Source organism: Microplitis demolitor, chromosome 9 (genome assembly GCF_026212275.2).
Source record: "Microplitis demolitor isolate Queensland-Clemson2020A chromosome 9, iyMicDemo2.1a, whole genome shotgun sequence".
Classification (NCBI taxonomy): domain Eukaryota; kingdom Metazoa; phylum Arthropoda; class Insecta; order Hymenoptera; family Braconidae; genus Microplitis; species Microplitis demolitor.
This window is the reverse complement of record NC_068553.1, coordinates 1,428,029-1,716,386: the sequence shown is the minus strand read 5'-3', so window position 1 is coordinate 1,716,386 and position 288,358 is coordinate 1,428,029. Positions and strand designations below refer to the sequence as shown.

Sequence of the window (288,358 nt, the reverse complement as noted above, 5' to 3'; positions counted from 1 at the left end):
ACTTTGAGTATGGAATATCATTGAATATCGCAGAATATCAGTAAATATCAAATTATTTATTGACAAATATCATGAATATCATCTACTAATACTAGATTTAACGATGAATAATTATCAATGGAATATCGTTAAAAAAGTTAAATCTAGAATATTATTAAATATCGCAGAATATCATCAAATATCAGTAAATATCAAATTATATATTCGTAAATATCATGAATATCATTGAATATCATCTACTAATACTAGATTTAACGATGAATAATTATCAATGAATATCTTTAAAAAAGTTGAATCTAGAATATTATAAAATATCGCAGAATATCATCAAATATCAGTAAATATCAAATTATTTATTGACAAATATCATGAATATCATCAAATATCTTTAAAAAATTGAACATTGGTTATTATTGAATATCGCAGAATATCGTCAAATATCAGTAAATATCAAATTATGTAGTAGCAAATATCATGAATATCATTAAATATCATGAATACCCACACGCGTCACATACTCACACGCACCATACAAACACTCGGTCATAATTCTAAAAATAGTCAGAATAGCTTTCTAGGACCTCAAAAACTAAATTTTTAAAAATCGGACCGAAACCAATAACTTTCCTTGTTTTGAAAATTTGAAATTTTTAGCGGGAAGTTCAAATTAATCCCCCATAAAAATGAACGATAAATAAAACTAAAAATCGCTTTAATAACCCTTTATGTATTTGTTACCTGCCTCATTTTTTCTTTTACTACAAATATTATTTTTTCAAAGGAATTTCAGTTCCACCTGACACACAATAGATCTGTGTGTGCGCAATCATGACTGTTAGGGTTAACCCTTTTAGTAACCCTTTTACAATAGAAACATACCTGAAAATAGTCAATTGCCGGTCTCTACTTCTGTCTTTCTTTAGCAGTCCTGGTATCTCTTTTCAACATCTATACATACATATATATATATATATATATATGCTAGTCGGTGTAGGTCTAGACTTTAGTCACGAAACTTAATAAATTTTTTTTTTTCAAAAAAGGGTGATATTGTACGAAGGTTAAAACTTGCAACGCAGGTTAAAGATTTAACCGATTTAGTGAGTGTAAGGTTGAAAGGTTTGCCTTTAGGTATTTTCGTCGAATTCGTAACAATACAACTTGTTATTACTTTCGTAAATATACTTTCATATATATTTATGTACGAATTACTATCTTCACAACGAAATGATTAATTTTAATCCTTCAGCTTAGATTTTCCTATCGATGTATATTTTGTTTTGAGTCTTAAATTCTTCTATAATTTAATGTAAAAACAGATTTCGGATGTATATATTGATACATATCTATAATGGGTTAGTAATTAGGGGTTGAAAGGGGATAAAATAAATTAGAGTATCTGGGTTGATTTGCTTTCATTTTAAAGTAATCTTTTTGCAGTAATTTAGATATGGATTATTGTTCCAAGAAATTTATATACAGTTTTTTCTTTTGAAAATTAGAGCAACAAATTTTCTGACTGATTTTTTTTTAGGAAAAATTTTTATTTCAAATTACCCCATTTTTTAATTATTTTTAAATAAATTTTAGAACACTCAGAATTTTTGTATTTTTAAAAATTAATTTAAAATTTACTGATTTGTGAATTTTTTGTAATAAATTTTCAAAAAAAAAAATCGAAATTTTATATTTACAGAAAAAAAAATTTTAAATTACCCCATTGTCAAATTTTTTATAGGATTTCGGCTCAAAATTTCGGATTATTTTGTTTACAAAAAAAAATCAAAATTACCCCATTTTTAAATTATTTATCAAAAAATTGCTAGAATTTTGAATAGAGTTCCTTAATATTTAAAAATAAATTTTAAATTACCTCATTATCAAAGTATTTCTAAACCCCATAAAAAATTCAAAATTACCTCATATACAAAAAAAAATTCAAAATGCCCCGTTGTTAAATATTTCTCAAATAAACTAAAGAAAAGTCTAACAAAATTTTTAATTTCCCCATAAAAAAAATTAAAATACCCCATATTTCATTCAAAAATTCCCATAAAAAACTTTAACTACCCTATTTTCAAAGTATTACTAAACCCCATAGAAAATTTAAAATTACCCCGTTTACTAGAAATTTAACTGGAAAATTTTCCTATTAAAAAAAATTCCCAAATAAACTTAAAAAATTCTATCAAAATTTCGAACTTCCCCATTACAAAAAAAAATCAAAATACACCATTTTCCATTAAAAAATTTCCATGAAAAAATTTCAACTACCTTATTCTCAAAGTTCTAAACCCCATAGAAAATTTAAAATTACCTTATTTACCAAAAAATTGAAAATACCCCATTTTAAAATATTTCTCAATTAAATTAAAAAAATTCTATCAAAATTTCAAAATTCCCCATAATAAAAAAATCGAAATAACCTATTTTCCTCTAAAAAATTTCCATAAAAAATTTTAACTTCCCCATTCAAATTACCCCATAAAAAAAAATCCCCATCAAATTATTTTGTCATCTAGACAAAAAAAAATTACCTAATTTACCCCCTCCCCCCCTAATTTCCGATCGCAATTCCAATAAAAAAATAAAAATAACCCAGGCAAGTCTATCGTCACCTAACCCCCACCCAAAACCAACAGGTTGCTCCCACTGCCTACTACCCTCCACCCCCACCCATTCTTCCCTTCGTCGTCAGTCCAGTCCATTCACTCCCACACGCTCACTTTCACCCTCACCCCAAGTAAAAAAAACTAAAATACTCAACAACACGCAATACTCGTGCCATACAATAGTTGAAACGTAACACTAGTAAAGTACAACGCGCCACCATCCGAGGCGCCGGGTACTCAGCGCGCATGCGCAGGCTCAATTCCCGCGGTTTAGTTGATTGGTCGGGATGTTTTTGCTGAGTGGGGGTACCAGTTTACTACAACACAATGAAATGGAATGGATTTGAATAGTAGAATAGAGTAAACCCAGTACAGTACGGATACGAACTAACGTCGGCACATGTATATATATATATATATATGTATATATATACAAATATATAGACATTAAAGAGTAAAATTTAGTCTAGTCTCGAATAGTCCAACCAAAAGAACGACTGGCGTTATTGAGGGGAAAGGGGATTAGGGTGGCAAAGTTGGAAGGGAGGGGGTAACTATTAGGGGTGGGTTGGATTCCAAAGAGAGGGGATGTTATATTTTAGTAGTTTTAAAACGCAACGTTTATTGTCAGTTAGTATTGGGTTAGGTCAGCCCGCGTCAGCATGTAACGCTCGTTATTGTAGTTCTTATTTCCGTCGATATAACGTCGACTAGAAAAATTATTTTTTTTTTTTCTTTCATGGATTTATTTTGGATTGAATATATTTACTGTGTAGTGAAAGTGGATGACTTTTAATATAGTGGATTATTTTTTTATTTTTAAATTGAAATATTAATTGCCTATGGATTTTATTTTTTGTCATTTTTTTGGATTTTCAAAGTGATTGTGGATGGAGTGCTTGTGGGTTTTTTTTTACGGATCAGAGAATGGCACTTTCTTTTTTTCAAAAAGCTCAAATTAATGCAGGTATTAAAAAAAAAAATTTTTTTGAATTTTTTTAGGGGATGAAAATTTGAGTGAAATTTTTTAGGGGTAGAAATTTTTTTTTCTACGTAAAGAAAAAATTTTTTTTTAAGCTGAAATTTGAATAAGGGTTAAAATTTTGATTTTTGAATTACGATGGAAAATTCAAATTTTTAATTAAAAAAATTTATTTTTAGTGAAAATTTTGAAATATTTAAATGAAAAATTTTTTGACATTAAATGAAATAAAAAAAATTAATTTTTTAGTTTAGGAAAAAATTTTTTACAAAATTGTATTTTTAAATTTTAGTAAAGATTTTTTTATTTGAACTTAATGTTAAAAATGTCAGATTTTTTTTTAAAATAATTAAAATTTGAAAAAAAAATTTTCGGCCATTTTTTTTCACTAAAAAATTGACCATTAGAAATATGAAAATATATGAAAGAAAACTTTGGTGAAAATTTATGATTTTTTCAAAAGAACCGCGAAAAAAAATGACAGTTTTGTTAGTATATATATACATATACATACATATATATATATATATTAATCCGAGTGTCAAGGCTAGAGTACACATATTTATTCAAATTTCTCTACATGGGGACTTTGACGGCACTAATTACCAGATTATGATAAAATTAAAATTATTTACACAGCGATAATTTTCCGACAGAAAACTTAACCCGAAATTTTGAAGTAAACATGAGTGAGATAGAAAATGGATATGAAAAAAAAAAAAAAAGAAAGTTGGTTTTATTGTTTACGGATATTTTGGTAAAATAGTTATAGAAAATTTTGTATAAGTTACACTATTGCCGAAGAATTTTTAGCGAAATGAAAGAGTAATTATTTGTTTAAGTTCTGTATAGGACCCGCGAATTTCGGGTAAAAGTAATTACAGTAATAATTGAAATTTAAGTAAAGGCATTTATTTGACGGATAATTTGTTGCATTACATAAATATACATATATATTTGCGGAAAAATGTGGGAAAATTATATGTCATATGTATACACAGAAAAAAAAGTTTTTTTTTAAAACAAAATATTTATGGCGCCAAGAAATATTTTTTTTTGAATATAATGCGTGAAAAAAAAAATGTTTGATAAATTGTTCGTAAATGTTAAGATATATGTAAAATATGTATGAATATCTGCTTAAGCAAAAAAAAAATGTCACATAGATTTTTACATGTGTACACTTCCGGGCGAATATATATTAGACTATGTAAAGACGACTATTTTTTTTTTTTTTCGAAAATTATATGGGAAATTTTGTTTGAAATAAAAAAAAAAAGGTACTGTCTAAGTTTGAGCTCTTAATATTATTCTCAATTCGATTTTCTATTTACATATTTAACATGGGTCATTTTTTTTTAAAGTTTGCAATTATATAATTTATTAACAAACGCGCGTAATTTAAAATATGGAGGGTAAATTTTTTTTTTCAAATTTCGACCCGGGAATATGTATCGAAAAAAATCAATAGAAATTTTTTATATAATTTTTTGAAAAAGAATATTTTCGGTTAATTTGACACATATATATGTCACATATATATATATATATACTGAAAATTTCAATATAATTACTTTTAAGCTACAATATTTAGATTTTTTAAGAAAATTTCCAGTTAATTGCAAATAACTTACGACTTGTGAAAAATATCGAAAATTTTCTTCAAGATAAGTTATAGTAAATAAAATGCTCTACAAAAAAGGTCCTATAAAATTTTTCGAAAAAATTGATGGTTGCGTCGAAAAATTTAAAAAATGTAAAAATTTTTCGTCAATCTAACTTTAACTTCGAATAACTTTTGAAGAAATAAAAATATCGAAAAATCATAAGACACCTTTTTTATAGAGCGTCAAATTTCCCATAAGAATATGTCTTTAACATTCAAAAGTATTGGCCCCACCGTGAGCTACAAAATTCCAAAGCTTAAAAAATAAATTTTTCCATGTTATTTAAACGGGAAATAGAAAATTGCGATGCGGCAGCTGTTAATATTAATATTAAGAGCTCAAATTTTCACAGTATTTTTTTTTCGTCATTTCCAACAATATTTTCGATATAATGAAGAAAACAAAAAATAGTCGATTTTTTTGAATCAGTCTAATATATATATATATATATATATATGACGTGTTACTCTTTTGATTAGAAACGCCGACTAAAACTAGAGAGACATTCAGACTTATAGTTTGACATTGAACCGGCTTATATATATGTATATATATACATATATACATATATATTGAATATTTTCTTGATGTTGTAATTAAAATGTTGATATTTTCAGTTTAAGTATGTTGTTATTTTCATTGTAGTTATATATTTATTTCAAGTTACTTATTTATCACATATATATACATACATATATATATATTTATATATATATATATCGAAATAAAAATATCAAATATAAGAAATGTAAAGAAAATTTGTTAAAACAAATTATTTAAAAATTAATAGAAAAGATTCATTGCGGTTTTATGTCTGAATATCACACGACAAAATATCAACAATATAATATCATATATGTGTTTTTTACTCGCACAATTATCGCACTGTCTTATGTAAAAAATATTCTAAGTGGATAGTATAAGATTTTTACAATTTAAGAATAATAGTAATAATATCCTCGTTAAAATTATAATTTTTTATTTTTATATTTCCGCGGAAAAATTCGCGGATTTTGTGAACGGAAAAAATTTAATGATGTGGGTACTCATTTTACTCAGAATTGTATCTTCTGTATGACAGAGTGGTTAGAATTTAATTTAAAAAATTTTAGTTTTCAAAAATTGATAATTTTGTCAAATGTTTAAAATTCGCAAATTTGCGGTTTTTGTTTTTAAAAAAAAATTAATGATGTGGGTACTCATTAAACTCGAAATCAAATTTTCTATGCAATAGATTCGCTGAAATTAAAAAAAAAATTATTTTTTAAAACTGAAAATTCGATTTTTTCAAAGTACGCGGAGTTCTAACCTTAAAAAAATTATAATCAGTTCATTTATTAGAGGTAAAAAAAAATTAATTTTTATCTGATGTAATATCAAATTTTTCTGTATCAGAAATTCATGAAAAAATTAAGAGGTTTAAAAATATATGACTCAGGATATATATATGTAGGATAAATTTAAAAACACATTTGTATAAAAAATGTTCTTCTATTTTTTATTCGAAAAAAAATTATATAAATTTATCGTAATTTGGTACACGACCAATTAGAGTTAAAGATGCAGACATTGGGGGCGGTCTTGCTGTAGACGTTGCTCTTGGAAACGACGAAGGGATTGTGACAGAAAAAAGATAAAATGAAAAAAAAAAAAAAAAAAAAGAACTAAGAATCCTTAAGAAGACGAAAGAAGTAGAAGGGTGTCGTCAAGGAAATGAAAACTTGCCCCTATCGATTAGATTTTCTTTTTTATAATTCGTAAGAATTTTTTTCCTTCGGCCCGCATAGTAACTCACGATATTTTTTTTATGCCATCGAATATTTAAATATTTGTATTTCAAATTTCTGAACTTTTTTTTTTCATAATTTTTTTTTTTTTACAAAATTACATACAGGAAATTTTTAGAAAATTAAATTCCCTCTGGAAAGAGTACCAACAATCTTATACCCAAAAAAAAAAAAAATAATTCAACTCAAAAATCAAAATTTTTATTTTTTTGAAAAAAAAAAAAAAAATTATTTACCAACGTATCGGAAATTTAATTTCTGATAAAATGAGTACCAACAACCCGATATTCAAATTCCAAGATCAAACCATAAAAATTCAAAATTTTACAAAAAATTTTTTTTCAAAAAATGACATCATTATCGTGTAGAAAATAAAATTCCCTCTTCCCTGAGTACCCACAAGCTATACCTAAAAACTAAAAATTTATTTCTATTTCCAGGACTACTAGCCAGCCAGCTCAACCTAGAAAACGAAAAGAAGTCTCTATCACTAGGCGAATATCTGTATCTATTTCCGCAAATTATAGCGGCGCCATCTCACCAGCATTTGAACTTTTCTCCTGATCGAATAATCGAAAGTAGTACCGCCGCCACAATGAACACACGAATCCCATCAAGTATCCAAGCAACCTTAGCCGCAGCGGCCAACTCAGCGCTCTACTCCCCAAGCCAGATGGCGCTCTTCGCCGGTTGGTTACCACCGCCATCACCACCCAACCCCCCAATATCTCCAGTGTTGAAACCGTCGCTTAAACGTCCTGCGAGCAACCCACATCCTGAAGCAGCCAAACGTGCCAGGAAACGAGGTCCCAAATCAAAGGACTCAGAGTTACCTATTCCTATGCCTCTTACAAATTTGAGTCCCGCACCTCCAAGTCCCCCGAACTCAATCAGTCCTGAAGTTCCCACGAAAGAAGTTGCACCTCGTGACAAAGTCTTCACCTGCGGGGTCTGCTCAAGGTCATTTGGTTACAAACACGTTTTACAAAATCACGAGCGAACTCATACTGGAGAAAAACCATTCGAGTGTCCTGAGTGCCACAAAAGATTTACACGTGACCACCATCTTAAGACGCACATGCGTCTTCATACTGGAGAAAAACCCTACCATTGCTCACACTGTGACCGTCAGTTTGTCCAGGTCGCAAACTTGAGACGCCATCTTCGAGTCCATACGGGCGAGCGTCCTTATGCATGTGAACTATGTGCTGCTAAATTTAGTGACTCAAATCAACTGAAAGCTCATTTGCTGATTCATAAGGGTGAGAAGCCATTTGCATGCGAGCACTGTAACATCAGATTTAGACGCAGGCACCATCTGGTCCATCACAAGTGCGGAGTTGCTAATGCGCATGCGCAAATGGTAGGACGTGGATATGCGCATGGTCAATTAACTGGAGGTCAGCCTTCACCGGCGGCTAGTGATGACTTCGATGAAGACATTGATCTTGAAGATGAAATGGAGAGAAAGAAAATCGCGGGATTGAACGAATTAATGCCTATTAATCTTACTGTACCTATGGAATTGCCAGAGCAAACAGAACCAGAGGATCTTTCTATGTCTACGGGGTCAATGCGTGGTCACTCTAATAGTCACAGTGGTGGAGATTCGCCTTTAAGTCGCAGTCCAAGCAGTGATTTGCATGATGAAGAGGACGAAGATGTGGTAATGGATGATATTAATGGAAGATTATTTTTAACAAGACAAAATTTAGATGTTTTTAGGCATAGGATTAACCATAGTAAAGATAGAGTTTGTAGTAATTAAGTTTTTTTTATCATAACTCGGTAACCATTGGATATAATACTCGATTATTTATTGTTTTTAAGTAACGATCGTTTGAATAACAGACAGTTATCAATATAATAATTTATGTAAATTTGTACAGTGTCGTAACTCTAAAACTATCAAGTTTAGAGTTATAGGGTCAAGGACTAAAATCAAAGGAAATTTCATTTCCTATAACTTTATTCTAGTGATTAATCACTCGATAATTAGTTGTTTTAATGTTACAAGAGTCTGAATAACTCACAGTAATGAAAATAATAATTTTTAAAAAATCGGTATGATTAATACGACCATAACTTCTAAACTATCAAGTCTACAGTGATAGGGTCAAGGAGTGAAATTGTAGGAAATTTTATGCCCTACAAATTTATCTCAGTGATTAATCATCGTAAAGTCGATATTTTAGGAGTTATGATCGTATTAATCATTATAGATCTTATGATTTTTTAAAAATGCATTTAAGTTTAAAAATGCCATAAGTTGTCAACTTTTGAGTTTACAACAAAAAGTATGAGGGCTTAAATGGTTGGAAATGCAATTTCCAATAGATTCTAGCCGGTGATTAATCGCAGGTGAATTGATGTAAATACAAGGAAATTACGAGGAAACCAACGACTCGGGAGTAATTTTCATAAGGAATAAATTTTCAGAAAATTAAATTTCCTTTTCAAAGACCTCCTAAAAAATGTTATTACCTAAATTTGTTACCGAGTAATGAGCATTTAAAGTTACAATTTAATTTAAATTCGATAGTGTAAATAATTATTTATATTATAAATGTATATGAAACGATAACTCATAAACTATGGGTTTAACAGATTATTTAAATCAGTACAAAGTTGTAGAGAATTTAATTTACGTTTCATACATCACCCATTTGATACCATTATCTATAGTAGTTTTCAAGATAAATGTCATCTTTGCAAAGCGAAATTGATATTCAATTTTTCGGTCCCATTGGGCCTTAGGTCTCATGACTCGCTTTTTGCTAAGGCCCAAATAAGATTATTCATATTTTTGAATGACAGGGGCTTAGAAATTAGGTTGATACCATGGGTCTGTATATAAAAAATTTTGGGCCTTATTTTTTTTTATCGTTAATTTTTTTCAGGCCCAAATTTGATTATTTAAGAAATTTTATCATTTTTTTTTGTATAAATTCTTTAAGTCTGATTATTGAGTTATTATTACTTATTATTATTATTATTATTATTATTATCATTATTATTATTGGTTATTATTATTTTTTGTAAATATTATTATCATTTAAAATAGAGTATATCAAATTGACTAATTGTTGGGCATTTTTTTATTTTTTTTTTCCCTCCTAATTATCGTAACTCAGAAAAATTTTTTTTTCAGAGTTAGGAAATTTTCTTGCCTAACCGGAAAAAAATATATTATTTCTTAATTTTCCAAAGGTTTTCCTCTAGAATTTTTTTTTCAACCCCATCATTTTTGAAATCTCCCATCGATTTGTGTTCTCTTTAAAAATTTTTTTTTCTCCAAACTTATAGATCAAAAAAGAAAAATTTTTTTTTCCAGAGTTAAGTAATTTCCCAACTGACATTTTGAGACAGAAATTATTTCATGATAATCATAAGCAATCGTGCTAGAATTTTTTTTAAGTAACAAGTCCTAAAATATCCTCGTAGATTTTGATCGTGTTCACTCGCGTTAAAAAACGAGGGTTAAAAAATCTCGCACGCGTATTGTCATTTTTTAGTCTCCTAAATAAATATAAAATAGATTTATAAAGACTCAATGCAGCAAATCAAGCAATTTTTATATTTTTTATTTAAAAATTTTTTTTCTCCCGGGTTACAAAGGAGCCGTGGCCTTGGGAAATAAATTTGCATGGGCTGAGATGACAGTCTTTACAAAGAGTTGTCCCTTTTTTAGATTCTTTTGCCTTTTTGACTCGAGTGCTAAAAATTCAGAGAATCTTTTGCGAAAAAAAATTATTTGCGTTTTAAATTCAAACTTTATTATTTGGGTGGTCGGTTACGCGTGTGAACTTATTATATATTCACGTGGGTGTCTTTTTATATTTTAATTTCAATTTTTTTTTTTAACTTCTCGTTATGAAAATTGCGTTTTTTTTTTTTTTAAATCACAGAAGTTTAAATTTTTAACTTTGGGGTCTGTTTCAAAAATTTATAATAATTTTGAAAAATCAAGCGGCAAATTTCCTAATGGGAAAAAAAAAATTTTCTTCTTTCCAATTCCTTGTATACAAAAAAAAAATAAAATCAAAATAACTTTTAAGGAAACGGAAAAATTTTGATTGGAAGTTTTGTTGGAAAATTTTCTAACTCAGGAAAAAAAATTGAAATTTAATTTTTCTGTTAGTAAAAAAAATTATTTAAGAAATTAAAAATGGGAAAATTTTTGGAAAATTGAGAAAAGGTTTTTCCAAGAAGGAAAATTATTTGTTGGTAAAAATTAATTTACAAATAAAAAGTAAAATTCAGGAAAATTTTTTTTTCAATTTTCCAATGAAAATGGAAAATTCTTTTTGTCTGAGGGAAAATTGTTATGAATGTAAAAATGTAACGAAATTTGATTTTTTTTTTTTAAGAAAATGGAAAATTTATAATTTTTCATTAATTATTTAATTACTATAATTGTTGTCAATTAGAAAACAAAATAAATATATATAAAATTATTATTATTATAAATATATATGTATATTAAATATTATAAATAAATATTTAAACGAGTACGCGGTACAAAATAATGAATTTAAATAAACAAATAATAATGTATACTAAAATAATTCAAGGATTGATGAAAAAAATTTATTATAACTCATAAACTATCAACTTTTTGAAAAAAATTAATAATACAAAAATTTTAGAAAATTTGATTTGCTACAAATTTATTTATCATCGAAATTGCCGTAGCATCAGTTGTTAATGAGCTATAAGCATTTTAAAAAGTATATATAGTGCCAAAAACTTGAAAATGAATTTTTGGAAAATATATATGAATTTATATCGAGCCTTATCTTCGAAACTTTTGAGTTTAGAGCAAAAAGTATAAGAACAAAAGTTGTAGGAAATTTAATTTTTCACAATTTTGTTCCTTATAAAAATGGTCGTAAGATCAACTGGTAATGAGTTATAAACATTTTCAAAACTTAGTAACGTCAAAAATAGAAAAAGTTTTTTTGGACAATATATATGAATCTATATTGAGCCTTATCTTCAAAACTTTTGAGTTTAGAGCAAAAAGTATAAGAACAAAAGTTGTAGGAAATTTAATTTTCTACAATTTTGTTCTTCATAAAAATTGTCGTAAGACGAATTGGTAATGAGTTATGAGCTTTTTAAGAACTCAGTAACGTCAAAAATGGAAAAAGTTTTTTTGGACAATATATATGAATATATATATAGCTATAACTCATAACCTATTGAATTTAAAGTAAAAAGTAACTGATCAAAATTTGTAGAATATTAAATTTCCTATCTAATGATCATATATTTGATACCATTATCTTCTATAATCACCAAGTAATCGATGATTAAAAAAATTAACTGATGATAATTTAATTTTGCCCAAAAAAAATATATCGATACTTTTAAGCCGATAACTCGAAAATGAACGATTCTACAGAAATTTTTATTGATTATAAACTTGTAGCTAATTAAATTTCCTTTACAAAAGTCACCTATTTTGTATATTTATTTTGAATAATCTCTGAAATAATTTGAATTAAAAATGAATTTTGTTGACGGGAATAAATCGAGTAAATTTTTAAAAATCAATCCTTCAGTTATTTAATTAACTGCCAACACTACCTCACTCACACGTAATAAAAATATATCTCAACCACAAGACTGATATTTTACACATAGTATTCCTATAAATAAAATAATAATAATAATAATAATAATAATAATAAATAAATAAATGGGGAAGAAAAAATGAATTTTGTAAAGTTATTTAAATAAAATAAAAATAATAATGCCAGAGAATTGAATTATTTTTATTTTATATTTACAACTAATCAATAAACAATTAAATAAATAAATAATAATAAAATGTTTTGCAGAAAAATAATAATAATAAGCGTATCTCGATATTTATGGTGTGAATTGTAAACAAAATAACAAAATATATGTAAATTATAATAAATTTAAAAATCTATATGGATATATAAATATATATGATTATGATGTGTCAAAAGTATTTTTATTAATGCAAAAGTAAAAATGTCAAAATAATAATTAATAAATTTATTAATTAATTATTTATTAAAATAAAATAAAAAACATTTTTTCATTGTTTAAATATTCTTTTTTTTTTTTACCTTCCCGACCAATTAATATAACTTGTTAAATATTAAAAATATCGAAAAAGTCAATCAGACCTTTTTTGTAGCCCTTTAAATTTCCTACAAGAAAGGTCTCTATGACTTTTATTGCTAGATTGATATTTACGGCTGTAGAAGCTTATATGGATTAATAATGATCAAAAATCTATAATGACTAATTTCAAAAACTTTGAATTTCAAAAATTTGAATAATTACTGGATATTAAATGATTTACATTCTCAGAGATGTAATAGGATCAACTAAGATCAATTGGTAACAAGTTATGAGCGATATGAGATATATATATTGATGGTACTAAAGAATCAAATTCAAAAATTGGGCAAGAATATATATGAATATATATGAGGCCGTAAATCTTAAACTTTTGAGTCTAGGTTAATTTTTATAAGGAACAAAAATGTGGGAAATTTAATTTACTACAAAATTGCTTCACTCAAAATTTCTCTAAAATAAATCGTTTGTAAGTTATGAGTTATTTAGTAAACAATTATCATTATTAATCTAAAAAAATTTTTGAGAATATATATACATCTAATTAGAGCTATAACTCATAAACTATTGAGTTTAGGGCTAAAAGTGTAAGAACAAAAGTTGTAGAAAATACGATTTACTACAAATTTATTTCTTATAAAAATTACCATAGGACCAATAGTTTAGCAGTTATAAGCCTTTCGATAAACATATATACATCTGTGTTTTTGGAAAAGTTCAAAAGTCGGTTTTTAACCTTTCAAAGGCTGTAATTCAAAAACTATCAAATCTATCATATATTTTATCATAAATAAACTTGTAGCCCATAAAATTTTCTTTTAAAAAACCATACACGTTTTATATTTATCTTTAATGCTTACCGAGTAATAAGTTAATTAAGCAAAAAAAAAATTATTTTCATTTCCTAAACTCCAAATTTAAAAAAAAAAAAATGTAATCTTAATTTTATTTATTTCCAACGTCAATATTTGAGTTTTCTGTTTGTCAATACTTGAGCCAGTTCCTTTATTTCTGTCCTTTATTTTCCTTTTATTCCCTAAATATTTTTTTAGTTACGTTCACTTAAACGTTTTTTGTTCGTAGATCGTCAGCGTCTCGTCAGATGATTTTCTATAAAGTATATATATATATATATAAAATATAGAGAGCTGTTGAGTAGAAAGACCTGCATTCAGCTGCTGGTTTTAGTTATTGAAATAGTTTCCAAAATCTAGGATTCCACGCGGGTGCCACGTGCAGGGGTGGCTTTTTCGAGCGTGCGCTCTTCAATTCTTTATCTACCTATATTTTTATATAAATATATATGTATATGTGGATATGTACCTACATATGTGAAATTGGAGAGAGGGGTGACACAGTGACATATTATATATCCGTAATACTTTTTTAGGGCACGTGGCAGATGCAGCTTTTTTTTTACTTTACTGGTTCACATTAAAAACAAAGATTTTCTTCTTAAAATTCATATATTTTTATTTGAGTCGCCGGAAGTCAATGAAAATTTTTTGTAGTTTTGCCCAGGAAATTTCCTAACTCTGGAAAAAAAATTTTGTCAATTTCTATAAAGTAGTTTTTTAAAAATGAATTTTTTAAAATTACAAATTTTATTAGAAATTTAAAATCCTGAATTTTGGTTTAAAATTTTTGGTAAATAAAATCATTATTGAAAGTGAATGAAAATTTTTTGTAGTTTTGCCCGGGAAATTTCCTAACTCTGGAAAAAAAATTTTGTCAATTTCTCTAGGGTAGTTTTTTAAAAATGAATTTTTTAAAATTACAAATTTTATTAGAAATTTAAAATCCTGAATTTTGGTTTAAAATTTTTGGTAAATAAAATCATGATTGAAAGTGAATGAAAATTTTTTGTAGTTTTGCCCGCGAAATTTCCTAACTCTGGAAAAAAAATTTTGTCAATTTCTCTAGGGTAGTTTTTTAAAAATGAATTTTTTAAAATTACAAATTTTATTAGAAATTTAAAATCCTAAATTTTGGTTTAAAATTTTTGGTAAATAAAATTATGATTGGAAGTGGATGAAAATTTTTTGTAGTTTTGCCCAGGAAATTTCCTAACTCTGAAAAAAAAATTTTGTTAATTTCTATAGGGTAGTTTTTTAAAAATGAATTTCCAAAGAGCAATGAAAAACATAGAATTTAATTCTACTAATAAATAAATGGAAAAAAAAAATGAGTTGAGGATCGAACAGGTAAATATTAAAAAAAAAATATTGCAGGACTAGTTTGCAAGTTGTAAATTTTTGAATGAAGTAGAATGATTTAAAATGTTTTTTTTAGGAAGTCGAGGGCTGTAATTACACAGCACGCGCCAATAATAAATTACTCAGGTTCTACGAAGGATATTTAAAGGATATCCTTAATCCTTGGACTGGGATCTATCTAATAGAGCAGAGTGCAGACTATTATTTTTTTACTTTTCTGTCTAGGATCACCATATGGCGAATTCGTTCGCTTTAAACTTTTGCCAGTGCCGCGGCCTCGCTATTCTATTTTACTAATTTTTTTTTTTTTTTTTTTTTTTTTTTTTTTTTTTTTTTCTAAAAACTAACCTTTCTATCTAAACTCTAAATCGTTACACGCACGACAGGTGTCTTTTAAATAATATTTATGTATTTTAAATTTACTAACTTTTTATTTTTCTATTTACAAAAAAATATCGTTTTTTTCCGAGTCAGGAAATTTACCGGAGAGTCGAAAAAAAATTCACTTACTTCCGGTTTGTGATTTTTTTATTATAAATCTTGAAAGAAAACTCTTTTTTGTAAGTTTCTAAAAAAATCATAAAAATGTAATTTTTAAAAATTCATTTTTGAAAAACTACTAAACAAAAATTGACAACTTTTTTTTTCCTGAGTTAGGAAATTGTCTGGGCAAAATCTCAAAAAAATTTCATTAAATTCTGAACAAAATTTTTTTTGCTAAAATTTTTTAACTAAATTATATTTAAGCCCTAAAATAATGATTAAAGTGTTATGTTTAGAAATTCATTTTTGAAAAACTACTTAACAAAAATTGACAACTTTTTTTTTCCTGAGTTAGGAAATTGACTGGGCAAAATCTCAAAAAAATTTCATTAAATTTTGGCGCACAGTAATTTTCTCAAAAATTTTAAACTTGGATTTTTATTTTTTTCAGTTATTATTACTTTTCATTCTTTAAAAATTAATTAATAACAAACTAACCATAATAATTTAACATCATTTTTTCCGAAGTTAGCAAATTTTCTGCCCTATACTTTATACTGCAGCCCGTTACTAAATCACCAAGTTTATATAAGAAATAACGTTAAAACTGAAAATCCAGCCGTTTTTTGAATCCGTACAAAAAAATCAATTATTCATAAAAGAAATAACAGATTTGATAAATTAAATAAATTCTATGATAAAAATTATTGAAACACCTTGTAAGTATCATAAATAACAGTAATAATTAAAAAAAAAAAAATTGTTTCCGCCAAAGAGAAAAAATTAGTAACTTCCGTGTAAAAATTGATAGTAAAATAGATTCACCTGCTTTTCTATTTATTTAAAATTTATATACCTAGAAGGTGTCACCTTTTAAGTGATAAAGATTACAGACATTAATAAATAAATTTAAATAATCCGGTTTTTATTTCTTTTTAAAATAAACAAGAATTTTAAATGATTTCTGTTTTTTTTTCATTCCGCAGTATCAAGTTAATCTTATTAAAGTATATATTTATGTATATGTATGTGTATATAGTAAATCAATAAAACACCTTTTAGCGCAGGTGTTAAAAAATTAAATCTCGTTAGCGAGAAAAAATATTTTTTTCTTTTTTCGGTGGTCGGGTCAGTTACGCCAGTTGCGCCACCTGTTGGTGGTTATTGCTATTGATCATTATCGATTTTTGAAATTGAGATCGATTATTGTCTATCGATAACGTGGATTACCGACTTATGATAATAGAAGAATTTTTTTTTTTTTCATTAATTTTTTTTTTCTTTTTGTTCAGCTTGCGACTATTACAAATTTTTTTTACATAGAAATTATCATACTATTAATTTTTTTTCAGTTATGGATATGCTTATTAATAAAACTGTATAATTATTAATCTAAAATTTTTTGGGAATCTATATAAATATGTATAGAGCTCTAATTCGAAAAATATCAAGTTTAGCGTAAAAAGTATGGGGACCAAAATTATAGGAAATCAAATTTCTAACAAATTTGTACTCATTGAAAATTACCGTAAACTCAATAGTTTTCGAATTATGATTATTTTAGTAATAATACATCATTATGAATTTGATCAAATTTTTGGAAAATCTATATGAATATATATAAAGCTCTAATTCGAAAACTATCAAGTTTAACGTAAAAAGTATGAGGACCAAAATTATAGTAAATTAAATTTCTAACAAATTTGTACTCATTGAAAATTACCGTAAACTCAATAGTTTTCCAATTATGATTATTTTAGTAATAATACATCATTATGAATTTGATCAAATTTTTGGAAAATCTATATGAATATATATAAAGCTCTAATTCGAAAACTATTAAGTTTAGCGTAAAAAGTATGAGAATCAAAATTGTAGAAAATTGAATTTCTAATAAGTTTGTACTCATTAAAAATTACCGTAAACTCCATAGTTTTCGAATTATGATCATTTTAATAAAAATACATCATTATGAATTTGATTAAATTTTTGGACAATCTATATGAATATATATAGAGCTCTAACTCAAAAAATATCAAGTTTAGCGTAAAAAATATAAGAACAAAAATTATAAGAAATTAAATTTCCAACAAATTTTATTAAACCAAAATTACCATAAGATCAATCAATAAAAAGTTATGGCCATTTTTACATCCTATGTATTATTAGTTACTTTTTTTGGAAAAAGCCCAAATATATATGACTGGTTTTTGAGCTATAACTCCACAACTATCAGGTTTATGAAATAATTTCTAATAAATAAAATTATAGTCCGTAAAATGTCCTTTCCAAAAACCATATACTTCATATATTTATTTTAATTACCTCATGAGTTTTTATAAGTTTTAAAAATTCTCAAAAATTTAAAAGCACAAATTCAAATAAAAAATTAATTTTTTTAAAAATTCTAATTAAGTGGCCATTAATATTAATTATTAGTCGGCTAATATTAGATTCGAGTCATATATATGACAGTAATAATATTAATTTTTTGTTATTTAAATAATAAAATTTCTAAGGAAGCTTTCAAGTCTCGGACCGGTTGAAGAAAAAAAAAGTAGAGAGTTGCTATAGAAACACTAATTCTGTCTCTCTTCCTTACCCCTAGTTAATATTATGGATAAGACGTACAAGGTAAGAGAGGGTAGAAAAAAAATAAAATAAAATATAAAGAACGAAGAAAAAAAAAAAAATGAAATAAAAAAATAGCGAGGGTGAAAAAAACCTCGGGGGTGACTCGAATAAAAAAAAAGCGGATCAATATTAACTCTTTTTTTCTCTGGGGTTCGAGCTACCCCGAGTCTTCCGGTTTCAACTCAACCCTTGTCCTATATTTACATGGAAAAAAAATTTATTTATAATTTTCTTTTTCTATGAAAGAAAAGGACAAGAAAAAAAATAAAATGAATCGAGACCTTGACCGCTGGCTAAAAGTTTTTTATTCTAATTGGGCAGTTTACATTTCCATTGAGTTCAGAGTTCATTAGGGCGCATTCCATGTTTTTCTGGGGTAATTAAAAAGTTTTAAGTCACAATAAAAGTGGGGTATGTAAAATTAATTAAGTAATTAGTGGGAATTTTTTTGTAAATTGGACTTGGCAGCTTGGATTCAAATTGTAAGGGCGGTAATGGAGATGAAAAAATTTTAGTGGGGGGATTTTATAGTTCAGACTTTGGGCGATTCGAAACCCTCCCAAGAGTTGGAAGTATTTTTATTTTTGGGGAAGGGGGAGTAGTTTTAAGAGTGCGATCTTAAAGAAGATTTAGGAAAAGTTATTATTTTTGAATTTTATGTACAAAATTTAAGTTTTTGGAAAATGTATTGAAATTTTGAAAAAATTATGACAGTAAAGTATAACTGAAAGAAAGGAATTTAGTTCTGTTAATAATCAAATATTGATCATAATTTTATCGACGAGTTTAATTGGCAATATCTTCTAAACTATTCATTTTAAAAAAAATTTTTTTAAATAAAAGTTGTTCGAAATTAAATTTCCTACAACTTTAATTCTGTACAAAACTCTTCTAAGATTAATATTTTAGAAGATATCGATAATTAATCAATTAATTAATTAAAGTAATAATGAAGACAATATCAAAGACATTAATTGACTGTATCTTTTAAAATATTGGTTTAAAAGAAAACTTTTTCAAACAAAAGTTGTTCAAAATTTAATTTCCTACAACTTTGATACTATACAAAAATCTTCTAAGATCAATATTTTAGAAGATATCGATAATTAATCAGTTAATCATTAAGAGTAATAATGTAGACATTGTCAAAGGCATTAATTGACTGTATCTTTTGAAATATTGGTTTAAAAGAAAACTTTTTCAAACAAAAGTTGTTCAAAATTTAATTTCCGACAACTTTAATTCTATACAAAAATCTTCTAAGATCAATATTTTAGAAGATGTCGATAATTAATCAATTAATTAATTAAAGTAATAATGTAGACAATATCAAAGACATTAATTGACTGTATCTTTTAAAATATTGGTTTAAAAGAAAACTTTTTCAAACAAAAGTTGTTCAAAATTTAATTTCCTACAACTTTAATTCTATACAAAAATCTTCTAAGATCAATCTTTTAGAAGATATCGATAATTAATCAGTTAATCAATAAGAGTAATAATGTAGACAATATCAAAGACATTAATTGACTGTATCTTTTGAAATATTGGTTTAAAAGAAAACTTTTTCAAACAAAAGTTGTTCAAAATTTAATTTCCGACAACTTTAAATCTATACAAAATTCTTCTAGGATCAATATTTTAAAAGATATCGTCAATTAATCGGTAGAGTAATTTTGTTAACAATATTATTGCTGTCTAGCCCTTTTCCAAGACGTTAATTAACTCTATACTTAAAACTATTGATTTTAAGAAATTTTTAATTGACACAAAAGTTGTAGGAAATTAAATTTACTTTCCAATGACCACCATAAAAATCCAATTATCTTGATTAATCATTAAGATATCGGTAATTAAGTAAGTAATTATTTGTCATTGATAACAAACAAGTAACTTTTAATTAATAAATTAATAATCAGATAATATACAAGTACAATCAGACATTATGGAGATAATTCCAAGGAAATTTAATTTCCTAAGACTTTTTTATCACAAAAAAAAATATAATGAAATCAATAGTCGAAAATTTCCAGTAACTCAAAGCCTCAGAAAAAAAAACCTTTTGCCCCATCAGTTTTCTAATGCGTAAATCGGCTGTAACTTTACAACTATTTATTTTACAGTAATTTTCACAGACACCAAAGTTGTAGACAATTAAATTTCCTTTCCATCGGTATCCCATGATGTCCAATTATTTTAAATAATTATTGAGTACCTTCAATAAAAAGCAACAAGGACTTTTTTTTATTTAACACGGCTAAAAATAAAATAATAATTATTAAATAAATAATGACAACAGTTACTTCTATGTCAACAATAGTAACTTGACACGAGATCACTCGAGTATAAAAATTTATATAGAATAAAATGTGACCTAAAAATAAATAATTTTTAAATTAAATTATAATAATTTTTTTGACAATTTACTCATGCGTTTAATAAACAACTGACTTGACTACATAATTTTTTTTTTTTTTTAAATTACTTCAGTGTCTATTTTTATTAATAGAAGTCATACATCAGAAATTTCATTATATATTTACATACAAAAAAAATTATAGAAAGCCAAAAGAAAAAAAGGGCCGACGGGAGGGGTGGGGTGAGAATTAAAGTGAGAAAAAAAATTAGGATAGGGTTATAGATTTTTTAAAAAAACAGTAGGCGGTTGATTAATGTCAAACGTATGCACGAATTTTCAATGCAAACCCAGGGGTTGGAATTTTAGGGGTTGTTTTATAGCCGATATTAATCATATGTTTGTTTTTTTAAATTCTCTAACTTTTTTTTTTTTTTTTTTTTTTTTTTTTTTTTTTCATAGTAAATTTTAGGAAATTACTATCGCTAGTATTAAAACGATACAAGAGGTAAAATGAGCTGAAAAAAAATTTGTTAAGAGGTGACTGAGACAGGGGCAAAATGGACCTTTTAAAAAAATTTTGAAAAAAATTTTTTTTTTTTTGCGCAAAATAGTAATTTTGGCTGGATAAATATTGAAATAGTGAAATCATGAGAAAAATTTTTTTTTGGATTCTATATTTGCTCCAGTTATAGAAAATCAGCGGAAAAATGGATAAATATATGAAATTTTTTAAAATTTGACGACAAAAATTTGAAAAAATTATTTTTTTACAATTTTCAGCAGGTCCATTCTGCCCCAGGTGTCATGCGCAGGGCTAAAAATGTGCAAAAATATTGGATTTATAGTAATTAGACGAGAAAAAAAAAATTATTCTTACAAAATTTTCGGGGTACCCTGTTTCACCTACTCTCCCCCCTTTTGCCCCTTCCCTTTTTCTATAGGAATCCATGAAATTATATATTATTATCATATGTTATAAGAATCATATACATAACTTACGCATAAATTACGCAGAGAAAAAAAATTTAGTCAATTTTATTGAAAAATATGAGAATAATTACTAAATTTGAATAGTAATCTTGAAATGCTTATGGTTTATATGAAAAATTCATAAACAGATAACCATATTTTACAAGTCGTTTAGTATTTTCGCATAAGGTAAATGTCCCAATACCGGAACGACGAAGGGTATATGACTGATTTTTATTGTTTTAAAAATATTCAAATAAATTATAAACCAAAATAATTTATTACATCATAGAATAGACATTTACCAATTCAAATATAATCAAATTAGTTCATTTTTCTTAAATTTAATATAAAAAAAAAATTTTTTCTATGACACCCAAAAGACCCAATACCGGAACGCTGAAATAGCCTTGTCCCAATACGGGAATTCGGTTGTCCTAATACCGGAACAGTAAATAAAATAAGTTATTTTTTGCATTTATTCATGGTGAAAATATTAATAATTATTAAATAATATCAATGTAAAACGAGTATGAATGCAGCAGACATCAGAGAACTTTAAAATTATAAATAAATAAGACAAATAATTAAAAAAATAATATTTACAAAAAAAGCACTATTAATTTCAAAATTTTTTGAATTTGCATTTCTTTTAATTTTATATTATTAATTATTTACTCGATTTATTAATAATTTTAAATTTGTCTGATGTCTGCTATATCACACCCATAATGTAAAATGTATTTAAAATTTTAAAATGATTGAATATTCAATGAAAATAAATATTTTGAACTAAAGAATAGAAACAAAATAAATCATTTGAGGTTATACTAGAAAAATAATTTAAAAAAAAAACTAAAAACAAAAATTTATTTTTTATGATTTAAATTAGAGTTTATCTATATTTGATGTATTTTTTATAACAATCATACATACTGCATTAAATATTAGGGCTCCAGTAATAATTAATATTGTACTTGATTGAGCCAGTCAATAAAACTCACCGTTAATGTCTATCGATAACATTAATATGATTGGCTGTTCCGGTTCTGGGCACGGGTTCATTTTGGTGTACCAATAGACGAACAGTAAAATTAATATAATAATACTATTTTTTTCATATTTTTAATATGTTTTCTTGAATTTTATGTTATTCAAGATGCATATACAAAAAAAAAATTATTGAAAAGTAATTCTATGCATTTTCTATAAGCTTAAGATCATTGACTGATTTCTTAGCAAAACCATTAAGAGACATGAAAAAGTAATGAATCCGAGACTATTGCTCTAATTAACATTTTTTTTTCATATTTTAAATATTTTCTAAAATCTATTTTATATCTTATTTTTGAACTGAAAGATTAAGGTTCCAAATAAAGAAAGTTTTATTTAGTTTCATCGCGTACGAGTTGAAATATAATATAATGATTATCAAATCGTTCCGGTATTGGGTCTTGTTCCGGTATTGGGACATTTACCTTATACTGGCTATGGAAAATCTCCTATATTGCATATTAATTTTTAGTTATATTTAGTAAATTTTACTATCCCGTTTAGTAAATTTTACTATATTAGAATGAAAGAAAATAAAATTAAATTTTCATTATCTTTTAACTAATTATTACTGTTGCTATCATTTAGATTATTATTGTTATTTATGTCATCTGTATTGGTGTTGGTGTCGATTTTTGTTTTTTAAAAAATCACTTGTTTCAACCGAGATTCGAACCCTGATCTCCCGCGCGCGAGTCCTTTCCTATGTCTGACGGCCCGATGTCTCCTTTGGACAAAAGCTTCAGAACTTGTAATACATATTTGTATATGCTATCCCCATCAACTTTTAATTTTATCTATACACAGTAGAATTTACTATACAGATAGTAAAAAAATATAATCGTGTTAGCAAAAAATACATTGCGTACAGTAATTTTTAATATTTTGTATAGTAACAAATCCTATATTGTATTACAAAATTTATTTTCTTAAATTTGTATTTATTAATAGCATAGTAAAATTTACTATATAAATAGTAAAAAATATAATGGTCTTAGCAAAAAATACATTACGCATAGTAATTTTGAATATGTTATTCTGTAATTATTACTAACTAGTAAATTTTACTGAACTTTCAGTAATAATTACAATACAGAATGTATTTTTTCATATCCGTTAGTAAATTTTACTGTAGCATTGTAATTTTTACTATACTTTTTTCTCCGTGTACCCCCTTTTGCTCTCCTTCTCTATATTTTTCCCGCATATGAATTTTTCAAAATTTCCATGGATCTCCATGAAATCCCATGATTATTTATGCTTTTATGGGTTCCTATAAATTCATATAAATTCTATGAAATTTGATAATAATACTAATAAAACAAAAAAAAAGTAACAATAATAATAATAATAATTTATAAATATAACCCTCGTTAAAGTGAAGACCCAGTGAAGTAAAAATCCAATATGGCCGTCAGGAATATAACGCCTCGGTTAATTACAGCAAGATACGTTTTTCCGTTGGCTGGTAGGTAGGACAGAATAAGAATTACTTTGAACAGGGGGTGAGATCTTACGAGTGTCGTCGTCGTTCGTTGGACGGATCTCATGAGAAAGCGGAAAGAAAGAGGGTTGGATCTTAAAGGGATGAAATAAGAAGGGAGAATAATTTTCCTCTTATTCTTCGTCTTCTTCTCATGCTACCGTCTTTACTCTTTCTTACTTTTATTAGGAGGAGCTTTTTTGTTATTTTCTTTCCTTAACGATATTTCACCGCCTTTGTAGCTAAAGAGTCTGTCCTTATTCTTTTTACTTGTTTACGAGCTGGAAAGGGGAAAATAGGCCAGAGCAGGGGCAAAGGCTGGTCCTGAGGGAAAGGGGGAGGCAAAAAGGAAGAAACGGCATTTGTGCTTTCAAGATAAAACTCAACCCTTAAGACGCACTACGGCGCAACGCGTAAGATAACACGAATCACAAGGGTGCTAAGTTACTCAAGGGTCTTAACGAATCTAGATACTTAGAATTTTTTTTGTTAATCAAAAAAAATTTTTTTTTTTCTTTTGTCACATTTTATTCTATATAAATTTTTATACTCGAGTGATCTCATGTCCAGTTACTATTGTTGACATAGAGGTAACTTTTGTCATTATTTATTTAATAATTATTATTTTATTTTTAGCCGTGTTAAATAAAAAAAGTCCTTGTTGCTTTTTATTGAAGGTACTCAATAATTATTTAAAATAATTAGACATCATGGGATACCGATGGAAAGGAAATTTAATTGTCTACAACTTTGGTGTCTGTGAAAATTACTGTAAAATAAATAGTTGTAAAGTTACAGCCGATTTACGCATTAGAAAACTGATGGGGCAAAAGGTTTTTTTTTCTGAGGCTTTGGGTTACTGGAAATTTTCGACTATTGATTTCATTATATTTTTTTTTGTGATAAAAAAGTCTTAGGAAATTAAATTTCCTTGGAATTATCTCCATAGTGTCTGATTGTACTTGTATATTATCTGATTATTAATTTATTAATTAAAAGTTACTTGTTTGTTATCAATGACAAATAATTACTTACTTAATTACCGATATCTTAATGATTAATCAAGATAATTGGATATTTATGGTGGTCATTGGAAAGGAAATTTAATTTCCTACAACTTTCGTGTCAATTAAAAATTTCTTAAAATCAATAGTTTTAAGTATAGAGTTAATTAACGTCTTGGAAAAGGGCTAGACAACAATAATATTGTTAACAAAATTACTCACCGATTAATTGACGATATCTTTTAAAATATTGGTCCTAGAAGAATTTTGTATAGAATTAAAGTTGTAGGAAATTAAATTTTGAACAACTTTTGTTTGAAAAAGTTTTTTTTTAAACCAATATTTCAAAAGATACAGTCAATTAATGTCTTTGATATTGTCTACATTATTACTCTTATTGATTAACTGATTAATTATCGATATCTTCTAAAATATTGATCTTAGAAAATTTTTGTATAGTATTAAAGTTGTATGAAATTAAATTTTGAACAACTTTTGTTTGAAAAAGTTTTTTTTTAAACCAATATTTCAAAAGATACAGTCAATTAATGTTTTGATATTGTCTACATTATTACTTTAATTAATTAATTGATTAATTATCGATATCTTCTAAAATATTGATCTTAGAAAATTTTTGTATAGAATTAAAGTTGTAGAAAATTAAATTTTGAACAACTTTTGTTTGAAAAAGTTTTTTTTTAAACCAATATTTTAAAAGATACAGTCAATTAATGTCTTTGATATTGTCTTCATTATTACTTTAATTAATTAATTGATTAATTATCGATATCTTCTAAAATATTAATCTTAGAAGATTTTTGTACAGAATTAAAGTTGTAGGAAATTAAATTTCGAACAACTTTTATTTAAAAAAATTTTTTTTAAAATGAATAGTTCAGAAGATATAGCCGATTAATTTTTGTCGTTAAAAAAACATTTCTGAGAATCGATATATATTTACAAACATACATATATACAATGAAACCCTTTAATAAAATTTCTTGAAAATAAAACACTGAGGCCGTAAAAATTTTTTCATCTCAACTCTCCGCGGATCCGCGATCCAGTAGGGGTTGAAGGAAAAAAAACTCTGGGTAGCAGATCGCGGGTGAGTCAGAGCAATCGAATCCGTGGGGTTACTTTTTTTATATCTAACCCTCTCAGTATTTTTTTTTACTTTTTTATTCCTGGGGTGGATGCGGACTTTTTTTATCTACTGGGATTTCCAGCGCCACAGTCCGGTTTCATCTCTTACAACCTCGTTCCCTTATCACCCAATATACCCTTATACCCCGCACCTCTCTACCCTCACACATAAAATATAAATAGTAACCCCTTTTTTTACGTACGAGCTTTTACGATCGATCTACTAGAGGAAATTATTCATGAGATACTAGATACTAAATTAAGAAGGGTTGATATTAAAAAAAAAAAATAATGCTTTTTAAATATTTATTTTAAAAAAAACCAATCAACATATTTATATAATTTTTTTTTTTGAAAATATACCCAGAAGTCTCACCTACATTTTGAGCCCGAATTTGGATATTTATCTTTCATAGATTCCGAGAAATAAATTTTTGAATTTTAAATTTGAAAATTTTTCCATAAAAAATTTTTTAATTTTTTAGTCTGTCTTTATAAATTTTTTTTGAAAAAAGTTATGAAGCAAATTTGAAAAATTTTTTTTGAAAATTATAGCCAAAAGTCTGATCAAAATTTTAAGCCCAATCTTGAGTCTCTATCTTGCCTAGGTTTTGTGTAATAATTTTTCAAATTTAAATATATATTTTTTATTGTAGTATTTTTTTGTACACCCTCAATTTCCACCCCCATACCGTCCACCCTCGTCCAGGCAACTTTCCATGAGCCCTTTACCCCCAGACTCTCTTACCCCAGAGGATTTGATGGCTCGTGAGGGTAAGAAACGCCAAAAAAATCTCCCAACTAAGAATAAGACAAAAAAAAAAATAAAAAAAAAAAAGAAGAAGCGGAAAAGAAAAGTCTTGGGCAGCCTTAAGTGCAAGGGAGAAAAAATGCTCGAGGGTAGTTGTAGTTGTTGTAGTATAAAGAAGTAGGCCGAGGGGATGGAAATAACCCCTAGCAAAATCCACCCCTTCACCTCCGCATCTCAGAGACATGAATAAAAAAAAAAATTAGATCTCGCGTAACGATTTTTTTTAACGTAGCACCCACGGTTAAAATACGTCCCCTTACTTTTTTTTCAATGTCATCTTCAACCCTCTCTAATTATATTTTTTACATCAAAATTTTTTTACACCAAATTTATTTAAGTAGTTTCGTATTTAAAAATTCATATCTTGGAATCTAATTATTGGAAAATTTTGAAATTGGTCTCAAAATTTAAGTCTCACTTTCGGCTACAATTTTTAAAAAAATAAATTTTAAATCGGTCCATAACTTTCGAGGCAAAATATTTCGAAAAAACAACAGCATTGTCGATCTCTTAATTTTAGGAACTGAATTTGTATTTTGGTCCATTTTACCCTCATTTAAGTAAAGTTGGTTTTATAACTGACATATATGAGGCAAAACGACAAACTTGGCTTTTAGACAAAATTTATTTACCAGGGTAAGAATAATAATTCATACCCTGTCATATAAAATTTAAAACGAGTGAAACACAGAAAAACTATATAAATATTAACTTTGTCTATAAATATGTATAAACTAAAAATGATATATATTTCATGTTTCTAAGGTAATGATGCATAGTTTTCGATAAAAAACAAAATTATCAATTTCGGTCGAAATTTCGGCAATCGATTTTTCAACAGATTTAAGGTTTTCAAGTCTCCGATTCGTTTGGACTTTTTCCAATATGTTATTTTGGGTGTGCGTGAAAATGTCTGTGTATGTATGAACGCGTATGAGCATATGCGCGTGTTTTGATGTATAGGCGACAAGGAACCCTTCTGTAAACTTTTACAAACTTTTTTGCTTATGAACCGATCGCGATCGGCCTTGCGGCGATCGAAAGGGTCCATTGCAGTATAGATCTGGTGCATCAGCGAACGCGATCGGTTCAACCGATTCTGGGTTATTCCAATCGAAAAATTTTCGGAAAATTAGATTTTTGGGAATAACTGAGAATCTAATGAACCGATCCCGTTCGGTGATGAACCTTTTTTAGGGACCACTAAGCCCTTTTGATCGCCGCATTATTTATTTAAATCCATTGGTTAGTTCCCGAAAAATCGATTGGGCAAAATTCGAAAACTTATGATCTTTTTCAGTTCCTGTAAATAATTTCTGACCTAGACATCCGATTAGTCTAAAAATTGGTTCAGGTGTTCGTCTTAACGATCTCTTTTGACCCCCGCAAAAACGATTTTGACTAATTGTTAACTTTTCGAAAAATCGTCAATCGAAATTTTGACAAATTATCGATTTTTCAAGTTTTTGATGAAATTTCGAAAAATTGCTTCCATATTTGTTTAAAAAATGTTGTAAAAATTAAATCTTATTAGTATTGAAGTAATATCGATGAAAAATTAATAATTATAGTAATCGATTTATTTAGTGCAATAGTTTTTTCTTTTATTGACGCAAGATGTTGAATTTAATTTAAAAAGTTTACTAGGGGGACAATTTGAGTGTAGAAATTACATTAAAGGGTGTCGAGTACAAACCGAAAAATCCGATTAACACGTTGGCATTCAACTGACGTCTATTTTAAAGTTGTTATGTTTTTTTTTTCTATTTTAAGAGAATTATTTAATGGCGTGTGATAATTCAGTTGCGATTTCTAACTTTGAGGGTGATCATTTTTTAAAAAGTATTTTTTGGTATATAAAAAATATATTGAAAAATTTAATGGACCATATTTTAGGATTTTTGGAGAACACATTGTAAAAGCTTTAAAATATATTTTTTATTTAACATTAAAAAATACGGCTTAACTATAGAAGATACAAAAAAATGAAGGAATACTTTTTTGTAGTTCGGTAAATTTCCTTTCCAACGATATCCTTATCATTGAATTTTTTTTTTATCATTCTCGAAAAATTTGATATTACGTTGAAATCCCTGGGATTATAATTATCGGTTCAACTAAATCGAGTATAACTCAAAAACTATTGATGTTAAAATTTTTTTTATGGATACCAAAGTTATAGGGCATTAAATTACCTTTCTAATGATCGTATATTTGATATATTTATTTGATATTTTATGGTAGTTACATACAATTAAAGCCACGCGTTAAAATTTTTTTTTTCATTAGCAATTTTTAATAGTGTTTTTTACGATAACTTTTTTTTAAATAACCTGGGTTATGATTTATCAAGCTATATACAACCCTTTGAATTAGCATACTAACCCCAGTCACGTGTCATTAATTTTTTTCTTATTTAAATATAAAAAAAATTTTTTCATTCTCATTTATAATTTTTTTCTCCGCAGCGTACCCACGAGGTGAAAAAGGGTTGTCAACCCTTTACCAGCTGTGACATGCGCATTTGAATAATTACTTAATCATCCTCGCGATCATACAAAATGGCGGGTTTCTGCTCAAATAAATTTTCATCTCAAATAAATTTAAAATTCGAAATTTTTTTTAAATTTCAGACCCTTTTTCCCATGTGCTTGTGATTTTTAAAAATTCTAAACTAATTTTTATAGTGTGCAAGTAAAAAAAATGAAATATAATTGTTTATTCAAATTCCACTTGTTACTTTTTTGAAAATCGGTTTTTTCGGCACAGGATGCTTTTTAAATAATGGAACGAGTAGCATTTTGAGTAATTGATCCGCCTTAAATCCTTTTACGAGATTTTCTTGTAATTTTTGTTCGATATAAATTTGTCTAAATCCTAATTCTGATTTAGCGTCATTTATTAGATTTTCAGCCCAATTTTCAAAACCTGAATTCCCACTTGCTGAAAGTAGTCGACCTCGGGTGATTGTTTTGTTTTGACCCCTCTGATATAGATGCAATACTTCTGCCTGTAAATATATATTAACTAATAAAAAACTTTGAATGAACAAAAATTTTATTTTTTTACTATTTTAGACCTTATTCTAAAAATTCGATCGCAAATGCTATTTTTAGTTGAAACGAAAGAGGGTTCAATTGATGAAATTCTGCATCGTTTTTTAATGGGTACTTATATACTTACAATTTCTCTTCAAATTAATTGGTTTAAACCGAAAGCGAGGTAAAATAGGACGCCCGAATGAAATTAGCCAAAGGAACCCTTTTGTTAATTTTTTCAAACTTTTTTGCTTATGAACCGATCGCGATCGGCCTTGCGGCGATCGAAAGGGTCCATTGCAGTATAGATCTGGTGCATCAGCGAACGCGATCGGTTCAACCGATTCTGAGTTATTCCAACCAAAAAATTTTCGGAAAACTAGATTTTTGGAATTAACTCAGAATCTAATGAACCGATCCCGTTCGGTGATGAACCTTTTTTAGGGACTACTAAGCCCTTTTGATCGCCGCATTATTTATTTAAATCCATTGGTTAGTTTCCGAAAAATCGATTAGGCAAAATTTCAAAATTACCGATCTTTTTCAGTTTCTTTGAATAATTTTAACCCTAGACTTCCGATGGGTCTGATAATTGGCCCAGTGGTTTGTGTCAACGAGCCCTTTCGACCCCCGCAAGACCGATCTCAATCGGTTGATAACTTTTCGAAAAATCATCAATCAAAATTTTGCCAAATTAGCGAAATTAGTCATTTTTACGAATGTTTCGTATACTAATCATCGGATTCGTTCAAAAATGAACTGGCAACGTACCTGGTACAAACAATCTCCGAAATGAACCGCCGAAATATAGTGCGTCCCACTGCCCCGTCGTAGCACGATGTTCTCTCCTACAAAGACGTTGTTTTCAATATTGGAGTCGAAATCATCGCTATCCAAATTGATGACATAGAATTGATTGGTTTTCAATTGAAGCCTCCGACCAACGTGGCACAATCGCCCATCCATAAGAAAGTATTGTTCAGCCAAATATTTTTTGTCAACTCCATAAGACTCTTGCTCCAGCTTGCATTCAAAAAAGGACAGAATCTGTTTTCCATTTCTATTAAGTACGACTGCTGGGCATGATTGGAACTGAAGTAGCGAGTCGATACGGTTCAAACGGCATTGATCATCATTAATGTCAACTTTAGAAGTTTCAAAGTTCAGGATCTCGCGATCATTAACAAACGACTCATTAAATATTGGCTCAGTGACTAGACTCCTATTGTTATTTAGTTCCGTCAAGTCAATCGTTGAGCCAGGTATTAACTTGTTCCAGGACACTGGGCCTGCTGATGACATTGTGGGTGATGATTCTTTTCGGGCAGGCAATTCCGGAAGTTTTTTCAATTCGAGATCAATGACTATCTCATGATTTATTTTTTTAAATATTTTCTTCCTGTTATTGTCAGTTAAATTTAATAATGATTCGCTTCCATTTAAATAATTATTTATGCAAGCCTGTAAATTTTTGTCTCGTGTCAATATTTTAGATGAATAAATTGGTTCCGAGTTAATCATTTCCGATTCATCTAATTTTTTTTCGAAAACAAAAACCTGAAATGCAACAAAAGTTATTTTAATTTGCGAAATTCGGTGTAACTTTTTTTAAAATTGGGTTAGGGTCAAAAATAAAAAAAGCATTTGTGGCTCAGACCTTGTAGATTTTGAAAAAAAATTGAAAAAAATTTTGCGCTGCCTATTTCAAGAGTCCATTTAAGGTAAAAAGGGGAAGGAAATTGGGGGGAAAATTTTTTTCGGTTAAAATTAGATTTTTGGTAACAAAAAAACATTTTTTGGAAAAATTAAGGACATGGATGCTTTTTTCAGAATTTTCTGTATAATTTTCTTTTTTTAATCGTCTTTTTAGCTCAATTCCAAATCGACTTATAGCAAGCCCAAGATCACTGGTTACTTTTTCCCTAGTCCAACTTTAATTAGTCCTAATTAAAGAACTAATTACCCGAATTAAAGTTCATACCCCTGTTTTGGAAACGCCAAACGATGACCTTTCACCTCGTCAGACTAATTTGCATACTAAAAATTACCTTGACCTTCAAAAATTATTTCAAATAAATCCCATCCAAATTTCTCGTCTCCTCATCTCTAATTTGTAACCCCGTCCCAAAAAAAAATCTTTTTTCAAAAATCAGTCTCCCCCCCCCCCCCCCCCCCCTCATGAGCAACAAATGACTTACCTGCCATAAGCAGCCACCTGTCAAAATACTTTTGACGTAATGGGTTTCGTTATTTCTCTTGAATCTCACGATTCCCGTGAAATTTTTCAAAAGATTTCCCGCGGTCTTGGGAAAATGTTTTTCTCTAATCAAGTCAATGCTGAGCTTTTCTTCCCTGAAGACTTTGCACATCGTCTTGGATAAGCAAAAATTATTAGTCTGTAGATACTTCGGGTCAATAATTTTGGCGTATATTTTCCGTGAGTTACAGGCGACAAGTTTATTTTTCTCGAAAATTCGTGGATTTTCATCAGATTTGTTGTACAAATTAACTGCGATATAGTTTAAATTTTCAGTTTCATTTCTATTAATTGTAAAAACACTGCCGACAACGTCCTTTACGCTTGCAAATGAATTAAAATCATTTATTACGTCCCCGGCTGACAATTTTGTCGTAACAATAATTTTGCTTTCTATTTTATTTATTTTAAATATTTGAATTGCAAATAAAATAATTAGAGCACGAAATAGTTTACTATGGTTCATTTTGAACGAAATAAAAAATTATTCTGCGGACTGGATCGCCGGATAGTGAATTTATAAAATTCATCACGAGGTCGCGGTCATTGTTTTTGTTCATAATTATTTTGTTTTTATCGATGATGAATGGAAAATTTTTTCGTTGATGGTGGAATTTGATTGTGGGCATCAAGACCTTGGTGGTAAGTGATTGTGACTGTTATGCTTGGGGCTTTTGTAGTTGGGGGTAATTAGAGTAGTAAGGAAGTGGGGAAACCTTGCCTGCGGAAGTGGAGTAGGGAAAATGTGATGCTTTGATCAATTTCTTTTGGTGAATTTTGTTGTTATTCCTGTAAATTTGAAAGTTGTTGTTGTTGTCGTTGTTGTTGTTGTTGCTGCTGTTGTTGTTGTTGTTGTTTCTGATGTTGATGTCATTATTTCCGATGTTGTTGATGTTCTTGTTGTTGTTTCTGATGTTGTAGTTGCTGTTTCTGATGTTGTTGTTGTTGTTGTTGTTGGTGTTGTTGTTGTTTTTTCTGGTGTTGTTGTCGCTGTTGTTCTTGTCGTTGTTGCTGATGCTGTTGTTTCTGATGTTGTTGTTGCTGTTGCTTTCGTTGTCGTTGTTGTTGTTGTTGTTGTTGTTGTTGTTGTTGTCGTTGTTGTTGTTGTTGCTGCTGCTGTTGTTGTTGTTGTTTCTGATGTTGATGTCATTATTTCCGATGTTGTTGATGTTCTTGTTGTTGTTTCTGATGTTGTAGTTGCTGTTTCTGATGTTGTTGTTGTTGTTGTTGTTGTTGGTGTTGTTGTTGTTTTTTCTGGTGTTGTTGTCGCTGTTGTTCTTGTCGTTGTTGCTGATGCTGTTGTTTCTGATGTTGTTGTTGCTGTTGCTTTCGTTGTCGTTGTTGTTGTTGTTGTTGTTGTTGTTGTTGTTGTTGTTGTTGTTGTTGTTATTGTTGTTGTTGTTGTTGTTGTTCTTGTAGTTGTTGCTGATGTTGTTGTTTCTGATGTTGTTATTGTAGTTGTTGCTGATGTCGTTATTTTTGATGTTGTTGTTGTTGCTGTTGTCGTTGTTGTTGTTGTTGTTCTTGTAGTTGTTGTTGTTGTTCTTGTAGTTGTTGCTGATGTTGTTGTTTCTGATGTTGTTATTGTAGTTGTTGCTGATGTCGTTGTTGTTGTTATTGTTGTTGTTGTTGTTGTTGTTGTTGTTGTTGTTGTTGTTGTTGTTGTTGTTGTTGTTGTTGTTGTTGTTGTTGTTGTTGTTGTTGTTGTTGTTGTTGTTGTTGTTGTTGTTGTTGTTGTTGTTTCTAATGTTGTTGTAGGTGTTTCTGATGTTGTTGTTTCTAATGTTGTTGTAGGTGTTGCTGATGCTGTTGTTCTTGTAGCCGTTGCCGTTGCCATTGTTGTTCTTGTTAATGTTGTTGCTGTTGTTCTTGTGGTTGTTTCTGATGTTGTTGTTGCTGTTTCTGTTGTTGTTTTCCCATTATGTTTTGTTTCTGTGGTTGATACCACTGTTTTCGTAGTAGTTTCAGTTGTTTTTATTTTTATACCAATTATTGGCATTATTGTAATTCTTGTTATTCCTATTTCTATTGTTGTCGTATTTTTGTTCCTATTGTAGTTATTGTTTCCGTTTCTTTTGTTGATCCTCTTATTTGTATTTCTGTTCCTATTGTTGTTATTTCTTGTTCTACTGCTGTTATGGTCATTGTCGTTATTGTTGCTGTCATTGCAATTGTTCTTGTCATTGTTGTTCACAAGATTTTTCATTTCTTTGTTGTTTTCTATATTACTGATTCTTATTGTTGTTAATTAATTTTTTTCTCCTAACATAACTTTCACCAAATTATCTCCAAAAATTTAATTATATAAATTTTTATGATTAATAAAATTCCCTGCAAATAAGTCTCTTTTAATTCCGTCTAAAATTTATCATTTCAAAACAATGAGTCAAACAATTTAAAAATTATTTATATCCAATTGACGCCATACTAATTAAAATTTGCTCAATTATTTATTTTTACAATAATAACAATAATTATAATTGTGTAGCCAACCAATAAAATATCGACACACCCAACTGTTGATTACTTGCCCGACCTAATTAAAAAATAATTAAGACTTATATCACGATAACAAACCACAATAATCCGCAGTAATAAAAAAGAACTTGAAGAATTTTATTGATTCTCGTCTTTAAATATTATTTCATAAAAATATGTCTTTTAATTTAATATTTATTTATTTACTGTTATTATTATTATCCTACACATCTGCTCAACAATTTCCCGGAATAATCACAACTCAATTAATAATAAAAATAATAAACGCGACATTAAATCTCGAGTTCAATTCCGCGGGTGAAATTGACCAGGATAAATTTTCAAAATTTCTCGAGTTCATGGTACCCATAAATAATTACAAAATCTCAAATTTCGATTACGACTTTATAGGGAACAGTTTTCAAAAATCATTGACGAAATTTTATCTTGAAAAATTGGAATTTATAGAAAATAAATTTGATTTGTTAGCAAGTGGGCAAGAAAACAAAAATTTTGACAAAATTTTAAGTAACAATGCAGTGAAATTAATTAAACATAATGTTAATTTTGTGATCGATAGACACCATGATAAACATTTAAATAATTTTCATTATTATTATTTAGTTGATCAAATTTTCGAAATTATCACAAAAAATTGGAGATTTGAGGTAAAGAATAATTTAATTCCAAAAATTATAAAACGGATTGGGAGGGGTTAAAATTTCAAAAATGTCCATATTGTCTATTTTGCCTCTATTTTAAACACAAAAAAAAATTTGAAAAAGTAAGGGAGCTAAAATTTTAGAATTTTGAACCCTGGGTAATTTTATTTTTTACTTTTAAAATTCACAACTCAAAATTTATCAGCTTTAGGTAAAAAGTCATAAGGATCTTTTTTGTAGCAAATAAAATTTTGTGTAAAAAAGGTCTCATATAATTTTTCGATATTTTTGATATTTGTCCAGATATTTAAATTTTAATAATTTTGGCGGTTAAAAAAAAATATACTGGTATTTTTGAATAGAACTAAATATTGATAACAATAATAATAATAATTGCAGCCATGTGGATCGACACTTTGGGAAAAAATACTGGACACTTACAACCTTGGAACGCGGGGAATCATTAAAGCCTACACATTAATAATTTTGTCACTGAAATACAAAAAAATAATAAATTCCCAAATTCTTTATTACGATAGAAGAATTGAAAGAACTGTAAAAGAATATAAGAAACTAATTATACGAATAAGTAAAAGTACACGTCATTATATGAAGGAATACAATAATTATAAAAATAAAGTTCACTGGAATTGTGCGCCGTTTGAGTGGAAATCAGGTAAAATAATTTTTTTTTTTTTTCAACAAATATATATAAATATATATGACATTAACTTACAGGATCACATTACGATAATTTCACTACAATGGAAATGATGTTTAGTGACAATAAATTTTTATTAACACATAAAATTTATTTTAATCGATATCCGAGAGTTAGTACTAACGTCCGATGTGCTGACATAGAAAACAATGAGTAATTATAATTATTTTTTTACATAAATTATTTAAAAAAAAAAAAAAAAATTTTTATTAATAGTTAATAAATCCCGAGTCAGAATTAAAACAGTAGTTTGAGCCTCCAAAGCCTCAGTTCTTTTGATGTTGGACTTGCTGCTGAATGTAATATGTTATTTAAGTCCTCGATGTCCTAAAAGTAGCCTATGGAGGAGTAAATCACCTTTTTAAAATAGTATTTTAACCCTCTAAGGCCTACTATATATTTTAAAATGCTACTCAAGTCCTCAATACTCTAAACGAAGCGCATGGAGGACTTGATCACCTTTTTAAAAAGATGTTTTAACCCTCCAAGCCCTACATACTTTTAATCTGTAACTTCGAATGAGCTTAATTCTTTAGCATGATATTATTGTTGTAATAATATCTGCGTTCTAAATACATAAAGATATTTCCAACAGATCGTGAGCGTCCGAGTAGCAGTGCGGCAGTGGTCGTGCCTCATATTCGTTAGGTCTTGGTTTCGAATCCCGGCAGCAGCAGATTATTTTTCAGCCGTTGTTTTAAATTTCTTTGGCAGTTTCCGTTATCCAATACATCATTCGTATTTATTGTTCGCATAAAATAATTAATTAATCATATACCAATAAGTCAAAGGCTCTAATTATTCAATTCGAATTTCGAATGACAGTACTATTCTATTCGAAAGCCTACTTGTATAACTTTAGCTATTATTATTAATATTTTAAATTTTATTATTTTTCAACTCACAACAAAACATTTATTACTAAGAAATTATTTTTTGAATTTTTAAATTTCAAATTTTTTTCGATCAGGCTGGCCATTTCTAATTAGTGGCCCCCTTTTCCCTTCTGTTTCTTTACCAATTGTCCGCGATCCGATGAGAGTCTCTCGATCTATAAATTTAGGCTCTGGAGCTTATTTTACCTTTTTAAAAAGATTATTTGAACCTAAACTTGGTAAAAGTGGACAAAGTTACCACATATAGGTTCAAATCACCTTTTTAATGCATGGATCTTCATATTCTAAAAATATGATTTGAACCTCCTTACCCTCATGTAGGATTTGGAGGCTCAAATCACCTTTTTAATTTTTAGCTCTATCTCCACCTTTTCCGGAGTCATCATTTATGTTTAATTTTGTTCAAAGCACAATGCACATAATTGTATTAACTTTTTTTTGAATAGAGTGGTAACTGGATTAAAATTAGAAATGTATAATAATATTCTATATCCAGTAATTCAAGTAGGAAAACTAGAAAATAGCTCAATACAATTATCAAGCGTTTACTGGAAGCCAATAAATTATTCTTCTGATAACAATGACACTGTTTTAATCAACGTATTTAATAACATAACATATTTCAAACTGGGAGGTATTAAATTACCCCCACGCCATGTTGCAACAGGTACTAATTATCAATACAACCCGCATGGACAAGCTATATATTGTTAAAAGTATATAAAAAAATATATGGTGAATATGTGATAAATATATAGCGGCAAAAATATCTATATTGAAAAATATATTTTTTTTACATATATTGGATTATATATTTATAATAATATATTTACCCATATATAATGTAGTGTATTTTTCTATATATATTATCTCATATAATGCTCAATATATTCTTGCCATATATGGATAGTATATATATAATATATGAGCATAATATAATAAACTTGATATATACTTCCATATATTTAACCCATATATATGTGGTATATGGTCTCTATATAATTGATTATATATAAAAGAATTTATATGTTTAAATATATGGTACTGAAAACCATATATTTTGCAATATACTGGAAAACATATATAAAAAATATATTCTAGCAAATAGATATATTAAAATATATATGTAAAACACACATAAAAAGTCATATATTGATAAATATATTGGTGATATATTCTAGCAATATATTTTTATTCAATATAATATCATATATTAATACGGCAAAAATATTAATATTATTTTATATATTGTACAATATATCACATTATAATATTCATAGATTTTATCATATATGTTTTCACATATAAAGCTTTTTCATGCGGGATATTCCCATGTAAAAAAAAAGTGTTCGAAAAATATACGAAAAATGTTCGAAGCTCGTACATCGAAACGTGACACAATTTCGTATATTTTTCGAAAATCCAATGATTTAATTTTTTTCGTTCCGAAAATTTTTTACAAAAAAGTTTTTTGGATTTTTTTATCGGACTTTTGGATATTTTCCAAACAAATTTCGACCATAAAATCTCTTCGATTTTGAGTATATTTTTCTGAAAATATATTAAGGAAAGTTTTCCAACATTTTTCGTATATCCCATATAAAAAAACACTATATGGTTAAAATATATAAAATCATATATGTTTGCAACAAAAAAATATATGATATATTATAAAAAATCACACAGAGATTTTCGCCGATTTTATATGAAATTATATACAGTAATAAATATATGTACTTCATATATGTAACTTATAGGTTTTTTATATTAAGCCATATATACATTTTCATTTACCTTATAATATATTGTATTGATATATTTCCTTTTATATTCAAAAGATATAAAATTTTTATATGAAATGAAATATATGGTAGCATATAATTTATATTATATATGCCACCATATATTTTTCGTATATGATATATTCGTATATGATATATTTCGTATATATATGCTAAACATAAACGGACTCGTATATGATGAATATTATATTTTTAAATATAAAAAAAATATATCAGAAAAAATAGTTAAATTCGCCACATATATTTTCTGATATTTATCATATATATTTTAACCATATATGTTATTTTCATACGGGTATTTTTCGAAAATTTTTTTTTACGCGGGTCATTTTATTTTTGACCCCAAAATACTAAAAAAATTTTTTTTTGTTTAGGAGTTAAATTTCTTTTCATAAACGACACAGTGACTTTGACAGTGGGCGGAAGTAAAGTGAACAGTGACGATAATCCTAGATCATTGACCAAGATCAGGTGGTTCGATGAAGTAAACATAGATAATTGCGTCGAATTTTTCGAGATAATTGACGATGACGCGAACGCGGATGCAGCGATCGAACCGTTTTTCGACTCGCGTAAATTGATAACGTACCCGCCGATGCCCATTGGTGGGATTGGCCTACATCAGCATTTGGATGGAAATAATGACATTATTATTAATAATAATAATGATAAAAAATTGGGCATAATTTCTCCTTATTTTGTAAATTATGATTATTTGAGATTTTTTACACCGGAAATATTCGCGGAATTTCATGAAATTGTTTTTTAAAATTTTATTATTATTATTAGTTATTAATTTTATCAGCTGGTAATTGATAACTGACTTGTATGCCTATGAAATTAATTAATAAAACTTAATTACATGCAATTGATTGTTTATTTTAATAAAAATTAGAATTTTTTTTTTTTTAGTTGAGACGAGAAATTTTACTGATGCGTGATTGGAGATTTTGAGAGAATGGTAAGAGATAAAGGGATTGATAAGGATATGACTGGATAGGAAATTTAAAGGGCTACAAATTTGTATTGAATGAAAATTTTTCTAATATTGATAGTTTCAAAGATACTGATGGTTTTTTGAAAGTAAAAATTGGAAGAGTGACAAAAATAGGTTTTTTGGTGCTTCGTAATTAAAATAGGCGATTTTAAGGTTTCCGTTCATGATAAAAAAATTGATAAGGGTATGGCTGGATAGGAAATTTAATGGGCAACAAATTTGTATTGATTGAAAATTTTTCTAATATTAATAGTTTCAAAGATTCTGATGGTTTTTTGAAAGTAAAAGAGGGAAAAGTGACAAAAATCGGTTTTTTGGTGCTTCGTAATTAAAATGGGCGATTTTAAGGTTCCCGTTCATGATAAAAAAATTGATAAGGGTAAGGCTGGATAGGAAATTTAATGGGCAACAAATTTGTATTGATTGAAAATTTTTCTAATATTGATAGTTTCAAAGATTCTGATGGTTTTTTAAAAGTAAAAATTGGAAGAGTGACAAAAATAGGTTTTTTGGTGCTTCGTAATTTTAATGGACAATTTTAAGGTTCCGATTCGTGATGAATAAATTGATGAGGGCACAATTGGATAGAAAATTTAAAGGGCTACAATTTTTGTATACTTACAAAAAATCAAAAAAACCATTAGTTTAAAAGTTATCGGCGATTGACTGGAAATAGACAAAAATTTATAAAATTTGGTGACAAAAATAGAATGTCACTATTTATTTATTTAATTTTTGTTATTGAATTTTCTAGGTATCTATTATTATTTATTATTATTATTATTATGTAAGAGAGTGCTGGATGTATTATCAGTAATATAATACCCCTTTTATGTTCCTATATCACTGTCAACTTGTGACGTGGTTATAAATACAAAAGTGATACAAATATTAAACCAGAGGAGAAATTGCTGAGTCTAGGGTAGAGGGAAAATATATATATATATATATATATATATATATATATATATATATATATATATATATATATATATATATATATATATGTTATGTCGTATGTATTCTTGCTCTTATATTTCTATTCATTATTGTTTCGACATGACAGCTAGACATTTTTATAATATCTATAATATAAAATAATAATAATAATTTGTATTTTTGTGGATTCCTATGAATTTTTCCCGTTACATGAATTTTTTAAAATTTCCATGGCTTTTTATGGGTTCCTATGGAAACAAAAAAATTTTCATTGATTTCAAAGAAATTCAAGGACTTTTCCTTCAATGAATTCTCATTGATTTTTAGGGATTCCCATAGATTTTCAGAATTCTAAAAATTCCCATGAAATATAAATTTCCATGGTTTTATAAAAATCTAAGGAGTCAAAGTGTGTTCCCATGGATTTTTATGAATTCCCATAGAATTTTTAAAATTTTGAAGATCATTACAAACTTAGATAAATTTTAATGGGGTTTTAAGAAACTCATGGGGTTTTTATAAATCTCCATATATTTTTGTAAATTCCTATGGATTTACAGAATTCTGAAGATACCCATGAGTTTATAAAAGTTTCTATGGGTTTTTAAGAAATCTGAGGACTTTTAATAAATCACCATAAATTTTTATTATTTGATACATCCTTATAAATTTAGAAAAATTTTCATGGGGTTTTAAGAAACTTAGAAGGTTCTAATAAAGTCCCATAAATTCTTGAAAATTCCCATAGGTTTTTATAGTCCATAAATTTCTATGAATTATTCAAAATTCTTATGGATTTTCGAAAATTCCATGGGTTCTTGATAAATTCCCATAAATTTTTGCCAACCCCCATAGATTTCAAGAATTCTGAAGACACCATGAGTTTATAAAAACTTCTATAGATTTATAAGAAATCCAAGGACTTTTAATGTATCCCCATAGATTTTTATGAATCCCTATAGATTTTTATGAATTCCTATAGATTGTTATTATCTTATACATCCTTATAAATTTAGAAAAATTTTCATGGGGTTTTAAGAAACTTAGAAGGTTCTAATAAATTCCCATAAATTCTTGAAAATTCCCATAGGTTTTTATAGTCCATAAATTTCTATGAATTTTTCAAAATTCTTATGGATTTTCGAAAATTCCATGGGCTCTTGATAAATTCCCATAAATTTTTGTCAACCCCCATAGATTTCAAGAATTCTAAAGACACCATGAGTTTATAAAAACTTCTATAGATTAATAAGAAATCCAAGGACTTTTAATGTATCCCCATAGATTTTTATGAATCCTCATAGATTTTTATGAATTCCCATAGATTGTTATTATTTTATACATCCTTATAAATTTAGAAAAATTTTCATGGGGTTTTAAGAAACTTAGAAGGTTCTAATAAAGTCCAATAAATTCTTGAAAATTCCCATAGGTTTTTATAGTTCTATAAATTTCCATGAATTTTTCAAAATTCTCATGGATTTTCGAAAATTCCATGGGTTCTTGATAAATTCTCATAAATTTTTGCCAACCCCCATAAATTTTAAGAATTCTGAAGACACCATGAGTTTATAAAAACTTCTATAGATTTATAAGAAATCCAAGGACTTTTAATACATCCCCATAGATTTTTATAAATCCCCATAGATTTTTATTATTTTATACATCCTTATAAATTTAGAAAAATTTTCATGGGGTTTTAAGAAACTTAGAAGGTTCTAATAAAGTCCCATAAATTCTTGAAAATTCCCATAGGTTTTTATACTCCTATAAATTTCCATATATTTTTCAAAATTCTCATGGATTTTCGAAAATTCCATGAGTTCTTGATAAATTCCCATAAATTTTTGCCAACCCCCATAAATTTTAAGAATTCTGAAGACACCATGAGTTTATAAAAACTTCTTTAGATTTATAAGAAGTCCAAGGACTTTAATACATCCCCATAGATTCTTATGAATCCCCATAGATTTTTATTATTTTATACATCCTTATAAATTTAAAAAAATTTTCATGGGGTTTGAAGAAACTCAGAAGATTCTAATAAAGTCCCATAAATTTTTCGAAATTCCCATAGATTTTCAGAATTCTATAACCTTCCATGAATTATAAATTCCTATAGATTTCGAAAAATTTTTATGACTTCCCATAGATTTCTATGTATTCTCATTTGAATCTTATGGATTCCTGTAAACTTTTATGGATTCTCATAAATTCATATCGATTATCATAACTCCATAGATTCCTATAGATATCCATAAATTCCCATAGAATTTCATACTTCAATTCGTTATAATTTCCCAGTTTCCCATAGATTTCAAAATTTTAATAATAAAAAAATTAGAGTTGCAATAAATTTTTCAAAAATTCATTTTTGAAAATCATAACCATAAAAAAAAATTTTGGGAAACGGGGTAAAATGAAACACTTTATATATTAGAGTTTTTTTAAAAGGGGCAAGATGGTCACCTTTCTGTTAACTTTTTTTTTCGGAAAAAACTGAAGCAGGGGTAAAATGGGCCGATCATAAAAAAAATGAAATTTTTCATCAAATTTTTTTTTTTTTTTTTTTTTTTTTCAAAAATACCGGATGGGAAAATTAAAATTTTAAAAATATAAATTTTGAATTGCGTCTTTATTATTATTATTGATATTTAAAATAAAAACCGTCAGTTTTTAAAAAAAATTTATGTATTATTGGAAGTCAAGAGGTCATTACACGAAAAAAAAAAAAAAAAAAAAATTGTATTAACTCTAGAGTATCGAGTGCTCAGATTTTTGATTGACATCTCAATCGTTTTTCACATGCATATAAAGAAGTTACGATTTATGGCATTAGTATTTATGGTGCTAGTGGATTATGTGCCAAGAAAAAAAAAAAACACCCCTGACTTAAATTTTTTTTCTTACCTCCCGGGGACTTTTTTTTTTACATAAATTTTGACGCTGGCTAACGAGCGTCATTTTTAAATTTTTTTCGGTCATATCAAATTATTTAACGGCTTTTCAATCATATTTTTGAGGATTTTATATAAAAAAAATTGTTTTTATTAATAATCACTTACCCTCCGTTTTACTAGAAGTCAATCGTTTTTTTTATCGACAAATTTCAAATCGATATTTGAAAGTTGAAAATAAAAATTAATTTTTTTTTTTAATTTATAACAAATTTTTTAATGATTTTTTTTTTTTAGCTAATAAACTCGAAAATATTAAATTTGGGTAAAAAGTCATAAGGACCTTTTTTGTAGCCCTTGAAATTCTCTAAAAAAAGTTTCTTATGATATTGCTGCTATCTCTATCCCAAAAGGCTCGAAATTTGAATTAAAAAAAAAAAACTGACTCAAAAATGAAAAGAAAAATTTAATGAAATAAATCGAGGTAAATTAAAGTTAATTTTACTCCTAAAATATCAGCCCTACGGAAAAATTTATAAGGACCTTTTTTGTAGCTCTTAAAATTTCCTACAAAAAACTCTTATCTCGCGAATTCCTAAAATTGATATTTTAAGCCCTACGAGCTTATGAACTTCAAAAGACTTATAATGCGATTTTTTAAAAAACTTTTGAGATAAGAATAACTTTTAAAATATTCAAAATTTTGAAAAATTTGTAAGGACCTTTTTTGTAGCTCTTGAAATTTCCTACAAAAAACTCTCATTCCGCGAATTTCTAAAATTGATATTTTAAGCCCTACGAGCTTATGAACTTCAAAAGACTTATATTGTGATTTTTTAAAAAACTTTTGAAATAAGAATAACTTTTAAAATATTCAAAATTTTGAAAAATTTGTCATAAGCTTTTTTGTAGCCCTTGAAATTTCCTACAAAAAATCCTTATCCCGCGAATTCCTAAATTTAATATTTCAAGCCCTACGAGCTCTCGAAACTTTACACTTTCTTTAATTTTAAATCCCACAAAATTTCTTATAATTTAAAAATTCAAATAACTTCTAAAATATTGAAAATTTCAAAAAATTTGTTTGGACCTTTTTTATAGCCCTTAAAATTTCCTACAAAAAAAGTCTATATCCTTTCTTCCATATTCCCGATTCTTTCGTCAGTATTTGAGTTCAAAGACTGATAAAAATTTTATGGTTAAAAAATATTAAAAAAAAAAAAAAAACGAATTTTATTTTTATCTTTAATTGGTTTTATTTCAGTATCAAAAAAAAAAATCAATAATTACAGTAACGAAAAAAAATAACTATTTACTAGACAAATATTCATTATATTTTTTTTCCTGAGCGAGTTGTAATTTTTGTAATTTTTTAATCTGCCCTTTGCTCAATTCCTTTCCCAAATTATCATGAGTCGGCAATCCTGAGTCATCGAACTTTGAATACTTGTCAGTCTGACTCCTGAACATTTCCTTGGGAGAAATTTTCTTAGATTCCTCGCGCTCGAGCGCTTTTTGATTAATTTCAGCTTTCTTGCGCTCTTTCTCCGCAAGTTTTTCTTCTTCATACCGGCGCTTAAGTTCTCGCTCTTTAAGCAGCTCTTCTTTATTAACAAATTTTATTTTACTCCTACCCGAATCCATGTCATCTTCAAGTCGGACGCCCACGTTAGGAAGAATTTCGTCACGTAGTTTGTCGCACTCGCTCAGGATCAAAGAAGATTTTAATTCTTTACCATGATCGCGGATTTTTTCACGGAACGTAGATAAAATTTCTAGGTAAGGCATCACTACTTGTTCAATCTAAAAAAAATTTATTATTTAATTAATTGTAAAAATGTTTATTTTTGAAGGCGTAATTTTTAGAATTTTTAATGACTGATTAATTAAGTGATGCTAATTAATCACGTACTTTGATTAAGCAGGTGATTTCATGAAGTTTGAGTACCCACATCAATATATTTGCTCTACATCAAAAATATATATATGTATAAATATACATATACATATGAATATTCACTTTTTCTAAATATATTGATGTGGGTACTCATTGAACACAGGATTTCATAAGCAACCTCATGAGAATGTCTATTTATCTCTAAAAAAAAAATTTTCTTCAAAATTTCAAAAAAACAATTTTTGGGGTCAATGAAAAATTAATATTTCAACTTTTTCAAAATACATCGATGTGGGTACTCATTTGAGAGGGAATTTTATCAAAGACACAGAAATTTGGTTTAATTGAAAAAAATTAAAAAAATTAGGAAAAAAAATTTGTTCAGAGATCGAAAAATTTATGAATCGATTAAAAACATATTTAAATGTATTCCATCGAATTTGTGACGTAATTCCATGAAGTTTGAGTACCCACATCAATATATTTGCTCTACATCAAAAATATATATATGTATAAATATACATATACATATGAATATTCACTTTTTCTAAATATATTGATGTGGGTACTTATTGAACGCAGGATTTCATAAGCAACCTCATGGGAATGTCTATTTATCTCTAAAAAAAAAAAATTTTCTTCAAAATTTCAAAAAAACAATTTTTGGGGTCAATGAAAAATTAATATTTCAACTTTTTCAAAATATATCGATGTGGGTACTCATTTGAGAGGGAATTTTATCCGCTTTCAAAATACCTAATCCATTTTGTTCTAAAAATTTGTCTCCTCTCACCACATCTAAATCTTATAATTCTCATTTTTTCAATCGAAAAAAAATAAATAAAAAAATACTTTAATAAAAAAGTGCGTAACTGGACTTACATCAAGAGCTTCATTATCAATAGGGAACCCAATGCCCTCTTGTTTTTTAATTGCTCCAAAGATAGTCAGCATTTTAGTAACATAAACTGCAATATCTCTCAAGAGAAGTGTGTCAGGATTTTTCGCATCTTTTACATAAACGTTGCAGTGTCCAATCAGATCTCTAATTACGTCTAAGACAGTCCTCGTGTCAATGTTATCGCATAGTGCTTTATGGACGTTGTCTTTTGCGCGGGAAAATTTTGAGTTCAGTGCCAGTTCCAAGTCACCCCACTTTTTGAAAGTTTGTAAAGTTACTCCAGCTCCAAGATCCCGAATGCGGCACTTGACGTTCAAAAAAAATTCCTGCAATTAAATAATTATTTTGATTAATTAAAAAAAAAATTGCGGCTTAAAATTTTTAAATTTAAAAAATTTATAACTTTCGAAGTTCTTAAAATTAAGAAACGTGATTGGTCTCATTTAAAAGATCACACTTTTCTCGATCCGAAACACACCCATGTTATTAATTTTCCCCGCGAAAAAATTTAAAAATTTAAATTTCGCGGTTTTTTAATTTCTAATTAATTAATTAATTTTGAATATTTTTGGCGGCTGTAAAAATTAATATGTACTTACATTAACAAATTTTTCATACTGTACAGCCATTTCCATGGTACCTTCGCTGTAATCAAGAGTGTCCTTCCACGAGTGGAGCAAGAACGCGAGTCTCAATTGTCTCGCGGTGTGTTTCTTCAGGACCTCATTGATAGTAATAAAATTTTTTAGTGACTTCGACATCTTGCAGCCGGCTATTGTCAAGTGTCCTGAGTGCAGAAAGTAGCGGACCCAGTTATCATTGTTATAATAAGCTTCTGATTGAGCTAATTCATTATCGTGGTGCGGGAATTTTAAATCGACACCGCCGGTGTGAATGTCCATGCTCGAGCCGCAGATAGCGCTGGCCATTACTGAACACTCTATATGCCAACCTGGTCTGTTAATATATTAATTAGATTAATAAGTAATAATTAATTTTTATTTTTTTATACAAGGAAAAGTGAATGAAATTTTAGAAAAAGTTTGTATGACTTTGAAATCAGAATATTGTGTTAAATATCAAACATATCGAAAAATTTATAAGGACCTTTTTTGTAGCTCTTGAAATTCTCTACAAAAAAGTCTTATCTCGCGAATTTCTAAAATCAATATTTTAAGTCCTATGAGCTTTTAAAAATTCGAAAGCTTTTTAATTTAATGGCTACAAAAATTTTCAAATTAAAATAACTTTTAAAATATTTAAAATTTCGAAAAATTTGTGAGGACCTTTTTTGTAGCTCTTGAAATTCTCTACAAAAAAGTCTTATCTCGCGAATTTCCAAAATCAATATTTTGAGTCCTATGAGCTTTTAAAAATTCAAAAGCTTTTTAATTTAATGGCTACAAAAATTTTCAAATTAAAATAACTTTTAAAATATTTAAAATTTCGAAAATTTTGTAAGGGCCTTTTTTGTAGCTCTTGTAATTTCCTACAAAAAAGTCTAATCTCGCGAATTTCTAAAATCAATATTTTAAGTCCTATGAGCTTCTAAAACTTCAAAAGCTCGCTCGTTGAATTTTTATCGAAAAATTTTTTTTTCTTGATGTTAAAAATTGAAATAACTTTTAAAATATTCAAAATTTTGGAAAATTTGTAAGGACCTTTTTCGTAGCTCTTGAAATTCTCTACAAAAAAGTCTAATCTCACGAATTGCTAAAATCAACATTTTAAGCCCTATGAGCTTTTAAAAATTCAAAAGCTTTTTAATTTAATGGCTACAAAAATTTTCAAATTAATATAACTTTTAAAATATTTAAAATTCCGAAAATTTTGTAAGGGCCTTTTTTGTAGCTCTTGTAATTTCCTACAAAAAAGTCTAATCTCGCGAATTTCTAAAATCAATATTTTAAGTCCTATGAGCTTCTAAAACTTCAAAAGCTCGCTCGTTGAATTTTTATCGAAAAATTTTTTTATCTTGATGTTGAAAATTAAAATAACTTTTAAAATATTCAAAATTTTGGAAAATTTGTGAGGACCTTTTTCGTAGCTCTTGAAATTCTCTACAAAAAAGTCTAATCTCACGAATTGCTAAAATCAACATTTTAAGCCCTATGAGCTTTTAAAAATTCAAAAGCTTTTTAATTTAATGGCTACAAAAATTTTCAAATTAATATAACTTTTAAAATATTTAAAATTCCGAAAATTTTGTAAGGGCCTTTTTTGTAGCTCTTGTAATTTCCTACAAAAAAGTCTAATCTCGCGAATTTCTAAAATCAATATTTTAAGTCCTATGAGCTTCTAAAACTTCAAAAGCTCGCTCGTTGAATTTTTATCGAAAAATTTTTTTATCTTGATGTTGAAAATTAAAATAACTTTTAAAATATTCAAAATTTTGGAAAATTTGTGAGGACCTTTTTCGTAGCTCTTGAAATTCTCTACAAAAAAGTCTAATCTCACGAATTGCTAAAATCAACATTTTAAGCCCTATGAGCTTTTAAAAATTCAAAAGCTTTTTAATTTAATGGCTACAAAAATTTTCAAATTAATATAACTTTTAAAATATTTAAAATTCCGAAAATTTTGTAAGGGCCTTTTTTGTAGCTCTTGTAATTTCCTACAAAAAAGTCTAATCTCGCGAATTTCTAAAATCAATATTTTAAGTCCTATGAGCTTCTAAAACTTCAAAAACTCGCTCGTTGAATTTTTATCGAAAAATCTTTTTATCTTGATGTTGAAAATTAAAATAACTTCTAAAATATTCAAAATTTTGGAAAATTTGTGAGGACCTTTTTTGTAGCCCTTTAAATTTTCTACAAAAAAGTATTATCCCGCAAATTTTTAAAATCAATATTTTAAGCCCTACCAGCCTCAGAAAATTAAAAATCTATCAAATTAAATTTAAATGAGAAAAAATTAAAATAATTTTCAAAATATAAAAAATTTTGAAAAATTTATAAGGACCTTTTTTGTAGCCCTTAAAATTTCCTACAAAAAAGTCTTATCCCGCGAATTCCTCAAACCATTATTTCAAGCTTTACAAGCTGTTAAAAAAAAAATCCTTAGAAAAACTTAAAAGTCAAATTACCTCCCTTTGCCCCAAGGACTCGGCCAAGCAGGTTCTCCAGCCTTAGAACTTTTCCACAACGCAAAGTCATTCGGTGACTTTTTCTCCATAAGCTTATCAGCACCCAAACTTAAATCACCTTCGCCTTCGTGCAAACTGCTGACGTCCCCAAAAGCTTCTGGGACTAATTTGGCATACGAATGATTTTTGTCAGCGTCAAATTTATTGACGTCAAAATAAACTGATCCATTGGAAACATACGCGAGTCCATTGTCAATTATTTTATTTATAAATTCAATTATTTCCGGTACGTACTCACTGACCCTCGTCAGCACATTGGGCCTCAGAACATTGAGCGCGTCCATGTCCTCGTGAAATTTAAGCTCCCAGTGCTGTGACAATTTTTCAAAAATTTCATGATTTTCATCAGAAATCGTCGCGCCTAATTTTTTATCCAACCAATCCGCGATTGCGTCACGTGCATTGCTCAATAATTGGGCCTGATAAATTTCAATGTCTGACTTTGAATTTTTTTTTAATGAATTTTCTAAATTTTCAATGGACCCGCGAATTTTCTCCAACATCGATGACAACATTGTTTTTTTATCTGGATCAGTAACATCGTGAATAGACGATGATAAGTTCGTCATTACTGAGTTAGTGTCTTGGAGTATTTGCTCTAGGTTAGATGAATTTTTTTCTAGATAACAGTCAAATAAATAATTTTGACGAGCGCGTTTTATTATTTTGTCATCGATGTCGGTTATGTTCATCACGTAGAGCACGTCGTAGTTGAAGTAGTCTGAGAGGACACGACGCAAGATGTCGAAAGAGATGTACGATCTGAAAATATCGTATTATTAATAGAGTATCTAGAAATATAGCAGGTGGGGGAAAATTGGTCTAAGGAATAGATTCTAGAGGTGATTTCGTGAAGTTTGAGTACCCACATCACTAGGTTTGAGTGAGAAAAAAAAACGCGGGTAAAATGGGTCATTAAAAAAAATAAGTAATTGGAGCGAAAAAAAAACTTATTTAAATATAGCTTTGTGGGTACTCATTTGAAGTAAAATTGTCTCAAGAATACTAAGACTTGATTCGTTTAAAAAAAAAAAAAAAAAAATTGGAAAAAATTTTTTATAGATCACATAATTTATAGAATGATTCAAAATGAATTTTGATGTTGACAGCTGAATTGGTGAGGTGATTTTATGAAGTTTGAGTACGCACATCGATATATTTGCTTTCTATCAAAAATATGTGTATATATAAATATATACATACATATGAATATTCACTTATTCTAAATATATTGATGTGGGTACTCAATGAACGCAGAATTTCATCAGCAATCTCCTGAGAAGATTCATTTATCTATAAAAATAATTATTTTCTCAAAATCTTAAAAATTAAATTTTTGGAGTCAATAAAAAATTGATTTTCCAAACCATATCGATGTGGGTACTCATTCGACAGGAAATTTCATCAGCTTTATAAATACTAAGTCCATTTTTCTTTGTTCAAAATAACAAATTTTCATAATTTTCATTTTTTCAATAAATGGAAAAATTAATGAGGAAAATACCTCGCGTGACCCATATGTGATGCATCATAAACAGTCGGGCCACAACTATACCAGAGAACACGATTTCCATACTGCGGTACAAATTCTTCTTTTTGTCTCGTCAAACTATTAAATAGTTTTAATTTCGGCTTGTTTTCATTCGAGGGTTTTTCCCAAAGTGGCTGCGTACGTTTACTCATTTTTCTGATAAAAAAAAAAAATCTTAATTATTAGTAAATATATGATGCAATAACCAGGAAATATTTACTTTTTTTTTTTATTCACTCAAAATTTCTTATGTCAAAAATTTTCAAAATATTTCATACGTACCCTAATACAGTAATTTATAATAAATAAATAAATAAAATAAATCTAATTTATTTCGGCTTATTTTGCCACACGTGCACTGACAGTTATATATATCTATTTATAATTTATATATGAGTATATTATATGCAAAGCACAAATTGTACGTGGACATGTCATGAGCGCAGTAGAACAGCGACAGGGGACTGAAGTTCTAAGCTAGTTACGGTAATGGAAAATATTTACCATCAATAGAAAGAAGTCTAGAAGTTCAAAATTTTACTGACAGGTGGCGCTTAGTGGTTGGGTAGAAATAACAGCTGAGCTGCTGAAACTAGGGCTGTCCCTGTCGGGTACTCGAGTGGTGGGGGTGAATTGCAATTTGCAAGGGATTAGACATTAGAGATAGAGATCGAATAGATTTTTATTTTATAGAATCTTTTGTAATTTGAAAAATTATATTAAATATTTCTTGCATTATAATATGTAAATATAAATAGAAATTTATAAATAAATATAAAGAAAATCTAAAATAGGACTCCCTGGTAGAACAAAACGAATCACGCAATGTTGAATGTATATCTATATTAGGGTGGCCCAAAAAAACCGACTATTTTTTTTTTTCGAGTCTCTTATAAAAATTTGTTGGCTTACAATGGTTTAAGAAGCCTCTCTAAAAATCGACGATAAAAAATTTTCAAGTGGTCGCTCATGAATTTTGAAAATATAAAAAATCATCGAAATTTGAATTTTTATTTCAAATTTTTTTTCTTTCCGCGGCAGCAATAGTTTATATTTGTGAAATCATGACTATCAGCGACCCGAGAATATTGATAATAAAGCTTTTCGACTTTTTCACCATCAATTTGCATTACAATGAATGGAAATATAACCCGAAAAATATAAATAATAAGTTATTTACATAATTTTTTATTTTTTAATTCAAATTTTCCGGTTTTTTCGCTTATTCAAAACTTAGCAAATTTTATTATTTAAAACTGTCCTGTATATTTTTGGTTATGCAAAAGTTATATTTTAGTGAAATGACAATAATTAAGTTATAAAATAATACAAAAACTAATGCAGAGTATTAGTCACATATCACGGAAAGATTAGAACCCAAGTGGTTACTGTTCTGCACCCGACTCAGTACGGTTCTAGAAAAAAATGAAAGAAAATTGAGTTAGCACCCGACTGAGTGATGTGCGCACACGACTCAGTCAGGTTCTGCACAGTAACCAGTGTGGTGCTGCACCACAATCGGAGCACAGTAACCAGTCTGGTGCCGCACATGAATGACTCGGGTGCAGCACACGAATAAGTAATGTCTTGAGAATTCTCAGCCGATTTTCGAGCACACTACTGACTAATGTGTGTCACACGAATAGTTACGGTTCCGCACCGTAACCATTCGGGTACTGCACGCGAGTCAGTATGGTCTGAGATTGTAAAATTTCTTTCAGATGCTTAGCAAGTGTGTGTGAAAAGAATATGTAAATTTAGTCGTCTTAATTATTATTTACACAAAGTCAACACAGCATACCATACATAAACGACTATTAACAACATTTGTAATATGTACATACTTACCTAAATATTTATAAATCCAATCGGTATTGAACACTGAATGTAGATAAATATTAAATAATAATTAAGACGACTAAATTTACATATTCTTTTCACGCAACTTGCTAAGCATCTGAAAGAAATTTTACAATCTCAGACCATACTGACTCGCGTGCAGCACCCGAATAGTTACGGTGCGGAACCGTAACTATTCGTGTGACACACATTAGTCAGTAGTGTGCTCGAAAATCTTCGGCTGAGAATTCTCAAGACATTACTTATTCGTGTGCTGCACCCGAGTCATTCATGTGCGGCACCAGACTGGTTACTGTGCTCCGATTGTGGTGCAGCACCACACTGGTTACTGTGCAGAACCTGACTGAGTCGTGTGCGCACATCACTCAGTCGGGTGCTAACTCAATTTTCTTTCATTTTTTTCTAGAACCGTACTGAGTCGGGTGCAGAACAGTAACCACTTGGGTTCTAATCTTTCCGTGTAGTGGGCGGGATTTTTGAAAATTGTCTAACATAAATTGATTAATTTTTCATAGGAGTGTGCAAATACTCGCGAATTGTTCGATTCAATTTGCCTTGAAAATTCGAAATGTCCGAATAGTTAAAAAAAAATCCGAACTTTTTTCAATCTCACGTTCATTTAATTTATGATCCTATGAACTAATTTTAGGTAAAAATATAATAATATCATAGTTTTTCAATTAGAGAAAGTCATAAATACTAAATTTCTCAGATGCAATAATATTATTCACCGAAGATTCGGAAAAATTTCGAACTACTCGAATCTTTTGAACTATTCTAATATTACAAAATATTCGATATTCGACTCGAATATTGACTTGACTACAACTATTCGATTCGATTTGATTCGATCTGAACAAGATTCGCACACCCCTAATTTTTAGGCAATGAATGTTCATCTTTGTGAAAATAATTATTGCCGACAATTATAAGAATCTTGTAACTTTAAACTTTTTGTAGTTGTGCACTTAAATAAAAAAAAAAAAATTCAACTAAAAATACATTTTTATTCAAGTGATACTTCGTTTCAGTCTTCAAGACTGGCGATTCGCCCAGTCAATGATTGCCGTTAAAATTAAAAACTGATATTTAAATATTTTCAATTCATAATAGTTTTTCTAATATCGTAATTGAAATTGCATAAAATATGTAGGTCAGTAAATATTTTTTTGCAAATCGATTTCTTGCACAGCAACAATGTTTAAAAGGGACAGTTGACCATAGACGCAAAAACAGTGAATGTGCATTAAATTAGAAGCTCACACATGCAACAATCGAATTACGGATGGACACGTATCCTTTGCAACATCGCAAAAGAAAATATTACTCATTTATTTATTTTACTGCGTTAGTTACAGCAAGAGAGTCAAAGAGAGCAGACACGTATTTAGCCGGCATCTATTTATTGATTTCACTCCTTAGCTTAATAAATAATTGTAGACATAAAATTTTAATTTATAAAACAGTTTAAATAATTTCAAATCATCATAATGAAGCGGATGGTGGAGATAATTATGTGTTTTTTATGTGTGAGTGCAGTCCAAAGCCACCTCATCGAATATTTAAATTTTTCATCTTCAGCAATTAACGATATTCCGATTTCGCAAAATCACACGGTAAGTTAGATTTCACATAATACGAACAATAAATGACTATTTAATAAAATTATTTACTTTGAACAGAGAAAGTTACTAGAATTGTGTTTTTTCAATCGAATGAATCCTGTGGCTATAAGTAAAGATTTGGTTGGAGCTTTTCACGGAATCACAGACAATGGGGGAAGAAATATTTCTGTTATAACAATAGATGAATATTTATACTGGCAAAACTACAAAGGTTTGAATTTTCTTGCTTATCCATCTTTTGCAACGATTATTCTGTCAGCCGATTACACCAAAGATTACTCCTTCAAGGTATCTATTAACGTTACAAATATAATAATTTAGTATTTTCAACTAATGCCCAAAAAAAAATCTGCTTATTGGTTGACCCTGCGGGCCAGCCCTAAAACTTCCCGCTCTTCAAGCTCGAAAATACTGTTGTATGCCATTGTTTTCGGAAAAAAGCGTTTTTTAGCATTTTTCTCCCACGATACGAACGAATTAACCGATTGAGATGGTTAAGGCAGCAATCGACGCGTTTTATTGAATTCTTGTGCTGAATAGATTTTGGAATTGATCGATTCAGCCAATTCTGAAAAATTTGAAAAAAACTGAAAAATTTTTTTTTTTTTTTGTTTTTCTTCCATATCTTAGAGTCTATTTGATCGATCGATTTGAAATTTTCAGAAAAGTTGACGGCCAACAAACTCTTTTGATTGCCACCTCAAACATTTTAATCGGTCTGTTCATCAAAAAGATATTAAGAGTTTACATCTATACACACACAAACACACACATACATATAGACACTCGGACATCCTTCTGAAAATAGTCAGAATAGCTTCCTAGGACCTCAAAACGTCGACATCTGATGAAAACTCGATTTTCGAAAATCGGGGTGAAACTAATAACTTCCTGAATTTTTGAAAATTAATAATTTTCTTAGCGAGAAGTTAAAAAATCCTTGTAGATTGTACTGGAACAAATAAGAATCCATATCGTAAAGTATGGATTTTTGTAGAATCGATTGAAGTTAATATAGAAATGTATAGATTTGTATAAGAATCCTTGTAGTAAACTATGGGTATCTAGATTCCTATATAAAAGCTTGACATAGGTACTTGTTAAATGGATTTCTTCACAGGAAATTCATATTGGAATCTTGCTGTCTACAGAATTCGGAATACGCGAATTTCGATGCCTGTCGTCTATAAATACGCATAGATAAATAAAAGAACAGATTAATATTTCTATAAAAAAACTATGTAGAAATCCACCCAATGCGCCATGTGGGCCTAGACAAACGGTTCAATGGATCAGTCTTAAAATTTCCAGGGTTTTTGGGGGTACATTAAGCTGTAAAATCATCTGGGAACATTAACCTTTCCATCAATATTTGCAAAGTAGCGATGAGTTGAGTAAAAAACCAGAAAATGGCAAATTTTTGTGGGTTTTTCAAATTGATATTGAGGATGAAAAAAAAATTTTGTCTTCAAAAAATCAAAAATTGAGTTTGTAGGCATTTTATTCAAGTTTCTTAAACCACCATTTGAATTATTGTGTGACCATTAGTTACTGAGATATCGATAATCAAACAAGAAAGGATCCTGTTTCATTTAAAGGCTGATATATCAGCAGCAAATTGTCGTACAGAAAAAAAAAAGCAATTTGTAGCTGAATAGATTTCTTAAATGAGCCATGTATTTGTTTTTTTGAAAAAGATTTTCCCGGCCCCGTAGACCTAAAGAACAAAACTAAAAAATTTAGAAAAAATTTTGTCTCGACCCATTTATTATGACTCTGCAAAAACCGTGGCTCAGAAAATTATTTGTCTGAAAAATCTTTAAATTAGAGATTTCAAGCTTCTATTTGCTTTTTTTTATTTTTTCCATTCGATCATTTTTAACGAAAATACAGCCTTCCAAAAATCACTAAAAAATTTATAAAATTTTTTTGTTCCTTTAATTTTTTTAATAAGTATAGAATAATGTTGTTAAATTGTTTCTGTAACTATTGTATAGTTAAGGTGTTGATTATCGATGATATTTTCGTATTACAAACCAGTTATATTTTCCTCAGAGTGTCTCACCAGCAAACAATTACCTCAGAGAACAGTTCGAAATTTTGAATTATTGGAGCAGCACAACGCTATTTTTGGTTGCTGGGAACCAGTGCGGCGATGCATCAAAAACGTTGTGATGGATCTGGAATCACGAAGTTTTGATATCATATTTCTTATGCCCCAATGAATTTGACAATAATACGATGATCTATACCATGAATCCTTTCGATGATCGAGCTCCTGAACCTTGGGAAAAAGTAGAAATTCCAGAAAAATCATGTGACGTATGCACAATCTATAGAATGTCGTTCATTAACGGTAAGGATCGATTACTTTGATTTATTTATGTACCAGAAAAGTTGACTTAGAAATTTATTAATTTAAGTAATAAATATTGTAAATACACGTTATTCGATGGTGCTGGAGTAGTATATTATGGACCGAAGGAGGAGAGTAAGATATTTCAACCCACGTGTGTGATTTCCTACACTAGCCGAAGGTGAAAGCACGCGGGTTGGGACATACTAACTTCCTTCGTGTGTATACTATTTTTTATTAGATCTGCACCAGAATGTTTGAATTTTTCCCTTTGTTGTGGGAAGAATGGCGCATGCGCTCATTTTTAATACTTATTTTCTCATGCGAGAAACGAACGACTTCATTTCCACACTGTAAAAATAAGGTACTGACATCAAACTCTCTAAGAGTTTGACAAATTTCCTCTTCAGTGAAACTAAATTCGATCGAACCAACAAAAACGAGTTTGTCTCAAGAAAATCATTTTTATTGAATTAAAATCTTTACTTGATTATAAAAAATTGATTAAGCGTTAAAAGCTTAAGAATATAAATGTAATGGTTACAAAATATTGAATTGTAGTTGGATGAAAGCCTTTATATTATCGATTGAATAAAATAATTTATTTATAGAGTCACATTTATTCCGCTTTGATCAATCCTTCGCGGACTTGGAATCACAGTGAAATCACAGTGAATTCACTTTCACCGTAATTTAACGGTGTATTTACGGTGATTTCATAGTGAATTCACAGTGATTTTGTGCCATTTTGTAATTGTGATTTAGTAGTGATTTTATCAAGATATTTTTTGCGTTTTATAAGCTTCCCAAAGTTGATACTCTGAGTGGACACAGTCTACCCCGCTTTTTCACCGATTTAGCACTGGTATTTTAACACCGCTGAGTCACGCCTCTTTTACACCTCTGTAATTTCATTTTAACACCACGTGGAGTTGAAATAAGTCCATTTTTAAGACAGCTTTTTTTTTACAGTGTATGATATTTTTATAAGTCATATATTTATCATTATTTCTATATAATTTCAGACGCTGGAATATGTTCAAGTATAACTTTTGACAAAGCAGAGTTCTTAAACGGATACAAGCTTAACGATTTGTCCTACGATATGCAGCATTTACGAAAATCAAAATTTTTCTATGAAAATTTATGGTTAGCAATGAACATTACCTCTGTTGGATATTATAGCGATGCGACACGTGGACATTTGCAAACATCTGCTAGCGACCCATTGCCATTGGACTATTTAACGCCGAATGATTACAACATTATACCTTACTACGAGCAAGGAGGATACGTTATAGTGACACAAAAACACAGTTTTGTACCAACTCTCGATCAAGTTATTGACAGTTTTTTTACTTGGGAAAGAATAACTATGTCATCAATTATTCTAATAGTTATTTTTTTAATAATGTTTCTTAATAACCGGTACGATTTCAGTGCGACCATTTTAGATCTCTTAGCGTTTCTTCTCAACATAGGAATATCAACTCCAATTCTTCGATTTTCAATGCGTATCAATTTCATGAGCGCAACATTATTTGCATTGATTTTTAATCCGGTGTTACAGGGGCAAGTCACTTCGCTCTTGAGTAGACCCGGTGATAGAAATGTCCAAAGTTTGAGGGATTTGATAGATCATAATTACCGCATTTATTTCCGTTCTAACGAGATCACAAACAAATTACGTGAAAATCAGCCATGGGATGATGATGCTTTTAACCACTTTGTGCATGTTTTTTTAAAAAAAAAAGATCAAGATGCTTGTCTGAAATACGTTCGAAATGATTCCTCTGCTGCTTGTATACTTGACTATACCGAACTTGAACAAATTGACAAAAATTTACACTATTCAAGAAAAATTTCTCACAAATGTCACGGTTTTTTAACTGCTAGAAATTTCCCATTAAATAAAAAAATCAATAAGATTGCACTTAAATTGTTTGAAACCGGTCATTTAAATTATGCGGAGAGACGCGAGTTTCATAAGATTTTGTTAGAACGAAAACGAAAAATTGAAAGAATCAAGGCATTAATGAAATATAATCAACTGGATCTCCAAGATTTCGAACTAGCTTACATTTCAATGACACTTGCGTTGGCTTGGGCGATCATTATTTTTGGTATCGAAGTTTTAATTAAAAAAATATTAAATTTTTTAGATAGACGTGCGAAAAAGTTAGAGATGAGAAAATTGATGATAAGAGAGACAATCGCGTCTACCGTTAGACGAATCGCCATTCTCACTGAACAATTGTAATTTCTAATAAAATATCGCGTGAGTTTCTTTGCAACGACATATTTATTTATGGATTGGCGTTTCGTGTTTTTATCATACATGTCGTTGAATAGAACTAATGAACTTCGAGATCATCTGAAACTTTTTCTGTAAAAACTTCTGAAGTCATTATCAGAAGATGAAATCATTTCCTACCATGCGTTATATTTGTAAGACGTTTGTTAAAATGAAACCTTTCACGCATTATTCTAAATACTCTGTTATTAACAATGAAATTTTACCATTTGCGTAATTAAAAATGATAATTTTCCATTATATATTAATTTGCTTCAACCGCAATTTTAACTTGTCTGCTTGGAAATAATTTGAATTTTGAAATTTTTGTAATAAACGAAGTGTTATCTTGAATTTTCTGTAACTGTGATTTAAAATAATAAATAAATTAGATTACAGTCATATACATTTTGAATTACTAATTCTTCCGCTGATAATGCTGTTGCACTAATTTATTGAATAAATGAAACCCTTTGAGCTTTCCCTTAATACTTTTTCAAAGCCTTGTTAAAAATTCTGGAGTAAATATTATGTATTTAAATAAAAGGACATACGCCGGATAAGCAGGAATGTACCCTTCGATCTTAGTTGGCTTGAAATCCTCGTTCATAATAATGAACGACGATTTTATGTTATTAATGTCGGACAGATTTTTAACTTTATCTTCGTCATTAATTAAATCAGCACTGATTATAATTGGATTTGAATTATTTGTAAAACATTTTTCCACTATTTCTCTCTATTTGTAAAAATGAATAATTTAATAAACAATCGACAATTAAAAATAAATTAAAGGAAATTAAATTAATAATAACAATTACCGCATCGCTAATGAGACGTTTTGATAAATCTTTTTCGGGTGAAGACTCATAAATTTTTATATTGCTGCACGAAACATTGACGATAAGTAAACAATAATAAAATAATACTATTTTATTACGGCCCATTATTCTGATAGTATAACGACACAATATTAAATCATTTCAATTTCTATTGAAGACAATCAAATTTGTATAATTCAAATTATAAATTTTACATTTTCTTTTTCAAACAATATTGTTTCTAAACTTATTTTAATTGAGAATTTTTCTAGTACGTCAGTATGCTGCCCGGATCGAAATATTTGGTCTGATTTTGGTCTAACTGCACTGCATTTGGACTAATTGGTCTGTATTTGAACTAGTTGATCTGTTTTTGATCTTTTATAAAAATTTTAAGCTGTTTTTGATCTGCTGTTTTAAAAAACAATTGCAATACAGAAGGACAAAAATAGATTAATTCTGGAACTTAGAAAAATTTTGATTCTGAAATTGTGCAAGGACAAAACTAGATTAAATCGTGGACATAATAATTTTATTTATGTCTAGAAAAAATTTATAAAAAGTATTCTAAGATCGAGAATGGAGTTTTTTTTGTTTACTATTTACTTAGTGCCTTTTGTTTAAAAATGTCGGCAGTTAATGATTATCTGACAGCTATATTTTTAAGTTGTCTTGATAGAATATTAATAATATTCAACGAAAGTAGTAAAATTGGCGTTAAAATCTCAACAAAAATTTCTTTAATTCACTGAATAAAATCTAAAAATATTCTGACATTAAAAACCTTATCGAAATATTCCTCTGTGATATTTTAATACGAAATAGCAACAGCACGTTTCAAATATCAAGAAAATTAAAATAATCCTCTATATCTAGATAATCCCGAATCACTTTCCATGAGCAGTAAGTTTAATTGAACTTTATTCATTCTTGTTATTTTTAATAAATCATGTAGTAATTAATTTTGTCCATAAATGGAAATGATAATTGTTTTTCTTAATTATTTTTTGAATTCAAATTTATTGCTTTTATATAACGCTTTTAATGAAGCAAATAATTGAAAAAAAATTTTGTCACGTAATTTTTTTTTTTTAATTAAGATTACTCAGTGTCGCACAATCTTTGAGTTCCTTAGAATAATTCATTTTTTAATGGCAAGGTTTTTCACCAATTATTCTTTAAATTAAGATTTTCTTTCATTTTGAATATAAACTTATAATAATAAATTTCTGTATTTATAAAAATATCTAACAGATGATGACAAGGAATTGAATAAGTTGGAGGTAGAAGAAGCCAGAGAAAAATAGTTGATCATTCTCAGAATGTATGTTCAAAGAGAGTCTCAGTTACTAGGGTGCACTATCAGAAGAAAAGAAGGAGGATAATGTTAAATTTTTTTAAAGTAATATCTATATGTTAATTGAGGCTAATTTATTTATTAAATAAATATTATTTTATTTCAATGTGTAAAAAAATATCAAACTTTCATTAATTTTTTTCTTTATATTATTTATCATTATAATTATAACAAAAAAATTTTAATCTGTTTTTGATCGAATATAGATCAAAATCAGACTAAAAATAATTGACAGAAAAAGTCTGATTTTGATCTAGATTAAAACAAAAACAGACTAAAAACAATTGACAGAAAAAGTCTGATTTTGATCTAAATAAGAATAAAAACAGACCAAAAATTATTGAAAATAAATCTGAAAATAGTCTAAATAAGGAATAGTAAGGGCAAAACTAGATTAAAATTCACATATTAATTAAATATAAATAAAAAATAAAATTGAATAAAAATAACTTAAAATTTTTAGTTGATTAAAAACAGATAAAATTTTTCGACCCGGGTGCATTAGCAGAACAATTACTGGCTTTGTAAATGATCGGAAAAATATAGTAACACAAAGTGTATGACAACAGCTATATTTTTGCTGTTATCCAACAGCTATTTATATTTGCTGTTATCCAAAGGCATCTTTATGTCTTTTTACTATTTGTTCTGTCCACGTCGACAGTCGAGTGCTTGCAAAGTGTGTACCAATCAATTTGTAACTCATAAAGTCTCCTAACAGCTCATTCCATCTTTCAAGGTCCGCGTCAGGGATGCATTGAAAAAATATGCATATATGTTTAAGCCATAACAACGAAATCGATATTTAAATTTAAAATAAAAATATTTACGTCTTCAAAGAACACGAAAGCACTCGGCACATTATTACTGGCACACAAAGCTTCATGTGATTTCAAATTTTAATAATTACTTAGATTATCATACGGGAAAATTAGCACTGATTTCGTACTAGCTTCTCAGATATCTTCTTAAAACTTATTTACCTTAAAAAAAGGTCCCAAGACTCTTTTCAATACAGCTAGAAAGAAAAATATTATTTGCGAAATAATAAAAACAAAAAAAGAAATTCTGCTAATTAACGAATAAAGAACAAAAAATTTTTTTCATATCGAAGTTTCAATTTCTCTTTAAATTTAAATGTCTGTAACTTTTTTAACTTCCCGCTAAGAAAATTGACGACTTTCAAAAATTTCGGGAAGTTATTGTTTTCACCCCGATTTTCGAAAATCGAGTTTTCATCAGATGTCGACGTTTTGAGGTCCTAGGAAACTATTCTGACTATTTTCAGAATGATGTCCGAGTGTGTGTATGTGTGTGTGTGTGTGTGTGTGTGTGTGTGTGTGTGTGTGTGTGTGTGTGTGTGTGTGTGTGTGTGTGTGTGTGTGTGTGTGTGTGTGTGTGTGTGTGTGTGTGTGTGTGTGTAAACTCTTTGTAACTTTTGAACTAATAAATCGATTTGGATGGTTGAGGTGGCAATAGAAAGAGCTTGTTGGCCATCAGCGTCCCTGAAAATTTCAGATTATTTGATCGAATAGACTCGAAAATATTTGCGAATTACGAAAAAAAAAAAATTTTTTTTTTTAGTTTTTTATTGATTTCTCAAAAACGACTTATACGATCGACTTCAAAATCGAATCGGCTCTAGTACTCAATAAAACGCGTCGATTGCCACCTCAAACATCAAAATCGGATAATTCGTTCGAGAGTTATCACGGGAGAAAGAAATGGTGAAAAACAGTTTTTTCTAAATATTTTCGAAACGACTGACGCGATCGATTTTTAATTTTAATCAGCTCTAGAATTCAATAAATCGCGCCGATTTCCACGTCAACTATCAAAATCGATTGATTAGTTCAAAAGATATCGGCGTTGAAAAGTTAAAAAAATAACATTTTATGTTATTTTTTCCGGATAAATCATAATATAACGTACTAAAATGGGCCTGATATCATACCAACTCATCTTTTTTATGGTTTCTTTCGATCATATAATGTAATCGAACTTGGTTTTTAGTTTAAATCATATTATCAACAAAAAAATCGATAAAACGTAGTTTTTAATATTTTTATCGGATATTTCATATTTTATTGTTTCTTACATGAGTCAAAATTTATTTAAATCTTGATTTTGATCCCTGACATTGATTTCTGCCTTAATACACTTATTTTACTGAACATAATCAGGAACTAAATTTTAAAAACCGCTTCATTGATGATTTTCAATTCTTAAATTTTCAAACTTCAGCATAACAGGTAACTTGTTAGAGCTTGAAAAGATCGTAAAAAAACAATTGCATGTGATAGCATTTTCGAGCTCGAAGAGCTCGAAAATATATCTACACTAATGTTTTCGAGCTCTTTGAGGTCGAAAACAGCGGGAAGTTATGGGGCTGGCCCGCAGGGTCAACCGACGCCCAGATTTTTTCTATCAACTTTAAGTGCATTACACAACAGACCTTTTTTGCAGAGAACTAAATTTCCTACAAGGCCGTATACGTTCTGATATAGATTTCTGTAGATTCTCATAGAATTCTACATGAATTTTTTTATGGAAAAGGTAACTGGTAATTTTACCACCGGCTTACACGATTGACTGTGTATCGACTCATACTACTTCATGCCGTATTCCATTTACTTAGAAATTAACGAAGTGAAGTTGATAACAACCCGCATGGAAAAGCTATATATTGTTAAAAGTATATAAAAAAATATATGGTGAATCCGTGATAAATATATAGCGGCAAAAATATCTATATCGAAAAATATATGTTTTTTTTACATATATTGGATTATATATTTATAATAATATATTTACCCAATATAATTTATAAGCATAATATAATAAACTTGATATATACTTCCATACATTTGACCCATATATATGTGGTATATGGACTCTATATAAATTACATATGAATAAATTTATATGCTTATATATATGGTTCGCAGTATATTGGAATTACATTTTTCCAATATATTAAAACTTATACTTTACGCAATATATTGAAAATTATATTTTTTCAATTTCTACACAATTCCACAAAAAAGAAAGTCAAGTTTATTATTTTTTTTTTCTTTTTATTGATCTTGCATTTACTGAATAACTAACGCAATAACCTAAAAAAAGTTAAAAAAGTGCCATATATTTTACAATATACTGGAAAGCATATACAAAAAATACTATATATTAATTAATATACTACTTTCAATATAATATATCAATATCAAAAAAAGATACATTAAAATATATATATAAAACATACATAAAAAAGTCATAAATTGATAAATATATTGGTGATATATTCTAGCAATATATTTTTATTTAATATATTATCATATATTAATACGGCAAAAATATTAATATTATTTTATATATTGTATAATATATCACATTATAATATTCATATATTTTATCATATATGTTTTCACATATAAAGCTTTTTCATGCGGGAAATTATTGAAAAGAAGTTTAAAATTACTAAATACTCTAGAATCTTACATTATAGTCATTGTAAATGGATCGTAAAAATTATAATATTTTTTGGCATGATAAATAATTTGTTTCGAGTGTTTTTGGGACATAACGATAAATTTTAGTAAAAAAATGTACGGATACTTAATGGTAGAAAACTAAATGCACTTCAAACAAAGCAATTACCAGTTCATCGATATTGTTAATGTTCATGGAGTTATTTCGAGTTTAAAGCAGCTGCTTCAAATTTGTCAAACATTTATTTGATAAGAATCTTAGAGTGCTTCGAGAGTTTAGATTTCTGATTTAACCCTTTCCCGGCTCGGAGTATCGGTGAGTCTAGGCGTGAGTCATGTAAGGATAGAGCCAATGAAAGTCCGTCGTAAGTCTGTATGAGTAAAAGTTTAGATGTGGTAGTGTAGAGGGGCACCCCCTTCTACCAGTTTTCCGACCCCCTCTCTAGAAAACAGACTATAGCTCTCTCCTTTTAGGAATAAGACGTACGATTCAAATTAAGAGTAGGGATTCAAGGTCGACTGGGAGAGGGTTAAAATAAAAAGTGCGATAAATTTATTTTGTATAGCATTTAATTACATGGAATATTATATGCGATGTTGAGTAATTTTAATACTTACATTGCTGTTTTAATTTAATTGCATTTAAACGAACTAATTAAGGAAGGTTTTTAATCTAAAGTTTTTTCAAATGATAACTGTATAATTCGGTTTTTATTTATTAATCAATACACTCCATACATGAAAATCGCAGAATTTTGATTGTAAATAACAAGCAACACAAAATTTATTCTACTTTCGATTTTTCGGCTACAGGTTTCATTTTTTAAAGCTTGAATCCGTTATCAAACTTTAAGTTTCTGAAAGTTCAAGTATAGACTTTAGGAAAAAAATTGAATCAACCGTTTTCGTAGATAGTTTAATGCTCTACGGAAAAGATCAGAGTTATATTTAGTGTATCGTTGATACTTATTGAGATATTTAGGAGTTTAAATGATTATTTACTCACCGACCAAAACCTGCAGATGACACCTTTTTTTAAATATCATTGTGTGCAATCATCAAATCCACATATAACAAACAGTGAATACTAATAGCAAATTTACTACTAATTTGATACTTGGTTCCGAGATAAAAATCACTCGCGGCTATTAAGAAGAACCATCCGACCAGGAAAGAAAACAATTCTCGGTTGCGATCTCAATGACTTTTTATTTCCAAACCGTCGCCGTATCAGAACTTGTCTGTGAAGTTTTGAATACTTATGAAAGAGCAGTTCGACTCCAAAAATGAACACGCCCCACAGTAAAACCACCCCAGTGAACATGTAACTGAACACCAAATTATCAAAGTCGATCTGCTCATACTTTTCTTTTTCTTTAATTTTATTAATCTTCTTTAATTTGTTCGAATATTCTTTGCTCGGTTTATCATGCCAATAATTAACTAAACCCGTTTCTACCGATTGTGCACCAATTTTATCGACTCTATCTTTCAGGGGCCAATCTTTCCTTGTCCAGTATACCAAATATTTTCTAAACATAACGTCTTTCGAAATATGTAGATTTTTTAATTTTAAAGCAGCATCTAATAGATCCAACCTTACATCGATGCATGCAATAGTTGAATTTTTTTGAGCTTGGTATGTGCATTTTTTAAGAATTGTGTCATTTGATGGATGCAAATATCCTCTGTCCTCGTCCGTAATCCACAATTTTTTATTGATCATATCATTCACTAAAATTTCGTGATAATAAACGTGGTATTTATTATCTCGAAGATCTTTAAGTGACTCGATGTTGCGTCGGATGGGTTTCGACAACATTGCGGATATTTGTCCCTGGAACTCGGGCATTATTATAAATATAAATAGAAATCCGGACAAGTAAATGATTCTCATAGACAAACGATCCATTGGAGACATAACTCCCATATTAGCCAACATTCTCACCACGTCCATAATGCTCTCACTAACCCTGAAGGTGTTATTAATTAATATGATCACTAATATCAATAACAGAAAAACTATTGAAAGAACAATAAATTGTAGATTGTAAGTTATTTCGCTGATGACTGTCAAATAGTTCGACTTTTTAGTCAATATTAAATATTCATATTCATTATAATGTGTTACTATATCCATATACTGATAGTTAGTATCTGATAATTGCGTTAATTTATCATGGGCATCAGACTCTGTTCTTACTAACTGTTTAATGTAACCATTGTCGATCATTGCTTCGAAAAAATGTTGTTGAAAAAAACGGACCGAATAAGTCGCGTTAATGTACGGAAATAATGTGTATAATGTTGTCAATTTTTTATTCGTCATTATCTTTACATAATTTCGCATTATTTTTAATTTTTCATCGGAAGTCACAGGCGGAAATCGGCCAAAAGATATTGTTCCTATTTCATAACGGTCTAAGTTTTCTGTTTTATCAAAAACTATATTCTGACAAATTTTTTCACCTATAATTGAATATGTAAGTACTAAGGGTGTGCGAATCGTATTTTAATCGAATTGAATCAAATATGATTATTCGGCTATAAATCCGAAATGGATTATTCCGCAGAAATCGAATAATACGAAAATTTTCGAATAATTTGCAACTCTTCAAATTATTTGATTCGAATCGAGAAAATTCTGATCAACTTTCAAATATTCAGTTTTTATTAAATGGAAAGCTTGGTTTCGGAAGTAAAAAAATAGTATATTATCCAATTTGAAAAGAATTTAAATAATTCTATTCGGTTCAATTCTGTCTAGTCCAAAAATAATTCTTAAAGTTCTGGGTCTGACTCCAAATTAAACCGAATTGAAGCTAATTCTAAAATTTTGAATCTGTTTAATTGCGTTTCATTACGAAATAATTTATATTCTTCTAAATATAGTTTTAAATTAAACCGCGTTAGCATTTTTTAAATTGATTTACTTGTGTTTAGTTCGGAAATAATCCGCAAATTTCTGATTCAAATTTTTAATGTTATTGAATTTTTAGAATTGGTAGTCGTTTAACAGAAAACTATCGAATTATTCGAAAACTTTTGAATAATCCAAATTATTCGATCTGAAAAGTTCGATTCAATTCAATACGAATACTCGGCAAGTTCGTACTATTCGCGCGCCCCTTTTAAATATATACGGAAACATGCAGTTCTAAAAAAATTCTGAAATGTGGGGGAGAGTGGGGGCAATTGAACCAGCAAGCTTAACCCTACGTTACACGAGCTTTCTCTAGAGTCTCACACGTATTCACACCAACTCTATAAAATTGAAATAAAAAATAAAAATGAGTCGTCCTCTTGGAGTTATATTTTAATACACTAAACTGTAGCCTGACCAAAATTTGGAACTAATGTGATGATTTGATTAAAAAAAATTCAAGTTTTTGTGTTTTTAGGCATCTAAACTTTTTTTTCAGCTCTTGACAAATTGTTTAATAATATTGTAATTTTTAAATGTAATCTTAAAATTCTTTTGTAATACCTTCATACATGTATTAGTTATATATTGCTAACTTTACTTCTAGTAAAATAGGTCTTGAATATTATTTTCAAAACTAATTATTTCAATAAAATTATATGGGGTCAATTGAACCAGTACTCTCGGGGACGGGTGAACCACACAAATCACACTGTGGTCATCAAACATGCGCGCGCATCTTGACTGAATGTGAAAACAAGCTAAACTAACCAAAAAAAAAAAAAAAAAAAAAAAACAATTATATTGACAGAAGTTTAAAAAGTGATTGTCATAACATATAATATTATATAAAATAATAAATATTATTAGAAGTGTTCACTGATAGAAGGATTTGTTTGGGAGTAATAAATTGATTTATTAAATTTTTCTCAACTGACTTTTTTGGATTTAACAAATATTTAGTAATTATTAACAATATTTATTATAATGAAATAAGTAACTTCTTTATTATAAAGAAATATTTTTAATGCTAACAAAGTCTTATTAACATAAAAGAAATATTTGTTAGCACCAAACAAGGCTTGTTAATATTTAATAAATATTTCTTAGACGAATTTGTCGGTAGAGGGCTACACACGAGTCTGTAGTGGTGTACAAGTATTAAAAGAGCAATATGTGTGTGTCGTTGCGACGTCATATTGTTTACTCCGTTCTAGCTTGCATTGTTGGTTAAACGTAACCTACTACTGAAGCTCTCATATACTTAAATAATATTTATATCAGAAGTATTTTGTAAATTGTCATCCATATTATAAATATGAAAATATGGAAGCCTTGTTAATTTTATTCAGTTCATTTTTAATCAAATATAAAACCATTAAAAACACATGTACTATCAAACGGATTTTATGTTATTTCTCATCGTAGTTTAATATAAGAAATTTTAATTTGTTTATTCTAGTTATAGTGTTAATTACTATGAAATTGTATTTTGAAATTAAAAGAACAGAAAATTTTATACGATGGTTGTTTTAGTTATTTTTGTTTATAAATATAAATATTAATGAATGTGTGTAGCTGCGTGCAAAAACATATATAGATATATATTCTTGAACTGTGTGATTTTATGAATTAAATTTTAATAAATAAGTTAATAGATAATTTCTTAAATATGAAAAAAAAATTTGTTCAAATAATAAAAAATATATTAAATATGAAATATTCATTTATTAATTATTAAAAAGTGATTCATTAAATGTTAAAAAGTGATTTATTGAATACTAATAAATCATTTTTTAAATGGAAAGAAATCGTTTATTAAATATTAACAAATCGTTTATTAGATGCTAAGAAATATTTATTAAATACAAAAAAATGATGTTTAAGAAATGATTTGTTAAATATTAATAAATATTTCTTAAATAAAGCTCCGTTAAGAAATAACTTGTTAAATATTAACAAATCTTTTTTAATACTAAGAAATCCTTCTATCAGTGTTGTAATTTTGGTTTTGAGCTATGATGAATAGTAAATTATTTATGAAAGCCATTCGTTTGCGGTTCTAATACTCTTGGTTCAATTGTTCCCGACTAGCGGTTCAGTTGCCCCCGCAAAGAGGGTGATTAAACCATTTAACGCAGTTGTACAATTTCGTATTTATTAAAAATTTTCATCATTTGTTAAGTTATGTGCTTGTGAGAAATAATAGTCTATATAATGAATTATAATTTTGTAAAAAAAAATGTTAAAGTATTTTTGATTCAATTCAACCCCACTCTCCCCTATACAACGCAATTGTTCTAATAATCAATAAATACCTTTCGAATATTTTAAACTGTAGAATGTCCATTTTTTTTTCTTTGGATCTTTCTCTATAAATACGTAGCTGGTATCAACTGGAGCCCACGGTGATGGAGCGTAATTTGTAAAGGGATTTAAAGTATAAACAATTGTTGAATCTCTGTCATTGTTATAACACAAGTAATACGAAGATAATAAATCATGTTCCCATAGCATTGCTAGTACGGGTTGAGCATAAATATAAAGAGGATCTTTCGTAGTGTCGAGAACAAAAAACGAAGACTTGATACTCCAGATTTTTGATTTCATTAACTCTTCAATAAGCACCATCAGTTTTGAAAACGATTTTAATAAAAGGACATACGTCGGATAAGCAGGAATGTACCCTTCGATCTTAGTTGGCTTGAAATCCTCGTTTATGATAATGAACGACGATTTTATGTTATTAATGTCGGACAGATTTTTAACTTTGTCATCGTCATTAATTAAATCAGCACTGATTACAATTGGATTTGAATTATTTGTAAAACATTTTTCCACTATTTCTCTCTATTTGTAAAAATGAATAATTTAATAAACAATCGACAATTAAAAATAAATTAAAGGAAATTAAATTAATAATAACAATTACCGCATCGCTAATGAGACGTTTTGATAAATCTTTTTCGGGTGAAGACTCATAAATTTTTATATTGCTGCACGAAACATTGACGATAAGTAAACAATAATAAAATAATATTATTTTATTACGGCCCATTATTCTGACAGTATAACGACACAATATTAAATCATTTCAATTCCTATTGAAGACAATCAAATTAAATATACTTGAAATTATTAATCTTATATTGTCTTATGTAAACAATAAATTTTCTATAAACTTCTTTTGATGGAGAATTCTTCAAGTACGTCCGTATGCTACGTTAGCAAAATAACTACTGGGGTTTTAAATGATCACACAAATATCGAAAAACAAAGTAAATCTATGACAACAGTTGTTACTGCAAAAATAAATTTTTATGACAAGCGACCGTGACAAAGTATCTCTATTCGCTGTTATCGAAAGGCATCTTTATGTCTTTTTACAATTTGTTCTGTCCGCTTAGGCAATCGAGTGCTTGCAAGGTGTGTACATATCTGTTTGTAACCAATTACGAACCCCAACAGCTGATTCCATCTTTCAAGGTTCACGTCAAGGATGCATTGAAAAAAATGTATATCCATTTGAAACCATAACAACGACATCGATTTTTAAATTTAAAATAAAAATGTTTGTATTCAAATAATACGAAAGCACTCGACACATATCTCTGACACACATAAGCCACATTTCATTTAAAGTTCTAACAATGACTTAGGTGATCATACCGGAAAATTAACACTCATTCCTTCCATGCCATTCAGAAATCTTCTTCGACTTTTCTATATAATCAATCGATCAGAAATCGGTACTTTCTGGAGGTGACGACTAATGAAATATCTAGCATATTAAACAAACATAAAACCCACTCTCACCTAACCTAATGATAAATTCTACTAGTCCATTATACTAAAATAAACCAATGTTGCAGTTATGATATCAGATCGGACGATTTATTTTACTCTACAATGTTTATACAGTATTTTTTGCCAAATTGTTCATTTCTCCTGGATAAAACGCTACTAGGTCAATCCGTTCGAGAGATATCGTGTGAGAAAAAAATGGTAAAAAACGCTCTTCTCGAAACCAACGGCATATAAAAGTATTGTCGAGCTCGAAAATGTATTCACAACAATATTTTCAAGCTCAAGGAGCTCGAAAATAGCGAAAGTGTGGGGGCTTGCCCGCAGGGTCAGGCGGTTTAAAAATTATTTTTATAGGAAAGGCAGTCATTGTAATTTTACAACCGGCTTACACGATTGTTTGCCGGTGTATCGACTCATACTACTTCATGCTGTATTCCATTTACTTAGCAATTAAAATAGTAACGTTGATAGTGAGTTAATGATAAGAAGTTTAAAATTACTGAATGCTCTAGAATGATACATTACTGGCAATTGCAAATAAATCGTTAAAATAATAATACTTTTTGGCATGATAATTATTTATCTTCGAGTATTTTTGTGACCAAATTATCAATATTATGTACAAAGTGTACAAGCGCCTCATTTTAGGAAATTAAATACTGAACAAAAAAGCGATTATCAATTTACGGAAATTTTTATTATTTATGGCGTTATTTGGGGCCTAAAGCAACTGCTTTAAATTTTTAAAATAATAATTTAATAAAAATCTTGAAATGGTTTAAAAGTTTCAAAATCTGATTCAAAACTGAAATTGCAATAAAATTTATTATGTTTAGTGCATTCGATCACTTACAATATTATATGCGATATTGAATAATTTCAATACTTACACAGATGTTTTTATAATAATTTTCAATAATCAATCCGGTTAAGAGAAATTTTAAATTTCAAGTGTTTTTCGATTAACAACTTTATAATTGGGTTTTATTTCATTAATCAATACATTTAATACATGCAAATCGCTGATTTGTAATTGTTTATAACAAGCAACAAAACCTTTATTCCACTTACAAATTTTAAGCAACGGTTTTATTCTTTGAAGCTTGAATTCCTTATCGAACTTTGAGTTTATAGAGGTTCAAGAATCGATTTTGAGAAGAAGAATGAATCAACCGTTTTCGTAGATAATTTAATGCTCTATGGAAAAGATCAGAGTTATATTTAGTGTATCGTTGATACTTATTGAGATATTTAGGAGTTTAAATGATTATTTACTCACCGACCAAAACCTGCAGATGACACCTTTTTTTAAATATCATTGTGTGCAATCATCAAATCCACATATAACAAACAGTGAATACTAATAGCAAATTTACTACTAATTTGATACTTGGTTCCGAGATAAAAATCACTCGCGGCTATTAAGAAGAACCATCCGACCAGGAAAGAAAACAATTCTCGGTTGCGATCTCAATGACTTTTTATTTCCAAACCGTCGCCGTATCAGAACTTGTCTGTGAAGTTTTGAATACTTATGAAAGAGCAGTTCGACTCCAAAAATGAACACGCCCCACAGTAAAACCACCCCAGTGAACATGTAACTGAACACCAAATTATCAAAGTCGATCTGCTCATACTTTTCTTTTTCTTTAATTTTATTAATCTTCTTTAATTTGTTCGAATATTCTTTGCTCGGTTTATCATGCCAATAATTAACTAAACCCGTTTCTACCGATTGTGCACCAATTTTATCGACTCTATCTTTCAGGGGCCAATCTTTCCTTGTCCAGTATACCAAATATTTTCTAAACATAACGTCTTTCGAAATATGTAGATTTTTTAATTTTAAAGCAGCATCTAATAGATCCAACCTTTCATCGATGCATGCAATAGTTGAATTTTTTTGAGCTTGGTATGTGCATTTTTTAAGAATTGTGTCATTTGATGGATGCAAATATCCTCTGTCCTCGTCCGTAATCCACAATTTTTTATTGATCATATCATTCACTAAAATTTCGTGATAATAAACGTGGTATTTATTATCTCGAAGATCTTTAAGTGACTCGATGTTGCGTCGGATGGGTTTCGACAACATTGCGGATATTTGTCCCTGGAACTCGGGCATTATTATAAATATAAATAGAAATCCGGACAAGTAAATGATTCTCATAGACAAACGATCCATTGGAGACATAACTCCCATATTAGCCAACATTCTCACCACGTCCATAATGCTCTCACTAACCCTGAAGGTGTTATTAATTAATATGACCACTAATATCAATAACAGAAAAACTATTGAAAGAACAATAAATTGTAGATTGTAAGTTATTTCGCTGATGACTGTCAAATAGTTCGACTTTTTAGTCAATATTAAATATTCATATTCATTATAATGTGTTACTATATCCATATACTGATAGTTAGTATCTGATAATTGCGTTAATTTATCATGGGCATCAGACTCTGTTCTTACTAACTGTTTAATGTAACCATTGTCGATCATTGCTTCGAAAAAATGTTGTTGAAAAAAACGGATCGAATAAGTCGCGTTAATGTACGGAAATAATGTGTATAATGTTGTCAATTTTTTATTCGTCATTATCTTTACATAATTTCGCATTATTTTTAATTTTTCATCGGAAGTCACAGGCGGAAATCGGCCAAAAGATATTGTTCCTATTTCATAACGGTCTAAGTTTTCTGTTTTATCAAAAACTATATTCTGACAAATTTTTTCACCTATAATTGAATATGTAAGTACTAAGGGTGTGCGAATCGTATTTTAATCGAATTGAATCAAATATGATTATTCGGCTATAAATCCGAAATGGATTATTCCGCAGAAATCGAATAATACGAAAATTTTCGAATAATTTGCAACTCTTCAAATTATTTGATTCGAACCGAGAGAATTTTGATCAACTTTCAAGTATTCAATTTTCATTAAGACGCGTTTTCATTTGTTTCTCTATTCGCACTCAACTGGATAAACGGTACTATCTTTGTTGCAGTTGTACAGTAAATGGGAACTTTGTCCAAGTTTTTCTCGTAAACAAATGGAAGTTATCAAAAAATTGAAGTGCACTTTGCTAGTTCATCGAGTAAAGCATCGGGTCTGTGTCTTTATTTTACGTTTAGAGCTTTTATTGCATAGAAAAGCTTGGACAAAATTATCTGATAACCGTTCTTAAATGGAAAGTTTGGTTTCGGAAGTAAAAAAATAGTATATTATCCAATTTGAAAAGAATTTAAATAATTCTATTCGGTTCAATTCTGTCTAGTCCAAAAATAATTCTTAAAGTTCTGGGTCTGACTCCAAATTAAACCGAATTGAAGCTAATTCTAAAATTTTGAATCTGTTTAATTGCGTTTCATTACGAAATAATTTATATTCTTCTAAATATAGTTTTAAATTAAACCGCGTTAGCATTTTTTAAATTGATTTACTTGTGTTTAGTTCGGAAATAATCCGAAAATTTCTGATTCAAATTTTTAATGTTATTGAATTTTTAGAATTGGTAGTCGTTTAACAGAAAACTATCGAATTATTCGAAAACTTTTGAATAATCCAAATTATTCGATCTGAAAAGTTCGATTCAATTCAATACGAATACTCGGCAAGTTCGTACTATTCGCGCGCCCCTTTTAAATATATACGGAAACATGTAGTTCTAAAAAAATTCTGAAATGTGGGGGAGAGTGGGGGCAATTGAATCAGTAAGCTTAACCCTACGTTACACGCGCTTTCTCTAGAGTCTCACTCGTATTCACGCCAACTCTATAAAATTGAGTAGTGTTGTGCAGCAATCACCGTATAGCGCGTGTATCGAAGGAGTAAAAAATCGAAAAAAATATAAAAATGAGTCGTCCTCTTGGAGTTATATTTTAATACACTAAACTGTAGCCTGCAAAATTTGGAACCAATATGATGATTTAATTTAAAAAAATTCAAGTTTTTGTGTTTTTAGGCATCTAAACTTTTTTTTCAGCTCTTGACAAATTGTTTAATAATTTTGTAATTTTTAAAGGTAATCTTAAAATTTTTTTGTAATACCTTCTTACATATATTAGTCATAAATTTCTAATTTTACTTCTAGTAAAATGGTTCTTGAATATTTTTTTTAAAACTAATTATTTCAATAAAATTATATGGGGTCAATTGAACCAGTACTCTCGGGGACGGGTGAACCACACAAATCACACTGTGGTCATCAAACATGCGCGCGCATCTTGACTGAATGTGAAAACAAGCTAAGCTAACCAAAAAAAAAAAAAAACAATTATATTGACAGAAGTTTAAAAAGTGATTGGCATAACATATAATATTATATAAAATAATAAATATTATTAGAAGTGTTGTAATTTTGGTTTTGAGCTATGATGAATAGTAAATTATTTATGAAAGCCATTCGTTTGCGGTTTTAATACTCTTGGTTCAATTGTTCCCGACTAGCGGTTCAGTTGCCCCCGCAAAGAGGGTGATTGAACCATTTAATGCAGTTGTACAATTTCGTATTTATTAAAAATTTTCATCATTTGTTAAGTTATGTGCTTGTGAGAAATAATAGTCTATATAATGAATTATAATTTTGTAAAAAAAAATGTTAAAGTATTTTTGATTCAATTCAACCCCACTCTCCCCTATACAACGCAATTGTTCTAATAATCAATAAATACCTTTCGAATATTTTAAACTGTAGAATGTCCATTTTTTTTTCTTTGGATCTTTCTCTATAAATACGTAGCTGGTATCAACTGGCGCCCATAATGACGGAGCGTAATTTGTAAAGGGATTTAAAGTATAAACAATTGTTGAATCTCTGTCATTGTTATAACACAAGTAATACGAAGATAATAAATCATGTTCCCATAGCATTGCTAGTACGGGTTGAGCATAAATATAAAGAGGATCTTTCGTAGTGTCGAGAACAAAAAACGAAGACTTGATACTCCAGATTTTTGATTTCATTAACTCTTCAATAAGCACCATCAGTTTTGAAAACGATTTAAATAAAAGGACATACGCCGGATAAGCCGGAATGTACCCTTCGATCTTAGTTGGCTTGAAATCCTCGTTTATGATAATGAACGACGATTTTATGTTATTAATGTCGGACAGATTTTTAACTTTGTCATCGTCATTAATTAAATCAGCACTGATTACAATTGGATTTGAATTATTTGTAAAACATTTTTCCACTATTTCTCTCTATTTGTAAAAATGAATAATTTAATAAACAATCGACAATTAAAAATAAATTAAAGGAAATTAAATTAATAATAACAATTACCGCATCGCTAATGAGACGTTTTGATAAATCTTTTTCGGGTGAAGACTCATAAATTTTTATATTGCTGCACGAAACATTGACGATAAGTAAACAATAATAAAATAATATTATTTTATTACGGCCCATTATTCTGACAGTATAACGACACAATATTAAATCATTTCAATTCCTATTGAAGACAATCAAATTTGTATAATTCAAATTATAAATTTTACATTTTCTTTTTCAAACAATATTGTTTCTAAACTTATTTTAATTGAGAATTTTTCTAGTACGTCAGTATGCTGCGTTAGCAGAACAATTACTGGCTTTGCAAATGCTCGCAAAAACATAGAAACACAAAGTGTACCTATGACAACACTTATCGCTGCAAAAATAAATTTTTTATGACAATCGATCGTGTCAATATATATTTATATTTGCTATTATCTGAAGGGATCTTTATGTCTTTTTACTATTTGTTTTGTCCACCCCGGCAATCGAGTGCCTCCAAAGTGTGTACCAATCAATTTTTAACCCATAAAGTTTTCCCAATAACTGATGCTATCTCACAAGGTTCACTTCAAGGACGCATGGAAAAAATATTTATATATATTTGGAATCATTTCAAATTTTTTTTTTTCAATTGGAAATATTTTCACTCAGGTAGTGAGTGAATGATAAGAAGTTTAAAATTACTAAATGCTGTAAAATGATACAATTTGATCAGCTCTAAAACATAATAAAACGCGTCGATTGCCGCCTCAACTATCTCAATCGGTTAATTCGTTCGTAAGATATCGCGGGAGAAAGAAATACTAAAAAACGATTTTTTCCTGAAACAATAGAATACAATAGTATTTTTGAGCTCGAAAATGTATTCGCAACAATGTTTTCGAGCTCAAGGAGCTTTTGTTTTTTTCCATTCTAATTTAGTAAAATTTATCAGACGGAATAGTAAAATTTACTAAACGGGATTGTAAAATTTACTAAATATAACTAAAAATTAATATGCAATACAGGAGATTTTCTGTCAAGATCACTATCCAAATTTAGTTATTATTCTCATATTTTTTAATAAAATTTACTATATTTTTTTCTCCGTTTCCTTTTTGATATTATGCCATAAATTAATTAACTTTCACTCATAAGTCACGTATTATACCTAAAAGTAATAATATTTACTTAATTTTTGGAATAATTGATAGTAGTCTTTAGGAATCTATGAAAATTAGTAAACTACTTTGCATTATATCGTACACTTGAATGATATTTTAAAATGCACATTATCTTTTGATAATAACCGTAGCGACAAATCGATTTATTGAAGGCCTCAAGCTCTCTAGTAATATTTATTTTTTCTAAAAAAAATATAATTCAGTAAAATGTCACAAGTCAACGAAAATCATTTTGAAACTGACATTATTGATAAAGTAATTTAACTTTTTTTTTTAAATAATTAAATCGTAATATAAATCTAATTAATAATTACTTTGAGTAGATTAAAAAGCTGATGCGTAAAAAATGGTATTTTATTGAGAAGACAACAACGTACGGGTGGATAACGAGTTATTATAATTGTCAAAATATAAAAATAGGCAATAGTGAAATAATTGAAAATTTGTCAATCAAAATTGGTGATAAAAATAGTGAGCAGGCATTCAAAAAAATAGAAGATGTTGTGGAAAATATTTCAGATCCTCGGGATATTCCTGCAGTCGCTGAAGAAATTTTAAACGAATATTATATTCATTTTTTAATCGGGTAATTTTATATTTTGTGTTAATTAATATTTAATGATTTAGTAATTTTTTTGTTTTGTTTTGTAGGAAAAATTTGAAGAATGATAAATTAGTAAAATGGAAGAGTGAGCAAGTTATTGATACACGATCATGTAATGTTTATACAATTTCTAATAAAACGATATAAAGCATGATGTTGATATTCATGTATATGGGTCGTTCTCAGTTAAGTCCTAAATCACGTATTGATAAAAAGCAGCACGATAAAAAATTTGAAAATTTAATTAAATTTTATAATGTTTCGATCAAAATAATCATTCTAAATGTGTCTGCAAGGCGGTCAGTCAATTTATTAATTTTATCTTGTTTGATAAGAAACCAGGAGAGATACTCAATTCAGGGGAGAGACTTGATAAACAGAGTGCCATGTTCTGTAAAAAAAAAAAAACATAATAATATAGTTTTTTCAATGAATTAAGGTAAATGTTCCAATACTGGAAAAAGACCCAATACCGGAATGATTTGATAATCATTATATTATATTTCAACTCGTACGCGATGAAACTAAATAAAACTTTCTTTTTTTGAAACCTTAATCTTTCAGTTAAAAAATAAGATATAAAATAGATTTTAGAAAATATTTGAAATATGAAAAAAAAAATGTTAATTAGAGCACTAGTCTCGGATTCATGACTTTTTCATGTCTCTTAATGGTTTTGCTAAGAAATCAGTCAATGGTCTTAAGCTTATAGAAAATGCATAGAATTACTTTTCAATAATTTTTTTTTTGTATATTCATCTTGAATGACATAAAATTCAAGAAAACATATTAAAAATATGAAAAAAAATAGTATTATTATATTAATTTTACTGTTCGTCTATTGGTACACCAAAATGAACCCGTGCCCAGTACCGGAACAGCCAATCATATTAAAGTTATCGATAGACATTAACGGTGAGTTTTATTGACTGGCTAAATCAAGTACAATATGAATTATTACTGGAGCCCTAATATTTAATGCAGTATGTATAATTGTTATAAAAAATACATCAAATATAGATAAACTCTAATTTAAATCATAAAAAATAAATTTTTGTTCTCGTTTTTTTTATAATAAATCATTTCTGTTAAAACCGGCACCATGTAAACAAACACACTGCAGCCATTTTTTTTTTTTTTCATAGGGAATGATTTTTTTTATCATCGAACTTTGCTGATATCATAAGGTTCTACTTTACCATCAGATAATTTTTTATTATGGCCGTCATAAAATTAACTAAATTAAAAAAAAGACGATTTTTTTGCCAGATGTTTATTAAAAAATTTTGTAATTAAAAATGAAAATTAATAATTTATATATTTTATTGTGACATAAACGTTCAAGGTGTGCACTTTTGGATTTTCCAAACTTTTTTGATTTTTTTTCTAGAATGTGTACTTACAATATACTATTTTTAAAGAATTTATTTTTAAATTTAAATTTTGAAAAAAAAATTTTTTTTTTTTTTTGTGAAAAATTAACAGGATTAATATTTTTTTTGTTCAATTTCCTTTCGAACGAGTACCCACATGACTATGTTTTGAAATAACTTTTTATTCAGAATTTTGAATTTTTCAAATTTTAATTTTTTTTTTAAATTGATATTGATACTAGATTTTCTAGTAATTTTTCTCTAAAATGAGTACCCACAAGCTTATATTATGTTAGTCACATTTTCAGAATTTGGAATTTAAAAAATTGCATTTTTTTGAAAATTTAACGTACATATAAAGTCCCTGATAAATTTCCTCTGAAAAGTGTACCCACAAGCCGATATTTCAAAAAATTCATTTTCTCAAAATTTCAAAAATAAAATTTTGAACCAAAAAAAAAAAATTAAAAAATGACTATTGTTTTTTCTGCTCGATTCCCTCTCAAACGCGTACCCACAACCTTATTTTCAAATTAATTTTTTAATACAAAAAATTTTTGAAAATATAAAAATTAAAAAAAAAAAAAGTTCTTAATATTCCCGAGTAAATTTCCTCTCAAAAGAGTACCCACAACCCTATACTCCAGTACAATAAATTAATTAATAAAAACGCAATCAATAATCATAATTACTCATAATAATTATTATTGTCAATTAGTCATATTTATATAAATACATATTAATATCTACAATAAACTAAAGCTATTTTAAAATATTAATAAAAATAAAAATAATATTTTAAAAAATAATTGGTCCCGTAATTATAAAATTAATTATCAGCGTATAATTAAATTCAAATACATCCGATTATTTTTCGATGCTCGACGATCTCCAAATCTGTGGAAAAAATTTATTTTTTTTTAATAAGAATTTGAAAAAAAAAAAAATGTTAATTAATAAGCAAAAAATTAATTAATTAATTAATTAATTAGAAACCTTTCTATTCCGATTATTAGTCGATTAGTCTGACGATGCGTTAGTTCGCTAGATGATGAAATTTTATTTTTTTTAAATTAATTATTAATGATGTAGATGATTGCGGCTATGGCTACTAAAGCAAGAGCTGATATTTAAAAAAAAATTGATTAAAAATAAATGAATGTATTATTAATAAAATTAAATTGAAGGCGAGTTTAGATTAGGGCTTGCTGTTGCCGATGAATTATTCGAAGTCGGTGTACCTGGTGGCGAAGTCTCTAGAGGGCAGACTAAGTTCGCGTAGTCAACTTCACTTTTGCTCTTTTTTCGCTTAAGAGTAAACTGTGACTTTTTGGCGACCTTAAATTTAAGAAAAAATTCTGTAGTTAATTTTAGACAGTTGGGAGGGGGGATATTTTTTAGAATAACTGATGGTACTGGTGGATTCTGGGTACGATTTCCGGTGGAAAGAGTACCCACAAGACTATATTTAAAAAAATTTTTTTTTAATTCAAAATTTTGATTTTTGTATAATTCTGAGTATTTTTATATTTTGTACTTAGTTTCCTTTCAAAAGAGTGCCCAAAAGCCCATATTTTGAACAAGTAATTTTTCCAAAATTTAGGATTTTTTTTTTTTTCGAATTTGAAATCAATACCAAATTTTTTAGTAAATTTTCTCTGGAAAGAATACCCACAAGCCCACATTTTAAACAAGTGATTATTTTCAAAATTTTGAATTTTCAGATTTTTAATTTTTTTTTAAAAATTAATATCACTACCGTACTGAGGATTAAATTTCCTTTTAAAAGAGTACCCACAAGCCTATATTTTGAACAAGTAATTTTTCTCAAAATTTTGAATTTTAGAATTTGTTTTTTTTTTTTTTTCAAATTTGAAATCAATACCGAATTCTTAAGTAAATTTCCTCTGGAACGAATACCCACAAGCGCACATTTTAAACAAGTGATTATTTTCAAAATTTTGAATTTCCAGATTTTTAATTTTTTAAAAAAAATTAATATCACTATCGTACTGAGGATTAAATTTCCTTTTAAAAGAGTACCCACAAGCTCATCTTTTGAACATCTAATATTTATCAAAATTTGGAATTATCAAAATTTATATTTTTTTTCAAAATTAAAATCATTATCGAATTCTTCGACAAAATTCTTCTGGAAAGAGTACCCACAAGCCTACATTTCCATGGGATTATTTTAACCAATTAAAAAATCTAATTACCTTCAATCTCGCAGTTAAAGTCAAAGGAACGAAACCCAGAGTATTTTCAATTTCCCTTTTATGCTGTACAACATCACGGCCAAGGATTTCATTAAAATGAGTTGTAAGATGTCGTCTTAAAAGCGTTTTAGATGGCGGTATACTCAAAATAGCTGCCATTAATTCAGTAGTGAAACGTCCTTCGTGAACAATCAGCCCGCCGTGTACACCAGAGCCTCGTAAATTGGGTGCGTATTCAGCCAAGTCAACGACTCTCAGCCATTCCATGACTCGATGGTTTGTCCAAAACGCAATATTTGAGCCATCAGCGCCATCGCCCGACAATGATCTGCGCTCTAAATTATCGAATTCAAAATTCAATTCACGGAGAACTTGAATTCCGCGCCTTAGGCTCGCAGCGTGTAGCTGAGCTGTGACACCGAGATTTAATAAATCTTCGGTGGTCAATCGATGCAACACGCGACCATCGACTTTGGCATTTTGAAATGATTCTTTGTGTTGAGGCAAACCGATATCATCTAACCAACGTAAAACTGCTGAGTTATCCATCTAAAAAAAAATTTATTAAGTATCGAATTTCGATTCGAGATATCGATACATTGATTTTCGATTTAATATATCGATAGGTGAAATCGAATCATTTGAATTGTGAATTTTAATAGATAAAATTTTAGATGAAATCTCGAATCGAATTTCGATATATCGATTTATCGTAATGATCTTCGATATATCGATATTCAATACTTCGATATTTTTCCTATCAATACAGTGATTTCGTATTCGATATATCACATATCGATTCATTGAATCGATTTGACATCGATTTATGACCAATCGATAAAATGTAATCGATTTATAACATATTAACTAAATTAATCGATTTATAATGCATCAGAAAAATAATCGATTTAACATGAATCGATTTTGTTAATCGACTTATAATATATCGATTTCTGAAGTATTGAGATATCGACTAAATTAATCGATTTATGATGAATCGATTTTGTCAATGAATTTGTGACATATCGATTAGATTAATCGATTTGACATATCGACTCCAATATTCGATTTATAATACATCGATATGATTTAATCGATTTGATATATCGACTAAATTAATCGATTTATGACATATTGACTAGAATACTCGATTTATTATATATCGATATTATTTAATCGATTTGAATGGTATCGATTTACTTTATTCGATATATATTACATATCGACTAGAATACTCGATTTGTGATATACTAATTTAATGTATCGATTTATAAAATCGATATTTAAACAAACGATTAAATAAGTTCATAATCGATATATTAAATCGATTCGAGATATCTATTCAAAAATCGATTTTTAAATCGATATATCGAATCGATTTTTTAATTGATATTTCGAATCAATTTTTTAAAATCGATATCTTGAATCGAATTTTTAATCGATATCTCGAATCGATCTTTTAAACGATATCTCAAATCGATTTTGTAATCGATTCATGATGTATCGATTTATAAAATCGATATTTAAACAAACGATTAAATAAGTTCATAATCGATATATTAAATCGATTTGAGATATCTATTCAAAAATCGATTTTTAAATCGATATATCGAATCGATTTTTTAATTGATATTTCGAATCAATTTTTTAAAATCGATATCTTGAATCGAATTTTTAATCGATATCTCGAATCGATCTTTTAAACGATATCTCAAATCGATTTTTTAATCGATTCATGATGTATCGATTTATAAAATCGATATTGAAACAAACGATCTAATAAATTCATAATCGATATATTAAATCGATTTGAGATATCTATTCAAAAATCGATTTTTAAATCGATATATCGAATCGATTTTTTAATTGATATTTCGAATCAATTTTTTAAAATCGATATCTTGAATCGAATTTTTAATCGATATCTCGAATCGATCTTTTAAACGATATCTCAAATCGATTTTTTAATCGATTCATGATGAATCGATTTGTAAAATCGATATTGAAACAAACGATCTAATAAATTCATAATCGATATATTAAATCGATTTGAGATATCTATTCAAAAATCGATTTTTAAATCGATAAATCGAATCGATTTTTTAATTGATATTTCGAATCAATTTTTTAAAATCGATATCTTGAATCGAATTTTTAATCGATATCTCGAATCGATCTTTTAAACGATATATCGAATCGATTTTTGAATCCATATTTCGAATCGATTTTTTAAAATCGATATCTTGAATCGAATTTTTAATCGATTTCTCGAATCGATCTTGTAATCGATATCTCGAATCGATTTTTGAATCTATATTTCGAATCGATTTTTTAAAATCGATATCTTGAATCGAATTTTTAATCGATTTCTCGAATCGATCTTGTAATCGATATCTCGAATCGATTTTTTAATCGATATCTCGAATCGATTTTTTAATTAATGCATAAAATCGATCAAACAAAAATTCAAAACTTTGAATATTATAAAATAAAAAATTTTCTTACTTTATCAGAACCCAAAAATCCGACGCCATTACATCGTTCACATTCGATAGCATACATTAATTTTTTTCTATGTAACGTATTCTTAATATCCAACTCTTTTTCAATCTGATGAGGTGTCGAGTCCAATAGTTTAGTACCAGTGGCGCCCCATCGTCTCAATTCACTAGAATAACACTCTAACCCCAATCGCGCAAGCCAGCACTCGATTTCTTCCATCGATAAATCTTTCAGCGATTTCGATATCGATGACATCGTTTCTATTTCCTCTTGTTTACTGTTGTTGTAATATTGTTGTTCTTCTTGCTGTAATTGTTGTCGTAACTGTTGTTTCTGAGGCGAACTCATCGTCGACTCATTCATTATTATTTTGTCTTCTTCAGCTACAATAATTCTTACATTTAGTTCCTTAATTATTATTGCCAATGATTATAAAACATAAATCAATACAACAATCAAATGCAATGCGGTTAATTACACAATTTAAAGTCTTTGATAGTATTTTCAAGTAATTTATAAGGTTTTAGTCCTGGAAAATTATTTTCAAGTCATTTAGAGCAGATTTAAATTTCCGTGTACGGATGTACGGATCTACAAACTTCTAATATCTCGCGATCTAATTAATCGATTCGCATAATTCTTGCGGCGATTTAAAGAGCTAATCGATCTCTATAGCCTTGACAATTTTTTAATCAATCGATCAAGAAATTTTCGAATTAATTAAAAAAGAAAATTTTGAAAAAAAAAAAAAAAAAAAAAAAATTCTATTTTCTTTTAAAAAAATAATTCATGGGTTAATTGAATAAATTTTAGGCTTTTTAAAATAAATTTCACTTCAACTACATTATTTTGAGCTCTAAAAAAATTTTCAAGAATTTTGTAGCAATTTTAAATTTTCATGTACGGATGTACGAATCTACAAACTTCAAATATCTTGCGATCTAATCATTCGATTTGCATAATTCTTGCGGCGATTTAAAGAACTAATCGATCTCTATAGCCTTGACAATTTTTTAATCAATCGATCAAGAAATTTTCGAATTAATTAAAAAAATAAAATTTTGAAAAAAAAAAAAAAAAAAAAAATTCCATTTTCTTTTAAAAAAATAATTCATGGGTTAATTGAATAAATTTTAGGCTTTCTAAAATAAATTTCACTTCAACTACATTATTTTGAGCTCTAATAAAATTTTCAAGAATTTTGTAGCAATTTTAAATTTCCATGTACGGATGTACGGATTTCTTATAATTCGCGATCTAATCAACCGATTTAAAAAATTTTCGCGGCATTAGAAAGAGCTTATAAATCTCTACAGCTCCTCAAATTTCAGAATAAATGATTCAAGTATTTTTTAGAACATCCATTTAAAAAAATAAAAAAAAAATAATGTCATCCAATTATTATTTTTTTAATCATTTTCATTTAAGCAACGTGCAGATGCAATTATTATTAGCGTATTTAAAGATTCGAAAGTAAATTGTTAAAATGAACAAGGCAAAAAAATTATCATTCTTTTTTTAAATTTGCACTTAAAAAAAAACCTAAATGTGGAGCGGACAAACATCTTGATGAGATAATTCCTCTCACGTTGACGGGTGGCGATACTAATTGAGATTGTAAATGAATTTGTGATTGCGATAATAAACCAGGGTTATAAATTGTTGGTAAATTTGATTGAGATTGAGACTGGGGTGTCGATGAAGATAATTTCTTACCAAAGGCGACACCTTTTTTTGGTACCGTCGGTGGACGTGGTAAGCTACTGTATTGTCCTGTGTGCCGACTAAATTTTTCACCCTATTGTAATTATAATTTATTAAATAAATATTAAATGGTAATTAGTTTATTTTATTTTTAAATAAATTGATGCTACGTACGTTAGCAATTGAAGCAGCATTACGTAGTGTCATATTTTCGTGCTCTAAATTTGCTTGTTTCAACTTCATTTCTGATAATGAAGTTAATAACTCAAGCTTTTGAGTTTCTAATGCACTCTTTGATAATATTTCCTAAAAAAAATACAAATTAATTCAATCATTTAATAATTTTTAATTTTTTGTTTTTAGAGGAAAATTTGAAAAAAAAAGGTTTTTAGTTTTTTTTTTTAGAATTGATCATACTAATGAATTCTAGAGACGATTTCTGAATGAAAGAGTACCCACAAGACCATGCGTTGAATGTGATTTTTTTGAAAATTAAAAATTTCAAATTATTGAATTTTTATATACATAAAAATTTTGATGGGATTTGTTGGTAAATTTCTTTTGAAATGAGTACCCACAAGTCGCAATTTTGGAAGTCATTATTCATTTTTTCTAAAAGACACAAAATTTGGAAAAAAGGATTCTAATTTTTTTTTTTGAAAACTGATGGTAGTAGTGAATTCTAGAGACGATTTCTGAAAGAAAGAGTACCCACAATACCATGTTTTGAATAAGTGATTTTTTTGAAAATAAAAAATTTTGAATTTTTTTGTATATAAAAATCTTAATGAAATTCTTTGATAAATTTTCTTTAGAATGAGTACCCACAAGCTGCAATTTTGAAAGTCATAATTCATTTTTTTTAAAAGACACAAAATTTGGAAAAAAGGATTCCAATTTTTTTTTTTGAAAACTGATGGTAGTAGTGAATTTTAGAGAGGATTTCTGAAAGAAAGAGTACCCACAAGACTATGTTTTGAATAAGTTATCTTTTTAAAAATTAAAAATTTTGAATTTTCGGATTTTTTTGAAAATAATATTTTTTTGGGATTCTGTAGTAAATTTTCTAAAAAATGAATACCCACAAGCCAGTATTTTGAAAAAGTTATTTTAAAATTTTTTTTACGAAATAAAATTAATATCCAAAAGTACGTACTTGTTGCAAAGCGTCATCTAGTTGTCGTAAGCAATTTTTTTTTTCTTGTAACAAGTGTTCAAGTTCCATTATTTTAGTTGATTGAGCGTCGACTTGTTCGGATAATACGGCAACTTCCATATTTAATCCTGCGCGATCGTTTTCTAATTTTCTTAATCGTTCCTAAAAATTTTAATTAGTATTATTGTTATTTTTCCATGAATATGCAGTCTGATACATAAGGGTCTCAGAAATTTTTATTTAAAACTTCAATGGTTTTTAATTAGTTGGAATAATGTTTTCATTAGTGAGAAAAAATAAGTGTCTGCGCCATCTAGGGAGCAGTCAACGAACTAAACTCTTCGCCTCGGGATACTTGTCTTATATAGGTATTCATCTTGTAATGAGTTTCTTTGAGAGAAAAAAATCTGATGCCATCTAGGGCTAAGTTAAAAAACTAACATTAGAATTTGTCATATATATATATATATATATATATATATATATATATATATATATATATATATATATATACATATATATTTTTATATTAATTTTATAAGTTTCAACTAGTCGGAAAAAATAATTGTCTGCGCCATCTAGAGGCCAGAAACCGAACTGACCTCGTAACTTTTGAATATTCATCTTGTTCATGTCTGTCAACTTTGTGAGAGGTTCCTACTAGTAAAAAAAAATTCTACGCCATCTAGGAACGAGTTACAGAACTAACCCCTAAACTCGTTATTACATTTCTTATATATGATCATTGTATGATAAGTTTCTACTTGTGAGAAAAAATAACTGTCCGCGCCATCTAGAGACCAACCAAGGAACTAACCCCGTAATTTTACGAGTACTTTCCTTGTGTATATTAACTTTGCAATAAATTTTTAGTTATGAGAAATAAAATGATCAACGCCATCTAGGAGCAAGTAGTGACCCCCCAAATTTCCTAATAGTATTCATATTTATGACAATTATTCAATAATTTTCTACTTGCTTAAAAAACAACTGCCTGCGCCATCTAGAGTCGAGTCTAGGAACTATTCTAATAACTTTAGGATACGTTCCTTATGTATATTATGTATCATTACATAGGCTAAGAATTTATTAAGTTCCTACTTGTGAGAACAAATAACTGCCTCCGCCATCTAGAGGTCAATCAAGAAACTAACCTCATAACTTTGAAATAATTTCCGCGAGTATATCAACTTTTCAATAAGTATCTACTCGTGAGAATAAAAAATTATCAACGCCATCTAGGGGCGAGTGAAAGAACTAACTCTAAAACTCTCTTAAAACTTTTCCTACATATAAAAATTGTATAATAAGTTTCTACTTGTGAGAAGGAATAACTGCCTGCGCCATCTATAGTTTAATCAAGGAACTAATCCTAAAATTACTTCCAAACGTCACATTATACCCTAGAGTCTGTAAATACTTATCAAAATTAAAAAATCAGTGAAAATGAATACCTCAGTGTTATTATTGAAGCAATTAATGCACGGATTACTTGAGTACTGACAATGAAATTGCTGCAACGAGCAATAATGAAGCGGGGTAACGCGGTCACGTTCATAGCACAAATCACTTTGAGATTTAGCTCGTTGATCGCGTTCATTTCGATTGCGTAACCTTTTTCTCCGTCTGTCTAATGAACCACTTGGATAATTACCACCACTTACTCCCCCTCCGCCACCAAGGCTTGCCCCACAAGTATTTAAATTAATTAAGCGGCTGTTGTTTATAAATCGCCCACTAGAGTAATTTTTTTTCAACTGTTTGTTCAAAGTTTTAGTGCCACTGCATCTTTTTATTCCGCTCAGCTCTTTCGCGACCGACTCGGGGTAATTAATTTTTTTTTTATTCTTCACTAACTTGAAAGACGAAAAATAGTTTGATTTAAATGAATCTTCGTATGGTTTTTTGAGAGACTCCGTTGAAGTTTGGGATGAATATTCTTCATCTATGTCGTCATAGTCTTGGAATTCTTCTTCTTCGTCAGCGTTATTTTGACTGTAAAGCTGACGACGCCAGTGATTCTTCCAGTTTTTTATTGTCGAGCTATCTGACTCTGATATCGAGTCTAATTTTTATTTAAATAGACATTTTTAATGTTGATAGTAGGAGCGAATTTTGAATCGCGGTTTTTAAATTTCATAACTTTTTAAATATTGGGTTTAGGGTAATTTTGGTAAGGAAAGAATTTGTGTAGAATTTAATTCTCTACATTTTTGGTCTGATTACTAATTGCGATAAAGTCAATAGTTTTGAAGTTATCGTAATTTTAAAAAAATAAAATTCAAATTTTCCAAAATTGAAGTAATTATATATAATAATTAATTTAAATTATCATAACTCGTAAAATATCAACTTTTAGGTAATTTTGATAAGAAAAGAATTTGTAGAGAATTTTATTCTCTACATTTTTGGTCTGATTACTAATTTGCGATAAAGTCAATAGTTTTGAAGTTATCGTAATTTAAAAAAAATAAAATTCAAATTTTCCAAAATTGAAGTAATTATATATAATAATTAATTTAAATTATCATAACTCGTAAAATATCAACTTTTAGGTAATTTTGATGAGGGAAGAATTTGTAGAGAATTTAATTCTCTACATTTTTGGTCTGATTACTAATTGCGATAAAGTCAATAGTTTTGAAGTTATCGTAATTTAAAAAAAATAAAATTCAAATTTTTGTAAACTTAGCTACCAAGCATTTCAAATTATCATAACTCATAAAATATGAACTTTTAATTTATTTTCAAAGAATACAAATTTATAGTAAATCAAATTCTCTACAAAATTATCCCTTACAGAAATTTCACTAAACCCAATCCTTAAAAAAATATAGCCTTGTATAGATAAAAATTAAAAAGAATGAACCTTTAGATTTATCTTCCTCTTCGATAATCGGATGCAAATCTTTACCGTTCCAATTTTCCATTGTCAACGTAAAATAATAATAATTAACTGTCACTTAAAATATGTTGATATGAATATTAATAAAATAAATAGGAAATAGATGATAAAACACAGGGATCGTGATAACTCTTAACAACAAACGAAATGAATGCAGACAAACTGAGTTGATTTTAAGCGGGTGTGCCTTTAGAAATTCGTCTAAAATTAACACGCACCAAATAATCCAGACTTAATTTATAAATAGATATACTGTATTTATCCCTTCTAGCGTATTAATTTTATTTTAATAAATTTATAAGCTTTTAGAGCGAGTTCATTATTTGCAAATTTATTTTAATTATTCATTTTAAAAATCTGTACGGTCTTTTTAATTATTCATAATTTAAAAGGGGAATGTACTAACACTAGTACCGGCGTGCTCTAGTTCAACTAAATATATGATTAATAAAAATAAAAATTTTTATTTGAACTCCCGACGAATTTTTAAAATTTTTATAGAAATTAAAATTTTTTTCTTGGGAAAAAAGGCAGTACTTTTTTAATGTGGTAATAAGATCAATGGATACTTGGGGAAATGATAAAATTTACTGACCCGATTATTTTAATTTTGATCTATGGGTTAAATTTCTGAAAGAAAAAGTTTAAAATAAAAATTTGTGGATAAATATTTAATTTATGAAAAAAGTATAAGACACCTTTTTTGTAGAGAATTTCAAGAGCTACAAAAAAGATTTCTTATGATTTTTTTATTAACGTAATATTTACAAAGATATTTTCAATAAACTAATCACAATTTTTTTTGGAAAACATTTTTTTAGAAATTTAATTATTTGAATTTTAAACTCAAAATATATCGATGAATATCGAATTTATGAAAAAAGTATAGGATACCTTTTTTGTAGGAAATGGAAAGGGCTACAAAAAAGGATTCTTATGATTTTTTTGAAAATTCAATATTTACAAAGATATTTTCAAAAAACTAATCGATATTTTTCGAGGAAAACATTTTTGTAGAAATTTCATTATTTGAATTTTAAACTCAAAATATATCGATGAATATCGAATTTATAACAAAAGTATTATACATCTTTTTTGTAGAGGATTCAAAGGGCTACAAAAAAGGTTTCTTATGATTTTTCTTGAAAACTCAATATTCACGAAGATAACTTTGAAAAACTAATCACAATTTTTTTGGATGACTTTTGTTGAAGAAATTTAATTATTTGAATTTTAAACTTAAAATATATCGATGAAAATTGGATTTATGAAAAAAGTATAAGATACCTTTTTTGTAGAGAATTTTGAGGGCTACAGAAAAGGTCTCTTACAATTTTTTTTAAAACTCAATATTTACGAAGATATTTTCAAAAAACTAATTGCAACTTTTTTTTCTCAACTTTTGAATTTTTGATAAAAAATTTTCAACTTTGTTTGGTAAAAAAAATACATTTTTAGAAAATTTAATTGTTTTCTATCGATTATAAAGCTAAATTAATAAAAGTAACTATTAAATGAACTTACCGGTTTGAGCCACTGCAATAAAAATTCGACAGTATTTTGATCAGGAGGTGGCGGTAAAAATGGAGCATTTTGAATCGCTGATATTAAAGCTCTTGTAGTTTCTTTGACGGATTCTTTCCAGTCGCATAAAGAATGCGATACGTCTGTTGTATCTGCACATGTACCTATTGAGATTATTTATATATATTTATAAATATATGAATAAAAAATATGTGCAGTTATATACGATCGTGCGGCCGTAACAGTAAATCAGCTTTCAATTTTTTTATAAAATAATTTTCCAGTAATAAAATTTCTTTGACGAACAGAAGAGTGAATTCCCGAGTCAGAATTAAAACTAGTTTGTGCCTCCAAAGCCTCAGTTCTTTTGATGTTGGACTTGCTGCTGAATGTAATATGTTATTTAATTCCTCGATGTCCTAAAAGTAGCCTATGGAGGAGTAAATCACCTTTTTAAAATAGTATTTTAACCCTCTAAGGCCTACTATATATTTTAAAATGCTACTCAAGTCCTCAATACTCTAAACGAAGCGCATGGAGGACTTGATCACCTTTTTAAAAAGATGTTTTAACCCTCCAAGCCCTACATACTTTTAATCTGTAACTTCGAATGAGCTCAATTCTTTAGCATAATATAATTGTTATAATAATATTTGCGTTTTAAATACATAAAGATATTTCCAACTGATCGTGAGCGTCCGAGTAGCAATGCGGCAGTGGTTGTGCTTCATATTCGTTAGGTCTTGGTTTCGAATCCCGGCGGCAGCAGATTATTTTTCAGCCGTTGTTTCAAATTTCTTTGGCAGTTTCCGTTATCCAATACATCATTCGCATTTATTGTTCACATAAAATAATTAATTAATCATATACCAATAAGTCAAAGGCTCTAATTATTCAATTCGAATTTCGAATGACAGTACTATTCTATTCGAACGCCTACTTGTATAACTTTAGCTATTATTATTAATATTTTAAATTTTATTATTTTTAAACTCACAACAAAACATTTATTACTAAGAAATTATTTTTTGAATTTTTAAATTTCAAATTTTTTTCGATCAGGCTGGTCATTTCTAATTAGTGGCCCCCTTTTCCCTTCTGTTTCTTTACCAATTGTACGCGATCCGATGAGAGTCTCTCGATCTATAAATTTAGGCTCTGGAGGCTTGTTTTACCTTTTTAAAAAGATGATTTGAACCTAAACTTGGTAAAAGCGGACAAAGTTACCACATATAGGTTCAAATCACCTTTTTAATGCATGGATCTTCACATTCTAAAAAGATGATTTGAACCTCCTTACCCACATGTAGCATTTGGAGGCTCAAATTACCTTTTTAATTTTGATTCGGGTGAGCGGATATAGAGGCTCTTCTTAATTATTTTTTTGGGTTAAAGAAAATAAAAATGTTTTAATTTAAAAAAATAATTACCAGATATAATTCCATCCATTTGTAATAATGCAGCCTCTAACATTTTACTGGCTTCAGTCGTTGACGAAGAATTATATTTATTGGTACTGCTCGTCGAATCTCCATCGTCGGATCCATTGGAATCTTCACCTTTTCCCATTTTTATTATTACATATATTAAACTAATAATCAATAAAAAAATAATAAAAAATGAATTAAAAACATACATAAATAAAAAATTAATTAATTACGTTTACCAAAAAAATATAAATAATTAATTAATAATTAACAAATTAAAATATAAATTAATAAATAATTATAAAAAAATTTCATTTACAAAATTTTGAGGTAAATTGGGCCGATTTTTAATTTTTTAATTTAATAAAATTCAAATTTTTTCGAATAAAATTTTGAAAATTTCGTTTGTAAATTTAATAAACTTTATAAAAAAAAATTATTTTGAGTTTAATTTAAAAAAATAATTAAGTGTGAATAATTAATTAATAGAACAACGCCCATTTTTTTTTAGATCACTTTTAAAAAAATTAGAAAAAAAAAAAAACAAATGAAATTTTTCGAACTCAAAAAAAAAAATTTTTCAATTAAATTGAAATTAAATTTTTTTCTAATTTAATTTTTTAAATATATTTGAATATATATTTATATACCTATATATGTATATATTTATTGAGATAAAGAAGAATGTCAAAATTATCAACAGACACTTGTTGCGCTCAATTAAAAAATAAAAAAGAAATAATGAATTAAAGAAATATTTGAAAATTTAAATAATTAATTACTGTGGTATTTAATTATTAATTAATAATTGAATGTAATTACTCACTTAATTTGTCCGTTTTTTTTTTAATAAATAAATGTTTGCAGAATAATTTTTAGGTTACAATCACTTTTATTTTTATAATTTTATTTATTAATTTATTACTGTCATTCTTATGATTATTTTTATTTTTATGGTAATGAATTTTACTCATTAATCAAATTGTTAATTAAAAATGAAAAGTTTGTACTAAAATGTTGTATTACTTATGTAAATAAATTTATTTTTATAAAAAATTGTTATTAAAATTTATTCGATTAGAAACTGGATCATATCTCATTCTCATATTTTGTATATATATGGTAATATATAAAAATATATGATAGTGACATCTGGTATTGAATATTTTAATGAAATGTATGTACTGATGACAGAATAATTCCAACAATTACCGCTCGCTAGCGTCTTATTATTTTGGCGCGAAAATTTTAAATTTGAATTATTTAGTTCTCTGTATTAGGGTGGCCAAAAAAAACCGAGAATTTTTTTTTGAAGCCTCTTATGAAAATTTTCTGGCTTACGATGTTTTAAGGAGGTTTGACCGACACTAGTGAGTCAAAGTAGTGTTTGAATTTTTTTTTTTGCTAAATTCTCCTAGTAGTTATAAAAATTCATTATTTTAATTTATAATAACATAACGAATTCATAAATTAATATTTATTACTTATTTAATTAAAGAAAGTAATGAAATAACTTGATTATTTTTGACTCACGATTTAATAAAAAGATTTGGCAACAGCGCCTTCTAACTTCTTACATATCGACATTCAAATTAAAGCGGGAAAAATTTATTTCTAATCTCGTCTCTCTTATTAATGTACTTCTATCTTTGTTTTTTCTCTCAGCTGCTTCCGCGACGTTGCCAAACCCTCAATAATATGTATCTCTGTCGATGAACGAGATTAAATAATAAAGTTTAACTTGAATTATTTAAATAATTACAACGGTAACACTATACTGTTTAAATCTTATCATATTCCAAAAATATTCAAATTTATGGCATGTGGTTTTTTATTTCTTAAACTTTGAAGGTTAATAATGGAAAAAATCTAATAAGTCATGACGGAAGCTTGCCCGCCATAAGAGTCTGTGTATAAGAACTTTAAAACGTCATTTTAAATCTTTTTTTCTAAAAAACTAGACAATGGATCAGATTCAAATTTTGAAAATACATAGATAAAGTACTTATTCACATGTATACTAAGTTTCAAATTTTGAAGTTGGAAAATATTTTGCACGACTCTTAATGCGAAGCATTAGACAATGCTTTACGATCGAAAAATTCAGTTTGCCTCTTTGTCGCGACTGTTTATCTTGATTTAATATAAATAATAGCCATTTTTCATATATATAATGATCTCAGTTTGCTATAAATATCAAATATACTAATTTAAAGTCAAACATAATTTACAAACTATCAAAATTTTGAGCATCATTTTTTCCATGTATAGGTTTGAAAAAAAAACACGACATCTAAGATAAGGCGGGATATTTAAAAAAATTTTGAACTGAAAATAAAAAATAAAAAAATTAAATTGATAATCTATAAGTTAATAAAAAATTCATAATAAAAAATAAATAAATTTACATTATAAAATAAAAGTAATGATTAAAAATAAAAAGAACAGTTGACGTGTGCCTTTAGCCCCGCCCGTACTGACAACATGACAGTTCAAAGATCTAGTTCCGCAAAAGTAACACACAGATGTCGTTAGTTTATAAAATCTATGTTACGATCGCTGAGTACATGTCATACATATACATATATATATAAATACATACGAAGACAAAAAAGTTAAGGACAAGATACACGAGTAAAATAATCAGCTGAAAATGGTCATACCGTAAATTCACATTACAACACACATCTTACTGACAAAACAATTATTTAAGAGCTAATTACCATCAGTTTGTTAATACAATCTAATTAATAAGTTCAAGTGCGTGCTAATAAGTTTATTTTATTATTTCAATAATAATTATTACTTTGTTATATTTTTTTTTTATCCACAATATTGTTGATATTTTTTTCCCCCTCTTATTTTTATTCGCTTCCATTTTTATTATCAAATTAATTTATTAATCAATCAATTAATTTTTTTTATTCATTATTTTTTTTTCTATTAAGAAAATTTTCGTTTTTTATAATTATATTTATTAATCATTTTTTGACTTCTCTAGGTTGAGGATTTAGATAATTATCGCTATTGATAAGGAGTAATTAAATAAACAGTAATGATGAATATGTGGAAAGTTCGAGAGCTCATGGATAAGGCGTAAGTTTTAATTTTATTTAAAAAAGTTAAATTGGCAGACACGTTTTGTTTACCTTGAAAAAGGTGGGCTTTTTTTTTGGAACCTTGGTATGAAAAGGGAGTATATTTGGCAGTGAAAAATTTTTTGGAAAAAAATAGAGAAGATTTTTTGAAAGTACGCGCGAGGACAAGTAAAATGAGTACCCACATCGATATGTTACGAAAAATATATAATAAGTCATATTTTTTTTGTTAATTTATTATTTATAATTATGGTAATTTTTTATTTTTCATGGGATTCAGAGTATGGTCATGTGGGTATTCGTTCTACTCACCCTTGCATGCAGAGTACTAATAAAGCATTACTTAAAATTTTGAATTTAAAAAAAAAAAAGAAAAAAACACAAAATAAAAAAACATTTTGAAAATTTTTTTTTTTTAAAGAATGGTATATATATTTAAGTCCCAGATTCAATTCTGCGTAAAATGAGTTCTCACAACCTTATATTTACTTCTAATTATTTTTTAATTAATTCATTGATTAATAATTAGTAATTACTCTAACTATTTTTATATTCATATAAATATATTGATGTGGGTATTCATTTTACTTGGCATGGCGCGCACTAGCAAATCCTAGACAAAAAACCTCAAAATTTTCAAATTAATTTGTCCATTAATTGTTAATTAATTAATTGCCGTATTTTTTTTGTGTTAAAACATGTTGATATTGGTACTTAAACTGCAGGAAATTAAATTATGTATTAAATTATACCACAAAGTTTAAACTTTCATGTAACTCCAAAAATATTATTATTATGACCTCTGCATAATTACTAGCATGACTTTCTACAAGTTTAATCAATTTTATCTCATAACTTCGAACAACGACAAGCAAATAAAATATTTTCATTATAAATCATTCATTTTTATTTCTTTAAAAAAAAATAATTATATTTTTATTTTCAGGACGAATGTCGTTATGAATTATACAGAAACAGAAGCTAAAGTGAGAGAAGCTACAAATGATGACGCTTGGGGACCAACAGGTAATTAGTCTTTTTTACTAATTAATTAATTACTTAATTAAAAAAAAAAAAAGAATTTATTTGATGACTTAATTAATTTTTGTTTTTTCTTTATTTATTTATTTATTGGTTGATAAACAGGTGCTATGATGCAAGAACTTGCACAGGCAACATTTACTTACGAGCAATTTCCTGAAGTTATGTCAATGCTTTGGAAACGTATGTTGCAAGAAAATAAACGTAATTGGAGGCGTACGTACAAGGTAAATTTATTATACATTTTTTTTAAATACCTCGAATTTTTTTACATGACAGAGCATTATCAGAGGTATCATTATCAATTTTTCTATTGAACTTAATAAATTACACAAAAGTAGATATTTTTTTTTGTAGTTTTATTCGCATGTAAAATGAGTAGAATTTTTGAATTTGTCGAAAAATTTCCGATTCTTAGAGTACCCACATTGATATTTTTGGTCGTGGGTCATTTTTGATTAAAAGTAGTGATTTTTGTTAATTAGTGATTAATAGGTTAATATGAACATGATCGTTTGCGATCATAGGGTTGTTGGTACTCGTTTTAAAGAAAATTTTATCATCTACAAAAATAATGCATTCACTTCTAATTTCATTTGGAAAAATTATTTTTTTTGTCATTTATCTCTGGAGTTCACTAAAACATAAAGTCAAGGGTATACTGAAATTCGTGATACAATTTCCTGTAATTTAAGTACCCACATGGATATGTTTGGTCGTAGGTCGATTTTAATTAAAATTCGTTATTTTTATTAATTAATCATTAATGGGTTAATTTGTAGATGATGATTTTTTGGGATCATAGGGTTGTTGGTACTCATTTTAGAGGAAATTTAATCAGCTGTTCAAAAATGTATTTATTTTTACTTTTACTTTCACTTCATTTTTTTTTTTTTTTTTTTTTTTCATTTTGAAATTTTTTTGTCATTTTTTTTACTGGTTTATTGAAACGAAAATTCAAGCGCTTAGTCGAATTCCTGATGTAATCTGTATAATTTGATTACCCACATGAATATTTTTCAAAAAAGTATGAAATTAAGTTTAAAAAAAAAAATTTTAAGACTAATTTTTTTTTCTTCTCAAAATTAAGTGTACCATCAGGTAGAGAATGTAAAGCCGAGTAAAATGAGTACCCACAACTCTATTTTTAATTCACATCAAAAATTTCAAAATAGCTGTCTTAATTAACGAATTAATTAATTACCGGCAACTTTATCAGAACATATTGATGTTGGTACTCATTTAACTCGTCATGGCGCGTACATAAAAAGTATCTTAGTCATTTAAAAAAAAAAAATATTCACTACCCAAAAATCCTCAAAAACGTCTGCTTCGTTTTCCTAAATTTTTAAAAATAAATATTTTTATATCTAGAGTCTCCTGTTGCTGAACTATTTAGTACGCAATGGGTCCGAGCGAGTAGTGACGTCATCACGTGAGCATATCTATGACCTCCGGTCGCTGGAGAACTACACATTCGTCGACGAGATCGGCAAAGATCAGGGTATAAACGTCCGACATAAAGTGAGAGAATTGATAGAATTTATTCAGGACGACGATAAGTTGAGGGACGAGCGTAAAAAAGCTAAGAAAAATAAAGATAAATATGTCGGGATGTCAAGCGACGCGATGGGAATGAATTTCCCTTCAGGTGACCGGTGGTCCGATAACCCAAAATGGCAGACCAATAAACAAAATGACACCCCAGCTTCAGCTTACAACGACTGGGGCGACACCAGGCGGAATTACGACGACACCAATAATTCAGATGATGGAGAGCGCGAAGATTCGGATAACGATAATAGTGTTACCAATTCACGGTCGCCAAAAAAAAATGATAATGTAAATAAAGATTTACGTGAATCGTTGGATACGTTAGATAAAATAAGAAAATTGACGGCCACAAATGTCTCGACTGGAGCGACAAATAATTCTCCTAGTCGTACTCGTCAATTAAAAAAAGTTGATCTGGGTGCGGCTGCGCACTATGGTCGAGATATTATTAATGATAACAAAAAGGACAAAGATAAAGATAAAATAAAAGATAAAGATAAGATTAAGGATAATGTCAATATTGATATTGTCAGTGTTGATAATAATAAATTTAGTAGTGAGAAAAGTAAAAATATATTTAATGATATCTTTGACTCGCAAAACAATGGGGGTTATGACGATGACTTTAATCCGAGAGAGAGCGCTGAGAGCGGGAAAAATTTGAATTTTGACTTTAATGCAGCGTTTGAGAAACAGGGGAAGGAAGAGGTTAAGACTGGAGGCAATGGGACGGATGAGTTTGCGGACTTTACCTCGGCGTTCAATGCGGGGGTTACGATAGACAACTGGGCGGCGGGACCAACGGCGGCGGGAGATACGACGGGTGATTTGTTTGGGAACAATGCGGTTACGAGGAGCAACAATAATAATACTGGTAAGTTTTTTTTGTTTCCAGAGATTTGAATTTGAAAATCTTCAGAAAAGACTGATATCCATTCATTGATAATTAATATCCATTTATTGAATTTTTGTATTTGTGTATCAAAGATTGATATAGATATATCGATATATCGAAGTTTAATATCGATATATCGGACTATAATATCGATAACATTTATAACCGATGTATTGAACTTTAAAATCGAAATATGGGACATTGAGGTCGATATATCGAAGACTGAGATCGATATATCGAAGACTTAGATCGATATATCGAAGACTTAGATCGATATATCGAAGACTTAGATTGATATATCGAAGACTGAGATCGATATATCGAAGACTTGGATTGAAATATCGAAGATCGAGGTCGATATATCGAAGACTAAGATCGATATATCGAAGACTTAGATTGAAATATCGAAGATCGAGGTCGATATATCGAAGACTGAGATCGATATATCGAAGACTTAGATTGAAATATCGAAGATCGAGGTCGATATATCGAAGACTGAGATCGATATATCGAAGACTTAGATTGAAATATCGAAGATCGAGGTCGATATATCGAAGACTGAGATCGATATATCGAAGACTTAGATTGAAATATCGAAGATCGAGGTCAATATATCGAAGATCGAGGTTGATATATCGAAGACTGAGATCGATATATCGAAGACTGATATCGATATATCGAAGACTAGATTGAAATATCGAAGATCGAGGTCAATATATCGAAGACTGAGATCGATATATCGAAGATTGAGATCGATAAATCGAAGACTGACATCGATACATTGAAGATTGATGTCGATATATCAAAGGTTGATATCGATATATCGACGATTGATTATAATGTATTGAAGTTTTATATCTATATATTAGAATATAATGTCGATAACATTAGAAATCGATGTATTAAACCTCAAAATTAATATATCAATACTTGTTTTCAATATATCGAAATTTTAAGTCGATATATTATGATCCAAAATCGATGAAATTTACAATCGATACATTGAACCTCAAAATCGAAATATCAAACATTTACATCGATATGTCGAAGTGTAATGTCGATAATATTTACAATCTATGGATTGAATTTTAAAATTAATATATTGAAACATGAATTCGATTTATCAAAATATTATATCAATATATCAAAGATCGAAGTCAATATATTTAAGTTTAAATTCAATATTATCAGGATTCGATATTAGAATTCTGAATTATAGATCGAGATAATATTTAAATATATCGATATATTAAAGTTTCAAATCAATAAATCGACTTTCGACTTTGATAAATCGAATTTTGAATTAATATGAAATATTTCAAATCAATGTATCAAACTTTATATCGATATATTGAAGTTCTTATTCAATATATCGAAATTCCAATTCGATATATCGAAGTTCTAATTTGATATATATTGAATTGGAATTCCGATATATCGAATCAGAACTTCGATGTATCGAATTAGAATTTCGATATATCGAATTGGAATTTTAATATATCGAATTAGAACTTCGATATATCGAATTAGAATTTCGATATATTGCATTAGAGCTTCGATCTAGAAAATTAATACTTTAATATATCGAATTATAACTTCGATATGTCGAATCAGAATTTCGATATATCGAATCAGAATTTCGATATATCGAAATAGAGCTTCGATATATCGAATTAAAACTTCGATATATCGAATTAGAACTTTAATATATCGAATTATAACTTCGATATGTCGAATCAGAATTTCGATATATCGAAATAGAGCTTCGATATATCAAATTAGAATTTCGTACATAGAATTTTGAATCGATATATCGAGTAACTATGCCGATATATCGTATAAAGATGTCGATATATCGAATTTTTAAATCGATATATCGAATTTCGAATCGATATATCGAATTTCGAATCGATATATGAAATTTTTTTTTATTAAAAATTTGTTTTTATTTTTTAAAGGAATATCAACAGATTTATTATCAGACTTCGACGGATTTAATTCATTTACCAATCATTCACAACCAAACGTTAATGTTTTTAATAATTCTACACTTGACAACAGTGCCAATTTATTGTCGTGTAAGTTACCACCCATTAACCCCACAACTTACCCAATTTATCATCAGATAATCATCGATATTAACAAAGAATCTTACCCTAGGTACAAACAATACCGGATTTTTGTCCCCAATACCAATTAATAGTAGAACAAACGATTTGTTGACAACCTCATCAGCAACGACACCATCACAAATAGGATCGACGTGGGCCGGTGCTGGGTTAAAAATTGACCTAGATAATTTAATGGGTAACAAAAATAAACCATCTGGTCCAGCGCCTACTATGAATCAATTAGCATCCACAAGTCCCCAACATCAACCACTTCGTAAGTATTAAATTTTTTTTTTTATTTTCGAAATTATAATTAAAATAAAATTCATTTTTATCAGAATCAACATTGAGAATGCAGTCAATAGGAAACCAACAAAATCCAAATACTTTTCCTTCGTTCCTTTGAGTATAATTTTTTTTTTTTAATAAATTTTTTTTGAAAATTTTTTTTAAGTATAAATAAGTATTAAGTTTTGCAGCTAAAAATGTCATTTATGATATTAGAAGAAAAAATAATTTTTTTTTTTTTTAATAAAATATAATTAATAATAAAAAGACAATACCGTAAGCTTCCGACACGAATTTAAGTGAAATATTTAAAATCGTTTACATTAAATGTTATTGTTGTAATTTGTAATTTAAAATTTTTTTAAAATGAATCGTCTTGTGGGCTAGAGAACGCGATGCCGAGTAGGATGAGTACCCACATCGATATGTTTGGACGCGGTGCAAAGTAATGATGTAAGATAATTAATTAATTAATTAATTAAGGGTTGGGGGAGTTCTTAGGAGCATAGGGTTGTTGGTACTCATTTAACGTGAAATTTTATCAGGAATTCAAATATGAAATCGAAAAGAAAAATAAAAATTTGAGATCGAATTTTGAAGTAACAAATTTTCGATTTTTTTTTTTTTGCGAAAAATTTTTGTGGCATTGAATTTTTAATAAAATTTTCTGTTGTTTGAGTACCCACATCGATATATTTAAAAAAAAGGCGCGCAATTTAAAATTATAAATATGTAATTAATTAATTAATTAGTAGATTAATCGCAAAAGGCTGTGGTTTAAATCAAGGGTTGTTGGTACTCGTTTTACGCAGAATTTCATCGACTTTTCAAAAGTCATTCTTATTTTTCAAAATTTTCAATCTCGAAAAAATTACGACCCATTTTTTTACCCATCGTTTTTTTTTTTTTTTAATAATCGGCTCTAGTCCAAGGCAAAGCAAATTATAAGAATAGATTTCGGGTTTTTAAAACTTTTTTATTAGAATTTAAAAATTAAAATCATTCCAAATATTAAAAATGCAATAATTAATAAAAATGTTTTTTTTTTTTTTGTTTTTTAATTTTAATCATTCCAAAAATAATAAAGATTGATTATGAATATTATAAATAAATATATATAAATGTAAATTAAACGAATATATAGCTAATTAGCAATAAAATAATTAATGGTATGTAAAATGAATTAATAAGTCGAAAAAATAAATAAAAGGAAATAATATTAATAAAGACATCACTTGTTAACAAAAAAAAAAAACATATCTGTACAATATTTCATATATTAATTAGTTAATTTGTTAATTAATTGACTGTATTAAATTGCTAAGCAATAAAATCACTGATTAATTAAAGAAATTTATTAATAATTAATAATTAATTGAAAGAAAAAAAAGTTAGAAATAAAAATCCATCGGTTGTCTGAGTAAAAAAAAAAAGTTAATTAGTATTAATTATTAAGTAAAGTAAAAAATTTTCTAATCGATATATCGAAATTTGAATCAATGTATCGAAAAATGCAATTCGATATATCGAAGTTGCTAGTTCAATAAATTGATACTTGAATATATTTATCACAATTCGTGACTAAAAAAAACGATTAACTTACAATCGATATATCGAAGTATACAATCGATATATCGAGGTATACAATCGATATATCGAAGTATACAATCGATATATCGAAGTTTACAATCGATATATCGAAGTGTACAATCGATATATCGAAGTTTACAATCGATATATCGAAGTATATAATCGATATACCAGAGTGTACAATTGATATATCGAAGTATATAATCGATAGATCGAAATTTACAATTGCTATATCGAAAATTTGACCAAGATATGAAGATTTGTAATTGAATATATCAAATCTTGATAATCGATACATTGGTACTTGAATCGATTAATCGAAACTAAGATCGATAAATCGAAGTCTGTAATTCAATATCTATCGAAACTAGTGAGTCGATTTACCCAACTTCAAATTCGATATATAAATACTTGAATCGATTTCTTGTAATTCGATACATCGAAACTCGAATCGATAAATCGAAGTCGGTAATTCAATATATATCTAAACAAAACTTCGATACATAAATGCTCTAATCGATTTATCGTAAATTGTAATTCGATATATCGAAACTCGAATTGATTTTTTTAATGTTGTAATTTGAGATATTACAGCATTGATCGGTATATCGAAACTCAGATCGATTAATTAAAACTTTTAGTTCGATATATCGAAATTTGGATCGATCGATTAAAATTTTTGATTCGTTATATCATGATTCGAATTAGTGTGTATTAAATTTTTAATTGATGCAAGTAAATATCTGTATCTCGGAATTAAATATATCGAATCATAATTTTAATAAATCGAACTTTTAATCGATATATCGAAATCAATTTATTGAAATTTCAAGTTCGATATATATTGAAACTGAACTTAAGGAATTCAAATAAAATTCAATAGATTGAAATTTAAGTCGATGTATCGAAATGTGATTCAATAAATCGATATATCGAAATTTTATTTAAAGTAAAAAATGTTAACCATTAAAATTGTTAATTAATTTAAGCAGGATAATTTTTAATAATTTTGTCTTTATTATAATTATCATTTTTTTAGATGTACATATGCGATAATTAGTGCATTTGATAATGAATAATTATATAATTGTACATTGATATTAAAAAAAAATATAAAGATAAAATTAACAAATAATAGTAATTAATTAATTATAATAATGATTAATACATTTATATTAAATTTTTTTTGCCGTTTTTATTATTATTATTATTATGATTATTATACAAAAAAAAGAAAATGTTTATGTCAATTGTTTATACATATATATTTTAATTATTATTAATTAAATGCTCATTTGGTGCTGGTATAAAATAATCCATGGAAATTTATTTTCCTCTCCCAATTTATAATTAATTAAAATAATTACTACAAAATTATAATTCTTAAATATAAGTATATGTTGTTGGTACTCTTTCCACCGGAAATTCAATTCTCTACAATTTTTGTCTCTTTACAAAATTCTCTAAAATCAATACTTTAGAAGATACAAACTACCACTCATATTTTAAAATCATCAAATCAATAAATCGATTATAACTTCTAACGAAACAATCCTACAGTTTTTTTATCTCAGTAAAAAGTTGTTGGAAATCAAATTTCCTTTTAAATGAGTACCAACAACCCTCACTTATTTCCAAATTTTCAAAATGTCCAAACTCAAAATCCAAAAAAAAAAAAAAATTTTTTTTTTTTTGCCAAAAAACTTAAAATTAAATTTTTTAACCTTAAAACTTTTTCTAAATTAATACTTCAAACCCCCCCCCCCCCCCAAAAAAAAGATCTCAAATCGTAACTTCCAAAATATCGATCCCACGAAAATTTTCAAAATGTAAAAAAGTGTTTAAAATAAAATTTCCTCTCAAACGAGTACCCACAACATATATCTATTCCCAAAAAAAATATAAACCCTACTCAGCTTCACTCTTCTTCTTCTTCTTTTTCTTCTTCTTAACTTCTCCATTTTCCCCATTCTGTTCATTCTCCCCATTGACATTTTCCTCAGGCTCATCAGCTTTCCTTTTCTTTCCCTTCTTCTTCTTTTTCTTCCCCTCCCCCTCCTTCTCTCCCTCTCCATTAATAACTTCCTTCTCAAAATTAATGGCCGCCTCCGCGAGCGCTTCCTTCATAACCTCAATATTTTTCTTCGGCACATCACCAGTCTCATAAAACTTAAGCCTGTCTTCCACCTGCTGCCTCAACTTCTCCCCAAAAATACTAGATGGCGTGTCAGTGAAACAATCGATCCTCGAAGCAATGCTGCACTTATTCGCCAAATATCTCGAAATCCTTCCCTTGTTTTTCGCCCCCGCCCTTCCAATAAAAGTCGAATGAAACAGCAGCCCATACTTCGGAGTATTTCCCTTAGTCTTCAAAGCTCTAAAGAGCGCCTTCTCAGCCCCCAAAATTTGAACAGTCGACGCAGGATATTTCGCCAAATTAGTCAGCGAGCCCGCATGCGCAATAAGTCGGGCCCCGACCTGATCGCCAATGAGCGTCGCCAAATTCGGAGCAACCCCGGCCATTTTAGCCCGCAAATATTCAGCCAATTGTTTGCGGTAATCAGCGAGCGCTATCACACGACTGGCGAACATCTCGATGTTGATCAAATCGATCGGGGAAATGTCCATTCCCATTGAAGACTTAGATGCGTCGATAATCGCTTGAGCCTTCGCGCTGTCCATTACTATTTCTTCCAGTTCCGGAAGCTTGTCATCGCTCAGTAACTTCCGGTTCTTAATGAACTTGGTGACACGTGCGTACATGTAACTCTCGGGTACGATTTTTATCAATTCTGGAAAGTGGTACGAGTACCATTCGCGGATTCGCATACTGAAAGTGTTGACATCCTTGTCTAGTTGGTCTAGGAGAGCGATACTTTGGATGATCATGTTGTCGACTCGGTTTACGTTGAACTTGACCTTCGCACGGGAGTACGAGTGACCGAGACCTAGTTGAGCGACGGCGGTACTCTGGGGGGTGAGACCTTTGACTAGGCGCGGAAAGTGGTAACGGATTCCGCGGATTATCTCGGGAATCGCGCCGGTATGGTCGCATTTTATGGACAGGGCCTCGGTTATGGAAGCGCTGAGCTTGGAGTCCGCGGTTCCGAGAGTTATTTTTGAAGATATTTTGGGCGGCAACGCGGTGTCGAGGAAAAGCTTCAAATCTTCGGGGAGAAGGCCTTCGGAGATGGCGTTGATTGACTCGAGGGCGGTCAAAGCTGATTTGAAGGGCGTGAAGTTGATGAGTTTGACGATGGAGTTGAAGCGGGAGAGGTCGGTTACTGAGGCTTCTACTTGAGGAAGCAGCATTCCTACTTCTTCGAACTCGGACACGGAGAAGAGCGCGTAGCCTGCTGCGTGCTCGTACAAGACGTATAGGCGGCTCTGAAAAAAAAAAAAAAAACAAAAAATGTATTAATTACTGGGTTGTGGGTACTCGTTCGAGAGAGAATTTTGGTTTTTATAAGACGGTGATTTTTGAATTTTGAAAAAAAAAAAAAAAAAAAATTGATTTCGAGTTTTTAATTTTGAATCAGAGAAATTTGACTAGGGCTTTTTTTAGAGGCAATTTGATGATTTTTAAGACTAGGGTGTCGATATTTGAAAGTTTCGAAATTTGAATTTTTGGTTTTCAGTGAGGAATTTTGAATTGTGGATTTATGGAAGTATGGTCATGTGGGTACTCTTTCGAAAGGGAATTTTGGTTTTTATAAGTTTGATTTTTAAATTTTGAAATTTTGAAAAAAAAAAATTTTGATTTTGAGTTTACGATTTTGATTAGGAGAAATTTGACTAGGGGTGTGGGTATTGTTTTTAAAAAGAAGTTGGTGATTTTTTAGAGTAGGATGTCGATTTTTTAAGAATTTAAAATATTTGGATTTTTGATTTTGGGTGGGGAATTTTGGATTGTGGAATTATGGAAGTATGGTCATGTGGGTACTCTTTCGAGAGAGAATTTTGGTTCTTATAAGACTGTGATTTAGGAATTTTGAAAAAAAGATTTTTTTTAAATTTTGCTTGAGAGCAATTTGACCTGGAGTGTGGGTACTTGTTTTTAACGGAAATTGGGTGATTTTGAACACTAAAGATGTTGATTTTTTAAAAATTTACAATATTTGGATTTTTGGTTTTGAGTAGGGAAATTTGGATCGTGTGCTTGTGGGAGTAGTCATGTGGGTACTCATTCAAGAGGAAATTTGATAAACTACAAAATTAAGGCGGTGGTTTTACTGGCGCATTTTTTTTTTCAAAAATTAAAATTTCGACTTTTCCTAACTGAGCATTTGAAAATCTAAATATCGTCATGTAGGTACTCATTCAAACTGAAATTTACTTCCCTATGCCTGCGCACTATCGAAAAAAAGACAAAACTCAAAATTTTCATTTTTCCAAAAATTTCAAAGTTACTATTTTTTCTAATCATAGTCTTGTGGGTACTCATTCAAGAGGAAATTTTATAAATAAGAAAAGTATGCCATTACTTCCGACCTCAACTTTTTTTTTTACAAAATCAATAACACCAACTCCCTCACATTATTGATTTTCTTCGCGACTTGCGAATGAGCATGTGGGTACTCATTCCAAAAGATTTTCAAATTCCTCTTCAAATCCAAAATAAATTTTTCAAAAAAAAAAATTAAAAAAAAAAAAAAAAATTTTTTTTCTTAAATTAATTTAAAAAAATAAATAATATATAAAATAATTTTAAAAAATTGAATAAATTAATAATAATGATTATTATTATTAACTAAATAAATAAAAATAAAAATAAGAGAAAATGAATAATTTTAGGGTTAGAAAAAAAAAACTTACCATCGTTGCGATTGTAGTAGACAAAGTAATTAAATAATAACAAATTATTTAATTAAATAAAATATATATTTATTTTTTATATAAATAATTATTCACATTGATAACTATTAATAGTTAATAACAAAAGTAATTATTAAATTAATAAGTCGGCACATGCGGTGCATGTGCTCACTAAACACACGCTCACAATTTTAACACGCGTCTATCTTTCCGGATGTCCGTCTCCGTTGGTATTTTATTTCAAATTCTACTGCGCATGCGCGAGAAATTAAAAAATAAATATTTAATTTAAATTTGCACCGCAGGCGCTGCTTGTAGTTTTTAAATTTCCCTCCATTGTCGCCAGTCAACTGTTAAATAAAAATGGCGCGCGTAACTTGTGGACGTGAAGTCTAGACTTTTCGAGTAATTAATAATTATTTTATATTAATTAATGTAGTGTATGTGTAATTATAATTAGTGAAGTGATTAATTGATTGATTAGATAAATTTTAGTGTAAGTGATAAATTATTAAGTGAAGTGAATTTTTTTTTTTGCTGCTCGTCGCTGAGAGAATTAAAAATAAGAATTTGAGTGAGTTTTTGAAATTCTTTATTTTATTGGAGTTTAATTTTAATTAGAAGGCTGAAGACGAAATAAAAATTTTTTATTTATGGGTTTGTTGGAAAATTTGAAAAGAAATTGAAAAATTTTTTTTTATTGGGACCGGGGAAAAAATATGACAGTGAATTTAGACGACTAATAAATAATACAAAAAAAATATTTTAAAAAATTGCACTTATAGTTTTTTCAATTTTCTACAAGTGCATTTTTTTAGATTTTTTTTTTTTTGAAATTGATTCACTGAAAAATAAAATAGAAAATTTTCAATCGTCTGCTAATTTCGGGATCATGAAAAAATTGGGGTTTAGTTTTAAAATATAAATTTATGAACTAAAAATATATGAAAATATATATATTTGGTAGTGAAATTGTAGATTGAAGTATGAAGAATTTAATGAGAGTGAATTGAAATTTTTTTAAGTGATGATTAAGTGGAAAATTTGAAAAGAAATTTAAAATTTTCTTTTGTTAAAATCAGGATTTGGGAATTTTAATTTTAAATCATAAACTTATAACTGAAAAGTTTGGGAAAAAATACAATGACGGTAATAAAATTGAAGCTTGAAGTCTAAGGAATCGAATGAGTGCAAGTGCAACGTTTTAGAACGAATAGTTTAAAAGTTATGACTAAAAAACCATGAGTACTTTTTATGGTTTTTATCAGATACTAAAATTAGTCGCCTATTAACTTTTGGATTTTTTTTAAAAGCAATAAATTTCAAAAATAAAATATTTTAAAAAAATGCATCTATAGTTTTTTTAATTTCTTACATGTGCATTTTTTTATTTTTTTTTTTTTTCTAAATTCAAATGTCCAAAAGAAGAATTCAAAAATTTTTGAATGTCTGCTAGCTTCAGAATCATTTTTTTTTTTTATAAACAGCAAATTTTTGACTTTCTTTTAAGTTTTTAAATAAAAATAAAAAAATGCGCATGTAGGTAATCAAATTATTGACATGTGCTTTTTTTTAAATATTTAATTTTTTTGTTTTTTATAATTAAAACTTTAAATTTTGTCATTTATTAAATTAAATTTAAAAATAAAAATTAAACTTTAAATTTTAGAAATTTTGAGAAAAAAATCTTTTATTAAGAAAAAAAAAGTTTTACAAATTTTTATGAATAATTAATATTATGATTATAATTAAAATAATTTTATCAAGTAGTTGATTACAATTTAAAAAAAAAAAATATGACCGTAAATGTAGCAGACATCAGACAAATTTAAAATTATAAATAAATAGAGTAAATAATTAAAAAAATATAATTAAAAAAAAAAGCACTCATTAATTTAAAAATTTTTTTAATTGCCCATTTTTTAAAATTTTATTTTATTAATTATTTACTCTATTGATTAATAATTTTAAATTTGATGTGCTACATACACACTCATAAAAATAGTTGGATTTAAATTGTGGATGACGGATGTCAGGTGTCGAGATAAATCGCGCTGGATTAATTAATGTGCAACAGCTGACTGAGCTTTAGATGCGAGTTCAATTTGTGCACTGGCGACAGACTTCATTCCTTCTTGGACGCTGGTCAAGTTTGTCTTCCATGCGGATAACAAATCACGCAATTGCATCCACTGTGGGCGTCCGAAAGTACGATGCATTGTACTAGATATCAAAACTTTGCGATTTGCTTGATCCATACGTGCGCGTACTAGTTTTGTTTTCAATACTGTAATTAAAAAACAAAAGTGATTATAACATTTTTGGTGTTGATTTGATTATAGTCATGTGGGTACTCGTTCCAGAGGAAATTTAAAGAATTGCAAGATGGTGACGTTAAAATTTGAAAAAATTGAATTTTAGGAGAAATTTGAAATTTTAATTTTTAAGGCAAAATTTGGAAACTTTGGAGTTTTTAAAATATAGTCATGTGGGTACTCTTTCTAGAGGAAATTTCCCACGAAATAAGACTTTGGCTTTAGATTTTTCGAAATTTGAATTTTGTGAAATTCTCAAAATTTCATTTTAATTTAAAATTTTAAACAAAAATTTGATTCCGTGTCTTTCAGTTTAATGCGAATAAAATGATCGAAATTAATAGGTTATCAAATAGAAATTTGGAAAATTCTATTTTTTTTAAGAATTTAAAAATTTATATTTTTATTTAGAAATTTGAGAATTTTCTAATTATGTAAATATAGTCATGTGGGTACTCATTCCAGAAAGAATTTCATAATCTACAGGAATATGGAGTAAAAATTTGAAGAAAATTATGTTTATTAAGAAATTGAAAATTTTGGTTTTAAACTAAAAATTTAAATGTTTTGTGATTCTTTAAATGTAGTCATGTGGGTACTCATTTCAAAGGAAATTTTATGACTTACGAGATCATGAAGTTAAAATTTTAAAAAATTGAATTTTATAAAAGATTTGAAATTTTAATTTTCGATGCAAAATTTGTAAACTTAAAAATTTTCAAAATATAGTCATGTGGGTACTCGTTCCAAAGGAATTTTCGAATACTTCTTGATCCCAAGATTAAATTTTTAAAGTAATTAATTTTTACTAATTTTTCAAAATAAAATTTAATAATTTTTTTTTGTCGCATTATTCGATAACTTGATGATTTGAATCATCATCAAGCCAGTATGAATTCTTTTGCTCTTCCCATGGCAAATAAATTATTTCTATCATAAAAATAATTTAACATTTGTTTTGGGTATTTTTTTAAAACTTTTTTTGGAAAATTTATTAACTTACCGTCGATAATGAAACTCTCGACATCGTTCTCTTCAATTTGCAATTCACTCTGAATTGTTTCAAAAGACATTTCTGGGTTTGTTTCAGCCAACTGCATAAATGTTAATAAGCGCATTTTTTTCATATTCTGTTCGTGATTTAGCCCTAGAATAATAAAAGTAAATTAATTAGCTGAAATTATAAATTATAATATTTCATTATAAATTCGGTAATTTTGTGATTCTTCAAATATAGTCATGTGGGTACTCTTTCGAGAGGAAATCATCCAAATAACAAGACTTCGAGGTCAAATTCTAAAATATTTAATTTTCTACGAAATTCAAATTTTTAATATTCAATTAAAAATTACTAAGTTACATGATTACCCAAATATAGTCATGTGGGTACTCTTTCCAGAGGAAATCGTATAAATAACAAGGTTTCAATGTCAAATTCCGAAGCATTTAATTTTTTACAAAATTAAAATTTTCAATATTCAATTAAAAATTACTGAGGTACTTAATTCCTCAAATATAGTCATGTGGGTACTCTTTCTAGAGGAAATTACTCAAATTACTTAAATCCGGGACGAATTAAAAAAAAATAAAATCCCCTGAAAAATTCAAACTTATAAATTAAAATCAACTTACCAACAGTATGTTCAACAAAGTCTTTGTGATCCTTGTAGAAGCTCTGGTAAGCAGGTAACTTTTCTCTCACAAAAATATAAAGCAAATCATGAATTAATTCTCCTTCCAAAAATCTTACGGGCTTCAATGCCAGAAGCGGGTCAAGTAAAAATGTGTTGGGGTCAGCAAGAGCCGCTTGAATGCAATGCTGAGCATCTTCACGAGCCTCGCTGGCATTCTCAGCAGTATAAGTACCGAGTAACTCGACCATTACTGCGGCTGCCTGGTCACCCTGCTTGCAGCTGAGGAGAATCTCGTGGAGAAGACGAAGCAATTTTTGCATCTGCTCGTTATTTGGCGGGAAAGCTTTGAATTGTTCTTTTAATTGCTCGACTCCGCTGAATACTGCGTGCACTTGACCGACATTGCGTGCGACTTGAACTAAGTGATAGTACACGTGGTATCTCATCGGTGACTTTTCTTCAAGCGATTGAAAGAGCAGCCATAGTCTGCGTCAGAATTCAAATTTTATTTATTTATTTTTTATTTTTTTTTTGAAAACTTATTAAGATTTTTTTGAGTGATGGGTGTGTTTTGAAACGGATTATTACCGTGTAATTAAATGGTAGTAATTAAAAAAATTAGTAAATTAAACTTACGCTTTGAGACAAACTAAACCAAGTTTTTGTCCAGGAGCTTTTTTTAATTTGTCACAAAATACAAGAATTAAATTCTCAGCACGTTCAACTGGTATCTGAAAAATAATTTACAATCAATAAATAAAAATTTAATTTATAGCCCACGGATAATCAGGTTATAATTTGATAGAATGCAAAAAAATTTCGATTAGTTGTTTGGAAAAAAATAAATGACAATTTTAAATTTGAAATATATCAATAAATATCAGAGATATCAAAAAATTTGTGAGGACCTTTTTTGTAGCTCTTTTGATTCTCTACAAAAAAGATTTTCATATATTTTTTTATAGAATAAGTCTTTAAGGCTGTGAAAATAAAAATCTTCGAAAGTTAAAAAAATTATTAAATAAAAACTTTAATTCGAAAGTTAAAAATTTAATTTGCGGCTTAAATATAAGAAATATCGAAAAAGTTAACTTATACTTTTTTGTAGCTTTTTAAATTCTCCACAAAAAAGCTCTCTATACATTTTTTCGCAAACTGAATATTTAAGGCTTTAAAAATAAGAATCTTTAAAAATTCACAAGTTAAAAAAATTTTTGAACAAAAATCTCTGACATATAACTTTCGAATTTAAATTGCTGCTTAAATATTGAAAATATCAAAAAAATCAACTGATTCTTTTTTGTAGCTCTTTAAATTTCCTACAAAAAAGCTCTCCATAAGTTTTTCCATAAACTCAATGTTTAAGGCTTTAAAAATAAGAATCTTTAAAAATTCACAAGTTAAAAAAATTTTTGAACAAAAATCTCTGACATATAACTTTCGAATTTAAATTGCTGCTTAAATATTGAAAATATCAAAAAAGTCAACTGATTCTTTTTTGTAGCTCTTTAAATTTCCTACAAAAAAGCTCTCCATAAGTTTTTCCATAAACTCAATATTTAACGCCCCAGAGCTTAAAATAACAAATGAAAAATTTTTAATAATAAAAAAATAGATTCAAAATTAAAATAAAAAAAAACTTAACAATAAATATGAGTACTCACATGGATTAAAATTGACACAATATCATTCAGTGTATTCTCAATATCAATTTCATTAGACTCCTTGAAACAAATGTCGCAAACTCCAATTATTTTGTGTAAATCATCTTCAATTCCACGTGGTGATTTTTCTTCACTTATTTCAGCTCCGAGACTTTTAAAATAAATTCTCAACTCCTGTGCCTGTAGTTAATTAATTACCTAGTTATTTATTTACTTAATCCAACAATAATTTTTTTTTTTGTCGCGAAAATGAAAAAAATTTTTTGGTAAAAAGCAGACGCCGCAAAGGTTAGAAATAGAAACGAAAATATTTTACTTAAATTCTTAGGGTAAATAATAAAATTACTAATTACCTGATCTTCAGGTGGCAGATCCATAAAAACAGCTGGTACGGTCATAGTAATTTTTTTATAAATTACTTATTATTCTATTAAAAAAAATTTTTATTTGATAATAATTTCATTAAATTGAATACTTTCAATTTATTGATGGTTAGGACACGTAATGCCGGCCATTTTGTTTTTTAAATATGGAGGGTTGTGGTACCTTTACTCCCTATACTTTTAAATCATTGGTGGGGGTTGGGGTAAGTTGGCTAAGTGAAAAAAAAAAATTTTATCGCAAGAGGTAAAGTAGTTTTTAAAGTACTGAGGACATCACTGCCAGCGATGTGAATTTAAAAAAATGGCGGGAAAATTTATTGGCGGTAAAATTCAAAATTGACAAAACAAAATTTTAAAAAAATTGACCGTGCCAGCAATAAAACTTGCGACTATTTTTGTTCTCTCAGAACTGAGTTATATATCTTTTCAAATTTGAATTAATTTCCCGCTCTTTGGAAAATTTTTGATATTTTTTTTAAATCAAATAACGAGTGAGCGGGAAAAAAATTTTTATGCATATATCAGACCAGCATAGTTTTGAAAAAAATTTAACACTACAATAAAAGTTTCTTATCATTTTTTGATAAATTCGTCTGTTCAAAAGTTATTTGAGTTTCAAGTCGAATTTATAGTAAATTTTGATATCTTTTTAAGTTTCCGGCGAAACTATCAGACTTATCACAAAATGTCATAGAATCTTTTTTATAGACAATTCTATTCTCTACAAATTATTATCAGTAAAGTTTTTTCATATTCCGCATAGTTTTCTAGTTACTTACATTTTAATGCCAAGCTCTTGAAATCGATCAGAACACTACTTTTTTTTAAGAGCTTGATATTAAAATGAAAATAACTAGAAAACAATGCGGAATTTTAACAAACTTTATCAGAGATAACTTGTAGGAAATAAAATTGTCTAAAAAAAAGTCTTATGATATTTTGTGATAAGTCTGATAGTTTCGCCGGAAAAGTAAAAAGATCTCGAAATTTACTATAAACCCGATAAAAAAATATTTCATACAATTAAGTAGAAAAAATGGCCATAATCATATATAATTATATCTTATTTGTATATAATCACATACTGTATTCGTATTGATTATATATAATTATATACAATACTATATAATTATATACAAATATATATATTTGTATATAATTTTATTATTATTTTTGCATTTTTATATAGAATTATATATGATTATATATAATTATATAAAATTTTTATATAATTATGAATCACCTCTATCCAATTGTATGTAATTTATATATCGACGTTCTATTTAGCAAATGGTCTGACTCCATTTCAGAAAATCCTACATTTATGCGAAAAAAAGAAAGTTAAAAATTTTTCTCATCTAAAAATCAATTCTATATCTAGTATATGTAATAGACTGGGTCAAAAAAATTGAATATTTTTTTTTTCTTTCGATACTGTGAAAATATTATTGCTGATAACCGAAAAAAATTATTGTGCAAGTTTGAGCCCTTAATAATGATATTAAGAGGTGTATCGTTATGATTATTCGTTTTTTGACAGAAATTTAATTTGTTACCCAAAACTCGTAAATGATCTATCTGAAAAATTTGAGCAATATATATTCTTAAAGGAAATTGAATTCCCTACAAAAAATCTCTCTTAACAAATTGACGTAAAACGAGCCGTTTCCCTGTAACCGTACCTTAACCATTGATTTGTTTTTAAAATTCTTTGTTTCTATTTTGGATTTTTGTAACTACTATAAATATTAAAATTTTTTTTAGGCAAGATACATATTTTTGAAGGAAATTTAATGCTCTACAAAAAAGGTCTCTTAACATTTTTTGTTAAATTCACTCCTTCGCGAGTTATTCAGGTTATTGAATTCGTTTTGACTCAACTTCAACCTTGAATAATTTTTGAACAAGTGAATTTAAAAATTAAATTTATAAAATCAGAAGTTAAAATTTTTTCAACTTAACTAAAATTTTTAAAATTTTATATAACTTAATTCTTTGTTGAAACTTCAAAATTTTTTTGGTATCATCCTACTTTTGGTCTTGTTAATGTATTTCTAAGAAATTTGAAAAAAGTTTGTATACTTCATAACATTTATGAATACGGTCAAATAAAATATTTTATAGACTTTATAAAATTTTATAAATCATTGCAAAATCAATTATTTCACAAAATGTTATGGTTTCACCCGCACAGCTTAATGTTCACTCATAACTTCCCATTAGATAGAATTTCTTAGGACTCAATTATATCAAATTTTTTATAATTATATAAAATTATATAAAAATTTTTCGACCGAATGTATAAATATGTATGATTATATATAAAATAGTATAATTATATATATAAATATATGATTATATATATTTTTATATAATTATATATGATAATATCTAATTATATATAATTTTTTTTTCCCGGGTTTATTTTTTTTCTTAAATTATCAAAATTTTTAATTCTCGCATAATTTTTGACATATCTCATATATCCATCATATACTAATTATAAATTATAATCATTAATAATAATAAAATTGTTACTTAAAGCTTTTAGTAATCGAATATTTAATTTATTTATCATATAACATAATTAATATTGAATATTTACATAAACTTTTAATTAAAAAAAAATTATTTATTAAATATATTTTTATTTACTTCTACTAAGAGAAGTGACCTTTTTTTATTTTGTCATTTTTTGCCACAAAATATACAATTTTACGAACCGGAAGATGTAAAGCTCATCTTCAGATCATATGTTAAAATATATATACGTAATACTTAAATATTTTGATCAATTTTTTTATAATAATCCGCAAGAACCTGCCAAGCCTTCGGGGCCATAAAACCATCCGGTGGATTCTGTCCCGTTTTCGCCAAACCTGTAAAAAATAATTGGTGTTAAGATCGTTTGTGGTTCGCTTGCCCAGAATTTTTACCAGGGAAAGAAGGGTATTTTTAAAGACATACCTCGCATCCTTGTTCCAGAAATAAAATCAAAGTCTTCTTTCCTCTCTGGGTCATAAAAAGCCATTTTTTTATGTTTTTTGTCATATGCTGCTACTTTGAAAGGGATTATTTCGAGGTTAGATAATCCTCGAGCCATTGTCAGGACTCGGGCGCCATGAGTTGGGTCATAGAGATTGCCATCAGGTGTCGCATTTTTATCTGGATGAGGTATTCCTGCAGGATCTCTCCCAACGATATAAAAATTAGCACCAGTATTCATTCTGGCTTTTGCATGCCACTGGACCTTTGGAAATTTAAATAATTGTTTAGCATTAAAAATGTGAAATCGAATGGAACGAGATTCAAGTATTGGCAGGGTCTTACTATACATAATTATTAGGATGGTCCTTATAAAGATCACTTTTTAATTTTGATTGTTGCGCCCCTTCAAACTCTTCCACACTGTGAAAAATTCTCATTAAATTTTACTATGGGTGCATTGTAACTTCGGACCATAAGAAAACTGGTACAAAAGTTATAACTGTACCATAGTAAACGTATGCGCATAGGTCTCAATCGTGTCGTCTGCGCATACAGTGTACTATGGGACACTTGTAAATTTTGTACCAGTTTTCTTAAGGCCCAGGGTTACAATGCACCCATAGTAAAATTTGTTGGAAAGTTTTTACAGTGTAACAAAATAGCTGTCTAAAATTTTTTGATTACGCTCTTCCAAACATTATACAAATATATAATACGAAAGAACATTGAAAATGTCTTGCTCAAGATGTGTTAGTAAAGTTATTTACGCGTATCTTGAGCGAGTCTTGCACCAGAAATTATTTGCAGTGACTAAGACATATCTTGCGCTAGATTTGCGCAAGAAGTGTCATGTTGCGCTATCTCTATATTTCTTACTTTTATTTATGTCACTTTACCCCAAGATCCTGTATTGTATGCTAATGGAGGGGATAAAGTGGCAGAGACAGAAGTGAGATAGATAGTGAAATACTCCCTCTATAATTCCCTCATTATGATTCTACTTCCCCTCATTTTAAGGGGAATGTGTTCCCCTACTCTCACTACGTTGTATACCAAATATATATGTGTACATTCAGAATGACTGCGCGCGCATTTCACTGTTTAGTACTATTAACAAAAAGTGGGGTCTCTCTCTAAGAAGGAATTCTTTGAATTTTAGTCCCGAGATGGGAATCATAGAAAGGGAGCACTGTATGATACTTTTTGAGCAAGTCTGGCGAAAATATGCGTTAGTATACGCAATTAATTTCTGGTTCAAGATTAGCTCAAGTCATTGAGCCAATGCACTTTGAGCAAGATATTTTCAATATTTATCCATAGTTATATAAAGAAGTAGACAACTAGTGTACTGGGCAAGATTGCTATAAGATTGTTGTATGGGTAATTATATATGATCATTTTTTCCCGGGAAGCTTAAATAAATAAAAATATTAAATAGCAGCTTACTTCAACTGGTCCAGCATACATCATAGGGCTTGGAAAAATAGCCAACAGCGTTGAATTTTCTTCTAAAACCTTTTCCTCTAGTACAGCTTTATGTTGAAGAATTCTAGTGTGTAGAGGAACGTCATCATCTTTTGTCCATCCTCCCAAAGGATGTAACAATAATACAGGATTTTTGAACCCTCGATCTAATAACCGTCGCCTTGTATCCTGCATAAGTATTGCGTGTCCATTGTGAATGGGATTTCTTAGTTGAAATGCAAACACCACATCAGCTTTCATTTCTTTGCACTTCTCTCTTATTTCATTTGGTGTCAATCTATAATCATCGAGACCATCATTCCATTTTATTTTATCAAGAACTTCGATGTCTCCACCTATCAACCAATCGCCTGAATCATAAATTATTCTGACATAGGGATGTCTACTGTCAGTGGTACCAAATTGCCTTGCACATCTTTCTTCTTTACGATGATGATAAATTTCAGGTTTTCTTAATATTGCCAACGGCTGTCCTTTGTATTTTAAAGTTATTGCTGAGTGTTCCTCAACTTTATTCTTATCCTCACTGTTAATTGCCAGTACAATAGGAATTGATTGATTTATTTCACAATTATTTTCAATCAGACATCCTAGATGCTGTGTTTCAAGATATTGCTGCTCTCTCATGAAACCAGTAAGAGGACTAGCCCATCCTTCAGCTAATACTTGAAGCCATTGGACATCGATATAATTTATTTCAATACTAACTAACGCATTTGCTTCCTTCTTAGCATCGGATACTCTTGTACTTGGAACAAATAGTTCTTTAATTAACGATTGTGGTTTCGGTATTGCAGGAATTATACATTGACGTTCTAAAAGCTCAATAACTTTAGAAGCTGATTCTTCTAATGTGCAATTTTCAGTCGTGATAACTAAGTCGGGATTAGATGGCTCCTCATATACTTGGTCTATTCCAGTAAATCCTTTTATTATTCCCTGACGCGCTTTTTTGTACAGTCCTTTGGTATCTCTCGCTTCGCAAATAGGCAGAGGTGTATCAACAAATACTTGAAAAAATGGAATGTCAAAGTCTTTGTGAATTTTACGAGCCATCTGACGATCTTCTTCAAATGGTGACACGAAACTGCATAGACAAATTTGTCCACTATCTGCGAATAGTTTAGCAACTTCTGCTACACGACGGATATTTTCTTTTCTGTCTTCTGGAGTGAATCCAAGGTTACAGTTCAGTCCTGTTCTAACATTATCTCCGTCTAGACCGTATGCAGCTATTCCTCGTTCGACTAAAATAGCTTCTACTTTAAAAGCAATCGATGTTTTACCAGCACCCGATAAGCCTGTTAGCCAAACTGTGCAGCCCCGAAATCCTCTTACTTTACCCAGTTTATCTCCTCTATTTCCCCGTGAAACCTGATGGGCTTGAGCTGATACATTGGTACAAGTCTGTGGGAAAATTTAGATTTTGTTACTTAAAAAAATTAGTATATTACGTATCGAGGATGAAAAGTAGGACATTTAAATTCACTTGCCTACTTGAGTCGGATGTGAAAGAAGCAAACACGCGATTAGGACTTCTATAACCAGAGAACTTTCTCGTATAAATTACCAGAAAATTTTAGGTTAGGACGAGATATTTCGATATTTTAGAGAATTATACTATTTGTTCCGGTAATTTTTAATAAAATTTTATTAAAATTGAAATATATTCTATAAGATTACTATTTTTACTATACTACACCCTCGCGGACCTGAAATCACTATAAAATCACAGTGAAATCACAGTGAGATTATAGTAAAAACATTGTGAGACCATGATGAAATTACCGTGAAATCACCGTGATTTTGTGCCCTTCGGTCACTGTAGTTCTATGGTTATCTCACAGTGATTCGATAGTGGTTTCACAGTGATCTTATTATGTTATCACAATCGATTCATAGTTACCTCACAGTGGTATTGTAGTGATTTTAGTGTGGTACCACAGCCAATTCACAGTGAATCCACAGTGAATTTCCAGTAAACTTACAGTAAATTCACAGTAAATATACAGTAAATTTACAGTGAATATATAGTGAATTCACAGTGAATTTACTGTAAGTTTACTGGAAATTCACTGTGGAAAAAACATACAAAAAAATTTTTAAAACCTACCATCATTTTTTTTTTCAAATAAAAAAAAAAACAAAAATTTTCAATGACTACCATTTTTTGTTTTTTTTGTCATTTTATAATATCAATCTTTGAAGCTTTTTGCAATTTTTTCCATTAAACTTATTTCTCAAAACACATCTTGAAAATTTTTAAGTATTCAGAGAACTTTGAAATAAAAAAAAAAGAATACAAACAAAAATTAAAAATGGCCATCATGACACAAATATTCAGTTTATTTAAAAAAAGTACATAAAAAAGTTGAAGAATGTTTGAACAACTTTTTTTTTGCTATTCTATAATCACCATAAAACTATAGGCAAATCATCATAAATTTTCTGTGGAATCATGATGAAATCACCATTAATTTACTGTGAAATCATGGTAAAATCGTCATTAATTCACTGCGAAATCATGGTGAAAACACAATTGATTTACTGTGAAATCACCATTACTTTACTGTGAAATCATTGTGAAATCAGCATTAATTTACTGTGAAATCATGATGAAATCACCATAAATTTACTGTAAACTCGCAGTAAAATCACAGTGAAATCACTACTAAATCACAATGACAAAATGGCACAAAATCACTGTGAAAGTTCCCATTTACTGTACGAGTGCAACAAAGATAGTCACGAATCTGAGAGAAATTCGATTGAGTTTCAATCAGATTTCATTGAAGTTTTTAATCAGGGACTATTTTACACCATATCTGCATCTAAGAGTTTAAATTTTGCCTCCGTTTAAGAGAAGAATGGCGCATGCGCCAATTGTTATTATTTGTTCTCGCAAAAAAGACGACTTTTTCCGGCTAATTAGGGGAGGAATTTTAATTTTCAACTCAGGTATGCTAGAGAATAAAGATGTTTCTCGTAAAAAAAAAACTTTGTTAAAAAAAAAAAACGTTTGAATAATCAATTAGTGCTTACTTCCATTGCAATATTCTAAAACAACGTTGTATATATTAGGATGTGCCAAATAAAATCGGTTTTTTCGGTCCCATACAAAAACTACGTTGAAGATGACAAAAAAAATTGGATACCAAGTTGGGCTCTTCAACTCAATTAAAAAACGCGCGCTTAGTTAAATAAGATTTCCCATTTGAATAGAATGGGAAAAAATTTCATTTAACTTTGAAATTTTATAGTTTATTAATGGATCAATAAATTGAGACGAGCATAACAAATTTTGTAGAGAATTTAATGCTCTACAAAAAAGTACTTTTGCACGATTCATGATGCGAAGCATCAGAGAGTGCTTTACGATCGAAAAATTTTTTTCGCCTCACTTCGGCAACTATTTCTATTATCATACTTTTGTTGATTCACGGAATTAAGATATGTTGCACACCATTTTGAAGATAATTTAATGAAGATTAATTCCATACTTTTCAAAAATTTATTTAGTTCAATAAAAACCAACAAAACATCAAAATAGTTTAAAAAAATTTCCTGTCTGTCAAGTATGAATCCCGTAGACACGATAACTTACGAAAAAATCCAGTAATTGAATCAAATTTTTTTTTTTTAATTTTTTGAAAGAATTGTAGATTCCCTATTGAAAATGGTTAGGTAACTAAGTGTCGTTTAATTACAATTAATAAAAGAATAGAAAGGCTGTATAACTATAGATATATATATCTATGTAAAATTAACATGAATGGTGATATATCTATACATTATACGTACATTTATTCCACCAGGGGCGCTTGCCCATTACCGTCCTAGTACAGCTGTTTTTTTTGTGTTATTGCTAATTGGTAAGCCTGGATTTTTTCAATTCAATTCTTTTTTTTTATTTGTTTTTATTTACATATATTTTTTTTGTTATTAACCGAAATATTTTGAGAAAATTCTTTTATAATTATAAAAAATGACTAATATAATTAAAAAAAAAAAAAAAAACAAATTTTAATGACAGAAAATTGTATATATTTTAAATTTATTCGTGCTTCCCGCCATTTTTTTATTATTTTATTATTTCATAATAAATGAGCATTATGAGTCGTGCACTTTTGGATTTTCCAAATTTTTTTACGAATATTTCAGTTTTTTTCACAAATGACTAATTTGTAAAAGCTGTAATTTTTTGACGTTAAGATTAAAAAATTATTGAATAATATGTTTTGATTGCAAAACAAATGCTCTACAAGAAAGGTCCTGTGACATTTTACGATAAGATTGATAGTTTTGCCGGAAAAGTAAAAAAACCGAAAAATTCTCCATAAATTTGAATTTAAACTTAAAAAACCTGAACTTCAGGTCTATTAAAAAATTGTAAGAGACCTTTTTTGTAGAGCATATAATTCTCTATAAAAATATGTTATTACCGTTAAAATTAATTGACTCGTTAACGATGTATAAAATTTAAAAGTAGAAAAAAATGTTTTCCATGCTATTTACATGGGAAATTTTATTTAAGCAAGCGCGCGTTTTGTAATTGAGTTGGAGGGCCCAACTTGGTACCCAATTTTTTTCTATGTTACATAGAATGTAATTTTCATATGGGACTAAAATATAAATTTTATTTAGGGCATTCTAATATATTTATATATACAATGTGACTTTTCATAATAAAAGTTTTCTATGTTTCTAATATTGGGTCAATGTCGTACGACAGAAGTAGATAAGCATAATGATAAAAATTAATTTTAATCCACGCAAGCTAATTTTGTTGGTTATTTAGATCTAAAAAGATCTTCAGTAAAATAAATTACGAAATTACCAAATAATATAAGATTTCGATTTTCCAAAAATTTCAATGGCCTCGAAAATTTATACGAGTCTAAGATCTCACTAGATCTACTCAGATCAATCTTGATCCAAACTAAATTATTTTTAAAAAAAATATACAATGCGATTACTCATACGCTTTTTGAAATTTTCGCGGCAAAATTGAAAAATTTTTCAAACACGACAGATTTCGAATTTTATATAAATTATAATAATAATAAAATAATTATATTCTATACTTACAACCATCATGCGTTTGCTGGGTTCTCCATCAGTTTCTTTAATCACTTGTGACATTTTTATTATAATTTACAAAACTAACCGGGTTTTATACCATTTATATATTCACTTTATAACCCACTTTGTTTCTCTACGTGGCAACTGCGCGTTGTGTATTACAGATGTCCTCAATATACATACAGTCGAACTTGACTTGAATGATGTCCAGAGCCCGGAACCGGCACTTCCTACCATTAGATTTTACAAGCCTCCCCTCCCTTCCCCCCTCCCCACTAATCACCAATTCACCTTAAAAACTAAAGAATGTTGTATTCGTGTTGTTTACAGAAAAGTGGGAGAAATCGATTAGAGCGAGATAAATACCGTATATGTACATATTATATTTACACTGTACTGTATCCCAAATATTTAACAGACACAGGAGCGTTTAACCATAAACTTGCCCTGTAAATTTTACGGGATTCCCTTTCTATAATAGACAATTACTTTCCTACTGAAATTTTTCCCGCGATCAATAGAAAAAAAATTACAGCGCCGAACACTTTCAAATTTTAAATGGACAATGATTCATGTACACATGACTCCTAACCTAACTAATAACAATCCAATCAGCCCTTTCTGACACCCCTACTACTTTGAGTTCTTAGCCGCCCTCTCCGACTTCTCCTCTCTTTTGAGTTCTCAGCAACTCTCGTTTGAACTAATCCGATAGGAGGCGAAAGTTGTAGTTTATTACTGTTCATATGGGTCAAGTATAAGTTCAAGCGGGAAATTTCAATGACTGGTATAAGATTTAAAATGGCAGTAAATATATTGTAGATGAACAATACGTTTTGGAGTATTTTTAAATTAATAAAATGACAATGAAAGTAAACTAAAAACATACTGCATATGAAAATATTTGAAACAGGTTCGAAAGTTTCATTTAGATATGAAAATACGCCTGTGAAAATTAGAGCTCTTAATACTAACATTAAGAGGTTTCGTATCACACTTTTGTATTTTCCGTAAGAATAACATGGAAAAAAATTTTTTGCGAATATTAATATTCGATTCGAAATTCGAATCAAATTATTCGAAAATTTCCGAATATGATTCGAAAAAATCGAATAATTCGAGAAAATTCGAATAGTTCGAAAAATTTCGGATAATTTGGAAATTTTCTAATAATTCGCGAATTATTGAAATATCACTGAATTTTCTATTGTTTCCAATTTGAATTCCATTACATCGTGTATCAAAATATTATACTTGTGAATAATATATTTTTTGATTAAAAATTAATTACCCGGAGAAAACAATAGGTCAATTTCAATGTATGTTCATCTCTGTCAGTAACATAAAAAATCTAGATACTAATGGCAAGTGATTTTTTCAATCCATTTTGATTTTCATAATTATTAATTTCCATTTGAAAAAAATTTATAAGAAAAAGGTTGCACATGCAATATTTTCAAATTCTCTATTAAAAAAAAGCATGGAAAAATTAATTTCGAGTTTCTCAATTTTCGATTTGGAACGAATAACTCGTAAGTTCGAATTATTTGCACACCCCTACTAACAATGCTTCGTAGAAAAAATCTGTAGATATTGTTATGTAGGAAATAAAATGCTCTACAAAAAAAGTCTCTTATCATTTTTTGATAAATCCATCTGTTCAAAAGTTATTAGAGCTTGAACTAAAATTTATAGTAAATTTTGAAATCTTTTTAATTTTTCAGCGAAACTATTAGACTTATCACAAAATGTCATCCAATCTTTTTGTAGACAATTTTATTTCCTACAAATTATTTTCAATGGTGTTTTCAAATTCCGCATTGTTATCTACTGAAAAACATAATCGATAGCTGCTACCGATTATTTTTTTCGGTGTAGTTATTTTCATTTTAATGTCAAGCTCTTAAAAAAAGTAGGGTTCTGATCGATTTCAAGAGCTTGAAGATAAAACGTATGGATAGTTTAGCTATATGAATCCTCACGCTGGCAAAACAGATTCCTATATCAACGAAATTACATATGTTTATAAGTCCTGATAGCCAAGTTGGCGAGAAACTGACGAGAAACTTGCAACCGCAACTGGACACCAAGTTGACCGCCAACAGTTGGTACCTCCAATAGTTGATAGACATTTTCTGAGAAAGTTGGTGGCAAAAGTTGCTTGCAAAAGTTGGCAATCATAAGTTGACGGTTTCTGAGAAAGTTGGCGGTAACTTGTAGCCAAAAGTTGCAAAAGCTGAAGTTGTCGATAAATTGTCGTCAAGTTGGTCGGAAACTAATGAATGACCAACTTTTTCACGATCAACTCGTGTTATCAGGGCTAGTTGACGTTATTATTAGTTCAGATGCTAAGGGGTTTTATGTTCTATTCATAAACAAGATATTTCACTTTTGGGCTAACCTCTAGGAAATACCGATTCCCGATCAATGGATAGTATAGACATGTCGACGGAGATATCTAAGTGGCAAGGAAGGAATCGATGCTAATTTTTCTGTATGATCACCTAAAATATAGTCAAAATTTAAACCAAAATATGGCTTATGTGTGCCAGAGTGCTTTCGTATTATTTGACCACATACATTTTCCTTCTAAATTTGAAAATTGATTTCGTTTTTATGGTTTCAAATATATATTGTTACGTTCTGGCTCTAATTAAATTTAAATGAAAATTTTAGAAAAATTTTTTTTGAAATAGCGGTATCGCGCTAAGTGAGGTTTGTGAGTCGTCAAGCTCTTGTGATGTGGTCCAACAGCTGGAGTCGCTCGTCCTTACGGAGAAACCCGATCTTCAAAACTCTTCCTGTGCAGAGGAGGATTCACGAGAGAACCCAGTCTTCTGGACTGGTATCAGTGAGGGTTGGCAGTTGATTCCAGTGGACGTTTCATCCGTCCAACCAGTGGGTCTATCGAAATCCTAACGACGTCAACTTGGTCAATTTAAAATTATTCTGTCTAATTAATAGATAAGCCGAAATGTAACAATACACATATTTTTTCAATGCATCCTTGACTCGGACCTTGAAAGATCAGTTGCTAGAAGACTTTAATGGTTACAAATAGATCAGCACACACTTTGCAAGCGCTCGATTGCCGGGGTGGACAAAACAAATTGTAAAAAGACATAAAGATGCCTTTCGATAACAGCGAATAGAGATACTTTGTCACGGTCGCTTGTCATAAAAATTTATTTTTGCAGTAACAACTGTTGTCATAGATTTACTTTGTTTTTCGATATTTTTGTGATCATTTAAAACCCCAGTAGTTATTTTGCTAACGTTGCATACGGACGTACTTGAAGAATTCTCCATCAAAAGAAGTTTATAGAAAATTTATTGTTTACATAAGACAATATAAGATTAATAATTTCAAGTATATTTAATTTGACTGTCTTCAATAGGAATTGAAATGATTTAATATTGTGTCGTTATACTGTCAGAATAATGGGCCGTAATAAAATAATATTATTTTATTATTGTTTACTTATCGTCAATGTTTCGTGCAGTAATATAAAAATTTATGAGTCTTCACCCGAAAAAGATTTATCAAAACGTCTCATTAGCGATGCGGTAATTGTTATTATTAATTTAATTTCCTTTAATTTATTTTTAATTGTCGATTGTTTATTAAATTATTCATTTTTACAAATAGAGAGAAATAGTGGAAAAATGTTTTACAAATAATTCAAATCCAATTATAATCAGTGCTGATTTAATTAATGACGATGACAAAGTTAAAAATCTGTCCGACATTAATAACATAAAATCGTCGTTCATTATCATGAACGAGGGTTTCAAGCCAACTAAGATCGAAGGGTACATTCCTGCTTATCCGGCGTATGTCCTTTTATTTAAATCGTTTTCAAAACTGATGGTGCTTATTGAAGAGTTGATGAAATCAAAAATCTGGAGTATTAAGTCTTCGTTTTTTGTTCTCGACACTACGAAAGATCCTCTTTGTATTTATGCTCAACCCGTACTAGCAATGCTATGGGAATATGGTTTATTATCTTCGTATTACTTATGTTATAACAATGACAGAGATTCGACAATTGTTTATACTTTAAATCCCTTTACAAATTACGCTCCATCACTGTGGGCTCCAGTTGATGCTAGTGACGTAATTATAAATAACCCTGAAGAGAAATGGACATTTTTCAGTCTGAAATATTCAAAAAGTATTTCATGATTTTATAAAAATCGCGTTGTATAGATTTCAGAATTTTTGTAAAGTTACACGGAGAAAAAAGTATAGTAAAAATTACAATACTATAGTAAAGTTTACTAACAGATATGAAAAAATACATTCTGTATTGTAATTATTACTGAACGTTTAGTAAAATTTACTAGTTCGTGATAATTACATAATAACATATTCAAAATTACTATGCGTAATGTATTTTTTGCTAAGACCCTTATATTTTTTACTATTCGTATAGTAAATTTTACTATACCCTCGCGGTTTCGGAAATATCGAAATAATCCCGGAATTATACGGTATAAATACTGCATAAATATGGTATTACTTAAGTTATATTGGCCAGTTTTTTTGTCAAATTATTACCAAAAATTTACGAAATAAATTCAGAATATTTACGGTAATTAAAACCGTAATTATACACCACATTGCACGACTCATGATGCGAAGCATTAGAGAGTGCTTTACGATCGAAAAATTTTTTTCGCCTCACTTCGGTAACTATTTCTATTATTATACTTTTGTTGATTCACGGAATTAAGATATGTTGCACACCATTTTGAAGATAATTTAATGGAGATTAATTCCATACTTTTCAAAAATTTATTTAGTTCAATAAAAACCGACAAAACATCAAAATAGTTTAAAAAAATTTCCTGTCCGTCAAGTATGAATCTCGTATACACGATAACTTGCGAAAAAATCCAGTAATTGAATCGAATTTTTTTTTTTAAAATTCTTTGAAAGATTTGTAGATCCCCTATTAAAAATGGTTAGGTAACTTAGTGTCGTTTAATTACAATTAGTAAAAGAATAAAAAGGTTGTATAACTATAGATATATGTATCTATGTAAAATTAACATGGATGGTGATATATCTATACATTATACGTACATTTATTCCACCAGGGGCGCTTGCCCATTACCGTCCTAGTACAGCTGTTTTTTTTTTGTGTTATTGCTAATTGGTAAGCCTGGATTTTTTCAATTCAATTCTTTTTTTTATTTGTTTTTATTTACATATATTTTTTTTGTTATTAACCGAAATATTTTGAGAAAATTCTTTTATAATTATAAAAAATGACTAATATAATTAAAAAAAAAAAAAACAACAAATTTTAATGACAGAAAATTGTATATATTTTGAATTTATTCGTGCTTCCCGCCATTTTTTTATTATTTTATTATTTCATAATAAATGATCATTATGAGTCGTGCATTTTTGGATTTTTCAAATTTTTTATAGTATATTTTCGGCATTTTTGTAGTATCAAACCCTTCTACCGGGAAAAAATAATTTGTGTGTAATATTATATAAAATTTTATTTAATTATATATAATTTTCTATATCTACATATAACTTTAAGAAGTTATATAAACAATAACTGTCATGTAAAAAAAAAAAATCCGCTGTCTTGTGGGATCGATTTCGACTTCTAAAGAATTGAAGTCTGGTCTGTTAATCACTATACTAACGTATACCAAATTGCTTTTATTATTCAGTCTTAATACATACTATTATACTTAATTAACTCTTAAAGTCAAGTATTTAAAATTAAAGTTGCTCATATATTTGTATCTTTAATATAAATTATTAAACATTTATAAATATTAAAACTACACTATCCCAGAGTAGATTTGTGGCGCATCCAGTTTGCGCAGATCCCATACACGACTCTGAGTGTTACAATTGCTTCTCGTTCAAGTGTTACAATTGACCCTCACGCAGAATTGTTAATAAAAATCTAATTACAATAACAAAAATCAGTAAATTGATATAAAATTCGATTATACAATACTCTTGACATGTCCCTTAAAATATGAATACAAGTCTCACATCATAACGTTAGAAAACAAATAAGTTATTAAAAAAATTGTGAAGCATACAAAAAAAAGTTTTCACGCGTATTTTTAACAATTCTCAATATTTAAATATCGGAACAAGATTAATAACTGAATATTTGATCTAATCAATAATTTACTATTTTGAACAAGTTAAAGAAAGAATAATAATAATTTTTTAATAGTTTTTCATTGAATGTTACCAACTGTCTCTTGTTACAACTACAGCACTTCTCCCCTACTTACCAGAAATGTATCATTCTTCAGCATTTAGTAATTTTACAGCCCTGATCATTAACTCGTCATCAAGTTTACTATTTTAACTGCTATTTATACGGAATACGTGGCATGAAGTAGTAAAAGTCGATGTATAGTCAAGCAATCGTATAAGCCGGTGGTTGAACTACTCGAATTATAATTTTTAAATTCTGGAAATGATCGATTTTTGAATCAATCAATCAATAATTATACTATGAGATAAATCTTTATTTTATTACACAGATAACAAAGTACAGTATTTTTATCACATTAATATTTGATATATTTTATAAAAAATATAAACTATCGAGAAAATTCAAAATTAATTAAAGAAATTTTTTTCTGCTGATAATTAAAGAGCATAAAAAAATTAATTCAATAATTGTTTTCAGGTATACATTTTTGACAACAATGATTTCAAATAATAAGTGTAAATTATTCGAGTCTTATTTTATAAAAAATCTAAATATAAAATTTACTTACAAAATGTATAATCATTTTTCAATTATTTAAAATATAATTATATAAATATTTTGTCTGTATTATGGATAAATATATGATTATACATATTATGATTATTTACTAATTGACAACTAGGAATTTCAATATATATCATTATTTTTCCCGAGTAAAAAGTTTTTTCATATAATTTTATACATTTCTATATATGGCAAAAAAAAATTTATGTATATTTTTATATAATCATATACAAATATATCGGCCCACTTTTCCTAAATAATTAATGTATAATTATATGGAGTTGTACTAAGACTCCGTTAAGGTTGTATATAATTATATATAATTATCTGTTGCCATAGACATGGTTTATGCATCACTTTATATACTTGTATACAATCATATCTGGCCATTTTTCCTATATATTTCATATGAACTCATACATGGAGTAATAGCACTCCGTTAATATCATATATAATTATTTATGGCCATAAAAATCATTTACGTATAATTGTATTTAATTATATACTAAAATATTGGCCCATTTTTCCACAATAATTATTCTATAATTATATGGATTGAAATAAAACTCTTTTAAGGCTGTATATAAATATATATAATTATCTGTCGCTATAGATATGGTTTATGCATAATTTTATATAACTATGTACAATCATTTTTCCCATTTTTCCACAATAATTTATGTATAATTATATGGATTAGAGTAAGTCTGCTTTAGGGTAGCATATAATTATCTATAGCTACAAACGAAATCCATTTATAATTTCAGACAATTATGTATAATTATATATAACCATTTTTCTTATATATTTTTCATATAAACTCATATATGGTTGTAATAAGACTCTGCTGAGATCATATATAATTTTATACGGCCATAAAATTATAAATCATATTCATGTAATTTTATAGATATATAATTTTATACAAAATATAAAAAACAATATATAATTTCATGTAACCACATAAAGCCTCTGATAGTAATTGGTTACAAATTGCGATTTGTAATTTTAGCAATGGCTTGGATTTGCGTAGTTAGACATAATCATACAGAAAAATGATATTTTCGGTTTTTTGGAGATATATATATAAATATAAAAACAATTAACAAAGTCATAATTTTAAATTATCACGGGTAGATTTTAAAAGTATGTTTCAGTTAATTTACATTTACTATGAAGCAATGTCGACATAATTTCGGTCATTAGTACGTCTCTTCTATTTTATTTATAATTTGTATAATTATCTATTTTTTAGTATAATTATACATAGCACTACGTAACCTTATAAATTGTATACAATTAATCATTCGATGTCTTTTCTCAAATATAATATTAGTGATTAATTGTATTTTTGTTTCATTAATATTCATATATAAATCATATGCAAATATAATACTATATAATTTTATACGATTATATTGGGCCATATCATGTATAATCCTAAATAAATCATGTATAATTATATACAATCTTTTTACTCAGGCGTATTTACTGATATATATATATATATATATATATATATATATATATATATATATATATATATATGTATATATATATAGAAAACGTTGATCCGTTTTTCACGGGCTAGACATTATTAGTCTTTATAATTTATTTATACATATATATTTTTGAGATGTATCGAATCGAAAAAAATAAATTGAATATATAATATTTTTTTCAATTCGATTCTAACACAGTTTTTCACAGCTTCAATAATAGTGTATCATTTATGTAAATTTGTATCGTCATTCACAATTTGAACAATTTTTAAATTCGATATATTTTAACAACACATTTATCACATAGAATGTATATATAATTTTTATTAGAGACAAATGTATATATAAAACAGGGTGGGCCCGAAAAAAACAAAAAAACTAATTAATATTAAGTGTCTCTTCGGAATTTTTGATTCCCCATTTAAATAGCATGGTATAAAATAAATTCTTCGTTGATAATTTTTTACCTCAGCAATGGCTCATTGTACAGATAAGCTCAGATTTTATTTTCATTTTCATTTTTTAGTTTCCAAGAATTTACAAAAAAGTTCATATACTTCATAACATTTATAAATGCGGCAAATTGTGGTAGTTAGTGTTGCTGCACGGCCATATTTTATACAAAACATTTTTTTCATCATTTTTAACGATACTTTCGTTGAAAATCTAATTGGTTTTTTTTTGGCCCACCCTAATATATATATATATTAATTGTATATTTCGTTTAATATTTTTTACACCAATTGGACGTTTAAATATTTGGACGGGTTTCACAACACAAAAATATGATATTTACTGAAAACAAAAGATAATAAATTTATCTTATTTTATTGTAAATTTAAACACTTTCTGTTAGGTTTGACTCATCTGAAATCGTCTTAATGTCCTGAGAAAGATAAAGTGGGCATGATATGGATCTTGTCAAGAAGTTTTTTTCTTCTACTATCACTTCAATTCCTTGATTTCTCGGTAGCATACGAATTTCAACTTTTTGGCTCATGAAGTACAAAAGGAGAGTCAAAGTCATATATAGTTGTACTGTAACAGTTTTATATTTTTGATTTATTCAAAATTGAGATTTAAAGATTTAGATCAATTCAAAGTTTACGATAACTAAAATAATGTTTATATATACTCCTTATTAAAATAAAGGATTTAAAACGATAAGAAAAACAAAATTTCAAATACTTTTTAATGCTTTTGAATACTTGGAATACTTTTAAATCACTCTTTTTATGGGCATTTAACATTGCAAAGCATTTCAAATCGAATCTTTTAATCAGGGATTAGAAGGTTTTGGCGCGCTAACGCGTGCTCACTATTTTTAACCTCTTGTAATGTTTTTATAACTACCTTTCACGCTCCCCTTATGAAAAAGTCACCATTATAAATATTTATCATGAACGCTTATTGTCACTATTAGCCGCTAACATAACCAACCATCCCCATAACAACCGTTACCATGACATCAGTCTCCATAGCAACCGTTACCATGGCAATAGTCTCCATAGCAACCGTTGCTATGACAGCAGTCTCCATAGCAACCGTTGCCACGACATTAGTCTCTATAGCAACCGTTACTATGGCAATAGTTTTCATAGCAACCGTTGCTATGACAGCAGTCTCCATAGCAACCGTTGCCACGACATTAGTCTCTATAGCAACCGTTACTATGGCAGCAGTCTCCATAGCAACCGTTGCCACGACATTAGTCTCTATAGCAACCGTTACTATGGCAATAGTTTTCATAGCAACCGTTGCTATGACAGCAGTCTCCATAGCAACCGTTGCCACGACATTAGTCTCTATAGCAACCGTTACCATGGCAATAGTTTTCATAGCAACCGTTGCTATGACAGCAGTCTCCATAGCAACCGTTGCCATGACATTAGTCTCTATAGCAACCGTTACTATGGCAATAGTTTTCATAGCAGCCGTTGATATAGCAACAGTCCAAAATTTTTCTCGGCGACTACTAACGTTTCAAAGGGTGCATCGAAAATATTATTTAGGATGCTAAAAAAAAATTATTATGAAAATTTGAGCCTTTCATATTAATATTAAGAGGTATATATATATATATATATATATACATACAAAATCTTACCTGAAAAAATACTTGCAGCCATAAATAGAATAATATAATAATAGATATCTGGTAAATCATTTTCAAGCCATGACCGCACATAATATCCTTGAGCAATGAATTCCGAAATCATTACTAGTAAAAACATTGAAAATGAATTCAAATGTAATTCTCTCTGCAAAATACAAAAAATAAAACATTAATATCTGCTCCATTAAGAAAAACAAAATCTGAGTATCGCTGAGTATTGTATATAATTCTATATAATTGTATACAAATGTATATATTTTTGTATACAATTATATAGAATTTATACAGTTATATACGATTGTATACAATTAAATATAATTATATATGATTGTATATAATTAGATCGGGCCACTTTTTCTATCCAATTTTATACAGTTGTATAAAATCGTTTTTCATTGGGTAACACATGAAACATCAAAAAAAAAAATATTGAAAACGGTGTTTTTTCAATTTTTTTGTTGATAATATCATATCAACTGAAAAATGAGCTCCATTTAATTACGTGGTGATCGAAAGAGACCAAAAAGAAGAAGAGTTGGTATGATTTTATATACATTCGAGTACATAGTCTTATATTTCAATTAAATAGATGAAGACTCATCCTAACCTAAATGCATATCATTAAATTAACGATACTATAAACTGTTAAATTAACATGTGAGTATTCTTAAACAAGGTAAATAAATCGTTATTCTGACGATACGTCATTTTGTGACAGATATTTGGAATGTAATGTGTTGTGCCTATTGATGGCAGATTATAATCCGGGTTTATGTATTTGGCAAGACTGTTTTGAGTATTTCTTGAAAATGAGAGAAAAGTCGGTAAGTGTATGAATTAATATGATGATAAATTTCGTCACAAGATGGCTCGTTGAGTTACTTCGATATTTTTTGGACGTTTGCTATCGCACATAGTGATGTGAGGCTGTCAGGTCATTTTTTGACCGTCATGTCATGGTCACAAGACCGTCAGACAGTTGTGTCGACATCTTACAAACGCCTTTCTAACTTTTAGACAAATTCAAATTTTGAAACCGCCATTTTCTTAACAATACCACGAGATAAGAATACGAAGGGAAACTAAATTTTTCAATCATTTGCAAAAAATATTGCGTCTAATCATCTAGCTGGTTGTGATTGATAAAATTCATGATCAAGCCCAAATTCGTGACCCAAAATTTTATGACGGTCATAAATCATCTAGCTAGATGTGACTGACCAAATTTGTGACAAAAAAATTTTTGACGGTCCGAAATGACGGACTCTGACCGGAAAATTTGTGACGGTCATTTCGCAATAGAACAGGCTCGTCATTTAGGTCCGTCGGTCACAAGACCGTTAGCGGACCATCTTGACCAAAACTCAAAATGACGGTCATTCTGCATCACTAATCGCACATGTATAACCAAAAAATATTTTTTGATCTGTCGATGTCGTCATTATTAGAAAGATTAGGTATCTATTTTACCAACCGTATCTTATCTAATATTTTTAGCTGCCGACTATAGGCGCTAAGTATCGTACATTTCAAGTGTCTGTCACAAAAATTGTCTTACATATTTTTATCGTAATTATTTTTCATACCGTACATGCACGTATCATCATCCATATTGTTCCCCAAATTGCACAATTAGTATTGGCCAAAATATAAGAATGCTCAGCTATAAAGTTTCCTATAGTAGTCAGATTGGTGTCAATACATTTAGTAATTTCAATTTTCGTAGCATTCATTCCGTACGTGGCGTTGCTTAAATAATTCGGGTTTAGTAACAAAACCACCAATGATCCCAGAATCAGTCCAAAACACGTGGTCTAATTGAATTGAAAAATATGATTATTAGGTGACTCATTGCTAATGAATAGATAAATATCTTATAAGAGATATAGGGAAAGGGGGGGGGGGCGGGGCAAAATGGGGTACTTAAGGAAATAGTAAGTTTTCGGGGACTAAATACAGAACATCTTTTTTTTTTTTTAAGATATTCATAGTGTATGGAAAAAATTTTCATTATTTGCGGACAAAATGGGGTACCCCCAAGAAAAGGGGAAAAAGAATTTTTGCACGGAAAGAAAATTATGGGAAGTTTTGCTATGCATTATGGGAATACTTTCCGTAATGGCATAAGAATTGTACCCTTACTATTACAGGGATGGTTCCCATATGTTATGGGAACCATCCCCGTCATAGTATGGGTACGATTTCTACACCATTATGGGAACCAGTTCTGTAATGTTATAGGAACTATTCCAGTAGTGGAATGGGAAATATTCCCATACTGATAGAGGAAGTATTCTTATAATATTATAGGAACCATTCCTATAATGTTATGGGAACCATTCCTATAATGTTATGGGAACCATTCCTATAATAGTATGGGTACAATTCTTAAACCATCATGGAAACCATTCCCATAATGGCATAGGAAACCGTTCCCATAATATTATGGGGACCATTCCCATATTATTATAGGGATCCTTTCCATAATGGTATGGGAATAGTTTCTATAATATTATAGGAAAACCGTTCCCATAATATTATGGAAATTATTCCCATAATGTTATGGGCACTATTCCTATAATGATATGGGAACCATTCCCATAATAATATAGGTACAATTCCCATACCATCATGGGAACCATTCCCATAATGTTATGGGAAACCGTTCTCATAATATTATTGGAACCATTCCCATACCATTATAGGAACCATTTCCATAATGGTATGAGAATAGTTTCTATACCAATAGGAAAACTGTTCCCATAATATTATGGGAACTATTCCTATAATAGTATGGGTACAATTCCTATACCATCATGGGAACCATTCCCATAATGGTATGGGAATAGTTCCCATACCAATAGGGAAATCGTTCCCATAATATTATGGGAACCATTCCCATATCATTATGGGAACCATACCCATATCATTATGGGAGCTATTTCTATAATGTTATGGAAACCATTTCTATAACATCATAAAAATTTATTTTTGCAAAATAGTGTAGAAATTTTTAAAAATTTGAGATATTATCGAAATTTACATTTTTATTTTCAAAATTGAATTTTTTTGAATGTTCTGCGCTGAGAAAAAAATTTTAAAATTTTAATAGTTTATATCATAAAACAAGTCATTAAAATTTTTTGACTGACACTCGAATTTTGAAAAAGTTTAAAAACCGATTTTAAATTGTCAATTAGTTTTTTTAGTAAGCACGATTTATAATTATCTTCAAAGTTATAGATTTAAGTTACTTTTTATTTCAAAGAAGATATTCTCAACATCGCAATTATATATTTTTTAAAGTAATACTTAAAAAAATTATTAAATGTTAATTAAATTTAAAAATAATAAAAATTGTAAATATTTTCAAGTTAATTATTGAAGTACATCTAAACTAATTCAAAACTGAGTTCTTTCATTGTAAATTGATAAAAAAAAAAAATTAAATTGATTTCATACTATTTTTTTTATTCAAAAATGAAATTTTTCGAAGCCCGTAAAAAAAAGAAAATTCAAAATAATGCTCAATTTTATTGACAAAAATGATTTTGGAATATTGTAGAAAAATTTTTAAAAAATTCTAGAGGTGTCCCATTTTGCCCTCAACTTCCCCATTAATTTTTTTGAAAACTTACGAGATAGAGAGCTCCGGCTATAATTACTGAAGATCTTGATTTAGGAAAGCTTTTATAAATGAATGAATAAAATTTCCGAAACATATTTACTGATTAATATGAGCAATTTACTTTTTTTTATTAGAAAATTGTTTATTTATTCAAACTTATTGACAAGTTAGTTATTATTTATCAGAGATGGTTCGTTACAAGCTTGTAAGAGAGTTTGAGCAGGACTGAATCTGCTATCAACAGATTTCCGGGTTCAGCAATTAAGGATGCGCAGTCATACAATCAATACGGCAATAAATCCCGGGGATCGTATAAATAAACGGGCCATGATAGAAAAGGGATTTTAATAAACAGAACAATCTAGGAACGTAATGCACAGAATTCGGGCAACGGTTGGCCCTGCTGATCAGCCCTAGAATTTCCCAGAACTCAAGAAGCTCGAAAACATTATTGTCAATACATTTTTGAGCTCTCCACGCTCGAAAATAGTAATGTCGCATATATCATTGTGAAAATTTAAGTAGGGTAAATGTACCAATTATTGACCTTATAATATCTTATAGTATACTTTGTTATATGATTTAATTATATGACTGACATATAATATTTATACATGTAAATATATAATTACACAAATATATGTTCACATATATTTGTATAAATGTATGTAAATATATATTTATATAGAAAAATTTTATCAGTCATGAAAAAAAGTCCTGACGGCTCATGGGCTTGAACCCTCGTCCTTCCGGTTGGAAATCTGATCTGATGATCTCTGTGTCCAAACCATGTTTGAAAGAAGATGATTGTATTTGTTTTCATACAAATGAAGTTAAATAAAAGTGTAAAGTAATAATCGCTATGAAAGATGTTGAATTCGAATACGGGACCCTTCGATCGTGAGCTGATCGTGAAAAAATCAGTTTACAAATTTTGTAAAATATAATGAGATTTTTTCTCGGAAATATAGTTTTTAAATTGTAATCTTTTTTTTATCACAGTGTTAACATTGTTATTTTTAATTGAAAAAGATTTTGATAAAATTACGATATTACTAGGGAAATTTCGCAAGTTTTCATCACGAAAATTTAAAATTGAAAGGGAAAAATCCAAATAATTTATTGATCTTTACAATATCAGAGAATAAACAGAAAAAGATATAGATATTTATTATTTCTTAGCAAAAATACATTGATAATCACTGACAGACAGGTAATTAGAAGTGCATTGACATTTATGATTAATGCAAACCGAATGTTTGACTTTGCATTCTTTATTGTTTGAACAAACTCCGCCAATAATTGGTGCGCATATTTCACCATTTACTACAACATAATTATTTTTGCAAATACATATTCCATGATTGGAGCATATTGCGTTCGATGTATCCTCACAATCCTGATTGCTGTTACATGATCGACCCAACCGCACTGAAAAAGAGCCAAAATAGTAATAGCACAATGTAGTTAAATTTTTGACTGCTATAATATTAGACAATGGGACTTATTACATATATTTTTTGAAATTATAAAAAAAAAGTGCATTGACACTAACAACTTTAATGAATAGTAAATTATTTATTAAAGTCATTCGTTTGTGGTTCTAATACTCTTGGTTCACTTGTCCCCGAATAGTGATTCAATTGCCCTCACAAAGGGGACGATTGAACCATTTGATGCAGTTGTACAATTTCGTATTTTTTAAAAATTTTCATCATTTATTATGTGCTTGTGAGAAATAATAGTCTATATTATAAATTATAATTTCGTAAAAAAAAATTATCATTTTGCTTTTATTCATATAAAAAAAAAATGTTATTGGTTCAACTGACCCCACTCAAAATTTTCATGCAAAGCTAAAGATCTTTATCGTGAAAATAAAACAGAAAATGATGATTCTTCAGATAGATGTCACGCTAAAATAATTTAACCAACAAGTTCAGCCATAAGCTACTGCATCGTCACAGCTTTTACAGCTAAAGCTTTGACATGAGTTTATAATGACTATTCTACAAACTCCTGTCACAGAGATATAAATTACCGGAATTTACTTCAACCGATATGCAGAAGGATCCAGGTTCGAGCCCCAGTAATGACGAATAATTTTTCATCGATAAAAAAAAATTAATAAGCGTCGATTAATCAGTACAAATAGTAATCCTAGTATATATGATTAGATCTCAATATTTTTTATCGGGTTACACTATATGAAGCTGAATCTAACGGCCGTAATAAGTAGCAGCCCGCAATTTTTTGCGTGGCCGCTACTTATTACGGCCGCTAGCTTCAGCTTCATGCTACACCATCGATACTCAGGAATAAGTACAATATGCATTTGACACTAAAAACACCGAGAACACTTAACGGACTATTGATACTAAAGCGTTAGTATGAAAGAGTACTAGTTCTTTATTTTTTCACAAGTTTTTCCAATAATGTTGATTAGTATTTTTCCGTAAGATTAGTACTGTAAACATTCATTTTATTTTGATATAAAAATAATGTAATTAAGTATACTTACATTTTACACAAAGAGTTTTAGTCAGTGCCGTGTAATTAGACTTGCATTGACATCGATTATTTATACACATGGAATTAGCAGGTGCACAACGTTCATCGCTCCAACAAAATTCACCCAAAAGTGGTAAACACGTTGAATTATTCACAAAAATATGATTATCTTTACACACACATTTTTTATTAACTGAGCAGCCAATATGCAGAATATCTCTACAGTCCGTATCTCTTTTACATGATTCACCTATCGAAGCTACGAAAATATGATTTACTGATTAATTACACCATCAATTTACTTTTTGCCAGAAATAGTGACTTCAAAGTGTCAATGCAGTAGCATTATGTCCGAATCCTTATTTCTAATTTATATTCGATTTATATACTTACTTATTACACATTCTTTATTAGATTTCATTGTGAATCTTTCGTTGCATTGACATTTACTATTTATACAAATTGAATTATCAATTAAACAACGTTGATGTCGATCACAAGGTCCACCAATAAGAGCAACACATCCTAAATTCTGCTTTATCAGACCATAATTTGGTAGACATGTACATTTACGGGCTTCTCTACTGCACGTTGCGAAGTCCAGCCTCAGACAGTCTGTATCATATTGACAATGCTCTCCTAACATTACTGAAATTTTTTATAGTAATGTATTGTAAAATACAACTTAATATAGTGTTCAACCTATCGTTACTAGCGCTCCCTCTAGCATATCATTTTCTAGTGGATCCGAATTATGGTAATTCTCACATTTTGCGGCAATTTCTGGCAAATTACGGTAGTGTACGATAAACTGAGGCAAAATATGGCAATTGGACGTAATCAATATGGTAATTAATGGTAAAATACGGTAATTTACCGAAATTTGTGGTGTTTTTACCATAACACAATAAAATATTTCACTCTATGGCAATATGACGTAATTTAGTAAATCTGTACGTTCATGGTAAAATACCGTATTGTTACGGCCCTAATTTACTGTGAAATACCTAAGTTACCGTAAAATACCGCAGTTTACGGTAAATACCGTCTTTTATGGTTAAGATATGGTAATTTGACTTCGTTAGGGTTGGCGCCCAATTATCACCATAAATTGAGGTTTGGATTCTTGCTACTAATTTTATATAGTGGAAACCTAAACCTCAGGGTTGGCGCCCAATCTATCACCATAAATTCAATAGTGTCAGAGTGGCGCCACGGTCGTAGTGCCAATAACAAAGGGGTACCAATCATGATAGATATTGTGGTTCAGAAATACGTCAATATAGTTATTTCACTCAACGTATTGCTATTCTCAATGTATACTATTATATGAATATTAATCAAATACCTGGATTTAAGCACAAAAATTTCTCTTCTTTTTCGGCCCATCTTATGGCTCTGCATACGTTAGTTTTATTACACGGATCAAAATGATCTGGATCACACTATAAAATCATTTTATTCAAAAATAAATTTATACTAATTTTAAGCTGGCCCAGGTAACAGATGTTTATAATTACATATAATTCATACATAATTATAGATGACGTTATATAGATGTACATGTCTTCTTTAACATCATATATAGTTACATATAATTATATCAGGTCATTTTTTTTACATAGTTATATACATTAGGGTGTGTCAAAAAAATCGACTATGGTTTTTTTTTTTCGAATAAAACGACAAATTATCTAGAGTAAAGTTTTCTCAAATTTCATATAAATTCCTAGTTATTTAAATTTTAATGTTAATCTCTTAAAATTGATCAGAACACTATTTTTTTTTTAAAAGCTTGATATTGAAATGGAAATAACTAGAAAGTTATGAGGAATTTGAACAAAAGTTTATTCAAAATAATTTGTAGGAAATAAAATTCTCTACAAAAAAGATTTCATGACATTTTGTGATAAATCTGATAGTTTTGCCGGAAAATTAAAAAGAACTCGAAATTTACTATAAATTTGACTTCAAGCTCTATTAACTTTTCAACAGACGGATTTATCAAAAAATGATAAGAGACTTAGTTCCGTTTAATCATTAAAAGTATTTGTATTTGTTAATGATTCAAATAATGCGTACCCGTTGTCCATATCCGATACAGTTTTCGCTGCTTTGGTCTTTCTTATTGTTATAATTTCGCAGATGACTATAAATATTGGCACTGCTGACAGCAAAACCAATCATTAGTATTTTCAATATCATTTTTCAAAATTGAAAAATTATTCTTTACTGACTCAACACTTCAAAATAAAAATATTAAACTGACTACAACATATGTATCACATATATTTTTCACAAGAACTTATTTATATATTTTGTTTACGACGATACTTCATTATCATTAAAAAAATTAAGTGCATCCTGTCATGACAAATTTAGTGATGTTGTCAGTAACACTATTTAAAATTTATAAATAGTATTTTAAATAAAAAGTGTTATCAAGTACAATGCTCCATATCTATAATTGCCCTTGCTATTAAACACTGCATGCGACCAATCAGAAATGATCAATGTTCAATAAAAGAGTTTATGAGGCTGACGTTAGACATTCAATAGCGTTTATTTTGAGCATGTGTAACAGTAAATAATTTTCATTTCCACTAATGCCTCGGGTCGAAAAATTTGATCTAATTTTAGTTTAATGAACTATTTGATGTTTTTGATCTTTTACAAAAATATTAAGCTGTTTTCGACCTGTTGTTTTAAAAAACGATTCCGTTACGGGCAGACCAAACTAGATTAATTCTTGAACTTTAAAAAATATTAGTTCTAAAAATTTGCAAGGACAAAAGTAGATTAAATCATGGACTTATAAAATTTTTATTTATGGGCAATATTTATAAAAAAATATCAAGCTACAGAATTGATTATGTTTTGTTTACTATTTATTCAGTATCTTTTGTTTAACAATGTCGGCAGTTAATGAAAGTTTGACAGCTTAATTTTTAGTTGTCTTGACTGAATATTTATAGCATTGAATAAAAGTGATAAAATAACTCTTAAAATGTCAAAAAAAATTTTCTTATTTACTGGATAAAATCGAAAATATTTTGGCATTAGAAAACATCGAAATTCTTGTGACATCTTATTACGGAAGCACATTAGCGTTTCTAATATTAAGAAAATTAAAATAAATTTATAAATCTAGATTATTATTATTATTTATATTTTTAAAAAGTCCCGTTTTAGATCTGAAAGCGATTAAAAACAGACTAAATATCATATGAAAATGAGTCTGATATTGGCCTGGATAAGGAATAGTACGGGCAAATACAGATTAAATTCCATATAAAATAAATACGATTGATAAACTTGAATTAAAGAAAAAATATTTGAATTTATCATTTATTTTAAAACAGATCTAATTTGTTGACCTGAGGCAGCTAATGATTATTTAAATTGTTTATTGCCCACGCTATAAAATATTTATTTTATAAAAATTAATTTCAGCACAGTTAATAATAATTTTTTTTTCAAATTCGAAGTAAGACCTTAAAAAAAAAAAGAAATAAGAAAGAGAAATTATAATTTTAGATCCAATTTTTGATCATCGAGTTTTGTACAGATGTCGGTGCTCTGAGGTGCTAGAAAGTTATTTTGACTATTTTTCGGGTAACGGCAATTGAAAATGATAATTTAACAGTAATGAGTTGGGAGATAAAGAAATTTTTTATAGAAAAACATGTAACTGTAAAAGAAATAATTTAAGACCAAATTTTCGTCAGATACACACAATAAATGAACACCACTCATTTCTTTATTATAATATTTATGGAATACAGTTGTTTTTTAGAAAACAACAAAGATAACCTAAAAGTGAGAACTACTTTTTAACCAAAATACATTTATTATTATTGAGAGATGAGTAATTAGTACCGCATTGACATTTATTATCAACACAAACAGAATTTTCAATTCGGCATTCTTTATTACTTGAACAGGCTCCGTCAATCAATGGTACACATTTGTCTCGGTTGACGACAACATAGTTATCATCACAAATACATACTCCATGTTCAGAGCATACTGAGTGCAATATATTTTTACAATCTTGATTGCTTTCACATGGTTTACCTATATAAGCTGAAAAATGACCAGAACGGTGATAATACACACTAGTAAAGTTGACAGCTGCCATATTTATGAATAAAAGTTGTTATTTACTTTATTTTCACTCGAAATATCAGAATTTAAAAAAAAAAAAGCATGAATTCACTGAAAATATTTTGTATACATAATTGGAAAGCTGTTACTTTTTTTTTGCAAATTTTTCGAATTATTCAAAAAATAAAAAACATTTTATAGCATTATGAGATAGAGACTACTGTATCGTCAATATTAAAAATATTCATCATGGACGCCTAATGTCCCTATTACCCACTAACATGACTAATCATCCCCATAGTAACTGTCGTCATGACAACAGTCTCCATCACAAACGGTGCTATGGAAACAGACTCCGTAGTAACGATTGCCATGACGACTAAAAGCGGTGATATAACACCATTTTTTTAGTATTCATAAAATCACTGTCTATTATAATACAAGCAATAATTTTAATCAATGATACTTACGTTCATAGCAATGAGTATTAGCCACTGCAATATAATTAGGTTTACATTTGCATTTATTATTGAAACAAATCGAATTATTTGGTGCGCATAGCTCATCAGTCCAGCAAAATTCATCCAAAAGTGGTACACACATTGAATTATCAACCAGAATATGATTATTTTTACACACACATTTTTTACTAACCGAGCAGCCAATATGCAAAATATCACTGCAGTCAATATCTTTTTTACATGATTTTCCTATCGAAGCTGCAAAAATGTAACTGAATTATAATTCAATAATGATTAATTGCATCATCAATTCATTTTCTATCACAACTAGTGAATTCTAAGTGTCAATGCTGAATCATCGACTCGAACCCCGATTTCAAGTTATAAACTTACTTAGCGCACATAGTTTATTTGATTTCATTACAAATGATTCCTTGCATTGACACTTATTACCAATACAAATGGAATTATCAACCAAACAGTCCTGTTTATGAACGCAATATCCTCCTATTAGCGGCACACATCTTCGATGATTGGCTGAAGCCCAATAATTAGGTAAACATTCACATTCATTGTATTTCGTATTACATTTTGCAAAATCCAGCCTCAAACAATCAGTATCATATTGACAATAATCTCTGTATAATGCTAAAAAATTTTTAGTACTTTAAATGTAGTCTATGCTTCGAAATACTCATCTTAGTTGCAGTCTTAAGGAAGTATTATGTAAATCTATATCTCAAGCCTTCAGCAAGCTGATATAATTAGTAGTTTACGTAAAATAACTTGCTAAAGTCAGAAAACGATGCTACTAGGGCAACAGCTATTACTATAAGTTGCCTGAGTGACGATGCAGTACAAAATATTCATATCTTACCTGGACTTAAGCAAACAGATACATTTTCTTCATATCCTCTTTTTATATTCCTGCATATGGTACTTTTGTTACAACATGGATTATCATCCGTATAAACACACTGATATATTCAATATTTTGGTAAAAAATTAATCATACAGTTTTGGTTGCATAAAGTTACTTTCTATTAATATTGAATGGTTACTTACCAACTCACCTGGTCTGATACAATTATTATTTCTTATATTGTTATTATCGCTATTTACTAGATTATAATTCAGAAAACAGGCATGTGTGAGAGAAAAAATTATAAATGTAATATTTATCATCATTTTATAAAGTTAGAAATAGATTTTATCGGCTTAATACCACAAATTAAATTGAACATAATACAGAACATTTATGTGTATTTATCTATATACATTTATATATATATATATATATATATATATATATTTTTTTTTTTTAATGACTAAAAGTTTATATCTTGGGTATTGACTGTTTCCCGTAATTAAATCTAATGATAGACAAGCTATACGTTAAACTAACAATAAAAAACTTCAATTTAGAAATCTCATCATTCTCTAGAATCAGGATTTCATCTTACTTTTCCAAGCTTTTGAACATCTCAATTTTTAAACCAAAAAAAAAAATGGCGTCCACTTAGAGGTTGGTGATGCGTTGGTAAAGTTGAGTTGGGTAGGGTTGTATTGTTGTTAGCGTTGCTGATGGCAGACATTAATGTACCACAGGGTCGCTATTCAAAAGAGATAAAACGCTTCATAATGTAACTACTGGAGTGGTATTGCATAAAATTAATTTTTTTTAAGGAACATAGAAACGACGATAGACATACTCATTATTTTTAAATAAAATTACATGATATATTATTAGAAAATAAATAATTAATACTACATTGACATTTATTGTCAATACAAATAGAATCCTAAAATAGTTGGTATGCATTTATCACTATTTCTTACAGCATAAGTATGGTCATAAACACATATTCCATGTTTGAAGCATACTTAGTGCAATGTATTATCACAGTTCTCACTGCTGCACGTTCTATTCAACCGTACTGAAAATACATTAAAAAAAATAGTAGATGATGTTAAGATTTTAGGCCGCTACATTTATATATAATTGAAGATGAAGTTATTTCTGATGAAAAAGTTCAAAGCCCAGATAGAAAAATGCATCCCTCGTAGCATTGTCTTCAGCAAGTTATTTGACGGAAGTCCTGCAGCCAGTTCATTACCGAAGAACTGAACAAAGCTTGAAGATGTATTTCATAAACATATTTACTGCAGATTTCGTCGTCTTACTTGACATTCATTCTAAAGACTTATGGAAATCTGTAGAAACAATCTGCAGCAATTTTTAACCAAGATATTTACTGCAACAATGTTAATTGCTGCACAAGATTTGACACACCTAAAACTTCTGTAAGACTGTTACTAGATTCAGTTTTGATACGCACTTCGTACATTTCGACTAAGAAACAGCTCATTTTCTCACATGTCATCTAACGTGAAACTACTGCCTATGGCATCAGTTTTAAGACAAAAAGATTCTTGGTTTTAGGAAATACAGGATAAATATTGATACTTGTTGTTTTCGAATCAACTACGTGTATTTCCATTAATAAATAAGGAATGGACATTGCATTGACATGCATCATCAATACAAACAAAATAACACATTATGCATTGCTTATTATTTGAACCAAATCTGCCTACTATTGGTGCACATTTGTCACGAGTAGCTACGGTATAGTTATTTCTTAAACTCTATATTTTGTGATCTAGCATAATGATCGCAATGCATCGTAATAATTGTAATTAATTGTACAGGCTCCACTTCTAAGCACTGGAAGAAAACTATTGAAAATTCATTAGTGTTGATAAGTATGTTATTAGTGATCATTAGTGGACTTTAGTACTCTGACTAGTGAATCTTACTACACTATTGGATGTGATTAGTGTTGGATAGCAATAGTGTTCATTAGTACTTCGACAAATGAATCTTGCAACACTATTGAATGTGATTAGTGTTAATAGTGTTGTATTACTGTTTATTAGTCAGACTACTAATGGATCTTGCAGCACTACTGGAAGTGGTTATCAGTACTCTGACTAATGAATATTGCAACGTTGTTGGAAGTGATTCGTGTTGTATTTGTGATCATCAGTACTCCAAATACTGAGTCTGACAGTACAATTGGAAGTGATTAGTGCTGAACAGCGCTTTGTTAGTTATCACAAGTAATCTGATTAGTGAATCTTACAATATTAATGGAAGTGATAAGTGTTTACCAGGTTCCAGTAACAATTCAAATAGTTGGTACTACACTAGTGTGAAATTATAATTAATGACACTAAACACAATAACGACACTAAACGTACTGATGGCAATAAACGCATTAATGACACTAAACCATTAGAGCGCAAAAAAACTAAAGTATCAGTATTTCACATGAGTGCTAATTATTTTATTATGTAAGAGATTGACTGCGATCTAACCATCATTACCACTAAAAAAATCGGTCTGTCGGTTGACCCTGCGGGCCAGCCCCAAAACTTCCCGCTGTCTTCGACCTCAAAGAGCTCGAAAACATTAGTGTAGATATATTTTCGAGCTCTTCGAGCTCGAAAATGCTATCACATGCAATTGTTTTTTTTTCGATCTTTTCAAGCTCTAACAAGTTACCTGTTATGCTGAAGTTTGAAAATTTAAGAATCGAAAATCATCAATGAAGCGGTTTTTAAAATTTAGTTCCTGATTTTGTTCAGTAAAATAAGTGTATTGAGGCAGAAATTAATGTCGGGGATCAAAATCAAGATTTAAATAAATTTTGACTCATGTAAGAAACAATAAAATATGAAATATCCGATAAAAATATTAAAAACTACGTTTTATCGATTTTTTTGTTGATAATATGATTTAAACTAAAAACCAAGTTCGATGACATTATATGATCAAAAGAAACCATAAAAAAGATGAGTTGGTATGATATCAGACACATTTTAGTACGTTATATTTTGATTTATCCGGAAAAAATAACATAAAATGTTATTTTTTTAACTTTTCAACGCCGATATCTTTTGTACTAATCAATCGATTTTGATAGTTGACGTGACAATCGGTGCGTTTTATTGAGTTCTAGAGCTGATTAAAATTTGAAATCGATCGCGTCAGTCGTTTCGAAAATATTTAGAAAAAACCGTTTTTCACCATTTCTTTCTCCCGCGATAACTCTCGAACGAATTATCCGATTTTGATGTTTGAGGTGGCAATCGACGCGTTTTATTGAGTTCTAGAGCTGATTAGATTTTGAAGTCGATCGTATGAGTCGTTTTTGAGAAATCAATAAAAAACTAAAAAAAAATTTTTTTTTTTTTCGTAATTCGCGAATATTTTCGAGTCTATTCGATCAAATAATCTGAAATTTTCAGAAAAGTTGAAGGCCAACAAGCTCTTTCGATTGCCACCTCAACCATCCAAATCGATTCATTAGTTCAAAAGTTACAAAGAGTTTACATACATACACACACACACACACACACACACACACTCGAAAATCGGGGTGAAAACAATAACTTCCCGAAATTTTTGAAAATCGTCGATTTTCTTAGCGGGAAGTTAAAAAACTATAATTGTTGTTCAAGTAATTTATTGAATATAATTATAGCATACGCTTACATTAAATGCAATTGGTGTTAGCCAATGCTGTATAACCTAGTATACATTGACATTTATTATTCAAACATACAGAATTGTCAGTCGCGCATCGTTCATTGGTCCAACAAAATTCGCCCAAAAGTGGTACGCATCTCGAATTATTTACCTGAATATGATTATCTTTACACACACATTTTTTCTCCACGGAGCAGCCAACATGCAGAATATCACTACAATCAATATCTCTTTTACATGATTCTCCCATTGAAGCTACAACAAAGTAATTATATTAATCATGGTACTGTCTTCGTATTTCTCATCAGAAATTGTTTCCACCCATCAATACAGAGTCAATGGTTTGAATCGTGATTGAGAATTAATTTTCGAATTGTAAACTTACTTAGAGCACATTCTCTATTCGTTCTCATTACGTATGATTCTTTGCATTGACATTTATTATTAATGCATATAGAATTCTCCACCATACATTGCTTGTAATGATCGCAATATCCTCCTATGAGCGCTACACACCTTTGATTATTTTTTAACACGCCATAATTAGGTAAGCATTTACATTTTTGGAAATCAACACTACAAATTGCATAGTCAAGTCTCATACAGTCTATATCATACCGACAGTAGTCTTCTATTAATGCTGAAATTATTTTTTATTTTAAATACCATAAACTTTAGTGTGATATATGTAGGTGTCAATGCAGTTGAAATATTCCCTAGTAGCATTCTCAAACACAGTGACATCCTATAATTTGAATAGCGTCCTGTGTGCAAAATACTCATCACGGGAGTGATGATGGGTTAACGGTCAAATCGGGTCTTAAATTTTCACTCGGGTTATCCTGGAAAGAACCTCTGATTGATCTGATCAGGGATTCCTTATTCAGGCAAACTTTAAGCATCATAAGGTCCTCATAGTACTTCAGGAAAATCAGGAAAACATTCCAGTCAGGACATCTTAAATAAATCTGTTGTAATACTTAGCTAGGATTCTCGCTTAAGGTCCATTAGATCAGACTTGCTGCAGAATTGCTTACAATACCTGCAGAAGGCTGCTTTTACTTCGTGAGGCATACTCAACATTAGTATAGAAAATTCAGTGGCGCCCACTTAATGTTCGATTTCATTTTATCAAGCGCTAATAGTAATCATTTGTCGCGCTTCTAATTTTAATGAGGGCCACTGGGTTTGCTTTAAGTACTGAATCTAAGCCTCGAGCAATTATAAAAAAAAGAATCCTTATATCTCAAACAATTCTGCAGCAACTCTGACCTGACATTGTTGCAGTAAGTATCTTGGTTAAGAATTGCTGCAGACTGTTTCTACAGATTTCCGTAAGTCTTAAAAGTAAATTTCAAGTAAGTCTTAATGAGATTTGTAGATAGTATACTTATGAAATACGTCTTGTTCAAGTCTTGTGTAAATCTTCTGCAAGAAACTTGTTGAAGGACTTTCGTTCAGTAACTTGCTTAAGACCAAAGACAATGCTACTCGGGTATGTGTGTCAATGAAGTTAAAATGTTGATAACCTACCTGGGGTCAGACATACGGATAGTGATTGTCCAGGTTTCCAATTTACATTTCTGCATATGTTACTTTTGTTACAACACGAAATGCGATCTCCAAAATGACACTTAAATTAAATTTATCGTTATAAAGAAATGATGACGTCTCATAAATGGTTGCAGGTTTCAATCTTAATCAAATTTTTTTCCTAAATTAAATAATTAACTTCTTACCTGTTCACCATAATGAATGCAACTATTTTTTCGGTTATTATCTTTATCATTTATCAGTGAATATTGATAAGTGTAGACATGAGCTACAAAAAAACAAATAATTAGTATATTGACTACTATCTCACTTGATAAACTCAACAAAGCCATGTTCATTGACTCAGCGTCACTAGTACAACGGAAATAGAAACAAACACTCTAATAATGTTCATTTATATTGTCTAAATTTTATTACGACTAAATAATAATTATTTTTAGTATTTAGTAATTCTAATTGGAAATATTTAATGACTGAATAGAAACGAAACATGATAAAGTCGAATATATCACTTCTGTTATTTACGTCCTGGAGAACAATAAACTTTAATAAAAATAAATATTAGTTTCGTTACCGTCTATTAACAAAATTAAATCAAGTTTGTAAAATTGAAATGTATCTTTCAAAAGGTACCCGAAAAAAACGATCATGTGTAATTATATATAATCACTAGGGTGATTCAAAAAATAATAAATTATTTTTTTTTTCGCAAACAGGTTCAAAAGTTTTTCTAGTTATTTTAATTTTAATGTCAAGCTCTTAAAGTCGATCAGAAAACTATTTTTTTACGAGCTTGACGTTAGAATAAAAATAAAAAAAGTTTATTATTTTTTGAATCACCCTAATAATCACATATAATTATACATAATCAGACATGACACTTTAAGCCAAAAATAAATAATTATATCAAATTATATCTGATAATATATACTTACGCACAATTATACACAAAGTTCCTGTAAAATTTTAATAATTATATTAAGCTATACTTAGTTTTATATAAATGTAATTATATAGAATTACATCTGATTATGTATAACTACATATTTGGTAATATATGATGATTGACTATTAAGACATATGACTGCGATAGCATATATTTATTTGGAAATTTAGTTAATTTTATTATTTTAAGACTTCCGGGAAAAAATGATTTGATTTGATTATGTATAATTATATATAATCAGAGCCAATCATTTTTTTTCGGGTGCAGCAATTCTAAATATGTTTATAAAAACTATTTTTATACAAAAATACATGTAAAATTATTGATAGGCGCGTAATTAGTACTGCATCGACATTTATTATCAACACAAACAGAGTTTTGAACTATGCATTCGTTGTCGTTTAATCAGACTCTGCCAATAATTGGTACGCATTTGTCTTGATCAACGACAGCGTAATTATTGTCACAGACACATATTCCATGTTCAGAGCATTGGGAGTGCAATAAACCTTCACAATCCTAATTTCTGTTTCACAGATGACCCACACGCACTAAAAATATAAAAATATATTTTATATGAAGCTAAAAAACTCAACAATGGAAATGACAAAGAATATAGATTCTTTTGAATCATTGCTGTTCAGATAAAAAAACTACTGCATCGTCATAAAGTGCTACTTTTCAAGCTTGAAAATAAGTTCATCTTTTAATTTAACTTCGAACGTATTTTACAAAAATTTCATTTATAAAAATAGAAAATTTAACAACCCCATGTATTTTAACCCAAAAATTAATTTTAATCAATCATACTTACGTTTAAAGCAATCAGTATTAGTCATTGCTGTATAATCAGGTTTACATTTGCATTTATTATTTAAACAAACCGAATTATTTGGTGCGTCAATATCTCTTTTACATGGCTTTCCTATTGAAGCTACCAAAACGTAATATTGTTAATTTCACTGTATATTCCATTTTTCGTCAAAATCTGAGATAATAGTTCTTTACGAAAAAGTACAAGGCCATGTATGGTCATGCATGCTCCATGTATGGCCATATATGCTTTATATATGAGCCATATACGGCCATGCATGACCATTTATGACTCATTTTTCACGGGTAATCATAATACGAATGGTCACTAATAAAACAATCAAAACATTAATGAATTTTCAGTGTTCATTAGTTTTTTTCCGTAAGAGACAGAATCGTAGGTACAGATCCTAATTCAGAATAAGTTTTTGAATTATGAACTTACTTAGCAAGCATTCCGTGTTAGATTTCGTAATGAATGGATCTCTGCATTCGCATTTATTATCAATACAGATAGAATTATCAACCATACAGTGCCTGTATTCATCACAATATCCTCCGACCAGCGGTACACACTTGGACTTATTTGTCAATGCACCATAACTAGGTATATAATCACATTCTTGATAATCAGTATTACACGTTGCGTAATCTAGCGTTAGACAGTCTGTATCATAGCGACAATAATCTCCTATTAATGCTGAAATTATTATTTAAATGACAATAAGTAACTTCTGACTACTTAAGGGCTGTTATTATACATCTTGTAAGTGTCAATGCAGTAAAAAAATTCATAACGCACCTGGAGTTATACATACAGATCGCGTTCGATCGGGTCACCATTTTACAGTTCTGCAAATGTTACTTGTGTTACAACACGGCATATGATGTTCGAAATAGCACTTTAAAAAAACATGTCATTTTATAATAAATATCATGATTTCTAACATAATGTTGCAGGTTCAAATCTTAATCTAAATTTATTTTTGTAGTCTTAACAAATACTCTACTACTGACTAAAATTAAAAATAACTATATCACTACTACACAAATTAAGATTATAGTAGTCGTTAGAATTTCCCAACTTTATCTTTGGCAGCTAATGATTATTTTAATTGTTTATTGCCCACGCTATAAAATATTTATTTTATAAAAATTAATTTCATCATAGTAAATAATAATTTTTTTTTCAAATTCGAAGTAAGACCTTAAAAAAAAAAAAGAAATAAGAAAGAGAAATTATAATTTTAGGTCCAATTTTTGATCATCGAGTTTTGTACAGATGTCGGTGCTCTGAGGTCCTAGAAAGTTACTTTGACTATTTTTTGGGTAACGGCAACTGAAAATGATAATTTAACAGTAATGAGTTGGGAGATAAAGAAATTTTTTATAGAAAAACATGTAACTGTAAAAGAAATAATTTAAGACCAAATTTTCGTCAGATACACACAATAAATGAACACCATTCATTTCTTTATTATAATATTTATGGAATACAGTTGTTTTTTAGAAAACAACGAAGATAACCTAAAAGTGAGAACTACTTTTTAACCAAAATACATTTATTATTATTGAGAGATGAGTAATTAGTAATGCATTGACATTTATTATCAACACAAACAGAATTTTCGATTCGGCATTCTTTATTACTTGAACAGGCTCCGTCAATCAACGGTACACATTTGTCTCGGTTGACGACAGCATAGTTATCATCACAAATACATACTCCATGTTCAGAGCATACTGAGTGCAATATATTTTTACAATCTTGATTGCTCTCACATGATCTACCTATATAATCTGAAAAAAGACCAGAACGGTGATAATACACACTAGTAAAGTTGATAGCTGCAATATTTATGAATAAACATGACGAACGATCCTCCTAGCAACCGTTGCTATGGCATCAGTCTCCATAGCAACCGTTACTATAGCAACAGTCTCCATAGTAACGATAGTCATAACGATTATAAGCGGTGACATAACACCAACTTTTTTAGGATTCATTAAAATCCCTGTCTATTTTAATGTAAGAAATATTTTTAATCAATCATACTTACATTCAAAGCAATGAGTATTAGCCACTGCAATATAATTAGGTTTACATTTGCATTTATTATTGAAACAAACTGAATTAATTGGTGCGCATAGCTCATCAGTCCAGCAAAATTCATCCAAAAGTGGTACACACATTGAATTATCAACCAGAATATGATTATCTTTACACACACATTTTTTACTAACCGAGCAGCCAACATGCAGAACATCGCTACAGTCCAGATCTCTTTTACATGACTTTCCTATTGAACCTACAAACACGTAATAAAATTATTGACTTCTCCACCTATTCATTTCTATCTTATGAAAAGAAACTAATGAATACTAGTGGAAATTTTTTAGTGTTGATAAGTGTTTTAGTAGCGATGATTAGAACGCTGAATAGAAAATCTTACAGCACTATTGGGTGATAGGTGTTAATCAGGTTATGATTCATGATCAATAGTAATCTGATTAATGAATCTACAGCACTTTTAAAAGTGATTAATGTTGATCAGGCTGTTAATGCTGTTGATTAGGATGATTTAGAAAATAATAAATTTTTTTTTTTGCGAACAGGTTCAAAAATTTCGTTTAGATAAAAAAAGACGCCTGTGAAAATTAGAGCTCTTTAGATTAACATTAAGAGGTTCCGCATTGCACTTTTCTATTTTCCATAAGAATAACATGGAACAAATTTTTTTTTGTCTTCTGATTTTTATAAGTAGCTAACGATGAGTCATAGGAATAATTGGCAGGCATACTTTGTAGGTGATTGAATGCTCTACAAAAAAGTTTCTTATTATTTTTTGATAAATCTATTTGTTCAAAAGTTATTTGAGGTTAAAGTCGAATTCATATTAAATTTTGAGATTTTTCTATTTTTCCGGCAAAACTATCAGACCTATTACAAAATATCATGGGACCTTTTTTGTAGACAATTTCATTCCTTAAAAGTTATTCTCATAAAGTTTTTTCAGATTCCGCATTGTTTTTTAGTTATTTTTATTTTAACGTCAAGCTCGTAAATAAATAGTTTTCTGATCGACTTTAAGAGCTTGACATTAAAATTAAAATAACTAGAAAACAATGCGGAATTCGAAAAAACTTTATCAGAATAACTTCTAGGGAATGAAATTGTCTACAAAAAAGGTCCCATGATATTTTGTAATAAGTCTAATAGTTTCGCCGGAAAAGTGAAAAAATCTCAAAATTTCATATGAATTCGACTTTAACCTCAAATAACTTTTGAATGAATAGATTTATCAAAAAATGATAAGAAACTTTTTTTGTGGAGCATTCAATTACCTACAAATTATGCCTGCCAATTATTCCTATGACGCATCGTTAGCTACTTATAAAAATCAGAAGACGAAAAAAAAATTTTTTCCATGTTATTTTTATGGAAAATAGAAAAGTGCAGTGCGGAACCTCTTAATGTTAATATTAAGAGCTCTACTTTTCACAGGCGTCTTTTTTTATCTAAATGGAACTTTTGAACCTGTTTGCGAAAAAAAATAAAAATTTGTTATTTTTTGAATCACCCTAGTGTTGATAGTAGTCCAATTAGTGAGTCCACATTACTATTAAGAATTACGACACTCAAAATACCGAGAACCGTGTTCAGAAATACTAGCCTATAATTTTTCATTAGTGTTTTCCAATAGTGTTGATTAGTATTTTTCCGTAAGGATTACAGAAATCGTAAATTCCGAGCGTCAATGCAGCGTCATCAGTTTAAATCCCGGTTTCGAGTTTATTTTAAAATTATAAACTTACTTGGCCAACATTCTCTATTTGATTTCATTATAAATTGAGCATCGCATTGACATTTGTGATCAATGCATATAGAATTATCAACAAAACAATCCCTCTCATCGTAGCAATGCCCACCTAAAAGTGATACACACCTCGGAATATTCTTTACTTTACCATAATTAAGTAAACATTCACATCGCTGGAATTCCTTACTACAATAAGCATAGTCCAGACGTAGACAGTCTGTGTCATGCTGACAAAACTCTTCTATCGTCGCTGAAATTTTTTTTAGACATCGTTTATTGTAAGCATGTATTATATAAAATATTTTTTACGTACCTGGAGTTTTACACACTGATACTGTTTCGAAGTTGTCCGCTCTTACGGATCTACATACTGAAGTTTCATTACAACAAGTATCATGATTTGCAAAATCACACTGTTAAATACAATACTCAGTTTAGAAATAAATCAAGACATTATCAATTACCGCAGATTCGAGTCTTGATCGTTTATTTATTTTTTTTTTTTTTTTTTTTATTAATTACAATCGAGCCATTAACTATTACTTACCAATTCGCCGTTTTCAATACAAGTATCTAAGTCGGGATATTCATTTTCTATATTTACTTTTGGGACATTATTAAACATAGCATGAGTTACAGATATAATTATTAGTAGAACAATGACCACCATTTTATGAACTTGAATATTGTTCATTATTGAGTCAATGCTGTAAATTCAACTATATGTGTGATACTAAATGTTTTTTATTTTTTAATCAATTTTTAAGCTATAAAGTTTTTTAATAACTACGTTAATAATAGACAAAACAAATAAAATGATGTTTAATATAATTACCAGATTCTATTTTTTATTAACTCATTACTTTTTCGTTGTGGCTTATATATATATATATATATATATATATATATATATATATATATATATATATATATATATATTTTTGTAATAAAAATTTTGTAAGAGTCGCTTAAACAAATAAACAAAAATGATATAAACGAGGCCATTTAAACTGTTTTTTAAAAAGATGACCTCGAATGATCTTCAATGGTTTTCATAAGTTTAAAAATACAATGACTGGTTGAATCCGTGGAATTTATTGACTGCTTTGGTTAAGCAATATTACCGATCATCAGTGATATTCACTGATTATTTCAGTGATAAGAAAGCACTGATCTTAACACTGAAACTTGCTGGATCACTTCAGTGAAGAAAAATCACTGATCTAAATAATGAAAATCAATGATTGGTTCAGTCAAATAGAATCACTGATCGAATCAACGAAATTCACTGAATGGTGCAGTGAAATAAAATTACTGTTTATCAGTGATATTCACTTATTCCAGTGAAAAGAAAGCACTGATCTTAACACTGAAACTTACTGGATCACTCCAGTAAAAAAAAATCACTGATTTAAATAATGAGATTCAATGATTGGTTCAGTCAAATAGAATCACTGATCGAATCAACGAAATTCACTGAATGGTGCAGTGAAATGAAATTACTGTTTATCAGTGATATTCACTGATTATTTCAGTGAAAAGAAAGCACTGATCTTAACACTGAAACTTGCTGGATCACTTCAGTGAAGAAAAATCACTGATTTAAATAATGAGATTAAATGATTGGTTCAGTCAATTAGAATCACTGATCGAATTGACGAAATTCACTGAATGGTTCAATTAAACAAAATTACAAGTCGAATCATTGGAATTGACTGATTGGTTCAGAGAAAAGAAATCACTGATCTTATCAGTGAAATTCACTGACTGCCTCAGTGAAATAAAATCACTGATCGAATGAATGAAATCCACGGGTGATATTAAAAAAATATTTACTGCTTATGAAACTGACCTAAAATGGCTACTTTGAAAAATTTTTTCGATGGGTCTTAAGGACCTGGCCCCAAAAGGCCCGTAGTTGTGCAAAAATTTAACATTTTCTTAAAATTATCTTTCACTTTATAATCAATAAACAGATAGTTAATCTCATAAATCATAGTTGTTCATTTTATTTTTCAATCACGCATACAGTCAGCAAAGTAGTTACACACAAAAAAGTACATACTTGTACATACTTTTTTTTTAATTAAGATAATAATTAATTAATATAAAGTCTATGAATATTTTAAGTAACAGATAGCCATAAAAATACTTTCAGGCTTTTTTATATAAATATTTATGTATATATGTAGATATGTGAACATTTTTATTAATCATAACAAGAAATATATATATATATATATATATATATATATATATATATATATTTATATATATATATATATATATATATATATTTTTTTTTTTTGGTCTGCTTTTTTTTTTTTGATTCAACTTTCAAAAAAAAAAAAAAAAAAATAGAAAAAAATAATATTGATATTAGTTAGAAAATAAATATATGGCAGTGATAAATTTTACTGATTGTCTTTATGTAAACCAGCTACAATTCCACAAATTTTAATTTAAATATTGTGTTTTATATTTTTTTTTATATTTTGCCATAAAAAATTAAATCATTATTTTTTCTTATTTTTGCTCACCAACAATGTCTTAATATAACGTCTGTAACTTTTAAAATATTGATTCAAGAAATTCGGTACTTAAGACCTTTCTTGTAGAGAATTGAATTCTCTATAAAAATTTTTACCATAAATATAATAGTTTAGTTATTAATTACGAGCAAACGTTAGAAATTTATTTTCTAAAACTAAAAATTTTCAAATTTTTTTCATTTTCAAAAAAAAAAAAAAAAAAAAAAAAAGAAATAAAAAAAAAGAAATTGTTACTTAATATTTTTTGTACTTGAATATCATACAGCAAAAAATATAATTCATCTGTTTGTCAGACTTAATGCTCATTTGAATTTTTAAACTGAATAAAAAAGTAAAAATGCTTATAATAGAAAACGTTGAGGTTATGTATAGATATGTATTTGTAGAAAGTATATGATATCAAAAATATCTGACGGTATTTAAAATAAAAAATCTAATAACTTATAATTAATAAAAATAAATAAGTATTTAGAAAAAATAAAAAAACAATATTGATTTAGGCATCACCTGTTGAGTGACTTGCATCTTTAATTTCTACATAGCGACTGTAGAGCACTAGCCATAAATATACACCAATACCTAAAATAATAAAATCGTTTTATTAACATTAAAAGATAGTTTTCTTTAAATATATGGGTGAAGAGGGGGTAAAACAAGGTGTCGTGGGGGGGCCCTTAAAATTTTTTTTTTAAAGTAAATAGAAAAAATTTTCAGTTGCCGTTATAGAAAAAATCAATTTTTGCGGGAAAAATGTGGAACACCCTATAAAGGTGAAAAAAAAAGTGAATATTAAATATTTTTGTTTAAATTAAATTTTTTTGTAAGTAATTTCCATAAAGATTATTATATAATGAAAATACAATTGTTTTAAAGTTATTTGCAAAAATCATGGGAAAAATTAAAAAATCAAATCCGAAATTTGTTGGAAGACCCATTTTGTCCCTAATTTTCGATTGCTTAATTTTAATAGACGCAGCATAATAAAATAAAAATAAGTATCAAGGGTCTAAAAAGAAGTAAACCCGAAAAGAAATTAATGATATTATAATTATTTTTCTAAAGGGGCCCATTTTGCCCCCCTCTTCTCTATAAGGGGCATTTCACGCAAAATCACTGAGATCGTGGACCCGGTCATAATTTATTACTATTATCGCACCCATGATTTCATATGAATTCTTATAATGGCTTTTTCAAAATTTTTAATTTTAGAAAATTTCGAATTTTTATTTTCGGTAAAAAAATTTAAAATTCCCGCGTAAATTTAAAATTAAATTTTTGGTATTTTTTTTTTAAATGTTTAGATGTTTAATTGTTATTATTCTTTACCAACAAGTGAGTTTCCGATAAACATAAAGAAAAATCCTTCTCCGATGGATACTAGGAACGCAACTATAGAAAAATACCAGGCACCAATAAAGAAAATTCCTAGTCCAATTGCTTGAAGAATAAGAATTGGCACCATCAATTGATATTTTTCCTGTATAAATTAATTGATTCATTATTTTTTATAAAAAATTATTATTTCGAAATTTTTTCAAGTTTTTGTGTCCGTTTTACTCCATAGTCAATTTTTTAAATTAAAAAAAAAAAATTAAAAAAAAAAACATTAATTGAAAATTTTCAATGACCACTTTACCCCGAAATCTAAAATACTCAAATTCATAAAAAAATTAATTTCATACAAAAAAAAAAACTTTTACTTTATTTGTCCCTTTAAAAAAAAATAAATTTGAAAAATGAAAAAATTTTTTCTATTGAAAAAAAAAAACTGAAAATTTTGTCGGGACTTTATTTCAAAATATAAAATATATGACTTGAAAAATAATTTTTTTGAAAATGTCAACTCGCTGAAGTAAAAAAAAATTTTTCAAATTTCGGTTTCTAAATTTTTTTAATTATAAAAAAAAAATACTTTTTGTGATCCATAGAGTGTAAGAGAAGTCAAAATCAATCCAACAATGGAACCACTAATTGTCACTCCCAAAAATGAACTTGCGCTCGCACAATTTAAATCATTATCGATTGTTCTCCAGCCTTTACAAGCTTGGCTGTAAGCTACAGGTGCTTCAATTATACCGCCAATATTACTCAGCTATTAACAGAATTTGAAATAGATAACAAATTATTAAATTTCCTAAATGTTTCAAAAAATTAAATGAAAAAAAATGACAACTTACAATACCCAAAATACAGATAACAAGCACTCCCGTTTTCAAATCAAAGCAACAGCAAGATTGTAGTTTCTTAATCGCCATATTTAAATTATTTATAAGTAAATAAATAATAAATTTAAATATAGTTAATTATGATAAATAACGAGAATAGAAGCGAAAAAACACTGTATTGATAATGCGCGTCAATACAGTATGATAACTACGGAAGTGCGCCGCCGACTGACAATTTTACTTATTTTCCGAGAAGTATGAGTTTCCGTATCCACATGTTGCCGATGCGCATGTGCTCGTGAAAAAATACTTGAGCATAATATATATTTATATTTATCATTCATAAGGTAAATATCTCAATACCGTAACGACAAAGTGTATACGACTGATTTTTATCGTTTTAAAGATTTCTAAACAGATTACAATAAAAAATAATTTATTATATCACACGAAGTAGACATTTACCTATTTGGAAATAATCTAATTTGTTAATTTTACTTAAATTTAATGTAAATAATAGGGTGCTTCATTTTCGGCGAAAGTTTGTTTTTCGCTAATTAAGCAAAATATTATTCTTTATGCTAAAACAAAAATTCCTGCTAAGTTTGCCGAGTCAAAAAACAAATTCCAGTTTGAACCTCAAAATACTACGTGAAGTATTTGAGGAACAAGTTGGACTTTGGAGATTCAAAATTCTCATAATATAAAAAAATTTACTGCTCCAGATTTAGGCCTCTATTTCTCAAATTTTGAGAGCTTCGTTAGAATTCAAACCGATAAAGAGTTTGCATTTAAACCTCATAATTCTCACTGAGGATTTAGAGTGCCAATATCGTATCATTTTTCCATCGGTAAATAAAAGATCAAAGGAGTTGAATTTTTTGAGGTCCAAACTAGAATTTGTTTTTTTCTCGGGAAAATATTTTCACACCTCTTTCCCTGTTGAAATTTAACAATTTAATAATAAATGTATAACACAATTTTTATATAAAGTATAATCAGTTTGCGAGTTATTTGATCTCAAATATAATTAGGACTCGATACCAGAGATGAGACAACGCCGATAAATTTAATTACAATTTTTTAATATGAGATAAGTATGTCTGAGAAAAATAGTATCGTCATCAGATGGGAATTTTAACTGTCTATAACTTTGACAATTGTAGAAATAAATTAATATTCAATTATTTTCAAATTACATCCAATTCAATAATTAGACTTTTTCGTTTTTGACTTATTTTTATTCTGGGAGCTGTAACTTCAAAACTATCCATCTTAGGAAATTTTGACAAAAACCAAAATTTGTAGGAAATTAAATTTCCTTTCCAAAAACCACCAAAGATGTCTAATTACCTTGAATAATTACCGGGAAATGTTCAATAAAAAAAATAAAATAAAATCTTTGGGGAAATTGATTTTTACTCAAAAGTAGTTTTCTTTAATTATCAATACATTGGTAAGTAATCAAAATAATGAGATGTCATTAGAGACTCATATTTAGGAAATTTAATTGTTTACAACTTTTGTATCATTGAAAATAAGCGTAAAGTTTGTTGTTTTGAAGATATAGCCGCCGGAATATAAATAGACGATAAATTTATAAAAAACAAGTAAACAATCACTCAAGCAGCTGCGAAATTGAAAATATTGATCCGACATTATTTTTGGTAGGGGAAAATGTTGTAGGAAATTAAATTTCTACTAAAATGACCGATAATTATGTTTACTTATCTGTAATATTTATTTACGTAATAATATAACAAATGAATTCATTTTTATGCTAGTGAATGAATTGACAAAAAAATAATTTGATTGATACCATATATATATATATATATATATATATATATATTTGATATGGTGACATAAAAAGTGTTTCCTATGCGGCCTTGATAAGCTAACTGTTTATATAAAATGACGTCATTAAATATTTTTTTGTTCAATATTACGTTTTTCGATGCATCAGAAAGTAATTGGAGAAACGCTTATTTACTTATTATTATTATTATTTTTTAACTTCCCGCTAAGAAAATCGGCAATTTTTAAAAATTGCGGGAAGTTATTGTTTTCACCTCGATTTTCAAAAATCGAGTTTCCATCAGATGTCGACGTTTTGAGGTCCTAGGAAGCTATTCTGACTATTTTTAGAAGTATGTCCGAGTGTCTGTCTGTATGTGTGTGTGTGTGTGTGTGTGTGTGTGTGTGTGTGTGTGTGTGTGTGTGTGTGTGTGTGTGTGTGTGTGTGTGTGTGTGTGTGTGTGTGTGTGTGTGTGTGTGTGTGTGTGTGTGTGTGTGTGTGTGTCAACTCTTTGTAACTTTTGAACTAATGAATCGATTTGGATGGTTGAGGTGGCAATCGAAAGAGCTTGTTGGCCTTCAACTTTCCTGAAAATTTCAGATTATTTGATCGAATAGACTCGAAAATATTGGCGAATTACGAAAAAAAAAAAATTTTTTTTTTAGTTTTTTATTGATTTCTCGAAAACGACTTATACCATCGACTTCAAAATCTAATCAGCTCTAGAATTCAATAAAACGCGCCGATTGCCACGTCAACTATCAAAATCGATTGATTAGTTCAAAAGATATCGGCGTTGAAAAGTTAAAAAAATAACATTTTATGTTATTTTTTCCGGATAAATCATAATATAACCTACTAAAATGTGCCCGATATCATACCAACTCATCTTTTTTATGGTTTCTTTCGATCATATAATGTCATCGAACTTGGTTTTTAGTTTAAATCATATTATCAACAAAAAAATCGATAAAACGTAGTTTTTAATATTTTTATCGGATATTTCATATTTTATTGTTTCTTACATGAGTCAAAACTTATTTAAATCTTGATTTTGATCCCCGACATTGATTTCTGCCTTAATACACTTATTTTACTGAACATAATCAGAAACTAAATTTTAAAAACCGCTTCATTATGAATTTTCGATTCTTAAATTTTCAAACTTCAGCATAACAGGTAACTTGTTAGAGCTTGAAAAGATCATAAAAAAACAAGTGCATGTGATAGCATTTTCGAGCTCGAAGAGCTCGAAAATATATCTACACTAATGTTTTCGAGCTCTTTGAGGTCGAAAACAGGGGGAAGTTTTGGGGCTGGCCCGCAGGGTCAACCGACGCCCAGATTTTTTTCTCATCATTTTACGACGGGTTGATCAAATAATTTGATTGTAAGGTCATCAAACCCATATAAAGTTTGGAAACCGGCCCTTAGATGGCCCATCGCCGGGCGAAGTATGATGATTAACGGTCGGTCATTGACTATTTCTAATGGCCCATGAACGGCTGAATATACAAATGAGATAAATTATGTCGAAAAATTTAGATGAAAAATCCTGCTGAGCTCTGGGCGCGAACTGCCGTCCTTCTGAGTACTGGGTCCGCACGATGGCTACTGGACAGAACTGCTAATGTTCAACTGACACTTTTGAATGATCTAGATATTCATTCTACGACCACTCGATTTTATAAAACATAAAGAGCAATTTAATTAATATTTTCGATTATTTAAAAAAAAAATAAGAATTTCGTAATATTTTATTATAATTACATAATTTTTTAAAATAAAACTTATTAAATTAAATTGATCATTTATCAAGAACCCAGTTGAAATATCTTGCTCTACCACCATTATTAAAAATGACATTTATTATAAAAATGTATGTATTATTTTTTTATTAAATTAATTTTTATAAATAAAGTTATAAAATTGCGGTTGTTGGTTGCAAGTAATAACAAAATAAAAAATATTTTAATTGTTAGTTGTAAATAACTTTGATCGGAAAATTAAAATATATTATTGATTAAAAATTAGTTTAAATCCAAAAAAAAATAATTATTAATTAAAGAAAACTATAATAAGTTATTTGTATAATTGATAATTGATTAGAAGATTTTTTTATTTGACAAAGTTATGGACCACTGATTCACTAACAGTATCCCAACGTTGCGAAACGATAATCGGCCAGTCATAAGTAGCCATTCATTGGCCAGCCATCGGCAGCGTCGTTTAAAATATTAAATGGCTGCTGGTAATTAACCATGCTTGGGCCATTATTAATTGCCAATGCTTGGCAGAGTGACGGCAGTCAGACATCGGTCGATCTACGGCATTTTTTCCATTAAAGGCGACTTGGTATGGATTATGCATCTGACGCGCGTAAGCTTTTCATTTATCGCTTATACTGACAGTTAGATTCGATTTTGAAAAAGCTTATTTATAAAAAAAAAAAAAAATGTAGTGGATGGACAGAATTTATGTGACATTGAAGTCAAAGTTGAATTTTATTTTTATTTTTCACCGAAATTATTTTGACATGCGACCGAAATAAGAAAAAAAAAATATTTGTAAGGAGAAATTGAATTTCTGTTCTCTTATTGGCTATCGTAGGCCTCGTACCAGATTTTGTTGTATTGAATTATGAAGAATAGATAACTATTATCTATTATCTATTGTTATCTATTCTTCATGTATTGAATGTGGAGAAAATGTATAATATGTATAAGTAGTGCCATGGATAGGGAAGACGCTCATCAAGCCCCTACTGGTTGGTAGAATAATTAGAGCTCGGTACCGGGGGTTGAAAATAACAGTAGGGGATAAATGAATATTATTTCAGTGTGATTATTTATGTATTTATTTTATTTGTCGTAATCGCATTAAAGGCTTTAAATTACAGGCAAACGGTACTTGTTTTTATCTTACAAGCTGATTTATTGACCAAATAAGTAATTCCGTAGTTTGTTATCGTTTTTAAAAAATATTTAAATTTAAAAAGCTGTAACTTTAGTCAAAATAGTTGGATTTAAACAAAAAGAAAACGATTTGAAGCTCGAGATGTTAATTTTCGGAGCCGGTAATTATTTGGAAGCTAAAATTTTTTTCAATTATTTTCATATGAAGTCGAGAGCGATTTTAAGAGAAACTAAATTGTCTTTGGCTTGAGAAAAAATTTGTAGCTCGATTTCGATAATTTTATTTCCGGTTACTTATTCAAGCTTCAAACCTTTTTTAAAAATTACTCCGCTTTCGTTCGAGTTTTATTGAATTTCCAAGCAAATAAACTTTTTTTTTCCATAATCATAACTCTAAAATTACCATAAAGCTTTTCAGTACTTATCAAGTAGCTTAAACTACAACCCGCGGTCTGAAATAAAATCCAAAAAATAATCCAAAAGTTACAGCTCAAAAAGGAAAATTGAATCTTAACATTCTCTATTTTTGTCCAGCAATAATGTCCTGTTATTATCTCTGTATCTTTCAAAATATCAATTCTAGAGATGAGGTGCTCAGGGCCTTTTTTATAGAAAATTAAATTTCCTACAAAAAGTATCTGATACACTTTTACGATAACACTGATAGCTTAATCAATAATTACGAGTAAACATACATTGAATAATTACTTTCCAAGTTCAAAATTTATAAATATTTTGAACTCTAATATATTCCTCCAAATTATCACAGCTCCAAAATCATCATAAGTCTCCACCTTTCAGGCCACAGTTCAATCTTTAAGTCAACTTTTAAAATAAAGCTTAATATTGTCATATAAATTACTAAATATTTGAATTTATATCAATAACTAGCAATACAATGTCTTTATAGTATACTTCAACAGTTTTTTTTAAGATTTCAGAATATTTAATACTTATACTTTCATTATTATCAGAGAATTTCATCCTCTACATAAATAGTTTTATATATATATATATATTTTGCATATAATAAGTTTTGTAAATAGTTATTTGCAAATATGGACAGAGCTTTCAATTTTTGATGCCATCTTAAAAACTTTATCAAATAAGCACATATTATATATAAATATAAATATAAATGTAAATATATATATAATAAATATTATTATTGTCAATTAATAAGAAAAAAAATCAATGGAATCCTTTTAGAATAAGGCATAAGTATTGTCATTTTTCGTAGCATTAACTAATCAGACGCCTGAGTTTCGCATAAAAAAATTAATTTGAGCTCAATATTGTATTTTTTTTTCTTTGCATAAAAACACGGGTAAAAAAAATTATATATAATTATATATGACGATTGCATGCGATTATATATGCAATTCACATCTATGTGTAATTATATTGGCTCATTTTTCACATATAATTATATATAATTTTTTTTACCCGGGAAGCTTGAATACTTCAGTATAGCAAAAGTATATGATATATAATATCAAAAATATACTTAATTATAAAAATAATTTAAAAAAAAATTCAACAATTTAATAATAATAAAATAATTTATGCAATGTCAGCTGCTGTATAACTCATGTTCTTAATTTCTTCACAGCGGCTGTACATAACGAGCCAAAAGTATCCACAACAAACTGAAACAGATTATTAATTAGTTACAATACGTAAAATAAATTAATTTAACTCATACGGAAGAATACTAATGGACACTATTGGAAAACATTATTGAAAAACTAATGGACTAGTATTTTCGCGCACTAATACTTGAGTGTCTGTAATTCGTTTAGTGTTGGATATTTTCAGTATCATAAACGTAATACACGGTCTCAGTATCGATGGCATGATTCGAAAAATATTCGGATCCCCCGCATGGAAAAGCTGTATATTGTTAAAAGTATATAAAAAATCTGGGCGTCGGTTGACCCTGCGGGCCTGCCCCAAAACTTCCCGCTGTTTTCGACCTCAAAGAGCTCGAAAACATTAGTGTAGATATATTTTCGAGCTCTTCGAGCTCGAAAATGCTATCACATGCAATTGTTTTTTTATGATCTTTTCAAGCTCTAACAAGTTACCTGTTATGCTGAAGTTTAAAAATTTAAGAATCAAAAATCATTAATGAAGCGGTTTTTAAAATTTAGTTCCTGATTATGTTCAGTAAAATAAGTGTATTGAGGCAGAAATCAATGTCAGGGATCAAAATCAAGATTTAAATAAGTTTTGACTCATGTAAGAAACAATAAAATATGAAATATCCGATAAAAATATTAAAAACTACGTTTTATCGATTTTTTTGTTGATAATATGATTTAAACTAAAAACCAAGTTCGATGACATTATATGATCGAAAGAAACCATAAAAAAAGATGAGTTGGTATGATATCAGGCACATTTTAATCCGTTATATTATGATTTATCCGGAAAAAATAACATAAAATGTTATTTTTTTAACTTTTCAACGCCGATATCTTTTGAACTAATCAATCGATTTTGATAGTTGACGTGGCAATCGGCGCGATTTATTGAATTCTAGAGCTGATTAAAATTTGAAATCGATCGCGTCAGTCGTTTCGAAAATATTTAGAAAAAACCATTTTTCACCATTTCTTTCTCCCGTGATAACTCTCGAACGAATTATCCGATTTTGATGTTTGAGGTGGCAATCGACGCGTTGTATTGAGTACTAAAGCTGATTAGATTTTGAAGTCGATCGTATAAGTCGTTTTTGAGAAATCAATAAAAAACTAAAAAAAAAATTTTTTTTTTTTCGTAATTCGCCAATATTTTCGAGTCTATTCGATCAAATAATCTGAAATTTTTAGGAAAGTTGAAGGCCAACAAGCTCTTTCAATTGCCACCTCAACTATCCAAATCGATTCATTAGTTCAAAAGTTACAAAGAGTTTACACACACACACACACACCCACACACACACACACACACACATACACACACTCGGACATAATTCTGAAAATAGTCAGAATAGTTTCCTAGGACCTCAAAACGTCGACATCTGATGAAAACTCGATTTTCAAAAATCGGGGTGAAAACAATAACTTCCCGAAATTTTTGAAAATCGTCGATTTTCTTAGCGGGAAGTTAAAAATATAAAAATAAGTCGTCCTCTTGGAATTATATTTTTATACACTAAACTATAGTTTGACAAAAATTTGAAACCAATATGATGATTTAATTTTAGAAAATTCAAGTTTTTGTGTTTTAAGGCATCTGAACTTTTTTTTTCAGCTCTTGACAAGTTGTTTAGTAATTTTTTGATTTTCAAATGTAATCTTAAAATTTTTTTTGCAATACCTTCTTACATATATTAGTCATAAATTTCTAACTTTTTATTAATTTTTTTATCGATGAAAAATTATTTGCCTTTGCTGGGGCTCGAACCCGGATCCTTCTGCGCAGCAGTTGAAGTCGGGTTCCACTCTGCCACCACCACTGACTCGATAGTTAAAATTATTTTGAAGGTCTGTATATTTATCATAGTCTTCTCAATAATCTTGACAATGCAATTGATATTAATCTCGATGATTGAGAAATTTATAAATTTTTATTGTATTTATATAAAGACGGAACATACCATTTTAAGGTTATAGTTGTTTTTTATTCGAAATACCATCGATACTGATATCACTTTCGATAGTGATGCAAGATTTACTAATCACAGTAGTAATTATTGCTAATAAGACACTATTGAACACTAATAAATTATTTACAGTGTTCCTTAGTTTTTTTCCGTACGGAATAATGTTAAAATATATAATTATATTTATTGCTCACCTAATATTAAATGTGTTAAAAATAGTACTAGGAATCCATATACAGCAGAAAACATGAAGACAATAATTATCAAATACCAAAAGACAATGGATATAATTACTAGGCCAATTGCTTGCAAAATTATTGCCGGCAGCATAAATCGGTAATTTTCCTGAAAAGTAAATAAATTGACAATTAATAATAATTACAGTGATTTCTTCTCTATGCAGAAGCAATTAATCATGATTACAATAATTTTTTGTTTCAAATTACTACAGGACGTAAAATTGATCAAATTTCATTAATTATTTTAAAGGTTCAAAATTTAATTGTTTTTTTTTGTCTTTTTCAATTAAAATGATATGTTAGATCATTTTTACACGGAGAAATTATTCTTGTTCGAGATGCTATGGGGTCATGGTAAAGCCGAACCATGTTTGCCCCCTGACGGAAATTTAGATAAACAAATGTAAAAATTACTGTGGCTACAGTAAAATTTACAAGGATATCCTAAATTATCGTAATTATCGATTTTACTTCAGCCATAGTAATTTTTCCGTTTATTTAAATTTCCGATGGCCAATATAGTCCGGTTTTACTATGACGGAATAGCATTTTTAACAAAAATAATTTCTTCGTGTACTGCCGGGCAAAAAAATGTTATATAATTAGATATTATCGTACATAATTATATAAAATTCTATATAATTTTGTATAATTACATATGATTATATCTAATTTTTAAAAAAAGTTTATGTTTAATTGTATATAATTATATAAATTCATATATAGTCTCATATAACTATATATATTTCTGTATAATTATATAAATCTTTCTAATAGATTTATTTTTATTTTATGCATGTATGTGTTAAAATTTTATAAAACTATATATATAACTATGTGTAATTATATAAAATTATATACAACTTTGTATAATTTTATACATGAACATATAAATTTATATAGATTTATTTTTATTTTATGCACGTATACGTTAAAATTTTATTAAATTATATGTGTAACTATGTGTAATTATATAAGACTATATAAAATTATATATAACTTTGTATAATTTTATACATGAACATATAAATTTATATAGATTTATTTTTATTTTATGCATGTATACGTTAAAATGTTATTAAATTATATCTGTAACTATGTGTAATTATATAAAACTATATAAAATTATGTATAACTTCGTATAATTTTATACATACACATATAAATTTATATAGATTTATTTTTATTTTATGCATATATACGTTAAAATCTTATTAAATTATATGTGTAACTATGTGTAATTATATAAAACTATATAAAATTATATATAACTTTGTATAATTTTATACATGAACATATAAATTTATATAGATTCATTTTTATTTTATGCATGTATGCGTTGAAATTTTATAAAATTATATATATAACTATGTGTTATTATATAAAACTATATATGGTCAAAATTATTGTATAATTTTATCTAGACATTTATATATATATATATATATATATATATATATATATATATATATATATATATATATATATATATATATATATATATATAATTTTTTTTCCCGGGTATGTATTTCTAAAACTATATCTTGAGCATACAAAGAGGTGAAAATTTTATTTATCTCTCAAAATGATCTTGCAAGGTTTTATAAAATTATATATGTTTTTCTATATGACCAATAAATAGGCATACCAAGATGGGAAAAGTTTAAATCTACGTTTAAGATGTTCGATTTACATCTATAATTTCAACTCTAATGAGAAATAGAAAATTGCGATGTGACATCTAAATATTAATATTAAAAGTTCATCTTTTAACAGGCATCCTATTCCACTTCTTTGCAATTATTTAATAGTGGGTTTCGAGAAAAAAAGTAGTCGATTTTCATTAACTAGTCTAACATATATATAAGAATTACCGCTTGAGATCCATAGAGTGTTAGAGACATCAAAATAATCCCAATAATTTCACTGCTTATTGACGAGCCCAATTGAGAACTCGCTTTAGCACATTCTTCATCATTGTCGACAGTTCTATCGCCCGAACATGCTGTGTTATAAGAAATTGGTGCTTGGATTAACCCACCGATAGCTAACACCTTAAAAAATATTAAATTTATTTTTTTTTTACTTTACATAAATTATTATTTTATTACTTATTTATATTTTTAAAAAACTTACAATACTCAAAATTCCGATGACCATAACTCCTGTTTTCAAATCAAAGCAACAACAGCAAGATTCTAATCTTCTGATCGCCATTTTTTGATATTTATTTATTCAATAGTTTAATAAATTTATTTCGACTACTGTATGGTTTGATCTGCAGGCAGATGTAGGACGCAGACTGAGAAATTTAATCATTAGTATAGATGTGTGTATTTGGTTTCCATTTTCCTATCTGGCGCGCATGAGCTTTCCACTTATTGCGTGTACAGATAAATATATTTCATGTCAAAGCGACAAATTTGTAGATAAAGGCAATCGTATTAGAGAAGTTAAAGAAAATTTGACTGATTTTGTTGTCAAATTTTAATCATATTAAATTGATTTTTTCGGCACTTCGGGTCTATATTTCTAATATATTTTTATCGCTGCAATTCCAATCCCTGGTTGGAAGAAACCATTGGCCAAAGCTTGGACCAAGCTTTGGCCCGTCGTTAGCTAATGCTCCTCGGTCTAGCGCAAGGCTTGGGTCGAGCTTTGGCTGACCATTGGGCGAGCCCCGGTTCAAGCATTGGATGGTAGCTATGTTCCAAGTCTTGGGAAACAAAATATCGAGCCTCGGCAGAACCTCGGTGAGCAAAAAATCTAAGGCTCACCCAATGCTCAATCTAAAATATTGTCATCTATATTAATAAGTATAATTAAAAAAAAGCTTGATCACACTTTTATCGACTTTAAATTGGAGTGTAATTAACTAATTACTGAATTAATGGAAAATAATGAATAAAATTATTTGGGCGCTACCGGGATTCGAACTGAGTTCCTTCTGATTACTAGGCCAGGATGCTATCCACTGTGCTAAAGCTGATGTCCAGATAATCATGATTTTTTTGCTTGTCAATTATTTAAATACAATTTAATTCAGAAATATTACACCGTAAAGATGATGTGAAATGTAGTTTTATTTAATGAACTTAAAATTGTCTGATGTAATGACATATATTTATTAATTTGTAATTTTGTGATTTGATATAAATGAATAAATTAAGAGTAAAATCAAGCAGCACTATTATATTGATTATTGAACGTTAACAATTATGTTAACTAAAGTTTTGTACATAGCAATAATCAATTAAATGAAAATTATCGTATGTCAAATAATTTTACTTTTTAGAAAATTTAAACTCTTGATACTAATCGTATACTCGGTGGACCGTTATACCCTGGTCTTTTTTATATACATATATATAGATACATGTAACGTTGCTAATTTTAATATTAAATAAAAATCCAACCTAGGCTGAGGCATTGGCCAATGGTCAACTGCCAAGACTCGGCTTGACTAAAATTAAACTATCGGGCCAGCCTCGGTTGAGCTTTGGGCCAATGGTCTTTTTAAATTATAGTAATTATAGCATTAATAAATATACAGAAGAGCCATGAAGTAATTTTGTGATCAGGATAATACTTGGGGTTGAAATAAGTAATTACTGCTTTGGTTCGATTATTTATTTATTTATTTTATTTGAATTTTATTTGTCGTAATCGCATTAAAGGCTTTAAATTACAGGCAAACGGTACTTGTTTTTATCTTACAAGCTGATTTATTGACCAAATAAGTTATTTCGTAGTTTGTTATCGTTTTTGAAAAATATTTAAATTTAAAAAGCTGTAACTTTAGTCAAAATAGTTGGATTTAAACAAAAAGAAAACGATTTGAAGCTCGAGATATTAATTTTCGGAGCCGGTAATTATTTGGAAGCTAAAATTTTTTTCAATTATTTTCATATGACGTCTAGAGCGATTTTAAGAGAAACTAAATTGTCTTTGGCTTGAGTAAAAATTTGTAGCTCAATTTCGATAATTTTATTTCCGGTTACTTATTCAAGCTTCAAACCTTTTTTAAAAATTACTCCGCTTTCGTTCGAGTTTTATTGAATTTCCCAGCAAATAACCTTTTTCTTTCCATAATCATAACTCCAAAATTACCATAAAGCTTTTCAGTACTTATCAAGTAGCTTAAACTACAACCCGCGGTCTGAAATAAAATCCAAAAAATAATCCAAAAGTTACAGCTCAAAAAGGAAAATTGAATCTTAACATTCTGTATTTTTGTCCAGCAATAATGTCCTGTTATTATCTCTGTATCTTTCGAAATATCAATTCTAGAGATGAGGTGCTCAGGACCTTTTTTATAGAGAGTTAAATTTCCTACAAAAAGTATCTGATACTCTTATACGATAACACTGATAGCTTAGTCAATAATTACGAGTAAACATACATTGAATAATTACTTTCCAAATTCAAAATTTATAAATATTTTGAACTCTAATATATTCCTCCAAATTATCACAGCTCCAAAATCATCATAAGTCTCCAGCTTTCAGGTCAAAGTTCAATCTTCAAGTTAATTTAAAATTCTTGTCATATAGTTCACTAAATATATAATTTTATATCAATAACTAACAATACAATATCTGAATATTCAATTCCAACGGTATTTTAAATTTTTCTAAATATTTATCACTTTAATTTAATTATTATGAGCGAATCGCCTCCTCCACATATATATTTTCATATACATATATTTTTGGCATATATTAAGTTTTTTCAATAGTAACAATTACAAGTACAGTACTACCTTAGTAAGTTACGACCTTACACTATTACGAATTTTCTCATTTTTACAACCCGTGCTTAACCCTAAACCACCAAAAAAAATTTTCGAACTACCTGAGACCCTCATATTACATTTCAGTTTCATAGTGTGTGTGTGAGAGTATGTTTATTGTATTTTATAAAGTAGCTGATCATTTCATGAGATTTTGAGGGGTAATGTGGACATGCAAAAATTGTAAAAAATATAAAATCGATAAATTTTGAGTTAATTTAGTTTATTAGACTTTAAGATAACCCATCCAGCCGTTACTTAAGTTTTAAATTAATATCAGATTTAATATTAATCATAAAACAAATGAATATTTAAAATTTCTAATATTATTTACTTAATCATTATTTTTTTTTCTAATAAAACAATCGTTAAAAATTTATTTATTTAAGAAAAAATTCATTTGACTCATTATTGCAAGTAAAATTAAATAATAATTATTTATATTGATTTCGAGAAATGAAAAATTAAATGTTACTGATAAATTTTTTTGCCTGGATTTACAGACACTAACGATCCCTCACACCTACACACCCTTCCTAGCTCCAGGACAATCGAGACTAATACTTTTATTGCCCCTTAAACTATTACGACGGTCCTAAATCGTCGTAACTTACTAAGGTAGTACTGTATGGACAGAGCTTTCATTTAAGGCCGCTTAAAAAAATTTATTAAGTTAACGCATACAAAATATACAATTATTCATCATAATAATCATGATTATCACTTATAAATTATGAATTATTAAGTAAAATCAATCATTAGAATCCTCTTACAACAAAACTTGTAAAATATTGTCGTATTCGGTATTTTTCATCAGAAATATGTATAAAGTATAAAACAAATGATAAAAAAGTCGACTTAGTTATGTATACAATAGAAAAAAAAAACAATAAAATATTAAAAATAATAAATAAATAATAAATTATGCAATTATCGGTGACTTGTAACTCGCGTCCTTAATTTCTTGACATCGGCTAGAAATAACCAGCCACAGATATATAGACACAGCTGAAATCAATAAATTACTTGTTACAATACTAAAATTGAGTTTTTTCTAACATGCGAATAATTCTAATCGCAATTAAAATTTAAAAATTTTTTTTGCCACAAGATAAAGTTTAACTCGAACTCGAAATTATAGATCGATTAAACGATATATATATTAGGGTGTCCCAAAAAAACCGACTATTTTTTTTTTCGAGTCTCTTATGAAAATTTGTGGGCTTACGATGTTTTAAGAAGCCTCTCCAAAAATCGACGATAAAAAATTTTCAAGAGGCCGCTCACGAATTTCGAAAATATCAAAAATTATTGAAATTCCGATTTTTTACTTCGAAATTTTTTCTTTGGTGGCAGTAATAGTTTATATTTGAAAAATCATGTCTATGCTGAAAATTTTAGCGCGAAATTTGAATTTTTAAACGGCGCTCAAAAATTTTGAATATTAACTGATAATATGTGACAAATACTTTGAATTAGTTTTTGTATTTTTTTATAACTCAATTATTGTCATTTCACTAAAATATGACTTTTGCATAACCAAAAATATACAGGACAATCTTAAACAATAAAATTTGCTAAGTTTTGAATAAGCGAAAAAACCGAAAAATTGAATTAAAAAATAAAAAAGTATGTAAATAACTTATTATTTATATTTCTCTGTTATATTTTCATTGATTGTGATGCAAATTGATGGTGAAAAAATCGAGAAGCTTTATTATCAATATTCTCGGGTCGCTCGAAAACGTTCAAAAGACAACACTCGGAAACATTCAAAATTTTTGAGCAAAATTCAGATATTTAAATTTCGGGCTTAAATTTTCAGCGTAGTCATGATTTCACAAATATAAACTATTGCTTTCAAGAAATAAAAAAATTTGAAACAAAAATTCAAACTTTGATTATTGTTGATATTTTCAAATTTCGTGAGCGACCTCTTGAAAATTTCTTATCGAGCTGATTTTTGAAGCTTCTTAAAACATCGTAAACCAACAAATTTTCATAAGAGGCTCGAAAAAAAAAAATAGTCGGTTTTTTTGGGCGACCCTAATATCGCGTTACTAAAACCATAAGGGCGTATCTCAAAATATACGCCCTTTTGGTTCTGCAGAACCAAAAGGGCGTATAAAAAAACTTTTTTGCTTCAATCAATGTAAAAATGTTGACAACATTAGAATCTATTGAAAAAACGAAAGAAATTTTTTTTTTGTTTTACGCCTTTTTGGTTTTAAGAAAAAATTTTTTTAAAATCATAAGGGCGTATCCTGTTTTTTCGATTTATTATCAATTATAGGTAAGAGTAAGAAAAAAAATTGCCAGGGTAATAAAAATTATCACTCCACAATTTAATTTATATGAACAAATATTTATTTAAGTGAAAAAACAAATAAAAAATAGAGAAAAAATAAATTCATCAGGGTATTAGTCCTATACCATCTCCATCGTCAGAATCATCTGTAGCTAAGAGTATGAAAAAAATTTTTTTAATTTTTTTTAGAACATAACTTGACAATAATAAAAAAATTTATAAACTATTACCATCGCTGAAAATTAATCTTTAATAATATTGATAATATTTTTGTGGGACGGTGCCTGATGCACAAAAATGATTTAGGTCATTAAACTTGCTTTGATATATTGGTATTCTAGAACCATAACAATTCTCAAGAACAACGGTAATTGATTTTTGAAAATAAAAAGAAAAAAAAAAAACAGGAAACAGAAAATGAAACTTTGATTGAAAAATGAAAAAATGCACCTTTGAAAAATTGAACAATCTAAATGTGCATTTTTTTAATTTGATTAAATTAAATTTCACAGCACTCATAGAATTTAGAATTTTTTCGTTCCCGAATTATACATATTTTTTATATTAATTTTTGAATTAAAAAAATTGTGACAAACTTAAGATTCGATCAAAATTAAATAAAGAAATTTGGTTTTTTATTCAAATAAATATTTGTTCAGATAAATCAAGTTGTGGAGTAATAATTCTTATTACCCTTGCAATTTTTTTTCTTACTCTGACCTATAATTAATAATAAACCGAAAAAATAGGATACGCCCTTATGACTTTAAAAAAATTTTTGCTTAAAACCAAAAGGGCGTAAAACAAAAAAATTTTTTTTTTCGTTTTTTCCATAGATTTTGATGTTTTCAATATTTTTACATTGATTGGAGCAAAAAAAAAAAAATTTTATACGCCCTTTTGGTTCTGCAGAACCAAAAGGGCGTATATTTTGAGATACGCCCTTTTGGTTTTAGTAACGCGATATATATACTTATCTATAGTATGTATTGTTGCTTACCAATCGCAATATTGCCAATAACTAGCATCAAAATTCCATGACCCAAAGAAAATGCCAATAAAATAATCGATAAATACCAGATGATACAAGTGCCAATTACTATTCCAACTGCTTGGAGAATTGCTATTGGCAGCAATATTTTGTAATTTTCCTGCATACGAAAAAAAAAGTTAATTAGACATTAGTTAATAAAAACGAACATTGACTCATTCTTTACATCCAATTAAATAAAATTTAATCAATGTCATAATTCAGTACACGTTATTTAGCCAGTTATGCATTAAATCCAGGTCACGGATTGAATATTAAAACAGCTTCCTTAGCGGCAAATTTGAATTGCATATGAAAATATTTTTAAAACATATTCCAGTGTCATCCTTTGCTTGTTTATATAAAAATTGTTTTTAAATATTTGTTCGAGCTCCAAGTTAACATTTGGCATTATGCAAGATGAATTTATTGACGAATAAATTGTAGAAGTTAATAATAATATTTAAAGTGCGATAAATACTATCAAAGTCGATAGTTCTGCCTCGAGTAGGGGAGAGTGGGGGCAATTGAACCAGTAAGCTTAAAAAATCGAAAAAAATAGAAAAATGAATCATATGAAGTCTAGAGCGATTTTAAGAGAAACTAAATTGTCTTTGGCTTGAGAAAAAATTGTAGCTCAATTTCGATAATTTTATTTCCGGTTACTTATTCAAGCTTCAAACCTTTTTTAAAAATTACTCCGCTTTCGTTCGAGTTTTATTGAATTTCCAAGCAAATAAACTTTTTCTTTCCATAATCATAAGTCCAAAATTACCATAGAGCTTTTCAGTACTCATCAAGTAGCTTAAACTACAACCCGCGGTCTGAAATAAAATCCAAAAAATAATCCAAAAGTTACAGCTCAAAAAGGAAAATTGAATCTTAACATTCTGTATTTTTGTCCAGCAATAATGTCCTGTTATTATCGCTGTATCTTTCAAAATATCAATTCTAGAGATTAGGTGCTCAAGACCTTTTTTATAGAGAATTAAATTTCCTACAAAAAGTATCTGATACTCTTATACGATAACACTGATAGCTTAGTCAATAATTACGAGTAAACATACATTGAATAATTACTTTCCAAGTTCAAAATTTATAAATATTTTAAACTTTCATATATTCCTCCAAATTATCACAGCTCCAAAATCATCATAAGTTTCCAACTTTCAAGTCAAAGTTCAAATCTTTCTCTTGAAATTATATTTTAATACACTAAACTATAGCCTGACAAAAATTTGGAACCAATATGATGATTTAATTTTAAAAAATTCAAGTTTTTGTGTTTTAAAGTGCCATAAATACTATCAAAGTCGATAGTTTCATCCCGAGTAGGCCAACGTATGCATCAGTAGGCTGATGCTGACGTTCCCTGCCTCAGACAGTCTCTCTACTAGTACGAGCGGACGTAAAACACTGTCGCTGTCTCGGCTGCGCGAGCCCGGTAGCAACCGAAGGCGGATAGTTGCGTATCCCTCTGCATCTACTTGCATGCTTTGGAGTTGTACGCTGACCAAAATAACTCGACTATAGCAATTCAAACTTATTCCAAGCTCACTATTTATTTTCTAAATTTCAGATTGACCTCTTCCACTCCCCCGCCCATCTTACGGCAATAAATAAATAATATTATTTATTTTAAATAATTTATCAATTTTTTTTTTCAGTCACAATATTTAAGAAGGTTCGACCGAATCTAATGTAAAAAGGATTTTCCAACTTTAAGATTTGAAACTTAGTATACATCTAAAGAGGTACTTTATCAATGTATTCTCAAAATTTGAATCTGATCCACCGTCTAGTTTTAATAGTAAATTTGTTTAGTATAACTTTAATCAATCAGCTATTATTCGTCTCTATATTTTCAATGTATAGGCTAACATATTCAATGAATTTATGCATTGACATTTATAAATATTTAAAATAATTACCGTATGGGATCCATAGATCATTAGAGCCATTATAATGCACCCAAAAACTGCACTGCTTATCGAAATGCCCAATCGCATATTTGCTCCAGCGCATTCACGATTATTTTCTGGTGTTCTAAATCCAGAACATGCTTGAGAATAAGTTATTGGTGCTTGGATCAAAGCTCCGATATCAAATACCTTCAAGCAAATTTCAATTTTTCTTTTATTGTACAGAAATTATTTATTTATAATTTAAAAACTTACAATACTTATAATCCCGATGATCAAAACTCCTGTTTTTAAATCTAGACAACAACAGCAACTGTCTAATTTTCTAACCAACATATTTGTATATTTATATATTAAATAGTTTAATAAATTTAATTACACTGACGTATGGCTCGAAATGCAAGTAAATGTGCGACGCAGACTGGAAAATTTCATCAGAAATATTGCTTTAAGTTTTTGCATCTAACGCGCATGAGCTTAGCAGTTACCACGTGCAATGATGAATCTATTAGAGTTTCAAAAGAGTTTATTTATAAAAACAATGTTAATATTTATTAAAATTATTGAATATTAATTTTTATTTTTTACACACTGTCAATAAATTATAAATATATGACTGAAATATAAATAAAAATTTTAGAAAATTTATTTTTCACCAAAAAAAAATTTTTTATGAATTTTATGTAAAGTTATTAATTTCAAAATTATTTAAATTACAAATTTTCGAAATTTTTTTTTTATTTTTTACTGTAAATTATTTATAACTCTTTAAATTCAAATTGCGGCTTAATTATCGGAGATAGGATAAAAATGCATTGAAGTTAATTTGTAGAGAATTCAATTTGCTACAAAAAATGTCTCTGGTAATTTTTACATAAAGTCATTAGTTTCCGAGTTATTTAATTAAAAACTTTAATTATAATTAAAAGACAGTCAAGTTAATGGAGTTTGATAAGAATCAGCGGAAAAATGTGATAAGCGGACCTTCAATTTATTTATGAGAAAGGTCATATAGTTTTTTTTTAAAGCTTAGTCTCAAATAAAAATTACATAAGTACATCTTTCATTAAATTACAGCCGTTTAAATAATTAGATAATTTATCTATACAACATTTTTCTTCCTTTAACCCTCTGTAACTCGAAAACTATCGGTCCTAAAAAAATTTATAAAGAGACCAAATTTACAGAAAATTAAATTTCCTTCAAAAAAATTTATATTAAAAATTTTATTATTCTGATTATTTACTGAGATATCGTCAATTGAATAAAAAATTTTTTTTTTCATTATGTAAATATATAACTGGAAGACTTAAAAAAATAACGTACGAGTAATAATTATTCAAGTTTGTTATATAAAATGGAATATGGCATTACTCATTTAAATATTTCATCGAAGATACTCTTCGTTGATGATAAAGCAAACATGTACGTGACGCAAGAGATTTTTCTCGGCCACGGCCTTGCAGTGGTCAAGTTCACATCTAACGCTCGCGTCCTACATTTTCCCATTCGATATCGTGGCGCCAGACGCGTCACTACGCGCCGAGATAGATAGAATAGGAATTAAAACATTCTGTTCTGTTAAAGTACCAGCAACATATGTTTGTTGATAATTAGAGATTTTTTTATGTATTTAGGTTATTTGAATTAAAAAAAACAACTAAACGAATGTTCGTTAAAATTTTCATGTGAAATTCAATAGAATAATTCATAAAGTGTTTTTATAGGATATAGATAGAATACGTTATTATTTTATTCGATATGGAATCATTAACGTTTAAACTATTTAAGTGGGGTAAGTGATGAGAAAAAAACTCGGCGAAAATTTTGCTGAGCTCTGGGCGCGAACTGCCGTCCTTCTGAGTACTGGGTCCGCACGATGGCTACTGGACGGAACTGCTAAAGTTGAACTGAGACTTTTGAATGATCTAGATATTCATTCTACGACCACTCGATTTTATAAAACATAAAGAGCAATTTAATTAATATTTTCGATTACTTAAAAAAAAAAATAAGAATTTCGTACTATTTTATTATGATTACATAATTTTTTAAAATAAAACTTATTAAATTAAATTGATCATTTATCAAGAACCCAGTTGAAATGTCTTGCTCTACCACCATTATTAAAAATGACATTTATTATAAAAATTTATGTATTATTTTTTTATTAAATTAATTTTTATAAATAAAGTTATAAAATTGCGGTTGTTGGTTGCAAGTAATAACAAAATAAAAAATATTTTAATTGTTAGTTGTAAATAACTTTGATCGGAAAATTAAAATATATTATTGATTAAAAATTAGTTTAAATCCAAAAAAAAATAGTTATTAATTAAAGAAAACTATAATAAGTTATTTGTATAATTGATAATTGATTAGAAGATTTTTTTATTTGACAAAGTTATGGACCACTGATTCACTAACAGTATCCCAACGTTGCGAAACGATAATCGGCCAGTCATAAGTAGCCATTCATTGGCCAGCCATCGGCAGCGTCGTGTAAAATATTAAATGGCTGCTGGTAATTAACCATGCTTGGGCCATTATTAATTGCCAATGCTTGGCAGAGTGACGGCAGTCAGACATCGGTCGATCTACGGCATTTTTTCCATTAAAGGCAACTTTGTATGGGTATCACGAGGGAAATTTCTATTCACTATTTTGCATAAAATGAATTTTTATGATGTTATACGAATGATTCCCATAACATTTTCAAATAATTAGAAAGCTATTTATGTATGATATATCTGAAAATATGTTGTTATATAAGTTTGAATAATATACAATTATAAATATTGAATAGGTCAAGACATAGATGTATAGATAGATGCAGTAACCCAGTTTCATAAATAACACTAAGGAAATAATAATATTAGTTCAGTTCGATTATTCATTTATTTATTTTGTCGTAATAGCATTGAAGATTTTTAATTACAGGCAAACGATATTTATTTGTCTTACAAGCTGATTTATTGACCGAATAAGTAATTCCGTAGTTTGTTATCGTTTTTAAAAAATATTTAAATTTAAAAAGCTGTAACTTTAGTCAAAATAGTTGGATTTAAACAAAAAGAAAACGATTTGAAGCTCGAGATGTTAATTTTCGGAGCCGGTAATTATTTGGAAGCTAAAATTTTTTTAAATTATTTTCATATGAAGTCTAGAGCGATTTTAAGAGAAACTAAATTGTCTTTGGCTTGAGAAAAAATTTGTAGCTCAATTTCGATAATTTTATTTCCGGTTACTTATTCAAGCTTCAAACCTTTTTTAAAAATTACTCCGCTTTCGTTCGAGTTTTATTGAATTTCCAAGCAAATAAACTTTTTCTTTCCATAATCATAACTCCAAAATTACCATAGAGCTTTTCAGTACTCATCAAATAGCTTAAACTACAACCCGCGGTCTGAAATAAAATCCAAAAAATAATCCAAAAGTTACAGCTCAAAAAGGAAAATTGAATCTTAACATTCTGTATTTTTGTCCAGCAATAATGTCCTGTTATTATCTCTGTATCTTTCAAAATATCAATTCTAGAGATGAGGTGCTCAGGATCTTTTTTATAGAGAATTAAATTTCCTACAAAAAGTATCTGATACTCTTATACGATAACACTGACAGCTTAGTCAATAATTACGAGTAAACATACATTGAATAATTACTTTCCAAGTTCAAAATTTATAAATATTTTGAACTTTTATATATTTCTCCAAATTATCACAGCTCCAAAATTATCATAAGGCTCCAGTTTTCAGGCCAAAGTTCAATCTTTAAGTCAATTAAAAAATAAAGCTTACAATTGTCATATTATTTGCTAAACAAATGAAGTCATGTCAGTAACTAGCAATACAATGTCTAGTTTGAATTCCAACATTTTTTGAAACTTTGAAATATTTAACACTTTATACTTCTATGTTCATCATAATTTTATCAGCCATATATATAGATTTATGTATATTTAATATATAATAAGTTTTGTAAATAGTTACGAGTAAATTTGGACACCGTTTATAACTTTTTAAAATTTCGTCAAATTAACATATATAAAAAATATAAATATATAATGTTGTTGATCATAAATTGTCAACCAATGATCAAAATCGATTAATTGAACACTGTTATAAAAAGGCTTGTAGAATCTTGTTATATTTCGTACAATAGTTAATAAGGCGCTTAAACTTAAAATAAAAAAATTTATTTAAGTAGAATTTTCCGTTTTTGTTATAAAAAAAAAATATAAAGAAAGTTTAATTTAGAAATATATGAAAAGCATGTATATATTATACAATATAAAAAATGTATGTGTTCATATATATGTAAAAAAAGCTAAAGATTAATTAAGTAATTTAATTAAAAAGTAATTTATGCAGTATTTGCTGCTGCATAACTTGCAGTCTTTATTTCTTGACAACGGCTGTAGATAACCAGCCATAGATATATACAAAGACCTGAAAAAATTAAATTTTTTATTACAATTAATAAATTATTTCATGTCAAAATTTTGCACGCCTCGAACGCGAAGCGGAGAGGTTGTACTTCATAACGGACTTGTCAAAGTCACGTGATTTTTTCGCATTAAACTGTATATATCATTTTCATATCACACTTACACATTATAAAAAGCACATTAATCTTATGAGGAAACACTAATTAATAAGACTGATACTTTTATTAAGTTGGCCGATACGTATCATAATAAAAAAAAGTTCAATAAAAAATATGTATCGTGGACGTCAGTTAGTCTGTAGCCAAAAAAAGTCTGTGGCACGGATATCTTGTAAACGGCTTGACAAAATGACTTTATTTTTTTTCACTGTCTTCAAAATTATGCAAAGAAGGTCCTTTTCGAAAATCACTACTGTAGTCCTTCTCGTTTTTTTTATAATAAATTATTTCTGTTAAAACCGGCACCATGTAAACAAACACCCACTGCAGCCATTTTTTTATTTTATCAAGAATGTTTTTTTTATCATTGAACTTTGCTGATATCATAAGGTTCTACTTTACCATCAGATAATTTTTTATTATGACCAACTGTCATAAAATTAACTAAATTAAAAAAAAAGACGATTTTTTTGCTAGATGTTTATTAAAAAATTTTGTAATTAAAAATGAAAATTAATAATTTATATACTTTATTGGAACATGAACGTTCGAGGCGTGCACTTCTGGATTCTCCAAACATTTTTTTTAAATTTTGTGACTGGAAAAAGAACTTCCGCTTCGGAAGATTTCATTTTTTTTTTTAACGCATTGTTTTTTAATGAATTCCGTTGGCTAAATCGTAGTGACAGAAGTTATATAAAAATAGTTTTCGTAGCCATAAATTTGAATTGCATATAGAAATATTTTTAAAACGTACTTTAATGTCTTCTTTTGTACATTTACATACAAATTATTTTTAAATATTCGTTCCGGCTCAAAGTTATCATTCGTCATCATGTACAAAGTGACAGAAAATTCATGATGAATTTATTGACAAATATATCATAAAAATTAATAGTAATGTTTAAAGTGCCATAAATACTATCAAAGTCGATAGTTTCATCCCGAGTAGGCCAACGTATGCATCAGTAGGCTGATGCTGACGTTCCCTGCCTCAGACAGTCTCTCTACTAGTACGAGCGGACGTAAAACACTGTCGCTGTCTCGGCTGCGCGAGCCCGGTAGCAACCGAAGGCGGATAGTTGCGTATCCCTCTGCATCTACTTGCATGCTTTGGAGTTATACGCTGACCAAAATAACTCGACTATAGCAATTCAAACTTATTCCAAGCTCACTATTTATTTTCTAAACTTCAGATTGACCTTTTCCACTCCCCCGCCCATCTTACGGCAATAAATAAATAATATTATTTATTTTAAATAATTTATCAATTTTTTTTTTTCAGTCACAATATTTAAGAAGGTTCGAGCGAATCTAATGTAAAAAGGATTTTCCAACTTTAAGATTTGAAACTTAGTATACATCTAAAGAGGTACTTTATCAATGTATTCTCAAAATTTGAATCTGATCCACCGTCTAGTTTTTTAGAAAAAAAGATTTTAAAATGACGTTTTAAAGTTCTTATACACAGGCTCTTATGGCAGGCAAGCTTCCGTCATGGCTTATTAGATTTTTTCCATTATTAACCTTCAAAGTTTAAGAAATAAAAAACCACATGCCATAAACTTGAATATTTTTGGAATATGATAAGATTTAAACAGTATAGTGTTACCGTTGTAATTATTTAAATAATTCAAGTTAAACTTTATTATTTAATCTCTTTCATCGACAGAGATACATATTATTGAGGGTTTGGCAACGTCGCGGAAGCAGCTGAGAGAAAAAACAAAGATAGAAGTACACTATTAAGAGTGACGAGATTAGAAATAAATTTTTCCCGCTTTAATTTGAATGTCGATATGTAAGAAGTTAGAAGGCGCTGTTGCCAAATCTTTTTATTAAATCGTGAGTCAAAAATAATCAAGTAATTTTATTACATTCTTTAATTAAATAAGTAATAAATATTAATTTATGAATTCATTATGTTATTATAAATTAAAATAATGAATTTTTATAACTACTAGGAGAGTTTAGCAAAAAAAAATTCAAACACTACTTTGACTCACTAGTTTCGGTTGAACCTCCTTAAAATCTCGCTGGAATCTAAATTATAATTTTTTAAGAACTATGGGATTTAATTATGTATATATCTTACCGACTATTGCGTTGCCAAAAATAAATACAACAAGACCATATCCAATAGACACCATAAAGAGAATAATTGATAAATACCATATAACAATAGTTATTATCGCAATTCCAATAGCCTGGAGAATAATCACTGGCAATAGTAATCGGTAATTTTCCTGTAAATTGAAATAAATTATTAATTAATTTTAATGACATATATAATTTTTATATTTATCGAGTTAGGTATGTTCATTTTATACAATCTGTTAAATTTTGTTAAACGTCGAAATTAGTCAATTTTGCTGGATTTTTCGAATTTTTTTTACTATTATTGATAGAAATGGAATTTACGATTGACGGCGGCCTCGAATTCTCACGTGGCCTCTCCTGCTGTTATATAACTACTAACTATTTTTAAGTATGCAACGTGTTTGGTTTGTTTAACATAAATACCGTGAGTATTGATGCCACAATAGGCTATTTCAGTCTTTTCAATTATTTGTACATTATTATTTTGTAATGAATGCGGCCATTAAATTTTTTTTATTGTTTGATTATTAATACTTTCCGTTAAATTATTTGTCGATTGATGGTTACGGTTCAAGATAGATATAAGTGGATCAGGGTACAATGAACACCCGCGATAAAGCTTGAAAAATTACGAATACTTCAAGTTTTGAATTGACGAGCCCGAGAAAAAATAATCATATATAATTATATATAAAATAAACATCCGGAAATATATGCTGATAAAATAGCATAGATATGATAATATAGGTCACATAAATGCTATTTTGTCGGGATTACATTTTTCATGCAGTTTATTAAATATGACCATATATGGTTATTATGGTTACATATAATTATATTCAAGTATATGTATGCTTACATATAATTATATGCAATCATATATAATCATATATTACCAGATTTGACACTTTTGAACCCACAGAGAAATGATTATATATAACTATATATAATTAGATAATATCGTATATATTTGTATATAATTATATCTAATTATACAGTTATATATAACTAGCCTGCATGAAAAAAAATTATATCCTAAAATTATATTGAATAATATAAAACAGTTTATATAATCATATAATTATTAATATAAGAAGTCATATACATTAAAATAACTATTTTTTCGCCATATTAATTATATAATTACATATTTTAAAAATATACAAATACGATATGTAATATTATATGTAGACATATATTCAAGCTATATGAATTCCATGTATAGAAAATTATATTTCAAATTCGATGAAAAAAAATTTTGTATAATTGTATAAAATTATATATAAATTGGATAAAAAAATTGACTCAATCCATTTGTATACAATCGTACGTAATTATATATTATTTGTGTATTATTTGTATATAATCACATAATATTTTCATATAAATTGTATATAATTATATAAAATTTTATATAATTGTTTACAAATATATATAATTGTATATAATCATATACTGTATTCATATAGATTATTTATAATTGTATACAAATATATACATTTGCATATAATTACATACTGTATTTGTATAGATGATATATAATTATATACGACTGTATATTATTCTATATAATTATATAAAAATTTTACATAATTATGCATCACCTCTACCCAATTGTATATAATTCATATAGAATTGTAAACAGTTATATAAAATCTTTTGTCATCGGAACATATAACTGCGATAGTATGAATTAATTTTGAAATTCAATCAAATTTATTATTCAAAATTATCAGAAATAAAATCATAAGATCTGATCATATAATTATATATAGTTGGGTCTTGCCTATATTTGGATCGAGTTATATTTAATCAATCAGACATAATTATATAAGTCCAACCACTTCTTCTCGGGAGTAATATTCCCCAGTAAACACATTGACGTACATTTGAGGTCAGAGATACGATGCGCTATGTCATCATTTACGTCAGATATGAATCACGAATGAGTCAGGTTTGATCCATTATTTTACACTTTTTCACGTAAGATTCTGATGTAGGGGAGAGGTGCTGCAGTTGTAACAAAAAATTTTATCTTTCCGATTCCATTTGTTTTTTTTTTAAGATAGTAAACTTAAAAACTGTCAGAAAGTTAGCTGATAGTATCTTTTATGTGACTGACTTGGTCAATTAGTAAAAAGTCAATGTTAACTTATTAAAAAATCAATTTATTTAACTAAAGTCAGGGGCCAAGATGGCGGCGCGCGGGCTGCAGTTGTAACACAGTGCAGGGCAGTTGTAACACGGAACGAAATAGATATTTTTCACCAAATTGCTTTTATTATTCAGTCTTAATACATACTATTATACTTAATTAACTCTTAAAGTCAAGTATTTAAAATTAAAGTAGCTCATATATTTGTATCTTTAATGTAAATTATTAAACATTTATAAATATTAAAACTACACTATCCCAGAGTAGATTTGTCGCGCATCCAGTTTGCGCAGGTCCCATACACGACTCTGAGTGTTACAATAGCTACTCGATCAAGTGTTACAATTGACTCTCACGCAGAATTGTTAATAAAAATCTAATTACAATAACAAAAATCAGTAAATTGATATAAAATTCGATTATACAATACTCTTGATATGTCTCTTAAAGTATGAATACAAGTCTCACATCATAACATTAGAAAACAAATTTGTTATTAAAAAAATTGTGAAGTGTATGAAAAAAAGTTTTCCCGCGTATTTTCAACAATTTTCAATATTTAAATATCGGAATAAGATTAATAACTGAAACTTTGATCTAAGCAATAGTTTACTATTTTGAACAAGTTAAAAATAGAATAATAATAATTTTTAGTTTTTTTAATAGTTTTTCATTGAGTGTTACAACTGTCCCTTGTTACAACTGCAGCACTTCTCCCCTGCAACTAATGTCGTGAATCCGACCCATATGGGATTAAGAAGATTCGAAAATGCCTAACCTCAAAATTGTTTGATTAATTTTCCATCCACGTTTCTTCGAATTAACGTTAGATGGGCAACATAGTCCATCATTACCATAAACTATAATACCGTATCATCCAAATCAATAATAATCGTTCCGTAGATTTATTCTATAAATAAAAAAAATTATTGACTTTAGTCCAATTAACGTTTTCTGTATCTAGTTTCCAACAGATGGCGTTTCAAGGTCTATCAAATTATTGTCTAATCATTGACAAATGGACGTTCGTGGGTGTGTACACGCTCGTGTGCAAATTAATATCTTTCCTCGGATAGCCTTGGAAACTAATATACTGATTTTAACGATACGAGCTTCACGGCAATCGATTGCCATTTTTATCGCCACTTAAAGTTTATTAAATTTTTCAGTCTACTAGCTAAGGAATCTTAAAAACATCATCAGTTTACTCAAACATTAAAAAAACCGTAAGATTTACATTATTCAAATTTAAAAATGTGATTTATTATATAAACAATTGTTCTTTAATTAAAAATATTACAGAAATTGATTGGTAATTACTAATGTACTGAAGTACTCGCGCATGCGCTTTAACTGAGAAAAATAATCTATATAATTAGGGATCGCGGTCGTTTGAATTCGCAATTAAAACTTGTTGAATTAGATCAGATTAAATACTCATATAAAAAATTTTATTTAGAGACACTGGGGCAAAATGGGTAACACATTTTTATCAGCTGTCTAGGGTAAAATGATACTGCATTATTTTGAAAGTAAATCTGTCTTTTATTTTCAAATCTTGATTATGATTTTGAAAAATATAGGGTAAGTTGGCAATTTAAAAAAATGCGGCAAATTTTAAATCAGCCCTTAAAGAGGAGTTCATTTTTAAATTTAAATTCCAGGTCATGGTGAAAATTGAGTAAAATCACGGAAAATAATATGTAGTATAATTTACTACAAGGTTGCAGTAAATGTGTTTGTAGTTAAAAATACAATATAAAAAAAAATATTTTACACGTAATTCAAATGAGAAAATTAATATTGGGTGAGGTCTTAGCAGGGTTGAGCTTTCAAACTATCGGGAGGATTTTTCTAATACCTAAGACTAACTTTTAAGACCATAAGACTTTAAAAAAAAAGAAATGTTTATTTTGAAACACCCTAATATATATTTATCATAAAAATCTCAATAATCTTAACATTGCAAATGATATTAATCCCAATGATTGAACAATTTATAAATTCTTACTGTATTCATATAGACACTGAATATGAAATTTTGAGGTTAGAGTTATTTTTACTTCCCGCTAAAAAAATCAATGATTTTCGAAAAGTTCGAGAAGATATTGTTTTTACCCCAATTCTCGAAAATTGAAATTTCATCCGATGTTGACAATTCAAGGATCTAGGAAGCTATTCCCCGAGAAGAAAATTGTATATATAATCATATAAAATTATATATAACTCGATTATATATAATCATATATGAAAAATGGCCAAATATAATCATATATAATTATATATAACTGTATATAATTATATATAACTATATATAATCCTATTTGGCCATTTTTCATATATGATTATATATAATCAAGTTATATATAATTAAAAAATATTTAAAAAAAAAAAAAAAAAAAAAAAAATTAAATACCAAATTTTTGATTTGGTTATTACCGCGCGAACGCATTACTAATTCAGAAACAAGAATTGATAGCAGTAAATGATGAAAAAATCCTGGAACATCTGCTGGGTTCGAACACGGCTCCTTTTGGCTGGTAGCCCTGAACGTTGATCACTGGTCCACATTACGAGAGTTCAAGTCATGTGCTTAATTGATGTATTTAGAGTGAAATGCCGGTAAAGACCGAGTTCATAAGTTTTCGTGATGGATTTTTACACAATTTAAAAAAACTCCATGAACTTATATGAAATTTTATTTTTGTCGGCCTCGGTGATAATTATATAAAATTTTATTAAGTTTCTTCAAATTTTTTTGATTTTCTGTTGTGATGTGAAATTTAAAAAAACTTATATAAAATTTTGGGAGACATTGAATAATTTCACAAAATTATATGAAATTCAACCGATTGAAAAACTGGGTACTTCCAATTTTTGAATACCATGAAAAAAAAAATTATTTTTTTTTTAAACACCCTAATGATTGTATAAAATTATATATGGATATATATATATATATATATATAAGATTATATATAATTATATATGATTCTATATGAAAAAAACTTCTCGGAATAGTATTATATATAATTATATATAATTCTATATGGATATATACATAAGGTTATATATAATTATATATGATCATATATAATTATATATGATTATATATAGTTATATATAATTATGTATGATTATATATTAACATTTTTTCTCGGGTCTGACTATCTTCAGAATTATGTCCAAGTGTGTGTTTGCGCGCGCGCGTGTGTGTGCGAAAGCATAACTTCTTGAGTAATCAACCGATTGGGGTGGTTTAAACAGCAATCGAAAGAGCTTGTTAGCCATCAACTTTCTTGTGCATTTTAAATCACTTTGTCGAATAGACGGCCATAATTGAGAAATACGAAAAAAAAAAATTTTTTTTAGATTTTTTTTAATTTGCGTCCGAGAGAAAGAAATAAAAAAAAAAAAAACGCTTTTTTTCCAAATATCCTTGAAACGACTAAACGGATCGTTTTGAAAATTTTACTCAGCTCTATAACTCAACAAAATACAAACTCATTAAAATCTTTATTTTTATCATTGATATTAATTTCAACCTCAATTTAATCATTTTATTGAACATAATCAGGAATAAAAATTTGAAAACCGCTTGTTCATTACAGATTTCCGATTCTCAAATTTCCCATCGTTAACTAAAAAACGTAATTTGTCAGAGCTTGAAATGCTCATAAAAAAAAATATTGCTTGTTAGAGTATTTTCGAGCTCGAAAATGTATTCACTAATGTTTTCGGGCTGAACCACAGGGCCAACACTATTGACAGTCTGATCAACATTTATCTCCTTTAATAGTGCTGTAGATTTACTTATTAGGCTACTAATGAATGAAAGACTAATCAAAACTCATCACTTTCAATAGAGTTGATTACTAATAATTACTAATAAAATACTATTCAACAATAAGGAACTATCAATACTGTTCAATAGTTTTTAACTTCCTGTTTAGGAAATCGATGATTTTAAAAAATTCGGGAAGTTATTGTTTTCACCCCGATTTTCGGAAATCGAGTTCTCATCAGATGACCTAAGCCAAAACTCATTCAAATTTTGATTTTGATCACTGACATCGATTTCTGCATCAATATATTCAGTTTATTGAACATAATCGGAAATTAAAATTTAAAAACCGCTTGTTCATTAATGATTTCCAATTCTTAAACTTTTAAATTTTAGCATAAAGCGTAACTTGTTAGAGTTTGAAAAACTCATAAAAAAACAATCGCATGCAATAAGATTTTCGAGCTTGATTTTCGAGCTGTTTTTTAGAATTTCTCGATTATTTAAAATTAATGATAGATAAATAAATATATTAAATTACCTTCTGGTTACCATAAATCATCAAAGACATTAAAATAATTCCGATAACTTCACTGCTTATGGACATACCCAATTGAGAACTCGCTTTACGGCATTCGAGATTATTGTCGGGCGTTCTAAAACCCGAACATGCGTTATTGTAAGCTATTGGTGCTTGAATTAAACCACCGATATTTAATACCTTTAAAAAAAATTAAAAATATTTTTTATTTAACATAAATTATTTATTTATTATTTGAGAACTTACAATACTTAAAATACCGATAACCAAAACTCCCGTTTTTAAATCTAGACAACAGCAACAAGTGTCGAATTTTTTAAACGCCATATTTGTATATTTATTTATTTAATATTTAAATAAATTTATATAGACCGACGTATGGTTTGAATTGCGAGCGAATGTGCGACGTAGACTGGGAAATTTAATCAGAAATATTGTTGTAGATATCGTGGTTTCATTTTCCGCATCTAATGCGCATGAGCAGATTAGAATTTCAAAAGAGTTTATTTATAAAAACAATGTTAATATTTATTAAAATTATTGAATATTAATTTTTATTTTTTACACACTGTCAATAAATTATAAATATATGACTGAAATATAAATAAAAATTTAAGGAAATTTATTTTTCACCAAAAAAAAATTTTTTATGAATTTTATGTAAAGTTATTAATTTCAAAATTATTTAAATTACAAATTTTCGAAATTTTTTTTTTATTTTTTACTGTAAATTATTTATAACTCTTTAAATTCAAATTGCGGCTTAATTATCGGAGATAGGATAAAAATGCATTGGAGTTAATTTGTAGAGAATTCAATTTGCTACAAAAAATGTCTCTGGTAATTTTTACATAAAGTCATTAGTTTCCGAGTTATTTAATTAAAAAGTTTAATTATAATTAAAAGACAGTCGAGTTAATAGAGTTTGATAAGAATCAGCGGAAAAATGTGATAAGCGGACCTTCAATTTATTTATGAGAAAGGTCATATAGTTTTTTTTTAAAGCTTAGTCTCAAATAAAAATTACATAAGTACATCTTTCATTAAATTACAGCCGTTTAAATAATTAGATAATTTATCTATACAACATTTTTCTTCCTTTAACCCTCTGTAACTCGAAAACTATCGGTCCTAAAAAAATTTATTAAGAGACCAAATTTACAGAAAATTAAATTTCCTTCAAAAACATTTATATCAAAGATTTTATTATTCTGATTACTTACTGAGATATCGTCAATTGAATAAAAAAATTTTTTTTTCATTATGTAAATATATAATTGGAAGACTTAAAAAAATAACGTAAGAGTAATAATTATTTGAGAATATCATACAATAAAATTTGATGACGCTTTTATTTATATTGCAATGAAGATACTATGCATTTATAATAGCATATGACGTAAGCCGTTTTTCTCAGCATCGACCTTGCTGGCAGTCATGTTTATGTCTAATGCACTACTCTTATATCTGCGATATAATATCTCGCTTGAAACCGCGCAACTCCATTCCTAGAGAAAAAAAAATATGGAAATTTTCTTCATTCCGTTTAGATAAACTAAAAATAAATACTCTAGTCAATGTCAGATAAATATTAAGGCATCATGATAAAATATATAATATAAGTTTGTTTTCAAAATATGCAAGGAATTTCAATGCAAAAATTGTAAAAAAAAATTTATTTGGAATTAAACAATTTATTAATTTTTAATTTCAAATCCATAAATATAACATTGCAATTAAAATTTATATATTTTTTTATATATTATAGTTATAATAAATATGTTTTTATGATACTTCATTATATATTATAACACAAGAGGGGTAACAGAGAAAATAATATTTTTTATTTGTCTTCAATTAGTAGATTTTTTTTATCTGTCTTGATTTCTTGAGAGCGGCTGTAAACGATTATCCAATAGAAAATAATGATAGCTGAAACAAAAAGATCATTTAATGCCTTACGTTAGACTCATACACGGAAAGAAAATTCAAGTAAAATTTGCGATGTTAACATCGTAACCATTAACTATGGTTTTATTAATTTCAATTTCTAAATGTCATTTTAAAATTTACTACACAGAAAAAAAGTACAGTAAAAATTACAATGCTACAGTAAAATTTACTAACAGATATGAAAAAATACATTCTGTATTGTAATTATTACTGAACGTTCAGTAAAATTTACAAGTTAGTAATAATTACATAAGATATTCAAAATTACTATGCGTAATGCATTTTTTGCTAAGACCATTATATTTTTTACTATTTATATAGTAAATTTTACTATGCTATTAATAAATACAAATTTAAGAAAATAAATTTTGTAAATAAATAAATAAACAAATATTTAATATTTAAAATTTCGATGGTATATTTCTGCTAATGTACACTTAAAATACATTTTTCTATCAGCTGCCTTTTTTTTTTAATTTACAGACTAATTTTTTAAAAATTGTAAGCAAAGACGCTATTAATTTTTAAAGAATAAAATTTACTTAACGTTTTTAATTCTTTGATATTAAATATATTGTTAAATAACCAAAATATGAAAAAAAGGTATCAATACTTTTTTGTTTGAATTTTTATGAGCTGCAAAAAAGTCTTTATAAATTTTCGCGTATCTCGAACCGTTTAAAAGATACGAGCTTTTAAAAATTAACAGAAGAAATTACATTTACGTCAGTTACATAAATGTAATATTTTTATAATTGATATAACTTTATAAATATCAATTTTATGTAAAAATTTATAGAGACCTATTTTATAGAAGATTTAACTCTCTACAAAAAGTGTTTTGAGCGTTTTTGACGTAACTTAGTTATTTGATGAGATATTTGTAATTAAAATTGGAATTTGAAAAATTAATTAAAAAACATTCTAAATTTTGAATTAAAAATGAGAATAATTTTTTATTTTAAATAAAACATTCATGGAGAAAAAAGGATAGTAAAAATTACAATACTATCGTACAATTTACTAACAGATATGAAAAAATACATTCTGTATTGTAATTATTACTGAACGTTCAGTAAAATTTACTAGTTAGTAATAATTACATAATAAGATATTCAAAATTACTATGCGTAATGTATTTTTTGCTAAGACCATTATATTTTTTACTATTTATATAGTAAATTTTACTATGCTATTAATAAATACAAATTTAAGAAAATAAATTTTGTAATACAATATAGGATTCGTTACTATACAAAATATTAAAAATTACTGTACGCAATGTATTTTTTGCTAACACGATTATATTTTTTTACTATCTGTATAGTAAATTCTACTGTGTATAGATAAAATTAAAAGTTAATGGGGATAGCATATACAAATATGTATTACAAGTTCTGAAACTTTAGTCCAAAGGAGACATCGGGCCGTCAGACATAGGAAAGGACTCGCGCGCAGGAGATCAGGGTTCGAATCTCGGTTGAAACAAGTGATTTTTAAAAAAAGGCCGTTCGGCAGCCGAAATTGAAGTAAATTTTTCATTATTTATTTAATTATTTAAATCTGTAAAGTAAGCGGTGGCGCTTAAAGATTCATCTAAAGCTTATAAGATCAATCATATTTATGCTTGTCAATTTTAAAAAAATACTTTATGTATACTTTAATGTTGAGATTTTAAAAGTGTTACACGGCAGGAACCAAAATTGGAACAGTTACATGAATTTATCAAAAAGTGGAAAAACGAATGCAACAGCTTAATTTCAATAAATAAATAGCTAATTTTCGTTGAATATAAAAAAAAATACTACTGAAATATGAAGCTCATTAGATAAGCTACATAAAAATATTAACAAGATTCAACTACTATGTATTACTTGAAAGTTATTAAATGAGAAAGTCAAAAAAAATGTTTTTTCCTATTTTTCTGAAAATTTTGAAATTCATCAAAGTATTAGAGAAAATTATCTAAAGAGTAAGCAATATAGTTTAAATTAAAGCAAATCGAATGAACATAAAGATTCAATCACCAAAAATAGATCATCTCTTTAGGATCAAAAGTTATTTAAAGATAAATCGAGAAAAGTTGAATTTTTTGAAAAATTAAAAAATCTTTAAATGACTATAACTTTTAAACTTGTCGGCCGATTTAACTCATCTTTGAACTAAACCGAGCTCTTTAGCTAAAGAATATGTAAAAAAAATTTCATCGAGATCGGTATAGAATTGTGGAAGCTATCGTAGGAGAACCGCGCGTTATATCATATATATATATATATATGTATATATATATAAACTTTTTCACTAATAGTTTTTTTGGAACCTACTTGACTCAAATAGATAGAAAATGTTAAAATTTTTGTAAAGTTGCGTTATGAGGATAAATACAACAGTTATATTTTTATAAAATCTACTAAAAACAAAAATCGACTCCAATACAGATGACGTAAATAACAATAATGATAAAAATGATAGCAATAATAATAAAAAGTTAAAAGCTTATTATTCTCATATTTTTTAGTAAAATTTACTATATTTTTCTCTCCGTGTACTAGTTCCCTATTGTATTATGATTTTTTATAAAAATTATACTCACCAAGATAAATATAGACGATTATTGGTTCCAATAAATTTCCATAATCAGTATTATCATAATTGATAATAATGAACCAGGAGATGAACGGCAGCACCAGCATTTGAATCGCGTCAAAAATCATCACAGGAAATAGTAACTTCCGACAGTTCTAGTAAAAGAAATAAATTTACAACCATTTACGTCTACATTATTAAGGATAGTCAGGGTATTAATTAAATGATCAGTGATTCAACCCGCCCGTTAATTCTTGTAAGGATCCTATGTAGGATCTCGTATGCTTTTACAGAAAACAAGCCATGGTTGGAAGAAACTATTGGCCAAAGCTTGGACCAAGCCTTGGCCGGTCGTTAGCTAATGCTCCTCGGTCTAGCGCAAGGCTGGGTCGAGCTTTGGCTGACCATTGGGCGAGCCATGGTTCAAGCATTGGATGGTAGCCATGTTCCAAGTCTTGGGAAACAAAATATTATGCCTCGGCAGAACCTCGGTGAGCAAAAAATCTAAGGCTCACCCAATGCTCAATCTAAAATATTGTCATCTATATTAATAAGTATAATTAAAAAAAAGCTTGATCACACTTTTATCGACTTTAAATTGGAGTGTAATTAACTAATTACTGAATAAATGGAAAATAATGAATAAAATTATTTGGGCGCTACCGGGATTCGAACTGAGTTCCTTCTGATTACTAGGCCAGGATGCTATCCACTGTGCTAAAGCTGATGTCCAGATAATCATGATTTTTTTGCTTGTCGATTATTTAAATACAATTTAATTCAGAAATATTACACCGTAAAGATGATGTGAAATGTAGTTTTATTTAATGAACTTAAAATTGTCTGATGTAATGACATATATTTATTAATTTGTAATTGTATGATTTGATATAAATGAATAAATTAAGAGTAAGATCAAGTAGCACTATTATATTGATTATTGAACGTTAACAATTATGTTAACTAAAGTTTTGTACATAGCAATAATCAATTAAATGAAAATTATCGTATGTCAAATAATTTTACTTTTTAGAAAATTTAAACTCTTGATATTAATCGTATACTCGATGGACCGTTATACCCTGGTCTTTTTTATATACATATATATAGATACATGTAACGTTGCTAATTTTAATATTAAATAAAAATCCAACCTAGGCTGAGGCATTGGCCAATGGTCAACTGCCAAGACTCGGCTTGACTAAAATTAAACTATCGGGCCAGCCTCGGTTGAGCTTTGGGCCAATGGTCAGCGGCCAAGGTTCGATTTAACAAAAACCAAACCATAGGGTTTAGGCTTGGACCAGATCTGGCCCCATGGTCATTTTCAAGGCTTGGGAAATTACAACTGGCCCAAGGCTCGGCCAACTGATACTATTGGCGATTCCTTCCAGGGTGATGATGTGTCTAGTAAGATTCGTAAATGTTCCTGGACGGGTCTTATAGGATTTCTTACGTAATTCAAGTAGAAATTTTTCTTACATAAAGTGAGCGGAAAATAATTAATCATTAATTACAACTTCTACATCAAACTATTCTTGGATTTATTACTGTAATTATTAATTCAAATTTCCAAATAATTGTTAATTACTTCCAAACCATATCATAATTAGATGATCATAAAGTTGATAAATAGAATGATGGTAATTACCGCTATTGATGCAAGAATCGCTAATAAAACAAGTATAATTCCGATAATACAGATAGTTATGACAGAAATGAACTCGTTGTATGAAGTAACTCGACATGTTGTGTGAATTTTAGGGTCGCAGTTCTCAAGATGATTCTTGATCGGCAATACTGTGTTTAATAAAGCTCCTGTCTGTAATAAAAAAGTAATTAGTAATAAGAATGTTGAAAAAATAGAAGTACGTTGGAATTCCGTCAAAGCTACCTTACAACTTTTTGTCGTAACTCGTAAACTATAGAGCTTAGCGATTCAACTCATAGGACTTTTTTTAGAGAGAATTAAATTTCCTACAAAAGTGGTCCTTGACCCTATCATCGTACGGCCAATAGTTTACGTTCTACAGGCAAAAATATGGAAGGGAAAGCATGAATTCCGTTGGGAGCTAAAATTTATAAGTTAGAGCTGATTCAGGAAATTCTTATTTCGATATAATCGTAAAAAAGTTGTGTATAGTCTGATAAAGGTATTAAATCTACAAAAGCCTTTATAAGTTTATACGGACAATTCGGGATTATTTTTACAAAAATTTTTGAAAATAGTACGAAAAGTTCGAATGATCCCGAATCAAAAAACAATTTCCAGTTCGAAACTCAAAATACTACGTGAGGTTGAGGGACAAGTTGGACTTAGGAGATTGAGAACTGTGTGGAAAGTTATTACAGTTTAGACCTCAATGTTGTAGTTATGGGCGATTTTACATAATTGAGGGCGAAAAGTATAAAAAAAATTTAGCGGGGACCTCAAAATCCTTATAATATAAAAAAATTTACTGCTCCAGATTTAGGCCTCAATTTCTCAAATGACGTAACTTATGTGGGTTCCCTCACTTTTTTTCGTAAGAAATAAATACTTTAGACCGAGAATCTCAAAAAAATTTACCCAAAAATAAATAATTAATTACAAATTTGGATAAAAATTACTGGAACCTCTATAAAGTATAACAAATAAAAATGAATATTTATTTTTATTTATATCCATTCAAAAAAAATATAATGGTTACTATGAGAAAATAGTTAACCGAATGAAAATTCAGTATACATTTTTTCAATCAAAATACAAAAATTTATTGAGGACAAAATGTTTGATATTGTATTCTATATTATTTATGAAGTTTAAAAAAAATTTTTTTGAGACCGATTAAAAGTTTGTCCAGAAATATATAATAACAATAATAAATTAACGAATTTATTTTATCGAACATATAAATTTTTGTAAGTACTCAGATTTTTTTTTCAACTCGAAAATTTTCTAATTCCAGAAAACGATAATTTATTTTTCGAGGATTTTGAGAGCTTCGTTAGAATTTAAAACCGATCAAGAGTTACCATTTAAACCTCATAATTCTCACTGAAGATTTAGAGTGCCAATATCGTATCATTCTGCGTCCGAAATAAAAGATCAAAGAAATTGAATTTCTTGAGATCCAAACTAGAATTTCTTTTTTGAGTCATCACATTATAAAATATATATTTTACTTACAATTCTGATAGTGCTCATAATAAGCATCCCGGTTTTCAAATTTATGCATCCACAAAAACTGTTAATGATTCGATGATCTTTAACAACAGCCATTTTGTAACTGTACTTAGTAAACGTACTTTATTTTTTGAATTTTACTCACAACACCCTTGTGCGTACGAAACGTACAAGAAAACTTTTTTACCCAACATAAATTATTTAGAAATAGATATGTATAGCTGCGCACACATGCGTACTAGTTCAGGGTTTCACAGAAAGTTACCCTAAATTTGAACAAACGCAGTAGTTAAATCTATAGAATTTTCCCGTATAATTATCGACCGGTTTCTCATGCAAGGGGGAATTATTATAATTATTTAAATTTTTTTTTACACGACATAGTTTTAGATATAAAAAATTTCTGTATTGATTTTAATTGAACAGTAAAATGTTAGAAGGACAGTTTGAATGATGACATTACATTATAGAAATTTACTACAGTAATAGTAGTATATAAATACGGAATTGCAGTAAAAATTACCAATGACGGAGAAAATTAAAAAATATATAGAACAGAATTAATGATTAACATTCTAATTTAGATAATGTAAGAGATTAAAATTTTTATTTAGAAATTTTTAAGCACTGCATAGTAATTGATAATTGATAGAAACAGTTCCAAGAAGTTGAAATGAGTGAATTTGAATTGATAAGTTGTCTATTGAACAAGGTTTTTTTATTTATTTTCTATTGAACATATTAAAACCAAATAATAGTTTTTTGGTGTAGTAGAAATCGCTCGCGGAGAAAAAAGTATTGTAAAAATTACAATAGTATACGGAGAGAAAATTATGGTAACTGTTCCTAGTACGTTTATGAAATATCATCCCATACCGTTATGGTAATGATTACTTGGGATTATGGGATATAGACCCATACTTTCTGGGAAAAGTTTCCATAAATATGGTAACAATTCCTATCATTATGGTAACAGTTTCCATATCGCATGTGAAAGAATCATGGTAATGATTACCATACTCATAGGAATAGTTCTCATAAGCAAATAGGAACCAATCCTATAACCACATTGTAATGGTTCCTAAGTGTATATGGGAATAAGCCCTATATATTATGGTAATTATTCCTATAACATTATTGTAAACATAACTATCATATTATGGTAATGGTTACCATAATATTATGGTAATCATTCCCACAATGTATGAAAATTATTACCATGATATTATGGTTATCTGTTTATTAATTTTTCAAATAAATCATAAGCGTTACAAGATTACTATCCAAATTTAGTAATTACCCGAATCAAAATTAAAAAGGTAATTTGAGCCTCCAAATGCTACATGAGGGTAAGGAGGTTCAAATCATCTTTTTAGAATATGAAGATCAATGCATTAAAAAGGTGATTTGAACTTAAACGTGGTAACTTTGTCCACTTTTACCAAGTTTAGGTTCAAATAATCTCTTTTAAAAGGTAAAACAAGCCTCCAGAGCCTAAATTTATAGATCGAGAGACTCTCATCGGATCGCGTACAATTGGTAAAGAAACAGAAAGGAAAAGGGGGCCACTAATTAGAAATGGCCACCGTGATCGAAAAAAATTTGAAATTTAAAAATTCAAAAAATAATTTCTTAGTAATAAATGTTTTGTTGTGAGTTAAAAAATAATAAAATTTAAAATATTAATAATAATAGCTAAAGTTATACAAGTAGGCGTTCGAATAGAATAGTACTGTCATTCGAAATTCGAATTGAATAATTAAAGCCTTTGACTTATTGGTATATGATTAATTAATTATTTTATGTGAACAATAAATGCGAATGATGTATTGGATGACGGAAACTGCCAAAGAAATTTAAAAAAACTGCTGAAAAATAATCTGCTGCCACCGGGATTCGAAACCAAGACCTAACGAATATGAAGCACAACCACTGCCGCACTGCTACTCGGACGCTCACGATCAGTTGGAAATATCTTTATGTATTTAGAACGCAGATATTATTATAACAATAATATCATGCTAAAGAATTAAGCTCATTCGAAGTTACAGATTAAAAGTATGTAGGGCTTGGAGGGTTAAAACATCTTTTTAAAAAGGTGATCAAGTCCTCCATGCGCTTCGTTTAGGGTATTGAGGACTTGAGTAGCATTTTAAAATATATGGTAGGCCTTAGAGGGTTAAAATACCATTTTAAAAAGGTGATTCACTCCTCCATAGGCTAATTTTAGGACATCGAGGAATTAAATAACATATTAAATTCAGCGGCAAGTCCAACATCAAAAGAACTGAGGCTTTGGAGGTTCAAACTACTGTTTTAATTTTGACTCGGGTATTATCATATTTTTTAGTAAAATTTACTATATTTTCTTCTGCGTATACACATAACTATAGATAATTGGATATGATAATATATAATTTCATATACTATCTTATCTTTTTGGCTTCGTGTCAAATCTGGATATATATAATTAGAGAAGGTCACATTTTCTCCAGCAGTATATTTCAATAAAATTGTATTCATTATTACTGAGATAAATAGTGCAATCTTTAAGAATATCTAAGTTTCTCTCCACTATTTAAAGTTTTTGGGTTTTTTTTATTATAAAATTCTCTACGTGTAGCCAATAATAAGTAAAAGATGTTTTTTATAACATTTCTAAAACTCGTTTAATTTCAAAACGATTATTATCTATTTTTGTCATTAATTACAGAATTATATATGAAGAGCTATTAAATAATTATTACACACATACATGTGTATATACATCTATTTATATAAATTTATTTATGTATATATATCTATAATACACAAGTGTCAAGCGGCAGTAAAATACATTTTTTATTAAACGACAGAATTGTTTTTTTTTTCACTTTACTAAGTTCCAAAAATTTAAAACAAAATGGCCGTTATAAAAATCTTCGTAATTATTTTTGGCGTAATTCAAGCAGAAATTCTTCAATTTCCAAGATTTAAACCAGCCAACAATTGCAGGGATTACCGGATACAAGTATGTATCGGTAAGATCTCGTTTCTTCTCTTAAGAATTTATAAACGAACATTATTTTCAGTGTAATTCGAGCAATGAAATTCCGTGTTGTCAAGAACATAACTTGTGCGCGAAGGTTCAAATAGCTCCTGCGAAATATTCTTCAATATGTTTGAAACCATGTATATATTTATTTATTTTTTTTTATTGATACACTGATAGAAAAACTATCTTGATTCAAAAAAATTTTTTTCTTTAATATGTGGTTTTTGTTTCAAAATTTTTTAATTGTTTTAATTTAAGAAATAAGTCTTTGAACCAAAAACATTGAAATTCTCGGATGGAGAAAAAAAAATTCTTTGTTTGAGAATTTTATTCTACGATGAAGCCTTTTTTGTTTTGAAACAAAATTCTGACATTTGTCGCTTAAGAATTTCTTGCTCTTGGATTAAAATAGGCAAAATGTAGGTTTAAGACATTACCGACTTGTTTCGAGAATGGCGCGATTTTTAAATCAACATATCAATTTACTCAGCTTGAAAAAAAAATTTTTTTTTTATTTTAAAAATAAAAAATTTTAAAGTGATTTTTTAGGACTAAATTCATTTACTTCAGATATGTTAAAGTAGAAATTTATTTAAAAAACAATTTTTTTTTTTTCATTACTTTAAAAAGATCTTCCCTCAAGGAATTATTACTTGAACCAAAAATTTAAAGTTCTTAAAATAATAATACGACATTTTTAGTTGAAGACAAGTGGTCTTGCTTGAAGAATTCAATAGTATCGATTGAAGATATTATAGTTTCGGGTCAAGACACGAGAGTTATCCATCAAAGATACAAAATCTCTAGAGCCAAGACAATTGCTTAAGCTGAATCAAGACAAAAATTTCTTGAAATAAGACAACTGGTTTTCTTCAGAAATAAATTCTTGGCTCAAAAAAATATTTCTTGAGTCAATATAAAAGTTCTATCAGTGTAGTTAATTATCTTTATTTGTATAAAAATTTGTGAACATATTATATTTTCTAGTAACATTAGGAGATTTTTGCGAAGAAAATGTCGATTGCTTAATGTTAGGTCATGCGAATTGTCATAAAGGTCACTGTGAGTGTTTGGCTAATTATGGGATACCGAAGATGGGAACCAAATGTTTGCCACTTATAGGAGCCATTTGTTTGGAGAATAATGATTGCTCAGTAAAAGATACTATTTGTGTTAATAATAAATGTCGATGCAGAGATAAATACATCGCTATCGATAACAATCAGTGCAAACCATGTAAAATATTTACGTATATTTCTTCAAACTAACATAACGAGTATTTAATTTACCATATGTAATATTGAGTTTGTTTCATAAGCCTGTAGTCAATGCTGCCAACTGGTTTGCTGCATGTGCCCTAGGCGAATGCTACTAATGCATTAATGATACTAGCTTTAGATTAGTTGACTAACAATATCGAATGGTCCTCAGGCGAATGCTAGTAATCATTTGCTGCATAAGCCTTCGGCCAATGAAACTAATGCGTTTGCTACATGGACCTTAGGTCAACGCTACTAATACATTCTTGACACAAACTTTAGTTTAATTTTACTAACAAGGTTGAATGAGCTATAAGCAAATGTTAGTAATCACTTGCTGCATAAGCCAAAAGTCAATGCTACCAATACAATAGAAACATTAGCTTTTGGCGGATGCTACTAAAAGATTTAATACATTATTATTAAATTTATTTTACTGCCACTACTGGATTAGCCTTAGGCAAATATTTTTACCATTGGCTACATGAGCCTTCGGTCAATGCTACCACTTTATTAACTGAATTAGCGTTAAGTGAATGCGAATAATACTTTTCATGCATACGTCATACGTAAACGTTACTGTTGTTTATTCCATGAGCCTTCGGAAACTGCTACCAATGAATTTTCTATTTGAATTCCAATTTAATGCTACCAATAAATTCACTCTCTTTAAGTATATAGTTACGGTAAATAAATGACACTTAATACTAATTGTTTTTTTGAAATTTTAGCAACATTAGGAAAAAAATGCCGAGGTGATTGGAACTGTAATGATCAATTGCATATGAAATGCTCAAAAAGTAATATATGCAGATGTAAAAGTAATTATATTATAAAAGATAATATGAAGTGTGTACCGCTTTTGGATGAATTTTGTTGGAGTGGTGAAAAATGTGCAGTAAATAATTCTGTGTGTTTTAATAATAAATGTCAATGCATTAAAGGTTACAGAGCACTTGGCAATTATTTATGCATTCCTAGTAAGTGTAATTGTTTTGATTATTAATAAAAGGTTAAAAATGATGTGAATATTATTTTTTTCAGCCGATATTTGAAGTGTCATTGACTGAACGACTTATACTGTTGGATTACTTCGATTTGATGTTTATAAATAACAATTATAAATTATGGTTTCAATAGTTTTTAAATATTTATTGGAATATTGAATAAAATGTAAAATATTTTCGAGAGATTAAAGTCTCAAAAGTTAGATAAATAAAAAGATTTTTTTCTTATCTGATATTATCATATATAGTCATATATAATTATTTCTTTCTCAGCTCAATTGTCAAATGTGGTTCTATTAATTAGATATAACTATACATAATTCGACATGAATTTTGGGGCCCATTTCGCCCCCCCCCCCTTTCTCTACTATTTTTATGGAAGTGTCCAGCGTTAAACCCCTAGGTGTACGAGTAAAAAAAAAATTATATATAATTCTATAGAACTTATGTATGGGTCATTCTCAGTAAATCGCTCATTGATAAAACGCGGCACTAACAAATTTGAAATTTTATAATGTTTCGATCAAAACAATCATTCTAAATGTGTCTGCAAAGCGGTCAGTCAATCTATTAATTTCATCTTGTTTCATAAGAACCCAGGGGAGATACTCAATCCAGAGGAGAGACTTGATAAACAGAGTGTCATGTTCTGTAAAAAAAAAACATAATAATCGAGTTTTTTCAATGAACTATATTATGAATATATTTATACGCTAAAATGACGTAACCTATGTAGGTTCCCTCAGTTTTTTTGTAAAAAATAAATACTTTAGACTGAGAATCTCAAAAAAATTGACCCAAAACTAAATAATTAATTACAAATTTGCATAAAAATTACTGGAACCTCTATAAAGTATAACAAATAAAAATGAATATTTATTTTTATTTATATCCATTCAAAAAAAATATAATGGTTACTATGAGAAAATAGTTAACCGAATGAAAATTCAGTATACATTTTTTCAATCAAAATACAAAAATTTATTGAGGACAAAATGTTTGATATTGTATTCTATATTATTTATGAAGTTTAAAAAAAAATTTTTTTGAGACCGATTAAAAGTTTGTCCAGGAATATATAATAACAATAATAAATTAACGAATTTATTCTATTGAACATATAAATTTTTGTAAGTATTCAGATTTCTTTTTCAACTCGAAAATTTTCTAATTCCAGAAAACGATAATTTATTTTTCGAGGATTTTGAGAGCTTCGTTAGAATTTAAAACCGATCAAGAGTTTCCATTTAAACCTCATAATTCTCACTGAAGATTTAGAGTTCCAATATCGTATCATTTTTCGTCCGGTAAATAAAAGATCAAAGGAATTGAATTTCTTGAGGTCCAAACTAGAACTTGTTTTTTGACTTGGGAATGCACCTTGAGCAGGATATCTTCAATATACTTGCACAATTCTTGAAGTACAACATAACAAAAAGTTTTTTTTTTTAAGTCTCGTACAAAACTTGCAGTTTAAAACTTTGTACCAATGTCTGCAGCAAGATCCATAGACGGAGAGAAAATTATGGTAACAGTTACAATATATTATGGGAATGGTTCCCATACTGCATAGTAACCGGTTTTTTTTGAAATGTTGATTATAGGAACGGCACCCATATATATTATGGTAATCATTCCTATAATTATGGGTATAATTTATGACAGAAAGATTATTCTTGCCGAGTCTGGTCGCACCTAATATTATAGACAAATAATAGGGCGCCACTGGAAGATGGACTCGGCCTTCCAGAACCGGATGTTGTAGGATTTTATTTTAATTAAATTAAATTAATTATTTACTCAGGGTCGTTTGTAATATTTTGTGAGTGAGAAGAGGAACTGTAGAATAAGCTGAAATAATGTTACTCCAAATTTTAATTAATTTAAGCACCTTGCTTTATTTTATCAACCTTGTGACAATAATTATTTCTTATGACAAACTAAGATACTTATGACAAACTAATGTGTCCCCTGGACATCACTTATGACAAACTAATTTTCCTTATGACAAACTAAATTTTCGTCCCCTGGACGTTTTTTCACACCCACACACCCACGTTAAATTATCTCGTCCCCTGGACGGTAAACCTTAATTTTAATTTAAAAACCATTCCCTGGATGTATAATTATTTAAAAGAACTTAACATGTCCACCGGACCTAAATCACAGACACAGTTTTCCTTTACTTAAAATTACTGACTTTACTTTGGACTCTATTTTATTTCATGACGTCACTTTCTTTTACTCAGTTACTAAACTTGATAATTCAATATAAAAATTTCCCTAATAAAATTTCCAATATAAAATTTTCCAATTATTTAATTCTTATTAATTTCCACTGACTTATTTAATTCGTTCTATATTTATAAATTAATTAATTTTGGTATTAATGTAATTATTAATTAATTAATTTTTCACTGATAAATTTCCCATTAACATTTACTTCCAAAATTTATATATTTAATTTACTCAATCTTTTCTGATAATTATTCTTACTACACACTTTAATATTCAACTCAATTTACTGACAAAATAATCCGTTCTTAATTTTTACTCGACACAATTTTACCGTAAATTTTCTAGCGTCTTAAAATTCTGATTTTCGATTTTATAATTTTAACTAGAATTATTTAAAATTATTTAAAAATATTTTCTGACTAAATTTACGACTAGAATTACGTTTAGAATTGACTAGAACATTCGGCCGGTGAATTGGCGTCACGAGGCCTGAATTTACGATTGTTACCACGCGGACAAATTATCTAAAGCGGCCGACAGGCCTGGGATACTTTTGTAATTGATTGAATTTCGTTGAATTTATTTATTGGATAATTTACGCGGAATATTATTTAATTCCAGCCGAGAGGCCTCGAATAGAATAGTTTTAGAGTTCAGACATAATGGCGAGTACACGGCAAAGAATTTACGGAAATTTCGAGAACACGAGACGCGTGATTAAACTAGCCAACGGGCCTTGAGTTACCAATCTATTTTACGCAACCAGCAGAAAGATGTTAAGTAAATTAATTATAATTAATTCGGCCCTCTAATATTTAAATTAGAGGCCTTAATTAATTATAATTTTTACCTTGAGAAAAACTCCAACAATTTTAAGATTCCAGCCGATGTCCGGGCTACTCTGCTTCTATGGGTTTTCCTTAGCTTCACCGCTCGAAATTTCACCCGTACTCTCTCTCGCTTAACAATGGATTCTAACAATTGATAACCTGTCAATGATCAGTACGCATTAGTATTTTATAGCTATTAATTATTGTAACCATCGGCCCAAAGTCCTGATAATTAATTAGACAGTTAAATTTTAATTAATCATTCGCTTCGTTCCACGTGAAGCGGACGTAGACTTATATATTTACCTTGGTTATCCTTTTGCGTCCTGTCACTGTCGTCGTCTGGACAACTCTGTCTGTTTTTCGTTCCGCAGTCCACTATATCGTTTCACTTCTCCAGAAACCTATTTCCACTTTCTTAGACTAAGGAAATGACGAACAGACGGGCCTTAGTGATCCATGCGATACCCGGTGACTAGTCGCATTACTAACTCGCAACTTACGAGGTCGTTGCCCGGTTATTGGCGGGAACGAAATTCAAATTCAAATTAATTAATTATTTACATTCATAAATTTTCCCTGTTACAAATTCCCATATGGTATCGGAATAGTTCCTATGAAATCATGGTAATCGTTACCATGTAACTATGATAATGGTTACCATAATATGATGGTTATGTTTACAATAATATTATAGGAATAGTTACCATAATAGGGCTTATTCCCATATACACTTAGGAACCATTACAATGTGGTTATAGGATCGGTTACTATTTGCTTGTGGGAACTACTCTTATATGATAATCATTACCATGATTCTTTCACAAGCGATATGGGAACTGTTACCATAATGATAGGAATTGTTCCCATACTTATGGAAACTTTTCCCAGAAAGTATGGGTCTATATCCCATAATCCCAAGTAATAATTACCATAACGGTATGGGATGATATTTCATAAACGTACTAGGAACAGTTACCATAATTTTCTCTCCGTGTAGTTATATAAAGACGTAGACAACTAGTGTACTGGTGACCAGGTTTAAGGGAAGGTTGCTATAACATTGTTATATGAGGTGATTCTCAAGAATATCGGTGTCATACCATCATCGAAAATTTTTGGGTTTTTTTCACTATAAAATTCTTTACGTATAACCAACAACAACGGATATGTAATTAAAATTATTTTTATGACATTAATAAAACTCATTAAAGCTAAAAGTAAAAAAATTTTTTTATTTTTGAAAATAACCGGACAATTAATCATTGAAAGCCACTAAATAAATGTTCCATTTCCATATATATATATATATATATATATATATATATATATATATATATATATGTATACAAATTCTAAATTATTTAATATATGGGCAGTATACAAGTGAGGAGGGACCTTAAATTACACTTCTTTTCATTCGACCAAACTATTGTTTTACTTTAATAAGTTTTAAAGAATAAAAAACTAAAAATGTCTGTTATGAAAATTTTATTAATTACTTTTTGCGCTATTGAAGCGAAGATACTTCACTTTTCAAGAAATAAGGGGACCGACGATTGCGTGGATTACCGGGTACATGTATGTATTAATAAGATCATATCGAATTCCATAAATTTTATAAAATTCTATAAATTTGTATAAAAACTTGAAAGTTTAAATTATGTATGGAAGAAAATGATTTTTTACAAATATATGTAATTTTTTGGGAAAAAATCATATATAGAGTCATGTGGGACAAGTGTACGCAGTGGATAAGAGTGCGCAAACCCATGCATTTCAGTCCGAAATGTATGGCTGTGCGTACTTTTACCCACAGCGCATACTTGCTATACATGACTTTAATTAAACATGTGAATATATATAAAGCATATACAATTAGATATCTATATAATAATATGCAAATATATATATGTACATACTTGGCTCGAAGCAGGCCATTTTTAGTATAAAATTTTATAAAATTCGTTAAGAAAATTTTTTGCATAGGTTATATCTGAAAAATTATTAAATAAAAATGACTTATTTCCAGTGTAATCCAAGTAATGATAATTCGTGTTGTCAAGGAAATAACGTGTGCACTAAAATTCCAATCGATCATAGTGTATACACTTTCGTTTGTTTGAAACCGTGTATGTATTTATTTCTTAATTTTTTTTTTAATAAATTACTGTTACTTGTATAAAAAATTATAAAAATATGTTTTCTAGTACATTTAGGAGATTTTTGCGAAGAAAATATCGATTGTTTAGTGTTAGGTAAAGCAACATGTCATGAAGGTCACTGTCACTGTTTGCCTAATAATGGAATTCCGAATAAAGGAACAAAATGTTTGCCACTTATAGGAGGAACTTGTTTGACAAATACTGACTGCACAGTGGAAAATACTATATGTGTTGATAAGGAGTGCCAATGCAAAGATAAATATATAGCTATCAATAATAACCAATGCAAACTATGTAATATATTTACTTATATTTAGTTTGATAAACGTACCGGCTGTTTAGAGTAACATGCGTAATTTTCAGTTTGTTTAGTAAGCCTTAGGCACATGCTACCATCCTATTTGTTGCATAGTCATTGGGCGAATGCTACGAGTACATTAATTACAATAGCTTTGGATAAGTTGTACTAACGATATTCAATTAACTTTAGGCAACGACTAGTGATCATTTGCTACATAAGCCTGTAGTCAATGCTGCCAACTGGTTTGCTGCATGTGCCCTAGGCGAATGCTACTAATGCATTAATGATACTAGCAAGGTTGAATGAGCTATAAGCAAATGTTAGTAATCACTTGCTGCATAAGCCAAAAGTCAATGCTACCAATACAATAGAAACATTAGCTTTTGGCGGATGCTACTAAAAGATTTAATACATTATTATTAAATTGATTTTACTGCCACTACTGGGTTAGCCTTAGGCAAATATTTTTACCATTGGCTACATGAGCCTTCGGTCAATGCTACCACTTTATTAACTGAATTAGCGTTAAGTGAATGCGAATAATACCTTTCATGCATACGTCATACGTAAACGTTACTGTTGTTTATTCCATGAGCCTTCGGCAACTGCTACCAATGAATTTTCTATTTGAATTTCAATTTAATGCTACCAATAAATTCACTCTCTTTAAGTATATAGTTACGGTATATAAATGGCACTTAATATTAATTGTTTTTTAAAATTTTAGCAACATTAGGAAAAAAATGCCGAGGTGATTTGAACTGTAATGATCAATTGCATATGAAATGCTCAAAAAGTGATATATGTAGATGTAAAAGTAATTATACTATGATAGATAATATAAAGTGTGTACCGCTTTTGGAAGAATTTTGTTGGAGTGGTGAAAAATGTGCAGTAAATAATTCTGTGTGTTTTAATAATAAATGTCAATGCATTAAAGGTTACAGAGCACTTGGCAATTATTTATGCATTTATAGTAAGTGTAATTATTTTGATTGTTAATAAAAAGTTGTTAATTATGTGATTATTATTTTAGCGGAAAATTGAAGTGGCATTGACTGAATGATGTGCTGTTGGACTGCTTTAATTTATTGTTTATTAAGAATAATTGTCGATTATGGTTTTGATTATTGCTAATTATTTAGTGGAATATTTAATAAAATGTAGAACATTGTTGAAAAAATAAATTTTGTCTATAAACAGACAATTATCGTTATGACAGTTCAATTACCTTACTTGTGACTTTATTATAGTCTTACCAAGAAATCTCAGGTAATTAAAAAGTAGTTATTTTTAAATAACTATTATTTTAACATTAATATTATTCCAAGTTGATTGACTTTTAGACAAACGAAACTGTAAACAAAGTAATTAATAATTTTTCTGATCTATTTCAACTTGTTAATATCCTAAAATAACTTCCCTGATTAAGAAAAATGATTTGGAACAATTCAAAATAATTTGAAATGATTTAAAACAATTTGAATCGACTAATATATAAATTAGGGTAGCCCAAAAAAAACCGACTATTTTTTTTCCAAGTCTCCTATGAAAATTTGTTGGCTTACGATGTTTTAAGAAGCCTCTCCAAAAATCGACGATAAAAAATTTTCAAGAGGTCACTCACAAATTTTGAAAATATCAAAAATTATTGAAATTCGGATTTTTTACTTGGAAATTTTTTCTTTGATGGCAATAATAGTTTATATTTGAAAAATCATGTCTACGCTAAAAATTTTAGCGCGAAATTTGAATATTTAAACGGCGCTCAAAAATTTTGAATATTAACTGATAATATGTGACTAATACTTTGAATTAGTTTTTGGATTTTTTTATAATTCAATTATTGTCATTTCACTAAAATATGACTTTTGCATAACCAAAAATATACAGGACAGTCTTAAACAATAAAATTTGCTAAGTTTTGAATAAGCGAAAAAACCTAAAAATTGAATTAAAAAATAAAAAAGTATGTAAATAACTTATTATTTATATTTCTCTGTTATATTTTCATTGATTGTGATGCAAATTGATGGTGAAAAAATCGAGAAGCTTTATTATCAATATTTAAGGGTCGTTCGAAAACGTTCAAAAGACAGCACTCGGAAACATTCAAAATTCTTGAGCAAAATTCAGATATTTAAATTTCGGGCTTAAATTTTCAGCGTAGTCATGATTTCACAAATATAAACTATTGCCGCCAAGAAAGAAAAAAATTTGAAACAAAAATTCAAATTTTGATTATTGTTGATATTTTTAAATTTCGTGAGCGACCTCTTGAAAATTTCTTATCGAGCTGATTTTTGAAGCTTCTTAAAACATTGTAAACCAACAAATTTTCATAAGAGGCTCGAAAAAAAAAATCGGTTTTTTTGGACTAATTGCTTCTCAATTCTTTTCAATCAGTATTTTTAACCATGGGGTTTAAGAATTTTTTCTCTTGACTAAGAAAATAATTTTCTTTAAAATGTTATATATTCTTGATTGAAGATTTTTTCTCTGAATCAAGTAAACTTTTTTATTAGTGTTGTAATTTATATAAAATAAAAATTAAACAAAAATAATAATAACAAAAGATAGTTTTCATTCTTCTCACTCTTATATTAATTATTATTTTTAACACTAAATTTGTAATCTTTCAAACGCTCTATTTATAATAAGATCTAACATATGTCATGCTGACTCATATTAGTCACGCGACCGTTAAAATTCTGATGACCAGGACCAGCTGACTCGGCTTGCAAGGCAGAAGTGTCAGGTGTCGCCATCTTGCAGTCATCTATTCAAAGGTCATTGTCCATAGTTAGGACATTTCCTACACTGAAAGCAAGATTTCTAACATCGAATCTCGTTATTATCGACATGCGCTGCACTTACGACCTTTCTTATTCTCAAATGACAATTATAAACATAATGGAAACAAAAAACATTCGCAATTATAACCTCAAAAAAACGGATATAATTCCCAAGAGTTTATTTTCAGAATACGGAAAACAAATAATTGAACTGGTATACATAATATTTAAAAATGTCAACAAAGAAAATTACAAATGTAAGTATGCAGGAAAATTCATCATATTTTTATATAAATTATATATTGCATTAATTACGTAATTAATTTGAGTCCGAACTTGAAATTGCGCGAGGGTTAAATCACCGTAACTATTTTTTTGTTTTCGGGCTTTTTTTTTTTTTTCTTTTTAATGAATGATAATAACAGTTGATTTTTTAAATTGTTAATTACAATAGAGACTATACTACTTTCCACGTCCGAATAAATGGACGACTGGAGCCGGTCCAGATTTACCAGAGGCGTATAAAAAATTTTGGCATGAATGGAGAGTTCAAAAACCGGCTCCTGTTCATTATATTCCTGAAGAAGGGAAATATAAATTTGATGAGCTTTTAGGTCATCCGTAAGTATTTCTTATTTTTATTATTTGAGAGTAGAATATTAATTAGTTTTTAATTATATTTTAGGTAAAATAATTAGTGTAATTTAACTCTGACATAAGAAATTTTTTTTTGGAAAAAATTGATTTTTATGTTAATTAAAAAATTTACGATAATTTTTTCATTTTAAACTTTTAGAGGAATATTTCAAATTTAAAAAAAAAAAATAAGTTTTTTTTTTCAGTCGAATTTTTGGAGATAGAGACTGCTTTAGATGATGTTCCAGGCTGCTAATTCTTGTAAGGTTTCCTGATTGAAAATACTCATTGAAAAGCATTGAAAAAGATGACAACTGAATACCTACTTTTGAATACTTCCTATACCACAATGTTTTCATCTGGACATAAAATTAATACTTTTCAGTTATACTGAATCTAAAAATAATATAAGAATGTCTCACCTTCAAAGAATTGAAAAAGATTCCAATCAATTGATATTTTTAATATTTCTAAATTTTCCTCAATACCACTGATGTAAAAAAAATTACTTTTAAAAAGATTCCAAAAAAGTTCCGCTTGTGAAACTTCTAAACATCAGACAGATCACAACTTGGAATGGAACGTTTTTGGAACGTTAGTGATTTTGATGGTAAAAAAAAGTTTTTATGAGGAAATTTAGAGTCGGAAAAAAAATCTTTGAACTCTTTTAGAACTTTTTACGAACGTTTTTTTTTTTGTTCTATAAAGAATTCAAAAGTAGTGATTTTTAAACTATTTGAACATGTTTTTGGAACGTCATTAGTCTACAAAAGATGCGCAAGTAGTGATTTTGGAATGTTTTTCGATCTGAAAAAGACGTTGTAATAAAGTTTTAAAATCACTACTTTTGACCTTTTTATGAGCTACAAAAAGATGTTTCAAAAAAGTTCCAGAATCACAATCTTTGAATTTTTTGTAGAGTGAAGAAGACGTTCTAAAAACATTCTACTATGACCCACAATTTTTTACTTTAGATCCTTTTATAGAGCGAAAACAGACGCTTTAAAAACATTCCAAAAAAGTTCCAAAATCACCAGTTTCGACCTTTTTCTGGAGCTAATAATGACGATCAAGAAACATCTCAAAATCACTACTTTTGCATCTTTTGTAGACTAATGACGTTTCAAAAACATTCCAAAAAAGTTCCAAAATCACCACTTTCGACCTTTTTCTGGAGCTAATAATGACGATCAAGAAACATCTCAAAATCACTACTTTTGCATCTTTTGTAGACTAGTGACGTTTCAAAAACATTCCAAAAAAGTTCCAAAATCACCACTTTCGACCTTTTTCTGGAGCTAAAAATGACGATCAAAAAACATCTCAAAATCACTACTTTTGCATCTTTTGTAGACTAATGACGTTTCAAAAACATTCCTAAAAAGTTCCAAAATCACCACTTTTGACCTTTTTCTGGAGCTAAAAATGACGATCAAAAAACACCTCAAAATCACTACTTTTGCATCTTTTGTAGACTAATGACGTTTCAAAAACATTCCAAAATAGTTCAAAAATCACTACTTTTGAATTCTATATCGACCAAGAAAAAAAAACGTTCATAAAAAATTCAAAAATAGTTTAAAGAAGGTCCTTTTGTATAGTAGTTCCATATTTTCAATTATGACTTGAATTGAAACAAATTAAAATGAATTCATATTTTCCAATCTTTCTAATTCCTTCTCAATACCAAAATAGTTCCATATTTTGGATCGAGTATAGGATTGAAAAAAATTGAAAATCTTCAAATTTTCTGTATCCTCAATACTAAAATAGTTCCATATAGAAATATATTGAAATGGTGAAAGATTGAATTCTTTTCAATACTTTTGAATTCCATTATAAAAAGTAGAAAGTATTCAAATGATCGAAATTTAAATTCCATTTAATATTTTTCAAAATCTTCGTGTGGATTGAAAAGAATTCAAATAATTTTCAATACTTTGATGAGTATTTTTAATCAGTGCTATGTCAGGTCTTACAGAAAATTTTAAAAAATTTTTTACATTCTTATAAAAAATTTATATGATGCAAAATTTTTTTAAGTTTCTTATATGTAGCTTGGGCATTTTTTCGAGAGTTCAATAATTCATTTGAGAATTATATAAAAGTAGTATAATAATTGTATAGGGTTCTGTAAAATTTTATAGATGACATCTATGATGGATTTTTTTAACAATCATATGGAAAACTTATAGATAACTGAAAAATGGATAATTGTCTATAAAGCCATAGGGAAGATTATGAAAAACCAAAATATTGTTCAGAAATTTTTGTAAATACTATTTATTAGACTAATTCGAAAAAATCACTATTTTTTTTTTTTTTTTTCAAAAATCATATTGAAACTATTGTTCGAGATGAAAAAACAATCCTGTCAAAGCCACGAAAACAAACTTTTGTGCATTTTGGGCATTGTAAAATAATTTCTTATTTTATTATATTGTTGCATTAAAAAACCACAAAAAATATTTTAACCAACCATTTATTGGTCACCTTACCCTATTTGAATAAATTTTATCAATCGATAGTGAAAACTCATCTAAAACCTATTTTTTTTTTCCAATTTTAAAGAGTGCCAGTACAAAATATCCCAATAAAACTACTTTACCCAAAAGAATTAGATGAAGGAATATGGGGTGGAGAGGCCGTTGTACAAGGGTTTAGAAAAAAAGCAGAGAATAAAGAGCGTGTTGCTAAATTTTGGACTCCACGATTAATAAAATCGGTTGTATACAGCGAAGTATTAGATAAACATATGAAAACAGTCGTAACTTTTCGGACTCTTGATTTGATTCAAGCTCATTATGGTTTCGATCATTATCTACTTAAGGTAATAACTAATAATTCATTAGTATTTAAGATAAAAATAAGACATTGGTTAGTCAAGTTACCCAAATTTATGAATTATTTAGACGCCAGCCTGTGATTTGAGATCATTGTTGGCACTGAGACTTAAACGTCATATTTTAACTGCGCTGGCGGACAAAACTTTGTATCCAGATGATCCTGTTAAACGTGAAGAGGTGTACAATACATACAAGGAATATTTGACTGCTGTAAGTTCATTTTTATATTTTTTTTGCTGTAAGATGGATAAAAGTTGCGAAATTTAGGCATGTGTGCTTGACTTTTGTTTTTTTGCTACTGAAAAAAATTTATTAGTTATTTTAGTTGTCGTAAGATGGAAAGTAAAAAAATACATTATATCTACGTGCCGTAAGATGGGCGGCGAAAGTGAAACTTAGACACATTTCGAGTCTTTTTTTTAATAAGTTTATTTTTTAATTCGATTTAGACGCTTATTGTTTCTATGCCGTAAGATGGAATGCGGGTATAGTAAATTGGATCGATCAATTGGATAGATAATTTTTATACAATTTCATAATATAGATAGTTTGTAATCTATTTAACAGCCATTCTTCGCCGTAAGATGGATAGTGACATTCATAAAAGTTTGTGTCGTATGACAGATTGTAGAAGTGAAAAAAAAACTTGAAATTACAAATATCTTCATTAGTTTTTTCTGAAAAAATTTAAGTGCGAAGTCATTTTATGCCGTAAGATGGAATGTAAATGTAGTAAACTTCGGAAAAAAGTAACAGTGAATTTATTATCGTAAGATGTAGCGTGAAAATAGAAAAATCTTAAAGACGAGTTATTTTATTTGTTTATGTCAAACAAACGCGATTGTTTAAAACTGTGAGGTGTTGTAATTAGTTCGCCGTAAGATGGATAATAAATGTTGAGGAAAATTTAAAAATACATTTGATATTAGGTTTAAAAAAGTAAAGAAAAACTTTGTAATTTATGAAACTAATTATGTCGCTGTAAGATGGATGGGAAATAGACAAATACTCTAAAAAATAGTTTGTTTCCAAAATAACAGAATTTTTTTTCTTAGCATAAATCTGACATTACAAATACCTTGAAAAATCTCTCTCGATATTTTTTGCCGTAAGATGGATAGATTACTTCAGAAAAGATTCCTTTAACCCAAAAAAAATTTATTTATAATTCCTTGTTAAAATTGATTCATAAACAATACACTTGGTCTAAATGAATAGAATTTTTTTTTCTGTTCTGTTTTCTGTTGCCGTAAGATGGATAGTAAGAGACGAAAAACAATTTTTATGTCCTTGATTTTCTTAAACAATAAGATAACTTTTGAATTTTATTAGGAATGAAAGTACACTTCGATTAATTTCTGCGTAACAATTTTATGTCGCCGTAAGATGGATGGGAAATTGAAAAATACTCTAAAATTAGTTTGTTTCCAAAATAACAGAATTTTTTCCTTAGCATAAATCTGACATTACAAATACCTTGAAAAATCTCACTTGATGTTTTTTTGCCGTAAGATGGATAGATTATTTTATAAAAAATTCCTTTAACCCAAACGAAAAATTGTATTTATAATTTCATGTTAAAATTGATTTATAGACAATGCAATTGGTCGAAATAAATAGTTTTTTTTTTCCTTTTTTTTTCAAATTTACTATAAATTTTTATAACTTTTCAGTACACAAGAGAAGAAATTGAATGGTATGGACTATCATGGGACGAAGCAGTAAGAAAGTATCTTTCTATGAAACGCAAAGAAGTTGTAGTCGAGCCTTTGAAAGTAAAATACCGATCTGAATTAATCGCGAAATTGAAAGAAGCGCAAATTCCCGAGGCCAAAGACGTCGAAGTCGAGCAACCGGAAAACAAATCGTGGCTCAACAAAGTAAATCCTTTTTCTAAGACTCCAAAAGCTTAACTATTAATGTACATGTAATTAATTTTAAAAAATAAAGTAAATTTAAAAATTTGATTAATAAATTTGGCGGTTTTATTTTATTTATTTTTCAAGTACTTTGGATGCATACAATTTCTGAGTAACAAGGCACGTTCAATCGTATATATTTAACTAATTTTATCAATTATTGCATTAATAAGCTTTAATGTTAATGAGTATTAAGATATAGTGCACTCAAGGTCGCCATCTTTGGGTAAACAGTTCAGTAAGCTGGCTATTGCACGGGTTATGTAAGTCATTGTACCGAAGCTGCCGCTTGGGGCGCTGTCGTAGAAGTGTTGGCAAATGTATGCAGCTCCCCCACATAACAGTGTACCCATTGGAGTTGTTTCTCGTTGATCCTTAGGCTTTGCACAGCAAAGAGTCGCGTCTCCGTCGACTTTCATCTGGAAAAATTAAAATCGCTTGTTTTACAACTGCTTTGATAATAAAAGAAAGTAGTGGCGAGTGAGTTCAAAAGCTTGACAACTTTAGTTTTCTACCCTGACTCGGAAAAATTTTTATGGGCTGCTATTAGAAGGTTTTTTGAACAAAAAGAGCCGAGCGATAATTTTCGAAAATCGAGTTTCGACTTTAAATTGCGCTGGAGATAAAAGTAAATTTTTTATATAAAATCTGATGGTGAAAGCTGCTAAATTGGATTTTTCTCAATGATTTTGTTTTTTTAATTATGACTCTAAACCAATTTTTGAGCGAGTTATCGGTGGTTGAATGGAACAACATTCTTTTGACTTTAGCAGCCTGTAACTCGAAAACTAATTGTCGTAAAATAATTGCTAGTATGTGTTTTAAAAATGCCAGAGACTGCCCGAGAAGTTCTCGACAATGTTTTTAATGAAAATACTTTTTTTCACCCCCTAAAATCGATTTTCAAAAAGTTCTACACCGATTTTATACTTGGCTTAAATCAAGAACAAACTTCAATTGACTTTAAAAATATCCAGCGAGCGCAAAAAATTTTTTAAACAAAATCTACCACCAGATTCTTGTTGCCCAGACATTTTTCTACAATTTTTTTTTTTTTATTCATCTTTCTAGCCCAATTCGCAGCTGGATTATCAGCTTCCGAGCAAAAACCTTACTTCCAACTTCCGAAATCCGTAACTGCTAAACTAATCGCCCGATAATAAAAAGTCCCAGATGTTTTCGGGAGCTCAGAGCCTGCTTTTGATGTTCACGTACCCACTTTTGTTCAAAAAAATTTTCTTAACCCCCAAATATTAACCCAGCCTAAAAAGTCTTAATTAATACCTGATCCTCCAGGAAGATGGCGTTGGCTTTGTGTACTAGCTGTTCGACCACAATCATACCACCCAGAGAAGCGACCACGTTGTACTCAGTGACCAGAGTCAGTACCATCAGAGCTTCAACAATCAGCTGCCTGTACTCTGGCTGTGGGATCGTGTTCAGAACCGTCTCAAGAGCCAGTGCGAATTTGAGTTCCCCAGAAGTCATTTCCTGAGTGAGATGCTGCGGCAGTACTTTGCCTTCAATAACCAGTCCCTGACATCGTTCAAGCACATGCCAGACCCTCGAGTAAAAGTCTCTCGGGACCCTGTTCAAAGCGCCGTCTAAACGTCTTCGTCTCAACCACTGTCCCTGTCTGTCAGGTTCAATCTCGCTTCCGTCTGGCCCGTCGGCATTCAAAAACCCACCGATCTGTGACTTCTTGCTAACTCGATTAGATTTGCTGGAGATTATAGAAAAATTGCCTCGACCCACGCTGCAAATCGCAAATTCCTTTCCGCTCATTATGTGGTGCAGCAAATTTTTCATTTCAAAAGGCGACAGGTTCAACAAGTGCTCGGATGCTTCTTCCCCGGTACAAATCAACGTTCTTGATAATTCGGTTGCCATCACTTGGATTATCAGACCCACGCGCAATCGTAACATTTCCAGAAACAGTTGAGGTTCCGTGCGGATAAACATGGCCAAATAGACCAGCAACTCCTGAGTTAACATAGCCGTTGATTCATCGTCTCCGTAGGCTTGATGGATTAGCGACCGTAGTTCGTTCTCTGGAAGTGGTGCCACTATTGTGTGCTCATTTGCTGGTGGCATACCTGCAATACCCGATTGTTTATCACAGAACAGGAACCTCGGACTTCCTTGCTCACGCTGTTCAGAGTCTCTTTATTTCCTGAGATCAAGATTTGATTCCTGATCCTGGAAGTCATCAATGAACAAGATCCAGCAGCGTATGGATCCTGATACATGCCATCTCGAGACCGAATCCTCGGGGAAGGTCTAACCATCCCAAGAAATGGAGAGACTTTGAACAGAGCAAAGCTTGAAATCTAGCCAGGGTACTAGTTCGCACTATTGGTCGAAGCTTCGAAACGTGGCAATACACTACCTCCGACCATTAATCTTAGGTAGGGGTCCACCAAATAGCATTACTTACCAACAGTAACTTGTTTTTGTCTCACTAATAAGTCAGTCACAGCCTTGGCTAGATCTTCAACCCTCTTACCAAGCATTCCCGCGGTATGGCGAACGATACCCCACATTTTTTGCTGGCAAGCTTTCTCGTATACGCCTTTCAGTAAATCTTTTACCAAAACCGGCTGGCCATTTTCAATCATTCCCGTGTTGAATTGTAATCCTTGTGAATCAACCTGTCGATCAATGCAACCATCATACAGTCAATAAGTACCCTATCAAAAAATCCCCGCACGATTATATAGGAATTCATAGAAACCAATAAAGGAAACTTTATTACTGATATCTGGATGAGTATCTGGATTCCTCGTAGGAAACTGTGAGTACCTGGATTCTCATACAAAAATTCCATGTAGGAACCTGAGTACCTCGACTTCTATGTGAAAGTTTTACATCCATGGTAAATTACATAGAAATCTCAACTCGGTTTCCATATGGATTTTGGTATGGTGCTCTTACGGAAAAAAACTAACGAACACTATTGACAATTCATTAGTGTTGATAAGTGTTTATTAGTGATCATTAGTATTCTGACTCGTGAATCTTACAACACTATTGGATGTGATTAGTGTTAATAGTGTTGTAATAGTGTTCATTAGTACTTGGACTAGTGAATCTTGAAGTAGTGCGCCGTAAACTGATCCCAGCACTTTTATACCACGATAAGTGATCCCTACAAATTGATTCCACCGACATCTGATCTCATCGACATACGGTTTCAAATGATGAAAATAGAGATTTTGAAGATGATGATAATGAAAGTTATGAAGATCTTGATGAAACTGATGAATAAGAAGATCAGTTGTCAGTTGGACCAGTTGTCAGTTAGATCTAGTCGGTGGGATCAATTCTTGTGTCATCACTTGACGGGGATCAGTTGTCATGGAACCTCTTGCAGCACTATTGGAAGTGATTACTGTTGGATAATGTTGTATTAGTGTTCATTAGTACTCTGGTTAATCAATCTTGCAGCACTATTGGAAGTGATTAGTGTTGTATTAGTGTTCATTAGTCGGAGTACTAACAGATCCTGTAACACTATTGAAAGTGGTTCGTTTTGAATAATGTTCTATTAGTGTTCATTAGTACTCTAGCTAATCAGTCTTGCAACATTATTGGAAGTGATTAGTGTTAATAGTGTTGTATAAGTGATGATCAGTAATCTAGTTAGTGAGTCTTACAATATTACAGGAAGTGACAAGTGCTGATCAGGTTTCAATAGTGTTCATTATTAATGCGAGTAGTTACTAAACCATTAGTACACCAAATAACTGAAGCATTAGCGTTTTATTAGTGTTGATTAGTTATTTTCTGTAAGGGTAGATTCCCTTGGAAATCCACGTAATAATTTGGGATGACGTGGATTCCCCTGGGATTTCCACGACGGTTTTTTTGATAGGGTAGATCAATTAGTTCTTCATAACTCACCAAATACTGCAAAATATCTCCTTGCTCTTCCAAACTCTCAGTCTCACGTAACATAGCCATCAATTCTTCAACTTCGGTGTCAGCATACTGAGTTTCCGTTAAAGTCCTTACTTTATGAGCCTTTCTAGGAATAGTGTCACTAGTAATTTCCACCTCGGGAGAGGGGGTTCGTTTGTCCTCATCTTTCGGTGGTTGGTCGATATCTAAAGTAGATTGAGTTGATGTTGGGGTATCAGTTACATCAACAAACGGATTGACTGACGAGATAGTGGATGGCCGACGATCTTCGCCTGCCATTCCACAAATTTCAGCTAAAAAAATCATTCACATCTATTTCTAACTACTCTACATTTACAAATCAATGCACTAAATTTATACGCTTGCTTGTTAGTATCATGCAATAACTTACGTTGTAAATAAAAAATTGAAAAACTGGCTGTTAATGTAAACATGCCCATGCGTATTAGATATCAAATTGCTGTAAAGACACAATATAATAGTCAGGTTTTATGAGAAAAAGCGGCTTACGTTCAACGGCGATAGACCGGGTTTTTTTAATTGCTCCTTTGAAAGACAGTTTGCGACGTAAGTTACGGCCACTACGCACTGCTGGACGGTTCAGGAGACCTGAACGAAGAGGAAATGCTCGCATCAGGTGCTCATCTAGGTATTTCTGAACCTGGAAGTCAACAAAATTTGGTGGAGATTAAAAGAGATTCGGAAGTGGGTGAGCCAGGGGACTAGAAATCCTTTGGACTGATATTTAAGGATTGATAATTTTTTTGTGAGCAAAAGTGGGTATGTGGGCACCAAAAGCAGGCTCTGAGCTCCCGAAAACATCTGGGACTTTTTATTATCGGGCGATTAGTTTAGCAGTTACGGATTTCGGAAGTTGGAAGTAAGGTTTTTGCTCGGAAGCTGATAATCCAGCTGCGAATTGGGCTAGAAAGATGAATAAAAAAAGAAAATTGTAGAAAAATGTCTGGGCAACAAGAATCTGGTGGTAGATTTTGTTTACAAAATTTTTTGCGCTCGCTGGATATTTTTAAAGTCAATTGAAGTTTGTTCTTGATTTAAGCCAAGTATAAAATCGGTGTAGAACTTTTTGAAAATCGATTTTAGGGGGTGAAAAAAAGTATTTTCATTAAAAACATTGTCGAGAACTTCTCGGGCAGTCTCTGGCATTTTTAAAACACATACTAGCAATTATTTTACGACAATTAGTTCTCGAGTTACAGGCTGCTAAAGTCAACAGAATGTTGTTCCATTCAACCACCGATAACTCGCTCAAAAATTGGTTTAGAGTCAATTAAAAAAAACAAAATCATTGAGAAAAATCCAATTTAGCAGCTTTCACCATCAGATTTTATATAAAAAATTTACTTTTATCTCCAGCGCAATTTAAAGTCGAAACTCGATATTCGAAAATTATCGCTCGGCTCTTTTTGTTAAAAAAACCTTCTAATAGCAGCCCATAAAAATTTTTTCAAGTCAGGATAGAAAACTAAAAATCCAAAACTTACAAACTTTCATTACTTTTAATCCATATAATTAGAAAAGTAAAGATACTGACCTGTGGATTCAATTTATCCGGTCGGCCTTCTTCAGCGCTTCCCAAAAAGCTCAAATTAGTGATACAGGAAGTACTCAAAAAGTCATTCAAATTACCCAGTGATACTCTAGTACCATTAATATAACCGCTTTTAAGTTTTTTCATCGTCGTGATCATCGCCAGGGGAATCTTGCCTTGATCTAAAAATAAAAGTTTTCTTTTACTTGCAACCAGCTCACGGTCGAAACTCAGACCAACGGTTTTTGAAATAAAAATGCACTAGCAATCAGTTTAATTTTATTAGTTGCGGAATTACCTAAGTGATTATGAGTAGCTACAATGGTTATTGTCGGTCTGCCTAGCATTTGTTTCCAGTTGATACCGAGAAACGCCAAATTTGTGGTAAAAATACTCGCTAAAAAATCTGCGTCGTTTGTCACGTAAAATTCTTCCGCATCAAAATTCTGATTCATGCAAAAAACATACTCTGTTGTTAATAAATAACTCAACTAGTCGATTTATCGATCCACTAACAGCAATTATTTAAATCGAAAGCAAATTTCATGCTGATGATCAATAATGGAACTAAAGTCACCCAATCAATGGACAATGGGGTTATGTCTTATATTTTTACCTAGGTGGATATTCTTGAGTGGCATTACAACAAGTGGTCGACCTAACATATTTTGCCAGCTAGACTTCAAGAAGTTTATTTCGCCTTTGAATATATCGATCATTAATTCGTAGTCTGATGCGATGTAGAAACGTGTCATATCGGTTAACTGTTCAGCAATTAATCAAATTTTTTTTATAAATTAAAAAAAAACAGCCCGGGTGAAAACAATTATATGTAATTATATATAATTATATGTGAAAAATGGCCCAATATGACTACATATAATTATAAATAATTACTTATATTTACATTTTTAAGCCCTGGTAAAGAAGTATATATAATTATATGCAGCTCATATCTAATTATATATTATTATATATAAAAAATGGCACAATGTCATTATATATAATTATAAATAATTTACTTTATTTACACTTTTTACGTCCTGGTAAAGAAGCATGTATAATTATATGCTATTAATATCTAATTATGTATAAATATATGTAGAAAATGACCCAATGTAATTATATAAAATTATGTATAAATATATATGATGTTATTTCCCGATAAAAAAAGATTTTATATAACTGTATACAGTTATATATGAATTACATACAATTGGATAGAAGTAATGCATAATTCTATATAAAAATGCAAAAACGAATAATAAAATTATATACAAATGTATATATTAGTATACAATTATATATAATTTGTATATAATTATATATAATCTATACGAATACATTATATACAAATGTATATATTTGTATACAAATTATATACGAATTATATATAATTGTATATAAAAAATATATACAATTATATACGATTGTATACAATTAGATATAAATATGTACGATTGTATACAATTCGATCGGCCCATTTTTTCTATTCAATTTTATACAATTGTATAAAATCTTTTTCATCGGGTATATAATCACATAATGTTTTCGTATAGATTATATATAATTATATACAATTCTATATAATTGTATAAAAATATGTACATTTATATGTAATTTTATTACTTTTTTTTGCATCTTTGTATAGATTTATATACGATTGTATATAATTTTATAAAAATTTCGTATAATTATGCATCACTTCCATCCAATTGTATATAATTATATATAGTTATATATACTTATGCCATTCTACAGAAATAAGCTATAAAAATAGATGGATTTTAAAAGACAAAGAGTTACTAATTTGTGTAATTATAAAAAATGTATTAAATTTGAAAGCATTGTTGAAGGCAAAGAGTTCCTTCAATTTCTTATCTATTTTTGAAAACTGTGTTAAATGTGAATATAAGTATTATATATAATTATATGTAATTACATATATTTATATGCGATTATATTGGACCATTTTTCACATATAATTATGTATAATCGTATATAATTATATGTAATAACATATGGTTACATATGATTACAAAAATTACATATAATTATATATAATTTTTTGTACCAGGAAGGGCTCTAGATAAAATGACTCGTTTAAAGAATTGCTTCAGTTGGAAAATTCGGTGACTTTTTCACTGAAATTAAACGTAAAGTATAATCACTTAGGTCCTTTTACCCTCCGTTCAAGAAGCCATCTTACCTCACATTGTTTTCTACACAATTTTATTTAAAATAATTGACTTCCAAGAAATTACAGTGTTCATCTTAGTCCTTTCAAAAAGTCGATTTGTCGGCCCATAATACCCCAAATTTATTAAAGCTACTTCTTATAAATTATTTAATGATCACTTTAATGCTCAGCCTATCCAACATACCTGAGGAGTGAACGCGAAAATCTTATCCTGCAATGAGTACAATTTGCTGGTGCTTAGAATTCCCACATCCCTGGACTTTCTTCCCGAGAGCCCCAGTTTTTTATTCCGACCTGAAACCACAATCATCGATATTACAGTGATTTCCTTCATCAGTCGATTATTCAAGTCCTACCTAAATAAGTGTACAAATGGCTGAGAACTTTAGCAGGCTGTACTTCAATCGGGGCAACTTCAGCAATAGTCTGGACGTGGATGTCGTGCTGAGAAATTTTATCTCTGACCTCATCATCTTCTGCTAGAATGACAACCTGGACAACGACATCAGGCTTCTTCTCACTGCATAACCTTCTATTCAGTGGATCCAGTTCTCCAACAGCCAGAAATCCTTCTTGGAGCAGCTTCCCCAGAATGTAGAGAGACTGGGACCACTTGAAGGGGCAACGTCCTAAAGGTTCTCTTGGCTGACTTCCTGGCTCTGCATACTCGGCCGCAACGTTCTCTGGTGCTACTGCATATAGTTCAGGCACGAGTGTAATCCCATCCTCACCTTTGATCAAAATACTTTCCAACGCGTTCATGTAATTTTTGACTGCACTGGAGTTTCCTTGGAAACAATAGTCCAGAATGAGGTAGCAGAAAAATAACGGCCATTCGCACTCGATGTTCTCGAACATACGCAACTCCCAGGGCTCGTAATACAGTCGGTTGGGGTCTTCCTTAGGCGTGCGATAGCCATCACGAAGAAACCGTTTGCAGCCGTACTTGCCCTGTAGTTTCTTGGTGATTGCATCCCGGGTCATTTGGATCAGATTCGGCTCATCCACGGCAAAGGCTGGGTAGCTTATGATAGAAAGCAACCCACTGTCTAATTCCTTGGAGTTTGACTCTCGGGGTAGCATGGACTGGAGAACTGCTTGGCATTTCTGGGCCTCGTCCGCCAGGATGTGGATCACTGAAGTTGGTCCACCTCTGGCACCAAACAGATCCAGTTCATTCATTGCTTCCATGGCTGCTTTAGCCATCCCGATGCTGCTGGCATTGAGCTCCGGCAATCCGTGGTTAGTTTTGTCCCCACGTTCCCAGATTCCGTAATCAGGCGTACAGTACGCGGACTCAATATAGAAGACCAAGTTCTGGATGAATGCAACCTCGTCCAAATTGAAGACAATCTGCAACCCGGAGGCAGTCATTTGCGCTAATATCAACAGGTACAACGAAACAGCGTCAATCTGCAAGTGTCCCCACTCGTTGTCACCCACAACAGTCTGCCCTGTCGACGCTGAGTACTTGGCATGCAGTGCATCCAGTGGATTTTGAGTTATTTTGAATTTTTCAACTTTATCCTTCTGCTGCATCATTGCCATCAGTAACCCTCTCATCAGTTTAACGCAGCTCTGCTCCAGTTCGTAAGTCTTAGCCCGATCTTCATCAACGTCCGCGATCTTCTTGTAAGCCATCGACAATCCCCAGACAGCTAGTATACAATAAACGTTGTCGCGAATCCACGCGTGATCTAAATCTTCACTTAATGGAAATAATCCCGTCACTGGATTCTGGTGGTTCATTATTATCTTATGAATGACTCGCTGGTAATAGTCCAATCGGACCCCCGAGTTACTTCTGCTACGCATTTTTATTAAATTCAAGTATTTTCTAAAATTTTAAAAAAATTATTATAATTATTTAGTAGTTACCCGTTTAAAAATAATTCGTTCCAAAAATGTTCATGACAGTGAACTTCCAAAATTAAGAAAATTCTAACTTTCGAATATGAATTTTTTATCAACTCAAAAAATTGTCAACTCATATCATTTTTACTTAAAAAAATTGTAAACCCACAAGAAAAGTTTACACTGGCTTAAAATTTTCCACACTTCTAATTATCTTAAAGTTCATAAAATATTCAACTCAAAATTTATAATTTGCTCAATTCTGGAAGTAGACTGCCAGAAAAAATTTTGGAACGAATTTTTTTTTACACGGAATACATCATATATATTTTAATATAATTTAGGTTACCTTGGAAAGCAATTGGTGGCTATTCAGTCTCAAGCGTTCATCTTGAGTATAAACTATTCTATTTATTTATATTGTTTACTTCTAATCTATCATGGCTGATTATTTTTTTTTTATTATTATATTTTTATTGTTAATTATAAGACAATGTTAAACGAATGTCAAATGTTACAGTGTCAATACTAAAATAGCTAGTGTTTTGTTTTGGCTTACTAGCAATTACTAATAAATTTGAATTTCAAATGTTTCCCGGGCTTTGTGGTAGATGGCGCGAGAATGCTGCTTTACAGATGTTCTTTTGTTCTCGGAAGATCTTCCGATGCTCTGATGGGTAATGGGGTAGCAAAAACAATAATTAATAAATCGCACAGATTTTTCGATTTATAGTGTGATCCCTACTAAAAAATCGTGTTTTTCAAGGATGGAACATAAATTATGTAAGTATGCCCTATTTAAATCAAATAATATTATTTTATGTGATACTACGTGGATACACAAAATGATGATAATAAATCTGGTAAAATTGTTTTTGAAAAACATCGGTCCTCAAAAATATGCTGATTAGCGGATTTTTGGATAAATTAAAGTGAAGAGTTTGGACAAGAAGGCCCTTTCCAAAAATTTGATCGAATTTTTTTTTTCTGTTTTTCTTTTAATTGCCATCAATTCAATGTATTTGCGCATTTTTAGCCCTACGCAAGATACTTGGGGTAAAATGGACCAGCTGGAAATTTTGAAAAAAAGAGTTCTTTACATTTTTATGGTAAAAATATAAAAAATTTAATATACATTCATTTTTCGGCTTCGACGTTTTGAGGTTCTAGGAAGTTATTCTGACTAAATTCAAGATGATGTCCAAATGTATGTATGTATGTACATACGTATGTAAATATTCTCTAACTTTTGAACGGATGAACCGATTTTGATTTTCGAGGTGGCATTCGACGCGGCTTGTTATTTACTATAAACACTGAAAATTTGAGCTTAATCGGTAGGGTACGTTCGGAGATATTTCAAAAATAAAATTTTTTCAAAAATGTTTTTTTTTTTAATAACTTTTAATTCGCTCGATGGATTGATTCCAAAATCTAATCAGCTCTAAAACTTTGTAAGCCGCGTCGAATGCCGCCTCAACAATCAAAATCGGTTCATTCTTTTAAGAGAAACCATTTTCGAAAGAATTAAAAAAATTTTTTTTTTTTAGTATTTTGAAAATTACTCAAAAACGACTCTATAAATCAATTTCAAAACCTGATAGTCATCCCCTCCCCCTCACCTTGTTGAAACAAAAATTTTTTAAACAATAAATTGACATAAATTTGATGTCAAAATTTTGTAATTTTGTCTTCAGTAATATATATATATATATATATGACTTCTAGTTCTTAATTACCATCATATTTATTTATCATTGGTTATAAAAACTACTGCTACATTTAACAATCTCTGAAAAATGTATAAAAAAAAGCTATAGGGGATAAAATATAAACTATAAATAATAACCCGGGTGTACTACATCAATTTTATTGATGTTACAAGACATTTTGACCCACCTACTCCAAGAAATTTAAAGTTAAACCTCAACTACTAGATCCACATCAAAAACACTCGTTTTCTTTCTCTCTCTTTTCATCTTCTTCGATAACTTTTACCCTCTTTTTTCCTCACAGAAGTATCTGTTGGGTCTGTAACTTTTCTTAAATTCCCTCTACTGTGCATTCGGTTTCCAGCTGTTTTCTTAAAATCACCGTCGGCTTAACAAGAGTATGCCAGGGATAGACCATAATATCATTATACATCTAACCATCGTTACATCCTATTTTTCAAAATATTAACTAGTCACTAACGTCACTATATAATCATAACTATTTCCTCAAAATAATCCGCGTCATTATACATCTGTTTTCTCATATATATAAATATGTATGAGTAGACTCAACTCGATAAATTATTGAATTTTTTTATAACGTTCTAATTTAATCAAATGTTCAAAAAAATAAAAATTCTGTTTCGTCGATTATCCGGAAAATTTTGATTTTGTCGTTGTAATTACTATAGGGGAAAAACTGTTCCCGAATCAAAAAAAAAATTCTAGTTTGGACCTCAAAAATTTCTATTCCTTTGATCTTTTATTTCGGACGCAGAATGATACGATATTGGCACTCTAAATCTTCAGTGAGAATTATGAGGTTTAAATGGAAACTCTTGATCGGTTTTAAATTCTAACGAAGCTCTCAAAATCCTAGAAAAATAAATTATCGTTTTGTGGAATTAGAAAATTTTCGAGTTGAAAAAGAAATCTGAGTACTTACAAAAATTTATATGTTCAATAAAATAAATTCGTTAATTTATTATTGTTATTATATATTTCTGGACAAACTTTTAATCGGTCTCAAAAAAAATTTTTTTTAAACTTCATAAATAATATAGAATACAATATCAAACATTTTGTCCTCAATAAATTTTTGTATTTTGATTGAAAAAATGTATACTGAATTTTCTTTCGGTTAACTATTTTCTCATAGTAACCATTATATTTTTTTTGAATGGATATAAATAAAAATAAATATTCATTTTTATTTGTTATCCTTTATAGAGGTTCCAGTAATTTTTATGCAAATTTGTAATTAATTATTTAGTTTTGGGTCAATTTTTTTGAGATTTCGGTCTAAAGTATTTATTTCTTACGAAAAAAAGTGAGGGAACCCACATAAGTTACGTCATTTGAGAAATTGAGGCCTAAATCTGGAGCAGTAAATTTTTTTATATTATGAGAATTTTGAGGTCCCCGTTAAATTTTTTTTATATCAGTTTATGGGTTGCGTTTATGTAAAAATTTGTATAGACCTTTTTTATAGAGTATTAAATTTGCTACAAAATTATATTAATGTATTTTTGTGATATAAGTAATAGTATGAACAGAATTTTAATTCAAAAACTAATTTGAATAATTTTTAACATTTTATATAATTTTTGATTTACTTCAAACAGAATTTATTTTTAAACCATTGGACTTACAAGAAAATGTATGAGATACTTTTTTATCGGATATTGAATTTCCTATAAAATTAGTAAGTATAATTTTTTTGATATATGTCATACTTTAGCCAGAATATTGATTTGAAGATAAAAAAAAGTAAAGAATTTTTGATTTTTGGTATTTTACAAAATTTCAAAAAATATTTATTAAAATAATTTTATATTATTGAAGGCTGGTGAAAATTTTCACCTGGCACTTTCGGCAGTTTGTTAAAAATTCCATAAAAATAATTATTAGTATTTCAATACAGGTGAGGAACGTCACTTAACATATAATTAAATGAAAAGACTAAATGGACAGCTACTTAATTCATAAAAAAATTACTAACGAGTATCTCATATTTTTTTTATTTATTATACTTTTTAGTCTAAAAGGGGGCGTGTGGCCTATCGATTAACGCTAAGATACGACATATTATTAAATATATTTCTTTATAAGTAGTTCTTTATATATACGAAGAAAAAAATATTGTAAATTTTACTAAAGATCAGGAGAATAATTACTAAATTCGGATAGTAATCTTCAAATGCTTATGATTTATATGAAAAATTCATAAACAGATAAACATTAGGGAGCCGCAAAAAAAACGGCTATTTTTTTTTTCGATCTCGTATGAAAATTTGTTGGCTTACGATGTTTTAAGAAGCCTTTCCAAAAAACGACGATAAAAAATTTTCAAGAGGTCACTCATGAATTTTGAAAATATCAAAAATTATTGAAATTCGGATTTTTTACTTCAAAATTTTTTCTTTGTGTCAGCAATAGTTTATATTTGTAAAATCATGTCTATGCTGAAAATTTTAGCGCGAAATTTGAATATTCAAACGGCGCTCAAAAATTTTGAATATTAACTGATAATATGTGACTAATACTTTGAATTAGTTTTTGGATTTTTTTATAATTCAATTATTGTCATTTCACTAAAATATAACTTTTGCATAACCAAAAATATACAGGACAGTCTTAAACAATAAAATTTGCTAAGTTTTGAATAAGCGAAAAAACCGAAAATTTGAATTAAAAAATAAAAAAGTATGTAAATAACTTATTATTTATATTTCTCTGTTATATTTTCATTGATTGTGATGCAAATTGATGGTGAAAAAATCGAGAAGCTTTATTATCAATATTTAAGGGTTGCTCGAAAACGTTCAAAAGACAGCACTCGGAAACGTTCAAAATTCTTGGGCGAGGTTTAAATATTTAAATTTTGGGCTTAAATTTTCAGCGTAGTCATGATTTCACAAATACAAACTATTGCTGCCAGGAAAGAAAAGAATTTGAAATAAAAAAGTCGAATTTTAATCATTATTGAAATTCTAAAAATTCGTGAGCGACCTCTTGAGAATTTTTTATTGAGCTGATTTTTGGACAATCTTCTCAAAACATCGTAAACCAACAAATTTTTATAAGAGACTCAAAGAAAAAAATACGCGGTTTTTTTGCACCACCCTAATAAGCAAATTTTACAAGTCGTTTAGTAATTTCTCATATACTAGTTACGAAAAATCTCCTATATTGCATATTATTTTTTAGTTATATTTAGTAAATTTTACTGTGCCTGTTTAGTAAATTTTACTATATTAGAATGGAAGAAAATAAAATTAAATTTTTCTTAGCATTTAACTTTTTATTATTATTGTTATCATTTTGATTATTATTGTTATTTATGTCATCTGTATTGGTGTTGGTGTCGATTTTTGTTTTTTACAAAATCACTTGTTTCAACCGAGATTCGAACCCTGATCTCCCGCGCGCGAGTCCTTTCCTATGTCTGACGGCCTTATGTCTCCTTTGGACAAAAGTTTCAGAACTTGTAATACATATTTGTATATGCTATCCCCATCAACTTTTAATTTTATCTATACACAGTAGAATTTACTATACAGATAGTAAAAAAATATAATCGTGTTAGCAAAAAATACATTGCGTACAGTAATTTTTAATATTTTGTATAGTAACAAATCCTATATTGTATTACAAAATTTATTTTCTTAAATTTGTATTTATTAATAGCATAATAAAATTTACTATATAAATAGTAAAAAATATAATGGTCTTAGCAAAAAATACATTACGCATAGTAATTTTGAATATCTTATTATGTCATTATTACTAACTAGTAAATTTTACTGAACGTTCAGTAATAATTACAATACAGAATGTATTTTTTCATATCTGTTAGTAAATTTTACTATAGTATTGTAATTTTTGCTATACTTTTTTCTCCATGAATTTTTTATTCAAAATATAAAATTATTCTCATTTTTAATTCAAAATTTAGAATGTTTTTTGATTAATTTTTCAAATTCCAATTTTAATTACAAATATCTCATTAAATAACTAAGTTACGTCAAAAACGCTCAAAACACTTTTTGTAGAGAATTAAATCTTCTATAAAATAGGTCTCTATAAATTTTTACATAAAATTGATATTTATAAGGTTATATCAATTATAAAAATATTACATTTATGTAACTGACGTAAATGTAATTTCTACTGTTAATTTTTAAAAGCTCGTATCTTTTAAACGGTTCGAGATACGCGAAAATTTATAAAGACTTTTAAAAAAATACATTACGCATAGTAATTTTGAATATCTTATTATGTAATTATTACTAACTAGTAAATTTTACTAAACGTTCAGTAATAATTACAATACAGAATGTATTTTTTCATATCTGTTAGTAAATTTTACTATAGCATTGTAAATTTTACTATACTTTTTTCTCCGTGTATATATAGGTGTTCAAAACCGACTATTTTTTTCGATTTATACGAATGTGTCTGTATGTATGTATGATGACGTCCCATCTTTTTAAATGACTCCAAGTTATTCTGAAAGACAATGCAATTATTTTTGTCTTAACTTATAACAGAGCACTTCTATTTTATATTTATGGATTAACCTTTGTGTATATATTTGATATTGGAGACTAGAGACTAGAGAATGGAGACAAAAGTTTACATTTTGTATTCAATTTCATTTTTTTTATTGTTATTTCTTTATAAACTTTCGTTACATTGTCTTGTTATTTTTCAGTTTTTTCTTGCTCTTGTGTTCTAGTTATGGAAACTTTTGTATATATTTTTGTAACTGAACCAAACTTTTCATCAGTTGTGTATAATAAAAATACAAGATCGAGATTAAAGAAAAGAAAAAAAAAAGTTATCAAAATATTGGAATAAGTATTTCAGTGACAATTTTTAAAGTCGAGTATTTTCTACTGTAACGATTGATATTTCATTGAATATCGGCGATGGACAAAAAAAAGTGGAAACTTTTTTTAGGTCATTCATTTTCCTACAAAGAAGGTCATGACGATTTTTCATTTATATTTTATAATTACAAAGTTACAGTCAATAAATGATATAATTGTAGCAAAGATACTGAATTTGTGGCAAATAAAATTTGTCGCTACTTATCATATATTAAGTATTGATTTTTATTTTTTTTTTTCGTTTTCTCCAGATCTATAATTTTTGTGTTTTGGTATGAAAAAAAAAATTATCATTTTTATTGCATCATAAAATTTGAAATTAAGTGAAAAAGTAAATTCAGTTACACGTACTAAATACGAATTATAGTAAAACACCGAAATTTACAGTAAAATCTGATTTTTGAGAGAAAAAAAACGGTATTCTACGGTAAAATGATATTCGATGGCATATTGCGGTAAACATACGGTATTCTATAGTAAAATATGGTATTTTACAATAAAATGATATTTGGTGGTATATTATGGTAAACACACGGTACTCTACGTTATTTTAAGGTAAAATGCTATTCTATGGTAAAATACAGTATTTTAGATAAATTATGGCATTTTACGGTACTTATCCGGTATTTTACGGTAAAATAGGTATTTTATGGTAAATGTAAGGTATGATAAGTAAAATACGGTATTTAATGGTAAAATGGTATTCTATGGTAAACTACAGTATTTTAGGTGAATTACGGAATTTTACGGTACACATACGGTATTTTACAGTAAAATAGGTATTTTATGGTAAATTTAAGGTCTGATAGGTAAAATACGGTAAATTACGGTTAAATGGTATTCTATGGTAAAGTACAGTATTTTGCAATAAAATAGGCATTTTACAGTAAAATAGGTATTTTATAGTAAATGTACGATATTTTATGGTAAATGTAAGGTGTGATGAGTAAAATACAGTATTTTATGGTAAAATGGTATTCTACAGTATTTTAGGTCAATTACGACATTTTACGGTAAAATAGTCATTTTACAGTACAATAGGTATTTTATGATAAATGTAAGGTGTGATAAGTAAATTACGGAATTTTACGGTACAATACGGTATTTTACAGTGAAATAGGTATTTTATGGTAAATTTAAGGTATGATAGGTAAAATATGGTACTCTACGGTGAAATGGTATTGTATGGTAAAATATAGTATTTTGCAATAAAATAGGTATTTTCCAGTAAAATAGGTATTTTATGGTAAATGTGCGGTATAATAAGTAAAATACTGTATTTTATGGTAAAATGGTATTCTATGGTAAACTACAGTATTTTAGGTAAATTACGACATTTTACGGTAAAATAGTTATTTTACACTACAATAGGTATTTTATGATAAATGTACGGTATGATAGGTAAATTACGGAATTTTACGGTACAATACGGTATTTTATGGTAAAATGGTATTCTATGGTAAAATGGTATTCTATGGTAAAATGGTATTCTATGGCAAACTACAGTATTTTAGGTCAATTACGACATTTTACGGTAAAATAGGTATTTTACAGTAAAATAGGTATTTTATGGTAAATTTAAGGTATGATAGGTAAAATATAGTATTCCACGGTGAAATAGACATTTTACAGTAAAAGGGTATTTTACGGTATTTTACAGTAAAATAGGTATTTTATGGTAAATGTACGGTACAATAAGTAAAATACGGTATTTTATGGTAAAATGGTATTCTATGGTAAACTACAGTATTTTAGGTAAATTACGACATTTTACGGTAAAATAGTTATTTTACAGTACAATAGGTATTTTATGGTGAATGTACGGTATAATAAGTAAAATACGATATTTTATGGTAAAATGATATTCTATGGTAGACTACAGTATTTTAGGTAAATTACAACATTTCACGATAAAATAGTTATTTTACAGTACAAGAGGTATTTTATGGTAAATGTAAGGTATGATAGGTAAAATGGTATTTGGTGGTATATTATGGAAAACGCACGGTACTCTATAGTATTTTACAGTGAAATAGTATTCTACGGTCTTACAGTAAATTGGTATCCTACGCTAAAATACGGTAAATGCACAGTATTCTACGGTCAAATAGGTATTTGACAGTAACCGTATGGTATTCTACGGTAAAATATGATATTTTACGGTAAACATACGGTCCCAGAGAGGAGGTAGTATGGGCCCAGGCTTTGCCTAATTCTGTATAGCTTTTGAACCAGCCTTCGTAGAAGTCAGGAGTGATAACTCTGGGCCAGTCCTGGTAGCTAACCCTGATCCATTCATCGACAAAACAAATAAATTCAATTTGCAAAAAATTTTATTACTATTGGAGTAGATATTATTCGCTAAATTGTATTCAATGAATTTTGAATATCTTGAACAGTTAATTGTTGAAGTCAAAGCTGTAATTTATTAACCATCAAACGTACTACTTCTTTACCACAAATCACTTTATTATTTTACGCAATTAAATTGATCAAATATTTTATATCTTTAGCAGAAATAAATATTTATTTGACTGAAATACTTTTTTCAGTTAAATTAATACTGATAATAATGCAAATTATTAAAAATAATTGTAGCAACAGTTGTGATAAATTTATTTAAAATAAAATCGTTACGATAAAAACCCTTGAAAAATTTTTTTTAAATAATGCCACGCCTGGATTATTTACTTTCCGTCTGTTATTCTTCCTTTTGAATTTTCATCTGTTTCTTATTTTATATATAATACTTATTCTCTTCTATTCTATCGTCTACAGACTTTTATTTTCAGCCAGACTATGCTAGTTTTACCCGCTCCTCCCATTCAATTTTTTTAATTACAGGCCGCTCTTTTTTTTTTGCCCATAAAAATTCAACATTCATGTTTTTAAAATAAAATAAATATAGTTATTGTAATATTTGTTATTCATGTTTATTTCAAGCACTCAAAATATTTGAAATTTTTTTTTTTTTTTTAAATAAATTACCAAAATTATTAAATTTAGAAAAATTTTTATAATCTTTTCTTTGAATAATATACGACATTACTAAATCAATCATATCTCATTAAATATCGTCTGTACGCAAAAACTATTTATGACCTTTTCTGTAGCCCTTTGAATTCCCAACAAAAAAGCCCTCATTCACTTTTTTCATAAAATTAATATTTTCAAAGTTAAACCGATTTTAAACATCGATCAAATTTTGCAACTGTAATTTTTACCCCGCAATTTTTGAATTCAAACTTTTGCATATATCTTCTTAAAAACAGAAAATATGTAAAAATTACTGAAGACCTTTTTTGTAGCCCTTTGAATTTCCTACAAAAAAGCCCTCATTCATTTTTTTCATAAAATTAATATTTTCAAAGTTAAACCGATTTCAAATATCGATCAAATTCTGCAACTGTAATTTTTACCCTGCAATTTTTGAATTCAAACTTTTGCATATATCTTCTTAAAAACAGAAAATATGTAAAAATTACTGAAGACCTTTTTTGTAGCCCTTTGAATTTCCTACAAAAAAACCCTCATTCATTTTTTTCATAAAATTAATATTTTCAAAGTTAGACCGATTTTAAATATCGATCAAATTCTGCAACTGTAATTTTTACCCCGCAATTTTTGAATTCAAATTTTCGCATATATTTTCTTAAAAACAGAAAATATGTGAAAATTACTAAATACCTTTTTTGTAGCCCTTTAAATTTCCTACAATAAAGGTCCTCTTGACTTTTTACTTATTATCATTATTAACCGAAATATTTAGGAGTGAACAAGACAGTCCACATCACTAAATTTTTTTCAAAATTTTTTTTGAGTTCGCGACTTGCCGCCTTTTTTTTGAGAGTCACGCATTGCAATGAAAAAACAAAGTAATAAATAAAATGGGTTATTATTTATTTTTTTTATTTAAAAAAAAAATAAATCCAATAGAATATTTATGTGTTTTTATATTTCTCTATTATTTATCGGGTTTAAAATGAAATAATTACTGTAGCACGTGTGTTGAGGATTAGGGGACTCGAGTTACAGATTTTCGGCTTAGGAAAAAACTGGCGGAAATATTTTTCGAGATACTGCATCGTAATCTTTTAGTAGCCTGTTATATTTCGTCAGGCATAAAAAGAAATGTCAGGGTCTATTGCTGGGGTCTAAAACAAGTGTCGGAGGGTAGAAAAAAAAATGGAATATAAAAGTTCGGTAGTTAATTTATAACGTCTTGGCACAAGCAGTAAAAGATTATCTGGTCACTTTTGCATTTCCTGGGTACATAATTTTTTTTTTACTAGTTTTTAACTTCAAGATAATATCTGATAAATATTCTACACGTGTATACAGATAGAATTATTTTTAACAAGTTTTTTATACTGAATACTAATTTGTGGTCAGTTAAATTTAGAAAAATATATTTCATGTTTTTTATACTCTGATACTAAACATCTCATTAAATATTCAAGATACACATAAAGTTGGAGATATATTTCTTGTAGAAAACTTCAAGAGCTACAAATAAGGTACTCATCGTTTTCTTTTATCTTCAATCATTTGAAAGTTATACAGTTTTTAAAATTAACAAAAAAAATTACATTTACGTTAGTTGCAAAATTGACAACTTTCATTTATTTATAGAATGGCCACAGTTTCTTAAATATGAGTTTGAGGTAAAAAATAAATGAGACCTTTTTTATAGAGAATTAAAAGATCTACAAAAAGTATTCCACAAATTTTTTCATATTTTTATTCATTTGAAAGATACAAGCCTTTTAAAATTAACAAAAAAATTACATTTACGTTAGTTGCAAAATTGACAACTTTCATTTATTTATAGAATGGCCACAGTTTCTTAAATATGAGTTTGAGGTAAAAAATGAATGAGATCTTTCTTATAGAGAATTAAAAGATCTACAAAAAGTATTTCATAAATTTTTTCATATTTTTATTCGTTTGAAAGATACAAGCCTTTTAAAATTAACAAAAAAATTACATTTACGTTAGTTGCAAAATTGACAACTTTCATTTATTTATAGAATGGCCACAGTTTCTTAAATATGAGTTTGAGGTAAAAAATGAATGAGATCTTTCTTATAGAGAATTAAAAGATCTACAAAAAGTATTCCACAAATTTTTTCATATTTTTATTCATTTGAAAGATACAAGCCTTTTAAAATTAACAAAAAAATTACATTTACGTTAGTTGCAAAATTGACAACTTTCATTTATTTATAGAATGGCCACAGTTTCTTAAATATGGGTTTGAGGTAAAAAATGAATGAGATCTTTTTTATAGAGAATTAAAAGATCTACAAAAAGTATTCTATAAATTTTTTCATATTTTTATTCGTTTGAAAGATACAAGCCTTTTAAAATTAACAAAAAAATTACATTTACGTTAGTTGCAAAATTGACAACTTTCATTTATTTATAGAATGGCCACAGTTTCTTAACTATGAGTTTGAGGTAAAAAATGAGTGAGATCTTTCTTATAGAGAATTAAAAGATCTATAAAAAGTATTCCATAAATTTTTTCATATTTTTATTCGTTTGAAAGATACAAGCCTTTTAAAATTAACAAAAAAATTACATTTACGTTAGTTGCAAAATTGACAACTTTCATTTATTTATAGAATGGCCACAGTTTCTTAAATATGGGTTTGAGGTAAAAAATGAATGAGACCTTTTTTATAGAGAATTAAAAGATCTACAAAAAGTATTCTATAAATTTTTTCATATTTTTATTCGTTTGAAAGATACAAGCCTTGTAAAATTAACAAAAAAATTACATTTACGTTAGTTGCAAAATTGACAACTTTCATTTATTTATAGAATGGCCACAGTTTCTTAAATATGAGTTTGAGGTAAAAAATGAATGAGACCTTTTTTATAGAGAATTAAAAGATCTACAAAAAGTATTCTATAAATTTTTTCATATTTTTATTCGTTTGAAAGATACAAGCCTTTTAAAATTAACAAAAAAATTACATTTACGTTAGTTGCAAAATTGACAACTTTCATTTATTTATAGAATGGCCACAGTTTCTTAAATATGAATTTGAGGTAAAAAATGAATGAGACCTTTTTTATAGAGAATTAAAAGATCTATAAAAAGTATTCAACAAATTTTTTCATATTTTTATTCATTTGAAAGATACAAGCCTTTTAAAATTAACAAAAAAATTACATTTACGTTAGTTGCAAAATTGACAACTTTCATTTATTTATAGAATGGCCACAGTTTCTTAAATATGAGTTTGAGGTAAAAAATGAATGAGACCTTTTTTATAGAGAATTAAAAGATCTACAAAAAGTATTCTATAAATTTTTTCATATTTTTATTCGTTTGAAGGATACAAGCCTTTTAAAATTAACAAAAAAATTACATTTATGTCAGTGGCTCAAATGACTATTTTCAATCGTTTTAAAAATCACCAAAACTTCTTAAATATCAGTTTTTTTGAAAAATTCAATTCTAGCTTTTTTGAAGGGAATTTAACGCTCGATAAAAAAGTATTTATTATATTTTATCATATCTTTAATAATTAACGAGATATTTATAAAAATCTCAGTCTTGAACGGAATCCACTGAATATGATAAACTATAAATTAGTAATTAGTAATAAATAATTAACAACCTCCAATAAATTTAATAATGTTTATACAATTCATCAAGACAAAACTGAAAAATAAATATACTGACTGATAGGCAAGTGTAATAAATAATTACAGAGCAATAAATTATGTCAAAATTCCAGTGATAAATTATTTGTCTACAGATGTTTTATATTTAAGTATAATATTAATGTATGTTATAATTAATACGTCAAGAAATGATGTCGTAAGAATTTTAAAATTATAACTGTCACTGAAGTTGTAAAAAAAGACAGAATATGTGAAAAAAAATAGTGAGAAAAATAGTATTGGTAATTAACAATGACGTTTTTTTTTTTATTAACGTTCTTACTCTACTGTGAAAAAAAAAAAAAAACTAAGAGTCAAAGCACTCGAGTATACTTGAGAGTCTAGAGGTCTAGAGATAAATATATACAAACATGTGTAACTAGTTTCCGGTCGGCACGCTCGTTATCGTCAGCGTGTTAGATGTTACATGTATTACATATTAGAGAAGATAAAGAAGAGAAGAATTTAATTCAGATAAAGAAAAAAAAAATAAATTAGGTAGAATGGGTTACAGGTAAAGTGGTCTGAATAAACACAATTAATGGTGACGTAGAAAAAGTTCAGATTTAAAGTTAAAATATTTGGTTTTAAGTTACTGGGAGTAAATCTAGTATTTTTTTTTTAAAGACGAATTACTGGAAACATATCTTACATTGATTACACAACTCCCGAGTCACAATTAAAAAGTGATTTGAGCCTCCAAATTCTACATGAGGGTGAGGAGGTTCAAATCATCTTTTTAGAATATGATCCATGTATTAAAAAGGTGATTTGTACCTAAACGTGGTAACTTTGTCCACTTTTACCAAGTTTAGGTTCAAATCATCTTTTTAAAAAGGTAAAACAAGCCTCCAGAGCCTAAATTTATAGATCGAGAGACTCTCATCGGATCGCGTACAATTGGTAAAGAAACAGAAGGGAAAAGGGGGCCACTAATTAGAAATGGCCAGCCTGATCGAAAAAAATTTGAAATTTAAAAATTCAAAAAATAATTTCTTAGTAATAAATATTTTGTTGTGAGTTGAAAAATAATAAAATTTAAAATATTAATAATAATAGCTAAAGTTATACAAATAGGCGTTCGAATAGAATAGTACTATCATTCGAAATTCGAATTGAATAATTAGAGCCTTTGACTTATTGGTATATAATTAATTAATTATTTTATGCGAACAATAAATGCGAATGATGTATTGGAAAACGGAAACTGCCAAAGAAATTTAAAAAAACGGCTGAAAAATAATCTGCTGCTGCCGGGATTCGAAACCAAGACCTAACGAATATGAAGCACGAGCACTGCCGCACTGCTACTCGGACGCTCACGATCAGTAGGAAATATCTTTATGTATTTAAAACGCAGATATTATTATAACAATAATATCATGCTAAAGAATTAAGCTCATTCGAAGTTACAGATTAAAAGTATGTAGGGCTTGGAGGGTTAAAACATCTTTTTAAAAAGGTGATCAAGTCCTCCATGCGCTTCGTTTAGGGTATTGAGGACTTGAGTAGCATTTTAAAACATATAGTAGGCCATGAAGGGTTAAAATACCATTGTAAAAAGGTGATTTACTCCTCCATAGGCTACTTTGAGGATATCAAGGATTTAAATATCATATTAAATTCAGTGCAAGTCCAACATCAAAAGAACTGAGGCTTTGGAGGCTTAAACTACTGTTTTAATTCTGAGTCGGGTCGACATTTTATACTGTAATTATTCCTGTTTTCTTTTTTTTCGTGTATATACTTATGATCAATTCTTTTTCAGAAATACGAACTAATAATTTTACTTTGAATAAAAAATATTTTGATCCAAGTGCCCAATTTTTAAAATCGTCCTTCGTCAACAATTAAATAAAGTGAATAAAAAAAAGTATAAGTCGATAATAATAATCTGTGTTTGACCCAGTTCGATGTTTAAATCAGTTAAAACAATTCTCAACTCAATACACCGTAAGCTAATTTACGCAATTCAATTAACTCTCGTGTTTATTTTTATTTCAAAAACCAGTTCTCCACTCTAATAAAATACTATTTATTATTAATCATCACTTGTAATTGAACGAAAATATTTATATCTGAACCTGATAATTGATAACCAGCCACTTTGTAAATTCAAACTATCAAAGAGTAGAAAATATAATTTTTTTTTTAGATAAAAGTGTAAGCAGCTGTTTTCATAACAAACTTTTTTTTATTTTATTTGTTCATTTATTTATCTGTGAAGTAAAGTCATAAAAAAGAACACAAGTGCCGCTTTATATTGATTGTGAAGAAAAGCCCTTGATGAATAGAATTAAAACCGCTGAAAGCGCCGCTCAATGCTTTACATTTTTCCTGAGTATATTTATTTTCTTTTCTTTGTTCGGGCTTCATGGGTTCGAATTTAGAGATTACGATAGAGAATAACAGAAACTTTTGTCGCTTACATAAGTTTATTATTTTTATTTAAATATTTTTATTGTCGATAAATTGGGTCATAGTTTCAAGTAATTTATGAAAAAAAAAAAAAATTTTCCGGGACAAGTTTTAAAAACAAGTTTTTGAAATAAGTTTTTTTTCTTTGAAAATATTTTTTCGGGGGTTGGGGTGACACTGTATACAATGTTACGAAAAGTGACCGTAGATCTGCTTCTGTTCGAAATAATTTTTTACAATATTAACTTTTTTTGTTTTTTATAGTGTCCTTTGTTAGGGAAAATTCAGAAAACCCTATAAAAAAATTTTTTTCGATATTATTGCGGGTCAGATGAGGGGAAGGGGTGACCTGTGTACATGGAGAAAAAACTATAGTACAAATTACAATACTATAGTAGAATTTACTAATAGATATGAAAAAATACATTCTGTATTGTAATTATTACTAAACGTTCAGTAAAATTTACTAGTTAGTAATAATTACATAATAAGATATTCAAAATTACTATGCGTAATGTATTTTTTGCTAAGACCATTATATTTTTTACTATTTACATAGTAAATTTTACTATGCTATTAATAAATACAAATTTAAGAAAATAAATTTTGTAATACAATATAGGATTTGTTACTATACAAAATATTAAAAATTACTGTACGCAATGTATTTTTTGCTAACACGATTATATTTTTTTACTATCTGTATAGTAAATTCTACTGTGTATAGATAAAATTAAAAGTTGATGGGGATAGCATATACAAATATGTATTACAAGTTCTGAAACTTTTGTCCAAAGGAGACATCGGGCCGTCAGACATAGGAAAGGACTCGCGCGCGGGAGATCAGGGTTCGAATCTCGGTTGGAACAAGTGATTTTTTAAAAAACAAAAATCGACACCAACACCAATACAGATGACATAAATAACAATAATAATCAAAATGATAGCAATAATAATAAAAAGTTAAAAGCTCATAAAAATTTAATTTTTTTTTTTTGTCATTCTAATATAGTAAAATTTACTAAACAGGCACAGTAAAATTTACTAAATGTAAGTAAAAATTAATATGCAATGTAGGAGATTTTCCATAGCCAGTATATGAGAAATTACTAAACGACTTGTAAAATATGGTTATCTGTTCATTAATTTCTCATATAAATCATAAGCGTTTCAAGAGTACTATCCAAATTTAGTAATTACTCTCATATTTTTTAGTAAAATATACTATATTGCACGCTTCGAACGCGAAACGGAGAGGTTGTGCTTTGTAACGGACTTGTCAAGGTTACGTGATTTTTTCGCATTAAACTGGATATATTATTTTCATATCACACTTACACGTTGTAAAAAGCACATTAATCTAAAGAGGAAACACTAATTAATAAGACTGTTACTTTCATTAAGTTGTCCGATACGTATTATAATAAAAAAAAGTTCAATAAAAAATATGTATCATGGACGTCAGTTAGTCTGTAGCCAAAAAATGTCTGTGGCACGGATATCTCGTAAACGGCTTGACAAAATGACTTTATTTTTTTTCACTGTCTTCAGAATTATGCAAAGAAGGTCCTTTTCGAAAATCACTACTGTAGTCCTTCTCTTTTTTTTTTATAATAAATCATTTTTGTTAAAACCGGCACCATGTAAACAAACACCCACTGCAGCCATTTTTTTATTTTATCAGGAATGTTTTTTTTATCATCGAACTTTGCTGATATCATAAGGTTCTACTTTACCATCAGATAATTTTTTATTATGGCCAACTGTCATAAAATTAACTAAATTAAAAAAAAAGACGATTTTTTTGCTAGATGTTTATTAAAAAATTTTGTAATTAAAAATGAAAATTAATAATTTATATATTTTATTGGAACATGAACCTTCGACCCGTGCACTTTTCGATTTTCCAAACTTTTTTTTTCTCCGGTTATGAACTTTTATCAAAAATAGTCCAGAGATTGGCTCCTGTAGTGAATAACTCTACGTAATACGAACTTTTCTTGTCCTTTATAATGCACTCTAGCAGAAACAACTATCGACATTGCTATTAGAACACAAACTATTCATTTTATTAAAAGTTTATCCAATATTTGCAGAATTTACTCGTTATATAATAACACCCGATACACAGAAAAGTGTAGGTTAATTTTCAGTATTTTCAAAAAATCTATGAAATAAATATTTTCATATTTTTTTTTTTACTAAAAGATACTATAAGGATAAAAAAATTTCTGTTTCAGCTTTGAAGAAAATCAGGTAAAAAAAACTCACAAGCGAAATCTTTTAAAATCCGGAGAAAAGATTTTATTTCTATTTAATAAAAAAAAAAAAATTCTATTACCAATCCCATCGGGAACGGAGAAACAATTTTCGCTTTTTTTTTTTTTGAAGCCAATAAAAGTCGTGAAAAATAAGCAAGAAAAGTATAAATGAGAAAACGAAACCTAAAACATTCAGCAAGTCATCTAAAATATTTTGTTTTATTTATCAGAATATTATCTTCTACGATGAAATTTCTATATTTATATCTTAAATTTTTATCTTCTTGTCTCCAGTAACAAGACTAACAAGGGACTTGAGAGGATTCGAGTGCACAATTTCATATCGGAACGGCTGCTACGAATTTTCGTCTTTGCTTTTCTAGATATGAACGAGATACAGAAGAGCCGGATGCTTTAAATCCCTAGGTCAGTGATCGAATCTTCAGCCCAACCCTCACTGTCCAATGTACCCCAATAATCCTTACCAATTCCCTTTATATATCCGTCTCTATTTCTGTCTCTTTTTTCGAGTCTCCGTCTATTGGGTTCAGTTGATTTAGTGTCTCTGTTGATAGCTGCTGATACTAAAACGAATGGAATGGAATAGTATAGTATTATACTTGCATTCGATGGGATTTTACTGTGGAAGTAAACCACGTCAGCACTGGGGACTGTCAGCTGCGTTTGTGATTTGGTTTAGCATTCGTTGGTCATTAGACTTAGCTCAAATTAATTAGTAATATCATAATGGCCAATAATGACTGTGAGAATGATAACTAATCAGTGGAAGAGCTTTGAATTAGTATTTTGAATATTGCAGTTAAAGACAAAATTATGAGGATAACTTTGGTTGACGAATGGAAATAATTTTGGGAATGGATGAATTTGAAGTTGCATTCTATGGATAAAATGACAGCGATCTTGTAATTTTGGTGCGGGGAATTGGAAGTCTTTGGAAGTGTTAGATTGATTTGACGATCGATAAATCGATTTGGGGTTCTATGAGTTGGTTTTAAATTCGACAAATCGGCTGAGTTCAATTTATTGGTTTGAAGTCGATTAACTAATTTTAGGGTGAGAGATTGCGTAAATGTTCAAAATAACGATATAAACTTCGATTTATTAATTTGAAGTTGGATACTTCAATTTGAAGTTCGATATGTAAGTTTGAAGTTAAATAAACGAGTTTGAAGTTCGATAAGATTATTTTAAGTTTGCAATGCTGTTTTAAAGTTCAAGACTTTTATTTGAATTTCAATATATCGATTTGAAGTTCAGTGGGTTGATTTGGAGTTCAATGTATCGATTTGAAGTTCACAGAATCGATTTAAAGTTCAATGTATTGATTTGAAGTTCAATAGGTATATTTGAAGTTCAATGCATAGATTTGAAGTTTAAGATATCGATTTGAACTTCAGTATATCGATTTGAAGTTCAATGGGTTGATTTGGAGTTCAATGTATCGATTTGAAGTTCTCAGTATCGATTTAAAGTTCAATGTATTGATTTAAAGTTCAATAGGTATATTTGAAGTTCAAGGCATCGACTTGAAGTTTAAGATATCGATTTGAACTTCAGTATATCGATTTGAAGTTCAATGGGTTGATTTGGAGTTCAATGTATCGATTTGAAGTTCTCAGTATCGATTTAAAGTTCAATGTATTGATTTAAAGTTCAATAGGTATATTTGAAGTTCAAGGCATCGACTTGAAGTTTAAGATATCGATTTGAACTTCAGTATATCGATTTGAAGTTCAATGGGTTGATTTGGAGTTCAATGTATCGATTTGAAGTTCTCAGTATCGATTTAAAGTTCAATGTATTGATTTGAAGTTTAATAGGTATATTTGAAGTTCAAGGCATCGATTTGAAGTTTAAGATATCGATTTGAACTTCAGTATATCGATTTGAAGTTTAATGTATTGATTTGAAGTTCAATAGGTAGATTTGAAGTTCAATAGGTAGATTTGAAGTTCAATAGGTAGATTTGAAGTTCAAGGCATCGATTTGAAGTTTAAGATATCGATTTGAACTTCAGTATATCGATTTGAAGTTCAATGGGTTGATTTGGAGTTCAATGTATCGATTTGAAGTTCTCAGTATCGATTTAAAGTTCAATGTATTGATTTAAAGTTCAATAGGTATATTTGAAGTTCAAGGCATCGACTTGAAGTTTAAGATATCGATTTGAACTTCAGTATATCGATTTGAAGTTCAATGGGTTGATTTGGAGTTCAGTGTATCGATTTGAAGTTCACAGTATCGACTTAACGTTCAATGTATTGATTTGAAGTTCAATAGGTAGATTTGAAGTTCAATAGGAGGATTTGAAGTTTACAGTATCGATTTAAAGTTCAATGTATTGATTTGAAGTTCAATAGGTATATTTAAAGTTCATTATATCGAATTAAAGTTCAAGGCATCGATTTGAGCTTCAGTATATCGATTGGAAGTTCAATGGGTTGATTTGAAGTTCACAGAATCGATTTAATGTTCAATTTAATGATGAAGTTCAATGGGTATATTTGAAGTTCATTATATCGAATTGAAGTTCAAAACATTAATTTGAAGTTTAAGATATCGATTTGAATTTTAATGTATCGATTTGAATTTAACAATATTGGTTTGTAGTTCAATGGTTGATTTGAAGTTCGATGTATCGATTCGAAGTTGAAGGTATTGATTTGAAATTTGGTGTATCGATTTGGGAATTTAGGTATCGATTTGAAGTTGTATTTGCCGATTTGAAGTTCAAAATATTAACTGAGTTCGATGTATCGGTTTAATGTCCGATGTATTGATTTAAAGTTGAATATATCGATTCGAAGTTTATAATATCGATTTGAAGTTCAATTGATTGATTTGTAGTTTGGTGTATCGATTTGAGAATTAAGCCTTCGATTTGAAGTTCAACATATCGATTTAAAGTTTAATATATCGATTTGAAGTTCAATATATCGATTTGAAGTTTAGTATTAGTTTAATATTTATTTAGTATCATTTAATAAAAATTAATTCATCAATTTCAAAATTTATTAACAAAATTTTTGTATATTTCTTGTATGTAATAAATATAAGTCGTCACAAATAAAACGTCTGGAATAAAATATATTATGTACAAAAAAAACTTGGTCTTCCTTTTACGTTACGGTTTAATGGTTGTGCTCATATAATTAAAGTCTAGCCAGGTAAATCCTTAGTGGAATTATAAATATATTTTATATATAGAGACCATTAAAACCCACTCTTTCCGTACTTCCTTATTTTAAATTTTGAATATTTATAATTTATGAGCAACGAAATTTTTTCAACTTTTAAAAACCTTATTTCTTTCAAAAAACTAATATTAAAATTTGTCAAAAATTTTAGTGGACCCTCAGAACACGTAATTTCTGATTAAAAATTCTATTAATAAAATTTTTATTAAAAATAAAATATCTGCCCACATTATTCCATAACCTTTCTACACCTTTTATTTATGAAATATAAATATTTACATAGGAGCCCGAGTATTAGACGCCAGGATATTTATCTAGGACCATTTTCTATCTCATATTTTCTGTTACCATTTTCCCTTTAGAGTTTAATTTCTAGCCGATACTTCACCACAATAAAATACCACAATCATACAACAAATATATATACATATATACCAATGAATAGACACCTTTAGACGTACTTATTGTTCACAGTAAGCTTATATATTTTTTTTATTTACTCAGTCGGCTCTACAGCAAATACTCGCACAGTCAACTTTTAGAAAAAAAAAAAAAATAATAAATAAATAAACAAATATTTAATATTTAAAATCTCGATGGTATATTTCTGCTAATGTACACTTAAAATACATGTTTCTATCAGCTGCCTTTTTTTTTAAATTTACAGACTAATTTTTTACAAATTGTAAGCAAAGACGCTACTAATTTTTAAAGAATAAAATTTACTTGACGTTTTTAATACTTTGATATTAAATATATTGTTAAATAACCAATATATGAAAAAAATGTATCAATACTTTTTTGTTCAAATTTTTATGAGCTGCAAAAAAGTCTTTATAAATTTTCGCGTATCTCAAACCGTTTAAAAGATACGAGCTTTTAAAAATTAACAGAAGAAATTACATTTACGTCAGTTACATAAATGTAATATTTTTATAATTGATATAACTTTATAAATATCAATTTTATGTAAAAATTGATAGAGACCTATTTTATAGAAGATTTAATTCTCTACAAAAAGTATTTTGAGCGTTTTTGACGTAACTTAGTTATTTGATGAGATATTTGTAATTAAAATTGGAATTTGAAAAATTAATCAAAAAACATTCTAAATTTTGAATTAAAAATGAGAATAATTTTATATTTTGAATAAAAAATTCATGGAGAAAAAAGTATAGCAAAAATTACAATACTATAGTAAAATTTACTAACAGATATGAAAAAATACATTCTGTATTGTAATTATTACTGAACGTTCAGTAAAATTTACTAGTTAGTAATAATTACATAATAAGATATTCAAAATTACTATGCGTAATGTATTTTTTGCTAAGACCATTATATTTTCTACTATTTATATAGTAAATTTTACTATGCTATTAATAAATACAAATTTAAGAAAATAAATTTTGTAATACAATATAGGATTTGTTACTATACAAAATATTAAAAATTACTATACGCAATGTATTTTTTGCTAACACGATTATATTTTTTTACTATCTGTATAGTAAATTCTACTGTGTATAGATAAAATCAAAAGTTGATGGGGATAGCATATACAAATATGTATTACAAGTTCTGAAACTTTTGTCCAAAGGAGACATCGGGCCGTCAGACATAGGAAAGGACTCGCGCGCGGGCGATCAGGGTTCGAATCTCGATTGAAACAAGTGATTTTTTAAAAAACAAAAATCGAGACCAACACCAGTACAGACGACATAAATAACAATAATAATCCAAATGATAGCAATAATAATAAAAAAGTTAAAAGCTCATAAAAATTTTATTTTATTTTCTTCCATTCTAATAAAGTAAAATTTACTAAACGCGATAGTAAAATTTACCAAATGTAAGTAAAAATTAATATGCAATACAGGTGATTTTCCATAGCCAGTATATGAGAAATTTCTAAACGACTTGTAAAATATGCTTATCTGTTTATTAATATTTCATACAAATCATTAGCATTTCAAGATTACTATCCAAATTGCACGCCTCGGACGCGACAGCGGGAGAGGTTGTGCTTTATTATCGACTTGTCGGAAAAACCGGATTTTCCAACCTTAATGATTTCTAGTGGTTTTATAAATCACCTCTATGGAAAAAAAAGTATACCAATGTCTTGAAAAAATTCTAAAGAATAAATTGGATTCAATTAAAAATTTTATTTAGCTACACTATAATAAGGAAAAAATTATTTAAAATAAGGTTAGTTGAACGTCAATTGGGATGTCCGTGTGTGAGCAAGATATCTCTCGAAAAACTCACTTAATCAGTCCAATTTTTTTTCAATAGCTTCAGATTTTAGTAGAATAGAAGCCTGTTAAATATCACTACTGTAGTTCTTCTCGTTCATTTATTATCAATTAAAAACTGAAAACTGATTCTGTTTACTTCTGCTTAATCCGCCATTTTTCCCCCCACAAATATAAGTAGGCATAAAGATCTATTACTAATATCATTATAAAATATGATTATCATCAAACTTTGCTAATATAATAATGTTCCACTTTACCATCAGATAATTGTGTGTTTTTTTTTATTATGTCGCGAGAAATCGACTAGTCAACTGTTATCCAATTAACTAAATTAAAAAAAACTAACGAATGTCTAGATGTTTGACAAAAAATTTTGTAATTAAAAAAAAAATTAATAATTTATTTTATTGCAATATGAGCCTTCGAGGCGTGGACTTTTGGATTTTTCAAACTTTTTTTTTTTTTTTTTAGTAATTATTCTCATATTTTTCAGTAAAATTTACTATATTTTTTTCTCCGTGTATTTTTTTTTTGAATAGATATTCCCCAAAACGTTAGAAAAATAATTAAATAAAGATTCAGTACAAGAGTGGTATAAAAAAGACGGTGATAGATAAAGAAAAAAAAACGATACAGTAAATTGGGTCTGTTAAAATAATCAGACAAGTAGATCAAATGCGATGAATGGAATTGTATTAAATTCTCTAATCTATACAAGCAGTAAACTCTGGTCTGTGTAAGTTTAAAGACCAAGATCGGACCTTTAGTTCTATTGAAAATTGTCCGTATCTGAGATAAAATCTTTGAATACCTCCTGTACTCTATAGCATTCACAATCACAATAACTCGACATAACAATTCTGTTGTTGCATTTCTACATTCTACATCAACCTCAACAAGTACATGGGTATATAACAGATGAACTAGTGAACTATTTCTGCCAAAAAAAATAGATAAAATAAAAAAAAAGTATAAATAATAGGAAGAAAAATGATTGAGATCGAGTATGAAATTGATATATTTGTATGGATGTATCTATTTGTAGGAACATCTTTTCATGGTTTTGTTTATTGGAGAATTGTAAACTGTCATTTAATATTTTGAGAATATAATGTTATTTAATTTCAGATGTTTTAAATATTAACAAAAAATTTTCTTTTTATTATTTTTTACAATTTTGGATTTTGACATCAAAAAGTTACATTATAGTGGATTTTATAATACTGATTCAGTTCAATAATTAATAATTAATATTAACTTATTACTCAGATCGAAATATTTGATCTGATTTCAGGGTAATTGGATTATTTGATCTGTTTTTGATCTTTTACAAAAATTTTAAGCTGTTTTCGACCTGTTGTTTTAAAAAACAATTGCGTTACGGGCAGACAAAACTAGATTAATTCTTGAACTTTAAAAAATTTCAGTTCTAAAATTTTGCTAGGACAAAAGTAGACTAAATCATGGACATAAAATTTTTATTTATGGGCAATATTTATAAAAAAATATTAAGTTACAGAATTTATTATGTTTTGTTTACTATTTACTCAGTATCTTTTGTTTAAAAATGTCGGCAGTTAATGAAAGTTTGACAGCTTAATTTTTAGTTGTCTTGACTGAATATTTATAGCATTGAATAAAAGTGATAAAATAACTCTTAAAATGTCAAAAAAATTTTTCTTATTTACTGGATAAAATCAAAAATATTTTGGCATTAGAAAAGATCAAAATTCTTGTGATATCTTATTACGGAAGCGCATTAGCGTTTTAAATATTAAGAAAATTAAAATAAATTTATAAATCTAGATTATTATTATTTATATTTTTAAAAAGTCCTGTTTTGATCTAAAAGCTATTAAAAACAGACTAAAAATTCTAGAAAATAAAGTCTGTTTTTGTCCTTAAAAATAATTGAACACAGACCAAAAATTATAATAAGAACCCGTGAAAAATGAATCATACATGGACATGCATGGCCCTTAGGGTGTTTCAAAATAAACATTTCTTTTTTTAACTTCCCGCTAAGAAAATCGACGATTTTCAAAAATTTCGGGAAGTTATTGTTTTCACCCCGATTTTCGAAAATCGAGTTTTCATCAGATGTCGACGTTTTGAAGTCCTAGGAAGCTATTCTGACTATTTTCAGAATGATGTCCGAGTGTCTGTATGCATGTGTGTGTGTGTGTGTGTGTATGTATGTAAACTATTTGTAACTTTTTAACTAATGAAACGATTTGGATGGTTGAGGTGGCAATCGAAAAAGCTTGTTGGCCATCAACTTTCCTGAAAATTTCAGATTGTTTGATGGAATAGACTCGAAAATATTTGCGAATTACGAAAAAAAAAAAAAATTTTTTTATTAGTTTTCTATTGATTTCTCAAAAACCACTTATACGATCGACTTCAAAATCTAATCAGCTTTAGTACTCAATAAAACGCGCCGATTACCACCTCAAACATCAAAGTCGGATAATTCGTTCGAGAGTTATCGCGGGAGAAAGAAATGGTGAAAAACGGTTTTTTCTAAATATTTTCGAAACGACTGACGCGATCGATTTCAAATTCTAATCAGCTCTAGAACTCAATAAAACGCGCCGATTGCCACGTCAACTATCAAAATCGATCCATTAGTTCAAAAGATATCGGCATTGAAAAGTTAAAAAAATAACATTTTATGTTATTTTTTCCGGATAAATCAAAATATAACGTACTAAAATGTGCCTGATATCATACCAACTCATCTTTTTTATGGTTTCTTTTGATCATATAATGTCATCGAACTTGGTTTTTAGTTTAAATCATATTATCAACAAAAAAATTGATAAAACGTAGTTTTTAATATTTTTATCGGATATTTCATATTTTATTGTTTCTTACATGAGTCAAAATTTATTTAAATCTTGATTTTGATCCTTGACATTGATTTCTGCCTCAATACACTTATTTTACTGAACAAAATTAGGAACTAAATTTTAAAAACCGCTTCATTGATGATTTTCGATTCTTAAATTTTCAAACTTCAGCATAACAGGTAACTTGTTAGAGCTTGAAAAGATCATAAAAAAACAATTGCATGTGATAGCATTTTCGAGCTCGAAGAGCTCGAAAATATATCTACACTAATGTTTTCGAGCTCTTTGAGGTCGAAAACAGCGGGAAGTTTTGGGGCTGGCCCGCAGGGTCAACCAACGCCCAGATTTTTTCGAAAGTCTTATGATCTTAAAAGTTAGTCTTAGGTATTAGGAAAATCCTCCCAATAGAGTAGCTTGAAAGCTCAACCCTTATATATTCGTGGATATAGTGAAATCTGTTTGGATCCGCTCGGATCGCGCCAAAATTTGGATCCAAGCATATCTGACTGTTTGGATCCAATATACATGCTTGGATCTAGACATTTTTCATCGGGATTGAAAATTCTGTAATTATGAATTCAAACAGCCCATATTTACAGTTAATTTGGTAATAGTCTTTACTCTATTTTTCCCATGATCAGAGTTGTAATTTTTGTTACCAATCTATTAAGAGGCTTTTGTCCAGAAGATAGATCATGAAAACTTACTTTGATTTGTTCATATACTAGTGTTTTGTGTGAAGATATCTCATACTCTCATGGAAAATTGTCAAAAAACCAGGTTGTACATATTTAGATGAATCAGGTTCAGTGGAAATGCTATTGGCCTTCCCAGAAAATGGAACTTTGCATGGTGTAGATTTCCACGGAAAATCATTGTCGATATCCCCATAGGAATTCTTACTAAATTCCTATAAGAATTTGTTTTGACGTAAATTTCCATGGGAAACGTAAGAAGCAATGCCATATTCCTACAGGAGTCTTTCCGTAACCACCATGTGAGAATCCCCATAGATATATGAACTGGATTTCCCTGTGGATTATTTTGATGAGCGCGACTTGTTCTCGAACATAGGAAACTTGCAAAATAAAAATTTCATTATATTCAAAAATTTTATTTAGCTGAAATTACGTTACAAAACTGTAGACGTTGCTGCTTAAATGCAATAACTTCATTGCTACACTGATAGAAGGATTTCTTAGTATTAAAAAAGATTTGTTAATATTTAACAAATTATTTCTTAACGGAGCTTTAGTTAAGAAATATTTATTAATATTTAACAAATCATTTCTTAAACATCATTTTTTTGTATTTAATAAATATTTCTTAGCATCTAATAAACGATTTGTTAATATTTAATAAACGATTTCTTTCCATTTAAAAAATGATTTATTAGTATTTAATAAATCACTTTTTAACATTTAATGAATCACTTTTTAATAATTAATAAATGAATATTTTATATTTAATATATTTTTTATTATTTGAACAAATTTTTTTTTTTATATTTAAGAAATTATCTATTAACTTATTTATTAAAATTTAATTCATAAAATCACACAGTTCAAGAATATATATCTATATATGTTTTTGCACGCAGCTACACACATTCATTAATATTTATATTTATAAACAAAAATAACTGAAACAACCATCGTATAAAATTTTCTGTTCTTTTAATTTCAAAATACAATTTCATAGTAATTAACACTATAACTAGAATAAACAAATTAAAATTTCTTATATTAAACTACGCTGAGAAATAACATAAAATCCGTTTGATAGTACATGTGTTTTTAATGGTTTTATATTTGATTAAAATTGAACTGAATAAAATTAACAAGGCTTCCATATTTTCATATTTATAATATGGATGACAATTTACAAAACACTTCTGATATAAATATTATTTAAGTATATGAAAGCTTCAGTTGTAGGTTACGTTTAACCAACAATGCAAGCTAGAACGGAGTAAACAATATGACGTCGCAACGACACACACATATAGCTTTTTTAATACTTGTACACCACTACAGGCTCGTGTGTAGCCCTCTACCGACAAATTCGTCTAAGAAATATTTATTAAATATTAACAAGCCTTGTTTGGTACTAACAAATATTTCTTTTATGTTAATAAGACTTTGTTAGCATTAAAAATATTTCTTAATAATAAAGAAGTTACTTATTTCATTATAATAAATATTGTTAATAATTACTAAATATTTGTTAAATCCAAAAAAGTCAGTTGAGAAAAATTTAATAAATCAATTTATTACTCCTAAACAAATCCTTCTATCAGTGTACATAAAATTTTTGAATTACTGTGTAGACTACAACTTTCTCAACTTTGAGCTCAACGAGCTCATTTTCACAGTTTATTCTGTAATAGTTTATATTTTCTTTCCTTCTTCTACTAAGCCTGTAAGTCTTGATACCAATTTATTAAGAGACTCTTGTTTAGAAGTAAGATCATATAAGGATCCTTTCAAATAATCATAATTCAGAGGATCTCGCTCATATATTCTGTATACAATTGTCGCAAAACCAGCTTGTATATATTTAGTTGGATCACTTTTTCGTGGACATGCTATCGGACTTCCCATAAAACTCTAATAACATAATTTGATTATATTGGATAGAAAATTTTTGGATTTTCACTCGAAAAGTGTAGAGAAAAAAGGAAACCTTGAACCAAAAATTAAATTTCTCCAAAATTTGATTTATAAACTCAGTGGAATTTCTTACCTGATTGAAGTAAGTAGTTATTTCATTTGAAAAATTATTATTTATTGTGTGAAACAGTAATTCCTAAATCCAAAAAAACACTTTCTTGGGCTAAGGAATGTTTTTTTTTGTCGCTAACAAAAAAAACAATGGTCATTAACTATGCTAATTTTAAAATTGCTAATCTAATAAAAAATTGTTAGCTCGAGAAAAAACACAAGACATCTGCATTCGCTTTAGTAGGGTTCGAACCTGGGACCCTCTGCACGAAAAACGGACGCGTTAGCTACTACACTATGCTACTAATTGTTGCTCTTCAGTTTATGCTAAAGAGAATACTATTAATTATCAGTGAGAAATTTTTACGCTCTGCCTAATTACAGTCATTAACAGACTTTCTACTAACGACCAAATTTTGAATTCTTTACACGGAGAAAAAATTAAAGTAACTGTTCCTAGTACGATTATGAAATATCATCCAGTACCGTTATGGTAATGATTACTTGGGATTATGGGATATAGACCCATACTTTCTGGGAAGGTTTCCATAAATACGGCAACAATTCCAATTATTATGGTAACAGTTTCCATATCGCATGTGAAAGAATCATGGTAATAATTACCATACTCATAGTAATAGTTCCCAGAAGCAAACAGTAACCAATCCTATAACCACATTGGAACGGTTCCTAAGCGTATATGGTAATGGTTACAATAATATTATGGGAATGGTTGCCATAATATTATGGGAATGGTTATCATAATATTATGGTAATGGTTACCATAATATTATGGTAATGGTTACTATAATATTATAGGAATGGTTGCCATAATATTATGGGAATGGTTATCATAATATTATGGTAATGGTTACCATAATATTATGGTAATGGTTACTATAATATTATGGGAATAGTTACCATAATATTATGGGAATGGTTACCATAATATTTAGAAATTATAATAAATTTTTTTTGTAATAAGCGTTTTTTTTTGTATATTTTATCTTTTTGTGAAACTATATTACAATAAAATATTATTTTTGGTCAGATAAAAATTAATTTGTAAATAATAATAATAAATAACTTCATAATAGTTTACACTGCAAAATTCTAAAGAAAAAAAAAATTATTATAATTTCTAAATATTATGGTAACAATTACCATAATATTATGGTAACCATTCCCATAATATTATGGTAACCATTCCCATAATATTATGGTAACCATTCCCATGATATTATGGTAACCATTCCCATAATATTATGGTAACCATTCCCATAATATTATGGTAACCATTCCCATGATATTATGGTAACCATTCCCATAATATTATGGTAACCATTCCCATAATATTATGGTAACCATTCCCATGATATTATGGTAACCATTCCCATAATATTATGGTAACCATTCCCATAATATTATGGTAACCATTCCCATAATATTATGGTAACCATTCCCATAATATTATGGTTACCATTCCCATAATATTATGGTAACCATTCCCATGATATTATGGTAACCATTCCCATAATATTATAGTAACCATTCCCATGATATTATGGTAACCATTCCCATAATATTATGGTAACTGTTTCTATAATATTATGGTAACGATTACCATAATATTATAGTAACCATTATCATAGGTACATAGTAACGATTACCATAATTCCATAGGAACTATTCTGATACCGTATGGGAATTATATCCATAATTATAGGAATGGTTACCATAATATATATGGGTGCCGTTTCTATAATCAACATTTCAAAAAAACCGGTTACCATGCATTATGGGAACCATTTCCATAATATATTGTAACTGTTACTATAATTTTCTCTCCGTGTAGTATGCTTGATTCGATATCCCTCGTAAGGACTGAATTAGGCTTGTCGTTTTCCGGACTGCCTTATTTGATCTGAATCGGTCTTTCAGAATTTGGCACTGAGGTTTATAATCAGGCTTCTTGGGTCAAGATTTCCTTTCTGTGTGTAAATTCGTAGTGATCGAATGAAAAACTCACCATATCCTTTGGACTTGCGTCCTGGTTAGCAGATTCAAATGAACAAGGACTGACAATGCAGTCGGTATCTTCACTAAATTTTTGTTGATCATTTTCGCTTATTTTAAATCCTTCTTCATCAGACACAAGTGAATAATTCATTGCGACAAATGCTAATTCAGGATTCAAATAAAGAAGTTAAGTACTTAAAATGATGAGTATCATCGAATTTTATATTTAAGTACAGGTTTTGAGCGATAAACGCTAGTTTTCTAAAATAATTCATTAAATTTATAATCTATACAGATTCTTGTATGAATTTTTACATCGTACAAATACCCCTGGGAAATCAAAGTAGAAATCAATACGGAAATCCATATTAAATTTTCGTTTGAAATATATAGGAACCTATGAGAAAATCTACATCAGGATTTATGCTGGATTTAGATAGAAAATTATATAGAAACTTATTGAAAATCGTCATGTGGGCCCATACGAAAAAATATATATCCGGATAAATCTGGGCAAATCTGCATATATGATATATATATATATATATATATATATATATATATATATATATATATATATATATATATATATATATATATATATATATATGACCATTATTCCATATGGATTTTTAGGTACACGGAAAGAGAATCATAGGAATCGTTCCTACAATTTTGTGAAATTTCATCCTATACCAGCATAGGAATGATGACCATAAATTAAGGAAGCAGTTCTTATAGTAATAGGAATGGCTCCTATAATTTATGGGAATACTTCCTTAAATATTATGGGAATGATTCCTAAAATATTTAAAAACGATCCCTATAAGTTATAGGAACCATTCCTCTAATATTAAAGGAATAGTTCCCAAAATATTATAGGAATGGTTCCCATAATAGTATAGGAACTGTTCTTATAATATTATAGGAACTGTTCTTATAATATTATGGGAATAGTTTCCATAATGGTATCGTGATGTTCCCTATAATATATAGGAACCACTCCTCTAATATTATAGGAATAGTTCCCAAAATATTATAGGAATGGTTCCCATAATAGTATAGGAACTGTTCTTATATTATTATTATTATTTATGGGAATACTTTCTTAAATATTATGGGAATGATTCCTGAAATATTTAAAAACGATCCCTATAAGTTATAGGAACCATTCCTCTAATATTAAAGGAATAGTTCCCAAAATATTATAGGAATGGTTCCCATAATAGTATAGGAACTGTTCTTATAATATTATAGGAACTGTTCTTATAATATTATGGGAATAGTTTCCATAATGGTATCGTGATGTTCCCTATAATATATAGGAACCACTCCTCTAATATTATAGGAATAGTTCCCAAAATATTATAGGAATGGTTCCCATAATAGTATAGGAACTGTTCTTATATTATTATTATTATTTATGGGAATACTTTCTTAAATATTATGGGAATGATTCCTGAAATATTTAAAAACGATCCCTATAAGTTATAGGAACCATTCCTCTAATATTAAAGGAATAGTTCCCAAAATATTATAGGAATGGTTCCCATAATAGTATAGGAACTGTTCTTATAATATTATAGGAACTGTTCTTATAATATTATGGGAATAGTTTCCATAATGGTATCGTGATGTTCCCTATAATATATAGGAACCACTCCTCTAATATTATAGGAATAGTTCCCAAAATATTATAGGAATGGTTCCCATAATAGTATAGGAACTGTTCTTATAATATTATAGGAACTGTTCTTATAATATTATGGGAATAGTTTCCATAATGGTATCGTGATGTTCCCTATAATATATAGGAACCACTCCTCTAATATTATAGGAATAGTTCCCAAAATATTATAGGAATGGTTCCCATAATAGTATAGGAACTGTTCTTATATTATTATTATTATTTATGGGAATACTTTCTTAAATATTATGGGAATGATTCCTGAAATATTTAAAAACGATCCCTATAAGTTATAGGAACCATTCCTCTAATATTAAAGGAATAGTTCCCAAAATATTATAGGAATGGTTCCCATAATAGTATAGGAACTGTTCTTATAATATTATAGGAACTGTTCTTATAATATTATGGGAATAGTTTCCATAATGGTATCGTGATGTTCCCTATAATATATAGGAACCACTCCTCTAATATTATAGGAATAGTTCCCAAAATATTATAGGAATGGTTCCCATAATAGTATAGGAACTGTTCTTATAATATTATAGGAACTGTTCTTATAATATTATGGGAATAGTTTCCATAATGGTATCGTGATGTTCCCTATAATATATAGGAACCACTCCTCTAATATTATAGGAATAGTTCCCAAAATATTATAGGAATGGTTCCCATAATAGTATAGGAACTGTTCTTATATTATTATTATTATTTATGGGAATACTTTCTTAAATATTATGGGAATGATTCCTGAAATATTTAAAAACGATCCCTATAAGTTATAGGAACCATTCCTCTAATATTAAAGGAATAGTTCCCAAAATATTATAGGAATGGTTCCCATAATAGTATAGGAACTGTTCTTATAATATTATAGGAACTGTTCTTATAATATTATGGGAATAGTTTCCATAATGGTATCGTGATGTTCCCTATAATATATAGGAACCACTCCTCTAATATTATAGGAATAGTTCCCAAAATATTATAGGAATGGTTCCCATAATAGTATAGGAACTGTTCTTATATTATTATTATTATTTATGGGAATACTTTCTTAAATATTATGGGAATGATTCCTGAAATATTTAAAAACGATCCCTATAAGTTATAGGAACCATTCCTCTAATATTAAAGGAATAGTTCCCAAAATATTATAGGAATGGTTCCCATAATAGTATAGGAACTGTTCTTATAATATTATAGGAATAGTTTCCATAATGGTATCGTGATGTTCCCTATAATATATAGGAACCATTCCTCTAATATTATAGGAATAGTTCCCAAAATATTATAGGAATGGTTCCCATAATAGTATAGGAACTGTTCATATAATAGTATGGGAATAGTTTCCATAATGGTATCGTGATGTTCCCTATAAAATATAGGAACCACTCCTCTAATATTATAGGAATAGTTCCCAAAATATTATAGGAATGGTTCCCATAATAGTATAGGAACTGTTCTTATATTATTATTATTATTTATGGGAATACTTTCTTAAATATTATGGGAATGATTCCTGAAATATTTAAAAACGATCCCTATAAGTTATAGGAACCATTCCTCTAATATTAAAGGAATAGTTCCCAAAATATTATAGGAATGGTTCCCATAATAGTATAGGAACTGTTCTTATAATATTATAGGAATAGTTTCCATAATGGTATCGTGATGTTCCCTATAATATATAGGAACCATTCCTCTAATATTATAGGAATAGTTCCCAAAATATTATAGGAATGGTTCCCATAATAGTATAGGAACTGTTCTTATAATATTATAGGAATAGTTTCCATAATGGTATCGTGATGTTCCCTATAATATATAGGAACCATTCCTCTAATATTATAGGAATAGTTCCCAAAATATTATAGGAATGGTTCCCATAATAGTATAGGAACTGTTCATATAATAGTATGGGAATAGTTTCCATAATGGTATCGTGATGTTCCCTATAAAATATAGGAACCACTCCTCTAATATTATAGGAATAGTTCCCAAAATATTATAGGAATGGTTCCCATAATAGTATAGGAACTGTTCTTATATTATTATTATTATTTATGGGAATACTTTCTTAAATATTATGGGAATGATTCCTGAAATATTTAAAAACGATCCCTATAAGTTATAGGAACCATTCCTCTAATATTAAAGGAATAGTTCCCAAAATATTATAGGAATGGTTCCCATAATAGTATAGGAACTGTTCTTATAATATTATAGGAATAGTTTCCATAATGGTATCGTGATGTTCCCTATAATATATAGGAACCATTCCTCTAATATTATAGGAATAGTTCCCAAAATATTATAGGAATGGTTCCCATAATAGTATAGGAACTGTTCTTATAATGTTATGGGAATAGTTTCCATAATGGTATCGTGATGTTCCCTATAATATATAGGAACCATTCCTCTAATATTATAGGAATAGTTCCCAAAATATTATAGGAATCGTTCCCATAATAGTATAGGAACTGTTCTCATAATATTATGGGAATAGTTTCCATAATGGTATCGTGATGTTCCCTATAATATATAGGAACTACTCCTCTAATATTATAGGAATAGTTCCCAAAATATTATAGGAATGGTTCCCATAATAGTATAGGAACTGTTCTTATAATATTATAGGAATAGTTTCCATAATGGTATCGTGATGTTTCCTATAATATATAGGAACCATTCCTATAATAGTATGGAAACAATTCCTTTACCATTATGGGAACCATTCCCATAATACATAGCAATACTTCCTGTAATTTTCTTTCCGTGTGGAGTACCCAGGTTAAAAAAATAGATCTGTTCTAAAATGAGTGATTTATGCAACCATTTTTTATTTCATTTCGGTTTTTAAATCATCTTTATTTAATATGAGACTTTTATAAGTTTTTGTCCGTAGGATTTTCTGTCCAGGCCAATATCAGACTCGTTTTCGTATGAGGTTTGTCGACATTCAATCACTTTTACATTAAAAGCAGACTTTTTTACTATTATTATTAGTCTGCGCTCATTTACTTTTAGGGCAATCATACGCTTTTTCTTACTATATCTTTCAGTGTTTGAAGCTTGACTAAGACAAATAGTCTTCATACCAAATACTAAGTAACTTTACTTCGTTTTTTTTTTTTTACATCGTCTGTGAGGTTGCATTGGAATGACATGTAAATAGAAAAAATGAAGACATTATAGCATATTACCTGTATCTTCCTGATTGACCACTACCACCCAGTGATAAACCAAACAATTATTTTTATCAATGTCATCAATATTATTGTCGTTTATTAACGGAATGGTATTTACACGCTTGGTTAGTTCAAACGGTTTATCTACACTTAGAACAGCCCAATAATCATCTTTAACCATTATAGAAAAAGCACTGTTCTCATAATGTATGAGATATACTTTTCTGAATACACAAGATTCAGCACGAAAGGTGTCCGTGCTGTGACTATTCTTCTCACAATCGGTCATTAATACTAAATGTCCGATTTTATGACTGAAAAATAGATAAGTTGTATTAGTATGTTGGCTATAAGTTCGAATGTCTATGAGTGATTATATTAACTTAGAAACTGCCTTTGCTGCTGTCAACACGTAATTTTCGGTGATAATTGACCCATAGCCGATACCTTTAACAGAATTTCATGAGTTTAAGAATCGCAAAACGTATTTTCAGCATCAATATTCATTAAAATTATACTGCAACTAGGGTTTAAATACGAATTGAAATTTAGTTTCATGTGAGGTACTGCCGAGACTTTAATGCTGTAGAACTTGAAAATAATTAACTAGAACCTAAACAACATAAGAATGACCTTCTAATTAGAATCTAATGAACTTCGCTCATGTTCACGTGCACCGGTTATTATAATGTTTTCAGACTCTCGTTAAAGATACTCATGAGACTTAATACAAATGCCAACCCGAGTCAAAATTAAAACAGTAGTTTGAGCCTCCAAAGCCTCAGTTCTTTTGATGTTGGACTTGCCACTGAATGTAATATGTTATTCAAGTCCTCGATGTCCTAAAAGTAGCCTATGAAGGAGTAAATCACCTTTTTAAAATTGTATTTTAACCCTTCATGGCCTACCATATATTTTAAAATGCTACTCAAGTCCTCAATACTCTAAACGAAGCGCATGGAGGACTTGATCACCTTTTTAAAAAGATGTTTTAACCCTCCGAGCCCTACACACTTTTAATCTGTAACTTCGAATGAGCTCAATTCTTCAGCATGATATTATTGTTATAATAATATCTGCGTTCTAAATACATAAAGATATTTCCAACTGATCGTGAGCGTCCGAGTAGCAGTGCGGCAGTGGTTGTGCTTCATATTCGTTAGGTCTTGGTTTCGAATCCCGGCAGCAGCAGATTATTTTTCAGCCGTTGTTTTAAATTTCTTTGGCAGTTTCCGTTATCCAATACATCATTCGCATTTATTGTTCACATAAAATAATTAATTAATCATATACCAATACGTCAAAGGCTCTAATTATTCAATTCGAATTTCGAATGACAGTACTATTCTATTCGAACGCCTACTTGTATAACTTTAGCTATTATTATTAATATTTTAAATTTTATTATTTTTCAACTCACAACAAAACATTTATTACTAAGAAATTATTTTTTGAATTTTTAAATTTCAAATTTTTTGTATAACTTGTATAATTGTTGTTTTCTATATTATTATGCGACCCGCGGCATAAAATTAGATCTGTTTTAAAATAAATGATAAATTCAAACATTTTTTTTTCAAATTCAAGTTTATAAATCATATTTATGTTGTATAGGAGTTTAAGCTGTTTTTGCCCGTACTATTCCTTATTCAGGCTAATATCAGACTTATTTTCGTATGATATTTAATCTGTTTTAAATCGGGTTTAGACTAAAAACAGACTTTTTTATCATAATTATTGGTTTGTGTTCAATTATTTTTAAGGACAAAAGCAGACTTTATTTTCTGTAATTTTTAGTCTGTTTTTAATCGCTTTTAAATCTAAAACAGGATTTTTTAAAAATGTAAATAATAATAATCTAGATTTATAAATTTATTTTAATTTTCTTAATATTTAAAACGCTAATGCGCTTTCGTAATAAGATATCACAAGAATTTTGATGTTTTCTAATGCCAAAATATTTTTGATTTTATCCAGTAAATAAGAAAATTTTTTTGACATTTTAAGAGTTATTTTATCACTTTTATTCAATGCTATAAATATTCAGTCAAGAAAACTAAAATTTAAGCTGTCAAGCTTTCATTAACTGCCGACATTTTTAAACAAAAGATACTGAGTAAATAGTAAACAAAACATAATCAATTCTGTAACTTAATATTTTTTTTATAAATATTGCCCATAAATAAAAATTTTATGAGTCTATGATTTAATCTACTTTTGTCCTTGCAAAATTTCAGAACTGAAATTTTTTAAAGTTCAAGAATTAATCTAGTTTTGTCTGCCCGTAACGCGATTGTTTTTTAGAACAACAGATCAAAAACAGCTTTAAAGTTTTGTAAAAGATCAAAAACAGATCAAATAATCCAATTAGCCTAAAATCAGATCACATTTTTCGATCTGAGTAACAAGTTAATATTAATTATTAATTATTAATTATTGAACTGAATCAGTATTATGAAATACACTATAATGTAACTTTTTGATGTCAAAATCCAAAATTGTAAAAAATAATAAAAAGAAAATTTTCGATCCGGGATATCATTTGAAATCATAAATTGATTGTGACGTTTAAAGTGACATTCGACGCAATCAATCAATAGTGAAAATGACAAATCCTCATCAATTTGTTAAAAAATTCCAGTTTTCTTAGAAGAGAACATTTTTTTTTGACAACGGATTTTCTCAAACGAATGGAAGAATTGATTTTGAAGGTTGAGGTAAAATCCGAAGCGGCGTATTAAGTTTTAGATTGTGTTTATCCTCGGAAAATATAATTTTTTTTTACTGTAAACTGACATACTGAAGTTTAGGATTAATAAATTATACTACCTGGCACAAACGCATTTTTACGATTATCCATAATTAGCACCAACCATGGTGAGTTTAAATTTAGTTCCATTAGTTCCTCAATTGGGCGATCAGTCTGTATGGCACAGGATTCAATATATTCTATTAACGTGAATAATACAAAGATTAATAATTTTTCCTTCATATTTAATATATCCATTGATTCAGAACTTTAAATAAATTTAAACATACTAGCTTTCCTTAAATTTGAATACTTACAAAATATCAATATTTCCTTGAATCACTTATCAGTATCTATTGTAGATAATTTCGCTTTCAAACATAAAGCAATTGGATATTATCATAATTACTTAGTTTTTGTTCTCGTATCGTATAATTAGTTTACGTAAACTTGAAACAAGGCTACAATAACCAAGCAACAGGTTTTCATAGAATATCGGTAATAGAAATGGTGCTTACTCGGGAAAAAAAATTTCGATCTATTCAGATCAAATTAGATCTGATGTTTCAGATCTGAACAGATCTGCATTTTGGCCAGATCTGTTTAGATCTGATTAGATCTACTCTGATCAGAAGAGATCTGCTGGGATCTGAACAGACCAAGGTAAATGAAAAATACTCTTAGATCTGCTCAGATCAAATTTGATTTAATTCGCTAGATCTAAATAGATCTGTTTTTATCTCTATCCTAATAAAAATTGATATGTCTGATTAAAAATATATTGAATATATATCAATATAATATAAAATATATAGGATTGAAGCCATTAAATTTAAAAGTAAACGTTTCATATTTCATATGAGATCAGCTTTATCTTCTCATTTGAATTGATCTCGACGGTAATATAAAATGAGCATAAGTAATGAAATATTGTCATAAATTAGATTGATTTATTGTTAAATAAAAATGATTATAATCAATACGAAACATTTTGCATAAATATAAAGGATCACTTTTTTATAAACAATAAGTAAAGTAATCTCATTTTAAGATACATAAAGAATTTTTCATTAAAGTATTTTATACTTATTTACCCGAGAAAGTCATGTAACGATGTATATGAAGTACCTATACAAATATCGGATAATATCGATAGTAGATTATTACAGTACTACCTTAGTAAGTTACGACGATTTGGGACCGTCGTAATAGTTTAAGGGGCAATAAAAGTATTAGTCTCGATTAACCTGGAGCTAGGAAGGGTATGTAGGTGTGAGGGATCGTTAGTGTCTGTAAATCCAGGCAAAAAAATTTATCAGTAACATTTAATTTTTCATTTCTCGAAATCAATATAAATAATTATTATTTAATTTTACTTGCAATAATGAGTCAAATAAATTTTTTCTTAAATAAATAAATTTTTAACGATTGTTTTATTAGAAAAAAAATAATGATTAAGTAAATAATATTAGAAATTTTAAATATTCATTTGTTTTATGATTAATATTAAATCTGATATTAATTTAAAACTTAAGTAACGGCTGGATGGGTTATCTTAAAGTCTAATAAACTAAATTAACTCAAAATTTATCGATTGTATATTTTTTACAATTTTTGCATGTCCACATTACCCCTCAAAATCTCATGAAATGATCAGCTACTTTATAAAATACAATAAACATACTCTCACACACACACTATGAAACTGAAATGTAATATGAGGGTCTCAGGTAGTTCGAAAATTTTTTTTGGTGGTTTAGAGTTAAGCACGAGTTGTAAAAATGAGAAAATTCGTAATAGTGTAAGGTCGTAACTTACTAAGGTAGTACTGTATCATGTTTATATTTTCTATAGTAAAAGAATTATTAGCTGAATAAACAAGTAAATGTATTTATTTTAATACGGTAGCCCAATGATACGTAAAACAATTATTTTGATCATAATCTTCAATATATTTATCACTCAACAACCAATAATAAATATGCACTGATATCCAGTGATGATTTAGTGATTCAGTGATTTAGTTTTCAGCATTTCCATTAGCACAAATCATAATAGTCTTTGAAAAAAAATACACAAAACGTCTCTAAATTTTTTTGTTTATTGATCTATCGGAATGACCTAAATTTAATCATTGTCAGATTGAAATGCAAAAGATAGCATTTGAATTGCATTGAAATTCAAAACATCCGTTTTTTATCCGTTTTTATTCTATTTGTTTTTTTTCATATTCATTGGATATATTTCTATCCCATGCTTGTATCTATTTCAGGATTGAATCGAAAATTTTAGGTTTTTTTCCACTATATGCATATATCTTTTTATTTCAAAGAGTTTCATAATGCAATTTATTATACTTTCATTAATAATAACTTTCGATAAATATGAGAACAATATTTCAGTTGTACTTTTTTTTTTTTTTTTTGCTTTATTATCGACTTGTCGGGAAAACCGAATTTTCCTAGCTTTAATGATTTCTAGTGGTTTTATAAATCATTTCTATGGAAAAAAAAGTATACCAATGTCTTGAAAAAATTTTAAAGAATAAATTGGAGTTAATTAAAAATTTTATTTAGCTACACTATAATAAGAAAAAAATTATTTAAAATAAGGTTAGTTGGACGTCAATTGGGATGTCCGTGTGTGAGCAAGATATCTCTCGAAAAACTCACTTAATCAGTCCAATTTTTTTTCAATAGCTTCAGATTTTAGTAGAATAGAAGCCTGTTAAATATCACTACTGTAGTCCTTCTCGTTCATTTATTATCAATTAAAAACTGAAAACTGATTCTGTTTACTTCTGCTCAATCCGCCATTTTTCCCCCCACAAATATAAGTAGGCATAAAGATCTATTACTAATATCATTATAAGATATGATTATCATCAAACTTTGCTAATATAATAATGTTCCACTTTACCATCAGATAATTGTGTGTTTTTTTTTATTATGTCGCAAGAAATCGACTAGTCAACTGTTATCCAATTAACTAAATTAAAAAAAAACTAACGAATGTCTAGATGTTTGACAAAAAATTTTGTAATTAAAAAAAAATTAATAATTTATTTTATTGCAATATGAGCCTTCGAGGCGTGGACTTTTGGATTTACCAAATTTTTTTGATGTTATAATAATTCATGAGAATTTTTCACTGTCGATTTTTGGAGAGGCTTCTTAAAACATCGTAAACCAACAAATTTTCATAAGAGACTCCAAAAAAATAGTTAATTTTTTTAGGCCACCCTAATACTCATTGAAAATAGGAATTTTGTCAATAAAGAATACTAATAGTAAATATAACAGTATAACGACCATTCAAGAATCTTTTTGTACTTATCACTATTTTATAATGATTTCCATACATTTGATAATAAATATTGCATTTGTCTATCTGCATTGATATTTTTCACATATATATATTAAACATTAACATAAATGCAAGACTCGTTTCCCTCGGTTGATAATCAACATCCCGAAATGAATAGTTATTTTTATAAAAAGTAAAATAATATTAATTTTAATTAAAAGTGACCGACAAAAGGTGGTCTCTTTGGTTAGGAATGAGCTTAAGCAGACAATAAACAGTGAATGCTTGTGCTATTATACTGTCGGCGTGGTTAAAGGCCATTTTCAGTGTAAATTCGTAATGTAACATTACTAAGCTGGATACTCTACAGTTATAAGTCTATGAGTGTATGAGTAGCCTAAGGCGGTACTTAGAACAGCTATAACCCCTTTAGTTTTGTATACATACTGTGCATACAATATAACAACAACTAGCCTTTGACTACTGAAGACTGAGGGTACTGAGTCTTTATAGGGCAGACTACACCAACTCTATACGTCTATGGACGTTATACTGTGTACGAATGTAATGGAAACATGTGTTTGCTACAATTGAAATTTGGGTGGACTTGAGGTCGCTTTATGTGTGCAGTATTGTGGAATGTTTTTTTGTTTCTTTAATAAACTCAGTTTGCTTAACTTTGACGCGATATGGAAAGTATTGTTTATACAGTACTACCTTAGTAAGTTACGACCTTACACTATTACGAATTTTCTCATTTTTACAACCCGTGCTTTATAACCCTAAACCACCAAAAAAAATTTTCGAACTACCTGAGACCCTCATATTACATTTCAGTTTCATAGTGTGTGTGTGAGAGTATGTTTATTGTATTTTATAAAGTAGCTGATTATTTCATGAGATTTTGAGGGGTAATGTGGACATGCAAAAATTGTAAAAAATATACAATCGATAAATTTTGAGTTAATTTAGTTTATTAGACTTTAAGATAACCCATCCAGCCGTTACTTAAGTTTTAAATTAATATCAGATTTAATATTAATCATAAAACAAATGAATATTAAAAATTTCTAATATTATTTACTTAATCATTATTTTTTTTCTAATAAAACAATCGTTAAAAATTTATTTATTTAAGAAAAAATTTATTTGACTCATTATTGCAAGTAAAATTAAATAATAATTATTTATATTGATTTCGAGAAATGAAAAATTAAATGTTACTGATAAATTTTTTTGCCTGGATTTACAGACACTAACGATCCCTCACACCTACATACCCTTCCTAGCTCCAGGTCAATCGAGACTAATACTTTTATTGCCCCTTAAACTATTACGACGGTCCCAAATCGTCGTAACTTACGAAGGTAGTACTGTACTTGAGTAATTTCCTGATTTCACTCGAGAAAATTAGTTAGGAAAATTTTATAACATTTAATATGTTGTATTAACGTTTTTCTTAATCCTAGAGTTAGCCTAGACTCACTTAGGAAAACTTAGGAAAATTTTTGGTATCACAACAATGTTTTCGAGCTCAAGGAGGTGAAAAACAGCGGAAAGTTTCAGGGCTGGCTCGCAGGGTCAACCGACTGACAGATTTTTCCATTTGTGCATGACCGTGTTCCCTCGAAATATCACAAGCTGCCTTTTGGACAAAATAAGTAGACATATATATAATAAATCGGCTTTGAAATCATATCATAGTCAACTTTTTTTTATTCCTCAGTGTAATACATCGAGTATTACATCAAACCGTAGTTCGACCTTTGACAAAATCCTCTTTGCTACCACCAAGTTTCATAATAATACTAACAGAATTTAAGCTTCAATTACAAACTGAAAATGAATTTTATATAATAAACCACATGAACGATAACATATAAGCTGGCTACGTACCCAAATTATTTTAGGAAAGTTGTTAATTTGTATGGCTTTTCGGAATTAGTATGAAAATTAATCATGACAAACAATTCTTCATCGATATCGCTATTTCGAACAAATTTATGGTCATTTTACAGAAAATTAAAAAAAAAAATTTCTGGACCATAACAGCCTCCCTCTAAAAAATAATAAAAAGATTTTTTTTTTGTTTTATTGTATTGTTTTCAACGCAAACAATGTGTTTCTTTAAAAGAAAAAAATTGATTGGAATTATTTTGTTACAACTATTGTAAGATAATTGAATTTGAATTTGAAATTGCCGCCAAAATAAAAAAGACGACACCTGGATTTAGCAAAAATAAAATAAAGTCTAAAACACAAAAAAAAAAAAAACAGGAAGGCATAGAGAATAAGCAAAAAAATGGAAAGTATAGTAGTGGTAGGGAGGGGGGTCTATTAAAATTTTGAGTGCCTCGAATGATTTCGGGGGGAAATGGGTCCCAAAATTTAAGGGGGCCTATTTTTCCCCGCCCCCCTCCTGAATTTTTTATAATTTGACGATAAAAATATAAAAAAATCATTTTTTCAGACGTTTTGGCTGTTCCATTTTGCCTCACATATCATGCGTAAGGGTAAAAATGCGCAAATATATATTTAATGTATGGTAATTAGAAGAAAAATAGAAAATAATTTTTTTTATCAAATTTTTGAAAGGGATCCCCCCCCATCAAACAATAATAATAATAATAATAATAATAATAATAATAATAATAATAATAATAATAATAATAATAATAATAATAATAATAATAATAATAATAATAATAATAATAATAATAATAATAATAATAATAATAATAATAATAATAATAATAATAATAATAATAATAATAATAATAATAATAATAATAATAATAATAATAATAATAATAATAATAATAATAATAATAATAATAATAATAATAATAATAATAATAATAATAATAATAATAATAATAATAATAATAATAATAATAATAATAATAATAATAATAATAATAATAATAATAATAATAATAATAATAATAATAATAATAATAATAATAATAATAATAATAATAATAATAATAATAATAATAATAATAATAATAATAATAATAATAATAATAATAATAATAATAATAATAATAATAATAATAATAATAATAATAATAATAATAATAATAATAATAATAATAATAATAATAATAATAATAATAATAATAATAATAATAATAATAATAATAATAATAATAATAATAATAATAATAATAATAATAATAATAATAATAATAATAATAATAATAATAATAATAATAATAATAATAATAATAATAATAATAATAATAATAATAATAATAATAATAATAATAATAATAATAATAATAATAATAATAATAATAATAATAATAATAATAATAATAATAATAATAATAATAATAATAATAATAATAATAATAATAATAATAATAATAATAATAATAATAATAATAATAATAATAATAATAATAATAATAATAATAATAATAATAATAATAATAATAATAATAATAATAATAATAATAATAATAATAATAATAATAATAATAATAATAATAATAATAATAATAATAATAATAATAATAATAATCAAATCTGAGCAGTTTAGAAAAATTAACAACTCAGTAAAAAAATACTGAGATTATAATTATTTAAAATATTTATGTGACTCTAAAATAAATAAACGAATATTTGAATGCATTGAAAAGTAAAATAAATATTTTTTAAAAGACTCAAATGATAAAAAAAAAAAAAAATAAAAATTAAGCTTTTATATTGGTGCTCATTAAATTTAGTGTCAAGAATAAAAAGACCACATGGGACACAATATCTGGGGCAGAGTAATAGCTCTAGAGAGTTAAAATACCTCACGACTTGTCATTTTGTATATGTATATTCATATAGATTTATATACATATACATACATATATATTCCGCGCCTATTGAAAGCGTTAAGTTTTTAAAAAAGTTGAGACTATGATTCATGAACGCACATCTTTCTTATTCATACAACAGTTGACCGTCATTTCTTTGGAATATATTTTTTTCTTTTATTAATTTTATTTTATTTGTCATTTTAATGACCGTACTGTGACAAATATATTCAATACAATGTATACAATAGTGTGAATATTTTTTTGTTTTTTTTTGTTTGTCAAGAAATTGTTTTCTGTTTGAAATTTATTTCTTTATTATCTGAACAGAACAGTGACCTCAATTTTTGTTTTTATTAATTACAAGAGCAACTTTTAAATAAATTACACATCCTGATTAGAAATTTTTAAGTGCACCGACTTTGGACCCAATTGGGGCCCTACTTTGGGAAGTAACGCAGAAATGTACTTAGGCCCCGATCGAGCAATCCCTATATGTTCCCCATTGGGTAAGACCTGATTGATGAAAAAATCCCGGTGACTGCTGGGCTCGAACCTGCATCCTTCCGATTCAAAGTCTTTCACGCAATCCACTGCGCTGACCCACGTATGTGATCGCGTAAGTGTAAACAGTATATTTATTATAATACCAAAGAATAACTAATGAAAGAGTAAACAATCCGCAATGTGATGATGGGCTCTTTGTTTAAATGAATCATTGTTCTGTGCTTTGTTTACTTTGTAAAGTAAACAAGATATTAAAAGAAATTATAAACTTTTTTAAAAAAAAACTTTTACAGTAGAATATCCCTAGTGTGACTCTCCGTAATGTTACACTCTCTCTAAATTTAACAAGATTCTCTCCCTAATATTGACAATCCTATCTCCCACAACGTTTTTCTGCGCAACCAATCAAAAAAAGGCTTAGTGGCGGGCAATTCAGATTTTCCCACGAGTATTGGTATAATGGGGACAACAGGATTTGTTCACATTACGGAATGGTTATGGATTGGAGTGTTAACACTACGAAGTTATTAAAATAATAATAATTTTTTGCCTTGGAATATCTCATCAAGATCCCAGTTAGGTCCAACTCAGGAAAAACTGATGTTGGGTATAACCTGGGACATCCTCAATCTAGCCTCATCAAACCTAAGTAAGTCTTAATCGAGCCTAACTTAGCTAAAAAAACATTTTGAGCCTCAAATGATGCTCAAATGACCTCAATAAGCCTCAATTAGCCTCAAATGAACCTAATCTCGACTCAATGAATCTCAAATAATAATAATTTCACGAGTTCGATCGAATGTAATTTAAATTCGATTAGTATTATTTGAGGCTCATTGAAGCTCTACGAGCATTATTTGAGGCTCAAAATGCTTTTTTAGCCAAGTGAAGCTTCATTGAGGCTTACTTAGGTTTGATGAGGCTAGATATTATGATCCGGGAATTCTTTTGTTTTTAGATTGGGCTGTCCCAAAAGTTCCCGACCGGATTCCGACTGGGGTAGACCTACTGCGCATGTCACAGCGATTCCCAATTGGGACCCAATGTACGTATGGGGGCAATTTCTAATTAGAAAGTGAAACAGCGTTGAATTATGTTAATTACGTTAAAATTGGTCGAATTTTTCAGTAAAATTCGTGAATTTGAAGCACGTTACTTAGAGGAGAGGTGCTGCAGTTGTAACAAAAAATTATATTTTTTCGATTCCATTTGTTTTTTTTAAGAAAGTAAACTTAAAAACTGTCAGAAAGTTAGCTGATAGTATCTTTTATGTGACTGACTTGGTTAATTAGTAAAAAATCAATGTTAACTTATTAAAAAATCAATTTATTTAACTAAAGTCAGGGGCCAAGATGGCGGCGCGTGGGCTGCAGTTGTAACACAGTGCAGGGGCAGTTGTAACACGGAACGAAATAGATATTTTTCACCAAATTGCTTTTATTATTCAGTCTTAATACATACTATTATACTTAATTAACACTTAAAGTCAAGTATTTAAACTTAAAGTTGCTCATATATTTGTATCTTTAATATAAATTATTAAACATTTATAAATATTAAAACTACACTATCCCAGAGTAGATTTGTCGCGCATCCAGTTTGCGCAGATCCCATACACGACTCTGAGTGTTACAATTGCTTCTCGTTCAAGTGTTACAATTGACTCTCACGCAGAATTGTTAATAAAAATCTAATTACAATAACAAAAATCAGTAAATTGATATAAAATTCGATTATACAATACTCTTGATATGTCCCTTAAAGTATGAATACAAGTCTCACATCATAACATTAGAAAACAAATTTGTTATTAAAAAAATTGTGAAGTGTACGAAAAAAAGTTTTCACGCGTATTTTTAACAATTCTCAATATTTAAATATCGGAACATGATTAATAACTAGAACTTTGTTCTAATCAATAATTTACTATTTTGAACAAGTCAAAAAAAGAATAATTATAATTGTTAGTTTTTTTTTAAATTTTTCATTGAGTGTTACGACTGCCCCTTGTTACAACTGCAGCCTCTCCCTTATATCTGGTAAATTTATTTAAAACTTGCTAATGAGTTTATAAATATCGTAATTAAGACAATCTCTCATTTTATCAGCATTTACGGAGAGTTAATTTTTTTTTTTTAATAAAGATATGAATATTTAATCATTTAGAGTATGAAAAATAAAAAAAATTAAACAGTAGTCAGTAGCCAGCCGGCAGTTAATTATAAGTGATTGAGTTAGTAAATATGATAGTGGAGTGGAGGTATTGCGTGCCGAGAAAATATATCGCGTGATCATTTTAGGAGGTCTGACCTCAGTAAGTTTAGTATAGAGTTAGAGGCGACTGCCGATAAAAGACCCTTGGGACTTAAACTTACTGACTTTGTCAGATATTCGGCACTAACACCTACGATAAATGTCTAGCCACTTTATTTAACAGGTCATCAGTTGGTGCTTTTGATTGTGTTCTCTTATAAATTAAGAGCTAGGGTGAATTAGCGAGGATAAGTTTAACTGATGGCATTTACCACCGCGATTTCAAGGAATTGTTTTATTTTATTGACTTTAATCTTTGCTCGCTTGAGCAAATAAGTTGATATTTAATAAGAGGGTTCGTTCAAAGGAATTTTAAATGGGGTGAGTAATTTCGAGTAAACATGTCGAGAATGCAGGCTTCTTGTTTTAGATTCATGTATATTCCCGAGTTAAAATTAAGAAGGTAATTTGAGCCTCCAAATCCTACATAAGGGTAAGGAGGTTCAACTTATCTTTTTAGAATATGATCCATGCATTAAAAAGGTGATTTGAACCTACACGTGGTAACTTTGTCCACTTTTACCAAGTTTAGGTTCAAATCATCTTTTTAAAAAGGTAAAATAAGCCTCCAGAGCCTAAATTTATAGATCGAGAGACTCTCATCGGATCGCGTACAATTGGTAAAGAAACAGAAGGGGAAAGGGGGCCACTAATTAGAAATAGCCACCGTGATCGAAAAAAATTTGAAATTTAAAAATTCAAAAAATAATTTCCTAGTAATAAATGTTTTGTTGTGAGTTGAAAAATAATAAAATTTAAAATATTAATAATAATAGCTAAAGTTATACAAGTAGGCGTTCGAATAGAATAGTACTGTCATTCGAAATTCGAATTGAATAATTAGAGCCTTTGACTTATTGGTATATGATTAATTAATTATTTTATGTGAACAATAAATACGAATGATGTATCGGATAACGGAAACTGCCAAAGAAATTTAAAAAAACTGCTGAAAAATAATCTGCTGCCGCCGGGATTCGAAACCAAGACCTAACGAATATGAAGCACAACCACTGCCGCACTGCTACTCGGACGCTCACGATCAGTTGGAAATATCTTTATGTATTTAAAATGCAGATATTATTATAACAATTATATCATGCTGAAGAATTGAGCTCATTCAAAGTTACAGATTAAAAGTATGTAGGGCTTGGAGGGTTAAAACATCTTTTTAAAAAGGTGATCAAGTCCTCCATGCGCTTCGTTTAGAGTATTGAGGACTTGAGTAGCATTTTAAAATATATAGTAGGCCTTAGAGGGTTAAAATACCATTTCCAAAAGGTGATTTACTCCTCCATAGGCTACTTTTAGGACATCGAGGACTTAAATAACATATTACATTCAGTGGCAAGTCCAACATCAAAAGAACTGAGGTTTTGGAGGCTCAAACTACTGTTTTAATTTTGACTCGGGAGGCCTTACTTAAATCTAATGAAAAAGATTTTGAAAAAAACATCATATGATTTATCAGTAATTCAAAACGAGCGCGTCTCTAATAACACGAATCACCACATCGGGAGTTTCACAATACAATTTTTTAAATTTCAATTTCTATTTTCAGTAAAATTTCTTAAGTATGTCCTTCTATGCATTAATATTCACTTTTATCATAAAAAATTCCATTTTTTTTCTTTCAATTTTCCAATTTAAGGCGGCAATTTTTACTTATCATTTGATAATTTTTCTTTATAGAAAATTTAAAAATAAACAAATTTTCTATATGTATTTACTTTTAAGTTCACTCTCTACATGAATAATTAATGTCACTAATTTTTCTTCCTTTCGTATATTTCTCATCATAAAAATTCCCTTCTACAAGAGGCAGCTTCTGCATATAGTTCTCAACAAATATTTACCAGGCCGATTCTACCGAGGATTTATATCCCCCTCCCCCTTCTCACCTTCTTTCCTTTCCCGAACATCACTTAAAATATAATGAATGCGTTTCATATCTAATTTACGTGTTTACTAAATTATCGAATCTCTTTTATCTTAAATGTTCCATTAGTGGTTCATTTATCTTAATTTATTACTTTTTTTTTTTTTTTTTTTTTTTTTTTTTAGAAATCTTATATCTAATCCGTAGAAGTATTTCGTAAAAAAGTGTCACTATTTCATAGGCTGCGGTAATTCCTGCAAGTGTGGGAGTAGGTGTCGAGTAACTAATAACGGTTACAGTAGCTTATTCAGTGAATTGCATCGTTTTACCACTTGGTTGCCTTTCTGTTCCTTTTATATATATGTATATATATATATATATATATATATATATAGAACTATAAAGTGAAATAATATATTCAAGTGTGCTATATACTTAGTAATATATTATTTTGAGCCATTTATCTTTCAACATATTAATCCATGATTATTATTATTATATATATATATATATATATATATATATATATATATATATATATATATATATATATGTATGTAAGAGAATATTTATGAGAAATGTAAGCTTTAGACTTGAAGTCTTTTGATGACTTGATTAATATTATATTTAAATATGGAATTAAATTGTGAGAGATATTTAAAATTTCATAAGATTATTTTATTATTTAGATTACGTTATATATTTATATAAATATATGGGTCATTTTTATAAAAATATAATGAAATGGGTTTTTGGAAGATTTAAGATTTATTATATTGAGGAGAATACGGCAAAATGAAAAAACTGACGAAAAATTTCTTTTTTTTTTTTTGAATGTCCATTTGTATACAAAAAAAAATATGGGGAAGTTGGTCAGTGAGAAAAGCAACGTTCAAAAGTTAATAAAATAAATTTTTTTCGTGTTTTTTATGGAAGTTCGTTTGTAACAAATCGAGAAAAATTGACTTGAGTCACTGACAAAAAAAATTTATTTTTAAGAAAAAATGGAGTCATTATGTCCCACCCATCTCTACTACTGTGTTCATTTGCAACCGGTCGATTCCAATGAAAGTATAATGTTTTCGATAGGTGCCATCACGGCTAGATCGTCGTGGCCCATACCCTATTTTGTGAACACAATTATCAGTTTTTAACAGAAAACCCGGGTAAAAAAATTGGATCTGTTTTAAAGTAATGATAAATTCAAATATTTTTTTTCAAGGCCAATATCAGACTTATTTTCGTATGATATTTAGTCTGTTTTAAATCGGGTTTAGAATAAAAACAGACTTTTTTATTATAATTATTGGTCTGTGTTCAATTGTTTTTAAGGACAAAAGCAGACTTTATTTTCTATAATTTTTAGTCTGTTTTTAATCGCTTTTAGATCTAAAACAGGAATTTAAAAAAATATGAATAATAATAATCTAGATTTATAAATTTATTTTAATTTTCTTAATATTTAAAACGCTAATGCGCTTCCGTAATAAGATATCACAAGAATTTTGATGTTTTCTAATGCCAAAATATTTTTGATTTTATCCAGTAAATAAGAAAAATTTTTTTGACATTTTAAGAGTTATTTTATCACTTTTATTCAATTCTATAAATATTCAGTCAAGACAACTAAAAATTAAGCTGTCAAACTTTCATTAACTGCCGACATTTTTAAACAAAAGATACTGAGTACACGGAGAGAAAATTATGGTAACTGTTCCTAGTACGTTTATGAAATATCATCCCATATCGTTATGGTAATGATTACTTGGGATTATGGGATATAGATCCATACTTTCTGGGAAAAGTTTCCATAAGTATGGTAACAATTCCTACCATTATGGTAGCAGTTTCCATATCGCATGTGAAAGAATCATGGTAATGATTACCATACTCATAGAAATAGTTCCCACAAGCAAATAGTAACCGATCCTATAACCACATTGTAATGGTTCCTAAGTGTGTATGGGAATAAGTCTTATATATTATGGTAACTATTCCTATAATATTATGGTAAACCTAACCATCATATTATGGGAATTATTACCATGATATTATGGTAACCATTCCCATGATATTATGGTAACCATTCCCATACATTATGGTAACCATTCCCATACATTATGGTAATCGTTACTATAATATTATGGTAACCAGTCCCATACATTATGCTAACAATTACCATAATATTATGGTAATCGTTACCATAATATTATAGTAATGGTTACCATAATATTATGGTAATGATTACCATAATGTATGAGAATTATTACCATAATATTATGGTAACTATTACCATAATATTATGGTAACCATTACCATAATATTATGGTAACTATTATGATAGTTACATGGTAACGATTACCATTATTCCATAGGAACTATACCGATACCATATGGGAATTATACCCATAATTATAGAAATGATCACCATAATATATATGGGTGCCGTTCCTATAATCAACATTTGAAAAAAACCGGTTACCATGCAGTATGGGAACCATTCCCATAATATATTGTAACTATAACCATAATTTTCTCTCCGTGTAAAAAGTAAACAAAACATAATCAATCCCGTAGCTTGATATTTCTTTCTATAAATATTGCTCATAAATAAAAATTTTATAAGTCTATGATTTAATCTACTTTTGTTCTCGCAAAATTTCAGAACTCAATTTTTTTAAAGTTCAAGAATTAATCTAGTTTTGTCTGCCCGTAACACAATTGCTTTTTAAAACAACAGATCAAAAACAGCTTAAAATTTTTTTAAAAGATCAAAAACACATCAAATAATCCAATTAGCCTAAAATCAGATCAAATTTTTCAGCCCGGGAATCTAAAAAGTGATTAAGAAATTTTTTATGAACGGCTTACTTTTTCCGACTACTTTTTTGTGTAAAAATATATCTACTCTCTTTCAATAACACCAAAAATAGATAAAATTGTACCCTAGCATAGACAGAATTTGTTGAGGAATAATTTGAACCTAATATTGGGTCAATTCGTTATTTCATTAGTTTAAAATAAATTACTTTAACTCAAAAAACCAGTGCTGTCAATTGTTACGTTCAAAACTCTGTCGACACGACAACTTTCAATAGACACAATTAATCAGCCTAAATTTTTTTCAGTATCTTTGTATTTGTTATCTGAAGAACCCTATGAAAAATCACCATCTAAATTCTTTTTGATTAATTAAAAACGTAAAACTGATAATTCAAGAAAAATTTAACAGCCATTTTTATTTTTACCGTCTTAAGTATTGTCTTTATTTTTTCCCTCCATCAACTCCTTGCAGCAGCAGTAATGGAAGAGTAATTCAAAATAAGAAATAAAAATAACAAATTGATAATTTATAAGTTTAATAAAAGTTCATAATAAATAATAAAAAGTAAATTAATATTATAAAGTATAATTAATAATTAAAAATAAAATAAGCGATTGAGGTGCGCACTTAGGAATATTCCTAAATTTTTTAAATTTTGTTGTTGTAGAAAATAGAATCAGCTTTTTTTAGAACGGGTCCCACTCCATGCGCCTCCCCACATATTTCCAAATGCAGGCACTGCCATTGTGTATGTTGTTATTATCATAAGGATGGTAATTAATAATAAAAATTTTGAAACAATCGGCATTTTGAATAAGAATTATTTTACTCTGAAAAAAAAAAAAAATTAATTAATTAATTAATAATAATTATTTTTATTTGTAAAATTAAAAAATAAAAATAATCTTTGATAATAAATAAAAGTAAAAGCGGGGTAAGACAGACTATCGAAATTTGATAAAATAAATAAAATATTTAAAATACACGGAAAGAAAATTATAGGGATGGTTCCCATAATTTTGTAAAATTTTTTTCTATACCAGTACTGGAATTACGACCATAAATTATGGAAGCAGCTCCTATAATTATAGAAATAGTTCCTATACTTTATAGGAAGACTTTCTATTGTATTATAGGAATCATTCCCATAATATATAGGAACCATTACTATAACATTATAAAAATGGTTCCCACAATAGTATGGGAACGACTCCATAAAATTATAGGAATGGTTTCCATAATGTAATTGGAATATTTCCTACACCATTATGGGAATTATTCCTATAATATTATGGGAATGGTTCCCATACTATCATGAAAAAGTTAATGTAAAGAAAAGTGTGGAAATCACTTCTACAATACACAGAAATATTATTAAACATAAAAACAAAAATTTAAGTATTGAAAAAAAAATTCGAATTTGGTAAAAAAACATAAAAATTTGTAACCGAAATTTTTTTTTTGGCGCAGAACATTCGAGAAAATTTAAATTTTGGAAATAAAAATTTTAATTTTAATAATAATCTCAAATTTCGAAAACATTTCTACACTATTTTGCGAAAAAAAAATTTCGATATTATATAGATGGTTCCAATAACATTATGGGAATAGTTCCTATAAGATTATAGGAATAATTCCCTTACCATTATACGAATGGTTCCCATATTGGTATAGAAATGGTTCTCATATTAGTATAGGAACGATTTTCATACCATTATGGGAACCATTTCCATAATGGTATGGGAACGGTACCCATAATATTATAGGGATGATTCCCATACCATTATGGGAATGTTTTCCATAATATTATAGGAATGGTTCCCATATTAGTATAGGAATGGTTCCCATATTAGTATAGGAATGGTTCCCAAATTAGTATAGGAACGATTTCCATAGCATTATGGGAATGGTTCCCATAATAATATAGGAATGGTTCCACATTGGTATAGGAACGGTTTCCATACCATTATGGGGACCATTTCCAGAATGGTATAGAAATGATACCCATACTATTATAGGGATGGTTCCCATACCATTATGGAAATGGTTCCCACATTGGAATAGGAATGGTTCCCAAATTAGTATAGGAACAATTTCCATGCCATTATGGGAACCCTTTCCATAATGGTATGGGAACGGTACCCATACTATCATAGGGATGGTTCCCATAATATACAGGAACCATCCTCATTATAGTACGGCTACAGTTCCTACACCATTACGAAAACTATTCCCATAATGCATCGAAATACTTCCGATAATTTTCTTTCCATCTGTAATTAATCTTTGATAATAAATGAAAGTAAAAGCGGGGTAAGACAGTCTATCGAAATTTTATAAAATATTTAAAATATATATGTTCAAACAAAAATGACTTACTAAAATATTTAAACGATTAATAATTAATTTCCAAATAATTAATGTGCAATTGTGGTTGAATAATTGTTTAATAAATCTTTATGCTTACCAGATGTTTCAATCGATATTATTTCAAGTAGATCGAGTGTCAAACAAAGTTTAAATAATTGTTATTATTATTTGAAGTGTGTCGCTGACAACTGTCTCAATGTTTGTGACTATTTTACTGGGCTCCCGGTTTTTTATATGTACGTGCGCTAATACATTAGCTGTACTTACAATGACGTACATTAGATTTATGACGTCAAATACAAAATATTTCGGTGCACATACTCGCCTACCGAATGTATGTACTGCATAGTCTCAACCTATGGGCCCTATAAGTAATAGATTAACGTCCATTTATTCGAATACTCGTAATCTTGACATATTTTTGTAGTAACTAATACTACTGACGTAAATAATTAGTGACACTTGTATTTGGTCACGTTATTTATTTAATTTGACATTGAATTCTCGAGAATATTCTTTGGTTGTTTTATTATCTGATAAATATTTTTTACATTTATTTTGATGTAACGTTTTAATTTATTGGTCTGCAAATATTTTTTATAAATACAAATATGAAATTTTATATTAATTTGTTATGTTTATCAAATAGTTACTGGGAAAAAAAATGAATAAATAAAAAAAATCGGTCTGTCGGTTGACCCTGCGGGCCAGCCCCAAAACTTCCCGCTGTTTTCGACCTCAAAGAGCTCGAAAACATTAGTGTAGATATATTTTCGAGCTCTTCGAGCTCGAAAATGCTATCACATGCAATTTTTTTTTTACGATCTTTTCAAGCTCTAACAAGTTACCTGTTATGCTGAAGTTTGAAAATTTAAGAATCGAAAATCATCAATGAAGCGGTTTTTAAAATTTAGCTCCTAATTTTGTTCAGTAAAATAAGTGTATTGAGGCAGAAATCAATGTCGGGGATCAAAATCAAGATTTAAATAAATTTTGACTCATGTAAGAAACAATAAAATATGAAATATCCGATAAAAATATTAAAAACTACGTTTTATCGATTTTTTTGTTAATAATATGATTTAAACTAAAAACCAAGTTCGATGACATTATATGATCAAAAGAAACCATAAAAAAGATGATTTGGTATGATATCAGGCACATTTTAGTACGTTATATTCTGATTTATCCGGAAAAAATAACATAAAATGTTATTTTTTTAACTTTTCAACGCCGATATCTTTTGAACTAATCAATCGATTTTGATAGTTGACGTGGCAATCAGCGCGTTTTATCGAGTTCTAGAGCTGATTAAAATTTGAAATCGATCGCGTCAGTCGTTTCGAAAATATTTAGAAAAAACTGTTTTTTACCATTTCTTTCTCCCGTGATAACTCTCGAACGAATTATCCGATTTTGATGTTTGAGGTGGCAATTGACGCGTTCTATTGAGTACTAGAGCTGATTAGATTTTGAAGTCGATCGTATAAGTCGTTTTTGAGAAATCAATAAAAAACTAAAAAAAAAATTTTTTTTTTTTCGTAATTCGCCAATATTTTCGAGTCTATTCGATCAAATAATCTGAAATTTTTAGGAAAGTTGAAGGCCAACAAGCTCTTTCGATTGCCACCTCAACCACCCAAATCGATTCATTAGTTCAAAAGTTACAAAGAGTTTACATACATACACACACACACTTACACACACACACACACACACACACACACACACACACACACACACACACACATACACACACTCGGACATCATTCTGAAAATAGTCAGAATAGCTTCCTAGGACCTCAAAACGTCGACATCTGATGAAAACTCGATTTTCGAAAATCGGGGTGAAAACAATAACTTCCCGAAATTTTTGAAAATCGTCGATTTTCTTAGCGGGAAGTTAAAAAACCATGTTATTGTTTATTTTTGCAATTAAATTATTTACTATAAAAATGGTATGTTTTAGAAATTTACGAGGAAGTCGAATTCCACTTAATTTTACGATGTTAACATCATAATCGTGAACTATACTTTCATTCGCATCAATTTACAAATGTTTTATTTTGAAGTTTACTATATAGGCTACATTTTTTACTATTAATAACATCATAATTTTAATCAAAGACTTTTTGGATTAAAAATTATTAAAAAAAAAGTTTGGAAAATCGAAAAGTGCACGCCTCGAACGTTCATGTTCCAATAAAATATATAAATTATTAATTTTCATTTTTAATTACAAAATTTTTTAATAAACATCTAGCAAAAAAATCGTCTTTTTTTTAATTTAGTT

At 28.5% G+C, this 288,358-nt stretch overlaps 23 protein-coding genes and 2 long non-coding RNA genes across 33 annotated transcripts; 8 read left to right on the top strand and 17 right to left on the bottom strand.

The window, feature by feature from the left end:
- Positions 1 to 3,170: 3,170 nt before the first annotated feature.
- LOC103578488 (protein krueppel) lies at positions 3,171 to 12,988 on the top strand. Its single transcript, XM_008559614.3, has 2 exons — positions 3,171 to 3,579; positions 7,489 to 12,988. The coding sequence occupies exons 1-2, from the start codon at positions 3,540 to 3,542 to the stop codon at positions 8,814 to 8,816; spliced, it is 1,368 nt and encodes a 455-aa protein (XP_008557836.1). The 5' UTR covers positions 3,171 to 3,539; the 3' UTR covers positions 8,817 to 12,988.
- Positions 12,989 to 29,862: 16,874 nt separating this feature from the next.
- Positions 29,863 to 31,679, bottom strand: LOC128668654 (uncharacterized). Its single transcript, XM_053742014.1, has 3 exons — positions 31,136 to 31,679; positions 30,060 to 30,336; positions 29,863 to 29,918 (listed from the first exon to the last, which is right to left on the bottom strand). The coding sequence occupies exons 1-3, from the start codon at positions 31,664 to 31,666 to the stop codon at positions 29,863 to 29,865; spliced, it is 864 nt and encodes a 287-aa protein (XP_053597989.1). The 5' UTR covers positions 31,667 to 31,679.
- A 3,537-nt stretch (positions 31,680 to 35,216) lies between these two features.
- On the top strand, positions 35,217 to 40,032 carry LOC103578487 (uncharacterized). Its single transcript, XM_008559613.3, has 5 exons — positions 35,217 to 35,767; positions 36,161 to 36,437; positions 36,500 to 36,635; positions 37,825 to 38,045; positions 39,555 to 40,032. Exons 1-5 carry the CDS (start codon positions 35,276 to 35,278, stop codon positions 39,947 to 39,949), a joined length of 1,521 nt encoding a protein of 506 aa, XP_008557835.1. The 5' UTR covers positions 35,217 to 35,275; the 3' UTR covers positions 39,950 to 40,032.
- A 5,218-nt stretch (positions 40,033 to 45,250) lies between these two features.
- Positions 45,251 to 52,864, bottom strand: LOC103577264 (cysteine--tRNA ligase, cytoplasmic). The gene is made up of 6 exons (XM_008557834.3): positions 51,770 to 52,864; positions 51,461 to 51,643; positions 49,897 to 50,718; positions 47,411 to 47,768; positions 46,793 to 47,137; positions 45,251 to 45,816 (listed from the first exon to the last, which is right to left on the bottom strand). Exons 2-6 carry the CDS (start codon positions 51,637 to 51,639, stop codon positions 45,322 to 45,324), a joined length of 2,199 nt encoding a protein of 732 aa, XP_008556056.1. The 5' UTR covers positions 51,640 to 51,643; positions 51,770 to 52,864; the 3' UTR covers positions 45,251 to 45,321.
- Positions 50,982 to 51,452, bottom strand: LOC128668623 (uncharacterized). Its single transcript, XR_008404273.1, has 2 exons — positions 51,324 to 51,452; positions 50,982 to 51,249 (listed from the first exon to the last, which is right to left on the bottom strand). It is a non-coding gene; the product is annotated as an uncharacterized LOC128668623 (long non-coding RNA).
- Positions 52,865 to 53,790: 926 nt separating the features above from the next.
- On the top strand, positions 53,791 to 57,149 carry LOC103577268 (uncharacterized). Of its 2 annotated transcripts, XM_008557841.3 has the most exons (4): positions 53,791 to 54,640; positions 54,788 to 54,963; positions 55,030 to 55,260; positions 57,028 to 57,149. In XM_008557841.3, the coding sequence occupies exons 2-4, from the start codon at positions 54,838 to 54,840 to the stop codon at positions 57,145 to 57,147; spliced, it is 477 nt and encodes a 158-aa protein (XP_008556063.2). In that variant the 5' UTR covers positions 53,791 to 54,640; positions 54,788 to 54,837; the 3' UTR covers positions 57,148 to 57,149. The 2 variants fall into 2 exon arrangements, with proteins under 2 accessions (XP_008556063.2, XP_008556062.2); XM_008557840.3 differs by having other exon boundaries at positions 53,791 to 54,963.
- A 9-nt stretch (positions 57,150 to 57,158) lies between these two features.
- Positions 57,159 to 59,588, top strand: LOC128667234 (uncharacterized). Its single transcript, XM_053741853.1, has 2 exons — positions 57,159 to 57,328; positions 58,354 to 59,588. Exons 1-2 carry the CDS (start codon positions 57,214 to 57,216, stop codon positions 59,586 to 59,588), a joined length of 1,350 nt encoding a protein of 449 aa, XP_053597828.1. The 5' UTR covers positions 57,159 to 57,213.
- Positions 59,589 to 65,979: 6,391 nt separating this feature from the next.
- LOC106693646 (uncharacterized) lies at positions 65,980 to 71,515 on the bottom strand. 2 transcript variants are annotated; one of them, XM_014442256.2, is made up of 4 exons: positions 71,143 to 71,515; positions 70,529 to 71,060; positions 66,294 to 67,756; positions 65,980 to 66,211 (listed from the first exon to the last, which is right to left on the bottom strand). In XM_014442256.2, exons 1-3 carry the CDS (start codon positions 71,266 to 71,268, stop codon positions 66,423 to 66,425), a joined length of 1,992 nt encoding a protein of 663 aa, XP_014297742.2. In that variant the 5' UTR covers positions 71,269 to 71,515; the 3' UTR covers positions 65,980 to 66,211; positions 66,294 to 66,422. The 2 variants fall into 2 exon arrangements, with proteins under 2 accessions (XP_014297742.2, XP_053597827.1); XM_053741852.1 differs by having other exon boundaries at positions 65,980 to 66,144.
- A 1,441-nt stretch (positions 71,516 to 72,956) lies between these two features.
- Positions 72,957 to 80,189, bottom strand: LOC103577266 (uncharacterized). Its single transcript, XM_053741945.1, has 5 exons — positions 79,904 to 80,189; positions 77,312 to 77,480; positions 76,698 to 77,229; positions 73,297 to 74,759; positions 72,957 to 73,214 (listed from the first exon to the last, which is right to left on the bottom strand). The coding sequence occupies exons 2-4, from the start codon at positions 77,435 to 77,437 to the stop codon at positions 73,426 to 73,428; spliced, it is 1,992 nt and encodes a 663-aa protein (XP_053597920.1). The 5' UTR covers positions 77,438 to 77,480; positions 79,904 to 80,189; the 3' UTR covers positions 72,957 to 73,214; positions 73,297 to 73,425.
- A 941-nt stretch (positions 80,190 to 81,130) lies between these two features.
- Positions 81,131 to 94,964, bottom strand: LOC103577269 (liprin-beta-2). 4 transcript variants are annotated; one of them, XM_008557845.2, is made up of 10 exons: positions 94,709 to 94,964; positions 93,886 to 94,046; positions 92,456 to 92,619; positions 88,027 to 88,188; positions 87,045 to 87,176; positions 86,709 to 86,964; positions 85,170 to 85,549; positions 82,665 to 83,213; positions 81,442 to 81,783; positions 81,131 to 81,342 (listed from the first exon to the last, which is right to left on the bottom strand). In XM_008557845.2, exons 2-9 carry the CDS (start codon positions 94,022 to 94,024, stop codon positions 81,622 to 81,624), a joined length of 1,944 nt encoding a protein of 647 aa, XP_008556067.1. In that variant the 5' UTR covers positions 94,025 to 94,046; positions 94,709 to 94,964; the 3' UTR covers positions 81,131 to 81,342; positions 81,442 to 81,621. The 4 variants fall into 4 exon arrangements, with proteins under 4 accessions (XP_008556067.1, XP_008556064.1, XP_008556065.1 ...); XM_008557842.2 differs by lacking the exons at positions 93,886 to 94,046; positions 94,709 to 94,964 and adding exons at positions 89,481 to 90,091; positions 90,896 to 91,561 and having other exon boundaries at positions 92,456 to 92,544; XM_008557843.2 differs by lacking the exons at positions 93,886 to 94,046; positions 94,709 to 94,964 and adding exons at positions 89,481 to 90,091; positions 90,896 to 91,561 and having other exon boundaries at positions 81,687 to 81,783; positions 92,456 to 92,544.
- Positions 94,965 to 96,489: 1,525 nt separating this feature from the next.
- Positions 96,490 to 105,902, top strand: LOC103577271 (clathrin interactor 1). Its single transcript, XM_014442273.2, has 8 exons — positions 96,490 to 96,642; positions 96,884 to 96,978; positions 97,927 to 98,006; positions 98,127 to 98,248; positions 99,396 to 100,449; positions 102,429 to 102,548; positions 102,631 to 102,855; positions 102,920 to 105,902. Exons 2-8 carry the CDS (start codon positions 96,938 to 96,940, stop codon positions 102,985 to 102,987), a joined length of 1,710 nt encoding a protein of 569 aa, XP_014297759.1. The 5' UTR covers positions 96,490 to 96,642; positions 96,884 to 96,937; the 3' UTR covers positions 102,988 to 105,902.
- A 321-nt stretch (positions 105,903 to 106,223) lies between these two features.
- On the bottom strand, positions 106,224 to 109,481 carry LOC103577272 (nucleolar protein 56). The gene is made up of 2 exons (XM_008557847.2): positions 109,275 to 109,481; positions 106,224 to 107,846 (listed from the first exon to the last, which is right to left on the bottom strand). The coding sequence occupies exons 1-2, from the start codon at positions 109,275 to 109,277 to the stop codon at positions 106,368 to 106,370; spliced, it is 1,482 nt and encodes a 493-aa protein (XP_008556069.1). The 5' UTR covers positions 109,278 to 109,481; the 3' UTR covers positions 106,224 to 106,367.
- A 1,555-nt stretch (positions 109,482 to 111,036) lies between these two features.
- LOC103577273 (eukaryotic translation initiation factor 3 subunit M) lies at positions 111,037 to 115,419 on the bottom strand. Its single transcript, XM_008557848.2, has 6 exons — positions 115,241 to 115,419; positions 114,888 to 115,067; positions 113,860 to 113,954; positions 113,222 to 113,709; positions 112,593 to 112,736; positions 111,037 to 111,561 (listed from the first exon to the last, which is right to left on the bottom strand). The coding sequence occupies exons 1-6, from the start codon at positions 115,283 to 115,285 to the stop codon at positions 111,338 to 111,340; spliced, it is 1,176 nt and encodes a 391-aa protein (XP_008556070.1). The 5' UTR covers positions 115,286 to 115,419; the 3' UTR covers positions 111,037 to 111,337.
- Positions 115,420 to 117,910: 2,491 nt separating this feature from the next.
- On the bottom strand, positions 117,911 to 125,500 carry LOC103577274 (bifunctional 3'-phosphoadenosine 5'-phosphosulfate synthase). The gene is made up of 4 exons (XM_008557849.2): positions 124,832 to 125,500; positions 119,705 to 121,150; positions 118,238 to 118,520; positions 117,911 to 118,149 (listed from the first exon to the last, which is right to left on the bottom strand). Exons 1-4 carry the CDS (start codon positions 124,883 to 124,885, stop codon positions 118,049 to 118,051), a joined length of 1,884 nt encoding a protein of 627 aa, XP_008556071.1. The 5' UTR covers positions 124,886 to 125,500; the 3' UTR covers positions 117,911 to 118,048.
- A 14,515-nt stretch (positions 125,501 to 140,015) lies between these two features.
- On the bottom strand, positions 140,016 to 145,496 carry LOC128668653 (prion-like-(Q/N-rich) domain-bearing protein 25). Its single transcript, XM_053742013.1, has 5 exons — positions 145,194 to 145,496; positions 142,704 to 142,800; positions 141,749 to 142,003; positions 141,366 to 141,614; positions 140,016 to 140,275 (listed from the first exon to the last, which is right to left on the bottom strand). The coding sequence occupies exons 1-5, from the start codon at positions 145,494 to 145,496 to the stop codon at positions 140,016 to 140,018; spliced, it is 1,164 nt and encodes a 387-aa protein (XP_053597988.1).
- A 235-nt stretch (positions 145,497 to 145,731) lies between these two features.
- Positions 145,732 to 162,419, bottom strand: LOC103577276 (prion-like-(Q/N-rich) domain-bearing protein 25). The gene is made up of 19 exons (XM_053742012.1): positions 162,342 to 162,419; positions 162,077 to 162,256; positions 161,568 to 161,641; positions 158,160 to 158,319; positions 157,926 to 158,025; positions 157,608 to 157,862; positions 155,852 to 156,100; positions 155,352 to 155,591; positions 154,237 to 154,491; positions 153,793 to 153,912; positions 152,968 to 152,988; positions 152,218 to 152,300; positions 152,012 to 152,111; positions 150,864 to 151,118; positions 150,555 to 150,733; positions 146,801 to 146,900; positions 146,317 to 146,571; positions 145,933 to 146,181; positions 145,732 to 145,841 (listed from the first exon to the last, which is right to left on the bottom strand). The coding sequence occupies exons 1-19, from the start codon at positions 162,417 to 162,419 to the stop codon at positions 145,732 to 145,734; spliced, it is 3,063 nt and encodes a 1,020-aa protein (XP_053597987.1).
- Positions 162,420 to 168,497: 6,078 nt separating this feature from the next.
- LOC106693647 (uncharacterized) lies at positions 168,498 to 173,496 on the bottom strand. Its single transcript, XM_014442269.1, has 4 exons — positions 173,028 to 173,496; positions 172,766 to 172,945; positions 170,847 to 170,997; positions 168,498 to 168,691 (listed from the first exon to the last, which is right to left on the bottom strand). The coding sequence occupies exons 1-4, from the start codon at positions 173,106 to 173,108 to the stop codon at positions 168,606 to 168,608; spliced, it is 498 nt and encodes a 165-aa protein (XP_014297755.1). The 5' UTR covers positions 173,109 to 173,496; the 3' UTR covers positions 168,498 to 168,605.
- Positions 173,497 to 174,558: 1,062 nt separating this feature from the next.
- LOC103577275 (uncharacterized) lies at positions 174,559 to 181,506 on the bottom strand. Its single transcript, XM_008557850.3, has 4 exons — positions 181,199 to 181,506; positions 180,953 to 181,132; positions 178,992 to 179,142; positions 174,559 to 176,691 (listed from the first exon to the last, which is right to left on the bottom strand). The coding sequence occupies exons 1-4, from the start codon at positions 181,277 to 181,279 to the stop codon at positions 176,606 to 176,608; spliced, it is 498 nt and encodes a 165-aa protein (XP_008556072.1). The 5' UTR covers positions 181,280 to 181,506; the 3' UTR covers positions 174,559 to 176,605.
- Positions 181,507 to 183,822: 2,316 nt separating this feature from the next.
- Positions 183,823 to 194,551, bottom strand: LOC103571996 (uncharacterized). The gene is made up of 4 exons (XM_014442270.2): positions 194,375 to 194,551; positions 194,129 to 194,308; positions 187,644 to 187,794; positions 183,823 to 185,391 (listed from the first exon to the last, which is right to left on the bottom strand). The coding sequence occupies exons 1-4, from the start codon at positions 194,453 to 194,455 to the stop codon at positions 185,306 to 185,308; spliced, it is 498 nt and encodes a 165-aa protein (XP_014297756.1). The 5' UTR covers positions 194,456 to 194,551; the 3' UTR covers positions 183,823 to 185,305.
- Positions 194,552 to 195,971: 1,420 nt separating this feature from the next.
- On the bottom strand, positions 195,972 to 213,380 carry LOC103573003 (uncharacterized). The gene is made up of 5 exons (XM_053741947.1): positions 213,214 to 213,380; positions 201,837 to 202,099; positions 200,319 to 200,489; positions 198,675 to 198,822; positions 195,972 to 196,060 (listed from the first exon to the last, which is right to left on the bottom strand). Exons 2-5 carry the CDS (start codon positions 201,927 to 201,929, stop codon positions 195,972 to 195,974), a joined length of 501 nt encoding a protein of 166 aa, XP_053597922.1. The 5' UTR covers positions 201,930 to 202,099; positions 213,214 to 213,380.
- On the top strand, positions 204,736 to 207,305 carry LOC103573008 (integrin beta-8-like). Its single transcript, XM_008551860.3, has 5 exons — positions 204,736 to 204,843; positions 204,905 to 205,004; positions 205,855 to 206,103; positions 206,858 to 207,106; positions 207,171 to 207,305. Exons 1-5 carry the CDS (start codon positions 204,736 to 204,738, stop codon positions 207,179 to 207,181), a joined length of 717 nt encoding a protein of 238 aa, XP_008550082.3. The 3' UTR covers positions 207,182 to 207,305.
- Positions 212,219 to 213,733, top strand: LOC128668652 (uncharacterized). The gene is made up of 4 exons (XM_053742011.1): positions 212,219 to 212,333; positions 212,412 to 212,660; positions 213,395 to 213,561; positions 213,704 to 213,733. Exons 1-4 carry the CDS (start codon positions 212,219 to 212,221, stop codon positions 213,731 to 213,733), a joined length of 561 nt encoding a protein of 186 aa, XP_053597986.1.
- Positions 213,734 to 215,590: 1,857 nt separating this feature from the next.
- On the top strand, positions 215,591 to 220,919 carry LOC103573005 (39S ribosomal protein L28, mitochondrial). The gene is made up of 5 exons (XM_008551857.3): positions 215,591 to 215,719; positions 215,917 to 216,083; positions 218,670 to 218,928; positions 219,011 to 219,154; positions 220,618 to 220,919. The coding sequence occupies exons 1-5, from the start codon at positions 215,696 to 215,698 to the stop codon at positions 220,855 to 220,857; spliced, it is 834 nt and encodes a 277-aa protein (XP_008550079.1). The 5' UTR covers positions 215,591 to 215,695; the 3' UTR covers positions 220,858 to 220,919.
- Positions 220,920 to 220,941: 22 nt separating this feature from the next.
- Positions 220,942 to 230,938, bottom strand: LOC103573004 (probable phosphorylase b kinase regulatory subunit alpha). 4 transcript variants are annotated; one of them, XM_008551853.3, is made up of 11 exons: positions 230,740 to 230,938; positions 228,893 to 230,373; positions 228,721 to 228,830; positions 226,953 to 227,100; positions 226,340 to 226,518; positions 225,295 to 225,445; positions 225,176 to 225,202; positions 224,767 to 225,077; positions 223,301 to 223,514; positions 222,148 to 222,959; positions 220,942 to 221,282 (listed from the first exon to the last, which is right to left on the bottom strand). In XM_008551853.3, exons 2-11 carry the CDS (start codon positions 230,349 to 230,351, stop codon positions 221,055 to 221,057), a joined length of 3,639 nt encoding a protein of 1,212 aa, XP_008550075.1. In that variant the 5' UTR covers positions 230,352 to 230,373; positions 230,740 to 230,938; the 3' UTR covers positions 220,942 to 221,054. The 4 variants fall into 4 exon arrangements, with proteins under 4 accessions (XP_008550075.1, XP_008550077.1, XP_008550074.1 ...); XM_008551852.3 differs by lacking the exon at positions 226,953 to 227,100 and adding an exon at positions 226,635 to 226,782 and having other exon boundaries at positions 220,944 to 221,282; XM_008551855.3 differs by lacking the exon at positions 225,176 to 225,202 and having other exon boundaries at positions 220,943 to 221,282.
- A 53,275-nt stretch (positions 230,939 to 284,213) lies between these two features.
- Positions 284,214 to 286,379, bottom strand: LOC128668576 (uncharacterized). Its single transcript, XR_008404209.1, has 2 exons — positions 286,163 to 286,379; positions 284,214 to 284,525 (listed from the first exon to the last, which is right to left on the bottom strand). It is a non-coding gene; the product is annotated as an uncharacterized LOC128668576 (long non-coding RNA).
- Between the last annotated feature and the right edge of the window lie 1,979 nt (positions 286,380 to 288,358).

Excerpts from the sequence above, each read along its gene's own strand:
- LOC103573003 (XM_053741947.1), bottom strand. The coding sequence starts at position 201,929 with ATGGCTGTTGTTAAAGATCATCGAATCATTAACAGTTTTTGTGGATGC. Across the intron at positions 200,490-201,836 it reads TTATGAGCACTATCAGAATT|ACAGGAGCTTTATTAAACAC; the intron begins GTAAGTAAAATA and ends TTTTTATTACAG. Across the intron at positions 198,823-200,318 it reads CGATTCTTGCATCAATAGCG|AACTGTCGGAAGTTACTATT; the intron begins GTAATTACCATC and ends TTCTTTTACTAG.
- LOC103577275 (XM_008557850.3), bottom strand. The coding sequence starts at position 181,279 with ATGTTGGTTAGAAAATTAGACAGTTGCTGTTGTTGTCTAGATTTAAAA. Across the intron at positions 179,143-180,952 it reads TGATCTATGGATCCCATACG|GAAAATTACAAAATATTGCT; the intron begins GTAATTATTTTA and ends TTTCGTATGCAG. Across the intron at positions 176,692-178,991 it reads TATTGGCAATATTGCGATTG|CTGTGTCTATATATCTGTGG; the intron begins GTAAGCAACAAT and ends TATTGATTTCAG.
- LOC103571996 (XM_014442270.2), bottom strand. The coding sequence starts at position 194,455 with ATGGCGTTTAAAAAATTCGACACTTGTTGCTGTTGTCTAGATTTAAAA. Across the intron at positions 194,309-194,374 it reads TTATCGGTATTTTAAGTATT|GTATTAAATATCGGTGGTTT; the intron begins GTAAGTTCTCAA and ends TTTTTTTTAAAG. Across the intron at positions 187,795-194,128 it reads TGATTTATGGTAACCAGAAG|GAAAATTACCGATTACTATT; the intron begins GTAATTTAATAT and ends TTCAATTTACAG.
- LOC103577276 (XM_053742012.1), bottom strand. The coding sequence starts at position 162,419 with ATGGCGATTAAGAAACTACAATCTTGCTGTTGCTTTGATTTGAAAACG. Across the intron at positions 152,301-152,967 it reads AACTTTGTGTATAATTGTGC|CTCATGTCTACACTTATCAA; the intron begins GTAAGTATATAT and ends GTTTTTTTGTAG. Across the intron at positions 151,119-152,011 it reads ATCCGTATGTCTGACCCCAG|CATTAATAGAAGACTACTGT; the intron begins GTAGGTTATCAA and ends AAATAATTTCAG.
- LOC103578488 (XM_008559614.3), top strand. The coding sequence starts at position 3,540 with ATGGCACTTTCTTTTTTTCAAAAAGCTCAAATTAATGCAG. Across the intron at positions 3,580-7,488 it reads AAAAGCTCAAATTAATGCAG|GACTACTAGCCAGCCAGCTC; the intron begins GTATTAAAAAAA and ends TTCTATTTCCAG.
- LOC103577264 (XM_008557834.3), bottom strand. The coding sequence starts at position 51,639 with ATGAGTAAACGTACGCAGCCACTTTGGGAAAAACCCTCGAATGAAAAC. Across the intron at positions 50,719-51,460 it reads TCACATATGGGTCACGCGAG|ATCGTACATCTCTTTCGACA; the intron begins GTATTTTCCTCA and ends CGATATTTTCAG. Across the intron at positions 47,138-47,410 it reads AGTATGAAAAATTTGTTAAT|GAATTTTTTTTGAACGTCAA; the intron begins GTAAGTACATAT and ends ATTTAATTGCAG.
- LOC103577274 (XM_008557849.2), bottom strand. The coding sequence starts at position 124,885 with ATGTCACAAGTGATTAAAGAAACTGATGGAGAACCCAGCAAACGCATG. Across the intron at positions 121,151-124,831 it reads CCAGCAAACGCATGATGGTT|ACTTGTACCAATGTATCAGC; the intron begins GTAAGTATAGAA and ends ATTTTCCCACAG. Across the intron at positions 118,521-119,704 it reads TGTATGCTGGACCAGTTGAA|GTCCAGTGGCATGCAAAAGC; the intron begins GTAAGCTGCTAT and ends AAATTTCCAAAG.
- LOC103578487 (XM_008559613.3), top strand. The coding sequence starts at position 35,276 with ATGTCTTTTAATTTAATATTTATTTATTTACTGTTATTATTATTATCC. Across the intron at positions 36,636-37,824 it reads GCTGACATAGAAAACAATGA|AGTGGTAACTGGATTAAAAT; the intron begins GTAATTATAATT and ends TTTTTTGAATAG. Across the intron at positions 38,046-39,554 it reads CCCACGCCATGTTGCAACAG|GAGTTAAATTTCTTTTCATA; the intron begins GTACTAATTATC and ends TTTTTTGTTTAG.
- LOC106693647 (XM_014442269.1), bottom strand. The coding sequence starts at position 173,108 with ATGGCGATCAGAAGATTAGAATCTTGCTGTTGTTGCTTTGATTTGAAA. Across the intron at positions 170,998-172,765 it reads CACTCTATGGATCTCAAGCG|GAAAATTACCGATTTATGCT; the intron begins GTAATTCTTATA and ends TTTACTTTTCAG. Across the intron at positions 168,692-170,846 it reads TTTAACACATTTAATATTAG|TTTGTTGTGGATACTTTTGG; the intron begins GTGAGCAATAAA and ends AATCTGTTTCAG.
- LOC128668654 (XM_053742014.1), bottom strand. The coding sequence starts at position 31,666 with ATGTCATCAGCAGGCCCAGTGTCCTGGAACAAGTTAATACCTGGCTCA. Across the intron at positions 30,337-31,135 it reads TCGGAGATTGTTTGTACCAG|GCAGAAGTATTGCATCTATA; the intron begins GTACGTTGCCAG and ends ATATATTTACAG. Across the intron at positions 29,919-30,059 it reads GATTTTCAAAAAAGTAACAA|ATGAAAATTTATTTGAGCAG; the intron begins GTGGAATTTGAA and ends AATTTATTTGAG.
- LOC103577271 (XM_014442273.2), top strand. The coding sequence starts at position 96,938 with ATGATGAATATGTGGAAAGTTCGAGAGCTCATGGATAAGGC. Across the intron at positions 102,549-102,630 it reads CAGTGCCAATTTATTGTCGT|GTACAAACAATACCGGATTT; the intron begins GTAAGTTACCAC and ends ATCTTACCCTAG. Across the intron at positions 102,856-102,919 it reads TCCCCAACATCAACCACTTC|AATCAACATTGAGAATGCAG; the intron begins GTAAGTATTAAA and ends CATTTTTATCAG.
- LOC103577273 (XM_008557848.2), bottom strand. The coding sequence starts at position 115,285 with ATGACCGTACCAGCTGTTTTTATGGATCTGCCACCTGAAGATCAG. Across the intron at positions 113,955-114,887 it reads TTGTGTCAATTTTAATCCAT|ATACCAGTTGAACGTGCTGA; the intron begins GTGAGTACTCAT and ends ATTATTTTTCAG. Across the intron at positions 112,737-113,221 it reads CTTTGTTGAACATACTGTTG|GGCTAAATCACGAACAGAAT; the intron begins GTAAGTTGATTT and ends TTATTATTCTAG.
- LOC103577268 (XM_008557841.3), top strand. The coding sequence starts at position 54,838 with ATGAAGCGGATGGTGGAGATAATTATGTGTTTTTTATGTGTGAGTGCA. Across the intron at positions 54,964-55,029 it reads CGATTTCGCAAAATCACACG|AGAAAGTTACTAGAATTGTG; the intron begins GTAAGTTAGATT and ends TACTTTGAACAG. Across the intron at positions 55,261-57,027 it reads CCAAAGATTACTCCTTCAAG|AGTGTCTCACCAGCAAACAA; the intron begins GTATCTATTAAC and ends TATTTTCCTCAG.
- LOC103577269 (XM_008557842.2), bottom strand. The coding sequence starts at position 90,956 with ATGGAAAATTGGAACGGTAAAGATTTGCATCCGATTATCGAAGAGGAA. Across the intron at positions 86,965-87,044 it reads ATGCTGCTTCAATTGCTAAC|GGTGAAAAATTTAGTCGGCA; the intron begins GTACGTAGCATC and ends TAATTACAATAG. Across the intron at positions 81,784-82,664 it reads CTTTAACTGCGAGATTGAAG|GTCGCCAAAAAGTCACAGTT; the intron begins GTAATTAGATTT and ends CTTAAATTTAAG.
- LOC128668652 (XM_053742011.1), top strand. The coding sequence starts at position 212,219 with ATGACTTATTTCCAGTGTAATCCAAGTAATGATAATTCGTGTTGTCAA. Across the intron at positions 212,334-212,411 it reads TTTCGTTTGTTTGAAACCGT|TACATTTAGGAGATTTTTGC; the intron begins GTATGTATTTAT and ends TATGTTTTCTAG. Across the intron at positions 213,562-213,703 it reads GGAGTGGTGAAAAATGTGCA|CGGAAAATTGAAGTGGCATT; the intron begins GTAAATAATTCT and ends TTATTATTTTAG.
- LOC103573008 (XM_008551860.3), top strand. The coding sequence starts at position 204,736 with ATGGCCGTTATAAAAATCTTCGTAATTATTTTTGGCGTAATTCAAGCA. Across the intron at positions 204,844-204,904 it reads GCAGGGATTACCGGATACAA|TGTAATTCGAGCAATGAAAT; the intron begins GTATGTATCGGT and ends CATTATTTTCAG. Across the intron at positions 205,005-205,854 it reads TTCAATATGTTTGAAACCAT|TAACATTAGGAGATTTTTGC; the intron begins GTATATATTTAT and ends TATATTTTCTAG.
- LOC128667234 (XM_053741853.1), top strand. The coding sequence starts at position 57,214 with ATGATCTATACCATGAATCCTTTCGATGATCGAGCTCCTGAACCTTGG. Across the intron at positions 57,329-58,353 it reads TAGAATGTCGTTCATTAACG|ACGCTGGAATATGTTCAAGT; the intron begins GTAAGGATCGAT and ends ATATAATTTCAG.
- LOC103573004 (XM_008551853.3), bottom strand. The coding sequence starts at position 230,351 with ATGCGTAGCAGAAGTAACTCGGGGGTCCGATTGGACTATTACCAGCGA. Across the intron at positions 225,078-225,175 it reads TTCAATTTTTTATTTACAAC|CTGAAATTTGTGGAATGGCA; the intron begins GTAAGTTATTGC and ends TGATTTTTTTAG. Across the intron at positions 222,960-223,300 it reads ACAAAAACAAGTTACTGTTG|GTATGCCACCAGCAAATGAG; the intron begins GTAAGTAATGCT and ends CGGGTATTGCAG.
- LOC128668653 (XM_053742013.1), bottom strand. The coding sequence starts at position 145,496 with ATGGCAGCTGTCAACTTTACTAGTGTGTATTATCACCGTTCTGGTCAT. Across the intron at positions 142,801-145,193 it reads ATAATAATAAATGTATTTTG|TGTGATCCAGATCATTTTGA; the intron begins GTTAAAAAGTAG and ends ATGATTTTATAG. Across the intron at positions 141,615-141,748 it reads TAATAAAGAATGTGTAATAA|CTTCGATAGGTGAATCATGT; the intron begins GTAAGTATATAA and ends ATATTTTCGTAG.
- LOC103573005 (XM_008551857.3), top strand. The coding sequence starts at position 215,696 with ATGTCAACAAAGAAAATTACAAAT. Across the intron at positions 218,929-219,010 it reads TCGATCATTATCTACTTAAG|ACGCCAGCCTGTGATTTGAG; the intron begins GTAATAACTAAT and ends TGAATTATTTAG. Across the intron at positions 219,155-220,617 it reads ACAAGGAATATTTGACTGCT|TACACAAGAGAAGAAATTGA; the intron begins GTAAGTTCATTT and ends ATAACTTTTCAG.
- LOC106693646 (XM_014442256.2), bottom strand. The coding sequence starts at position 71,268 with ATGGGCCGTAATAAAATAATATTATTTTATTATTGTTTACTTATCGTC. Across the intron at positions 71,061-71,142 it reads AACGTCTCATTAGCGATGCG|AGAGAAATAGTGGAAAAATG; the intron begins GTAATTGTTATT and ends TTTTACAAATAG. Across the intron at positions 67,757-70,528 it reads CAGTTTAAAATATTCGAAAG|GTGAAAAAATTTGTCAGAAT; the intron begins GTATTTATTGAT and ends ATTCAATTATAG.
- LOC103577266 (XM_053741945.1), bottom strand. The coding sequence starts at position 77,437 with ATGGGCCGTAATAAAATAATATTATTTTATTATTGTTTACTTATCGTC. Across the intron at positions 77,230-77,311 it reads AACGTCTCATTAGCGATGCG|AGAGAAATAGTGGAAAAATG; the intron begins GTAATTGTTATT and ends TTTTACAAATAG. Across the intron at positions 74,760-76,697 it reads CAGTTTAAAATATTCGAAAG|GTGAAAAAATTTGTCAGAAT; the intron begins GTATTTATTGAT and ends ATTCAATTATAG.